Source organism: Rattus norvegicus, chromosome 16, assembly GCF_036323735.1.
Source record: "Rattus norvegicus strain BN/NHsdMcwi chromosome 16, GRCr8, whole genome shotgun sequence".
In the NCBI taxonomy this organism is placed as follows: domain Eukaryota; kingdom Metazoa; phylum Chordata; class Mammalia; order Rodentia; family Muridae; genus Rattus; species Rattus norvegicus.
Window position 1 is genome coordinate 75564272 of NC_086034.1, and position 215477 is coordinate 75779748.

At 49.4% G+C, this 215477-nt stretch overlaps 3 protein-coding genes and 1 long non-coding RNA gene across 36 annotated transcripts; 2 read left to right on the forward strand and 2 right to left on the reverse strand.

Moving 5' to 3' along the window:
* Window positions 1-6659: 6659 nt before the first annotated feature.
* Window positions 6660-11873, reverse strand: Nkx6-3 (NK6 homeobox 3). The gene is made up of 3 exons (NM_001109455.1): window positions 11178-11873; window positions 8765-8934; window positions 6660-7674 (listed from the first exon to the last, which is right to left on the reverse strand). The coding sequence occupies exons 1-3, from the start codon at window positions 11560-11562 to the stop codon at window positions 7441-7443; spliced, it is 789 nt and encodes a 262-aa protein (NP_001102925.1). The 5' UTR covers window positions 11563-11873; the 3' UTR covers window positions 6660-7440.
* A 2679-nt stretch (window positions 11874-14552) lies between these two features.
* Window positions 14553-193193, reverse strand: Ank1 (ankyrin 1). 31 transcript variants are annotated; one of them, NM_001395567.1, is made up of 45 exons: window positions 107200-107330; window positions 100478-100579; window positions 82689-82787; window positions 80515-80613; window positions 79643-79741; window positions 79012-79197; window positions 78005-78103; window positions 77395-77493; window positions 77017-77115; window positions 73817-74014; window positions 72454-72552; window positions 71930-72028; window positions 71281-71379; window positions 70051-70248; window positions 69107-69205; window positions 68418-68516; window positions 63053-63250; window positions 58618-58716; window positions 56760-56858; window positions 56455-56553; window positions 55531-55623; window positions 55132-55204; window positions 54416-54439; window positions 53340-53436; window positions 52908-52986; window positions 51282-51379; window positions 50974-51198; window positions 50254-50408; window positions 49623-49834; window positions 49133-49337; window positions 48747-48843; window positions 48360-48588; window positions 46861-46986; window positions 46610-46729; window positions 45493-45571; window positions 45142-45216; window positions 42430-42561; window positions 40808-40954; window positions 32505-32879; window positions 32342-32414; window positions 29488-29764; window positions 25150-25233; window positions 24162-24227; window positions 23749-23873; window positions 14553-16739 (listed from the first exon to the last, which is right to left on the reverse strand). In NM_001395567.1, exons 1-44 carry the CDS (start codon window positions 107236-107238, stop codon window positions 23775-23777), a joined length of 5547 nt encoding a protein of 1848 aa, NP_001382496.1. In that variant the 5' UTR covers window positions 107239-107330; the 3' UTR covers window positions 14553-16739; window positions 23749-23774. The 31 variants fall into 31 exon arrangements, 30 of the variants coding, with proteins under 30 accessions (NP_001382496.1, NP_001382495.1, NP_001382491.1 ...); NM_001395566.1 differs by having other exon boundaries at window positions 32493-32879; XM_039094568.2 differs by lacking the exon at window positions 107200-107330 and adding an exon at window positions 132362-132519 and having other exon boundaries at window positions 15762-16739; window positions 24087-24227.
* Window positions 84566-92634, forward strand: LOC120097525 (uncharacterized). 2 transcript variants are annotated; one of them, XR_005495030.2, is made up of 3 exons: window positions 84566-84754; window positions 84929-85003; window positions 86605-92634. It is a non-coding gene; the product is annotated as an uncharacterized LOC120097525 (long non-coding RNA). The 2 variants fall into 2 exon arrangements; XR_010058746.1 differs by having other exon boundaries at window positions 84566-86506.
* On the forward strand, window positions 129016-135851 carry LOC134482520 (splicing regulatory glutamine/lysine-rich protein 1-like). 2 transcript variants are annotated; one of them, XM_063275984.1, is made up of 3 exons: window positions 129896-130362; window positions 131023-131751; window positions 135538-135851. In XM_063275984.1, exons 2-3 carry the CDS (start codon window positions 131036-131038, stop codon window positions 135551-135553), a joined length of 732 nt encoding a protein of 243 aa, XP_063132054.1. In that variant the 5' UTR covers window positions 129896-130362; window positions 131023-131035; the 3' UTR covers window positions 135554-135851. The 2 variants fall into 2 exon arrangements, with proteins under 2 accessions (XP_063132053.1, XP_063132054.1); XM_063275983.1 differs by having other exon boundaries at window positions 129016-131751.
* Window positions 193194-215477: the final 22284 nt, after the last annotated feature.

Consider the following 215477-nt stretch of genomic DNA (forward strand, 5'->3'; position numbering starts at 1 on the left):
ACTTCTGACCTGGCGCCCTTCTGCCCTTCACAGCTTTGGGGTTTAAAGTCTGTTCAGTCGAGGGCGGACTCTGAGCTGCCTTACACCCAGAGAACATGCGAGGGGACTCCGGGCACTCCTCCACAGAGCTGCTAACCACTGTGTCTCATCTCAGGTCAGTATTAAACCCTGATTCATAGCCCACTGTGTTCACGCATGCCTATACCCACGGTGCCAAGGGTGAAGAGACACAAGAATTGGCACCAGTTCCAGGCTACCTTGTCTACATTGCAAGTTCCAGGCCAGTCGGGGCTACATAGTGAGACCCTGTCTCAAACACAAAGGCAACAGACAAGCCTGCTGACGTGCAGGCAGCCCGAGAATCACACGTAACAACGCACAGGGGTGCAACTCCTTTCAAAATCCCAATGTCCCTTCTCACACGAGTAAAAAAAAAAAAAAATCCTGAAATTTATATAATTTTTTTAAAGCCAAAAATAGTAAAGACAAGCAAAATGAACTATGTCTGGGGCTTCAGACATCCCCTGACTTGAAGCTCTACTACATACGCTGCTGTGGTAATTAGGGCAGCGCTACAGAGAGATGAAATCAGGCACTCTGAGTAATGGAACTGAATATGGGCCCCAAGATACCAAGGTGGGGAGGACAGCCTTCCTCCTCAGCTCTGAGAAAACACCAGGAATATATCATGGTTTCTATGGGGTCAGGCACTGTCTTAATCTTGTGACCGTCTTAGGGTAGCCTCTTTTTCTTTTTTCTTTTTTAAATCCCCAAAGGAGATTTCTCCTGGAGCTGAGCAAGCGTCGCAGAAGCTGAAATGTGTGGGTTTCTAGTTTAGACAGTTTTGCCTTTAGCAAGCAGGACTTGGTTCTTAAGCTGATATTGGCTGTGGCTGCTTCTCAAGAGAGAAGGGTCAACGTTACACTCTTCGGAAAAGAGGGAGGCAAGCAGGTTCGCAGAGCGGAAGTCAGTGGAGAAGCGGAAGTCAGTGGAGAAGCGGAAGTCAGTAGAGAAGCGGAAGTCAGTGGAGCAGCATTAGCTCTGCTGTCTCAAGTCTGAGACGGCTTCTCATTTTCTTTTCTCATCCCTATATAAACGAATATTCCCTTGGTAAGCCCGTTAATCACCATGAACGCCGAAGCTGGCTACTTTCCTTCTCTCTGTCACGATGGGAAAATATGTTCACACTATACATTCAAAAGGGGATAGCACCCAGACAATCTAATGGACTCAACTGGAATAGCTAGGCAAAGAAGAACCCTGTTAACACTTAGGAGACTTGATGGGAGGGGGGGACAAGGGGGGACGGGGGTGTCAGGGGATGGGGTGGGGGGGGGCGGGGTGGCACACACCTTTAATCTAAGCACTTGGAGGCAGAGGCAGGCAGATCTCTGAGTTCAAAGCCACCCTGGTCTACTGAGTGAGTTTCAGGTCAGCCAGAGCTACATAAAGAAACCCTGTCTCAAGAAACCAAAACCCAACCCAAACCAAAATAACAACAATTAAAACAACAACGAAACCTTAGTGGACTTGGACAGAGGGTTCTCAAAACACAATGACCGACGAACATATGAACACTGCGTAACATGGCTAACCATTGGGAAGCTACAAATTAAGACCAACTCCCTTCAGCGCTGGATCAAGCCCAGAGCCTTGTACGTCCTAGACAAGCATTTTACCCTTGAGTCCCATCCCCAGTCCTGGGGAATGCGAATTAAAACCATGACATTATCTTGGAGAGGATGTGACAAAGCAGGAGTCTTGTTCACTATCAGGGAAGCAAATCAGCGTAGCCCGCATGCCCCCTGTTACAGGAGTTCCTCAAACCAGAACTAGATCCAGCTAACCTGAATCTTTACTCAAAGAAATCTGTCTTCAGAAGAGAACTTGGTTTCTATGCCCGTCGCAGGGCTGTTCACAATAGTTGGGGTGTGGCAACATCAGCAGCAGAATCCTTAAAGACAGGGGATATACACAGGAAGGAATTTGACTCACCTATGGAAAGGAAAGGCTGGCCAGAGAGATCTACATTGGATCCCCAGGACCTAAACGGTGGAGGGAAAGAGTCAACTCCTGAAAGTTCTCCTCTGATCTTCATGAACTGCCCCTGCCCCATAAACAAATAAACAAAATGAAATGTTTTAAATTAAAAGAGCATCCTCCATTTGGACAATATGGGTGGAACTGAAGAACATTCTGTGCATACAGAGAACACATGTACATACACACACATGTACACACATATACATTACATGAGGAATTTAGGACCACCAAGCTCAGAAGCAGAAATCGGAATGGTGATCACAGAGGCAGGTGAGGAAAACAGGGTATCAACTCGCAGACAATCGGGAGGTCTGTTTCCAGCTCTACTGTGCATGTGGTGAATATGGTTAATGACGGTGTGTGTACAGACCCAGCGGCTCTTCCTGATGGGCATGACAGTCTATGGGCAGCAAGTGTTTTTCCTCAACATTAGCTTACTGAGCTCTTCTAATAAGCCTTGGTTTTACAAGGATCAACTGTGAGCTTAGTCAGTACTTTATGCCTCTGATTCTAGCATCTGCTGGGTCCTTCTGTCACTCTAGGACAAGCCTCTGGGCACTGAGACCTGGAATTCCCTTCCATCCTCACAGCTTGTCTTCTTTGAGATTCAGAGCATCTTTGAGGCTGGGGAGGTTGTTCCTGGGTGATGTCAGCAGTTCCAGCTGCAGAGCCAGGCACATACATGCACACTTGTGCACACAAACACACATACATACACAAATATGCACACACACATGCACACATGCACACACACATATACACAAATGTGTGCACACACATGTACACACATGGACACAGATGTACACACATGTACACAATGCACACAAACACACACACATGCACACACAAACATACACACATGCTCACACAGACACAAATGCACACATATATACACAAATATGTACACACATGCCCGCACACATGTACACGTGTATATATATATATATTCAAGTTCACTCCATCCTGCAGTGTTGTTATTCTTTCAGTCTTGCTTTATTTACTTGGTTTTGGTGCTGAGGATGGAATCCAGGGCACAATGCTAAGCGTGTCCTCCAGCACTGAGCTGTGTCCCAGCCCTGGTTTTTCATCAACTGTTTTTTTTTTTAATTTATAATTTGCTTTGTTTTATACAAGTGTTCAACCTTGGTCAGTTTTTTCTTTTTTTACACTTTAGATAGGATTTTATTACACAAAGGTTGTCCCATAATTGGTTTCTTCTTTACTTTGTAGACAATTAGTCTTACTCTCCACAGGAAAGCTGCTTCTGAATTTCTCATCCGGCAAAGGCAAGCACTCAGTCCCGACAGAGATGGAACCAGGCTTGAAATGTAGGCTGGTCTGGAGTGCATAGTCTCCTGCCTCAGCCTCTCGGGTGCCAGAATAATAGATGTCCACTACCGTGCCGCTCTTAAATTGGAATCTATTTTCGTTATCTAAATTTTCTTTTTTTCTTATTTTTTTTTTATTATTGAGTTTTTATTGCAGTCAAAATTGGGAGCTCTGGAGTCAGCCTGGATTGAGCTCATGCTCAGTGAACTGCATGGCTTCCCTGGTTCCTCACTACCAATAAGTCAAGACGGAGCCATGAAACACCGGTCCCTAAGGACTTCTGATCTTGAGCTGCGCTAAGGGAAGCACAGCGCACATCACAGAGATCTAACGAGTGCGCCGGGAGTGGGCCAGCCCGAGTTCACCAGCAATACAGTGGGATGCGAGCCCGCCGTTCAGAGAGCGGTTTGAACGTGAGCTCCTGTGCAGCCCACGGAATGGCAACCCACGTTTCCGCAGCAGAATTCGTCTGCAGGAGAACAGTGCCAGCCATCTGCAGCAGCTGGAAGGTGGCTGGCCGGAGGGCACCAATCCGGTGCAAGCATCCTTTGCTGCGGGTCTGGGAGTCTTCACCCTAGACCACCACGGCATCTCAGGGAACAAGCAAGAACTCCTGTCGCACCCCGCTGCTGAGGCAGAGTGAAGGCTGGAGGAACAGGCACAGACACAGAAGCCTGTGGTGGCCAGGCGAGTGGTATGACCCTGTGAACTCCAAATGTTGAGTGGGGAAGTGGTAAAGGGAGGGTCTCCTACTGGCACAAGCTTTCCTGCCACTGACCACTTACAGGTTGCCTGAAAGCACCCTGTCCAAGCTGGTGTCCCTACAAGCTGTAGTCCAGAGTTCCAAGAGAGTTTTTGGTGACATGAACCTGCCCCGCCCCCTTTTTGAGAGCCTCTCAGGACCCCAGGCCAGCAGCTGGCCCATGGAGGTTGGGCACATAAGGAGCCAGTAGCTATGACTGTCAGTCCATGTGTCCCAGCCTTGGCCACTAGTGTGAGCCATCAGAGGAAGAGTAGGGTGTGTGGTATTAAGTGCCCGTGGCCTTCTGGACTCAGAGCATGGCTCATGGGATCCATCCCTCTCACAGAAGTGGTCTTGCAGCCACCTCAAGCTATAGCCAGGGCACCAGCTTTAAAGAGAAATGAACTGATTTGGTCCCAACGCTCCGGCTACCCCTTGCCAAAGTGGGGAGCCACCCCTCCGGCCTGTGTCTTTCACACACCATTCTGCTATACCCCCATGCCCATCCCTGAGTGACTCCAGTACTTGGAAACTAGAAGTCTAAGGTCTCAGTACCACCAGGTTCGGTGACTCTTTTCTGCTTCTAAGATGGTGATGTGAACTGTGTCCTCACTTTGAAGAGACAGGTGGACCCAAAAGAAGGACCTTCTCTCAACTCCTTCTAAGGGTCGCCAATCTAGTGCATGAGGGGTAGAGTTTTCATCCCCAAAGGCTTCACTCCTTAGTACTGTGGGAATTGAGTTTCTACCCAGCAATGTTGCAGGAGACAGGCGAGCTGGAAGCAAGGTCTCATTGCTTGGGAATGGTATTTCCTGTTGGTAGCTGCCAGCTACACTCATTTTGTCTTTTCTTTATTTTTTCTTTTTTCTTTGACATGGTTTTGCTGTCTTCCAGCTGTGGCATCTCAGTGTTCGTCTCTCTTTTTGATGGAGGCCTGGCTGGCCTAGAACTGGTAAGTAAACCAGGCTGGCTTTGACCTCACCCGTGTCTTCCTCTTGAGGGCTGGGATTGAAAGCTTGTTCCTTCATGCCCTCCTCATTAATCTTACCCAACCCCCTACAACATATGCACACATAACTATCATCCCATCGACAGATGAGTAAACTGAGTCACAGAAGTTAAACAATTCACCCAAGGGTGCAGAGAGAGGCACGGCTCAGTCCACTGGCCTTTCGGTCCTGTGTCCCTTTGGAGGGTTATGGAATTCCAGGATCAACCCTAAGGATGGCTAGAACATGGATCCAGGTCCTAGAAATGGGAGCTCAGAACCTGTCCCTGGTTTTGACCATCGCTGTCTGGCTATGACCATTCTGAACCTGGCAAGACATTGGCAGCTACCTATCCTCACCTGGCCTCACCTGAGTATGAGGTTGGAGCTAAGACTGTTCAGCCATTTTTGTCCTCTTTGCCCTCCCAGCTGCAACAAAGAATGTGGCTGGCACCCCGACAGAGTTGACTGTGTGTCTATACCCTCATGTCTCCCCTAAGGACGATTATAAGCCCCCTCAGCTTTCAGAGCTACAGGTGGTATATTTGGTATGACAGACAGACATCAGCTAGAGACCTAAACCTCCCTCCACCCCGCTGCCCTGGAATCAGAGACAACCTGCCTATAAGCACAAAGTTATGGAATACTTATCAACGATGTGGCACTGGTTCTCAACCTTCCCAATGCTGTTCCTCTTAAATATATAGTTCCTTATGTTGTGGTGACCCCCAACCCCAAAATAATTTCCATTGCTACTTAACTGTAACTTTGCTACATTTGTGAATTATCTTTTCAAATCTTTTCTGATAGTCTTAGGTGAGCCCTGTGAAAGGTTCGTTTGACCCCCAAAAAGAGCTGAGACCCACAGGTTGAGAACCACTAACATGGGCCCTCCATCTCCTGAAATCTACAAGATAGGATTTGCAGCTATTCTCGTGGGTCTGAAGTCTACTCAGGGCTCCCAATGTGCTGTTTTTCTATGATATTAATAACTTGCTCAAAAGAACGGTCCACCTCAGTGTGCCTGAACTTTTAATCTGGGCACAGGACCCAGGTCCTTCTAATAGGAATGACACAGTTGAGAGCTGTGGCCAAAATCTGGGCTCACCCATTAGAGCCTGAGGTACCAGTTAGGGAAGAAACTGGTGGCAGTGATCACAGGACTGTTCCCTTCCCCTTAATCCTGGAACACCTGTGATGTGGAAGAAAAGGAGGTAGATGAAGAAAACAATTTGGCCTGTGGATGATGGTTTCTACTTCTTCTTTTTTTAGATTGATTTATTTTATAAAAGGATTTATTTTTATTATTAACTGAGTGCGTGTGTTGTCTGTGAGCGTGCATGCAGTACCTGAGGAGGCCAGAAGAGGGCGTCGTATCCCCCCATAGCTGGAGTTACAGGCCATTGTGAGCAGCCTGTAACTGGGAACCCAGCTCCAGTCTTCTAGAAGAGCTGCAGGTGATTTTAACCGCGGGGCCACTTTCCAGCCCAACCGATAATTTCAGGACGTGAGAGAACACTGCCACTATTTCCGTTAGAGAAGCGCAGGAGCCGCGGGGAGGTTTCTGGGATTTTCATCTTTATTCTAGTTTGGTTTTAAAAGCCTGGGTGCCCAACAGCACTCCCAGCCCCCCTGTCCTGCCTGAAGTTCTCTCAGTCTGGTGCTCCTACTGGTGGAGTGTGGCGTTCAGAGACTTTCTCTCCATCCTGCTGAGGTGCTCCCAAACTCTGGTGTGCTTAGGTGCCCCGCGATGCCTTGGTGGGTACCTGTTTTCCCTCTGCCTGGCTTCCCCTCCTCCCTTTCCCAGAGTCTTCCTTGATACAGCGGGATCTGCGTTGACAGTAAAGTGCAGTTGGGGGTCCCAGGGTCCTGAAACTCGGGGTTTGAAGAATTGCTGTTTTCAGGACCCGCTCCCCTCGCAGAGGTGGATTTCCTCCTGTCCCCAGCAGTGGGATCACTGGGAAGCACACCTGGACCTCGGCCTCCACCTTTTGCTTTGCAGTCCCAGCCTACGACTGGGCGCAGTGCCTTGTGTGACTCCCTAATCTGCTGGTCCTTAGGGGATCTGGAGAGTTCCATAGCCAGGTTCCCTGCTGAGCAGGGCCGACTGGGCAAGGGGCCCAGAGGGAGGAATGGCAGAGAGATGCGCCGTCTCCTCTCTCGGGGCACTCGCCATTCCTCTCCTCCTTCCCTTCCTTCCCTCTCGCTTCCTCCTCCTCTTTCCACTTCCTTCCTCTTTTCCACCCCCTCCCCCCGGAACTCCTCTTCTCTGGTCCCTGCCCACAGCGGGCTGCACGGAAAGGGGAGGGGAAGGCTGGTCCGCGCCGCAGGCCCGGCGTCACACGCTGTGCGCGCCCAGGCTGAGCACGGAGAAGGCGGCCCGGTGCTTGCGCAGCAGCAGGCGAATCTTCTCGTCGTCCGAGTCTGGGTCCAGGGGCTTGTTGTACTCATCATCCTCGTTCTCCGAGGCCGCGCGGTCCCCGCTCGCACCGCCCGGGGCCCGGGGCGTGGAGGACGAGGGCTCCAAAGCGCTCTTCTTCCTCCACTTGGTTCGGCGGTTCTGGAACCACACCTGCAAAAAGCAACCCGGGTGCTGGGGCGGGCTCCACTGCGACCGCCTCGCCACCATCCCAGAGTCAAGTACCCACCATGCACCACCGTGCAGCGGCCTGAGACTTGCCTTACCCACAGGGGGAAAATAAAGTCAAGTGAAATAAAATAAAGGCGTGCCACAGTTCTTTCCAGTGCTATAACAACCGTCCCCTAAGCGGCAGCTTCCTCCTTGCTTCGGATGCAATCTAGGCATCTGGCCCAAAGCCCCTTAAACACCACTGGTTAGACATGTCCCTGGACTCAGGGCAGTGGAAGGTAGAGCCCAGGGCCTAGCATGCCTTGGCCCTCCATCCCACCTCCAGCAAGCAACATAAAACGGGATGAATGAAGTCGCCCCTCTCTGAACTTTACACATCTCCAGGAACCTCATGAATAATTGGCCCCTAGAAAAATAACAGGTACACTAAGACGGCGGAAGACCGTGTTGCCCTAAAGAGGCCAAGGAGTGTGCAGTAGGAGAACCACAGCCTTCTCTCGTGGCTGTGGCTACCTGCTGAGGTAGGTCCCATTCGCCCCAGAACCCCCCTAATCTGTTCACCCTTCTTCATTTCTTCACAGCGAGGTTGCAGTGCTGGCGAGGCTCGTGGGTTTTTTTTTCTCCCGTGTCCCCACGCAAACTGTGGCCAGGCCAGTGTGGCAGTGGGAACACTTATCATCCCTGGACCTTGAAGAGTAGCCTGTGGCTGGTCTCTGCCACCCTCCTGTGCATGGGCGCGAACAGGGCGTGTATTATCTTCATTCAATTGGAAAATGGGCCAGCTGGTCAGCGTCCCACAGATCTCGGTTCAAGTCTCAGCTCTGCACTTGCTGGCCAGACGACCACAAGCACCAGGCTTGATTAACTGACACTGTCTCTTTATTTGTAAAACGGGGCCACAAAGGTGAGAGTTAATGGTACTGCTTACAGGCTCTAAGACAGGACTAGGTAGAGATGGCTGTCACGGTGTGTGTGTGGGGGAGGGGGAGTTGGTAATTATTATAACCTCCACAGTAAGATGGGCAACCACACCTCCCTCTCACCCGGTGGCCTCCTGCCCTGGCAGACTCACCTTGACCTGTGACTCTGTCATGCCCAGTGAATAAGCCAGCCTCGCCCGCTCGGGGCCAGCCAAGTACTTGGTCTGCTCAAAGGTTTTCTCCAGAGCAAAGATCTGGTGGCCTGTGAAGGTAGGGCGGGTGTGCTTTTTCTTGTGGATAGTGTCACTCAGGGGGTCTGGGGCTGCCAGGAGGGAGGAAAGTACAGTTAGCAAGGTGAGTGGAGACCTGATGAGAACCTGCTCAGGGCGTGTGTGTGTGTGTGTGTGTGTGTGTGTGTGTGTGTGTGTGTGTGCCAGCTTGCCCTGATTCTTCCACAGGGATGTGTGCCCCTACTGAGAAGCCACTGAAGTCCAGGAATTCGGTGACACCTGTCAGTTGAGCAGCACTTCTGACACTGACAATAGCAGTTACTGTGACCTCTACCACACCCCGGGTGGACAGGGTCCCTAGAGGGCAGCTGCACCAGCTGCAGAGACAGTGAGGCTTTAGAACTGGGTCTTGTGCCTTTCCTAGTTTTCCCACAATCCACTGATGTTGTCTGACCCAGGGGATGCATGGGAATTTCTTTTCTGTGCTAAGACACCAAGACAAGGATGCCCTTCCTTTCACCAAAGCATGGTGCTCCTTCTACTTCTATCAGATCCCCAAAGGGGTCGAGGCCCACAGGCTGAGAACCACTACCCTAAGAGATGAGCATCTTCAGTTTTCTCTCTTCTTATGTTAAACTGACCGCTGGCTTTCCTGGCTATTATTCTGGTGTGTGCATGAATGTACCAAGGCATGGGTAATACCTGCCAGCTGCAACCAGACCTCTGGGGCCTCTGAATTCCTCCCCACCTCCTTTCTACGAGCCCCCAACTTCCCAGGTCCACTGGAAAAGCACAGAAGTGAAGGCTTCCGGCTCCAATTCCTCCTCCATGGGCTGCATTGCCTAGCAGCCAGCCTGGAAGCCCAGCCTCTCTCAGACCCCTTGGAATCTATCGCACAGCCTGGTTTTGGAGGGTCAGAGTCATGTGGAGAGACCGGAGAGCCCCAACTCAGTCAGGACCGGTTGTTCAGGAAGGAGCTTGAGGCTCAAAGTAAGCAAAGTGCCCATCTGCTCGGCCTTAGTGTAATCCAGCAACTCGTGTCCTCTGCCCTCTCGTTACAGGAAGGGAACTTCAGCCCAGCAGATGAAAAGGACCCCCTAATACAGCGGCTCTAGACCTTCCTCATGCTGAAACCCTTCAACACAGTTCCTTGTGTTATGGTGTCTTCCCAACCATAAAGTTATTTTGTTGCCACTTCATAACTGTCAATTTGCTACTGTTATGAACTGGGACTATCTGACATGCATGCTATTTGACATGTGACCCCTGTGAAAGAGTCGTTCAATCCCCAAAGGGGTCACGACCCACAGGTTGAGAAACACTACCCTAAAAGACTTCGGTTCTCTCTCCTCTCCCGTTAAAATGACCACTGGCTTTCCTGGCTATTTTCTAGTGTGTGTATGCATTCGAGATCAAGGGCTGGGTCAGGATGGGGGAGTGTGGGGCGGAGGTGCGGGAGAAACAGCTTGAGTTGATAGCACCCCCAAACAAGATGGTACGATAGGTCCCAAGAGATGAGTGAGGAGGAAGGTGGCTGTCATTCAGGCACAGCACGTGGGAGACAAGAGTTTTTAGGGTTCCCATCTTAGGTTCCAAATCTCTCATGCAGTGTGGGAGACAGAGATTAAACAGAAGTAGAGGGGGCTTTGCCTCTGTCCCTGCCATATGTTTATCCCCCTTTAGTGTCCTGAGGACCCTGGAAACCACTGCCACTCTCTCCCAGTGTGCCTCATTTCCTGGATCCCTGATTGGCATAATACTCACCCCTCCACTACAGTTCTTAGAAACCCAAGTTTCGGGTATGGGTAACCTTCCCACCCCCTGCCCCTAGCAGTCAGGGCCAAGGTCAGCTTAGCACTCTTGTTCCGTTGCTGACATAAACAGGGAGCAGGAAGGTGGGTGGTGGGCCTTGGCTTCAGGATGGGACCCCAGTGGGTTTTGGAACAACGCTGTGCAAAATTGGGCCCTTAGGGATACAATACTAAATCCGGTAAGTTTTCTTCACCAGGGTAGCACTGTGCCCCCCGTGTGAAGGGGCAGCATGACTCCGGGCAGAAACAAACTGAGCTGCCAGCCCAGCGCTGCACAGAGTCGGGTGGGCTGTGTTCGTGGGGCCTGGAGTACCCAAGGTCCCTTGAAGGGCAAGGAGGGATGGCGGGTTCAGATACCTATGCTAGGTGGAAGGAGGGAGGAGCGAGGAGGGTGGGATTCAGTTCTGCTGTGAGCTGAGGAAAGGGAGCAGGGCTATGTAACTGTGGCTGAGGTGGGGTAGAACCCCTACCTCCTCCCTCCTCCCTGGGACAGGCTGGGCTGGGGGTGAAGGGCCTGTACTCACTGTTGCTGCATGGCCGAGTGCTACCTCTCCAGTCCTGGCCTGTGTCTGCCCAGCAGTTCCGGGTCCGGGTGGGGTACTCGTTCCCAGTCTTGGAAAAACTCCCCACCTGGGGGCCGTAGTAGACGCCCTGGGAGCTGAGTCCACCAAAGCCTGCCACGTGGGGGTAGCCGGAGAGAAGGCTGCTGTTCGGAGTGGCCACCGGCCTGCTCAGGATGTCAGTGATTCCGTGGGGTGTCCCAGCCGCCAGCTGGGGGCCAAGTCCCGGAGGGCTGAGCTTGTAGAAGGAGTTCTGCACCGAGTACTGGCACATGGGAGCCTTCATTTCGGAGAACTGGGCCAGCTGTGTGTTGTTCAGGAGGAAGGTCCCCTGCAGGTTGGACTCCATGGTCTTCAGGTCAGTGAGGTCGAGGAGCCCTTAAAGGCCAGCACTATAAATGGTGGCCCAGAATCTCATGGCAGATTTGGAGAATCAGAACCCCCCATCCCACCCCGAGCCTCCGACTGCCCTCTGGCTAGGCCCTTCCTTAGAGATGGGGCACCTACGTCAGCCTTCTGGAAAGTCAGGTGTCCAGAGAAGGTGGGAGGCCTTCCGCGCGTTCCCTCTCTGCCTACTGGGCCTAAGGAGGGGTGCTCTCCATAATCAGAGCACCCGGTTTCTCTGCCTCTGAGTCTGGGGGCCCTCCATCAGAAGTTTTAAGTTCAGAGAAGGGACATTTCCTTGATAAAGATATGGCCCATTAGAATACAGACCTGAGACTGGCTGAGCTGCAAGCGCTGTGTCGCCATTGGTTGGAGCCCACATGGGCCTCACATTGGCTTCTCCTAGACAAATTGCACTTTGAAAGATTGACTGTAAATCAGCCAGTCCGTGTGTGTGTGTGTGTGTGTGTGTGTGTGTGTGTGTGTGCTCGTGTGCATGTGCGTGTGTGGAAGAATTAGCCGTAGGCGCCCTGTGCATGGTCAGAGTTTCCACTTGCTTACCCAAGTCCAGTATCTAAGAAAAGGTGGGTGCTTGGAGGTAGGGACTGGAGGCCCCTGCGGAAGTCTTCATTTGTTTCCTTGAGAGAGAGAGAGAGGTCTGGCTCAGAGGTCACAGCCCCAAGCTACCCCTGTATGAATCAATGTGAAGCTTCCCCTTCTTCCTTCAGGACAGGGTAAGTGGGGAGACGGGGCATTCTCTGTTCTCTGGGGAAATGCAAATCTCTGGGGTAGGAAACGCTTGCTTAGGGAGTAGGCTACGGAGCAGCTCCCAGAGTTGCAGGGGTGTGGATGTAAGAGGACTCTCCACAGAGGCTGAAGAATGTTAGTTCCTGTTTCTTCCAGCTTTTTTTGGTCTCTTCACTAGCCCATCTGGCTGTGTCCTGGGTGAAATCTCTCTCCTGTGAGAGGCCCTGTGCTCCTGAGGCAGAGTCCTAAGCAGGGCAGTTGGGTTGAGGCTTGGGACGACACTGATTGTAACACCACCACCATGCGCTTTGTTTCTGAGGAATTTTCCCGATCTGCTGGTTCTTGGGGGCACAAGCTCTCATTTGACAAGGGGGAAGCAAAGGTGCAGAGGGAAATCAGGGCTTGCCTGCCAGGATGGTCTCTAGATTCTTTCCTGAAGTCACCTTCCAAAAGTGCAAAATGGCAGGTACAAGGTGATTGGCTGTCTAGATGACTTCTTCCTGACCAGGCCACTTGGACTTATGTTTGGAGGGTGTCTGGGTTTTCTTCACGAGTGAGGGACTAGAGCCTTTTCTTCATTAGCTTTGTTTGGGGCAGAGGACTGAGGTAGAGAAAGCCTGCTCGCCATGGAGAATTTGACTGTAATGTAACTGTGCCATAGGGATTTAAGCGAGGGGCTAAAAAGGATTTTATGAAGGGGAGATGACCTTTCTCTAAGTTTGGATTCAAAAAAGAAAAACACGAGAAAGAGTTCTTTTATTTTTTAAAGACCTTTAAAAGTCTCTTTCTGTCTCTCTCTGTCTCTGTATGTCTCTCTGTCTGTCTCTGTCTCTCTGTCTCTGTCTCTCTCTGTCTCTGTGTGTGTGTGTGGTGTGTGTGTGTGTGTGTGTGTGTGTGTGTGTGTGTCCATCAAAGAAGTCCAGAAAAGGATGTTGAACCCCTTAGGGCTGGAGTTACAGGCCATTGTGAGCCCCTCAGCTTGGGTGACAGGAACCCAACTCTGATTTCTTGGTGCCATCTCTTCAGCCTGAGAAAAAGTCAGTGTTTTGTTTTGTTTTTATTTTGTTCCCACCATACAAAAGAGGGCTGTATTTTCGGAAATCAACTTCTACTTTATAACAAGTTTTACTTTCAAAACCACATCAACAGACCAACACATTGTAATTCGCCCTGGAGGACTGAGGTACGCCATTCAACTGGCCAAGGAATGCTCCATTCTCCATATCCACAGGAATTCCTTCTTACCCCAGCGGGACGGGCTTTGCTCTTTGGAGTGGTTTTAGTCACTACATCAACAGGAATGGGTTCTATTTTCTTTAATTACCTCTTTACGGTGTGCCTTGAACTGATCTTAGCTCCCAGTAACTCTTTGAGATGTTCTCTGACTCCATTTTCTATTAACTTTTGGTTAATAGCCCCTCTCTAATATGTATCTCTGTTCATCTTTGGCTGTCTGGACTTAGACCTCCAGGAAAAAGTTTTGACGGCTTATGTTAGGTTTATGTTAGACTAGGCCAGTTGTCAACTATTCCAGATTCTCAGACATGCCACCCAATCAAGGCAGTTGTAGTTCTGAAAGTGTTTAAAAAACCCTCTGGAGAATACAAACCCAGGGGCTGGAGTTGCTGGGATTTCAGTGCCTGTGGGTGGAGTGGGGCTGAGGAGCGCCAGCAGTTTTAGGGACAAAGATTTGGTCACTCTGCAGTAATAAATTAGGGAAGGTCGTTTTCTGCAAATGACTTGACTCTTATTTAATGCTGAAACTGATAAAGGGGTGCTGTCTGGTAACCTCTAGCGACAAATGCAAGACGTTAGAAACTGCTCTGTTCTTTATCTGACAGAGGCGGAAACGCCACTGATGGGGACCCCCAGCTTTGCAGAGTGTTGGAAACTAATTTCGAACAGGGACTACTTGCTAGCTCAGCAAGGGCGGACTCCGAAACCTCCCCCTAGTGAATGTCACCAGTCTGCTGGACAGGGACCTGCCCAGACCCCTTCTCGTGAGAGCCAGGTTGTCAGCTCTTTCTGGGCACTTGTAGGGAGGATGATACTGATTTCCAGGATCTGCGGGTTGGTGGACCCCCTTCTTGGGACAGAGATGTTTCCTGATGCCACTCAACAGACCCCATCACACCCCAAACCAGGTTATATTCCTGCCCAGCACCTCAAACTCCCAAAGACGAACCAAGAAGAGATGGAGACCAGTGCCATGAGTCCATTTCTTTATTAATTTGACATTTGTTTAGCTGGTGTAGGGAGAATGGTCTATACATCAGAGTAGGGTGGGCTGGTCTCTCTCAGTAACAGAGCATGTGAGAGAGAGCCAAGACATAGTTCATTTTTTTCATAACAATTAAAAAAATCATTTCAAAACTTCTAAAAAGCGTCTAAGGTGCAGACTGCAGCATTCTCTAGGCATCAAGTGGAGACCCCAAACTCCTCCTAAAACAGCTCCTACTAGCAACGGGAGCGCGCAGCCATGCCGCCGTGGGCGGGGGCGGCGTGCCAAGCAGCCAAGCCAGACCGAGCGGAGGGTGCCAAAGCGGAGTCGGCCGCGCAGGGCGCTAGGAGGCGCTACTGGGCGGAGGGGGCGGGGCGAGGCGGGGCGACCCCGCGCCAATCCTCGCCCGCCCTCCGGGGGCCGCCGCCCCCTCCCCCCCAGGGAAGCCAGCCACGCCCGCGGACCACAGCATCCTCCCCCCCCCCCCAACTCGCGCACCGGCCCGGGGCTAGAGCGCGCGCGGGCTGGAGTCCCCGGGAGGGCCTCCAGGGCGTGGGGGTACGGGCATGGAGGGGCGTCTGTGCTACTTGGAAGGTTTTTATTGTGTCCCGACGACACCCCGAAGAGCGGCAGGCGAGGAAGGTGACCGCTGTCCACCAGTGGCTCCGGGAGAGCGAGAAGAGCCTGCCAGTCTCTCTCCTGGCCCTAGGGGGCGCCGCCCGGGCATGGCGGAGCCGGATTGTGCTGATTCGGGCCTCCCTCTGCAGGAGACTCTAGTGTGACGTTAAGGCTCTTCCCTGAGGGCTCCAAGGCAAGACCAGCCAGTTGAGGGTTCCCTTCCTGGCCTGGCCCTGAGTCTAGATAGAAGAGGGTCTCTCCTCAGCCTCCTGGTCAGCAGTTCTATCCTGCTCCGGCTCTCCTTGCGCTGGGCCCGTGGTCAGAGCCAGGCACTTGGCCGACCAGCCTGAGCCCAGCTGTCTGTGTCAGGACCTCCAGACTGCGGCCACTTGCACTGCACTTCAAGCACCAAGTTGGCTCTGGGAGACCTCAGGGTGGTCTGACCTAGGAACTGGCAGGTACATTCACAGCCCTACTCCCTTCCTCATTCAGTGAAAGACAGCCTTTAGCTCCTCCCACAGCCTGGAGAAGTCCTCTGGAGCTGAGCTCTTTAGGGCTCTGTACATACTGCTAACGTGTTTCTATTGGTTTGCATAGTATTTATTGTTTTCATATACACAAGGCTGATTACTGTAACAGTTTACACTTTGAACACAGACTATTATAGAAGTACTTGACGGTTTAGAAAACCCCTTCCTCTATCGGACATGCTGGTGCGATCCTCGGACAGCCACAGGTCCTTCCCCAGCAGAGAACTTCGAGATGGGACCCTGGCTCCCCTTTGAGCCCTACAGCAAAGCCTAGGGGCTCCTTGCCTCAGTTCTTAAATTTCTAACACAAGGAACCCCGAGTGCACTCTCAGGGTGATGATCTCCCACTGGAAGGTGAGTTAATACTGAAACTGAGAGACAACATAAAAAAAAAAAATAAATCCAGTTTATCCATACGGCTTCAGAGGTCACAGTAAAATCAGTGTAGACTGAGTGAAGGGAAGACCTGCGTGTGTGCACCTGTGTCATGTCATTCTGGGAAGAGCAGTCCCTCCACGGGGGTGGGGGTGGGGCGGGGACGAGTGGCATGTGGTGTGTGGGGGGGTATAGGAGACTGGTACACGAGGACAAAGGGCTAAACTGATTTCACGCCGTTTCCCGTTCCCTCGGTCCAGAAAGATCGTGTGAATTTCTTACAAATGAGTTTGAAGTCAAAAATCAAAACAAAACGCAAACAAACGGATCAACCATCCCAGCCACGGTAAGCCCTTATTCGTGTCTGCACCCGTGTGCTCTTTGGGGCTCCTTATCCGCTCCCTTCTCTCGCCGCCTTTGTCCTGATTCCCACAGAGATCCATAGTCGCTAGAGGCAGGACTGAAGACTGTAGGTCATGCGTCTACAGCCAGTCATTCATGCGAATAGGAGACTAAAGGAAACTCCTTACAGAGGTCATGCCGGGGAGCTCAGAACGCGTGCGACCCTTCAGTAGCCCTCTGGTCCAGGTCTCCTCCCGTGTGCATGACAAGAGTGTGTGGAGTTCAGGGTTTGGGTGTTGAGGTGTGATCCTGCAGGATACAGAAAAAGGAGTCACTCGGGAGCTCTGTGCTTCCTTCCAGGGCAAGCCACCAGGAGAAGCAGTGTCCCCAAGCAAAGCGGCAAGCTGAGACTGAAGTAGCACAGGCTGAATACCTCCCACCCTTCCCTGATGTCTACCCAGATGTTCCAGCTCACTAGCTACCCGGCCTCGCTGTTTAATGCAGAGTAGATGAGCTCTCAGCCGCCTTCTGTAGGGGACAGGGAAGGCGCCTGCTGCCAGGAGGCTGGGGGGAATTTCTTCAGAGTAGATTCTTGTGCTTAGAAAGCAGCCATTCTTTTCCTGCAACAGGCCCTATGCTGAGAAAAAGGTGAGGCTAGGCAGACATGCCCTGATGCTCTCAGTTCAGGTGGGCCTACAGCACCGATGTCTGCTCTGAGTTCACCCTGGACAAGATCGCCGGTCTCAGGAAGTCATGACTTTGAAACTCCTCTGGGCTCTGGTCCATAGACTCTCACTGTCAACTCTCCCTGGCTCCTGGTTTTGCATGCTTGTGGTGGACTAACTCTGTAACGAAGAGAGCCCTTGAGGCATCGTCTCTAGAATAGTACATCTCAAGCCAGGAAGCAACAGCTTTGCATGTGAGGTCCAAAACTGACAGCCTGGCATTTACAGCAAGACATCATTCCCGCCTCTAGGACTGTCTGCTGTGAGGCTGGCCTTCTTTCTCTTTCCTTAAAAAATCTCTGTCTCTGTCTCTCTCTGTCTCTGTTTCTCTGTCTCTGTCTCTCTTGTGTCTCTGTACATGTCTGTCTGTCTCTGTCTGTCTCTGTCTCTTTCTCTGTTTCTTTGTCTCTGTCTCTCTTGTGTCTCTGTACGTCTGTCTGTCTCTGTTTCTGTCTGTTTCTCTGTCTCTCTTGTGTCTCTGTACATGTCTGTCTGTCTCTGTCTCTCTCTGTTTGTCTCTGTCTCTCTTGTGTCTCTGTACATGTCTGTCTGTCTCTCTGCCTCTGTCTCTCTGTCTCTGTCTGTGTCTCTCTGTCTCTGTGTCTCTGTCTCTCTCTGTCTCTCTCTCTCTCTCTCTCTCTGTGTGTGTGTGTGTGTGTGTGTGTGTGTGTGTGTGTGTGTGTGACAGTGTCTTGTTGTGTAGTTCAGGCTAGCCTGGAACTTCCAGCCTCCTGCCTCCGCATCCCAGGTGCTGGGATTTTGGGCATGCACCATCATGCACAAATAACTTCACATCTTCCAGCAAACACTGAAGACTCTATCAGTGGGCATCTGAGAGCTGGTGAGGAAGAAAAGGGCATTTATTTTGGTGGTTTTGGGGTTTGTTTTGTTTTGTTTTGAGATAGGGACTCATCTTTAATCCAATCTGGCCCAGAACCCATTCTTTATCACAGTTTTGACTTCATGGCAATCCTCCAGTCTCAGCATCCCGAGTGACAGGGGGACCGGTGTGGTCTACCGTGCCTGGCTGGGAAGGCCATTAAGGTGAGGAGAGTTGATGGTGTTCTGGGAAGTGGCATAAATGTTGGAAGTCATTCTGAGGAGGAGCTGTTCCCAGGCATAGAGCTGTTCTAGGCTCTATGGGTGACAGAGCCTCGAGTGGGTATATTGGGCATGACCAACGTGACTCACCTCTCCCAGGGGGGAGGGAGAGTCAAATGTTTTGCCTACAGCTGCAAAGACTAAAAGCCAGGCAGGCATTCTTGCTAGGGAGAGCTGTGCTGCGGCTTGAAAGGTGAGATTCTGCCCCTCCTGGGCTACCTTCTCCTTTTATCCCACTGATAGGCAGTATGCTCATATGGCCCCCTCCCATCAATGCTGTCATCCTCCCTGCTCAACTTCTGTTCCTGCCCCAGACTTGTCCTCCAGCACTTCAGGCTGCCCCTTTACCCATTGGTTAACAGACACCGTAGAGAGCCAAGGGTCAGGAGCAGGAAGTCTGAAGCCAGACTGTCCGGGTTTGAACCCTGCTTCTGTCCTTACCGGGCTGCCTAGCTCTGGTCAGCTTACTCAGCTGCTCTTCAACTCAGTTTCCTCTGCTGTGACATGGGGCAGCAGCAGGACCCATCAGTGTGATGATGTGTGCAGGTGCTGACGACAGGTCCATGGAGGACAGGAGGGGGGTTTAGGGGGTGTGAGGAAGCACAGAGGGGTCAGGGAGCCTTGAGGGAGCAGGGAGCATGCTGGGCTTGTGAGTCTCTGGCTCTTGGAAAGTGCTGCCCCATGCTGTTTTTTCCCTAACAAGCTTTGCAATTGCTTTGGCAGGATTATGAAAATGGGAGGGTGGGGGGTCCCTTCTCTGCATCCCCTACAATGCCCCTACAATGCCCACCCTGGAGCTAAGCATTACTCAGTGATACAATGAGGGAGAGGTTCTAGACACACAGGCTGGTTTCCCACTTATTTCACTGCCTCGTCCTAAGGGAGGGGAGGGCTCAGCCTCAGAGATCAGTAGGCCCCTTTCTCTGGGAGGTGGGTGGTAAACTAAGACTTCAGTGGAACAGAACCAGGTCCAGCTGGAGCCTGGCAGAGCAGGAGTGGAGTACTAGTTCTAGGGGAGGAGCCTTCAGGTTATGGCCAGGCCTCCTCCCCAGGTCACGCTCTGAAAAAGGTCTCCTCTCAAGGCTTAGGAGGCGGCCCCTCCAATGTGCTCAGAGCGCCTGCGCAGACAGGATCTCAGCTTTTTCTCGCCACGCCGTGGCGCCTGCCCCCACATCTGTGGCGGTTGCTCTTACCAGTCTCCCTTTGCTTCTTACTCTTAGGTCCTGGGAATGATGACAGATTCTAGCTCTAAACGAAGCAAGACAAAACATGCCTTCCTACTTCCGCCCATTGAAACATTAGCTTTTTTTTTTCTCCCAAAATACCCTATCGTCAGAAAGGATGGAAATCTTAAAGCCACACTGTTTGTGTGTTTCCCTAAAAGGAAAATGGAGAAAGGCACTGGGATTCCCTTCCTCAGCTCCTTGGAGAGTCCTGGAGGGAACAGCTCCGCACATGCAGAGGGTATCGAGAACTAGTACCCATCCCGGGCTCCTGGCACCCCCAGGGCTGCCCCATGGCCTATGCTCCAGTACTCTCAGCTTCTGGATGCATACTCTTTTCCCAGCTGCCCTGGCACCTTAACGCTTAGGTGCAGTACAAGAGCAGTGCTGCCGTGCGCCAATGAGCCTTGTCCGCTCAAACAGGAAATGCAATTTTCTGGCTTCTTCATTCTTTGGGCCTCAGACACAAGGGTCTTTCCAATGCTCACCAGAGTGTAGAGTCCTGCTGGTGGGTGCCCCTCCTCTACTCGTCCCTCACTTCAGCCTGCTTTTAGATATATGTATTCTATAAGGCTTGAGAGAAGTTTGAGAAGGCACAGCAACTCGACTTTCAAGACGCACGTAATCATTGCAACAGTATAATGATGTAATCATAGCAACGGTAAAATGAAGGATGCTGAGATCCTGAATTTTAGTTGAGCAGCAACTCAGTCTCTCGCAGGCTCAAGTGTCTACTCCTGAACTATGCTCCGGCCCCTGGAGTCTGCATCTTAAGACCCCAGATGACTTAACTGACATGGACTATGCTCTGAAAAAGATCACTGTTGACCCTCGCGCTCTGTAAAAGCCCTTCCTCAAAAGTAAGAGCGTCTGTCGCTCCACAGCAACTCTACAAGAAAAGTGCTGCCATATTGTGAGGACAGAAGTGCCGAGAGGCTCAGGAAGGTCAACTGACTGGCCCTGAGTCACATTACAAACAAATCCTGTCACTGATGGAAGGCCAGAGTGCATACACCCTTATTTCCTCCTCACGACACAACACCTCTCATAGTTACTATCTGTGCCTCCCTCCCCTGCCACACCTACTGTGGCTGGAACCTGGGGTTTCGGGCAGGCTGAGCATGCGCTCCACGGCTGAGCCACACCCTGTTCTGCACACATTTCTAATTGACAAGTAACAGATATCAACTGTTATTGTTTCCATCTTTCCTTGAGGAGTATGAAGCTGGGGTAGTTGAGTGACTTAACGTCATACAATTTGGGGATGGGGGTGGGGAGGAGTCTTGAATCTGGATTCCAAGGCTAGTTTTTACTCTAAGATGCTTCTCAGGATTCACAGTAGTTCTGGTCCACGAAGTGTGGGCCTGGGATTAGCGAAGACTGAGTCACTGCTCCCTAGGGAAATACAAGGCTACTTTCAGGTCAGTCTCTGGTCATGCATTCCTGGGCCAGCGACTCCATCAGCTGCCTGTGTATTTCCGTGGGAGGGTGGCACATTGCATGTATGTGGCTCCTTCACTCACGTCCACCCCATTGCCATTAACACCAGAGCCCTCAGAACTCATCTCCCCTGGACAGACAGAACTTCAATGCAAACAGCGAAATAACACAGAACCGCACTGTCATTAAAAATAAAGGACAGCATGAGACCCAAGACAGGGTGGATCTGGTGGATCAAGGGTCACTCAGTGGTCACCCTTGTCTTTGTGTCTGGGAGTGGGTGGGCGCAGAAGCACCCGGTGCTCATTTTGGATTTCGAGTAACATTTAGTAAGTAGGAGAGGCATGACGAGGTTCAACAGGATGGCCTGTTGGGTGGGGGCAACCGTGGTGGGAACGGAGCCTGAAGCACCTTTGTAACTTCTTGCTGAGGATGGGACACTCTGCTGTTCTACAACCCTCTGGTCAGACATGGGCAGGAGTCTGCCACTCTACGCTCCTCTGCACACTACCCTGGGGAGTCACCAACCCTCTCTCTGCCTTTTGTTGGCAGAGGGCTCAAACCAGGCTGCTCAGAATTCCTGACTCCTAAGCTCAGGGGGTCTCTCTCTCTCTCTCTCTCTCTCTCTCTCTCTCTCTCTCTCTCTCTCTCTGGTGTATGTGTGTGGTATGTGTGTGTGTGGTGTATGTGGTATGGTGTGTGTGTGTGTTGATATGTGTGTGGTGTGTGTGTGTGGTGTGTATGTGTGGTATATGTGTGTGGTGTATGTGGTATGGTGTGTGTGTGTGTGTTGGTACGTGTGGTGTGTGTGTGTGTGTGGTGTGTATGTGTGGTGTGTATGGTGTGTGTGGTATGTATATGTGTGTATGTGTCTGTGGTGTGGTGTGTGGCATGTGTGTGTGTTGTGTATGTGTGTGGTATGGTGTGTGTGTGTGGTATATGTGTGTGGTGTGTGCATATGTGTGTGTTGTGTATGTGTGTTGTGTGTGTGTGCAGTATGTGTATATGTGTGTGTTGTGTGTGTGTGCAGTATGTGTATATGTGTGTGCTGTGTGCATATGTGTATTGTATGTTGTATGTGTGTTGTGTGTGTTGTGTGTGTGTGGTATGTGTATATGTGTGTGGTGTGTGCATATGTGTGTGTATTGTGTGTGTATGTTGTATGTGTGTTTTGTGTGTGTGTGTGTGTATGTGTATATGTGTGTGTGCGTGTTATGGGGAGGGACATGTCGACTTCCTTGCAGATCAGCTACAGCAAGTTAATGAAACATTCTACTTCTGCTCTGTCCTTCAGCTGCCTTCCTGCTGCTACCTTCTGTTGAGGGCATGGGTAAAACCTCAGCCAACAGAGTGGCCCTGGCGGCCACCGTAAGACAGGGTAGAAGAAGACATTCTCCCTCCCTTCCTCCTTTAAAAATGATTAGAAACTTTGGGTCATTTCCAGGCCACGATCAAGAGCTAATCTTTAAATCAGCAGATAGGCAAGACCCTCCTGGCAGTGCCGGGGTTAATATTGTGACCTCCTTAAAGCTGCTGAGAAGTCAGGGCTAATTTTACTCTCCTATCAGCTCTGCCAATCCTCATATTGTCCAAGCGCTGAGATATGTTGAGAAGCATCAAGTCAGCACTTCTGCTGGCCCAGGAGGCTGTGCGGGCCCTGGTTTTTTTTTTTTTTCCCTCCAGAACACAGAAAACCAGTGACTGCCTGCTGTTTGGCTTTGGGCCCTGAGAGTTCTGGGGGTTGGGGGGAAGGGCAATAACCCAGTTAGTGCTGTGCATGGGGCAGAGTGTGAAGCTTGCTTGTTTCCTGCTGTCTCCCACCCCGACGCATCCTGTACTGAGCTGCCCCGAGCTGAGCACAATGAAGGACCTCGGGGCAGCTCAGTACAGGACCCTTCAGGGAGGGCAAGATCAGAGCTGGCTGCCAAGGCTCTCGGGTACTGCAGCCTGCTGGAGATCTTCACTGCATAGCCTGGCCCACCCCTCCTTGGCCCTCTGCCCTGATGCACACCTGTCGCACACTAGTTCAGCCCTTAGCCATGAAGACCCTTCTCACTTTCAGAGAAGATACTACTTATGCCTTGGATCTGTTGACTTAGTTCCTTCTCAGACATCGAGCGAGCAGACTTGTTCTCAGAACAGCAAGAGAATTAAAGCTATGGCAGGTTAGGACTCCAGCGAGCCTTCAGGTTTAGGCCTAGCGTGCTTTCTGACCGTCACAGGCTCAACGGTCTCAGCTTGTTCTGCAGCATCCCAGCCACCGACCTCAGAGTCCGGTGCTGGGTTTCTAAGAGGGAATACCAAGACCAACAGAGTATTTTTCATACTTCAAAGCACTATTTTAACATTATACTGAGACAGCTAGACGTGGTGGCACATGCCTTAAATTCCAGCACGGAGGCAGTTGGATCTCTGTGGGTTAGAGGCCAGCCTGGTCTCAGGATAGCCAAGGCTATATAGAGAGACCCTGTTTATAACTAAATTGCATAGGGATTGAAGGTGTGGCTCAGAGGCAGAATGCATACTTAGAATCCATGAGGCTTTGGCCCCACCCCCTAACACGGCCAAAAGAGATAAAGGAAAACATAAACAAAATAAACCCAAGCCCCTGATTCTGTGTATTCTCCAGCAGACCGGCGTCAGAGGAGAGGGACCCGCCTCTCCTGAAGAGGAAGTGGAGGGGCAGAGACAGGCTGGTTTGAGGAGTGGGACGCTATGGGTCTGGTTGTATCTCTGAATTACAGGAGTGCAAGGATGGGGTGGGTGGGGAGCAGCAAGCAGCTACCTCATCGAGGACCATGCCAGCAAGGACGAGAAGGCCACTGTTACCTCCCAAGGGGCTACTTGAGGAGAGGTCACTGTTTGCCCCTTTTCAAGCTGGCCCGCTTCACTATTTGAGCCCCCTTCCTGCCTTCTATCAGGTCCGGCTGGAGTCCACTCCCTCTTAGCTCCACCTGGAGACAGCATCAAAGACAGAAAGTAGGAATCAAATAGGCAGAGGAGCAAGCACGCGCTGGAAGTGACAAGGGACAGGACATTGAGGAGGAGGAGGAGGAAGAGGAGAGAACACCGTCTGTCAGAAAGGTAGCCGAGAGGCAGCATGCAAAGTAGAGGTGAGGCAGAGGTGAACTTGCTGCGGCCTCCAGGGGCCTGCAGCGCCTCGGTACCTTAGTAAGTTTCATAAAGGACTCAATGTCCGCTTCCAGATCCCCAGGGTCTGCCAGGGGTCCCTCAACAATCACCTCCTCGTGCTGCTGGGTGTCGATGGCACCAGAGGAGTCCACCTGTCGGACGACTTTTCGAATGATCTGGAAAAAGAGAGAGAGAGAGAAGGAGGGCTGGTCAAACTGTCAGGGCAAAGTCTGAGAGGAACAAGTCTCCAGCAATGGCCTCAGGAGGAGGGGCAATGTCCTCCTGTCCCTTGGAGGCGAGAAGAAGCCTTTCTCTGCTGCCGTTCATGGGAATGACAGTGGAGCTTGAACTGGGGAGCACTGCTGCTGGCAGGCATCGGCAACCATTGGCTTGGCCATGCGCAGTGCTGCCTCAGCCTCCCACATCCCATTCTGCACCCCGGAATGGATAGAGGCTCATGTTGACTATCATGCCTCTCCAGTGCCCGAGGACAGAGGTGACCCTTTTAATCTAGATGCGTCTGTGCCACTCCTCTGCTCTGTGTTCATTTACCCAGAATGGGAGATGAACATGAACCATGGCTTAGGCCCTTAGGAAGGGGCGGGGACAGACAGGGGCCTTCACTCCCTATGTGAACAGCTCCCTAGTGAAACACACACGGGCTATATCCTGCTCCTTCCCTTCGCTTTACGGGGCAGTGCCTGCCAGGCTACGCAAGCTTATCACGCTGAGGTATGCTGCCGTTTTAACAAGTTCCTGCAGCCAGTCTGTTACGGGAGCTCCACAGGAGAGTTCCCCATTCTCTCACAGCACATTTCAGGGCCAGCTTTCACAGGTTAGGGCTGTGTGTTTCATGGAAGCTGATCCCTCTGATTCATGCTGAGGTAGGCTTTGAGGTTATAAGGCCCTCAGTGTTCCGATTGCAAGGGACCCAGAGGTCTCGTTTCTCCTGAGTTACCCCGAATCCCTGAGGTGGTGGGCCACAGCCCGCCTACCCTGTTAGGGCAGCAGTGAGAAGCCGGTCTAAGCTGAGCTCCTCTGCCTTTCTGCTTTTGGTCTCACCTCAGCGTCTCCTCAACTCAGAGGCTCTGCCCTTACCTTCTTGGTGACAATGTTGCCCTGTTCGTCTGTGAATTGTTCCTCTGTCACCTGCTCTCCTGGAATATTCTGAAGCTCATCCCCCTGGAATTAGAAGAAGGGACAGACCCAGTCCGGTAAGTGGGATTTTCCTAATAAGAGCAGAAGGCGAGGACATACAAGGGAGTGGCAGCAACAGCCGTGTCCGGTCAAGTCTGAGGCTCAGCAAATAGTCCCAGCCAAACAAAGGCTCTCATGCTGTCCCAGCACCATGTTGGGTCATGAGCCCTGAGGCAGGCGGGAGCCAGAACCCGCAGGAGCTTTGCGTGTCTGATCATTGCGATGGCAACAATATGACGTGAGTGTACAAGTTCCTGAAGGCCCCCCAAGAGGAGTAAGGGAGGGAATACCGTGGACATCATAGCCCCAGAGGTGTCTTGTGTTCCTAGAACAGACATCCTAAGTCCCAGAGCTGAGCTTCCTTCATTACCCACTGCTGGGTATTGGGGCAGTTCTGAGCCAGGTACTACAAGTGGCTGTGGCTCCCAGCACAGACCGCAACCAAAGAGGCCCTTCCTGCCCTTACGCGCTCGTCATATCTCCTGACTCGAGTTGGTCTTCTCTCAGCATCACCACGCACGCATGCACCCACGCACGCACGCACGCACGCACGCACGCACGCACCGTAGGGTCCCCTCAGACTGTCCTCTGGCCCCTGAGGTCCGGGCCCCCTACCCTGCCGCTTGCCTGGTGTTACCTTCAGGAAGACCCTTCGGCGGACCACCCTGGTGGAGATGGTCTCCTCGTCGTCACTCAGGCCCCCGCTCTCCCCCAGCTCTTTGTCCAGTTCCTGGTGGATGTGCTTTAGGACAAAGCACAGGGAACCCTTGACAATATGCATCACGTTCTGACAGCTGACCAGGAAGAAGCCTAGCAACACCAGAGTGACCAGGAGCTGCGTGATAAAGGTCCACATCGTCCTCCCTTCCCTCTCCTCACCAGCCTGGCCCTCCGGGGACCAGGGACACCAGGGGATCAGCTGCTGTGGAAGTCCAATTTCTCATTCTCCTCTCGGACTCCCGAATCCCCCAGCAGTCCCTTCCATTCTGTCTCTTTATCCTCTTGCCTCCGTATCTCCTGTTTATTCTAAACGGGAGACCGAGCGATCTCCCCCGAGAGCGACTCTCTCAGCTGGGACGGCACGACCCAAATGTCCTTCCTGCCAAACGGCCTGGGATCTCTCCTCACACCCCAGAGGACGTCAGCCTTCTATAATTTTAGTAATTTTAGCTCTCAAGCCAGCTGCTGGAGCTGTCCAACTGGGAGGAAGGGAGACAGCAGGTGGTGTGACTCGGGCTCAGGAAGCACATGTCAAAGTCACTGTGGAGAGGGACACCAGGCTTGTCTACGGGAGCCAGAGGGAACGCTTCTCACGTAGGGACTCCATAGGACAAGATGTCCCGAGAATGTGGCTATGTTCTGTGTCTTTGTGGGCCGCTGTTGCCATGATGAGAATGATGTTGGCCAGGTCTGGACCCCATAATAACCGGGAAAGTTAGGGCTTATTTAAAAAAAAAAAAAAACAAGGGGTTGGGGATTTAGCTCAGTGGTAGGGCGCTTGCCTAGGAAGCGCAAGGTCCCCAGCTCCGAAAAAAAGAACCAAAAAAAAAAAAAAATAGTGCACAGTCACGACATGGTCATAAAAAACAAAAACAAAAACAAAAACAAAAAACCTGAGGGTGGGTGAGCAGTTTGTTCGGACACAGTCAAGTGAAGAAGTGCTAGGCCATTGCGATTCCTGTCAGCGTAGAACTGGGGTTTAATTTTAGGCCTAGCTCAAAGGCTCTCCTCAGGCTGGGTGGAGAGGCTCACGGAACAGGACTCTCTCACATCGCAGGTGTGTTCAGGGGGTGGATTCACAAAGGCAATCGTGGTAGCAGCTGAGGATTTCATCGTCTGGATCAGGCTGTCCCCCTCTGAGTGTTAGTTAGCCCGCGCCAGCATGGAGAATGCAGCCTAAGGACACAGTAAACTAACGCTACAAATCACCACTACGGGGGCTCAGGAAAGTCAGGCATCTGTTCCCAGGCCTCATGAGATAGGGGTCACTGTGCTTTCCTGGGTGCTCTTTAGGATGCTGTGTGGCTCCCACAGCGTTGGTGAACACAGCCACTGTGTGAGACAAGGGCAAGCACCACTCAATGTGCTCCACCCTGCAGGCATCCGCCTGTTTCACGGGTCAACACGTCCGCCATCCTACCATGTTAGGGTCTTCAGTTTTTTTTTTTTCCATTTTAGCTGAAGGTCAAAGGTTATGGAGTCATGGTAGGATGTCTACATAAGAAGATGATGTAAGGGAAAAGGCTTAGAAATAAAAAAAATCCCCATAACATCCAAAACCCACAGGTCGCAAGGGAATCTTTCATTCTAGCTGAGCTAAGAAGAACCGAGGGTTGTGGAATTAACAGAGATGGAATGATTTGCAGAACATGTCCAAAGCACTGTGCTTGATCCTAGCATGTACACTCATGTGTACACACACGTGCACACAAGCACATACACACAGAGTTCAACTTGGGACATTTCCTATTTCCACCCATTTCCTAGAAGAATTAGGTAGGTTATAGTCATTTAGGATTCACACTACGAATCCCAATGACAAAGAGGTTTAATGAAAGTGGAACCATTTCCCTCAAAGGGTGCATTATCATCCCTGGAGGCCTGTCAGAACCACTGGGCGGGTCTCAGGATACTGAGGCAGTGGGATTTCCATTTCTAAGTTGGTTATGTGACTCTCTGGCCACAAGAGTGTGGGTCTAGGAACCAAGAAATCCGGACACTCCCAGCTCTCGTTCGTCCTGTGACCCTTAACCACTCCCTATGCTTTCTTCCTGTATAAATTCAGGGGTCAAACACACGATCTACATCTGGAATGTATTTCTATGCTCAGCCTCTCTCCTCCACGGGGCAGAGGAAGCAGGGGGAATGACTGCCTGGCTTTGTCTCCGGGGATTCAGAGCTGTCCTAGTGACTGTCACCTGTGTTTGGACAGAGCTTGGGAGGACGGGGTCTGTGGTTAAAAAAATGACAGGCTGCTTAACTCGTGCCAGCACACACACTTGGCAGAAGGCTTTCTGTACCAAACACCCGGTGTGATTCCTAGCAGTGACTCAGAGCAGCGTCTCAGGAACCCTGGAGTCTTTGGAGTTACCAAAGGTGTTCTGCCAGGGAGAAGAACAGAGAGAAAGGATAGGGGAAGGGAGGGTGAGGTGGGGACAGGTGGCGCTGGCTGAGGAAGCTGCACTGGATGAGGGGCTCAGGTCACGTGCGTCTTAAGCACACCCATTACAGAATGGTAAGAATGCACACTCAGCAAGAACTCACAGGAGATCTGTGTTCACAAGGTTATGTGGGGAGAGAAGATGAGGGTCCCTGTGCAGATGAAGCAAGATTGGTCACGACTGTGGGACTGGAGAGTGGAGAAGGAGGGTGGGAGGGAAGGCAACAAAAGGCAAAACCAAAGAGAAAGGGAAGCGGGGTCAAGGGAGGGAGAGGAAGGGCCAGGATGGCTAGAGGGAGAGGCCCAGAATGACATTCTGGAGGGAAGGGATGCTGGGGGTCCTCCGCTCACTCTATCACCAACAGGGACACGGGGGTTCACAAAACACAGCACTGGGATGTGGTCACGCAGAGAAAGTGGTCCCTACGTGGCCACCGGAGTCCTAGCACACGCTTCTCTCAGCCCCAGGCTCTCTAGAGTGTGATGGACGCAGCCAGGAGTTGTGGTGTACATCTGCCATCTCAACACCCCAGAGGGTGAGGCACCCCCATGCTACATCGTGTTTCAAACCCAAAAAACCGGAGCAACAAGGCAAGACAGGAGCCAGGATGGAAGGAGCAAGCACGACTGCACAAGCGAGGCCGGTGACACGCTGGGACGTCAGCAGTCCAGTGTGAGTGTGCGACACCACAGCTGTAGGGAGGGATGCCGACCACTGTGGTATGAGCCCTTCCCTTCCAAAGGAGAAGTCAGGATGGCTAAAGGGTAGAGAGTGACATCACCACCAGTAAACACACCTGGCTCGGGACTCGGGTCCTGAGCTTCTGAAAGGAGAAAGAACAAGAGGTATGGCTCGATAGCTCAGCAGGTGACAGCGTGTGGCGACTTGAGTCTTGATCGCCAGAACCCATGGAGAGGTGGAAAGAAAGGAATGAGTCCTCCAAAACGTTGTCTTCTGACCTCTACACACATGATGCCTACCGCTACATCATGGGCCCGCGCACATACATATCTCCACACTAAGTAAAGAGCAAACACATAAAAGAACAAGCGAGGTGCCCCCCCCCCGAGACTCTCACCTGCACCTCTTGAGAGAAGGCACTCTCCGATGCCCACAGACTTGGGTCCTTCCCGGCCTTGGGGCTGTCGCTCTCAGGTGGCCCCCTCTGCACATGCTCCCTGGTGGACACCACCACCTGCTCATATTCCTGAAGTGTGCCGGGCTCCGGCCCTTGGATGGTGGTGATCCTTCTCTGGAATGACTGTGGGCCTTGCGTGACCTCCTCTTGCCAGGAACTTTGTGCGGCCTCTTGTGGATATGATGCTGCTGAACCCTGTTTATACCAGTCCACTGTTCTGGGGTCCGGGACAGGTGACAGGTGGCCAGGGAGAGAGAAAGTACAGCTGTTCAACTTCAGCCTCGGCTCTGAGGTATTGTCCCCCGCCCCCTTTCCCCATTGGCCTTGGCTTATCGAGGATGTGGCCTGTAGTGTCCTCTAATCCTGAGGGCTGGGAGACTGTCACCAGCCTGTGAAGATGTGTACATGGTCCAGCTGCACTTCTAGGTGGAGAGGCCACGGACAGCAGAATCCCTCCCTTTATGCGACTGTTTCCCTTCTCCAGCTCCCAGAGCATGTTCCTCACAGTAATGACCACGTCGCTGGGCTCTCCGTGCCCATTACCTCCTATCCTCCAGACCTTCTTTCTCTCTACCTTCCAGCTCACCCACACAGGACAGTCCTCATCTGGAAAAGCAACCACTCTTTTCCCCTCCAGAGGTGCTCTTTGGTGGGTTCTGGAGAGCCATGTGCCTCCTGAGGAGCATGCCTCAGGAGACCCTGTTAGTGCTTCCTAGCTTCCAGGACTTCTACACCTCGGAACATCCCAGGGTTCAGAGCCACATGTATGGTCTGTTCACAACACGTACTCTACCCCACAGTTTGTCCAGAGCACACATGTGCCTGTGCCACTCATCAGCGAGTGACACCTGGCCCTCGGTGTCCCTTTGCTTTTTTCTCTTACTCTCCATGTTATATCAGCCAATGAACCAATCTGGTTAGACTTTCAAAATACATCTGGAACCCAGCATTCTCAATGCTGTCTCCTGAACACCATTCCTGGTCACCATCAGGCTGCCCTCTGGGCAAAGCCCTCCACAGTGGCCTTCTGCCTCACCCAGAGGCAACCGCAGACTTTGGGGGACCCCACGGACTAACACGTCAAGCCCAGTTCTCTTCCTGCTCTCATCTTTGCTCTGCCCCAGAAGCAATGATCTTCTCTCTCATCGTCACTGGTGTAAGTCAAGGTACAGTCTACCTGACAGCCTACGACCCAGGGGTCGCTTTCCTCTACGCCCGTGGCTCACCCTTCCGGTCTCTGCAGTCTTGTGGGACTGCCACCCACTCAGGGCCTTCTCTCTCCCCTCACCTGGAATTCTGATCACAGTCCCTTCCACAGAGAGCCCCGCCTCACGCCCCACTTCCCTGCTTTGCCTCTCTACCCATCGCTGGGCGCTACCCAGCTAATTTTCTGTTTGTAGTTTATCTCTACCTTCTTATTTAAAATTTCCTATTTTTCCATATTCATGCTAATGTGTTATGCACGTGTGCATGTGTGCGGGCACACGTGTGTATGGGTGCCCGTGCGTGTGTATGCACGTTGAGAACCACCCTCTTGTGCTCTTTCTCTGCACTCACCGAGGCAGGTTCTTTCTATCACACGGTTTGCTGACGTAGCCGGTTTGGCTACAGCTGGTTATGGGGTCCCCGTGCCTCTATTTGCCATTCCCAACAGGACAGAAATGCTATACAAAGGGGCATTTACTGCACTGTTTAAGGCACAGCGAGGAACGTCTGTGCCTGTTCAGTGCGGCTGCCTTATGTAGTTGAAGCCGTGACTTTGGAAATCATGATTACGAGGCCCTGGTGACTTCAAAGGGCAGCTATAAATCTGATGATGTTTCCGTTATCTTGTTGCCTGTCAGTTTCCCCACTAGAACATCCTTGCAGGCAGAGATTCCTCTGATTTCCTCGCTGCCTTTTTACAGGAGCCTGACGCATAGTAGCTCAGTAAACGTGGTTAATGAGTGAGAGAAGGGACTGTACCCATCCACACTGGATGCTGACCAATCTCGCTGCACAGCCAGGAAATGGTTGGACCAGGTCAGAACCTGCCTTCAGTGAGCCCGCTGCTCTGGCAGAGAGGTGCCCAGCAGACAGGAAGAGTTGCATGAGTGAGTGGCCATACAGGGGCCCCAGGCATTTCGCTATGACCCTGGCAACTCGGTCTGTCCGTGTCTTCCCACAGATCAAAGCCTGGTTTTAGGAAGCGACACAAATTCTTTGCCATCTCCTTATGCAAACACGTCCTCCCGCAGTGGCTCATTCTGAGGACCCCAGGGATGGCCCTGATGGGTCTGAGGTGTGTACTGCCTGCTCCAACCACAGGCGCCATGCTTTACAGAGACCTCACAAAGCTAAAGGACGAGATCAGAGAAAGCGTCCCTACACCAATGCGGGGACACACTCAACTCATGCCTGCACTCCTCTCTGCCAGCCCGGAGCCTTTGTCTATACTCAGCACAGTGCTGGGGTCAGTGTCTGCAGAGATACAAGACTGTGGTGTCAAGAACCCAAAAGCGTTAAGCCCCAGTACCAGGGTACAGCCACAACTCCATCAGGGCATCTCCCCGGCACACAGTACCCTGTCCCAAATCCTCTCTGCACCCCCCGCTCCCCCCCCGCTGGCCACGAATGGTAGGAAACTGGCCTTTGCAGCTCATAGTTCCTTTCTGATGGCTGGTGGCCGCAGAAGCATTCATGTTTAGAATACAGGATGAGCAGCATCCAGACCTTCTGCCTGCACCCCAGGAAGTGCCAGGATAGTTGGCCCCAGAGCCCAGGAAGACAGAAGAGACCCACAGACCATCCTTACCTGGCCTGGCTTCTGTCCAGCACCTGCCTCACTGAGGGTGAGTCTGTGATTCGGGCGTGAACTCGCTGCTGGCCTGAAACAAGAGACACTTCAGTCTCTGTGTCCTGCTCTGTGCCTGAGACTTCCTGACTCTTCTTTTCTGACCTCTGACCTTCCTCCTGACCTAGCAAATCTGCCAGGCCATTTGTGGCATCTGAATCCACTGTGTCGTCCTCCACCAGGTCCTGAGAGCCCAGCTCCGGGCCCTGCGTGTCCTCTGAGTGTGCCCCCTCCAACTTCCACTCTGGTATGGCGTCAGAGTCCTCGGCCTTGCTGCACTCCAGAGAGGAGTCCTCAGCAGTGACCAGGGAGGGTGTGAGGCCCGAAGACCACACCTGCATGTCAGACATCTCCAGCATGGTGTCATGCTCCGTGGCCGCCAGGGGGATGGCGTCTATGACGGCCACTTCGTTCCAGTACTGGTCTGCACACAGTGGAGAGGGAAGTGCGTAGTGCAGGGAGGCGGGGGACAGCAGCTCGTCCTGCAGCGAGGAGTAACCTGGAAAGGCAGACAGAGGGCAACATGCTCCAGAAGCGATTCCTGTCACACGCGCTCACGTGCAGGACCACACACACTTACACACAGGCACGGCCACAGAGAGGCATGCACATTCAGGGCGGGGGCTTTCCAAGCTCCAAGTCCAAAGCTCAGACCTTGTGGCTAATGCCGGGACACCCTGGCAAGAGAAACAAGGCTCTGACCTGGATGGGGGCAGCCAAGGGGTGAGGGTAGAGAAGGGGGCTCCTTTGCTGGAGGGCAAAGAAACACGATTGAAATTTATTCTTATCCAGCCCGGAGCACTAGATAAAGAAGGCTTTATCCAAAGGACTTGTGCTCCGATCTGTCCTGATCGATCAGATGAAAGCCCCAGTCTCCGTGGCTGGCGGAGTAAAGGATGCTCTTTGTTTGCTCAGTCTTTCGAGTCCTGTTGGGAATGTACCTTGTGGGGAGAGCGCAGCCCACCCAGGATCAGGGTCAGTAACAAGGCTGCCCTGGAGGGGTCTGACAGGGGACACTGAACATCCACAGACCTCAGTGCGGTGGTCAAGTGGGAAACAGGCTTCTGGTTTGGCATTGAAGTGACTTTTCCTCAAGGTGCATATTGGTTCCACAAACTCTGAATGATCTACAGTGGCACAGGTGAGGGTTCTAAGGGGTCAAAAATGGCGCAAGGTCAGAGGGCACCATGGGTTCCAGCACACCTGCCCACAGCGCTTCATCCACAGGCCCTGAGCTACCACCCAGCTCTGCTTCAGCGGGGACCCAGCACAGCCTGAGGCCAGCAGCCTGCCCCTATGCTGTTCTTTGCTTTGGAAGTGAGTCCTTGACCTTGGCTCCCTGGTGTTCAGACGTGACTATGAGTAGGCATGCCTGTACATGGGGAGTTTGCGTGTTGGGTGGTCGTCAGTGTCCCCTCAGAGGTGCTCCAACCCCTCCTGCATCCAGGAGTCAAAAAGAGGTCCGTTCGTTTTCAGGAGAGTAGGTGCCAATCTGGAGATGGACTTTTCTAACTGGCACAGTGTGTCTGAGGACCTGGCATGTGCCCACAATTGTTAAAGACCCAGAAGAAGCGAAGGGTTTGCTTTTGTGTGTGTGTGTGTGTGTGTGTGTGTGTGTGTGTGTGTGTGTGTCTGTGTGTCTGTGTGTCTCACTTGGATGCATGTGTACATGAGGTAGGGCTACAGTGTTTAGGAGCCTCCAAGCTGTCTACTCCTCCAAGCCTAATATTCGAACCTCTCAGTCAGCCAGCCCCTTCCCAGTACCCACAGTCTCTAGACCTTATCCTTTATGGCTTGCTGAGTGGCTCTCAGCTCTGGACATTGGCTCTCCCATGCTCTGTGTCTAGCAGCACCGTCTCCACTCAATCCCTACTCCTCCGTGTGCTCTGCCAAAACACATTCACCAGTGTCTGGTTCTCCCACAGGTGCTGTGCTGGAGGGCCGGGAGATGTACGCACGCACGCACGCACGCACGCACGCACGCACGCACGCACGTTCTCTTTTTAAACACTGCTTCTGTTGTGGGTCTCCCGGCAAATGCTTTCGGCTTTTGCATGTCTGGAAGAATCTTATTTTTGTTCTAATTTCGTTTCTAACTTTTTTTTTTTTTGAGACAGGCTCTCATTATGTACATGGATGACCAGGAATTTGCTTTATAAATCAAGCTGTGCTGAGACCTGAGGCCAACTTTCTGCCTCTCCCTTCTGAATGCTGACATTACAGGCGTGCTCACTGAACTTGTTTTCTCTCTCCTTACTATGTACTCCACGTTGGCTTCCAACTTACTATAAAACCCGTGTTGGCTTTGAAGTTTCCTCTCCTCCTCCTCTTCCCCTCCTGAGGTGGACTCTCAGTCATGTACCATGAAGCCCTGACTGGCCTGGAACTTGCTACACCAGGCTGGACTTAAATACACAGAGATCTGCCTGTCATCTTGTTTCTTGAGCAGTGAGATTGAGAGCATTGAGATATATATATTATATATATTATATATATATTATATATTATACATTTTTTCCTCCTCCCCATTTCTCCATTCCCCCTTGTTTTTCAATCTCCTTCCTGTCCTCTCTGCCACCACTGGGGAATGACCCTAAGTCTCACATATTCTAGGTAAACTCTCTACTGCTGAGCACGCTCCGAGCCTTGCCTGCCTTGCTTCTTTGACAGTGTGTTTTACTTTAAACCCATTGGTTGCGTGCTCATACTGTGTTCTAGGAGACATCTACCAGTTTGCTTACGGTATGCCTCAGTATAGTTCCTATGTATGGGGAGTACATTATACTATATCAATGCATTTATCATTTTCACATTAGAATCCTTTCAGCACATATGTGTAAACATGTACACATATACGCATATATATGTACCCATGCATATATGTGCACACACAGACGCACATATGCTTTCGGAATTGTCCCATAGCTCACTGATGCACTCTACGTCTTTCCTCTCCTCCCTGTGTTTCAGTTTGGAGAGGGCCTGGTGATAGGGTCTTTGCGCACACTGGGCAAACGCTCTACCACTGAATTCCACTTGGAACAGTGGTTTGAATATAAAATCACAGTTGCTTGGACTGGCCTGCCATCCTTGTCTGCGCATCTGTGTCAGTCTGTCTCTCCCCACCCCCCATTACTGATTCAGTTTCCCTGCTTCTGGTTTCTGGTCATCTTTGGCTGCCAGACATCATGCATTGTACCTTTTTGGGTGCTGGGTATTTTTGTAGCGTTGTACGTCCTTGGCTGCTGTTCTGTTACAGCAGTTTGTTTGGGGAGCAGTTTGGTCTTGTTGGGTTTTCTTTTCAGGGGTTCTTGGGCAGATCTTACGCATCGCTCCAGCTTGGGTTGATTATTTCCATTTTTCTGAAGCATGACCCTTCTTTGACCTTAGTTCGCGTCTGAATGGTCAGGCTAGCCTTGGGGGAATAGTCAGCTGAAGTTTGCAGGAGACCTTCCAAGGGACTCTAGTGTTCTCTCTCTCTCTCTCTCTCTCTCTCTCTCTCTCTCTCTCTCTCTCTCTCTGTTTTTGTTTATTTGTTTGTTTTTCAAGACAGGGTTTCTCGGTCCTGGAATCCCTCTGTAGACCAGGCTTGCCTCAAACTCACAGAGATCCATCTGTCTCTGCCTCCCAAGCGCTGGGATTAAAGGTGTGCTCCACTGCCATCCGACTCCATTCTGACTCTTGTTAGATGTCTCCTTCCTTGCCTGATATCTTCTGAAGCTGCTTAGCTGCGTCTTCCCCTTAACCTGGGGAGATCACCTGGGCTTCCCTTGAGCCAAATCTAGTCATCGAAGGACTCACTTCACACGTGTCTCATGGACACACTGACTCTCACTTTCCCATGTCATTTCTCACAAAGTGCTGTTCAGAGATGAGTCTCCAGCTTTGGGCAGCACCATTGAAAAGCCTGGCATGTCTAACCCCCAGACCTTGGCAAGAATTGGTGTACATCATAAACATGTCATCAGATACAGCCATTCTGTCATCCCAGGAACCTCATCAATATTTCAGGGTGGTGGTCTTCTGCTCCCCTCTAAACATCAGAGGCTCTGGAGATCATCTGTAACTCTTCCACCTTGAAGCATCCATGGTGTTCACGTGAGTGGAAATTTCATCCAAGTTAGGTGTGAGTGGAGAAAACCCACATATACTTTCTGTTCGTTGTCACTGTAGGTGACTGCTTTCAGGATGTTCCCATTTTCAGAGGGCCGTACCCATTCATTCAGACTTAGGATTAGTCTGAGAATCTCAGCAACTATGGAACTGATGAGGACGGACATCACTGTTAGTGTGGTGCCATGGTCCCTATGGCCTGTGTACCTTCAGTGTGTTGTCTCACTAGGCCAAGGGTAGAGAAGAACCTGGGAGGATCTACACCTAAGTTTCAGAAGTGCCAGTCTTTCCAGGACTCTTGCAGTCCTGTCCCACTTGGGTCAGCAGCCCATCTTCCAATGTATAGGTCTCCCAGGAGGATCAGAGAGCAGTCACATCCATAGGCCTGAAGCAGAGCAAGCCAACAGCTTAGCTTGCCTTTCTTTCTTTCCCCTTCCTTTCTTCCTTACCTTGGGGACACAATGACCGAGTCTTCCCTCAGTAACCCGTATACCTGTACCACATTGTTTGGGCTTCTTTGGTTGAGTGAGAGGAGAGCGGGACTCCAGGTGGCCTTTCTCCGTATCAGGTCCTTGTTGACTCGTGGGGATTACTTACTCTTGTCGGGGCCCTGGGTCCACATTCTCCAGCACCATGTTACATTGCTTTCTGAGGGCTTCCCCCAGCCCAGGAGCTTCTTGCTGGGGTTGATGAGAGCTTCATGTTCCTTTGACTATGGGAGCATGGTGAGTCCGTGTTAAGTTCCTCCTCTGCTGGCTTTTGCAGCTCCTCTGGTGTCACCTCGTTCTTGGGTTTATTGAGGAGGCTTTACTTGCAGATCAGGCCTGTGTTGGCTTTGTGAGTCCAGTGAGAGTTGGGAGGGAAGAGTTGGGAGAGTTGGGAAGAAAGTCCAGGTGACCTTTCTTCTTATCAGCTCATTGCCCTGGGTCTGTACTAACCTGCATGCTGTCACCATCCTCTTAGCTTAATGTTAATAGCAAACAAACAGTGTGGACAGGCAACCTGGACCCAGACAGGAGTCACCTTCACTAGCTGTATCATTAAAAGTTGACATAAATGAATTTTATTTCCAACCAGACATCAAGACAGATGGAGCTGACGGTATGAGATACCTGCTTTTTTTTTCTTTCTATATAAGGTTTTATTTATTTATCTTTTTAGAACATGGGGTTATTTTGGGGGTTCTGTTGTTCTTTTTCTTCTAGGCATTTTTTTTCTTTGTGCTTATTCTGTGGGTCTGGGTGGTCCCCTCTTATGTAGGACAAGCTAACTAGCCTTTGGGCCAGCTCTCTTTTCTCACGACAGTGCCGGTCTACAGGTCAGGAAAAGCTGCCATGGGAAGATTCCTCTTAAATAAGGACCCCCACTTTCCTCCCCTTACCCTCTCCTATTCTGCAGGCACTGCCCTGAGTCCCTGTGCTTTAGATAGAGATAGGTAGAGGAATGAGGCAAATCTCTCAGAAACTGAGGTGATGGTGACAACCTCTGAGTCCTTGTGAGAGGACACACAAAGATGGCGCGGGAGCCGGTACCTCTTCCTCCCTGCTCTCCAGATCCCTTGCACCCTTTCATTTCTGACCAGAAGGACATCAGGTGTGAGATAGTCTCCTGCGACAGGGATGAGGGCGGGACAACCACATATAAGCCAATCCTGATGCCTTGGAAGCAAAAAGGATCAGGCCAAAGCTCAGTGTATGGGATTTGCCCCTGTTGAGGGCCACATGCCCGCAGGCTTCAGGGCCTAGGCTCATCTGGAGATCTGTGGGCTTTTAGTGCGTGAGGCTCAGTGTGCTGCACAGGGAAACCAGATGTTCAGAAGCAATTAACTCAGCAAAGCAGGGAGAAGGAACCTTTGAAGATGATGTTCTTTTGCTCAAACCCCACCACAGAACCCAAGGCTCTTCTGATACTCTTATGGCTGGCTTCCTGATGTCTCTTAGGCCTCTGTCTTTTCTGTCCCTATCACCTAGCTCCTCCATTCCTCACTATTTGGGAGCCCACCAGGCATGCCACCCTTCTGGAATGTTCTTTCCCTCCTGATAACATGTGGCTCATTCCCTCATCTTTGTGCCTTTGTTCAAATACAGCCAGCCTACTACGCTACTTAACCCCACACGTCCCCTTATTCTGGCCCATCGACTCCCATAGTCCATAGAACACACTATATGTTCTCACGCATGTTATTCATGGGCTATCACCACAGAGGATTTTTTTTTTTCACAGAGGCAGAATTTTGTTTCCTTGTCTTGTCTGAGAACTGGCTTCACTCCCCTCCTAGAACGGCACCTAACACACAGCTGATGCTTGGAAATAGATTAGCCAAATGGTCTGGCCAACTGCCACAGAGCCTTACCGCAGGCACAGAACACACAGAGACTTGGTCCCACTTGTGGATTGGGGCCTGCTGAGTGTTAAAAGTCTTCCGGTCTGATTGGAGACAACAGTCCTTCTTCAGACCCAAGAAACTCTACGAGTCTGACAGTTCCATGAATGTTAAGTTAATTTAAAGGCATGAAAACAATCAGTGGATTTAACTCAATTGACAGCATGGGCAATATCAAGAAGCCCATTGCACACACCAAAAGATCCAGCGTTTAGTCACATGTACTTCTCAAAGCTTACAGATGTTCTCAGCTTCCCTTTGTCCTTCTGTGAAGGAGGAGCTGGCTTACATAAGGGCTCCCCATAGGGTTCCAATCAGGTTCCTAGAGGCCAGCTACAATCCCCAAAGCTGTGGATCACTGTTCTGGAACCCTCTGGATCTGAAGAGTGGGTGGAGCATACGCATCAGCAGCAGCCACAAGGCAATGCAGACAACACGCCATGCACACGCAATGGATGCCCATGGAGACAGCCATGAAGGGGGGTGGGGGGGTCTAGGAGTCCTCTGTGACATGCACGTGTGAAATCTGACAGTTCTGTACACTTGGCCAGGTGGACACAGTGGAGAACAGGAAGTACAAGAGAATGAGTAGTCAGGATGAGGTCAGAGGCAGAAAGAAAGGGGACAGGACGTGATCGATAGATGAGCCCCACACCCAATGGGGCCAGACAGCACGCTTCAGGAGACACAGGACGTGAGGGAGAATGGGGAGGTTTGGCATGCACAGGCCCCATCTGGCTGAAGGAAGCCCTGTGTCCAGCCTACTCTAGAACTCACCTGCCCCTGATACTGCCCGCTCCCTGGTGGTACCACAAGCTGTGACTTGGGTGCCCTTGTGCCTCACATGTACACAGCTGGGGGCAGCCTTTACAACTAGCAGCTTGGGGAGCACTGCTGTCACCACAGAGCTGTGCATAGTGCAGTGTGGGACACCAGACGACATGTCCCGCAGTTGACAAGATTTTCAGAGTTAGTAAGCAGCTTGGAATCTAGCCTGACTTCTAAAGATGAAGAGATGTCTCTGCTCTGTGAGAGCCGGGAGTCAGGAAGGGCCTAACGTCCAGGCTTCTGCGCCCCCACACTGGGCTGAGTGGAAGTGGGGCCCCACTCATGTCCACTGGCCAAAGAGAGGTTGGACAAAGACAAAGGCCTTGGGACCTCCAGAATCTGTTCCTTCATGGCAGGGGCTGCTTATACTGTTGCTTTATGAAGAGTGCAGGCCTTAGACACAGCTCAGTGGCCAAGGTCAGGGCCTTCTGGGCTTCCTTTCCTTGGGCTGGGTCCCACTGGGGCTCCCTGACGTGCTGATGCATACTAAAGAGGACAGGGGAACGAATGAGATGAGGGGAGAGGGAGAGAGTGACAAGGAAGAGAGACTGGGCTCAAGGAGGGACACCCTTAGTCCTGAGGGTTCACAGTGGGATTCTGAACACCATCAGTTGATCCCCATTAGACCTTGGGCCGGAGCCTCCATGCCCCTTGCTTCCTACTCACTGAATATTCTGCAGACAGGGACAGGAACACTGAGAGGACCTATGTCTTGTGAAGAGTGAAGCAGAAAGCTTATAGAATCTAGGGTGAGGGCCTAGATTCTTGCCAGACTCAAACTCTTTCTTGCCACGCCAGTCCCTTCTGGGACCTTGGTTCCAGGGACTGGTGGTGAGGGCCTAGGAACTGCTCCGCACGTGGGCACAGAGGCACGCAACCCTGGAGGAGGATGCCCACCTCTACAGGTGAGTGTCTCCTGTCTCTCTCACTTGGCTCTGCTCTCCCTGATAGGAGGAGTTCATCACTGACAAACAACCCTCCCATTAGCAGGAGGGAGAGATGGTTTGGGGAAGATGAAGTGTCATGGGGAGGGGCCATTAATGCTGACGCCTGGAAGACGGGGGCCCCAGCTCAGCCTTGGCCTGATGTCATAGGACACTCACCATTCACCTGGGAGGGTGACAATGAGTACTCCCGGTCCCCATGCCTCCGGTCTGGTTTGAGGTTTCTGCTCTGCCTGCCGGAGCCCTCCAACATGTTAACAATCTCACTTCTGTCGATGTTCCGCAGGGCCGTGTACAGATTCTCCACTGTCCAGAGAGAAGAAAGGAGGCGCTTGAGGAGCAAATTCAGATGATTCTAGAACAGCCAGGGATGCTGTGTAAGCTCAACGGACAGGGGACAGGAAGAAGTCTGGGGAAGAGAAATAGTTCTCATTTTTGGCTAAATCATCTCTTTAAACAACAGGTCTTTACCAAAACATAACAGTGGCCATTTGTGGTTTGTTTTACTTTGTTTGCTGCTTCTGACGCCGAGGATGAAGCCCACGGCCTCCTGCAGGCTAGACAAGTGTTTTGGCTCTACAGAGTACAAGCCAGATGCTCTGTGGTCAATGTGAAGCATGCAAAGGTAGTGTGTGTGTGCGTGCGTGCATGCGTGCGTGTGTGTGTGTGTGTGTGCTTGTGTGTGTATGTGTGTGTATGTGTGTGTATGCTTGTGTGTGTATGTGTGTGCATGTGTGTGTATGTGTGTGTTTGTGTGTGTATGTGTGTATGTGTGTGTGTATGCTTGTGTGTGTATGCTTGTGTGTGTATGTGTGTATGTGTGTGTGTATGCTTGTGTGTGTGTATGCTTGTGTGTGTGTATGTGTGTATGTGTGTGTGTATGCTTATGTGTGTGTATGTGTGTGCATGTGTGTGCATGTGTGTGCATGTGTGTGTATGCTTGTGTGTGTGTATGCTTGTGTGTGTATGCTTGTGTGTGTGTATGTGTGTATGTGTGTGTATGCTTGTGTGTGTATGCTTGTGTGTGTGTGTATATGTGTGTGTGTATGTGTGTGTATGTGTGTGTGTATGCTTGTGTGTGTATGCTTCTGTGTGTGTATGTGTGTGTATGCTTGTGTGTATGTGTGTATGTGTGTGTATGCTTGTGTGTATGTTTGTGTGTGTGCATGTGTGTATGAGTGTGCGTGTATGTGTGTGTGTATGTGTGTATGTGTGTGTGTGTGTGTGTGTGTGTGTTTGAGCGTGCGCACACACGAGTACTATAAGACTACTGAGAAAACAGGGTGAAAGACTGTCCTTTTGAAGTCCTGGTATAAGATGTAAGGTGCAGTTGGAAGCATCCAACTCCTGCACAGGGCAGGCTTTTGAGGAGATGCTGCGAAGAGTGAGACAGGCCTCCTCCTGCCTGGGGGATGTTTCTGAGAGGACGAGAGTGGAAGCAAACTATGGCAGGCCCACCTGACTCTGCTGTGACACCACACAGCACTCATTCAGTTGAGACATCCAATAGGGGCGCTTTGAAAACAAGTCTTACATCGATAGCATATTCTTCTCAGAGGTCCTGGGGGGTTTTCACTGAGAACAGGGAATATTGAGGGCTAGAGCTACTGAGAATGCTATCCAGTAGGGTTGCTTAGGGGACCTCAAGACTGTGAGAAGTGAGAGGAGAGACAGAGAGAGAAAGCCCGAGCTCAGCCACGATCAGCAGCAGCAGCAATGGGGTCTGAAGGACTCTGAGGAGCGGGTCTATCTAGCAAGGTGGTCAGCTGAGTGGTACTGACTCTTTGCATTTTCGCCTTCACGGTCCACCCAGAGGGTCAGCAGGGCTGTACTCTGATCCAACAAGGAGTTAGGGTTTTCTACACGGATCCGGTTGATGTCCTCCACGCTGAACTGCAGCTCCCGGGCCAGCTCTGTAGGCAAAGAATGGAAAGCCAGTATGAGTGCTGAGCTTATAATGGCCCCCATTACATCCGGGATTCTTTCCCACCAGGAAAGATCTGGTGCTGAGTAAGTATCCGCCTCCCTGCCTTCCCTGCGAACGAGGCAGGGAAACAGAATGGGGGAATGAATGAAAAAAAATATGTCAAGCCTCTTTCTTCTTTCATGATTTCACTGAGGAGGTGATGGGAAGGAGCTTCCTCAACATGCAGGGCAAGCCTGTGAAGGAGTTATAGCTCCTGTTTCCTGCAGGTGGCCACTGGCTGTCTTCCAAGAGTTGGAGGATAGAAAGGCAGCCCTGTGGTTACTCAAGAGCCTCCCCCTTATTTTTACTATGACTTCTCCTACGTGTCTAGAAGGTGAACATATATCAGAGTACCTAGGTATGAAGAATGAAAAGGTGACTGCAAGTCAGAACATGCCTATGACACACACACACACACACACACACATCACACACACCACACACACCACACATGCACACACATACACACACTCACCACACACACTCACCACACATACCACACACTACCCCCCACAAACACCCCCACACACAACACACACACATGCACACACACAACACACTACCCCTTACCCCCGACACCACACACCACACACACCCCCACACCACACACACACACACAAACACACACACCACACACTACCCCCCACCACACACACAAACACCACACAAACACCACACACACCCCCACACCACACACACACACACACACCACACACTACCTCCCACCACACACACACACACACACCACACAAACACCACATACACCCCCACACCACACACACACCACACAAACACCACACAAACACCACATACACCCCCACACCACACACACACCACACACACACCACACAAACACCACACACACCACACACACACCACACACACACCACACACACACACCACACAAACACCACACACACCACACACACACACCACACACCACCACTCCGACCACACACCACACACACACTACCCCCCCACACCACACACACACACACCACCCCACACACATACCACACACACACTACCCCCCCACACCACACACACACACACCACCCCACACACATACCACACACACACACCACACACCACACACACACACACACACACATACACCACCCCACACACATACCACACACACACACACACACACACACATACACCACCCCACACACATACCACACACACACACCACACACCACACACACACACACACATACACCACCCCACACACATACCACACACACACACACACACACACACACACATACACCACCCCCCCCCCCCCCACACACACACACACACACACACACACACACACACAGCAGGAAGTAGAACCAGCTTAAGGAATGAAGAGTTCCCTCATTCTCAGTTCTTGTAGCAAGTTTCCACTGTGGTGTCTGAGTCATCTAAAGCGCTGGGCAGGCTGACTGCAGGAAGGATGCTCATCCACATAAACATTACAGCAGTGAGTGGCGAGAGAGACCACAGCAGTTTACAGGGCCTGAGATCGGGCCAAAATGTGGAGCATTTTCTTCTGCGCCCTCCTTAAACCATGTCCGCCACGCTGAAGCAAGGAAGTACCACAGGCTATGGCCAGAGATAAGAAGTTAAACATCTGGGACCTTGCCTTTCCCCACCCTTTTCCCACAGCAGGCTCTCTGCCAAGTCAGTGGGCACAGTCCATTGTGTGTTTATATTTGTTTGGCTTTCTGTGTTGTTACCAGCTAAGTACCAACTTGCTTTATTAAGCTGGATCTTAACATCCCCACGGATAAAACAAGGTAAACCAAGACATCCATCCAAAGGCAGCTGTCGCGTCGAGAGTTGCTGCTGTTAGATATAAAAACCTGATGATTATTTGCAAAGGTGTCTTGGGTCAGCTTAGGTCCAGCTCAGCTACAAGTGAACAGGGAACACTGGACCCCCTACTAATGCCGGCTGCTCTCACGGATCCCACTGGAACTCCAATTAGAAGTTGGGAGTATAAACCTGGTGTCAACCAAACTTGCCTGCAAGGCCATGCACCCGACGGGCTTTGAAATGAACAGAACCTAACCGATGAACCCAGACACAGTTTTTGTTGAGAAAAACTCAAAATATGAACAGCAATGGGATGAACCCAGATGGCCTGTAAGATTGCTCCCTCCTGATTACTAACTAAGGGGCCAGCATTTATAAACGCTTCTCTTCGTTCAACCAGTGCTCCTGACAGCCTGGGCCAAGGCTCAGCTTGGCAAGGTGGTAAAACAGCTGTTTCCCGAGTCTCCTCTGCTACTCTTGCTATAAAGCAAGGACGATTGTTTCTCACAGTGTTTTCAGGGAATGGAACAAATGCGGAGGGAACTCACTGCTCTCCAGTGGTACCCAGTGCGTGTTTAATAAAGCGAGCCACCATAGACTAGATGTACAATGGGTGGTGACAGGAAGGGTGGAAGCATTTCACCACGGGTCACCCAGGAAGAGGGGCCATGACGTTACATAGATATCAGGCTATTTTTCTTTTTGTCCAAATTCCATAACTCACCTGCCCAGCTGAGGCCGAGGTGCTCCCTGATGACAGCCATCTTCATTTCAACACGGTCTGTGTCACTGGTAAAACCTGGGAAGATGCATTGGGTTGCAGTTAACAGCCTAGGCAGGTCACAACATGGATAAGGTTGATACGTGGCCCTCACAGTAGGCCGCTCAAGTTACACAGGGGCCTTCAGATCGCTGCAGAGGCCTAAGGAAAGGGCTCTGCCTGCTGCAGACACAGTGAGGTGAACGGTGCCAGGTCAGAGTCCTTGGCAGAGTCATTGGCAGGTTCCCTCTCTGGGAACACAGTGACATTCTTATGGGATCAAGCACATTGAGGTGCTAGGCAAGGGGGTCCTACCCAGCCGGGACTCGCTGAGAATGCTATAGCGAAGAGTCAAGGGCGTCAGGGTCCTTCTCCTGTCTTCTGCTCCACTGCCCTGAAGAAGACAAAGAAGGGGTGCAATGGGTTTTGGGGTGTACTCCTTCTTAGAGAAGCTGATGCAAGCTCTCATATTGTAGGGAGGGGACATGGTGGTCCACGGCCTAATAGATAAGAACTGTGGGAAGAGGAGGGGACAGAAGAAGGTTGGCGAAGCAGCCACCTAGGCAGCAGGCAGGTAGGGACAATTATGACTTCTCTCTCCTTGGTTGAGGACATTGAGGCATAGACAGTAACTTGCACGAGGTCACCCACTAGAGACAGAGTTTTGAATTTAAACTCAGTTTTCCTTTTTAGATTTTCTTCTGTTCAGTGGCTCACTTCCGACACTGTCCTGCGGCTTAACTCTAGGGCTTCTCTGTTCTAGGCACTAGAAATTCTATTTGAGAGAGAAATGGGTTCACCCTCACCCCCCAGAAGGGAAAGAGGAATTGAGTCATATATATGAAGGTGACCGTGGGAGGCTAATGATTCAAACGACAGCTCAGGGGCACCGACAGAAGCATGGAGACATTCTGAAGACGTGGGGTCCAACCAAGCAGCACGCGATTAGGGATCAGAAGAGTCATTGGTCAAGACTCCCTGGCTGAGTTTGTCAAATCCCTGGGATTTGACAGTGGCTGGGGACACCCGGGTCCCCTTGTTTGAGGGGCAAGACAGGCAAATAAATTGAGGAGACTTGCCAACTTCTATGAGTTTGTGACCTTGGGCAAGTGACCGTTCAGCTGTGCTCTCTAGAAGCTTCAAGAGCAGCAAGGGGCTCTCTCCGCCACATCCTGGGGAGGCTGGCTCTAGGTGATCAGTCCTAATGGCACCTGGCCCTGACATTTGATCCTCACATCACATAGTAGGGGTTACGGACATTCCAGTGCAAATTTTCTCCGCTTGGCTACAAAACAAATATCCACAACAGGCCTTGGGGAGCCTGGGAATTCAGAGTTAGTGTTTCAGAAGGAAGAGAGAGCCCTTTGGACATATGCGTGTTCTGGGGCCGACCCGGGGAGTTCCCGAGGGATGCTGGCAGGTGACAGCTCACCTTGGTACAGGGGGGCATGGTGACATTCAAGTGGCAGAGGATGTGCTGTGCGTCTTCATATTTCATCGGCTTCCGCAGGAACGACAAGAACCCTCCTGGCTCGCGGCTGCTGTCCCTCACCTAAGTCACACACAGGGAGCTTCAGCAAGACCCCTCATGCCTCTAGACTGGTGTGCTGGGGGGAGGAGGGGGGGTTCCTGCCTCCTAAACCCCTAGACCAGGAAAAGTAGGCGGCCACAGGAGGCCAGCACCTTCACGGGGATGGCCAGGCGATTCTCTCGAAATGACTGGAAATGGAAGCTTCGCTGCTGGGCCGCTTTCTTGACAGGCACCAAGTTCCCAGAGAGTTCTGCAAACAGAGGCATCCCTTCTAGAACCTGAGGGAAGAGAAAAGCGTGCTGAGCTCATGTTGAAATGCCTTACATTTCTTCCCTCCACCCCACCCCGCCCCCGAGCCCTTAAACCTTTTCTCCACGAAGGGAGGAGTATGAGAAACTTCACTGCTTGTTTAAGGGAAAGTGTCATAAACTAGATCCCGTGACACAGACTCATAAGAACGGCTCACACCCCCCCAGGCAGAGTTGTTCCTAGCACTCGGTGGCCTGTTAGGACAGCAGGGCATGTCCTCTGAAAGGGTTGAAGGTGATCCTTAGGTCCATCTGAAGGGGGTTTTGCTTATGAGATGTCCTGCAAAGTCTGCAGATATTTCTCGCATGTAAGCATTCCTTCTACGTATGTAATCGTGTCAACCGAGACGATCTTGGGAATATATCTCCCTGTTGGGGAAACTGAGGCCCATAGACAAGAAGTACGCTGAGCAGTGAGTGCCCAGGCCACAGTCCTGAGGTACTTTCCATACCATTGTCAGCTCTGCTGATTGATTCTTTTGTCAACTTGACATGAACCAGAGTTGGAGGAAACCTCCATCAGGAAGCCCATCCCCCACAACCAGATTGGCCCATGGGCAACCCTGCAGTGCCTTTTCATGACTGACGATTGGTGTGAGAGGGCCCAGCTCGCCGTGGGGGGTGCCACTCCTGGGAAAGGTAACCATGGCTTGTATAACCAACCAGAGAGCTTCCAGGGACTAAGCCACTACCCAAAGACTATACATGGACTGACCCTGGGCTCTGACCTCATAGGTAGCAATGAATAGCCTAGAAAGATCACCAGTGGAAGGGGAAGCCCTTGGTCCTGCTAAGACTGAGCCCCCAGTGAACGTGATTGTTGGGGGGAGGGTGGTAATGGGGGGAGGATGGGGAGGGGAAGCCCATATAGAAGGGGAGAGGGAGGGGGTTGGGGATTTAGCTCAGTGGTAGAGCACTTGCCTAGCAAGCGCAAGGCCCCGGGTTTGGTCCCCAGCTCCTAAAAAAAGAAAAGAAAAAAAAAAGAAGGGGAGGGGGAGGGGCTAGGGGGATGTTGGCCCCCCGAAACCGGGAAGGGAAATAACAATCGAAATGTAAATAAGAAAAAAAGAAAGCGGGCTGAGCAAGCCACGAGGAGCAAGACGGTGACCAGTGTTCCTCCGTCTCTAGATTCCTGACTTGAGTTCTTGTCCCAGCTTTCTCTTGAGAGAAGAGCTGAAGAGATAAATCCTAACAGTCCCTGCAACTCCAGAGGTGGGACTTCTGGCCTGGACTAGACACCATGTTCCAGAAGCCAGCCAGGAGAGCCACCTTACCCCAAGGCTCTATTTCCTTGTGTGGAGTGAGAAAAAGCCTTCCTTCCGTAGCTCTTATGGCACTCGTACCTCTATGTCCCTGCTCCGGGCCACCTCCACGAAGTTTTCATGCTGTTCCAGGGTCTTGTCCACCTTGTCATCTGTCATGCAGTAGCAGCGTAGCCGTCCTTCCCGGGGGTCGTTCATCTTGGCGAAAATGACAAACTTGGCCATGTAGGGAACTGCCGTGAGCTCTTTGTACAAGAGAGTGGCAAAGTGTACGGCCTCAGCGGTCCGAGGACAGTCCGACAGCCAGAATCTAAGGGGACAGGGCGTGCGCGGTGAGCGTGGTCGCGCAGCAGCGCGGTGGCCTTGTGGACCACCAGCCAAAGTATCTTAGAGCAGGCCAGGCCGTGAGAACGGCTCCCAGGTCGATGGCTCCTCCACCGTGCCGGGTTCAGAAGGGCTGAGTCTCACCTGGCTGAGACGTTGGTGGTAAAGTTGGCGCACTCATTGGCGTATACAAGCTTGGTTGTTCCCGTTATATCTTCCCACTGGGCTTGGTCAGTTCCACCTGCAACGCCAGCAGAAGCAGAGAGCTAGGCGAGAGACTTTCCCTTTCGTGGTAAGCACGAGGTGTAACCAGTGCGCTCAGGACGGGAGTGGGACATCTGGGTGACCTGTCCCCCTCATGCTTTGCTGAGGACTCATCCTCCTGCCGCATACTTGGACTGAGGTCGTTTTATTTCAGTCATCGCTAGGGAAGCGGTAAGAGCCCAAGGTGGTCGCTGGCTTTATCTTATTACCACCCAGTGTGTCCCCCCCCCACCCCCAAGTGAGTTCCTCCAAAGAGGACCGCTCACCGATGACGCTGCACAGTAAGCGTAGGCTGGTGGTGTCTCCCTCCCCGCTGTCCCTGGGGTTGTCAGTCCATGAGGGAGGGAGTGGGATTCGCAGCCCAATGGGACGGTGGAACTTCCGACGCCTTGGCTCAACAGTAACAATGGGGCTGAAGGTGGCCTGGTTGCCCAGGAGCTTGGTCACCAGCTCGTCTGGGACAGGCTGGGCCTGCGAAATATCAAAGACAGAAGGCTCAGCCAATGGCTGTCCAGATAGGGCCAGCCAGGTACCCTCAGTGTTCAGGTGAGGAAGTGACTGTCCCGTTCCTGGGGGGCACAGCTGGCCACGCTCAGTGGCCCCACTGGGACGTCTGCAGTTCTTCAGTAAACACCTGCTCACCCCCCATGCCCCCAGAGTTGCTCTTCAGCTCTGATTTCCCAGACAAAAGTGTGGGTGTGTCCTGTAGACTCCAGGTAGCCCTAGGAGCCTCCAGGGAGGGGGTGCGTCTGTCACCTGCAGAGCCAGCTTCACTTTCTTGGTCACCGCGTTTTCGGGGAACGTCGCCTGTACCAGGGGCACCAGCTTGCTTCTCAGGGAGCCCCCTTCAGGACCGATGGTGTCGTAGTCCTGGCAGAGCCGGGACATGATGACAAAGTACAGGGGGAAGTCGGTGGTAATGATGCGACACACGCGCTTCTTCTCCAGCTCCTCCAGGCTCCCCAGCTCTGGAACAACGAGCTGCCTCAGGCTGAGCTATCCCTGTGCTGCCAGGGGCTCCACAGCCTGGACACATACCCTCCCTAGGGGCTTGGCAGGGAGGTAGCCTGGAAGGCTCAGGCTGAGCTATGACTGTGGTTCAGGGCTTTCCCTGTCCTGGACACAGCCTGGAAGAGAGGTGGCCTAAAGAGGTCAGTCTCTGGACCTAGAGGCCCAGTGGGAAAGGCACTGGCCACAGGAGTCGGGGGACATGCTTGTCCACTCACATGTCCTGGGGATCCAGCACTTGATCATAAGGACCATTCCCGGCCTCTCTTGGCCTCCCACGGCCCAGGCAGCGGTAACGGACCCCCTCAATATGCAACCCCAGATGCCATCTTCCTACAGCAGGAAGAAGCCTACTTAGAACCCTAGGCCCCTTCCTTACCTTCGTCCATGCCGTTCAGGATCTGGTCCAGGTAGCTTTCTCCATAGCGGCTCTTGTGCTCCTTCCACACGGAGCCGTTCTCGCTCCTCAGAACCACCAGCTCACGGTCCCCGCGGCCATGGGAGGCAAAGTGGGGGATTTCCACGATCACAGGGCTAAGGAAGAGCAGACATGGGGGGGTCATCTATGGGGGCTCCAATGCCTGGGCACAAGGCGGATGGATCTTAGTGAACTCTGCTTACAGCTTGCAGGGAGAAGGGCCTACAGACCCGGGCTGTGGAGAAACAAACCTGCCCTGGGCTCCTGAGGCTCCTTAAAGCCCCTCTTACTCTTCTGGATTGACAGCAGAACTCCGGTGACCCCAGTGGGCCCCAGGCAGGAGAGAAATGAGTCTGCAGGTCATTCCTCTCGAGGCTCTCGGGGACCTTCCCTGAGGAATGAACACTCTGGTGCTTATAGAACTAGATTCCAGGGCCCCTAATGGCCAGTTTTTCCTCTATTCTCTTTTCTAGTGTTCTCATACTTCTGAGAATAGTGGGCTCCCCTAGAACCGTGAGCTCTTTCATGGGCCTGAGAGAGACAGGCAAGACTGTCATCACAGCAGAGGGATGAGATGCTGGGTTCTGCCTCCGTTGGGTGGACCTGGGGAGGCTCGGCTGAAGTGGCAGGAACTGGCTGGAGACACCAGCTGCACACGTTCTCTATGAGGGTGTTTCTCACCTAAGGAACTGGGCCCCCGTAGGACCCAGTGCAATGATCCTGCTGGCTAGGCCCTCCTCCTCAGCCAGCGGGGGCGGTGTGCTTAGCTTCTGGGGCTTAACCAGGCGGCAGGTGATGCGAGTGGGTGCTGCGCATGTCCGGGGAGGGATCACCACCCTTAGGCCATTATGACGACTTCCTCTCATGGATCCTCCCCGGGCATCGACCATGAAGCTCACCAGAAACCTAGAAGCACAGGGAGATCGTGAATGGGGCTGACTTCCTTCTCAAGGGCGGAAAAGAAGTGGGTCCCAGATCTCAATACTCACCCTGTGTGGACGGGGCTAGCCACGGGGCTGATGTTGTCTGAGGTCTCTGTGGCTGGGCTACTGGGAATGAGTGAGTCCTCATCATACTCTTTAGATGCCTGCAGGAGAGAAGAGGGCCTCCTGTCTCTTATCTTACATCTCCAGGATATCCAAATACGTGCCGAGTCCTGGGGCTTGACCGAAGGGACCGCTTCCAGGAAATGAACTTTGACCTCTACAGCAGCCTGGTTTCTGTTCGCCTTCAGGGTCTCTTGCTGCTTTTCTATCCCCTGCTTGATGCTCACCGGTCTACCCTTCTCTCCTGCATCCCCTACCCGTTCCCGTCCTGCATCGACACCTCATGGCTACTTGCTGTGTGTCTGAGGGGGTCTGTGAGGTGAACCAACCCACCGGGCTTGTGGGGTTTCCCACTTCTCATTGGTGGAAGGAGATGATTCATTGCTTCATGAGAACCCATGTGTCTCAGTCCACACTCAGAGTTGATAGCAGCTCGCAGGACACGACTGAACCCAACCTCCTTATCTGGAGCCCAGGGTGGGCACTTAGAAATGCAGTATCCCCCTCTGATGGGGTTTACGACTTAAGCAGAGAGTTGGAAAGAGATGCTGGGGCTCTCTGCGGCGGTGGGGAGCAGGGGAGACAGGGAGAATGGGATGGTTACAGAGCAAGACTCACTCCAGTCCCCTGGGCTTGTTCATGCTGCTTTGACAGCATCTGGGGGTAAGGTCACAGCAGGAGCAGGGCCCATCTGACGACCTCTCCAATGCACAGCACCGCTGTTTTGTACTGATGATACCCTAACGTACTTTCATATCCCTTTGTGGAGTCAGGGAAGGGAATCGGGCCACCTTGTCAGACCTTAGGGCAGACATGGCCAACCTTCAACACCGCATCAACCCTCTCATCTCCCAGGAAATGTTCTTGCTCTGGAGAAAGCACCAACGGCCTAATCTTTGAGATTAAACTGTAGGAACACACTCTCATCCACTAATCCACTATCTCTAACCTTCTGGACAAATTCAAGTGGAGTGCTAAAAAGGAGCAAACCAGGCTTCTGTCACGAACACCAGTTCTACTGAGAACAGTGCCCTGGTACCCCTCTGTCAGTGTTGGGGTCTCTGAGGGAAGATGAGGAAAGGCACAGCCATCCATCCCTTCAGGAGAGAGGAAGCTGACATATCAGAGCCTCATTGCACGGGCTGCACCACACGAGGAAGGTTTCCTTCCTGGTCACATGACTGCATGGCCCGAGTCATCTTCCTGCATCACTGCATGCTCTGATAGTGTTTCTCTCACCCTGAGTGCCCTGAGCTCCCAGGACTCACAGGGGATATGCCGGGCACGCCATCTGCACTGAGTTCTACAGAATGCACAGAGTCATGGGTCTGAATGTGCTCTGTCCACGCCCTGAACTTTTTTTTTTCCTTTTTCTTTTTTTCGGAGCTGGGGACCAAACCCAGGGCATTGCGTTTGCTAGGCAAGCACTCTACCACTGAGCTAAATCCCCAACCCCATCACGCCCTGAACTTTTATACTTTAACTCCTACTGTCCCCGGGTCATACAAACACAGTCATGGAAATGTCCTCAATCCCTATGGTGGGAGGCGGAGGCAAGGCTCTCCTTACTTGTTCCTGATCTTCGGATCGGATCACAACAGTCTCAGGCGTGACACAAGGGATCCTTGGGATGGCTGGGGATTCCACCCTACGAAGCAGGAACACCAGACAGTCAAAGAGCAGCACATCTGAAGCAGACCCTGGCATCATTCCTGAGAGACCTACGTGACAGGCCTCAGTACACCTGTAACAACCTGGGCCATTCACCCCTCACATCACCTCAGGTGATAAAATGTCTCCCTTATCTACAGGCTGACCCACGTCCCCCTTGCACATGTGTCTCTCCCTCCTTAGGCACACCCAGGCCTGGCTTTCGTCTAAGCCCCTCCATCCCCAGCGACCCCCAGGACCTGGCTTTCACCTACATTTCTACTCCGAGTCCCAGAGCTGCACCTGGCCATCCACAGCATGATCCTCCCTCCCCGACTGAGCCCATCTTACACTTGGTCTAGCTTCGGCACAAAATCCAACAGCTCTTTCTCCTCACCCACATCCCGGGAGTCCCGCCTTTCAGCCTTCGAGCCGACAAGTTCGTCACCTGAAACCCAGGAGCTCAAGTGAGGGGCAGGCTGGAGACTGAGAAAAATCTCTTGTTCTTAACAAGCACCTTTCCCGGTCCGCCTCTCAGTATCTCCTCAAAAGTGGAGGGTGCTTTTGGTTTCTGGCGCCCCAAGGGCCTGCTCGCCACAGAGATTCCCCGTCCTGTTCTTCCAACCCTAAAACCCAGGGAGGCCAGTTCCTAGCCCCTATGCTCTCTAGTTTTGTAGGAAGGAAACCAACGAAGCCAGAAAGAAGGTTTTTTTGTTTGTTCGTTTGGTGCGCTCACCCTTACACAATAGCTCCCTCGGAGTGTAAAAATAGTGCCACAAAAGGAGTCACAGTCACAAATGATTCTTTTCTCCCCCCAGCCCCACTCTGGAACTTGCTTTGTAGACCAAGCTAGCTTTGAACTCAAGGATCTGCCTGTTTCTCCTTCCTGAATGCTGGGATCAGAAGCATGGCCTACCACACCCTGCCTAGGTTACAGACTGTTCCAACCTGCATTACAGAGGGGAAAACAGCACAGATCTGTTCACCCAAGGCTGCAGCATTAATTTGCTTCTGAAACCCCTTTGTTTCCATTTTTATTTCTATATCTTGCAAATTCCGCATCCTGGATTTATTGTTTGCAGTCGAACCTAAATTGGCAACCTGCACACCCCTTCCTTCCCTTCGTGGCATGACTAGAGCAGCGAGCGGCTTGGGCCCGGGCCCTGTCATGACTCTCTCTGCCTCAGGGGCCCTGGCCCTGTGATCTGGAGCCGACACGGTGGAAGTAGAACGGTTCATGCAAGATGAGCACAGACACGGAGGCACGAGCACAGATACAGAGGTGGCTTCATGGTGTTTAGTCAGCTCCGGGCCCTGCGTGGGGCTGCGGAGGATGAGAAGCAGGGATGGGTTAGTGAGGACTCGTGTGTTTATGGTGGGATGTGCTCTGGTGAGAAAGACCACAGGGAACAGAAAGCATTTCATACCCGTTAAAGATATGTGAGCAGTTCCTGGCAGGCAGAGTTGAAGGAATGACAGCGTCAGACCCAGTAAAGCGAGAGGCACGTTATTAAGAAGGGGACGTTTAGAACTGTCTAGCGGACCGGCATACAACCACCAAACTCCAGACAGAACAGGGGCCACGGAACAAGCCCATCCCGCTATCCTGTGTTCCCTCCGTTTGGGGTTTACTTGGGGGTGAGAAAGAGGGTGAAAGATTCCCTGGAGATCACAAAGTTGAAACCTTAATCACTCAGTGGTCATGGAGAAGACTCCAAACTTTCTGCCCACCACAGGGTCAGAAGGACAGCTGACCAACACGCAGTGTCAGTCTGATCAACCTGCCTTATCATTTACTGAGGCTGGAGGGGAACAGCAGCCAGATGCTGCAGCAGCTGCTGCCCGCTCTTGGACCTGCCTTGAGCAGACCCACCTTGGATCAACGGCAACTGCGGCAAACCTACTAACTAACTTGCACGTGAAGACTTGAGATCTAAAACGTTAACCTCTAAGTTCTCAGGTTTCCCTCACCTTAGATCATCCGAAAAGGATTTATTTTTGTCAATAGGCAATGTTTGTAAGAAGCGCATCTCCCGAGTTACAATGTATACTTGTATGTTTCGGTTAGTTCCGGTCTCCAGGGACTCTGAGGGATGCCTGAGCTAATGGAGCCTGACTGAGTTCATTCACAAAGATTTTTTACCTTCATCTTCAGACACATCCAGGATCTCATCCACTGTCTCAGGGTAGCTCATCCGGTGTTTGTCACTGACTAACTGAAAAGAGAAAGGCCAGGGGCTGGGACCAAGGAGCAGGGCACACTTGTTTCAGCCCAGCTACTGCCCCAAATGAACAGCCAGAAAAGGTGATGGCAAAGGTATGTTGCCAAGGAAAGCCAGGCCTAGGAGGCATTTGATCTGGAAGTTCATGCCCAGATTTCCCATTTCCTCGCCCTTTCTGCAAGCCCATCCAATTCTTTGGTCACTAGGTGGCAGTATGTCCCACCTGTAGCTAGACAGTGCCTACCAGGCGGGAGGCATTGGCTTTGGACAGTAACCCTCAGGGCCCATGGCTGTGCTGGGGTAGGGGGATGAGGACATACCACCACACTGGTTTCATCTGTGACCACCTTGAGCACGTCTGTTACAGAGATGTAGCCCAAACGTTTGGCTATTGCCAGAGGTGTGGTTCCGTTCTAAAAGGAGAGACAGGCAGAGTCAGAGAGGAGAGTCTATCTCCTGAGCACAGACTGGGTTCCCTGGGAGTCTTCAGAAGGGCCCACAAGGACAGACTGGGCCTTGGAGCCAGGAAGATGTATGTGTACAAGTGTGTGACCCTTGGGGCCGCAAAGACGGCACAAGGCAGGAAGGAGAATAGGACAAACTGAGAGCCCTCGCTGTTGAGTATATGGCCTTGACAGGAGAACAGGGTACCTCCCTCCCCTGAGGGCAGGCAAGCACTGTGGGGAGGAGCCAGTAAGGAAGCCCCAGGAGCCAGCTGGCAGCACGGATCAGCGAAAATTGCATGGTGCTGAAGCTTTTGTTCTCTGTGAAGTTCTCTGCTTGTAGAATGTGCCTGGGCTCCACGTGGCTTCAGCCCTGTGCAAACCCTCAGCAAACACATCTGCAGGCAGGCAAGGGTCCACAGCTTTCCAAGCCAGGAACAGCCTTGCAGGTAACCCTACAAACCCCACAGTGAGAACAGGGCATTCACCCGGAGCCACAGTCTCTAGGGCTGCTAGGGGTGTCTTTGAGGCACTTAAATCTGCCTACTCGTGTCACACAGAAGGTAGCTTCAAACACACCAGAAGGTGTGTCAGCAGAGACAGGTACAAGCCAGAGGAGAGGAGGCATGGCGTGGGGAAAAGCTTTTCTATGGTCACTCCAGTGTCTAAGCCCTGGAAGACGCAAGGCAGCTACAGCATCATGGTGCGCAGTGCTGTCCAGACTCCAGGCTTCCAGCAACCTCTGTAGTTAGGGATGCCCCCACCCTGAGCTGTCTGAAGTGGGACTGGGTGGGTACTCACCGAGCTGACCTCATTTGGAGAAGCACCATTCTTCAGGAGCAATGTCACAATGTCCGTGTGTCCTTGCTGAGCTGCCTGGTGCAAGGGGCTGTACCCTAGCTATGAAGGGAGGCAGACATTTGGCAGGATCAGTTAACTGCTGTGGGAGAGGACTGCCTACAAACTCCAGACTCCGTCTACCATCCCCCCCCCCCCCCCATCTCCTTTAGATTCAGAGCTCAGGACTGAGGCGGGGCCTCGAGTGGCTCCGGCTGCTTCCCAAGTGAGTGCCCAGCCTGGGAGCTGTGTGTGAGGCACCCACGTACCTTGGTCTTGGCGTTGACATCTGCCTGGTGCTGTAGCAGGAACTTCACCAGCTTGATGTTTCCGTAGTGACTGGCCACGTGGAGTGGGGTGTAACCCATCTGGAAGGCAAGCGATGAGTGTAGGTGGCAAGGCTCCACCGGAGCCACGCTAGAATGGAATCCTCACAGAAGCGAGGGAGGGAAGGCAACCTCGGGGAAGGGAGACGGCTACCTCAAGACAGCACTGATGCTGCTTAGAGAAGGGGCGGGATTTGGTGTCAGACATGAACTTGGAAGAGAGGGCTGGGGGGGAAGCTGCTAGCCCAGGGGATGAGCAAGGACAACTGACATGAAGCCGGGGCAGCTCTTAAGAGAGGCACCCGGGGATTGGACAGAGCCGCACCAGGATCTAAGACGCATTCTTTTCAGAAGGAGTGGGTAACAAGCTGGCCTGTGTTCAGAGGAGTGCTGGAAGGACAGACAGCCATGCACTGTCGGGCCAATGGTTAACAATGGCAGACTCATTTTCGTCTGCACGAGGGGCGGGGCCTCACCAAAAGCATACAGGTGCTGCCCGGGTCACTCGAGTTTGTGGGGACTGACCATGAACAAAGTGATGCGCCATGGTCATCCGTGTGACTGTGGGCTGGCGTGCTAATTTCCTATCGGTTTTCGTTTTGTTTGCTTTTGGTAGGGATGAATCCAGGTCTCTCGCAAGTCAGCGCCACACCCTCCACGTTCAAACCCTGCCCCAGCTCCCATTGATTACTTTGGTGTTGTGCCCAAATGGTCATACATATCCCTAGGGAGCCAGCCGGTGATTCCAGAGACCCTCTTGACGCAGACCCTGTGGGTTGGACCTTTGTGTCCTGGGATGGCTTTGTAATCTGTGGGGCAGCTCTAATCTCTAGAACAGGGTCCTTTGGCGAAGGACCCCAAAAGACTGAACTAGGTCGAGGACACCCTTGGGCTCCAAAGAGATCTTGGCTGAAGCTGTAGGCAGCTCTCCTTGGGGTGTCTTCAGTACAACATGGTGGCAGTGAGCCTCTGAACTGGGGTACGTGTGTGCACACTGCTGCTGCTGCTGCTGGCATTACTCTGCTCCTTCTTTTGGGGTGGTTTTTCTTTCTCAGCACTGGGGGTGCACAGGGCTAGGCAAACTCTACCCCAGTTGTGTCCCACATCCCTTCTACTTAAGGCAGTTTTCTTGACACAAAAGGAACCAGTGTTCCTTTTCCACGCAGTTCCTTATTCCACCGGCTGGAGGTGCTCTGTTCTCCCTCTGGACTGCCAGTTTCTTATTCTGGATGTCTTGGGTTTTTTTTTTTTTTTTTTTTTTTTTTTTTTTTTTTTTTTTTTTTGTGACTTCGTCCTGTCACTGCCGACTGCACAGAGCAGTGCGCTTGTGTACCACACACTCACCCTCGCACCACAACACAGGGCTCTTTGCCACGGAAAGCTTGAGGGGAAAGGGAAACCCCGTTCGACACGATCTTGGCATAAAAGGAGCTGTACTTCCGAGCAACTCAGAGAAATCCTGGTGTTCCTCACATGCTAACTACACGCGTGAGACCAGACTTAACATCATGGGTAGACACCCTTCCAAGTTCTTATGACGGACTCAAAGACCCAGCAGACTAAAAGAATCCCCAGTTACAGTGATCATAAATGCTGGTGTCTCCAGACTCGGGGAGAGGCAGAACAGTGTTGATCCTCAAGGGTTCTTGTCTCCATGAGGGAGACGATTTCAAGGTGTGAGGGCGTGCCTCTGTGGTGGTATGAGGTTTGAGGCGGTACGCCTGGGTGGACTGTGATGGAGAATGTAGCTAAGGGAGGGAGCCAGCAGTTACAGACACAAGCATGGGGTTGCCTGCCTTACCCGGGTCGTAGCATCCACTGTGACGCCATGTTTAATCAGCACATCCGCCACTGGAACATGGCCTTCTTGTGCTACCAGGTGGAGAGGAGTGAGTCCACTCTAAACAGAAACAGATGTGCATCAGTTTGAACCAGCGGAGAATTCCAGTCTGCAGTGACAGAGCTGGGAGGCTTGAATTCCCCAAGTCTGTGCAGCCCCAACTAGCTATCTGGCTGGTCATTTGGTAAACATTTTTTTCTAGCCTGGGCCTCCTGAATGTCAGGTGACTAACTTAAGGAAAGGGTCTGGCAGCTTTTTCTGTTCGAGGCCAGACTGCTAATATGAGGACTGTGACTCGGCCAACCCTTGTTGGTAACAAGGAGTTCTGACCAACATGGAAACCGCTGGCCATGGCTGAGTTCCAATAAAATTTTAAAATAAGCAGTGGTTGGGGCTGGCAACCACAGACAATAAATTAACTGAATGAAGACTCAATTGTCATAATTGTTAGTTCCATGGTAAGCACAGGTGCCTTGGTTTCTTACTCTATCTAGATGATACAGGCTACCACTGGCTTTTCTCAAGGGCAGAGCAGGCAGCATCTGAGAGAGCACCATGCATGTGGAAGCCCTCTGGAGCTTCTGAAAGCATGAATTACCACCACTGACCCACAGCTCATGCCACTGTATGGAGGGCCACTCTGGGAGTAAGAGGATCGCATTCTTGGACTTCTCATCAGATTTCTCATGAGGATAGTGTACCAGCTGGTTTTGTGTGCCAACTTGACACAAGCTGGAGTTATCATGGAGAAAGGAGCCTCCCTTGAGGAAATGCCAACATGAGATTAGGTGTAAGGCATTTTCTCAATTAGTGATTAGGAGGGGAGGACCCAATGTGGGTGGTGCTGTCCCTGAGCTGGTAGTCCTGGGTTCTATAAGAAAGCAAGGGGTTGGGGATTTAGCTCTGTGGTAGAGCGCTTGCCTAGCAAGCGCAAGGCCCTGGGTTCGGTCCTCAGCTCCAGAAAAAAGCAAAGAAAGAAAGAAAGAAAGAAAGAAAGAAAGAAAGAAAGAAAGAAGGAAAGCAAGCAAGCAAGCTGAGCAAGCAAGCAAGCTGAGCAAGCCAGGGGAAGTAAGAGTAAGTAACATCCCTCCATGGCCTCTGCATCAGCTCCTGTTTTGTGGCCTGCTTGAGTTCCAGTCCTGACTTCCTTTGGTGGTGAACAGCCATGTGGAAGTGTAAGCTGAATAAACCATTTCCTCCCCAACTTGCTTCTTGGTCATGATGTTTTGTGCAGGAATAGGAACCCTGACTAAGACAGATAGTGGTGTGTCAAGGTGTGGATGGCCATGTGGAAACGTGTACAAAAACTGTTGGAAAAGTTTGCTTTAGTCCATGGGCTGAATCCAAACCCTGGCTCCCCATCAAATAACTCCACTTACCTTTGTACTTCCTAAGGCTGCCCAGGGTCTGAGTCCTGTTTCTAACCTTTCTGTGTTTTCTTATTGGTGAACTGAGATCATTAATACTGAATGCTTATTGATTCTTTTTATCTGGTTGCTATGGTATGGTTTCCCCACCCTGCTCTTTTGATAGGCTTGCTGGTCTGGGGTTATTTATTTCTTGCATTTTTGTGGGTGTGGTTAACCCCCAAGAATTTGAAGGCTACAAAATGGGTAAAGGTATTTAGTAATAATACACCCAATAGATGGTTAATATTTAAAGTATCTAAAGAGCTTTTTAAAAAAACCCACTACAAGAAAATTAATAACCCAATTACAGTGGGGGACAGAGTTGATCAGAGTTCACGAAGATGAAACACAAAGGTCTGAGAGACACTAGGGTTAGGGTTCATCAGAGAAATCGAAATCAAAGCTACACCTGTCAGAATGGCCAAGGTCATGCTGGTGAGGATGTGGCGTAAGGGGCACACTTTTTCATTGCTGCTGGGAGTGTAAATGTGTACAGCCACCATGCGGTTCAGTGTGGTGGTTCCCCAGGAAGCTGGGAGTGGACACCTCAGCATCCAGCTATGCCTGTCTTGGGGATACACCTGAAGGACTCCTCATCCTACCACAGGGGAACTTGCTCAACCATGATCACTGCTGCTCTACTCATAATACCCAGAAACCGGAAAACAGCCTAAACATCCAAAGAGATGAACGGACAACGGAACTGTGGTCCATTCACACAACGGAATATTTATTATTTAGCTGTTAAAGAATTAAGTAACGGAATTTATAGGTAAATGGATAAAGTTAAAAAAAGATAGCCCTGAATGGAGTAACCCCGATCTCAAAAGATAAATGTGCTATGTCTTCTCTTATATGTGCATGCTAGCTTTCAAGCCTTCGATAGCCATGGGTCCTGCCAATCCATAACACAATAGAGGTTCTATAGAGAGGGTAATCTGTATAGAGGGTAATCACAATAGAGGGTGAGGGACTAGGGAGGAAGGAGGTTTTCCCAAGGAAGGGGAAATAGAATGAATAGTTACGGAGACACAGTGGGGAGACTGGAATGGGAGAATTAAATAGAGGGGGTGGGGTAAGGGAGGAAGTGCAGGGAAAGACTGACACTAAGGGCTGCTCGGAAGATTGGGAAAAGCTTCTTAAGATTTATACATAGTCAAAAGGAATCTAAAGGAAGTCACCAGATAATGGAGGAGACAAGCCCCAGGTGGCAAAGGGCCATTGTATGAGTCCCAGGCTGTGTCCAAAGCTATTGGCTCCTCTTTGCAAACTAATGGTGAGTCCCTATTGGTGAAGACAACGTCACATACGACATTGAGTAAGAGGTCAAGCTGATGCCTAACTAGACCTTTGACCTCTACTGATTGGTATTTATAGGTCTGGAAGGAACTCGTCTGCATGCTCAAGGGCAATGCCAACCAAGCTACAAACTCTGTGATTTACAGTGACGACTGGCCTGCCTCATATGCTGGTTCAATGGTGGCGCAGACATTGTAGGAGTGACCAACCACTTTCTGTTTACGTTCAAGGCCCACCTCATGAAACAGAACCCGTGTGCCTGACCCGTTCTTGGGGTGACCAACAACCTGAGACTAGATAGGCTGTGGACCCAAAGAAACAAAGCAATATGTCCCTAGTGACATCATGCAGTGTGGAGGTCCGCTTTGGGTTCGTGTGCAGATGGACATGCCCATGTGCATGTCTGAGGGGTCGGAGGCCAACCGCGGTGTCAGTCTTTGGGAGCTGTGCATTTTACCTTTGAGGAACTGCTTTCTGCTAGCTGGTCAGTGGGCTTCAATGCTTCTCCTGTCTCTGTGTCACTGGCATCAGTGGGACTAGAAGCATGTGCCACCCGGCCCGGCTTGTTACATGGGAAAATTATAAGAGCCAAAGAGGATGGATAGCACTGAGGAAAAATGCATCTTCCACCACAGAAAGTAGATACTCAGTACCAAACTATGCAAAGTACTCCTGCACACAGATGTAGGTTGATGTCCATATGCAGGTGAGGGCTGGCACAAGTTAGGTCAAGGCCCACAATTGGACAGTTTAAAAGTAAGGCGGGGACAGAGTTTTGGTAAGGTGGGAGAGAAGAGGAAAGAAGGAAGAAGAATCAGGATGGAGACAGACAGAGAAGGACGACCCAGATCTGGGTGCTTTAATGGCCACAGGTGGTTATGAATATTTCATAAGGGGTGGATTTCTATAGGTCAATTTATCTTATATAGGTGGGCGGATTTTATCTTTATCAATTGGTTGTGAGTTTATTGTGTGGATGTATTGGGGATTGAGAATTTAACATATGAATCTGATTGCCAAATTACAGCTTATTGAGTCTAGATTTTAACGCGTTGTTGGGAGTTTATACTATAACTAGAAGGGGGCAGTTGCTGGGAATGTGGGCAGAATCCTCAACAGGGAGCCAAGATAGGCCAGCCACTGCTGGACCTCTAGTGTCCTGATTTTACTGGGTAGCTGGGACCAGAGAGTTCCTGGCTGGCAGAGAGATAATCAGGAGAGGGCCGCTAGCTATGGAGGCGGAGAGACCACTGGGGCCAGAGGATGATGTACCGTGATGCCACACTGGACTGGCTGCCGCTGAGATGAAGGTACCCTGCAGATGCCATGTGGCCCTACGGTGCCGACAATAGCACGGGATAACAGATTCCATTTTTTAAATAATGACAGCAACATAGAGATGCTGGCCCACACCGGGGCAGATAGACTCTGGGTTTCCATGGCAGTCTTCTTGAAGATCCTCAAAGGAGTACAGAAAGGCACCATGACACAGTAAGGTTACAAAAATTCAGGGTCTCACTACCTTACCAGCCAGCTGTGGATTCAGTGGAACACTGGGGTGTAGCTTAGAGCTGTTACTAGGAGCTCACCCACTTACCTCATGCAGAAGCAGAGCACTGGTGAGTACGTGCTTAGCCTAGAAGCCTACACCTACATTGAAGCTGCAGGGCAAATTCAGAAGGCCTTACCTTGTTCCCCAGGTTGCCATTGGCTTGCTTTGACAGGAGAAGAGCGACCATTTCCGTGTGGCCCTCTTGGGCAGCCAGGTGAAGCGGGGTCACTCCTTGTACAGACTCTGCATTCGCGGACCCTCCGTATTGCAGTAGACTGCGGGCCACCTCTATCTGGTTCTGCTTGGCTGCGATGTGCAAAGGGGTGTAGCCATTCTGAAACAAAAGGAGGCCGTTGAGCGCAGGAACCCAACAGCTGAGGTAATGACATCACTGAGGTATGGCACGAGGGTACAGAGGGAGGGCTGGGCCTGGCTCAGCCTCTGAGCTAGGCTGCTGTCATCAAGGAAAGCGTGTTAATGAATTAGCAAACAGACAAGCTATGGCATCTGGAACCAGGTCTGCAAGCTCCCAGATCTGCAGGCTCCCAGATCTGCAGGCTCCCAGAGCTGGCAGGTGTCTGTTCTCTTTCATCGCATTAGGACTAAACTACCTTTCTCAGATGAGCTGTTGAGCAGGAAACATTTTTTCCAAGCAAGATTCAGATTCCAGCTTGAAGGCAAGGTAGATAAGAGTTAAAGATTCCCATCTCTCCCTCCCGAACAAGGACTCAGAGCCCCAAAAAGAAACTGTGAAACATATACAATGACACACATCTGTAATCCCAGTCAGTGTTCTGGAGACTGAGGCAGGGTGGGCCTGAAGCCAGCCAGGGCCACGGAGTGAGACTCTGACTCGAAAAACCTAAAAGGATGGCTGTTTCTTTTTTTTCTTTTTTGGTTCTTTTTTTTTATTTTTTATTTATTTATTTTTTTTTTGCAGAGCTGGGAACCGAACCCAGGGTCTTGCGCTTCCTAGGCAAGCGCTCTACCAATGAGCTAAATCCCCAACCCCAGGATGGCTGTTTCTTGAGAAGCTAACATTTCCTCTTAGGTATGTATTTCTCTTTTCTCTTACCCTTTGTTTTTTTCAAGACAGGGTTTCTCTGTGTAGCCTCACATGTCCTGGAACTCACTCTGTAGATTAGGCTGGCCTCAGACTCAGAGATCTGCCTGCCTCTGCCTCCCAAGTACTGGTATGAAAGGCGTATGCCACCACTGCCCAGTCCTGCTCTCCTTAAAACTTTCATTTCCCCATTAATTTATTTATTCATTTACTTTACATTTGATCACAGACTCCCCTCTACTCTGAGTTCCCCCCTCATAGTCCCTCCCCCATGAACCCTCTCCTCCTCTGAGAGGAGAGAGGTCCCCCTGGGTACCAATCTGCCCTGACACATCAAGTCACTGCAGGATTAGGCAGGGAAACGGGATCCACAAATAGGCAACAGAGTCAGGAACAGCCCTAGCTCCAGTTGTTGGGACGCCTGCATGAAGATGAAGCTGTACATGTGCTACATATGTGTGTGTGCGGGGGATCTAGGTCCATCCCATGTATAGTCTTTGGTTGGTGGTTCAGTCTCTAAGAGCCCCCAAGGGTCTGGGTTAGTTGAGTCTGTTGGTCTTGTGGAGTCTCTATCCCATCCGGGTCCCTCAGTCCTTCCCACAACGGGGAACAGGTTGAAGTGCCAGGGAGAGAGGTACAGAAGAGTGAACAGAAATTGGTGTCTCTGTGTGTGTGTGTGTGTGTGTGTGTGTGTGTGTGTGTGTGTGAGAGAGAGAGAGAGAGAGAGAGAGAGAGACAGACAGACAGACAGACAGACAGAGACAGACAGAGAGACAGAGACAAACACACAGAGAGACAGAGACACAGAGACACAGAGAGAGAGAGAGAGAGAGAGAGAGAGAGAGAGACAGAGACACACAAACAGAGAGAGAGAGAGAGAGAGAGAGAGAGAGAGAGAGAGAGAGAGAGAGAGATCTCCAGAGAACTGGGAATGAGAAGGCTCCAAGGTAGTCTGTGAGGGTGACTCTAGCTGAGACTCCTATCAGTGGGGGACATGGAGCCTGAGGTGGTCACCTCCTGTAGCCAGGCAGGACTCCCAGTAGAGGGATAAGGACAGTAACCCACACACAAAACCTTCAACCCAAAATTCGTCCTGCCTACAAGAAGTACAAAGTTGGAGCAGAGACTGAGGGAGATAGAGCCAACTGATGACTGGCCCAAGGAGACCCATCCCGTGAGTAAGAACCAATCCCTGACACCACTAATGGTGCTCCGTTATGCTTGCAGACTGGAGCCTAGCACCACTGTCCTCCCTCTGAGAGCCTCCACCCAGCAGCTGACTGAAACAGATGCAGAGACCCACAGCTAAAACATCAGACAGAGCTCCCTCGGAGAGTCTTGTGGAAGAGTTAATAACTTTCTAAAGGAAATGTTGATGTTATTGGGCACAATGTTGCTCTTTGGGTCTGCTGGGGGGAGGGGGGACTCAAGGATGCGGGGTGGTCCTACTTCAAGCCAGCTGCAACCCAGGACAATATTCCATTACCTAGAATTCCTTGCATATTTTTAAATATTACTAAAGGCAGAGGAAGTATCTGCCTTGTTTGTTTCTAAAATTTTCTGGTGTGCCAAATATAATTATGTACTTACAAGGAAGGAAGTGCTTTCCAAAAGTAAGACACGGGAACAGGACAGTTGTGTGTGGTGACTTTGTCACATACTGCTGGGTAGGACAGAATGACAAGTGCTGATCTAACCAGTTAACTATGTCACCCTGTATTATTAGGATCTCAGTGTGTAGTCCAGGCTGGCTTGGAATTACAATATAGCCCAGGAAGGCTTCAGACTTGAGGTTGTCCTCTTGCCTCAGACTCTTAAGTGCTGGGCATACCACCACTTCCAGAAATAAATTTTATTTATTTCTCAGAGGTTGGGTTTCTCTTATGAGTAAACCTCCTCATCCTCTAGCAGGCGTAAGATAGGCTACAGGTGGGTCAGTCGGTCACTCTGCTGCAAACGGTTTCTATGGTCTTATTGGAGCATTGGCCTAATCATTTATAGTAAGTGAGGCAGGTGTCTGCATTAGTATCCTATTTTGTGATGAAGCTATTCTCGGAGAGAGAGGTAATGTGCTTTACCTAATACAACACATCGGACAGCTGACCCTGTAGGTCCTCTTGAACTGTGATGTGTTTGCATAGCACTGGAGACCGTGTGCAGTGTCTAGATCAGATCTAGAAGGTCTAGATCGGGTGTGAGCCCCTAAGTTCCTCCCCAGCTCCCAGGTAATGCTGAGGGGCTGGTCCATGAACCACACGTTGAGTAGCCAGGCCTTGGAATGTTCAAAGTGAAGGAGTTCCAAGCCAGGGGACTTCCAGGGCCATGATCTCCTGGACCCATGCCCACTCAGCCCACACAGCAGAGAGTTACTGCGTGTAACTGTCTTCAGACAAGTGCTTCCCTACATTGGCCAGCGGTCCTCCAGCCATCCCGGACTTTCACTTACCACCACTGTCTTACTGAGGGTCCACCAACATTTCTGATTGAGATGTCATACTGAAACAAGGGCAAGACTTATAGGACTTTTCGCTTTTTTTTCCCCTATGCCCAAGGTACAGTCATTGGAGAAATTTGCAGTACACCCATGGATGTTCCAGCAGGAGTCCCAGGCCACTTGGGCGGCTATGGGCATCTAAGACACTGGCATGAGCCAGCCTTGATTTGTCAGGGGCAAGCTTGCCCTGGAGATGGCAAAACCTTCCCGGTCACCTTGGGTTAGACTGAAATATATGAGTCATTGACCATCTCAGAACATGAACCAACCCACCAGAGCGTCCCCCAAACTGGTATTAAAGGGCTGGTGACCTTTTGTGGGTGATAAGGAGAAATGGCAACTGGGCTGTGGAGTCAGGGAGCGGTCAGACAGGCTATGTGCCGGTAAAAGGCTCCTTTCCCCAAGGGGATAAGCTCTGGGAAGGAGTGCACATGGGAGGGAATCCATGAGCATCAGATCGAGAAGGGGAGAGTTTGGTTTGGGTACAAAGGGATTTGCTGTGAAATTCTACAAAATTGCCAGACTACTTTGGAAACTATTTTTTGCCATGGAAACAAACCCCATCTGTGCAGGCTTTGAGCTGCCTTTCGCTCTCTTTAAATATCATGAACGTGGCTCCAGCTACTTTTATGTAAGTGGGGATGGGGGGAGGAGGAGGAAGAGGAAGAGGAGGAGGAGGAGGAGGAGAGTCTGACTTTTTATTTTTAGAAGCAGGAGTAAGTCAACATCTTAGCTGGCTGCCTCTGTACGATGACGTTGGGCTCACTACCACAGGAGGCAGGAATAGGGACAGAGCTTCCTGAGACATGCTGTGTGTGCAGGAGAGAGATGCCGTGAGGTGAGGCGAGCATTACCCTGAGCAGGGAAAACAGACTGAGGTCATACGTGAGACTGGCACTGTCCACCGACGTCATAGGGACCCACCGAATGAGTCTCTCAGAGTGGGCAGCATGGAAACTAAATCATTCTCAGGCTGTCCCGTCAGAGGGAAGGGCTCCCAGTGCAGGCACCATGGATGTCTCTTCTATGCTGGCCCTGACTCTCTTTTCCTGGCCACCAGTCTCACAGTCTTCTCCTCCCTCTCACAGACATAAACTTTACTTTCTTTGTTGGGGGGGGTGGTCTTGGATTCCCCTTCCCTGGTCCCACAAGGGTCATGGAAGCCCATTTCAGAAGCCAACTATGCCATCAATGCAGAACCTATAGGGGTTCCTCTCCATCACAATGTCTCTGTTCAAACATCAGACTAAACCAGAGTGGCCCTCACACTGAGAGGAGACTTTGCTTCAAGGTCCAGAGAGCTCGTGGGGACCTGGATATCCCTCCAGGCCACTGTCCCCAGCACCAGAACACGTGGAAAACAGAGTAGGACACTCAGTGGGTCCCAATCCCACAGAGTGAAATCTCTGAAACAAGGCTTGTGGCTCTGGAAGACGCTCATGCACTAGGTCTCTGAGCATCGCTGCCCTGTAGCTGATGGAGGTGGGGACGTGTTTGTGGGGTGTAAATCGAATTCCACCTTTGGGAGGGATCTCTGTCAGGAGACTGTGACCCACTTCCCACCTACAATGAGCCCTCAGAGAGCAGCATTAATCCTGCAGTTGGTGTTTGCTGAGGTGTGTTGATGGCGTCTGTGTTTATGGAGTCAAACGTAAAACCTCCGAGGTTGCCTCCTGGGTTCTTACTCTTTTGAGGGTCAAATGACTCTTTCACAGGGGTAGTGTATTAGCTATCCTGCATATCAGATATTTCAAATATAATTCATAACACTAACGAAATTATAATCATTAAAATAGCAACACAAATAATTTTCCCGTTGGGGGTTACCACATCACGAAGAATAACACACAGCACACCATAACACACGACGTGCATTAAAGGGTCTCAGCATTAGGAGGCTTGAAAACCATCTCTCTAGACAGAAGCAGGTAGGGATCTTCTTACCCAGGCAGGGCTGTGCGGGGAGCCACCTCGGGGAAGGAGAAGCTGGACAATGTCCAAGTTGTTGTGATGGACGGCCACATGCAGGGGAGTCAAGCCGTTCTGCAGAGTGACAAAGGAGAGGAGTATGAACAGCTCCACATTTGCAAGGAGCCATTTAGTCAACCAGGATCGACTCTTCAGTGTACAACACGGCTTTCACAGGAAGTACCCAAAACCAGAGGTTATCGTTCCGTGATAAAGCACTTGCCAGCATGTTCAAACCCCAGGTTTCATTTCCTCACAACAAAAGTGAAAACAGATCTCTTTAATTGAAGGCTGCGGACGTAGCTCAATAGCAGAGAGCTTGCCTAGCGTGTATTCTTGGAGCTGGGTTCCACAGTCACAATTGTAAAAGAAGTAATTTAAAAATAATCTGCCTAAAGCCAGTCTTGAAGGAGAGCCACTGAGAGAGACAGCTCGAGGAGGTTCTAGGACCATTCCTTCATCCCCATGGGAGAGATGGGCCATGGAGTCATCACACTTGTTCAGAGCAGGTACCGGGTCCTTCTAAGGGACAGGGGGTTTGTCAGGATGGCTTTATCTAGAGACCGTTCTCATTGGAAGTCTGTGCAGGCAAGAGAGGCGGTTCCCAGTGGAGGAACTCTGTCCCGTTTCCTCTAACCCAAGAGGAGAGGAGAGTTCAAATTTACCTTTCCGGCCGCGTTGGGATGGGCATCATGTTCCAGCAGCAGCTCTGCCAGCCGGACCTTCCCATACTTGGCAGCCACGTGGAGAGGGGTAAATCCTTTCTGAGGAGAAACACAGGCTGTCAGGACCCTGGAAGGCAGTGCTGCTGCCCCAGTGGAAAGCATGGTTAGGACTCTTCCTACCCTAACCAGCATGGGAATGCCAATGGGACAGGACGACCTGAGCACTTTGAACCCTGCAAGAGGGACTACAAGCCCCCCTCAGTACAACCTGGGCAACTCTAATAGGAAACAAGAGAAAGCTGCCTCCGATATTCTCAAATAGTTGCTGAGGCAGTGGGCTGTCTCTTTTGTTTACTTTGTTTTTTTTTCCTTTGGAGACAGACCTAATAAGTGGCCCAGGCTGGCCTTGAACTCCAGATTGCCTTGCTCCCTTCTCTGAAGCATTGGGACCATAGGCGTGCCCACTGGTTCTTACCCATTTAGTTAGTCAATTACCATTTGTAGCTCGGGAGAGTGCACAGGCCGGGGAAGTGCTCCTCAGGCAAGCTGCTTCCCAGCCCTTGAGCCCTTTGAGCCTTCCCCTATGTCAGGAACCTGTCTGATTGGTCTACAGCTAATGTCTAGAACCTTAGCTGCTTCAGGAGAGACGGAAGAAGCCTGGTTGGAACAGAGACTGACTGTGCCCTTTCTGCAGATGACATAACAGGCCTACAGTGTCCCATGACCACAAGGAAGGTTATATGGTGATCCCTCAGCCTATTGTTTCTTTAAAAATACATGGAGTTTGTTTTTTGAGAACCAGTCTTGCTATGTCTTACAGGTAGGGCTCAGGCTTCCGGGCTCAGGTAATCCTCCTCTCTCAGCTCTCCAGGTATCTCCATCACAAGTGGGCCGCTCAACCCTTCAGGTCTGTTGCTTTCTAAGAATCAGAACAGTGGCTGTACCTTGGTCATGCAGGCTTGGGATGCCTCCTTTTCCAGCAGGGCCAGGGCTGTGTCCACGTGACCCTCACGGGCTGCGGTGTGCAGAGGTGTGTGGCCAGCAGTGGTAGCCAGGTTGGGGCTGGCGTCATTCTCCAGCAGGAGCTTCACCATGCTCGTGTGGCCGATGCGAGCAGCACAGTGAAGTGGTGTCTGGTCGTCCTGGACCGCGGGGTGAAAGCATAAAACTGGACCCATTAACCTTCCCAAGTCCGGCTCTGTCTTATTCCACAGGGCGGGAGGTGAGGACCAGACCATGCAAGTGACTCGCAATGAATAAAAAGATCTAGGATTTCCTCCAGTCTCTGACTTACAGAAACTAACACGCTCTACTTCCTTCAGTCCTTACAACTCACCAGCCTCATGGTTATTGTTACTTAATTGCCCAAAGGCTCAGCTTCTTACAATTCCCAGTTGTAAGTGGGAATTGTAACATTTCACAGGGCTAGGGTTCAGATCAAGCAGCTAATGGACACAAAGGGTCCAGGGGAACTGTTGGCCACAGAAAAGATACTCAGTAAACCGATTGCTATCGGGACAAACAAGCCCTGTCTCCCAGGTTCTTCCTCCCTGGAATGCTTGTCTATGTTTGAACTCTACTTTGATGTTCTCTGTGCCAGCGGTTGTGGGGCTCTAAACCACCAGAGGGGAAAGACAGCCATTGATCTGTTTTCTGCAACGTCCAGGTGTAGCTCTTGGTGCTCTGGCTGCATAGAGGAGGTACCTGTTACCGGGTCCAAGCAGAGGAACCCCAAGGAACCCATCACTCATAGAGACCTGGTCTTTGCCACACTGCTGGTCAGCTTGCAGACTTGGTAGCTGATCTTACGGTTTATTTGTTACTGAATTACAAAAGAAGATTCTCCTCTTCCAGATCGAGCGATGCCTGCCTGATTTCCCCTGGTGGCTCCACCTTCCTCCCTTCCTCCAGCCACATCTACTCACTTAGCCCAGTAAACGCTGCCGGCCAGCCCTGCTCTCTGGGCTTCTGTTACTCTACAGAAGCACCACTTACACACAAAGAGACCTCTGCCCCTCACAGAACTCCAACAAAGCAGAACCCAAGCTTTCAGTGCGACTGAAATGGGGGTGACAATGATTCTGAGCCCCAGGCTACAGATGAGAATGGCTTCCTTCAGCAGGCTGGGGTGGCCTACTCCTTGGCAACCTCCCTTTCCTGTCTGCAGAGCTCACCTTGGCCTTGGCATTGGCTTTGGCTTTGTTCTGGAGCAAATATTTGGCCACTTCTGTATGCCCTGCTCGGGCTGCCATGTGCAATGGGGTTTCTACTTTCTGCAAAACAACAACATCACACAGTCGTTAACGCATGCTGGGGTTGCCAAGGGTACACGCTGAACTCAGATAGCTGCCTGGGTTCAATAGGATTTTCTTCAAGAGCTGGAGCTGTCCAGCAAGTCTTTGTCTCGTCTCTCTTTCCCTCTCTCAGGATTCTAGGTACTGGTGAGAGTAAGCCTCAGAGCTCACGAATATTCAGATGTGTGAATGCATTTCCAGATTACACTTATAGAAGTTCCAAGATAAAACTCCAAAGACTGACAGATGTGTAACGAATTTAACTGGGGGAGCATCAACAGAGAGGAATGTTCACCCACACCAGTTGCCTTTGCTACCCTGAGAAGACCATTACTGTAGATGCAGAAACCACCCCTCTCCCCCTTCCGCAGATCCCCTCAGAGCTGTGGACCAAAGCCAAAAGCCCTCAGACAGTAACATGTAACATATACAATGTTACATGTTATATATTATGTAAGACATATGATGTTACATGTTATATCTTATATCTTTTTAACATTTTTGATCGAAGATCATTTCGGGAACTCACCACATTGGAGACATTGGGTGACGCTCCCCTCTGTAATAAGTTCTTCACAATAGGAAGGTGTCCCATGAAGGAGGCTACATGGAGAGGTGTCAGGCCAGACTAGAAGAGACAGAGGAGTGTGCTGAACATGAGCCTTCCCCACGCAGAAGCCCAAGCCACAGTATCTTACGCTCTTCTGTTGCTGGGAAGCTCTAGAAATGGCTTCCTGAGAAAACGGACTTAGACCAGGTGGGCTTGTTTTTAGGAAAATGGCTACAGGGATGATAGCATTGGCAGAAAAGGGTTAACCACTTTACAACTCAAATGACTGTTTCCCACTTTGGAAAGTCCTCTTTATCCAGCCCTTAGAGGAAATGGTCACGCACACGCACACACACACACACACACACACATACACACACACATTCGTGCACACCTGCACACCTGCACACCTGCAGTCACACACAGCTATGAAGAGTAACTAAGTGAGGCAATGGAGGGGAGCCCAGGCTGAAAGCACACCTACACGTTCTTTCTCCTCTTACCTCAGTGACTGCGTCAATAGAGGCTCCTGTCTTCAGCAGCAGCTCCATGACACGTATGTGGTTCTTCTTGCAGGCGATGTGTAGTGGGGTAAAGCCATTCTGTATCCCACACAAAGTATACAGAGATCAGAAACTAGCCCAGTAGCCAAAGACTTGGAAAGGCATCCTGCCCCTTGACTTAGAGGAGGTCCTTTCCAAGACCACCAGCAAGCACCCACAGAGCAAGGGACAGACTGAGTCAGTTCATGAGCTGAACTGATGACAAACAGGTGTCCCTTCTCTTTCCAGTCAAGCATATTTCTGAACACGATGTTGGAAACATTTTTTTTTAAAGTTCTAACATATTTCTGGATACACTAAAAGAGTACTTTTTGGCGGCAAACCACTTTCTTTCTATTAGGTACGGAGTGAATTGATTCTGCTCTGTTGCAATAGAGTGCGAGCATGTTGCATAGTACAGATTACACAGCGCGCCCAGCACACCCCTCTCCAGGGCCAGGGCTTTGACTGCTAGCCTCTTCTGTACCTCATGGGGCAGTGCTTCTCGAATAAGCACAGTTTTTTTTTTTTGGTGTGGGGTGGGGTTTGTAGCCATGACTTTGCTGTCACAGGTAGGGAAGTGGGGCTCCTAGGAGTTGAGGGGAGAGGCCAGAGATGGCGCTAAGCACTCTACGACAGACAGGGCAGCACATTCCAACCCTGATTCCAACAGCCCCAAACTTAGGAAGCTGTGGTGGCCCCAGAGTCTGGGCTCTGCTCAGTGCAAGCAGGTTTGAAGGAATGAATGATCTATCTTTTGCCTCTGGAGGTGACCTGCCCTTCAGTTAGTTCTCCTCTGAGAATGGCCAAGTCTGAGGTAAGACTCCTGCACACACTCTATGACTCTCTGAATCGCCCAGGTGGCTGCTAGCCTGGGAAGGAAGGTGAGGAGCACAGCCCCAGGAGGACTCTGCCTCAGGTCTGAATATGCTGCCTTCCAGGGCTGTAGCCACAGTCCTTTTAAAGAGGAGAGATACAGAGCACAATCTAGCTCTCAATCCAAAGCAGGTTGAAGGCCAGGCCTGCTTTGAAGGTGTTGCTGTCTCTCAGCTCTGAGTTTGACTGGGGCCCCTGAATCCACATACGTGCCATAAACGCCAGTTCCAATGTCAGATCTCCTGGGTGCAAACCTAAGTGGACCTCAGCCTGTTGGTGAAGCTACAGTCACAAGTGCAGGAGGCCACCCCACGGTGGATATGATTGTTCTATAAAACCCCCATGCCCTGTGCACTCGCCGATGGTTCTGCACTCAGCTGCACCCAGGCAGCTCTGGCTTCCCGATTCCCTCGCCCCAGCAGCACTCCGGCAAATAGATCCCCCTCACCAGGGCTCTGGAGTTCGGCTTGGCCCCTTTATCCAAAAGAACCTTAGCCACCCTGTGGTGGCCGCAGTGGGCTGCCACGTGGAGAGGAGTCAGGTGATCTAAGGTGATGTCATCTATCTCGGCGTTGTATTGCAATAGAAGTCGGACACAGTCGAGGTGGTCTCCCTGAGCCGCCATGTGGATGGGGGACAAGCCATTCTGGAGGAGAAAGAAGAAGGTAATGACAGAGCTTCTGGGGACAGGGTCTGATTGAACGCAGTGATGACAACACCACTTCCTCCTTATCTACACAGTTCTTCCCTGTAGATCCCAAATGATTTTGGCTCCGGTGAAAGTCTTCTCTTTCCACCTCTCTGAATCCTCAAGCCCGTCCAGCCAGCCCCACATCCTCCGTGAAGATGTGACCGTCTGGCCTGTGGTCGCCTCCTTGGGTTTTGCTGATCTGCACTGTTCACCTGGTCTGACCTCATTGTCTCCTTTCCAAACCATCTAAGTTGCAGTCAGCATCTTGGGCAGGTCTGTCCTTGTCAGTTACAATCTCCTAAGGGCTAGAACTCTGCCTCGAGCTCCCCAAATACTCACAGAGCCCAATAAATGCATACAAGATGAGCGGTGAGCCTTAGTTGTTATGTCTTTGAGCGGCCAAAGGACAACAAAACAGGCCTTAAATCTCTCTAAAAATTTTGAGGTGGGAAGAGAATATTTTCATCAGAGTCAAGCTCATTTGGGACCTTTTGATTGAAAAACATTCACGTTATTTATTGTGTATATTTATGGGATGGTGGGTAGGTGTGTCGGTACCATGGTGTATGTGTAGGGAGCAAAGGAGAGCTTGCTGGAGTCAGTTCTCTGTCTACCATGTGAGTCTGGGTGACTGAATTCAGGTTGTAAGTCTTGCTGGTAAGAATCCTTACTCACTGATCTATCCTACTAGTCTGGATCTATTCTGCTTTATTTATTTTGTTTCATGTGCCTAATTGCATGCATGCATATGTGTGTGCCGTGTGTGCATGTGCATGTTGTATGTGCATCTTCGTATGTTAGATATCTTATTATTCTCTGCCTTAGTTCCTTGAGACAGGGTCTCTTACCAAACCTGGACCTAAACTGGAGGCCCAAGGCCCGGGTGATCCTTCCTCTGCTCCCCGCAGCCGTAGGATTACATTTAGCTTTTTTGCATGGGTAATAAGACCCAAGCCACTTCCTCATGTCTGTACAGTAAGTGGTTCTAACCACTCAGCTATCTTCTTCAGCTCTAAGAGTTAGCCTCTCCTTTGTCCCTAACAGAAACATGTCCGTGCTTGTAAATGGGCCTGGTTTGTTGTTTTAGACTTACTGCCTTAATGCAGCCCAATCTGGAGGGGACAGAGAAAGCTCGGTGTGACCAACTGCTTTTGTTTTTCCTTGAGGACTTGTGTCCACACATTAGAATCTAGAGATGAGCCCTTTCTGTGGAATCTAGATTTCCTTCATTGTGTGTGTGTGTGTGTGTGTGTGTACAAAAGCATGCTGGTATCTAGAGAGGCCAGAAGAGGGTATTGGACTCTTAAGCTGTAGTTACAGGCGGTTGTAAGCCGCTGATGTGGAGACTGATCTCAGGCCTATGCAAGAACAGAAAGTGTACTTAACCACACAGCCATCTCTCTAGCCCATAGATTTATTGGGACACAGCTACTTGTTTTCATATTGTCCGTGGACATTTCTCTGCCCCATTGACAGAGAGTTTAATTACAGCCACAGAATTGTCTAGAACGCCAAAACATACTTGCCTACCTGAGGTTAATTTAGATAAGAAGTTTTCTGACTGTGAATCTAGATAAGTCTTACCTCCAGAATGGTGGGTCCTGGGGCGGATCTCACAGGGACCATCGCAGTTAGAATCAACATCTCTGAGTTTACAGAAGTGACTGATCCTGGGTCTGTGTGGTGATTCCTATCCATTGTCACTGTGTCTGGACTTACAATCACTATGGGAACACCTCCAGTGTATTTGAAGGTGTTTCTAGAAAGGTTTAAGTGAGAAGTGAAGACCCACCCCAAACATGCAGGGGAACCATCCCATGGGCTGAACGTCCAGGACTCACTACAATGGGAGGAATTGCTGAGCACCTGCAGTCACCTCTCTGTTTCCTGACTGGATTTAGTGTGACCTGCTCCCTCGTGCGCCTGCTGTCACGATGGGCTTACAATCTGAACTGTGAGTCCAACCAAACTCCTCCTTTCTCAACTTGTCGTGTATTTTATCCTAGCAACAAGGAATGTAGCTAGCACGGAAAAAAAGTGCTACCAGGAAGCACGCATTTTCTGTGATAAACCTGACACAGAAATTCCCAGGCCCTTGGAACTGGTTTGCAAGAGAAATGTAGGTAGGATTTTGGAGCTTCAGGCTAAAGAAGCCCCAGAATGCTATGATTAGGGCTTAGCGGACCATGTGTGTGAGAGTTTGGAAGACCAGAATACTAAGGAGAATGAGTGTGTGTGTGTGTGTGTGTGAGTGTGTGTGTGTGTGTGTGTGTGTGTGTGTGTGTGTGTTAGTTATAGTGAGATGTCTGATATGGGTGCTGGGAGCTGAACTTAGGTTCCCTTGGAGAGCAAAAAGTTCTCCTAGTTACTGAGCCATCTCTCCAGCCCGGAACTCCGCACTCTATATGGTGTTGGGGCTATTAAAGACTATGAGGCTGTCTAGAGACAGACTGGGTGTGTTCTGCGTTGTGAGGTGGAAACGAGGCTTTAGGAGCAGAGACCAAAGGTTACCATCACTGAGAGTGATGTGTTGGGTGTCGGGCTGACAGAGGGAGGAGCTGTGATGGTTAATCCCCATTATTGTCAACTCATCTGGACTTGGACTCTGCCCAGAAATATACAGATGTGTTTATGAGGGTGTTTTCCAGAGAGGGTTAAATGAGAGGACCCCTCAGATGTGGGTGACATCATCCACTGGGACCCCGGACTGAATAAAAGGGGAAAGGCCAGCTGAGCACCAGCATTCATTTTCCTCTCTTTCCTGCTGTAGTTGGGATGCGACTGAACACTCTTGCCGCCATGACTGCATCTCCATGAGGGTCCGTGATCCCCTAAAATCGTGACCCCTAAAACCACGATCCCTGAAACCCTTACTTTCTTAAGCCGCAGCAAAGAAAAAAGTCCAGCTGACTTGGGATACGGCCTGCAAGACGGCATACCCGAGAAGGAGCACACACCTTGGTTTTGGCTTGGATGGGTGCCCCGTGGTCCAGCAGGATCTCTGAGATTCTCACGTGTCCATTCCGAGCTGCACAGTGGAGTGGTGTCAGTTCATCCTTTATAAGACAGTGAAAAGCAGAAGGCTCAGAAGGCAGCCATCGATGGCTGTGGGGCACAAGTCCATCTGTAATATCATCCCCAGATGTGGAAGGTCTGACACTGCCTTCAGGCCAGCTTGGCGTTAGCTCGGTTCTGACTGCCTTCTGCTGTGCCTAGCGGCAGACCACTCACTCAGTGAGGCAGGGGCCACATTGCTCATTGGGAGCCTATCGCCTGGTGAGACTCAAGGGCAGACCTTACCCCCTGTCCTGGCCCCGAAGGCTGCTGGCACCCACCTTGGTCCTCGTTTCTATCTGAGCCCCTCGGTCCAGCAGGAGTCTCACCATGATCACATTTCCCCTGCGGGAGGCGATGTGCAGTGGAGTAATACCATTCTGGAGAAAGAAATGGGCGAGGGTTGGAACCAGTGCTTCTTTGGAAGTATGCACACCAGTGACTCCCTAGCTCCTGCCCGATTCCCTGACTGCTGCAGGACAAGCAGCCACTTTAACTAGGGGAGGACGTCTCACCTAAGGGAGGGTTAGGACCTGTGTGAACCTGATGGTTCTGTGGTTAATCGTAGCAGCTGACCAAGCCCACACCCCCCACCCCCAGAACAACATAGCAGGTGGGAAGGAAGCCAGTCATTTGCCATCACCTCCTGCCGCCTGTGTTCCCCTGAAGAGAAGGCATGGAGCTTTGAACGTTCTCCAGACAAAGCTGGTGAAAACTGAGAGACAGATAACCAGGAATTTCCTAGCAGGAGGTGGTAATAGCCACGGGAGCTCTGCCCCTCTGAGTCTCTGAGGTACAGGTGGTGGACTCCGCAATGCTGGAGAGAGTGTGTGTGAGAGAGACTAGGGCGCCCTGATTCTAGACGCCCTGGACTCTGGACAGCGAGGTTACCTGAGGTGTGAAGTTGACGCTGGCTCCCCGGTTGAGGAGCAGCTGGGCCACGTTGAGGTTCTCGTAGTGTGCTGCGATGTGGAGGGGTGTGAATCCCGTCTAGCACAACAGAAGGGGAGAGACACCCGTCACACACCAGCATCTCTGTCCCAGAACCAGCCCGGGGTTTCTAAACACATTAACAAGGACACGGGACCCGGCACACAATGCAGGCTTTGACCCGTGGCAAAAATCTCTAGAAGGGGTCAGGAGATGCCCTCATGGCAAGCTGTATCCAAAGGCTTGGCAGCAGTGTGCCACCTCAGAGTAGCTTCCAGTAGCTTTGCCTCATGGCCAAAGCGAACTATAAATGGAATCACCTCTCATGAAGAGATTTGAGTCATCAGTGAAAAGGGTTATGGAGTCCCTGACAACCAGCCCCCTAACAGGGCCTGTACCTCAGCTAGCTGGCCAGAGGGTCCAGCACCGTCTTCCTGCTCCACACCTTTAGACCACATCCAACCCCCAACCCCAACCCCCAGGGACCAAGGTGTGGTAGAATAGGTGGAGGGGGGGGGCGGTGTGAACGAGTTGAGCAATCTAGCTGATTGAGGGACAGCCAATGGCCTAGTTGAATAAGCGGTGGTTGGTAACACTTAAAATAGCCACCCACATTTCCAGGAAACCCCCACCCCCCGTTCTGTCTTCCTGCTCTTCCACAACTCGGAGGATGAGTAACTCATCCAGCAAGATCAGCAGGGAAAGAAGAGGGTGACAGTTAAGAGTCCCCTCCTAGGTACAGTTTCATTCTGGAAGGAGGCCCACCCTGACCTCAGGGCGCTGGTCCTGGGTGCCTCAGGTAGTGGGAACCTGAGAATCCCAGCACGATCTCGGCCTTCTCCAGGGATTTAAGGCCGCCCGTTAAGAACTGGACATTGAAGGCACAGCTAGACCTCAAGATGCCCTTAGTCCATGGTCTTCCAGTGCACCAGCCTACTTCCCCTGGCGGACACCCTGGCTTCCCTTACCTTGGAAAGCACATCTGGGTTGGGGTCATTCTGCAGAAGGACTGCGGCTGTCCGTGTGTCATCGTTGCGGGCCGCGATGTGCAGGGCAGGGAGGCGCACTTTTCCTTTCGTTCCATAGTTGATGAGGTGAGCCACCACATTCTCATGGCCCTGCTGCAGAGCCACAGCCAGCGGAGTGAAGCCATCCTGGTTAGGGGAGAGCGAAGATGGGATTCCAAAGGCCTTTGCATCCTCCAAGCTCCCTCAAGTGCCACCTCCTCCTCCATGAAGCCTTCCTTTGCCCGACTTTCTTGCTCCGTGCTCCCACAGCATCTGCGTTCTTTCTTACGCTGCGTTTCCTCCTAGTCCACTTACGCTTACCGTAAGCTTGAAGTCTTCCTGTGTGCTATGACGGTCTGACTGTGCGTGCGGTGTTTGCAGCCTGCCTGTGTGCTATGATGGTGTCTGACCGTGTGTATCAGGTGTTTGCTGTTTGGTTTGTGTGCTAAGGAGGTCTGAGTGCACATCATAGGTCTGGAGTCTGACTGTGTGCTGAATTTGCATCATCTCTTTGCAGTCTGACTGTGTGCCATCAGCTATCCCATGTACCTATAATGCTTCCATCACAGCGCACATTTCCAAAAGGACTTACCTCTGTGGCTACATTCTGATTGGCTCCATTCTCCAGGAGAAACTTCACCACCTCCAAGTGATTCTCTTGAGCAGCCATGTACAGGGGAGTGAAGCCTTTCTGTAAAACCAAACCAGAAGCCATTAAAACAGTGGAACAGATGTAAAAGACAGGTGCAAACCCCCTCACGTGGAGGGGGCGTGGCTGCCTCCTCATACTCTTGCTTTGTCTCTGGAAAAATCATTACCAAAGGCCAAGATGGGGAGATGATTCCATAGAAGGGTTCCCCCCCTCACCTTCTGAGTGAGTCCCTAGCTCACAGTCCTCCTCTACTTAAAAAGTGATTTTGTTTTTAATTGTGTATATACGTATGTGCTGTGTCGGTGTGTGCACATGAGTAGAGAGGCCAAAGGTGTCAGATCCCCCGAAGCTGGAGTTACAGATGGTTGTGAGCCAGCGGATGTGGATGCTGGGAACTGAACCTGGGATCTGTGAGCAGCACATGCTCTTAACCGCTGATCCATCCCTCCAGCCCCGCCTCTCCACTTTTACGTCTTTTTACACTAACCAACCAAGCCGTGTCAGCCCTACCCACAGGACTCGTATATACTATGTGGTCTTTCTGGTCGATTTAACCAAGATGGAGTCCACAGTGACCAACTCACCAACCTAAGGATGGTGGTCAAGCTTTGGAAAATTAATGCATTAATTAATGAATTAATTCTCTGCATTACTGTTGGAGAGATGGAGAGATAAATCTAGTCCTAGCTATGCTGTGTGTGTGTGTGTGTGTGTGTGTGTGTGTGTTGAAGTATGCAGTAGCCAATGTGTCAAAAAAGAACTGTGTAAGTGAAGAAAGACTTTCTCTATACTAGGAACCAGGAAGTCATTACCTGGGACTGGGCATTGACATTGGCTCCATAGTTGACCAGCTCCCGGACCACCTCGTCCTGACCAGCAAGGGCAGCGATATGCAGAGCAGTGTTCCCCTTCTGAAACACAGAGGCAAGGAACAGAGGAGGTTTCCCTCAGCCCTATCAAGGGATTGTCACAGGTAGGACAAGGAAGGCGTTAGCTGGGAAGGTCGAAGGCAGAAACGTGTGTCTATACCCAGTCAGTCACTGGTCATGAAAGAGTAGTAACAGCACAGGGAACAGTGTTCCCCTTCTCTGACAACACACACACACACACACACACACACACTCATACACACGCACACAAAGATACACACAGACACAAAATACACATACATACATATGTACACACATACATACACACACATACACAAACAACAAAAATATACCCACAAACACAGACAGACAGACAGACAGACACACACACACACACACACACCAACAGTGAGCCTCATGAAGGCCCCATGGATCTGTGGGGGAGTCACAGGACAGTGGTGTGGTCCTCAGTATTCCTGAAGAAGCAGAAGACATGATTTAATTCCATTTTTATTTACAAATGCCCAATTTCTTTATATTTAAGAAGCCACGACACCCATGGGAAGAGGAGGGTTGTGTTGGCGCTGTGTGAATTTGTGGGGTGATCTGAGGGGTCTACTTAACCACCCTGGAGCTAGGCTCTAGTTCCATGAACCCAGCTAAGGAACCGGGTCAGGCTTTGGTCTCTTGCTTGGCCTTTATTTCCAATCTTTCCTAAGCCTCGGAGACCAATGACGATTTCACAACCTATCAGGAGTCTGCTCTAGCATAAGCTCCGAGGTTCACCTTTTCAATCCCCGTGCTCCTCTACAGCATTCTAAAGCTACGTTGGCTTATAAATGTCTATAAATACGATCTGCCAAGTAAGTCTTCACCACGAAATAAGGGGAGGATTTGGAAAGTGTGCCATTTCTTCAGCTCTGGGGAAACGCCAGAGAAGACGTGCTGCAGGTTTGTGGCCAGGAGTGCTAGCGGTCAGTAATTACCCCTTGGTCCCTGGGAAAAGCAGATGAAACCGTCGATTTCTGTCAAGTGTCTGGAAGCAAAGGCAAGCTCCCTGCACCGATGTGTGAGCAGAAGATGACACGGAAATTAGGGAATCTTAACTTGAGAGAGGAGTCTACCTTCATAATATTTTGGAAGTTCACGTCATACAAATTATATCTGTTCTCTCTGTACCGTGCAGCGGCCTATTCTGCCTGAGAGGTGGCAAATGTTTGCTGCAGAGAGTTAAGGTCGAGGCTGTGTTCGGGACCCCATTTAACACGCGTCAGGCAGGAAATGAGAGGTTACAGCAACTCGGGCAGAGAGACGGCAATGTGGGGAGCTGGGAAGAGAGGGGCCAGCACGAGACGGTGAGAGGAGGTAATTTTAATACACAAGCTGACCGTACATGAGAAAATGAGAAGTAAAGCTCATTTTGGGGGGCCGTGCATAGGTCAGCTGTAGACTGTGTGCTTACCATGCATGGAAAACAGCGGTTCACTAGAAAGTGCACCAGTAATGCAAATATCGTAGCTTTGCAATCTATGTGAATTGATGTTTCCATGCAAAACAGTTCCTGATAAAAGGGAGCACTACTTCAGGGAGAAAATAGATTTATAGGTGACCAAGAAGATTTGCTAGAGAAGGGCCGGACTTCCTTCAGTGACAATGTGGTCACGTGACTCTTTGCTACCTGATTCTTACACCAGGTACTTTATATGCACAGCTTGGTTAATTTTCACACCAACCCTGCAGATTTGTGATAAAGTCCCTTTTTCCACGTGAGACCACAGAGACCTTCCAGTGCCCAAGTGGCTTGCCCGAGGCCACAGGGCTGGAAGCATGAGGCTCAACTCTGGAGCTTGGAGAACTCCAGGTCCCTGTATGAGGCAGCAAGGGGCCACCATAATGGGGTCATGGTTTCAGAGCCCCGTGAGGAGGACAGAATACAAGCCTGCTGATGGTTTCTGAGGACAGGGTCCTGTGTTCTTAGGTGGCACCGGGGACCACAGACAGGATGTGATGAGCAGCATCCTGGCAACCCAGGACCATGTTTAGGCTGGTTTCCACGCTGCAGTTTGAGAAGAGATACAAAGGCCCACAGACTTGAATTTCCAAGGCGAAGTCCTTACCTTGGTTGTTGTTTCTAGAATGATCTCTTTGTGCAGAAGTTCAACCACCATCTTCACATGGCCTTCTTTGGAGGCCAGATGCAAGCCATTCAACCCGTTCTGAGAGGAGGAGAGAGAGAGAGAGAGAGAGAGAGAGAGAGAGAGAGAGAGAGAGAGAGAGAGAGAGAGAAGGTTTCTGTTAGTGAGACTACCCACTCCGCCATCCTAAGGACTGGGTGAGGTCTGCAGCAGGGGAAAGCAGAAACACAGGCACACCAGGTGGGTAGAGCTGATGTGGAGAGAGCCACCTACTGACCAGAAGCTAGGAAGGCATCCCAAGGTCAAAACATCAGGGAACAAAGACAATAAAACTGTCACACTCTAGACATGAATCAAGGACAGGGACACTCTCTCAGGACCTTGAGATTTTGATCCTAGACAATTTTTAGGCTTCACTGGGGTTTGGAAATGTTCACGTGCACAGACATAAAGGCTTAAAGAGACAGTTCTGGTTCTAGTTTTCCTTCCTAGCTGCCAGAGCCCAGCAGCCTCTTCCACCACAAGCTCATCCCAAGATGTGCCGGGTCTCCAAAGGCCCCAGAACAATGAGACCAACTGGACTTGGACTGAGATCCTGAGCCCAAATTAACCTATTTGTTTTATTAACTTGATTTTTCCCAGGTATTTTGTCAGAGTTGCAGAAAGCTGACCACTTGATTGACAGGAATTCCCCTTGATTGAGATGATGGGCATGGCTCCAGCCCTGGCGAACTTTCATGCAGGAACTAGGAAGAGTAGAGACGCCACACCAATACACACCCAAAATCTGTGGGGACCGTCTTATCAAAATGTTTCAAAACAGACCGTCTGAGGACTGTGTACCCCACTCCACTTCATGGTTTCCTCAGTTAACAACAACAACAACAACAACAACAACAGTGCTAAAACACTAGCACTGTACAGGTGCCACCAAAGGGGCCACCACGCCCAACCATAAGGGCTCTCACCAAGCTGTGAGAAGCTCTTGTCAGTCTTAGGCTGCTACTGTGTCCCCCGCAAGGCAGCTGGACTCGGGATGTATCGCTCAGTCCTTACTTCCTGCTTCCTGTTCTCTGACCTGTGTACTTAAAGGCTCTGAAACTTCCTGGCAAGATCCGATGCCAAAACCTGCTCGTTGGGGGCAGGTGAGGAAGCCTGGTGGGTAAAGGCGTTTGTCATCACACATGATGACCTCTGTTTGAGTCATCTGATGGAAGGGGACAACTGACTCCTTAATGCTGTCCTCTACCCTCCACACTTGCTCATGGGATGCATGGGTCCCTTCCCCCAAATAATATATATATATTTTTAAAAAGTACCACCTAACGCCACAAGTGATACTGCCAACATGATGGCAGGAATTTCAGTGTCCATGGCTGAGGAGGCTCCATAAAGCAGGCTCCTGCCAGTCAGGATAAGGCTTGACTTCTGCCTGTGATGTGACTCACTTCTCTGGAGAGTCCCTGTACCCTGGACTCCAGAAATCCCCACTCCTTTCTTGGGTCATAGCATATGTTTGGCTTCCCATTAGGGTCAGTGACCCCAGGAAAGAGTCTTCAGGGATTACACAAGAAGGGCAGGGGACACAGGAAGGTTGCTGTATCCGATGTCCTATGTCCTATTTAGATCAGGCCTGCCTAGCCTATAAGCAGCCAGTGAGGACAGTTGGCCAAGTCCTTGTAGGGTTGTGACATTCCTTACCAGGTGTGTGTGTGTGTGTGTGTGTGTGTGTGTGTGTGTGTGTGTGTGCATTGTGCTTCTGCATGCACATTGTGATGGTTTGCATACACTTGGCCCAGGGAGAGGCACTATGAAGAGGTGTGGCCTTCTTGGAGTAGGCGTGGTCATGTTGGAGTGGGTGTGGCCTTGTTAGAGTAGGTGTGTCACTGTGGGTATGGGCTTTAAGACCCTCATCCTAGCTGCCTGGAAGCCAGTCTTCTAACAGCCTTCAGATAAAGATATAGAACTCTCAGCTCCTCCTGCACCATGCCTGTCTGGATGCTGCCATGCTCCCACCTTGATTATAAATGGACTGAACCTCTGAACTGGTAAGCTACCCCCAGTTAAATGTCCTTATAAGAGTTGCCTTGGTTATTCTTTACAGCAGTAAAACCCTAACTAAGACACTCATGTACTGATGAGTGGGGTTAATGGGAAGGTTACTTTATTAAGAGTTTTCTAATGGAAACATGACTCTGGCCATCCATGTCTTTCTCTTGCAGGCTGTGCACAAGACTTAGCGCGGGGCCCAAAGTGCAGGGCCCAAAGCTCTCGCTGTGGCTTTTTCATCCCACCATGTGAGTCGAATTATCAGATCAAAGAATGGCTACAGCTAGTACTGGTGACAGGAGAGAAGGGTCGAAGGCAGGCAGGCAACAGTTAGGGGAAGGGGTAACGGACACCAGGCCCACACAAACCCACAGTCTGTATTCAGTGTGTAGAGCGTAAATTAACTGCAGAACCACCTGGCAAGTGAGGCTGTGCTTGGGAGGCCGCAGCTCTTCCTTCGGCCGATTCTCTGTGTGGGATAGGACTGTCGAGGGGCTTGTCCTCTCAAAGATCTTTAGACAGAGGTCTCCCAACCCCACTCTGGAGGGCTCCAAGCTCCCGGGGTCTGGTGGTTGTGGTTGTGGCTACACTCTGCTTACCACAGGAGATGGTTCTGGAACCGTGCCAGCAGGGATGTGGCTGGTTTAGCGCTCGGCTTGGTGGCACTGCCACCTACACTGTCCTGCGAGCCTTGGAGCTGCAGTGCTGATGAACCTTGGGGGGACATCTAACACAGAATAACACTCTGGGAGCTCTCCCGTTCTGCAGGGTGAGGACCCTAACCCATGGGGGTGCTGGATTTCTGACCAGGAGAGCTGGAGGCAAGGTGTGTTAGAGGCTCTGTGACTCTCATTCCCAGCTTAGGAAACCAAGACCAGAGAGTGGTTAAGTTAGCACATGAAAACCAGCCTGGTCTTGAGCGCCCTCCTCTCAGGGGCTAACTCGCTTCTGTTTGATTAGATACATAAAAGCATAGTTTACTTTTGACTATAGTCCCAACAGTCATCCTCTGTGGCCTCCGCAACTGATCTCTGTGGTTCACTTACTATCCTGGTCTTCCAGAGTCTCCTTTTTTACTCTCTGGTTTCCAAACCTTCTGGAAGCCCACTCCCGGCCAAAGCAGTGGCTTTTCCTCCAAGAGGGTGTGCGTGGGTGTGCATCCCAGAGTGTCTCACCCTCCCTTCCAGATTGTTTCCTCCATCCTTTTCTCCTTTATGAGTTTGTCCGTGTGTGTGTGTGTGTGTGTGTGTGTGTGTGTGTGTGTGTGTAGGCCTGAGGTTAATGTCAGGAACTTTCCTCAATCATTCTTCAATCTTATTTTTTGAGGCAGAGTCTCTCATTCAAATCCAGAGCTCATAGACATCACTAGGCTCATAGGCAGCTTGCTGGGGAACATCCCTTACCTCTGCCTTTTGAGACTGAGGCTGGAACTGCTTAAAGGCCACCACGCTAGGGGAGCATCTGTGTGGATTCTGATGATCGGAACTCGGGTCCTATTGCTTGGATACCAAATGTGTTGGCTGCTGGCCCATTTCCCCATCCCTCGCTCGGTCTTTGTAAGCTTCCGTTACATCCCTTACTCTGGTGATTTGAATTTAATGTCCTTACCCCTGAGCCCTGTCAGGCACAGCCAACCAGCAAAGAACTCTGGACTTAGACAGCAAAAACAGAGGTGCTGATGCCGGCTGCTTTTGCCACAGACTGCTGAGTGTCTCCCGACTCCCGAACCTCGAGAGAGCTGGCAGTGCCCTGTAGGTGATTAAGAAACAAACACTTTCTCTTGAAGAACTCACTGTGGGTGATGCAGGAACAGATACATACAAGACAAATGCCCTAAATGTTCCTGCAGGCGTGTATGAATCAGTAGCACAGAGCGGGAACGGACTACTCTTTAAGAAGTGATTTTCACAGCCAGCCAGCCAGTTCGTGCGACACTGGAGTGAAAAGTGCATTTACCACGGCAAACTGAAGGTACTGCACGTGACACTAAGTTCCCAACCCACGGGCAAACAAACACGTCAGAAGCCATGCCTCCGACCCTTCTCACTGTGGGTCCTTCTCCTTTCCTGAGGTAAAGCCCTCTCCGGGAGCCAGCCTCAGCAGGGGGATGATTAGCAGATGAAACCGTGGGACATCTGGGCACCAGTGTCTAAACGTGTAAGCTAGTCTACACAAGAGACACAGGAGTGGCCCACGGAAGAACGCTGAATTTAACGCTTCCTTTCTCTTTGAACAGATTTTTGAAAACTCTCAAGCGTGAGGGGAAAGGCGTCAGGATTATGTGAACTATTTATTCTTAGCTGTGACTACGGACAGCGATAAACTGTAATTTTACCACCTCTTCATAGCCAGCAACCATAAGCTTTTCCTTCAGTTAAATCAAATGGAGGGCGGTTGCCAAAAGTAAGAGGCAGCCTGCTGGATCCCTCTTGATAGCTGAAGCGACTCGTCCAACCTTCACAGTCTCTTTCTCTTGAAGCCAAACAGCAGACAGGCTGCTGAGGGGACTGGGAGTGCGATAAATGACATGTTTCTTCTCTCAAATAGCAGAGTGTCGAAGATGAGCCCAAAGGAGTTCAAGAGACTCCAGAGAAGAGGCTTCAGCTCAGCCAGGCGCAGTAGCTACTCGTGCCCATTGTCTGTTTGTGCTGTCCTGAAGGACCTTGCTATCCCCTTCCCACAGACCCCCTGCAGTAGACCATGACCCACGGAAAAGACCACCCGGCACACCCTTAGCCTCTCTGCTGTATTCTTTTCCTTCTGCGTTCTTTTGTTCTGACTTGAATATTTTCTCCTGATCTATTTTAAGTTCTCGGTCTCACCGTGCCTTTGTCTGACAATTTCTTATCGCTGTACTGCATTAGACTCTTCCTTGGGTTTTCCATCTCTACGCCAAGATTCTCCGTCAGTTGGAGCGTGCCACTCGTGTCTCTACTGAATTCTTTTACATGTCAGTCATCTTGGTCTTCTCTGAGTCTGCTCCTGTTGACTGCTTTGTCTCTTGACCACGGTTGGTTTGCGTTTCGTCCTAAGTGTGTGTTACGTTAACGATTATTAATTGGCTACAGGTGCCATGCATAAGAGCAGGGGACATGGAAGCACTTATCTATCATTTCTGGCTGGAAACAGATTTGGTTCATCTGTGCCTTGGTAGGTGGGAGTTAGGTGCTATGGTGGTTTGAATGTGCGTGGCCCCCATGGGCTCATGTGTTTGAATGCTTGGCTCATGGGGAGTGGCACTATTAGGAGCTATGCCCTTGTTGGAGTGGGCGTGGCCTCGTCGAAGGAAGTGTGCCACTGTGGGGGTGGGCTTTGAGGTCTCTGTGATCAATCAAGGCCCAGTGTGAGCCACTCTCCTCCTTCCAGCTGCAGAATAAGATGTAGAACTCTTAGCTTCTTCTTCAGTACTATGTCTGTTTGGATGTTGCCATGTCTCCTGCCATGATAATAATGGGCTAAATGTGTGAAACTGTAAGCCAGCCTGAATTCAATGCTTTCCTTTGTGAGAGTTGACTTGGTCAAGGTGTACCTTCAAGGCAACGGAACCCTGATCAAAACAGGAGCTTACCTGGGTTTGAGTCTTATTATATTTGGTCTGTCAGCCTCCACACTCCTCTCAAAGGAGGCTGCAGTCATCATGAGTTTGATGTAGGGGTTAGGGTCCCAGAAGTGTTTCAGTGTTCCTGATCTCCCAGCTTCCAACTCTTCTAGGTACCTATGCCTCAGGTGAACTTATTTCTCTGTCTTGCTTCTCTCCTGGTGACAATGTGTTCTTCCTGGTGACACAGACTGGTAGTGGTAAGCAAATTCCATTATGGTCCAGCTTCAGTCTTAGACAGGCTCTGTGTGTCTGCACCTCAAGGGTAGGGTCCTTTATTTGCCTTGTCTGTCCTGGGCCTGAATGGGTATTCCTCGCATGTCCTTATATCCTCTAGCAGAGGGAGAGACCTGCTTGTTACTGGGGCAGGAAACCTGGACCTAGGACAGTTGCTGGCCTCCCCAGGATCACAGGATATGCAGAGGTGCTGATGCAAACCAAGCTGACACAAGTAAGCCTCTGTCCCTCGGCAGAAGCAGTCGGCTTCTACTCCTCCTCGGAAGAACGGCGTCTATATGCAATCTGGAGTGTGGGGGCAGGTCCGTTTGGAATCAATAGAGGATTCCTGGGAACCTGCAAGTCTCTTCCTCTGCCGCCTTCCACTAATCACACAGAACACTCAAGGCCTAGGGGGCTTCTCTGTGGTATCCAGTATTTCCCATGAGCACTCAGTTAAGGCATGGTGTTAACAGTTTGCTGTAGACACTGTGACCTCTAAGAGTTGTCAGGGTTTTGCCTTGCAGGGGTAACTGCTTCTGCATGTTCTCTAAGTGGAGATGGTGCCTATGGATTCCTCTCTGGAATCCAGGTTACTTAGCTGCTGTTACTCCCTTGGCTCTCAGCTGATTTCAAGAGGATTTGTAATATTGTGGGTTATCTGTTCTGTTTCCACACAATTAGGGCAAAAACAATGCCTTCTGAAGCTTCCACCCCCCCCCCCACACACACACACTTCTTGTCTGGAGTCTTCAAGACCCCGGGACTTCATACATTTTCCTGACACAATGACCTTGAAGAGATGGTCTCTTTGAAGGGCACAAATGTTCACAGTATCTTCACAGCAGCTTTCTTCTTGTCTCCTTGGACCCCCCCCCCATTTGAGTAAAAATGTTCACTTTAGATCACTCTTCTGAGAAGCAGTGTCTGGTGGAGGAGGAACGTCCAGTGAGCCTGTGTGCAGCTGCTCCCAACGGTTCTTAAGATATTCTCAAGTCACATTCTGCCCGCATGACTTAACTTGGAGTATTTTCTTGTACCAACTGTGAGGGAGGGATTCCATTGGCAGGAACATGATTCCTGACATTTGTTCTCAGTAAACTGTTCCTCTGTTTAGCTGCTCTGATTGCCCCAATTACACTAATTGACTTCCAAATGTACAAATACAGTTGACATGTCACCAGAAACTTAGCACTTATCCAGTCAGGAGCAGAAGGGAGGCTTCAGGCAGTAAGCACCTGGTGTCCCGAGGTTCCACAGCTCACGGGGAGTGGAAGGGATACCTCAGAGGCTGATGCTGATGGTTCCAGAACACTCGGCCCTCATGCCTCCTGTTCGCTCATTTCACCCCGTCGAGGAGCACAGAGCCTCAGATGTCGTCCTCTGACCAATGGCCCACAGCTCCCACCTCAAAGTTTGTCTTGATTATGGTCACTATTGCTGTGCTGAAACACCGTGACCAAAAGCAACTTGGGGAGGAAAGGGTTTATGAGCTTTATACCTACACATCACTGTTCATCACTGAAGGAAGTCAGGGCAAGAACTCAACAGAGCATCCCTCTTTCAAAATGACCGTACCGGTTTTAAGAAGACGCAAAACTATCCAGGACACAAAGCAACAACAAAAAGGAGGAATCAGGTAGCAATTGTACTCCTGATGTGGTCGGGATGACGCCACGGAGCTTATGCACTTCGGTTTCTGTTTAGAATCCCCTTCACCTTTGCAGGTCTTGGCTGAGAATGAGGGCCAGAGGTGCAGCAGTGGGAAGGGGAGTATCTAATTTCCACCGATCAGAGTAGAAGCCAAGGACCATCTGGGAAGTGACCAGCACAGCGGCCACTGGTCGGGGGAGCCAGTGAGAACACAGGGAACTCAGGGTGAACCTGGGGTGACTGAGGCAGGAAGTGAGGGAAGCCTGAACTGGATGACAAAGACACCATGAAGTCGAGTAAGGGATACCCCTCATCACAACTTGGATTTTTAACCAGACGACCATCACTGAGGTTCAAACCACTGACTGGAGCAGGGTTAAAAGAGTGAGGCAGGCAAAGCAGGAGGAGCTGCTCCACCCCAGGCGTTCCTGTCACCTAAGGCCAAGCGTACACCTAGGAACAAGAAGGGAGGGTGAGAAGGTGGGGCGGGAGAGAGGAGAGACCAACAGAAGGGAAGGGAGGGTATGCAGAGGGGCAGGTGGACTCTCGGTAAAATGTTGCCTTGGACACACATGGGAGCCAGGTGGGTGGTCTCTTACTCGTGCCTTGTACAGACTGGAACGTCTAGAGACAACAGAATGTCATAGATGGGTAGGAAGGTCAACAGATAGGAAGGCAGGGGAAAGCAGTCAGAAAGCAAGCAGAGGGGAAGCGGGGGTCCTTTGCACTGTCCTTACAGTACAGTCTCTGTCGATATGAAACAATTGCAGCTTGAAAGAAGACAGGAGGGAGGAATGGAGGCAAAGGTTTAGAAAGTGTGAAGGAGGCAGCTCTAAGTTCTGATTAATGGACTGGGGCTAAGCTAGGTTTTCTGCAAAGCCCTAGCGGAAGGAGTGGTGCCCTAGTGGGCGACCTCACCCACCCAGTCTGTCTGCAGGACCCGTGAAGAGCAGCCTGGAGCAGGGTTCTGGTGCTCTCCGGTAAGTATATAACCTGCCCTGCGTGCCATCGAATCATGCCAAGGGAACAGGCTCGACCTCACACGGATGCCTGCTGATAAGGGCCTGCCGCCTGCCATCTTTTCTACTTTAGAGGGTTTATGCCTCTGCAGAGACCACTTGGTGGGGAGAGTCTGTTAAAAATATTCCATCCTGCCATTTAATGACTCAGGAGGCAGATGGAGCTGAACAACTGTCAGGGTTGGGAGGGGGTTATCCTTCCCTCCTCTGTAAAGCCTGCATTCCTCTAGAGAGAGGGACAGTTGAGGAGTGGAGGGATCCAGGAGGACTGTACCAACGGAGAGAGGGAGGCAGAGCGACAGGAACGAGCTGGTTCCGAGCATTCTCCCTTCTTCGCCTTATTACAATCTAAATCCAGTTTCCTTCCCAGGTAGCTCTTAAGGATCACGATTTAGTCATACTCAGGAGGAGGGGCGGCAGGGGCTGTCATCTGTTTCATTATCTTAAAGCTAAAACGGACTGCAGCAGTCTCTCAGCCCGGAGGCCAATCGACCTCCGATCACCTTCCCTCTGCTGTGTGGCTGCTCAAAAGCTCGCACTGGCCTCCGTGCTCCAAAATCCCACAGCTCAGCAACAAACCCACCGCTGAGGTTTCAGGGCCCTCGGGAGTGGAGGGGGAGGACGTTCGAGTTCAAGTTAATGAGAGAACGGGCTCTGGAATTGAGCTCAGCGGGCTAAGAATATCTCCCATGTACTAGAAAGATTCCACGTCCGAGATCTTGAGATTCCTTTTTTTAAAAAATCAAGAGAACCAGACCTCCCGAGGAAGGGCAGTAGGATTAGAGGGGAAAGTCCGGTCTTACCATTCATCTCTCTATCCCAGTAGTGCACATCTCGAAAATGGTGACCTGCCTATCATCCCGGTATAGGAACTGAGCAATCGACATCCGCAGGAAACACTTTGGAAAAGTGTGACGGTCTTCCTACCACACTGCCAACAGTGGTGCACACGGCGGGGGAGGGGAGACTTTCAGATGCTGTGCCTCTCTGTACAGTTTTGGTTTGTAAGCAAAGTGTGCATCCATCGTGCTGTTAAATTGTAAAAACCGGGGGCTGGGGATTTAGCTCAGTGGTAGAGCGCTTACCTAGGAAGCGCAAGGCCCTGGGTTCGGTCCCCAGCTCCGGAAAAAAAAGAACCAAAAAAAAAAAATTGTAAAAACCGAAACTAAAATCGGAGACATGCTTCTATGCAGCCTACGACCGTACCACCTGAACATGTCCTAGGTCAAAAGCTGAGCAGGGCTCAGCCTGGCCAGTTTACGGATGGAGAGGCATGCCTGTGAACAATGAAGAAAGGATCAAGTTCGCCACCAAGTATTAAGAATTCCAGGTTAGTAGCTCAGTGGTAGAGCGCTTGCCTAGCATGCGCGAGGCCCTGGGTTCGGTCCCCAGCTCCGGAAAAAAAAAAAGAATTCCAGGTTAGGGCTGGAGAGATGGCTCAGCGGTTAAGAGCACTGACTGCTCTTCCAGAGGTCCTGAGTTCAAATCCCAGCAACCACATGGTGGCTCACAACCATCTGTAATGGGATCTGATGTCCTCTTCTGGTGTGTCTAGAGACAGCTACAGCATACTTATATATAATAAATAAGTATATAATAAATAAGTAAGTCTAAAAAAAAAAGATTCCAGACTAAGTCATATCCACAGTCTATCTCAGTCAGGGCAGTTCTCCATTTAGGTCTCCACCACCAATCAGAGGGGTCAGTCTGCTCGAGGCTGGAGTTGAGAGCTGGTAATTGTTCTTAGCAAGGCAATATGACTCTCGATCATGTCCATGCCCTACTTTTAAACTCGTTCCCAGGGAACTTAGAAACACTCTCCATGGTGGTTTGAGTGAGAACGGCTGCCGTAAGCTCATACGCTTGAATGGCTGGTCCCCACTTAGTGGGACTGTCAGGAAGTGTGTCATTGGGGGGTGGGATTTAAGGTTTCAAACACCCATGCCAGCCCCGTGCCACTCTCTCTGTCTACAACTTGCAGATCAGAGGTAAGCTCTCAGCTATTGCCCCAGTGCCCCGCCTGTCTGCCCCTACATTCCCCACCATGATGGTCAAGCTTCCAGTTAAATGCCCCCTTTCACAGGAGCCTTGGTCCATCACAGCAATGGAATGGTAACGAATAATCTAAGGGCCCCATCACTTACAACTGTGCACCTCTTTCCTCCAGCCTTTGTGCCCCCGAAGCCTGGCTGTCCTGAGGTCCTGATCTCATGCGTAAGCAAGTCCTAGCTTGGCTGGGCAAGTGAAGCATTTCCCGAGGAAATGAATGAATATCCATGCACCCTGACATGGATGCAGCCCCTCTTCTTTCTGAAACTTCTCTCGAGTAAGAGATTTATGCCTCGTCTTCATATCGTGAACTCAACAGCCATCAAAGCACAGTGTGGAACTGGACGGTTTGCTTCCCTTCCTGACCTTGGCGATGCAATGTGATGAAAATGTCTCTTGCGTTCTAAGAGACTAGAACTTTTGCTGGACCCCACTGCCAGAGTCAACGATACACCTTGAAGTCACTTAAGACTGCTGTCCTACTGTGTGCTCAGACTTGGATTTCTCGTGTGATCAGCTTCTATAAGGTAGGTAACAGATAGCATGATCATGAGCTATGTATTCTGCCATGCTCCCGACCCGGAATAATGCAGGCTCTGAGAGCAGCAAACACAGAAGTTGAGAGCAGCTTCCTCTAATCTCCCATAAAGCTTGAGAGCAGCCAGTTATGAGCAAGGGTTGATGAATCGATGTTTATTGTCTCAGTCATTTGGGATCAGCTGGGGCCAGTGACTTAATCCCGTGTAAAAGTCTCTTAAGGATTTTTGTAAAGTGTCCCCTTCCTTCCCCTTGGGATGCCCTCTGCTGTTTAATAAAAATGGGACAGACACGCACAGCTCACACACTAGACAGACACAGAAACTTACACAGAAAGGCACAGACAACACAAGGACAAACAGATCCACAAGACAGCCTTCAAGCAGGCGCATATTCAGACGTAGTCCAGACAGACAGAGGGAGGGAAAACACAGGAAGCATGAAGTAGAGAATTCAAATCTGGACTTGCCCTTGGCCAACGGGCTCCAAGGAGAAGTGCGTTATGTCTTTTCATTAATGAGACACTGATAAATTGTTGGTGGCTCTGAGTTATTCCCTGATGTGTATAATATGAGCACTTGTTGATGACCCTGTGTTCTTTTTTCTCATGGTCACTGGTTAGTGCTAGAGCATGCTAGTCGCTAATGCACACACTCTACACACCCAATGGCGCTAGTCCGCCCTTTCCTAGCCTCTGGAATGTGGCTCGACTGGCTACACATGAAAGCATTTATGAACTGGAACTAGATGATTACCCTTCCTTTTCCTTCACTAGAAAGAGGGGGATGAAGGGAGAGAGGGAGGGAGGGAGGGAAGGAGGGAACCAGATGCAGGGAGATTGGTCTAAGTAGTCTTGACCTCTGGTTTGGTGTTTTGGATATCTGGCATTGCTAGAGCTTTATCTGGAAGACTCTGATGCCCTCAGCTTTGTTTGTCCTGTACCTGTTCTGGTCACCTTGCAAGCAGAAGTAGCATTCAAAGTGGCCAGATCGGGGAAGGGCTTGAAGCATCCGTGATGAGGAAAGGGGGACATAGCCCTCCATGCAGCAAAGACCACCCTCCTTTTCAACTGTCCATTGGCCCTCGTAATTAGCACGATGAACATCAAAGGGAGCTAAGCCCAAAACACTATTTCCCTTTTAAAAATAACCCAGACTCTTGACAGACTCTTGACAGAGGCTCCAGCAGGCTCCAGAGCACTGGCCTCGGGTGGCCTTCTTCTCTTTCTTTGACGAAAGCCACACTCTCGTAGTACCAGGTGTGGAATGGTACAGCCTCTCTCCCTGTCATCCCCGCCCACAGCTGTAGCCAGACAGCAAGACTTCTGATTGTGGGGCACAGGCAGAATCTGGAACCACATGGTTTAATGTTATTCTATGTTGCCAGGAGGCCTAAAACAACAGGCAACACAAGACAGTCACAGGCCCATCTATAATGATCTGGAGTCAGCCTTCCGAGCTTGAAGGATGCCCTCCTCGCCCTCCTGCTTGTGTGCCCCAGGATGCCACTGGGAGCCCGGCACTCCTCTGTGGGTCCTTGTTTCTGAGCAATAGAAGATGTGATGTGGGGCTCACCTGTCACTGGCCCACAGGGCTCACCACAACAGCTCCTATGTGGCCAGGAGAATGCTTCATCTGTGCTCTCCCAGAATCGGGCAGGCTTCCTGCCTCAGTTCTTTGAGGGCTGGTCTCGGCTTGCCCCATGTCTAGTACAAGAGTGCATGGCCATCATAAATGCTCAGCACTGGGATTGCACAGTGGCTGCCCAAGAGGCCCTTTGCTGCCTCAGTTCCAGCGCATGACCCCGGCGGTAGGTACCATGATAACCTGACGTCTCTGGTGACTAGCACGGGTTGTCCCTGCAGCTTACTTCCTTTCGTGTGGCTGGCTGGCAGTGTGAGAAGCCAATCTGCTCATCCAACATGGTCTATTTTCAATCACCGTAGCCTCCGTGCTATGACATTTGATTCTACACACAATTTCTAGATGACACCAGAGCTGGGTATACGAAGTTGGGACTGGCAGGAGTATGCTCACCCCAGACCAATGCTTCCCAGCCACCTTGTCCTTGCTGCTCCCAAACCTGGGGTTCTTCACACTCTTCCTATTCCCCAAAACCACCAGTCTCTCTCTCCCTTCCTTTGTCCAGGCCTCCCAAAAGTTATCTCTTTCACACATCTAAAGCAGGCTTAACCTGCTAGGTACCAATCATCTGATGGGGGTGTTGATTACCTTTCCTGCCTTTTGCGTCTTCCCTTTGTTAGCATATAATACTCAACCTGTGTCCTCTGTCGTGTGCGTACAGTATCTAGAATGGAACCTGGCACACAGTAGCTGCTTCATAAACACGTACATAATGACTCTACGGTGTGGCTTTACACTGACTGTCTCATCTCTCTTTTCATGGTGCTAGAATGAGTTACTTGTGAGGGACCTATCTCAGGCCACCTTCCCTTCCTGTCTGAGTTCCAGCCTCAAAAGCCCCTGCTGCCATCCGTCTATCCCCACTGTCCTCTGTCCTTACACTACTCAGTTGGTGGCTTCACCATGCACACACTGTGTGCTTCCAGAATACATGGATAGCTCCACTCTCCTAGACCAGAACCCCAGGGTCATCCAGGAAGCCTTTCTGCCCATTCCTGTTCACAAGCCAGTCTTAGTGGCTCTGTTTCTTCCCCTCAGCCATGACTTTTATCCAAGTTACCGACGATATTCTTCTGGACTGCCGCTGCGGTCTCATGACCAGCCCTCCTACCGCCGCGGCCATCTGTTTTGAGTACAGTAGCCAGTGTGAGCCTTTAAGTCGCACCTCCGGTGACTGTACCTTATGCTAGAACCCCAGGCTTGTTTTCCTTTGCTTTCAGTATAAAGATCGAAATCCTTAATGTGGCTGCATCTGCAAGCAGGAGAGCCAGTCAGCCCACATGCACGAACACAGTTGTGTGGGTTGCTCACTACTGAGATGCCTCCTTTCCTCTCAAATCCATCCCCTCAGCCATCAACTTCAGAGTTAAAGTCTGGGGCAGCAGATAGGTGCACATACATAATGTATACATGTGCATACCCTGATCATGCCCCAGAGTGCGCTGTGCAGCTATGTAATGTCAAGCTCTTGTCGCTGGTAAGAGGCAGCTCTGTCCAGTTTTACCTCAACTGGGTCCCTGCCTGTCTATACTCAACCATGCTGGCTGTCCCTTCGTTAACCTCAGCTCAGCTCTCAGTTCCTGTCTTTTGCTTAGGGTGTCTTTGACCTCTGACCTCTGACCTCTAACTCTAGATCAGGTTCTGTCTTAGTTTGGGTTTTACAGCTGTGAACAGACCCCATGACCAAGGCAACCCTTATAAGGACAACATTTAATTGGGGCTGGCTTGCAGGCTCAAAGGTTCAGTCCACTGTCGTCGTGGCAGGAGCATGGCAGCATCCAGGCAGGCATGGTGCAGGAGGAGCTCTGTATCTCTATCTGACTGCATCCAGTAGACTGACTCTTCTGCACTGGGCGGAGCTTCAAAGCACACCTCCACAGTGACTCACTTCCTCCAACGAGGCCACACCTCCTCCAACAAGGCCACACCTCCTCCAACAAGGCCACACCTCCCAATAGTGCCGCTCCCTGGGCCAACCAAATACAAACCACCACAGACTCCTATCTACTATATTCCACTCAGGGTATCCTACGTCAGTGGTTCTAAACCGTCCCAGTACTGTGACCCTTTAATACAGTCCCTCGTCTACGGCGACCTCCAACCATAAAATTATTTTCATGGCTAAACTTCATAGCTGTAACTTTGCTGCTGTTGTGGCTCACAATGCAAACATCTGTGTTTTCTGATGGTCTTAGGTGACCCCTATGATAGGGTCATTGGACACACAAATGGGTTTGCAACCCGCGGGTTGAGAACCTCTGTCCTACACCCTTCGTTCATGGCCTTAGCTGTATGTCATTATTTGGTTATCAGCTCTTCCTGCCCACAGGGCTAAAGGACCAGGATTAGCCTACGTCCCTGTACACAGGACGACAGGGGATGTGGGGGTGGAGCTAAAGACCCGATGATGATGATGATGTTGGAATAAGTGACAAGGCAGGAGTTATGGAGACATTGGTGCTGTGTGGATACATGGGCACCCTGGTGTGAGTATCTTCTTTTTTTCAAAGCTGGGGACCGAACCCAGGGCCTTGCGCTTCCTAGGTAAGCGCTCTACCACTGAGCTAAATCCCCAGCCCCATGAGTATCTTCTGTAAGCAGAAGAATGGTGACCAAGACATCTACTCTGACCTGGGCATTCTTGGCTCTCACATGGCTCATCTCCTTCACGTGCAAGCGTTGAGGTTTGGTCTTTGGCTGTGTATTGTAATGCTGAGTGCAGGCCCCCAGACCTGGTTGCCTCAGAGACAAGAGAGTCTGCACGTAGACCCAAGTGAGCTACATGACCTTGGTTCCAACTTATTTCTGATTGGTAAATAAAGATGCTGACAGCCAATAGCTGGGCAGAAGAGACGTAGGTGGGTTCAGGGTTCCCGGACTTGGGGGGTCGGAGGAAGTCCATGAGGAGGAGAAGATAGAAGAGGAAGAGAAATTCGCCATGAGTCATGCAAACATGGCCCTGAGGGCTGGCCGATTGGAGTTAAGAGCAGCCCAGATGAAACATAGTGAGTAAGAACTCAGGGTTATCCATAGGAAAATAGATTCTAATAGCATACAGGATATGGGCCTAGCTCTTGTGCTGTTTAAGCCTTACTGTAAATGATAAAAGTTGTGTGTCTTTTATCTGGGAACTGAATGATCAACAAACATACCTAGAGTAATTTTTATTACGTTTAGAGCATTGTGTCTGCGTGTACGCATACAAGCTTGAGGAGGGCACCAGATCTAATTATAGATGGTTGTGAGCCACCACGTGTTTGCTGGGAATTGAACTCAGGACCTCTGAAAGAGTAAACAGTGCTCTTAACCACTGAGCCATCTCTCCAGCCCCAAGACCTAGCGTAATTATCCTCTTTTGGCAAACTCATGTGACTCCTGCCCCCAGAGTACTTTTTTGGTTATGTTCACACAAGGTGAAGCCTGGGTGTCTTACTGCCATCCTCAGCCCCTGACTGGAAGACCAAAGTCTGTGTTTAACCACAAGCAGCAAGTATGTGTCACAGTGAGCTTTGCGTGGTGGTGGACTATCTCGGTACCTCTCATTGCCTTGGTGTGGCAGCCGGGTCTGGAGTCTGAAACCTAAAGCAGGGCCCCTTCTGCACTGGCATATAGGCTCTGCATTGGCAGGAGCCCAAGAGAAAAGGTGTCAATAAAGCCCCAAAGTTGCCCACCTACCTCTTGCTTTCATCTCCTGAAACCTACAGCAAGCCAGGTAAAGGCGGAAGGCTGGGAATTGCAGCTGCCTCCTCAGGAGGCCCTCAGATGAAGTCATCCCTTGATGCCTCCAAACCCTCCATTGCCACAGCTAGCCAGATGCAGCCTCTGGCACTCAGCTGTCCCATTTCAGCTCAGGGGTTCCTTTAAGGCTGGAAGATTCATCCCGGAAAGGCCTCCCTAGGGCCCTGGTACTACTGGAAGTTGCATGGCAGCTAGGACACAAAGAATCTTGGGACCCTTGGGGTTTGTGGCCGCTCACTCAGCACAGAGATAGGCTCTGGGCTGTGGCCTGGAGGATGTCTGGTTTTCTCTCAGACCTGGCAACCAAGACTTCCTCCTTGTCCCCAGGCCTCGTCCATGTTTCCTTGCCCAAAGCATTGCATTAGCACCCTGGCCAACCTCTCCTCCATCCACATGGGACATCTAGTTCAACCCCTGAGTGTTCAGGGTCTGGGTGTGCATGGCTGCGTGTCTTTCTGGGTGAGGGATGACTATGGGAGAGGACAGTTTCCTTTTTCCTCATCCTACTCATTAGCTCAAGTCCAGCTCACACCTTTACTGCCACCACCCCCAGCCCACTGCCATGGGCACAGTCACATCATACCCTACATCTATCATCTGTCTTACCTTCTTAGCTGTGAGCTGAAGCTCATACAAGACCAACTTGGCCCTGGGAAGGGGAAGGTTGTGTTGTGTTGTATCATTTCCACTGGGCCTGGAGGGGTGGGAGAGGCCACTAGAGCACAGAGGCAGGTGGCCATTTGCATTCTGGGAGTTTGTCGCCGTTGTTGGGGATGCCAAGCAAACTCCTACCACATTAAATATGAGGACATCATCCTAAAGGGAAGAAGGCATTCCCAGCAGGACAAACACTATGGATTCCACTCGTAGGAGATCCCGGGAGTGGTCGAGTTCCTAGATGTTGAAGGCAGAAGGTTGTCTCCTGCACCACTCATGCCCAGGAACCCAAAAGACTGCTGACGGGTAAGGGGATTTATGCCATTGCTCCAGCATTGGTTTAGGGCTCATTTACAAAAGTGGTTTCTAAGTCAACAACAGGATACACAGTGACTTCCAAGGGAGGGGCTGCATTGACCAGGCCTGAGCCCGGGTCCCACTGCAAGAGCAAGGTGGCCTTTCTGTCTATGGGACCTGGGCCAGAAGGGTATTAACACATGGTGAGCCTCAGCAGAAGCCCCAGAGACACTGGGGGGCACTGAGAAGAGTGCAGGAGAGCATGTTCCGAAGCTCTGCGACATCCAAGAGGATACGTCGTCTCCACCCACTGACCTGGTTACAGGTGTTAATGTCCACTCCATTGCGTAGGTGATCCAAAGCCTTGTCCAGGTTTCCTGAGCGTGCCGCCCGCAAAAAGCTGGTAGCAGCATCGGCCTGTGCGGGGGGGAAACAACAGGCTGTGAGTGTACCCTGCAGCACGGCTCTCATCATCATGTGTGCACACAGCATCCCCAGTGGTGTGCCAGCACCTGAAGGTCTGGGTGTGCAGCTCCCTTAGAGCTCGGGGTTCCCTCCCTTCAGGTACTTTACACACGACCAACCTTGCAAGGACTGAAGAGAGGCTGCCTTTGAGAGTGATCCCAAACCAGTTCTGACATCAAACACTCAACACGGTCATGGCTGCCTCCAAGCTGCAGAGCCCTCCATGTCCCCTCCAAACACCCTCTCCCCCACCATCCCTACTGCTAGGTATTGAACCTAGGGCCTCACACACACTATATAAGCGCCAGCCCCAGCACCCCAGCCCCTCCTTTTTCTTTTTTCATTTTGAGACGGAGTCTCACCAATCTCCCAGCCTGGCCTCAAACTCTATAGAGCCCAGCTATCCCTTGAACCTGTAACCTTCCTATCTCAGCCTCTCAAGTCACTGGGGTGACAGGCCTGAACCTCCAGGTCTGTTCTGTTCCTGTCCTTGCTGGGGACTAAGGATGTCAGGATACAGGCTCTGGGGCCAAAGACTCAGCGACACAGGCTCAAAGACTGGGTGAGCTTTATGGCATTAGAAACAAATGTGTGTGGGTATTATTCTCCAACTAAAACGCTAAGTGTCAGGTCCCACTGTGGCCTCCATTTTACAGGAGAAGTCACCGAAGAGTGGAGAGCTGAGGAGATTGTGTAAGGTCACACATGAGGTAAAATGTACAGCCGATTCCAAGGTCGGCAGCACGGCTCTTAGGTTCTTTTTTTTTTTTTTTTTAAGATATATTTATTTCTTGATTAGGCTTATCCTTAGATTTTAACTTTTAGAATGCTGCTTTAAAAATAAATTAAAATGCAACACTTAAAAAAAAGATGTATTTCTTTCTTTCTTTTTTCTTTTTCTTTTTTTTTTTTTTTTTTTTTTTTTTGAGTATTTTGTTTAGGGAGACGTGGATGGAACTGGAGTCATAGACAGTTGTAAGCTGCCACATGGGTGCCGGAAACCAAACCTGGGTCCTCTGGAAGAGCAATCGGTACTCTTAACCCCTGAAAGATCTCTCCAGTCCCCAATCCAGGCTCCTTATCAAGCCAGTACCCACACAGTTCTTTTTCTTGTCCCTGCCTGCTGTTTGGTCACCTGCCACACAGACAACAAGTTTGTACAATCGCTGTCCAAAGTGCTGGTTTGCATTAAAGGTGAATGTCAGCCAGAGAGTGAGAGTCAGGACAAGGGACAGTGTTTGTGCAGACATGGGGTGGGCACAGAGGCCTGGAGTGTGGGAAAAGGTTCCTTGTGGCTGTCCTGGGTCCTGACTGAAGCGGGAGAAGCCTTTCTTGTACCCTCCGTGTGCTTCTGAGAACTGGCACACAGCCCTTAGCACACAGAGCCTGCAAAAGTGTGTTTAACCTGGAAGGGAGGCCATGCAGTAGTAGCCTGTGTGGGGCCTCCAAAGGAGCCAACGTCCTTATCCCCACAGTCTGAGCTATGTCCTCCTTCATGAATCGTCAGTGCAGAAGTCGAAACACTTGTTGTTTTCCCTGAGATGAGATCAGCCTAGATTCCTTAGGCCGGCCCTCAATCCAGAACTCAGTGTCCTTAGGGAAGATGCACCCAGAGGGGAGAAGCAGAGAGAGGGACTGAGCCACGAGCCGGGTGGCCTTGAAGAGGACGGAACACAGAAAAGCTTCCCTTGTAGATGCAGCATGGTCCATTTCTGCTTCATTTGGATGTTTGGTTATCCTGCCTGGTAAGGGACAGACTCTTATTTTTTTGAGTCATCTGGTTTGTGGGGCATTGGTATCATGGCTGCACAAAACTAATACAGGTTAGTGGTCAGGCTCCCTAACTTGAAAGAGTTGCAGTCCACAACCACCAATCCGAGATACTGTGAAACAGTCTAACTCTCTCTCTCTCTCTCTCTCTCTCTCTCTCTCTCTCTCTCTCTCTCTCCCCAATCCCCACCCCCGACAAAGGGTCTCTGTGCTGCCATCAATAGCAAGTGCATGATTGTAAGTGGAAAACAGTCATGAGTATTGAAACCTTTCCCCAAGCTAGTCTTCCTCAGGTCCATGTATATTGTGTAAATAATGCGTCTATTACGTAAGTTTGAGCCCAAGCCCTGAGGCTGCCCACTAATGTCTAAGGCAGGCTCCCTTTCCTGCCCTGTCATGTCAGGGGGCTCTCTTCTCTCCTTTCTGGTGCCCTGTAACATTTCTGGGCCTTGGCTACAGGCCTGCACCTGAGTATTTTCTGGCCTCCAGGGTTCTGTCTCGTCTGATCTGTGGATTCACTTCCTTTGCCTTCAAGGTCCCACTGGGCACCTCTGCTACAGGACACTGTAGCAGAACCTTAAGAATTTAGTGTCCCTGATTTTAGGAGCTGAAGAGGTTTGCAACCCCATAGGATGAACAACAATATCAACCAACCAGACCTCACCAGAGCTCCTAGGGACTAAACCACCAACCAATGAATACACATGGAGGGACCCATGACTCCAGCCACATATGTAGCAGAGGATGGCACTGTCCAGCATCAGTAGGAGGAAAAGCCCTTGGTCCTGTGAAGGCTCCTTTTCCCCAGTGTAAGAGAGTGCCAGGGCGTTGAGGTAGGAATGGGAGCATCCTCATAGAAGCAGGGGAAGGGGGTATGGGAGACGGGAGGAAAAGGGGATAACATTTGAAATGTAAATACATAAAATATCCAAGAAAAACAAAATTGAAAAAAAGAATTTTAGTGTCTTTACATCTAGAAATGACAGGGAAGGAACTTGATTTTAGATTGAAGGACTTTTTAAAAAAAGTGTCCTTTTCTAGTTTTAACTGTTTGCTTCTTGGAGCAGGTACTAAACCCTTTGACCCCTTCAGAGTATTCTCTGACTGGAGGGTCAGCTTCTTCGGCAGGGCCCTGAGGTGGGGGAGACGAGAAAAGAGGAGGACCTGCTCACAGGTTCCCTGTGCTCAGCAGAATCAGACAGCCTCTCCCTCAGATGACAGTTACGATTGCTGACTCAGAAGAGCTTTCTGAATCCAACTGGAGGGAAAACACATTATTTCCTAAGCAGAGGAGTGTTAAAGAGGCCCTCTTTCCACCAATGAGGTTTTTTTTTTTTTTAACAGCACAATAATAGGATTCAGGATAAAAAACCTCAAAGTGTGGGATAAAAATAAAGCAATCTCGGTCAGATACCACTGCCTGTCCAAAGCCCCGGTGATGGGAAAGAATACGGCAGACAAGCAGTGAGCAGGAGCCAATCCACAGCAGAGTGCTTAGAGGGTTTCCGCAGCTTCCAGGCAAAACCAGGGCAATTCCAACAGCAGGCCCTGGGCCAAGGGCACCGCCAACTGCTCGGGGCTGGGGATGGGAGCCGAGACCTTATACACTCAAGGCAAGTGTTTTACCATCAACCCCAGTCTGAGAGGTGGGTGCCATCGCCACCCCCGTTTTAGAACCAGTTAACCGGAGGGTTGGGGAGGTGAACGACTCCCCCGATTCTACAGCTCAGTATCAGTCTAGGAAGGTGCATGGGACTCTGAGGCCTATGATGCCAAGGTGCGTTCTCAGTGTATCTTTTATTTTATTTTATTTTTACCTGACTGTTCATTCAGGCAAATCTGCCAGGTATAAGGCGGGTAAGGGTGCAGTTTAATTTAGGTGGGTCCTACAGGTCCCATCTCTGTCTCTGAGCACTGTGTCAAGGCCAGTATGGGCCTAGAAAGGAGTCACCTCAGTCCAGGCCCTTTATTCTTTTCTTCACAGATGATGAAACTATGAACATAGAAAGAATGGCTTAATGTCACCTGGGTAGTTGGAAGCCAGGTCCAGGGTAAGGCTGTGTCCCCTTTGCCTTTCGCCTCTCGAAAGGATAGAGTAGTCAGGACACAGCAGCATTCTTGGGGTGACAGGCACATAATGACGTCACTCCCACCAGCTACTATGTGCCACACCCCCTAGTTCTACAATGGGTTTATTAAGGTTTTAAGTCCAGTATTACGTTGGGAGTGGGCGGAATGAAAAAAGGGAGAGAGAGAGAGAGAGAGAGAGAGAGAGAGAGAGAGAGAGAGAGAGAGAGAGGAGAGACTGACTTGGAATATAGTGACAGAGTTCTAAAGTAGCCAGTGGCATAACAAGGACTAATGGTTCCACTCCACCATCATTCATGAGAGTCTCACGGAGGTTGGATGATTCTCGGGCTGCAGAGCAACGGCTCTGGTTGGCATACAAGACTACTATCTTGCTCTTCCAACCCCCTCTGCCCACCTGTCTAGTTCGGCTACCCCAATTTAACTCCCTATTCCTGGTGTGCATGATCACTTTCTAAACGGTTTAACAGGGGAAGGGAGTCAGAAGAAACCCAAAGCCTTCCATTAAAAATACTGACCTGAATAAAATACTAACCAGAAAAGCAAAAGTAACAACATACTATGCATGCCCCTGGGCCCTGATTAACCAGAACGAAGTTGCTGGATTTCTTGAAGTCCATCCATCCCCTGCCAGGTAGCCTCAGAGGTTGCTGTGTGAAAGGAGGCCAGGCTGGGGTCACCAGAGAAGGCCTGCTCTCTGTCAGGAGAACTCAATCCACAGATCTTTACTTCCTCAGTTGGCTATGGAAGGAGAACACTCCCTGGGTGCCTTTATCTCTTCCTCTTGTCTCCATCTCTCTTCCCTCCTCCTCAACCTCCCTCTTATGTGTGTGGTGGGCATGTGTGTGCAGTCCCATGTACATGTGTGTGCATGTGCGCATGTGCATGTGTGTGTGTGTTTGTGCGTGAGTGTGTGTTGGGACAGAGCATACATTTTCTTATATGTTTGGCCCGTATCCCTTCCATTTAACTCACGTGCTCTAATTTCCTTTCAACACAAGTACAGAGCTCCTGTTACCTTTTAAGCACTCAACATCAGTCGATTGCTTTGCTCCTCCCAAGAATTCCTGGAGCAGGTTTTTATTCTCTCTCTGTCTTTGCAGATGAAGTGACTAGCTCACAACGTTGAGTAACTCGCCCAGCCACACCGTTAGCAGCGACTGGCCTGGCCGGGGTTTGAATCTCGTGCTTTCCCAGGGTCTCTCTAACCACCTGTTATCACTTGCAAAGGTTCCTAGGGTTCCTGTGGAGTTCAGCTGTAGCTAGAGGACACTTACTTGCCTTCAGAGGCTGAAGCAAGGGGATGGAATTGCTGCTGGGACTCGAGTTAGGGAAAGTCGTAAGACAGGGTAAACCCTGTTCCCTACACTCAGACTATGGTGAAGTGTGTACTTCTTGAGCGAATTGATACCAGCATAGCCGTGGCCCAGGAGTCTAGTGTTCTGGGAGGGGGACTCTGGGAACATGATAATAAATGCCAGTATCTCTGTAACTCACTACAGTGCTTCCAAACTCACTGTAGGGTAGGCTATGTTTCATTTCACACTAGTGGGAGGCCTCCCAGTCGCACCTCCTTTGGGGTCTGAGCCTGCCTGAGTTCGGCAGAGCCTAACTTCTCCAATCAAGGTCTTGAGTATCCAATTCCCCTCTGCAAAGATGGGTGGAAATGAATCTCGGCAGAACGCAGTTTCTTTGGCAAACCATGGTGGGAACTCCAGGAAAGACGATCTCACAGATCCGGGCCGGGGGGGGGGGGTGTCAGGTGGGGGGTGGCTCACCCATCAGTTCGGTTCATCTAGCGTGTATGAGGTCCTGGGTTCCGCTCACGCAGCGTTAAGTGCGAAATGAGCTTTACACCCAGATCTGGTCCTCCAGGCCTTTGTCAGGCCTCCCATTAAAGTACAGTGCTCCAGCCCGGGCTTTCATTCTTTGTGTTTTGTAAAAACAGAAGCGAGACCCGGGCTACCACTCTGCCTGTGATTCCTTTCCAGAAAACGAGAGTGTCAAAGAACCCTAAACAGACCACAGTTGGATACAATGAATGAAAACCAGAGATGCGGCTGAAGAAGCAGCTCTGCGAGCGGGATGGGCTCCCCCTTTAATCCCTGCAGGGACCTATCTTGTCTTGGAGGCTGTGTGGTACAGGTGTGTGCAAAGCTGGGTGAACCCCCAGGCGGAAGACCTGCCTGTCCATTCCCAGTTCCTGCTTTTCCACTTGATGTTCTGTGCCTCTTCAAGTTGCGAGACACTAGTTTTCCCATTGTTAAAACAACAATGCAAAGCCGGGCTCTGTCATGCAGAGGTCTGCTTTTCTGTGCCCCATTCATTTCTGCTCCCTAAGGGACTTCAGGGACTTAGGGATTTCTAAAGACTTGGGGTCAGGCTCGCCTGTGCTCCCTACAGGGTCGCCAGTGCAGCCGAACCCACCGGACTCTGTCTCTGTTCCCCAGTGAGGGGCAATGCGCCCCAGTGCAGCTGCCCCCTGGCTCCAGCCAGCTTCAGGTCATGCCCGTGGGTGTCTCCCGGGGCCCAGCCTTGGCTGGCCGCAGCCTCCAGGCCTGAGGAATTTTCCTCTGGATTCCGCGGAGCCGCGGCGTGAGGCAGCAGAAGGGCAGACCCGGCGCGTCCCCGCTCACGACCCGCCACCCCACGACCCGGAAAGTTGGCACGTGCCGCCCCCTCCCCTCCTGTCCGCCTCCTGCCCCCGCACTCACCGCGGGGTCTGACCCCGACCTGCGCGGCCGTTCTGCCATCGCCCGGCGCCCGTTGACACCGGAGCTCCCTCGGCGTTATCTGCTGGGCGGCGCGGGGCGCGCGGGCAACTTACGAGGCATCTGGCTAAAAATACAGCCGCCCCCCGCCCCCCTCCGCGCACGCCTGCTCCGGCGCCACGACCCTGCGCGCGCCGCTAACGCCACCGGGTCATTTTCAGTCCATTATCGCGTCAGGCGGGAAAGAGCCACGATCCCCCGGGGGCAGGCCCTGCCGCTGAGCCCCGCAGGCCACCGAGCTGCAGGTGCGCCGCTGAAGCCGGGCACATGTGGCCAATGCGACCGAGGAGCTCCAAGCTGCACAGCGCTCTCGCCCTGTCTCGGCCGCCAGGGAGCCCGCAGCAGGCCAGCGTGAGCTCAGCAAAGTCTGTTTGTGCCCCGTGGATAATTTGTATATTTCCAGCTCTTCCATCACAGCCGAGGCTCCAGATTGCATAGCTTATTCCAGAGGCTGTGCCAGAGCCCCAGTGAATGAAAATGCGGAGTTAGGGACAGGCGTGTTAATCTTACTACTGCCTCTCTTTCTCCTCCCCGAGGTGGCCTGGTTAAAATGCCACTTCTGGCTGTGGACCTGGAGGAGGTATCCTGGTTTCTGATCGGGGCAGTAGGCACCTTTTCCTGGGGGTCATTTCAGGCACGGATGTCAAAAGCATGTCGGGAGCTGGTGTAGTGTTGGGGGTGGGGTGACACTATGCCAATCAAGGCCAACTCAGACTGATGAGAAATGGCCAGAGAAAGCTGCCCCAAGCGACATGGTGCAGGTTCTTGCTTTCTTCAAATGACAATCTGCGCCACGCAAATGCCCTCTTACCAACCCTGCTGCCGGACCTGTCCAGCAGTGTCTTGTGTGAGGATAAGAATGCAGGACCACTGTAAACGGAAGGGCATTATCTCACTTTCCCTCAGTCACCTGTGAGCTGAATGGACAGTGCTGAGCTCAGAGTCACAGCGCTGGCCAAGCTCACCACCAGCAAACAAAAGGTGCAAGGCCCAAAGCAAACTCACTCAAGAACCTTCCATGAATAGCTCTGTTAAAATCCCCAGGAAACTGCAGGGCTTGGGAAACAGTTCAGTGGATAAAGTCCGAAGTAAAACCATGATGACCAGAGTTTAGACCCCTCCCGGCCAGAACACATACAAATGCCAGACAAACATGGCGGCCTCATGTAATCCCAGTACTTGAGATGCACTCGGGGGATACCCAGGGAAAGCTGGCTAACCACACTCTCTGGAATTAGCTGGCAAGCTCTGTGAGAAACTCTCCCTCAATAAATAAAGTCAAGGAAGACACCTGACTTGGGTCCTCCACACACATGTGCTCACACGGCACGTATATAAATAACACATACATGCAAAATAAAAGAGTGTGCAGCGCCAGGAGACCCAAGGTGACGATGACCAGAAGACATGGATCAATCTAAAGTGTTCATCAAAGAAGTGGTATAAATTCTGCAACCAAAATGTATCCTAATAAAGCCAGCTCTATCTGAAGTCAGAAACATCACAGCTCTCCAGGACCCAGCACCACAGGAGGCCGAATTTGAAGACAGATACATTCTACAGGACTTTGGGAAATGCCTACACTGCTGTACCAAGGTACAAGTGTTAGTGTCTCTTCCCTTCTTCCCCACTGCTGAGACCACAGGACACGCTATACACTTCTTGCCTGTGTGCCCCTTAAAACTGCCTCCCGAGTTTACTCAGAGCCTCTGCACAGAGAGTGTCAATTAATAAGTCATGGTTACCGGAACAGCCCTGACTGCAGCCCAGTAGAGCATCCCAGGGGATACTAAGCTCCTCTTCCAACATTAATATTTAGAGAGATTGTGCCCTACCCAAATGGAAGATAAATAGCGTGTTTTGTTTTTCACTTCCAAAACACCACGTGACTTGCCGAAAGACCTGACAGGCTAATTTCAAGCTGTTTGAGGTGTGGCTAGCCTCTTAGGATCTGTCTATTTAAAATGCACAATTTGGTAAGTTTTGACATTAGCACACCTCTAGGATACCACACCATAATTAAGATAAGAAATGTATGAATCACCTCCAAAGTTTCCTGGGTCCCCCAGGTACTCAGTCTCTGCCACCCGCCTGCTGGTCTACATTCTTTAGACACCATAGCAGACATGGGGCAGTGTTTCACTGTGGTTTTTAAGTCGTATTTTCTTTAATAACTATAACATCTTTTCAGGTGCACATCTGTCACCCATGCATCTTTTTTAGTAATGCATTTGTTCATATTTTTTGCTCATTTTAAACTGAAATGTTTCTCTTATTGAAATTCTGTCAGTGTATCTCTCTCTGCCTCTGTCTCTGTCAGTCTCTCTGTCTCTGTCTCTCTGTCTCTGTTTCTCTCTCTCTGTCTGTCTCTCTGTCTCTGTCTGTCTCTCTCTCTCTCTGTGTGTGTATATATACACATGTGAATTGTTCTAGGAATCAACCCTAGTGTCCTTTCCCAGGCCTGGCAACCTCACACCACAAGTGAATTACAAACATCAACTGTTGAAATGGCTGAATTGTTGTGTTCTATATTCCTTACTCTTTCTCTACATGACTGGCACAGAGCTGAGCTAATTTTCAAGGCTGACATTATAGTCCGTTTCACTCCTCATCAGGATGCCGTGTGCCATGGGACTAAAGATGTGCAGAAAGGATCGGGCTGGACAGAACATCCCAGCTGCAAGGGGAGAGACAAATCAGCTTACAGTTCCCAGAGTGTCTCTGTCAGGGCAGCCATTGCAGAGAACGCTAGTTTACCATGGAAATGACAATGGAAGCTGGTGGACTTCCAAGCTTCTCTTTGAGCACTGGGGACTTTTCCCTCTACCCACCATTGTTACTACACTCTTGGATCCCATATATGGTCACCCTCCTCCTCATCTCCCATGTTTACCCTACATCAAGATGCTACACTTTCTAAGCTCATACCTACTGTGCCCAGAATCGCTGGGCACAACATCCACAGGAATCTTCTCCAACACAGAGCCCAGCATTGGTGAGCTGAGGCAGGTAGGAGCGGCTGGCAAAGAGAGCCCAGGCTCCTTCGTCTAGCCCATACTTTCACAGGATCTGCGGTGTCTCCAAGCTTGCCAAATTCTTTCCAGGCTCTCTGCAGCTCCCTCACCTTAGAAACATAATGAAGTACTGGGGGTCCCAGCTGCAGAACTGGGTCACTTGAAATTATGTCAGGAGACTATGTGGGAGGAGAAGAAACTAGCTGGGCTTGGTAGCACACACCTCTCATCTCAGCACTCAGGAGCCTGATGTTGGGGGTTAGTGAATTCCTGGCCAGTCTGGTCTACACAGAGGGACCTTGTCTCAATGGGGGGAGAGGCGATTGGTGACTTGACAAAGTGAGAAGTTCCCAGGGTGATGGGAGCCCTGGATATATATAGACTGTGCCTGCCTTCCCCCACCCAAGGGGCTGTTCATTCTCTAGCTCTTCTCAAAACTTGGAAGAACATTTTCTCTCTCTCTCTCTCTCTCTCTCTTTTTTTTTTAAGTTCTAAGCTCATCATACCTCCAGGACGCTGAGGAACAGGATGAGCTTTGTCCACTAATCTGGTATGCAAGATGGCTCTCCCATAAACATGACATCAGAGCCATGAGCTGGGGTAAAGGCAGAGTTCAAGCGTCTTGGGTCCCTACCACAGATGCCCTGCTATAACTGTCCCATCGAAATGACAAGGCTTGGAACTCACTTAACGGCAACAGAAAGTCTGCTCTCCTGGGTGGCATAACACCCTTTCTGTGAGCAAGGCCGAGCCTTCCACATCAGAGAAACAAAAACAGTTCTGCCTACCCGCCTAAGGGTTGTGTGGGTGATGCATAGGTGTCTGGCACACCGTGATATATGGTAGGTACCCAATGCATGAGTGCTGACACAGCTTTTCTCTTTCTATCATCTCCCTAACTGAGGTCTTGTTCTAAAGCTTTCTCCCTGAAGTCTAGAGTGTTTCTGATCTACCCTAGACAAATTGAGGTCTAAAAGAGGAGCCCCCCACCCCAAGGATCTCCAGATCTCTGAGTTTTGCATGTGCCATCTTTGACTTGACGTTTTCTACACAGACAACATAGTTCTCAAGAAGCAGCTACAAAGACGTGGTGCCTCCAGCCATGTCTGAGGGCTTCTTGTAGCATTTTTGCCTTGGTCCCCTCTTTATCACTTCTGCCTGTCACCCACACAGGGAGTCACCCTGGCTCCTAAGGACTCTGGGCACCATTGATAAGGGCGTGCCTGAGGTACTCCACCCTTTACTGAGAAAGGCAGGAGGTTTATCACCCTGAGGAGCCATGAGTGGACCACCCAATGGAGTGTGTGAGGCGCCAGGAGTGTCCCTGTGGGGGAAATGTTATTCCTCCCCTATGTAACTTGCCATAACCATCTGCTCACCAAGTAACTAGGGAGGATCTTTCTAAAATGTTTCAGAGAACGCTGATACTTTGATTCCATTGAGTGGCTGATGGCTCAATGGCATACTCTGTGCTCCCTACGTGTGAGGCCCTCAGCAGAATGAATAAGTAAATAAATGTTCTATTGAACTGCAAGAAGCACAGCATCCCCACCTAACACCCGTGGGGCGCCTCCTGAGCATCGTCACACGAGGACAGCAGAGAGGGAGAGAAACCCTGGCTGTTCCTCTTTAACAGTCTGAGGTCCCAGTAGCTAATTGGGTAACCCTGGGCACCCAGCCTCCCTGAGTGGACTGATGGCAAGTGTGGGGACTATTTAGGGAGGTGACCAGGGCTGGGTATCAGGTCCCACAGCATTGGCACGGGTGTCTGTCATGTTCCTTTTAAGAGAGTTGAATACCTTGGAAGTCTATTTTTAAACTCAAAAGGAAAAAAAAAAAACGCTGCATGGATTCCATGGGGGCCCTTGGCAAACTAGAAACAATTACAGTGGGGGAAGGGGTGGCAGAGTGTGGCTGAATCTAGGACTTTCTCTTTGCACACATATGGAGGTCTCGTTGCTCCTGGGATCAGATACTAACACAGGACGGCTTAAGCTACAGGCCGACTGTTTGGCTCAGCCTGGATGGAATTTGAGTCTGACTGAGCCTGTAAGTTAGTTAGAAGCAGTGTCTATGCTGGCTCTGGCTTTTCAGTGGTGAGCTTTGTTTTTTTGTTTTGTTTTTTTGTTTTGTTTTTCATATCTCTGAGTCCTATTGTGAAAAAAAAATCCGTGTTTTTTTTTTTTTGTTTTTGTTTTTGTTTTTTTTTCTTTTTTCTTTTTTTCGGAGCTGGGGACTGAACCCAGGGCCTTGCGCTTTCTAGGCAAGCGCTCTACCACTGAGCTAAATTCCCCAACCCCCCATTTTTTTTTACACTTGATCTTAGCCAAAAGGCCGAGAAGCGATCCCATTTTTTTTTAATACCTGTCAAATATATGTTCTGGAATGCCTGCCACTTCTAGCACCGCAGAGACTCCAACCAAGAATTTGCCAGTAGCGCACAAACCAAGCGTGACCTCCCTTGTGACCACTGTACTCAGTGCCTGGAAAACCCAGTCCTTAGGCTGGAGAGGAGAGGCCAGGAGATTGGACCAAGTAGTACATCAGCAGGAGACAGAATTATTTTCCCAATACTGAGCCATAAACAGACTCCGGTATCACCGTGGCTCATCGACGGGACAGATGAGGAGCACAGACTGTTTTCTGTACAAGAGCAGATCAGAACTTGAATATCCCTTCCTCTTTTTAGTAGGAGAGGGAACTAGAACTCCTAAGGAAAGACATGCCTTGAGCTGGTAACTATTTCTCCTGGGGCCGCCAGGAGCGAAGGAGGGGTAAGGCCCCCTTACAGACCTACTCACTTTGGAAGTCACAGGGTCCAGCATGGAGACTGCACCTACCTCGAGAGACCAGCAGGACCAAACTGAGTCCCAGATCAACCAAATGAGAGCTCCTGCCGGGCTTGGCCCAAACAACAGATGTGAGTCTTAGCATTATGCTGCCACACACCAGAGACGCCATGCATGGGAGCTGAGCCAGGATCTCAATGGATTCAATTCCTTTCCCGTTTTAAAATGAGCTGTATCTGTGAAAAGCTCTCGTGGCTGGTAGGCTAAGCAGCTCAGTGCTACATGAGTTGCCGTGGCGCCTGTTAGGGCATCCTTAGAACCACAGGTCTCTGAGGTGGAGATGAGACACCTGCTTCCCATCCAAGAGTCTGGGCCACGCGTCCAGAAAGAACCACATCCGATCTTCACCCCTCTGGCTTTTCCCACTATCTCTACAAGATACATGACCAAGTCCCGGCCCACAGGAGGCATTTTGTTTCTCGACTGTCAAGGCAGCAAAGCACTCCCATAGCTCCTACCTCCTTGTTAAGGGAGAGAAGATGTGGAGATGGCAGGAGGTGCGTGATTCTTTTCAGGTTTTTTGATATGAGGACTTTCACAATTACTCAGGCTGTCCTTGAGGTAACAGTAGCCATTCTGTCCCAACCTCTAGAGTGCTTTGATCTCTCTCTCTCTCCCTCTCTCTCTCTCTCTCTCTCTCTCTCTCTCTCTCTCTCCCTCTCTCTCTCTCTGTCTCTGTCTCTCTGTCTCTCTCTCCTGTTTCTCTCTCTCTGTGTCTCTCTCTCTGTCTCTCTGTCTCTCCTCTCCCTCCCTCCCCCCTCTCTCCTTCCCCCTCTCTCTCATACACACACACACACACACACACACACACACACACACACACACACACCACCCTGCCTAGTCATAACTACGATTCTAAGAGTATCCCTGTCTTTGAGGGCAGTGGACCACACCATGTCACTCTGCTTTTTGCTCGTCTTCTGTAGGCAGAGCTGGCTGCATGTGCAGCTGACACTCAGAGCAAATGGCTGATGGGAAACCCAACTGTAGGGAAACGAAACGTTCTTGGAGCCATTCGTGAGCCGTTTTGCCATGCTGGTCCCACTTACTGAACCGTCTCTGGTGTTTCGAAACACGAAAGACAAATTCTCTACAGCCTGCCACTGCAGGAAAAACACAAACACCGGAGAAACGGCAACACTACACTCGTAGTCACCGGGCTAACATGGAAACTTGCTTAAGGTGCTAAAAAGATCTACAACTGTGGTCCTTGAAGAATGCCCAAGGATGCTCAGAGAGCTCTACCGGTAACACTCACCCAGGGCAAGTCAGGCCCTTCCTTAGAAAGGCAAGTCTGTCCTATAGGGACCGTGCCATGGAGCAGTCAGGGCCACCAGTGACCCACTTAGGCCTCTCCTACACTGAACAAGTTCTCTTTAAGAGACAAGAGATGGCGAATGGCCCACTGCCAGGCACAGTGATTGCCGCCTACAGCTGCCAAGAGGGGCCTGTGCCCTGAAGTTTGCCATTAGGAAAGGGGCCCTGAGGACCATGACTTGGATGCCTTCCACAGCATTGGCCAATGATAACTCCCCTCAGCGACAAGGAGATGCAGATAAAGGAGCAGGAAGGGGAAGCTTTGAAAATAATAGCTGGAGTGTGTGAGCCACACACTGTTCGAAGCACTTTAGATGTCATAACACGTTTAATCCTCTGCCTCCCCCAGATGTCTACTATTATTACCTTCCCCCCATTCTACAAAAGCCGCAGCAGAGACACCTTAAGTAACTTGCTCCCGAATCACCCCAGGGTGACGCGGGGGTCTGAGCTTGGCCCTTTCAGAGGGGCTGAAGGTATTATTAGGCCAGGCAACAAAAGTGAACCTCAGGATTTTACAGGAGGAACCGCTAGAGCATCCTCGTTGAGTATCATCACCCCTAGTCAGACAAGACCCCAGGCACTGATCTTTATTAATTCAGAGTGGACTATTCGTGTCATTGTCCATAGAGAGTAGGCTCCCAGGGTTTAGTGACAGGCCACTGACCACAGGGTGTCCTTTTCAAGAAGAGTGGGAAAACAGTCTTGCAACAGTGAGCTTCCTCTAACCCTGTCTACACTCACTGACCTCACTGGACACCGATGGCAATTCTTGCTTTAGCCACACCATCCTGATCAGAAGAAAGAAGGTCTCCATGGCAGCGCTATGCCTTTCCCATGGGTCCTGTCTCCTCAGATAGGAAGCATTGGTTACTTGACTCATTGCTGGTATGAAATACCTGGCAAAGGCAATTTAAGGAAGGAAGGAAGAAAGGAAGAAAGGAAGGAAGGACAGAAGGAGGGAAGGACAGAAGGAAGGGTGGGTTTGCTCTAGCTTTTGCTGGCGGAGATAGTTTCTATCTTAGCAGGGCTGGCACAGTGCTGGGAGGAGAAAGGGACAGCTAGTCACACTGCTCCTACAGTCACAGAGCAGAGAGTGACAAATGTCCAGCTCCTTTTCCCTTCCTGTACCAGAGTCCCAACCCATGAGCCTGTAGTGGGTCGGGCTCCCACATTAATTAACCTAACCTAGATAAGCTCCATGGGTATGCCTGGAGACTAACCTGATCTGGATAATCCCTCGCAAACGTCGGTAAAGATTACCCTCTAGGTGAGATATTTCATCAGGTCACCAATCTAGATTAATCATCACAAGCGGCCACAAGGTAGGTCACTTTCCTTCCTGCCCCATGGTCAGGGGCTGGTCTGCTGGCTATACACTGACTTCTCAGGTTTCTTCCCTCTGCCCGCCTCCAAAGCATTGTAAAGCATAACTCAGTTTAAGCTACCAATCTGGATTGATTGCCTCAGACCACCATATCTTTGCCCTATTTTCTTTTCACTGCCAGGGCATGGAAAGCAAGTGCCACACTATTTTGTGTGGGTCTCATCATTCTTTTTTTCTTTCTTTTTTTAATTTGGATAATTTATTTATTTAATTTCAAATGTTACCCCCTTTCCCGGTTCCTCCTCTCCCATCCCTTCTCCCCCTGCTTCTATGAGGTTGCGCCCCCTCCCAACCACCCACTCCCATCTCAACGTCCTGGCATTCCCCTACACTGGGGAAAAAAGCCCTCACAGGACCAAGGGCTTCTCCTCCCATGGATGCCCAACAATGCTATCCTCTGCTACATATGCAGCTGGAGCCATGAGTCTCCCATGTGTACTCTTTGGTGGGTGGTTTGGGTCTCATCATTCCTAATAATTACATGGAGACAATTACTTTCCTATTTAATTTTTGTCTGTGTTCTGGCTGGCTCCTGTATACTGCAGTGCTGATGTCTTCCCTTTTATAGTTGTTTAGATAAAAAGGCAAACACTTGGCTACAGCAAATATCACTCCACCCTGCTCCCCTGACGAAGGCCACCTCCCACAGTGGGAGATGCCCTCCCCTAAGGCCCATCCAGACACCTCTAACCAACACGACAACAAACACAACAACAAGGCAAGCCTGGATGTCCCCTCCACTTCGAACACCGTCTTTAGCCAGTGTCAGGAATGAGGAACCTATTGGAACTGGGAGATCGAGTAGATCCCCAAACCTTACAGACTACTGCTGTGCTTTTGGTTACGACCCCCCCCAAAAAAACCCCTTAGTGGTAAGACCCTGTTGGCAAAGGCACTGAATCCCTGAGTCACAGAATGTGGAGACCAGGAAGCTTCACCCCTACTGGTCATCTTTGACAGTACTAGAGGGTGCTCTGGGCACACTACTAGAGGAGAAAGATGGGCCAACAAGCTGGGGAGCTGAAGGGGTTTGCAACCCCATAGGAAGAACAACAATATCAAGCCACCTGACCCAACCAGAGCTCTCAGGGTCTAAACCAGCAACCAATGAGTACACATGGAGGGACCCATGGCTCCAGCTGCATAGGTAGCAGAGGATGGCCTTGTTGGCCATCCATAGGAGGAGAAGCCCTTGGTTCTGTGAAGGCTTGTTTCCCCAGTGTAGGAGAATGCCAGGGCGTTGAGGTGGGAGTGGGTGGGTGGGAGTGGGAACATCCTCATAGAAGCAGGGGGAGGGAGTATGGGAGGGGGAAAGGGGGATAACATTTGAAATGTAAATACCTAAAATATCCAAGAAAAATAAGATTAAAAGAAGAAGAAGAAGAGGAGGAGGAGGAGGAGGAAGGAGAAGGAGAAGGAGGAGGAGGAGGAAGGAGGAGGAGAAGGAGAAGGAGAAGGAGGAGGAGGAAGGAGGAGGAAAAGGAGAAGGAGGAGGAGGAAGGAGGAGGAAGAAGAAGAAAGAAAGAAGAGGAGGGGGAAGAGGGGAGGGAGAGGAGGAGGAGGAAGGAGAAGGAGAAGGAGGAGGAGAAGAAGAAGAAAGAAAGAAGAAGAAGAGGAGGAGGGAGGAAGAGGGGGAGGGAGAGGAGGAGGAGGAAGGGGAAGGAGAAAGAGGAGGAGAAGAAGAAGAGGAGGAAGAGGAGGAGGAGGGGAGGGAGAGGAGGAAGGAGAAGGATGAGAAGGAGAAGAAGAGGAGGAAGAGGAGGAAGAGGAGGAGGAGGGGGAGGGAGAGGAGGAGGAGGGAGGAGAAGGAGGAGGAGAAGAAGAAGAAGAAGAAGAAGAAGAAGAAGAAGAAGAAGAAGAAGAAGAAGAAGAAGAAGAAGAAGAAGAGGAAGAAGAAAAAGACGACGACGAAGAAAACGACAACTGAGGCTAGACAGTCATAGGCTCTAGGGGAAAACCCCAGTACTTATTCTGCATGTACACACCGGTTTGTCCTCATTGGAGAAGCTGCTTCCCGTAGATGATGATGAAGGACAGAGACCCACAACTAGTCAAGGTGCGGAGACTAGGAGGCTGCAAAATGCTCAGCCCTGAGTGGAGCATCTGCACCGCAACCTTCCTTCCCACCACCCAGGGCTGATTGCAAAAGAGTGGGCAGAACGATTGTGGCTGACTTTCAGGGAACTGTCTTTTGGATATGATCAAGCAATTGTACATGTGAACTCACATCAGTTGTGGTGACGCTCACAAGACCTGTGCATGTTCGAACCAGACCGAAGACAGAATCTGCAGCTTCAGGGTTGGAAGTCAGCAGGCAGAGCCAAGTCTGTGGTGCACGCATGATGTCCAGAGTCCTACAGATGTGGACCTCTGGGCTGTAGATGATGAGGAAGCTAGAAACTCTGAGAAGAACAGGTAAGAAGCCAGGGCATCTGGCTGGGACTGAGCCGGAAGGCAGTCTCAGGAGGATCTATTCTGTTGTCAGTTTGGCATGGTTGGGACTGGGGCACTGTGTCCAAGACACTTCTGGTGTTCCCACAGGCATCACCAACAGCCAGCCTTCAGGTCCCCTCTGGGGACTGTCCTGAGCACAGCCAACCAGAAAACAGACCAAGTTCACCTCTTCTAGATTTATTTTAACCAACATCCTCCAATTATTTCCTCTTCTACTCCAACCGAATTCATAAATAGGACAGCATGTCTCAAAGGCCTGTAGGAGTTTGTTGCGTTAACCTGAGTGACTCAGGATATAGCAGCCACTCTCTTTCCTCCCCCTCACGATGAGGCATCTCCCCTACTGGAGGGAGGGTAGGAGTTAGTGGATCCCTGGTGGATGTCACCAAGGGTGATGAGGTAATGGCTTCCCTGAGTCTGAAGCTCCTCAAAGGAGCTGTCTCCTCCAGGAGTTGCTTGTTCATGACCTTGGATGGATGGGAGTGTGTGTGTGTGTGTGTGTGTGTGTGTGTGTGTGTGCATGTATGTGTGTGTATACATGTGTGTATATGTGGGTGTGTGGTGTATGTGTGGTGTGTGTGTGTATGTGTGTGTATGTGTGTGTGTGGTATGTGTATGGGTGGTGTGTGTGTATGTGTATGTGTGTGTGTGGTGTGTGTATGTGAGGTGTGTGTGTATGTGTGTGTATGTGTGTGTACGTGTGTGTACATGTGTGTGTGTGGTGTGTGTGTGTGTATGTGTGTGTGTGTGTGTCTTAAGAAAGCTTATAGTGTGGCCCAACAATTTCAAATTATAGGTCCCTTAATCTCCCGTCTCCTCAAGTTCTCCCAGAGTCCTGGAAAATCCCAGGAGTCTTGACTACTAGCCTCTGTGTTAACTGTGCCATGACTCCAAGTGATACCTCTTGAATACTATGTGAACCCACTCCCTTGGCCTAGCAGAACTGTGCAATCAGGCAGCTTGGCCCCACATCCCGGGGTGTCAGGTGCCATGGAAGAGACCTCTGCAGGCCCTCAAGTCTCAGGATAGCCAAGCTGAGGTCTCACTCTCCTCCCAACAGATGCCCAAGCTGTACAACAAGTTGCTGGACCATACACTCCTCAATTTCCATCTCCAAACACTGAGATCTCATGACCTGAGGAGACTATCATGGAGAACTGATTCAGCACTGTATCCAACAAGCCTATCCCTTGAATATCTGTGACCCCACCAGAGGCCTAGGCAGTTTGTGATTTGGGGAGCGATGGGGTAGAATCATCTCAGGTGATCTTGGGGAATCAATGTCTACATCTTTAGCTGGAAGACCTGTTGACATTGAATTGATTTTTTTTTACCTCATTTTATATTTTAATCGCCTACACAAATCTGAGTAGCCAAAACACAAATCTAGACCCCAAGCTAAAGAATTCTACCATCCTCCGCTTATGAAATTTGGCGTTTCGTGAACTTGATTGTTAGACCCCAGCTAATCAACAAACAAACAAAGGAAAGAAAAGAATAACAACAAACCATGCCGGTCTATGTCGCCACTGTACCTATGTAGCCCAGGCATTTTCAAACTATCCACACTGAAGAGGCGTCTTTGCTCATCTCGAGTCTAGTTCACCTGACTCAAAGATTCCCCCATATCCACAGAGAGCTATTAAACCATCCATGTGTGAACTACTGGAGTCCTGCTGGCCCGAGGGGAGAAATAAGACTTTAGACTAAGCCAGTTCTCCACAACTGCACACTGCAAGCGTTGTTAGTCAGGCCATCCTACCAGAGCTCTAGAGCTGTCTAGCTAGGAATAAACAGAAGTGGGGAGTGCTACAGAAGTCACTGGGGACCCACCCTCTCTCCCATGTATTGACAGTCTGGGAGTGTATACCTTCCCGGGAGTAATGTCATTGTTGGAAAGTGCTCTCTCTCCCAGAGTTGGGATCTACTCTGGTCATGCACTGGGCACACCACAGCTGAGTCTGCTCCTGCTGAGACAGCATAGGCACAATGGATTTCAGCTGTGTGAATCTTGTCTCCTCTCCATGACCCTTCACCACCTTTCCCTTCATGGTTCCAGACTCTTTTCCCTTGCCAACTACCTGCTTGTGATCCTGCTTCAGAGGCTATAGCCTTCTGTGATGGAGCCTGACCACCATTCTGAGGTTGTGTTTCTCCAAAATGTGTTTCTCCAAAATGTGCTCCCAGGAACACCAACACGGACACCCGCTCTGCCCCAGGAGGCTTGCCGGAAGAGTAGATGTAGAAACCCACGAGTCAGCTGAGCGTTCTAACCCTCAACTGGAGTCTTATAAACACTCGCACCAATGTTTCCTGATCATGGACTCCTGCAGGCTACTCCTGCCTCCTTGTTCACCCCAACTCCACTCACACTCCCAGGCTACCTGGCCCCTAAGAGCCAATCGAATACAGAAGAATTCCCCAGTCCCGACTTCGTTTAGAAACGCCCTGGTTACAGCAGCACATCCTTTAGGAGTCTAATTGGTTAACCTTACAATAAACCCCACAAGGCGTTCTACATATGACGGTCATTTCTTTCTTCCGTGAGGTCCATGGCACAAGTCCATACTGCCACCACAGCACTTTTACATGACAGATATCTGTCACTGAGCTCACGGGCAAGTAGAAAGGCAGGGGAAGATGGTAAATCATTTTCAGGTACCTTTGGCACGTGAACGGTCAGACTCTACACAGCAGAAGCATTCTCTGTGCTCCCCCCAGTGCTTTGTGTGTAACACGCATTTGGGAACTAATCACGTACAGGGGCCTCGTGGCGACACTTTGGCAGATAGAGAAAGCGCACAGTAATACAGCTGCACTGTACGTCTGTGCCATTGCGGAGGAGTTTGGGGTTTGATTTTTGGAAGTAGAGATAATGTCTCTACTCAGTGGCCCCAATAAAGATTTTTGGAAGGAATGAAAAAAGTAGCCCATGCGAATGAAGGTTTCAAAGGTTGCTACCTGCGCCCTATGTAAGGTCGAAACTCCCACCCTTGGAGGCAGTGCCTAGTGTTCCAATTCCTTGGAGTCCCAATGGGAAGCCACCCCGTGGAGGACTGCCCTTGACCAACCCTACCTGTCCTCTCGGGTCCCTGCTTTCCTGGCAGTATGCCCATGAAAACCAAGTGGGATATTGGGGAAGCATCCAAGCCTGGGGACCCCATTACAAAGCCATTCAGGTTTGAGTAAATGGGCCAATAGCTCTGTACCTCCGAGTCACTATCTGTCAAATGCAATGATTGGTGGTGGGGTCACACCTGTGTGGCTGCCCAAGGACCCAGAGAACATTTTCTATTCGTCCTTCACAGACTCGGCGTCCATTCTGGCTGATGCTTCCTAACCTCTGCTCTTCACCCCTTCTTTGCTGGACTCCTAACTTCCCCACCTCCCCACCTGCTGCCCTCAACACTGGTCTGCAGCTGGGATCCTGTTCTAATTTTCTCTCATTTAAAAAATTAAATTTTATTTGCCTGTTTGTTTATTTGTCTTGTGGTTATGTCAGGGTGGCGGGTATGTGTGCCACCGTGCACATGTGGAGGTCAGAGAACAGTTTGTGTGAGTTGACGCTCTCCTACCATGTAGGTCCTGGGGACCAGACTCACGTCATCGGGCTCGGCGGAAGCCACCTTCTTAGCTGGTCAGTGCCCTTCTTCCCAGCTTTTGACACAATGCAATTACAAATCCTGGACTGACATTAAACTGTTGGCAATCTTCCTGCATTAACCTCCAAAAGTGTTGGGGTGACAGCATTCCTATAAATGTCATTAGATCTGGCCCTCTGCTTGCTGGGGACCTTCTATTGCCCAGGGTTGCTCTGACATCATTCAAACACCCTGAAGAGCCAAGTCAGGGTCCTTGTGGATCCCATGCTTACCTTAAATGTATGGCTCTTCTTTCCGGGCCCTGAGCTGCTCAGACACCCTGTAGTTCAGAGTCTTTCCTCCTTTAGTCTCCCTTCCCCTCATTCTCCAGTGCCAATGCCAAATCTTTCCTTATAGCCAATTCAGGGCAACTCTCTTCTTGGATTTCCTACAGTCCTCCCTCTCGCAAAGTTCCCCCTCTTCCGAAGCTCCAAAGATGGCCGGGCCCATCTGAATTCTGGACCTCTGCGTTTGGGTGGTCCGGTAGAGCCTTAGCTCTACTCGAAGCTCTCAACATTTTGGGAGCCTTCGTTGCAGGCCACTTCAAAGCTGCCTCTCCATGGGCCTTCTATATCCCAGAATGCTCAGCAATTGCTTATCAGCCAGAAAAGGCGAGATCTTCAGGACAGTGACTGAGGACCTGAGCCAAGGACTCAGGGCTGTTGTGGACGCCTGGGTGAGAGGCAGGAAGGGGAATCCCAGGAAATCCCCGTGTGTTGCCCCAGAAAGGACTGCGGAGTGAGGAAACTTACTAAAATGGGGTGTTCTGAAGGCAGACCCCCCCACCCTCATCTAGATCTGTTGTCAGCACTGGCTGTGAGCCCAGTGCTGTTAAACAAACAAACAAGCAAACAAACACAATCAGTTCCAATAAGCAAAGCCAGAGCACGAGCTACAACTTAGGGCTGGCCCAGGCACTGCTGGGATGCTGGCAAGCAAGTTCCCTGCCCAAACCAGAAAGGGGTGACGTGGAGAGCAGGACTCAGCTCTGTTGGCTCAAGTCCTCCAGTCCCCACTAAATGTCACTGTGTGCCTGACACACCCAGTGCAATCTGCTAACACTGGGTACTGCCGTGGGCGTCAGTGGCAGGTACCCAGGTCTACGGTTCTTACGGGGTGGGGGTGGGGGACAAGAAAGCAGAAGGTGAAGTGAGCATTCAGAACGGAAACAAACAATCCTAATGGATGGTGGAAATCCAGCCTCTCTCCTTGATTCGCCACCCCCATCAGAAGCCGCTTTCACGAAACGGGAGAAAGACTGGAGTTCTGGCAGAAGGCTATCTTTCTTTCTGAGAGAGTCCACAAGGAAACTTAAGGTGGCATGCAGCAAGCCTTCCTGAATGGATTGACGCATCTTCAAATTCTCCATGTACATGCATGCAGAGTGGTCTTTGAGTTTTAAAAACTGTAGGTATTGATTTAGTGTGAGAGATCCCAAACAGGGAGGAATCAGCTGCTGGGCAGAGCCAGGAGGGACCAGAGGTGGGGAAGCATTTATAGCAGCACAAGCAGCAAGGTTGTAGAGAGTAAACGCCATGCTGAGGGAATGTGTGTTGTTTAAGGGCACAGACCACAATGTGAGTGGCAGAGTCATCCCTGAGTATGGCTCAGAGGGATGGGAAAGGCATCCTTGGGTCCTAGTGTAAATGCTGACAGTCTGTGCAGAAAAGGGTCACCATAGCCCCACCCCCATGTTTACAGTCTGAAGACTGCTGCCCTGTAGAGGTGGCTCCTACTGAGACCAGCTAAACCAGCCTCCTTGTTCAGATGTATATTACAACCCGGCCTCCTGGCTCAGCTGTATGCAGTAACCTGTCTCCCTGTTCAATTGTATGTAATAAATGCATTGTTGTTCGGAGAGCCACAGCTTCTCCATTTGAGCGCCCAGATCACCTGACCCAGATTAGCTATGTGTCCACGTTTGTCTCTTCTTCATTCTCGCCTCATCCCTGCTCAGGGTCTCAGGACCTGAGCCATGCAAAGACAGGACACAGGTTGAAGGGGCACCTGGCCTAGAGCTGGCAGTTAGGTCTGGTTTGTTGGTGATTCTGTTGAAAGCTTACGGGAGCTGGATTGGCAACTCCGTACTAACTGATAACCTGGCGTGGCAATTTGTTCACATTTGACAACAAAAAGACCAATGGCCATTGTTTCTTCACTCTGTGCCTCTTCCAGCCCAGCTCAGAAGGAAGGCTGGCACAGACTCTGATGTGCTGAACTCCAGCCCCAAATCAGAGTACGTAATCAGGAAGGACAAGGAATCAGGAATATGTGATGACACACTGGTGTCTGGGAAGAGTACTCGCATTAGTGTATGGAATTCAACAGAACCAAGCATCAAACATCCATGACAGACAGCCATCTCACAAGTGTCAGCCGCAGCATGGCTTATCTAGCTAAGGCTGAGCTGAAGGAGGCAGAGAGAAAGGAAAACCCAGGAGAGGTTACACAACACACTTACCAAGACGTCCTCTGCTGCTCATCTGCACAGCAGACAGTGCTCTTGCCTAGGATTATGACCATAACCTCAGAATCTTTGTCAGCATAGCATCCCAGCTAGCCTCCATGCAATGGGCCAGCACCGACCCCAGGCAGCAAGGTTCATTCTCTCTCCCTGCTTTGTTGAGTCAGCAATCCATACCACACCCAGTGTTCTTGGCTATAGGGACGAATGTCAGCCCTACCAGTCTTGATGACAGACTCAAGGTCATTCCCCCGCCTGTTTCTCTGATTGCCATTTACCAGGAAGTGTCCGTAATTAATGGGACAGAAGTCATTGATCAGAGACTGCAGATAAGCAAGAATACAAAAGAACTGCCAAGCCTGGCCTCCCTGTCCCTCACTGTTGACATACTGATGTGAACACAGTCACAAGTGAGCTCCACTAGCATTAAGTCATACCCAGACCTAGTCCCCGCCTCCCCACACTGTGCCTCAAAAATCAAGCCTGCGGGACTGTCCTAGACCTAAGGCCCTTGAGTGAGCAGCCAGGCAACAGTCACCAGCTCTGTCTGTAGTAACAGTCTGTTTTGCTCTTTGTCTCACGTGTGGCCATCATTCATATTAAACGAGTCAGTCATTTTTAACCATACTGCATTGGTTCTATATGGTATGATCACCCTTCACGACTTCAGCCATGCTCACCCAGGCACCCATGCTACTGTCCTCTCTGGTGTTTATTCTCATGGGCCTTCATCCCTTGCCAAACTGAACTTCCTGAAGCACAAGACATATCCTAACACTGTCCTACCCCAAATCCTTGCTGGCTTGTTGAATGCCCACAGAGAGGTTTGGGAATGTGCAGTGTGGCCTCTGGTTATCTCTTCATCCTCTTCTCTAATTTCTACCCCCTACCTGTTCCCCTGTGCCTCATAGCCAGCTCCATGAGGTGTCTCCACAAACCCCACAAGTCCATGCTGCCTGTTTTCTATGGAACCCCACTATTTCTCTAAGCCTATGCTGAGTTCTCCCCTTCCTGGGTTTGCAGGTGACCTCCCTATCCCACAGTATCAACTCCTACTACACTAGATCTAGTCTACTAACACAAGCTTGCCACTTGTTGGGGATCAGGGAATATCTGACTGTTGCCTGTAATCCAATACAATTCTATTAGCTTGAATTAAAGGCATGGTGAAAGTAGGAAGAACTTTTAATCTTTTCCAAAGTCCCTAAGATGATATAAAACAATATACTCAATATTCCCGGGATACACGGCCTTTTTCTCATACATACATCCTTCCTCACTATCCTAGGGCAATCTATGTAGCCTACAGTTAACAATGAGGATCAACGGGTGGGAGAGTGGGTCTTTCTCATCTAAGAGTAATACTTAGAAAGTAGCAGATGAAAGATTCGAAGCAAGGAGTTCTGGCTTCAAGAGCCCATGAGTGGAACCATCTGTTGACTAGGGGGCCTGCACCTCATAGCCAGGGTATTGAGACTGCCAAGAGACACACATATGAAAGAACAGCTTCAACATGCCCGGAGTGTAAGTGATGAAGTCACATCCCCTAACCACTGGTCTGGAAACTGAAACTTAGCTGTACCCTGCCACAGGGCAAGGCCAGTGGTTAGCGGCTCATCCCCAATTCTTCCCGTGGAAAGTGGGAGTGACAGCATTGTCTAACAGAGCAGCCTCCTGTCCCATTAACATGCAGGAATAGACAGGTATGGAAATACATGCCTGTGATTCAAGATTCAGAGACTGAGATAGTAGGATTGCCATGAATTTGAGGCCAACCTAAGCTACATAGAGAGGCCTTGTCCAAAAAAAAGAGTATGCAAGATCAAAGAAGGCTCAGTTCTTGCTATTTGTAAAACTACAGTCAAGCATGGTAGCCCATCTCTGTGACATCTGTACCAGGGAAGCTAGGGCAGGAAGATCCTTGCAAGCCCAAGGCCAGCCTGTATAATATAGTGAGTTCCAGGTCAAATCAGCCAGGGTGTATGTGTGGGGGAAGAAAACCAACTCTAGGTCTCCAAACCCAAATCATCCAACCAAACAAAAACTAAAATAAAAGAGGAGGAGGAAGAGGAAGAAGAGGGGAAGAGGAGGAAGAAGAAGAAGAAAAGAAGGAGAAGGAGAAGGAGAAGGAGAAGGAGGAGAAGGAGAAGGAGAAGGAGAAGGAGAAGGAGAAGGAGAAGGAGAAGGAGAAGAAGAAGAAGAAGAAGAAGAAGAAGAAGAAGAAGAAGAAGAAGAAGAAGAAGAAGAAGAAGAAGAACTCTAAACCAAATAGGAAGCAAAAGGCATACCCAGCATTTGAAAGAACAAAGTTGGGGCAGTAAGCCCAATATGTTCCTGGGCTGGTCCATGGCTATCAAGACATGTGCATGAGATGACATTCAGGAGTCATGCAAGATCTCACTGACTCCAGCTTCTATTTCAACATCCCCCATCAACTCACACATTCTGCAGCATGACAGACCCAACTGCTGGGGTTGAAGATTGCAAGATGAAAGAATTCCCAGAAGAGACTATAATGCCCAGGGCCACCGTCCCTCTTTGCTCCCCATCTACTGTCTGCTCTGAATGCTTCCACTCTTTGCATTTACCTTATCTCCTTAAATTTGCACCCAGAATAGTTCCTTGCAGAGAACAAGTCGATATTCTATCAGAAAAGCTGGCATATATGTAATTAATAGAAGATTTTAGAGACAGCTTAGGGAAAAGCATCCCATGGCTGGTCTCTTGGACTCCGTGGCAGATGTGGCAAAAGTGTTCCAGGACTCTAGATTCTTCTGGCACCTTCAAATAACACTGTGGAGATCCCTGCTGGACCCTACACAGACACCCCATGGAGAGTTCCTGCCACTTTGAAGAAAAAAAGAGTGCTAATTCCCATCAAAACAACACAAGCAGCAGACTGAGCTACCTCCCAGCCTTTGAAGTAGCTGGAAACTGCCCATTGCTTGTAAATCATCAGTTGCTGAGCAGAACACAGGAACAGAGCTTTTAAAGCCACTAGCTTCCTGAAGGGTATAGAAGATAGAAACTCCTCTTCCAAAATATTGTTTTGCATCCTGCTTTGGGAAAACAACCACAGAAAACCAGGAACCTTCTCCAGAAAGAGAGTGAGCCTGGGGTAAAAGGGGATGGGGGTGGAGCCATTTGCTTGTTCTGTCTAAGCTATATCTCCACAGTTTCCTGGCAACAGCCAGGTATGCTCCACCTTCACTGTTACCTGGCAACAGCCAGGTATGCCTGACACTATAAAAGGGGCTGCTTGACCCCTCCTCACCCTCTTGCTCTTGCTCTCTCTTGCTCTCTTGCTTATACCCTCTTCCCTCCTTGTTTCTTCTCTCCCCATCCCCCCATTCTCTCCACGTGCTTATGCTCAGCCCCTACTCTACTCCTTGACTCTTCTATTTCTCTACTCTCTCCCTCTCTGCCCCTACTACCCTTTTAACTCCCCTCCCCATGCCCTGAATAAACTCTCTTTTATACTATACTGTTGTGTGGCTGGTCCCTCTGTGGGAAGGGATATCTCAGCATGGGCCCGCTGAGGCACCTCCTTTCCTCAGACCTCCGTAGAACATATCGCCCCTCTCTTTATTTTTTTTTTATAAACACAACATTGGTGCTGAAACCAGAGACATATCCTCTCTTCATCTTTTTATAAACACATCATGTTCAACTTAACTGCTCATCTCTACATGAACAAATTTGTCCATGCACACCATGCTGCCTCCACTCCTGGATCCCTCCCACTGCACACTAAAGTACTTAGTAGGTTGCTCAGACCCACCATCTCCAGGACCACTTCCTTCCTGTGTGGATACAGGAAATTCAGCACCCACAGCAAGCTAGGAAAGATGGTGGTGGCTAGGTGAACACAGGAATCAGGGATCAAAGCAGCTCTCCTGCTAACAAGATCTTCAACCACTGCCACCGCCTGTCCAAGAATGGCAACCCAAACTTTCCCAAAGCAGGACTGTAGGCTATAATCTAGGCCAGGGGCTCCCGTACTCTGAGGCACAGGCACTGGGCCTTTAAGCTGTGACCACCTCCTTCTGCTCCGGCCTGCCTGGAGATTTGTTTTCCAAATTAACAGGCAGATGGATTCTGACAGTCAGTGCTCACCACTTGAGTTAGTAAAGGAGAAATGAAAGGCTCACACTCATTCACTGCTTTTAAATTAACTCACTTGAAAAATATATTTTTTTCAATCCCGTGGAGGAGCTCCTTGGATGCTGGGGAAAGTGAGAGGAAGTGACTCAGGGATGAGTCAGTCTAGAGCGCCGCCCTCCCCCAGCTCAACTTGAGGGAGCAATGACACAGAGGTAAATATGCCTAAACGTGTGGGAAAGAGAAGGGCTCTCCGGGGGAGTTCCTGTAAGGTGAAATTTAAAACTCTGGAATGCAGAGAGTGCCTGGGGAGGAGATCCAAGGAGGGAGGGCAGGCTCACCCACCCATCAGGTGGGTAAGCAATAATCAGGTCCATTAGGTGCTTTGCAAATGGTTTATTATCCGTTCACTTATTAGTGTCTCCAAGATTTATGAATGCTGACTATGTTCCAGGTACTCAGGGCCACAGACACAGACAGGGACACGAGCTCCACAGATCCCACCACACAGAGTAAGCAGTGCCAGGTTGCTGTGAAAATGCTGGGGGGGTTGGGACTGAGGGAGGAGGCTGGCAGGACCCTGACTCTGAGACTCTGCCCTCAGAAGGTGAAACTCCTGAGGACAAATGCCAGACTGAGGTCTACTTCTCTCAATGCCACCGTGGCTGTACCCAAAGAGGGTGGAAGGGGGGAGGACAGGGCTGAAGCTCAAGTATTACGGTGTGCGTGCTTAGCAGACCTAAGGCTTGATTCCCAGCAGAGAAGGAAAGAAGGATAGAAAAAGAGAAGGAAGCAAAGAAAGGTGGGTGGAAAGGTAACACTGGAAGAGGTGGGGCCATTTGGAGGAGTACCACTACCCATTCCAAAACCAAAGCAAGACCGCCATCATCAGAGACGCTTTCTCCTGTAGCAGGTGGGAACCAATACAGAGACCCACAGACAGACATTGTGAGAGACCTTGGAACACTCAGCCTAATGGGATGTCTCCACCAAATCCCTCCTCTTGGGGCTCGGGAACCCCATGGAAGAGGATGCAGACAGAGTGGGAAGGACACCAAGAAATGCTCCTCTAAATCAACATTAGCAAAGCTCATATGAATTCACAGAGACCAAGTCAGCATGCGCAGGGATACACGAGTCTGTACCAGGTCCTCTGCGTGTAAATTATGGCTTCCAGTCTACTGGCATTGTGTGCAACAAGTAAGCCTCTCGTTCTTATTCCCTTTCTTGGGCTCTTTTCCTTGTGTTTGGTTTGTCCGATTCCAAATGTGTTATTTTTTCGTTATATCATATCACATCATATCATATCATCATATTCCCCTAGAACTCGTTTGTTTTCTAATGAGAGTCAGAGCGGGAGTGGAGCCAGGTGGGAGGGGAGGTGGGGAGGAGCTGGGAGGAGTAGAGGGAAGGGAAACTACAATCAGGATATAGTATGTGAGACCAAAATAGATTTTCAATAAAAGGAAAAAATTTTTACAGAAAGAAAATTAAAAGAAGAGCAAGGCTTGGGCCCCCTCTGAGCAGCTTGGCTTTCCAGCGCTGACATCGTGAGCGGTCTGGATGGTTGGCATTCCAGAAGCCCAGTCTACTTTCCCTCCTAGCAGCTGGGACTACAAATGACCATACTGCAAACACACTGTGTTTCCATAGTAGCTTCTGCCTCCTTCCCCATTGTGCCAACAGTACTGTTTTGCATGGTGAGCACCCACAGCCTTCCTTGTTTTCTCTGTTCATCGGAGACAGGGAAACACCACACATCATTCTGTCGGCAACTGGCCCTGCATATTCCAGAGGAAAAGGCTGAGGATTGCTGTAGGAACGAGGGACAGGGGAGACCCGATTCCTGGAGTTTGTTTTCAAAGGTGCCAGGAAGAAGGTATGCTGGCATGAGTAGAGATTAACACTATTGGTTTCAGACCCAAACTGTTGAAAATCTCTTGTCTTCCAAATTTTCATAATGATAGGCAAAGCCCTGTGTCTTCTACACCTACACCCCAGCCTCTCCTTCCTGGCCTCTGACTCCAGCCATGTCTACCTTAAGACCTTTGCAGATGCTCTCTCCCCCACCTCGCCCTCCTAAAGTGTGGCTCTCTCCCTGGGCAGTATCTTCAGCTTTGGCTTAGCTGACCTGCAGAAGTCCCCTCGTCTGCTCCCCCCTCCCAATTGTCATCATTTCTTTCTTTCTTGGTGGTATTGTGGATGGATTCTGGTATCGTCCATGCTAGGCGAGCACTCTATCCCAAGCCACGTCCCCACCCCCAGGTTTTTAATAGGTGTGAAATTTTCTCATTCACACAGCATTAATCCTCCAACCCTCAGCTAGGGCATGTGCTCCTCCTGGGTGGGATTTCTCTCTTGTCTCTGCTTTGTTTCTATTACACAGAATGTCACCTGTCACTTCGCAAGCATTGTTGAAGGTTCCTGAACAGCTCATGAAGACAAAGGCTTTTGTGATTCTGAGAGAATACTCTGCTAGGCTTATCTCTTTTCTGTGGTAGTGACAAAAACCCTGCCTTTCTACCTGTGTTTCACTTAGATTAATGTAAATAATGAAGAAGGAGAAGAAGAAGAAGAAGAAGAAGAAGAAGAAGAAGAAGAAGAAGAAGAAGAAGAAGAAGAAGAAGAAGAACAACAACAACAACAACAACAACAACAAGAACAAGAACAACAAGAAGAAGAAGAACAAGAACAAGAAGAACAAGAAGAACAAGAAGAAGAAGAAGAAGAAGAAGAAGAACAAGAACAAGAAGAAGAAGAAGAAGAAGAAGAAGAAGAACAAGAAGAAGAAGAAGAAGAACAAGAAGAAGAAGAACAAGAAGAACAAGAAGAACAAGAAGAACAAGAAGAAGAACAAGAAGAACAAGAAGAAGAACAAGAAGAACAAGAAGAAGAACAAGAAGAACAAGAAGAAGAAGAAGAAGAACAAGAAGAAGAAGAAGAAGAAGAAGAAGAAGAAGAGGAAGAGGAAGAGGAAGAGGAAGAAGAAGAGGAAGAAGAAGAAGAAGAAGAGGAAGAAGAAGAGGAGGAGGAAGAAGAGGAAGAGGAAGAGGAAGAAGAAGAGGAAGAAGAGGAAGAAGAAGAGGAAGAAGAAGAGGAGGAGGAAGAAGAGGAAGAGGAAGAGGAAGAAGAAGAAGAAGAAGAAGAAGAAGAAGAAGAAGAAGAAGAAGAAGAAGAAGAAGAAGAAGAAGAAGAAGAAGAAGAAGAAGAAGAAGAAGACGACGACTAGTTTTGTAGAAAGACTGACAGGTCATTTTTGGAGTGAGAGGTAGCCAACTTGTCTTACTTATCTTCCAGAGCCATACTGGTCCCTTCTCCCTCTCCCTCTCTTCCCTCCCCTCCCTCTCTTTCTTCATCTCCTCCTTCCCTTTCTGTTTCGCCCTTTCCCTTTCCCTCCTCCCCCCCCCTCTCCACTCTCCCTCCCTCTCTCCTGACAGACCTCTTTCCCTCAGTTAAGCAGCAGAAATTCAAAGTCTACCATTTTAAGAACAGAGTGACCACTCTCAGGCGCCTTTATTCTCTACTCCCTGTCACCGGCAAGTTGCTCAAGGGTCAAGAAAGCCACTAGAATCTCAGCGGGTTTGCTCTGTGATGCATCGGGAACCGCGATGCCTAACCCCACCCCCCTCCCCGAAGCAGAACATAGATCAGCGGTTACAGAAGGAACTCAATTCCGCAGCAAGTCTGAGGTTGTGGAAAGTAAGAACGACAGAGGCCACCCGCCATGACTCCGGCCGGCCGCTTTCAGCAGCAAGTCCTTCCTGGAGTGCGAGGTTTCCTCTGCATACCATGGCTGCTGGGTGGTGACAGCCTTGAGGCGCACCTGCTCCCACAACTGCCCCATGTTTCCCCCAGCGACGCGGCTTCCAAGTACTTACTTTACAGAAGCCCATCTTGTTGCTCAGGACCAGGACCCCGCCGGCGGGCCGGAGGGCGGGAGAGCTGTCAGAGCAGCAAGAACAGGCTCGCCCCAGGAGACTAGCCACAACTACCCTGCAACTAGAAAAGGCCTTATCGGGGACCAGGGTGCAGGGCGGCGCCTGCATGTGGCCCTCAGATTGTCTTTGGCGCGGAAACTGGCTGTCCTGTATGTCTCCTAAGGGCATTGGAAACCCTCTCTAGTCCAGGTCTACAAAGACACTGGGACTCTGTTTTTCCAAGCTTTCACTGATGTCCTTATGTTGTGTAATGGCTAATAAATAGAGAACCTGGGCACAGACTTAATAAACAAGGCTCCAAGCCACTCTGTTCCTGGGAATTAGGGGTGAATCTCTAGAAGAAAACTGCTAAGAAAGAAAAGAGGGTTTTTTGGGGGGGCAACCAGATTCAACCCGCAGGGCATTCTTATGCAATCCCGGAAGCAGAAGGACTTTTTTTTTAATACACGTTCAATCCGTCAATGAGGTGAAGTGGCACGGGTCCAGAGTGTCTGACCAGAGAGCTACACTGTACCCACAGTGCTTGGCAGCTGGTAGAAGGGGTGGTTGACCTGGAGGGACTGAGGAGAGAGGCAGTTTGGGGACGGGGTAGTGTCACTGGAACCTGGGTGTGGGCTCATGGACAGGGCTGCCATTTGTGACCCTAAGGGGCTCCTGGAATCCATTCCTAGGGGCTGTGTTGCTTGTCTCTCCCTTCCTGAAAAGGGTCCCTCCAGCCTTCCTGCGACTTGACAGAAGCTGAGCCAGACCCCTGACTGGGCAGCCACCTGGTTTCACAGTTTTGCTGCAGAACCAAACAGGCCTGCCGAGAGGACTCAGCTGCCACGGAAGACGCCCTAGACAGCCATGAAATGACCTTCTATGTTTTGCAATCGTTGGAGACCACCTCCCACTGGAGTCTGGGCCTTCTCTACAGTTCAACACTGGCAAGCACGGGAGGGCTAACCCAATTGGAGGCACTGTTAGGACTGAAAATACCCAGCAAGCTCCCAGTGGCATACACCCTTAGGCTGGCATCTTTTGGAGCACTGGACTCAGAACAGTGACATTCTTCCTCCTCCCTTCCCATCTAAACCACAGAAAAGGAGCAGGCCCACCGGACAGCATTTCAGACACAGTATGTGGCTAGCTCAGGGCAGGCAGGGAAATGGCTCTGGAGAAGTAGAGTGCTTGGTAGGTAGTAGGTGTTCAGTAAAGACTTCTGGGATTAATCCATGGTTGTCACCACCATAAAGGATAAGATCCAGGAGCCGTGCCACCATCCACCGAGGAGAAACACTTTTCCATTAGAGGTTTTCAGACTCTAAGAGGAAGCATCAGCAAATAAGTAGACCTGGTCCTCGTGTGGTGCCTTGAGTAGCAGTACAGTCCCTCACAGATCTCCGGAGCCCGGGATCAGGCTCCTGGCATGGCTGGGAGCTGGGGTCATCTCAGAGTTAACTTCAGAACTGTCCCTCCCCCAAGGAGTGTACACCCTCTGGGAGGAAGGCCAGCTACCCTCAGGGACAAACTTGCTGCCCAGGCCAGAGAGAGCTGGGCTGTACCACACTGCTCTTTTCTAATCCAGGAGCTGCACTGGCAGAGCTTGGACCTCAGCTGCACCTAGAAGCCGGTCTCAGGTGACGCCCCTGTGCTGGGCAATAGGGCTGTTTGTCACTCCTCTGATATGGGACAGTCCCCAGGAGCTTTCACATTCTACTGTATCATGTCCCCTTTCCGTTATTTTCTGAGATGAAGCCCTAGGGTCCATCTCAACGCTCGAAACTGAAGCCCAGGTTGCCTCTGCTCTTTGGAACCAGGAGGACCACTTCATGCGCTAAGTCAGTATGGTTTCACCTCGGTGAGTGCCTGGTGCATGCAGCTCTTGCTGTTAGACAGGCTGCAGACTAGTTCCAGGGTCGGCGGACACCAAAACCTGAGGTGCTCAAGCCGCTTACACAGCAGAGCTCACAGAGAACCCACGCATGTTCTTCCACAACTTGAATTATCTCGCTTTGTTCACACTAGCTAATCCAATGGAGACCCCAGGATGAGAGCTGCTGTGCTATTTTTCCCCGTTCGTCCGTGTTATTTTATGGCCCCTTCCCCTAATTATCTTCCACTGGCAATGGCTTGAATCCACAGGTGTGGAAGCTAGGAGATGGGAGGTCAATTATTAGTTTCACTTGGCCGTGTGTTACAAGGTCTCCTGGAGATTTTGACAAGACTCTTAGGCTATGTCCTAACACAAAATAAATATAATTTCTGCTCATTAGAATACATTTATCTCTCAAGAGTCTGTTGAAGATGCTGTTGCGCTCGCCCGGGGGCTCCTGTAAACCAAAACATCAAGGATCATAGCTGAGGAGGGCCCGGCATCCTATCATTAAAGACGCCCCACCCCCGCCGCTCCACTTTGGGCAGGCTGCTGGCCTCTGGCCGCAGTCCATTATGTAAACCACTGTGGTGTGGCAGTCCCAGTGGTTCCGAATCTTGCAAACCAAATATCCTCTGTGCTCATCACGCCCAAAGCCCAGAGAGACTTCTCCATTGTTTCTGCACACAAAAATCGATTTGAATTTCGGGTATGATATTAGAGAATAAACAGAAGTTCTGTGGCTGCTTTTCCTTATGGAAGCAGTCCTGGGGTCAGGGGTCAGGGGTCAGGGGTTAAGGGTAAGGGGTCAGGGGTCTCTGCAGCATTTTCCTTCTGCTGAACCTGGTGACATTTGTTCATGGCAGTTTGTGGCACCTCGGGGATTCTCTCTCTCTCTCTCTCTCTCTCTCTCTCTCTCTTTGTGTGTGTGTGTGTGTGTGTGTGTGTGTGTGTGTGTGTGTGTGTGTGGTTTGTCTTCTTTATTAAAAGCAAAGTCTTTGGGGGCAGAGATTCATCACTAGCCTGGGGCTTTAAACGTAATAGATGCCCAGGAATTGCTGCCAAGTGGGCCATGAATGCATACATGCACTGAGGGATGAAAGATCTCTTCCAATAAACAATTGTTGAGAATTATAAAGGAAATGAGTTCTGTGGACATCACTAATTTCTGGTGAACCCACGGTAGCTGCCAGAACACATTGTTTTTCCCCTAATTGGACAGAAACCATCTGTTTAATAATCATTCAATTTTTTTTTTCAGGAATTTGGCCTCGTAAAATCTGCTCCCTTAAAAAGGGACTCATCTACCTTCCCCTTGTGCTGTTTTAACCGAACTCCCAAGAATATCGCTGTGACTGCATTTGCAAGACCACCCAGTGGCAGGGGTGTGACGTCACTCTCTGACATAGAACCGGAACTCACTTGAAAACTGGGAACTCAACGAGGTAGACTTTCACAGTGTTTGCGCTCCACCCACAACCCTAAGGGCTGGAGACCTAACTCCAGATAAAGACAAGCGCTCTGCCACCAAAGTCACACACCCAGCTCTGGTAAGTAAACTGTTGAAACCTCATATCCCTCTCAAGAGAAATGTTTTGGAGCACACATCGTCAGCAGACGCACATTTGCTTATTATTTACGCACCACACACAAGTATTATTGTGCCAATACATTATGGGCATCACAAAAACACATGGTGAAAACAGAAGTTTTTAAAGAAGTTTTCTGGCGCCTTCTTCTTCTTGAAGCTCTTCTCGAGCTCCGCAGAGATGCAAGGACCCCATGTTGAAATGTACAGGACTAGGGCTTACAGTAAGGTCGGCAAGCCAGTGTCCTGGAGGCCCGGGGGTGCTCACAGGATGCCCACCTAGTCTGGCATCCTTCACCGTCTAGGTTCCTCAGTATTGAGTGCTGTGGTCCCAAGGTTGAGCTCCAGAATTAGAGCTGATGCGCACGGCCGTGTTAGAGAGGGCAGCAGAGAACAGTTTGGGTGTGATCCCAAATGTCTCACGGGTGTGGCTGACCCAGGGCTAGTCACTGAGTACCCCTGAGCCATCCAGACTCACTACGAAGCAGGAGCCAGCGTCAACGTTTCAGGATGCTCTGAGGAACAACTGAGGCAACACAGAAGTGTCGTAACAGGAGCGCTGGGCTGCTACCCAGGTGTCTTGTGTCTCACATATAGCGTATGGTCTTTTCAGTTTGGAAGGGAGAGAGGAGACAGGGACTACAAAGCCACTCAGACCTCACTATGAGTCTCCATACCAATACACCAGAGCGCTTTCCTTCTACCCCATAGCTAACGCTATAATTACCTAGAAACGCTAGAAGGGACAGTCTAGGGGGAGAGACGTGGTTGGTCGAGATAAGGAGGAAGAGTAAGAATGAACAAGCAACAGAAGAAAGATAGCACCCGAGCCTAGGGAAGAAACAGGCATACTTACTCAGCGCTCTAGTCCCCTGCCCCTCCTCATCCGAAGCAATCTCTATACTGATGTCACTTTTACCACAGTTGTTTGTATCCTTAAATGCGTGATGTAAGTCAAGGCCTGTATTAAAAAGGTAAAGAGGAATGGGGTGCACCCAGCTCAAGAACAGAATACCACAGACACCGGTAAATCACCTTCTGACTTCTTTCCCAGCTCTCTCTCCCCTGTGTTCCGCTGCTGCCAGCCATCTTCACAGATTCTTAGGACTCACATATGCATCCGTGAGCGGTGCCTAGGGCCGTTCTACTGTTTTCACACTTGAGACAAGGCGTGGCTACCACTGTCCTTACATCGGTCCATGACTTGCTCACACAGGCTTATAAAGTGCCTGGGAAGGTGTCCACACACATCACGTGGAAAATAGTCCTTTCTGGGTGCTGTGTGCTTTCTTCTCTACCCACTGTTGTGTTATTAGGTGAAGCAACAGTAGATACTGTGATGGAGGTGGGGGTGGGGGCATACTGTTCTCCATAGGAAAATGTGGTGTGCCTGGAGGAGGCAGGCTGGGTAAAGATACCCAGCCAAGGTCCACCTGAGCCATTTGGATTTGGCCTCCTCACCCTGGCCTTCCACTGACTAATGTGGTGCGGCCATACATTGTGGTCAGATCTCATAAATCCTACCACATAGCACCACAGTAGCCCTGAAAGCAAATGGTCACCTTGGAGCTTGGTGTGGCCAGTTCTAAGTAGACATGGGAACCATAGAGCCATGGGACTTCGCTGAGAACCTGGAACCAACACTAACTTTTTTTCTTTGACACAGGTCCATTTTGAGTTCTGTTTCACAGGCTGTTAACTGCAGCAATGGTCAAGGTCACTATGATCCTGCCCAATGGACTAGGTCAATGAAGGTACTTCTGAGTACAAATGAATACCCATTACCCTTTTATTTTTAAATTAAGGTTTACTTATTTATTTTGTGTATGTGAGTACACTGTCGCTCTCTTCAGACACACCAGAAGAGGGCATCGGATCCCACTGCAGACGGTTGTGAGCTACCATGTGACTGCTGGGAATTGAACTCAGGTCCTCTGGAAGAGCGGTCAGTGCTCTTTACCACTGAGCTATCTCTCCAGCCTCTACAGCTAAGAATTTGGATCTGTATTTGCTCAAGCCTCCATGTTGTATAAGCATGTCATTCTTAGAATGCCTCTGTGTTCCATATACTGTATTGTTGTTCTCAAATAGCCTTTCCCCTCTGCTCTCCAGCCACTCATGCTCCCTTTTCCTCTACCTGGCAGAATCTCTATTATTGTCTCCATTAACTTTCTCCCTGTCGATACGTTCAGCCTTTGCTGCACAGATTACATAATTCACTGCTTGATCTGTGGTCTTGTCTTTCTAATAATTTTGACCACTGTTTTGTTCCTGGTCATAGTGTCAGTCCTCAAGACCTCAGGATTAGCAACTATGTCTCACGCATAACAGGTGCTCAGTAAACATGTGAAGATTTTCAGATGGCTTCCTAAGGCTTGGACTCTTCCTCCTTCTATGTCTTGTTCTTTCTATGCATCGGTAAGAACATCCCAGACTCACCAGAGGGTGGGAGTCAATACCTTAGAAAGGCTTGAGGCTCTCCCTCTGCCTGTAACTTTGTGAGTCTTTTCTACCATGCCTTGGTGGTGCATGTGAGATCTTTAAGGTGCACTGATGCAGGCCTAAGCGTCCTGGGCCTTCCTGGGGTTTACTGACAGTGGGTCATCCTAGGACACGAATGAATCAGGCATCAAAGAAGAAATAATGAGATTTGAACCCTCCATTGTATTCTATGTTCAAGGCCTTAAAATAAATACAACAGCCTTTAAAAGAAATTTCAGGCTAGGCAGGATTGTAAGCTAACACATTTTATTTTTCTATCATTAAAAATGACAAAAAAATGATTTCCCAGACTCCATTTTATAATGCCTATTATTTTCTATTCTCAAACACAAGTGTACACACACATACATACTTATTCTCACAGACTGTCACTCCCCTCATAAGATGTTTTACACACACACACACACACACACACACACCTTTTTACGACTTGCCTATTATTAGTGATGTGCTAAGATCGTTTCTGAGTTATCTACCAGTTCTGTGCCCGAGGGGAGAGGAAACAGGGCCCTGAGACTTGTCTCACACTTAGCCATTCCCTTGCTACCCCTTCTTGGCCCTGCCCGCTCCTGACAGCCCTTTCCCACCCGGACCTTGCGTTTATTCAGCTGTGTTGGTTCTAACACACCATCTTCCCTCTCTGAGCTGCTTTCCCTCATGTGATCTTGCACTGTGGCTTCCCACCAGCTGTGAAAACGCGTCAGCACCATCACCCTCTCTGCATGCCAAGGCGTGGAGAAAACCGCAGGTTCCTTCCATGGCACCAGCCTCTGTGTCTTGCCTGATCCTTCTACTTCAACAGTAGCCTAGGGGCATCCAACCACCAGGGAGACAGACACATGCTCCAGAAAGCCTTTCTGCCGCCAGAGAACCAGAACCGTGGTCACCACCAGAGGGAGTGAATCTGCTCTTCCGGCCTGAGTGAACTGGATCCTTCTGTGGCTCTTCTGATTCCAGGCTGTGATGCTCTATGGATAAGCAATGCTGAAATGCCCTCGCCAGCGACTGTCAGTTGGAGGAGTCTAGTTCCCTGTGCCAGGGCAAGCCTGGGGACACAGCAAAGCAGGTCCCATGCCCCACATTTCCTCACTTACTGCATCTTAGACAAGGATACCAAGGAGACTCCCCCTATGGAAGATCCAAAGGGACACGGGGCTGGGGGGTGGGAGTGGAGGGGGGAAGGCATCTTCAGACTGATCGTGAGGGAAGGACCCTGCAGGCTGGACCTTATTTTGTAGAACCCCAGCTCCAGAGCACCCCCTAGTGCCTTCTGGGCCACCTGCTTCCACCAGCATTGCTTTGGAATACTTCCTGAGTGCCTTGTTTATTTTACAGACCTGAGCTGTCTGGGGATGAGTCCTCTCCCCCTGCTATTTACACACCAGGGCCCTGTGAGGACACAGACACATGGTTGATTTTTAGAAGCTTCCTCCACAAGGCTTCAAAGGAAAACCTCAAATTTGGCATTTCCTAGGGGGAAAAGAAAACGATTTAAGGTTTCTTCTTATGGCTCACGCTGTTTGGTTTTGGATAAAACCAAAAGCTGGGGTCCTGGCAGCATTTGACGCCGTGCCTGGGCTCCTGGGAGCTAGAGGTGGTCCTTGTGGCAACCCAGAGAGAGGCTGTTACTGCCCCCAGTTCACAGATGTGGAAACTGAGGATTTGGGGGTGGGAGGTGGGGGTCGGGGTGGGGCGGGGCGGCTGCTAGCAGATCCAGGCAGCAGAAGCAGAGAGCGGAGTTGAGTCTATCCCCAGGAGCTCTGCCTCCAGAGTCCCAGTCCCCAGCAACAGGCTTGTCTTCTACTGTCCAAATCTCCTACGATGTGACAGTCACAGTTTTCTAGAGTACAGCACTCTTGTGATGCTCAGATTTTCTTTGATTCTCTGCATAAATTTACTAGGAAATCTTGTGATTTAAAAGGCTACTATCTCCTTACTGTTTTTTTTTTCTTTTAAAGAAATCTAACTTGGCAGGGTGCTTCCTGGTTTTGTCTCTGCTTTTCGAAGTGCTAGGGTTTAATCTGGGCCTTCTGCATTCTAGAAAAGATCTCATTCACAGAGCCACAGCCCAGCCTTAGAAATGTTCATATTTCATAATGAAGGTCTCCTAGCTTTGTCTAGATATTCCTCAGATCAGTAGGAGTATCTAGAATGTTGTTCACACCTACAGTGAATACAAACATTTGTTTGTTCAATCTAGTTTGGGGTTTACAGGAATATAGTTAAGACACTTGCAGCTGGCTGGCCACTTTGGGGAACATCAAGGCTCCTCCAGTACGCTGTGGATCAAGATGGGATGGCCAATGTGTTGTTCTCCAGGCTTCTGTCAGGTCTACAGGTCCTGATAGGCCCAGCCCTGCTTCTCTTTAGAAGCCACAAAGTTTTACCAAATACACAGACTACTAGATACACATATAGTTCCCTCTGGGGTCATCTGCTCCCCAAGAGACTTGTTAAAATGGGACACTATTCTTAAGCTAAATTATCAATCAAAAGTATTCTTCTTTCTGCTATGGCCGCTTTCCGAAGATAATAAAATCCCATCAACTTCCTCCAAAGGAAACGTGACCTACATAACAATGAATAGCAATTAATTCTCTGCTGCTATGTTCAAAGGCTGGAGCTGTGCTCGAGCCAAGATTCCTAGGCACTCGCTCCATCTTGATTGGGAGCCTGTAGCCGGTAAAGGGACCTTCAGGGACGGGCCCCAAGTATGAAATGGTAGCTCAAAGGGAGGGCAGTCAGAGCTGAAGAAGAAAGAACAGGCAGTATCAATCACTCAGAGCGTCCAGAATGCCAGCTCCAGACCAGGCCTGCTACCCAAGAGCCCAGAAGAAGAACGCTGTGGATGAAGCACAGAAGAGTGGGTTTTGTAGGTGATACTATCTTACCAGGTTGTTTGAGCCAGAATGTGTCACAGCCCTGTCATTACCTTCAGAGATGGATGCTCTCCATGCGCATGCCCAATGGCTACTTGGCCTCTGCCACCTGAACCTGCTCTTTGTGTCACATTTCTCATTCATAAGTGAGAAGCTTCAGTGGTAACTGTTCAATGTGTCCCATGAGGATGTGTTCTCTTCATGAGGTGTAGGGGTGCATTCAGGAGGGTGAACCAGGACCAAGTGTTGTTCAAGTCCAGCTAAGGAAACATGGCAAGATGCTCTCTCAAAAATACAGCAAAGATGAGTTAAGGGAAGTAGGCAGCCACCGACCATAGACGCAGGGTCCAGACTCTGGCTTGATCTTGGTTGAATTCCTTAGGACTCTGAACCTGTCTGCATCTCCCTTCTCCCAACAGAAGAACCAGAGGCCAGTTATGAGAAGGGTGCACACACCTGAACAAGGGCAGGCTTGCTCCTGACCCAAGGCCATCCCAGAGTTCTAACTATGCAAAGGATGGCCAGGGATCTCATTCTAGAGTATCTGCCTGAGGTGAAAACCTGTGTGGCTGTCCTAGAAAATCAACCCAATGACCTTAGTAGGGAATAATCCACCTATTGTAATCCACCCAGAAGGAAGTCACTACTCAGCCACTACTCAGCTCTGGACACACAAAGATATAGGGGTTGCAGATTGCAGGGCTTGTGGGTAGAGCAGGCTGAAGGAGACAAGATTCTGGGTGAGGAGGACAGACCTAGGGGCCAGTGGATGGGAACGGGAGGCATGTGAGAGGCTTTGTGAGGTAGCAGACCTATTCTGTCTTGACTGAGACGAAGTTCGTGTTTCTGTGCATTTAGTAAGACTCAGGGAATGAATAAAAGAGAAACATGTGTTACTGTGTGTGAGCTTGAAAAATAACCATCCAAACCATTTTTAAAACCAAGCTTACATCTTCCAAGACAGGGATGCAAAAAGAGAAATGTCTTTATCATGGCTCAAATCTGCAGTGTTCCTTATGAGCTTATGCTTCCGAATGTTTATTCCAGACTGTTTGGGGGAGGGTAAGGGAAATTGGAGGGAGATCCTGGCTGGCGGAAGTAAGTCACTGGAGGCAGGCCATAGAGAGTTGTAAGCCCTCCGGGCTCCCACCTTGTCTCTGCTTCTAGGGCAGTCATCTGGAGGTTCCCTGTCGCAAGGATTTGGGACCTCCGAAATTATGAGCTCAACTAAATCTTCCTGCCCCCACCAAGTTATGTCTGCTGGGTATTTCATCATTGTGATGCAAAGGTGACTAAAACAGTACCCAGAGTCAACTTGGCTGGACCCGCAAGGTTCGCTGACCACATACATTGACCAGTCCTTTCCTGTAGGTTCATAATCAATAGATATTTAACAAGAACTCACCACCTAGCCAGCAGGGAGATATGCCAGAAATATTAGCAGCCAGCTCGCTGAAGCATATATACTCCCTGCCCCATGTCAACAAGGCAGAGCCTATCCCCTGCTGCCAGGCTAAACCAGACCCAGAAGTCAAGAAAGCCAAGTTAGTGGGGCAGACTTTGGGCACCAAGACTCAGTTTTCTGTCCCCTGTACCTGGATAAAAATAATCTTTTCTTGCTTATCCCATCTGGATGAATTTCTTAAACAAAGGTACTTGTGAAATACAGGATACAGTGTCAGACAAGCCAAGAAAAATGGTCTGCTATGAGTATCTCTGTGAATACTCGCTTGTGTTTTTCCTAAGTCTGGGAACTGTGTCTCCCATTTATAAAAGCGTGGCCGTTATCTGGAAATGTAGTTTGTCATAACTCCATACACTGAGACCCACCTACCCATGTCTACTTTTTAACCCATCCCCAGACGAGTTTGCAAACCCCTGCCAAAATCTGGCCACAATGCAAGTTGAGGTATCAAATAAGGGACAAAAATAGACCAAATAGCCTGTCTCACTGCCCCACCAGAAGCTGCACTGGAAGGCCAGATGGTGGTGGGGCATGTTAGAAAGGCAGCCCCATCTGAGAGTGTACTCCCAGGCAGGCTAGTGGACCGACAACAGAGCCAATCCCTTCTCTCTAGGATGTATAAGTCATCTCGCAGGACATAAAGGGACAGCAAACATAGTACCCCAGATGGGCTATGCAAATAACTCACTCTTCCAGGTCTTTCCTAGTCACTTCTATGAGATCCATGGTTGTCTCCATATATTCCAGGACCCTGTGGTTTGCAGGAGGTGTTCGTGGGTGGTGTCACTAGTTGGGGGTCCCTAATGTAAGGAAGGGGTGCTGCTTTGACTTTTCGGTTGCTAATAGAAGGACAATCTAGCCAGAATTCCTATCCAAAGCTACAGCAGATGCCGAGCAGCTGTTCTCTACCAGGAAGGCTGGAGGGACAAGGTCAAACTGTAGGTTAGACTGGTAATGGAGAAAGAGAGGTAAAGAGGAAGATGGTCAGACAGGAAGCAGTCATAGCCCAGACAGGATTTGCAAGGAGCGAGAGTCTGCAGAGCATGGGCAGGGGCTGCTTCATCCAATCTTACCTATACCAGAGATGCCCAAATATGTGTGCACGGGAGCCATAACAGTGGGGCAGAGGAAGAGGAGACCTCAGGAGCAGTCAGTGTAAGACCAGCACGCTTGGGAGTCCAACCAGAAGGGGTGAAGTAGAGGCTGAAGTTGAACTCCAAGTCTCCTGATTTATTGGCTCTTAAGATTCTCAAGACCCACTGCTGACAAGATGGCAAACATGTCACGGTAGGATCAGGGCAGTGCTGCAGAAACCATGGGTGTATGACTTAGGTAGACTACAGCTTCAGCAGGCGAGGGCTCCAGGCTGACTCTAGTAGTCACAGGGGTGGAGGGTTGGGCAATGCCCTGAGGGCATCGGAGAGGTCAAAGGAAGGTTAAAAATCTGTCCCAGTCTTATTATAGAAGTAAGGTGGATAGAAATAAGGAGTATTTGTCCCGTCTCTGGAGCTCAGTACCCTCGTTGCCCAAGGATGGTGACATAGGGCTGCTATCCTACTGGAGATCAAAGACTTTTAAGTGCAGCTCAGCGCACTGTTCACCGAATGCCTGGATGCAAGCAGCACCTCCCATTACCTTCCCCAGGAACATTTCTCTCCTAGCCCAGGGTTCCGGCTCAGACTGATCATCTAGAGCACTGCCAATGGAGAGAGCACCTCCCATTCCCTTCCCCAGGAACACCTCTCTCCAGCCCAGGGTTCTGGCTCAGGTTGACCATCCTGCTCTGGGGCACTGCCAATGGAGAGGCTCTCTGAAGCTCTGTTGGTTAAGGATTCCCAATGGCTTAGCATGTGAGTTGCTGGCATTGCAAAAGTGCTTGGAGATCCAGTTAGAATAGCCCCAAGAACTGTGCTTAGAGGGCAATGGAAGATCTGAGCTCCCCTCCCCTATAGCTACTGTAAGTCCTTCTGCATCCATTAACAGAAGTTATGGGTGATATTCTATTGAACTGCTATTCAAGCCAAGGCTGGAGAGGTACTCCTGTTCAGGGGATCCTGGCAGAAAAGATTCAAACACAGAGACCCACAGCCTACAACCATCAGGCCCCAAAGCAGACACCCCTGTTTTGAACAAGCCACACAAAGAACGGCCTGTTTTCTTTTACTACAGTCAACAACAAAACTGAAGCCACAGGGTCCTGGAATGAGTGACAGTCATGAGTCACATAGAAGTGACTAGGAAGGACCTGGAAGAGTGGGTTATTTGCATAGCCCATCTGGTGGACTATGTATGCTGTCCCTCTATGTCCAATGAGATGACCGATACATCCTAGAGAGATGCTGCTGCTGCTGCTGCTGCTGCTGCTGCTGCTGCTGCTGCTGTTGTTGTTGTTGTAAAATTCAACCCCAAAGAGGAATTATTTGTGTCTGCCTATCTTTGGAGGTTAAGTGCATGGTCTAGTGGCTCAGTGATCTCAGGACTTAGGACAGTGCATTCCACAGAGCCTCTCAGTCCGCAGTGCCCTAGAGCAGGATGGTCAGCCTGAGCCGGAACCCTGGACTAGGAGCGAGGTGTTCCTGGGGAAGGGAATGGGAGGTGCTGCTTGGGGTAGAGGAATTTGGTGAACAGTGCGCTGAGCTACACTTAAGTCTTTGATCCCTAGTAGGACGGTGGCCCTATGTCACCATGTGGTGGCCACACAGAAAGCAAAATAGAAGAGGAAGAAGAAAGGGCTGCATGTGCGATGTCCCCTGCTACCTAACATACTCCGACTAGGCCCCATCATCACGGAGGGTCTACCGTATCTCAACAGAATCCACCATGGGAGCCACGCCTTCAACACCTAGGCCTTTGCAACACTTTTTTTGTATCCAAACTGTAGTATATAGCTTACAATATTTTTAAATAGTTGAGAAAAGAAATCCAAAGGAAGGCTACCAATGAGGCAGGGAATGTGTGGTGGGCGGAGCGGTGGGCGGAATGGTGGGCGGAGTCTGTATCTAAGAAGGGGCTCCCAGAGGCTGCCAGGACCCTCTGCAGGTCCCACTGTGGGAAAGGAGAGAATAGGGAGGAGCTGGAAGCCGCTCACATCAGATCTGCTGATCTTCAGGCTCTCCATAGCAGGCCAGCCCGGCTGCTCAAGCAAGGACTGTGCTCTCCCTCAGCTCTGTCAGGGGTTACAGAATGGCACAGGCCCCAGAAAAATACTTCCGTTCTTGTAGCTCCAGATTGACTAGAAAATCTCCCTGCATCCAAGAGGACACATGGGATTTGTCACAATGGCCTCCTTCCACGCTACAAATCCTTTCCCCAACCAAACAGTCCTGTTGAAAGTTCAGGGATTTGTTAATAAACAAAATGTTTTTAAAAGAAAGAAAATTCCTCACTTCTTGCTCTTTCTGAGCAGGGAAGTCATTTGTAACATAAACAAAAGAGTGAGGTCCTTAAGGTCCACTCAATGTACTCTGTCTATCCGAGCAGGTACAATGTATCAAAGAACAGGAGCCACGCGTGCCCCTTGCGGTTCACAGCTCAGGGTCAGGCTCAGCAGAACCATCTCCAGGGTCCAGCAGCTGCATCCCGGCTTTGCCTGCAATGGTGCTGGAGTGGGGAAAGAACAGCACCAGCTCCTAGACAAGGGCCAGTTGCTTGGGGCTCTTCCTCCAATTGGTGGCAGTCAGACGGGCTGAGAGCAGGGAGGATGGGAGGGGAGAGGCACAGGGATGGGCACAGAACGTAGCCTGGGAGTGAGCAGGCGTGAAGAGACATCACAGGCGATGAGATGAGTTTACAGGGTAAAATCCCACTAGAGACAGCAGAATCAGTGCCCACCCCCTTATGGTTGCCTGATGCCTGGGAGTGGGGAGCGGGGTACCCTCTTACCCCTTCCTTACAGAGCTGTGGATAAGACAAGGCTGCGAGGAGCTACACAGCAACGAATTTCCACCGTCACACATTCATTCACTCAGGGGATCCTATTCTCAAGGCCAGAGCTGGCTCTGTGGTGAAGGTGGGCAGGACAGCTCATCCCTTGGTCTGATGCCACCTGAGTCGACTTAGTGAGGAAAGTGATGCAGTGTTTGTATGGGGTTCCCTTTACCGACAACCTCAAAACACAGTTTTCTTCTCCTCCCCTCCCCTCCCCTGCCCTCCCCTCCCCTGCCCTCCCCTCTCCTCTCCTCTCCTCTCCTCTCCTCTCCTCTCCTCTCCTCTCCTCTCCTTTCCCTTCTTGTTCTGACAACTGAACCTAGAGCCTTTTCACATTTCTGCCCGTCTTAGCTCAGTCTGCCTTACCAAAGAAACCATGCTGGGTGGTAAACAAGAGACATTCGATTCTCACAATTCTGGAACAGTCAAAGATCGGAGGTACCAGAAAACTGGTTTCTTGGGGAAAGCTATCTCCCTTACTGGCCTTCCTACCACATCCTCACTTAGCTCAGAGAGTTCTAGCATCCTTTCTTTTTCCAATAACCGCACTAATTCCATTGCTGGCCTTCATTCTCAAGGTCTACTTACTTTCTGTTACCACGTGCTAAACACCATTGACCAAAATCTGAGGCCTTAAATCTTACCTGTGGCCTGGACGGCCAACATCCAAGTGCTGCAGTCACATGTATGATGACATTAATTTTCCATTTTCAACCCTGCAGGGTGACCCGTGCCTACAATCCCAACACTGGGTATTGGGGAGGACTGAGGCAGGATGGTATCTTTGACTTCAAAGCCAGTCTGGGCTATATAGAGTTCTAAGCCAGCCTACAGAATGAGACCCCATCTTAAACACACAAATAACCGAGCATATTTTTAAAACCACGAGAGATTGAAATCCTATTTTTGTGATCACGTGGATGAGCCTGTTAAGACACCTCACTCCGGGAAGAGGTCACAGAAGGACAGAGATTGTACGATTCCGCTTATCTGGATATTTCCTTGGCCCGATCCCGAGGTTAACAATTTATAAAGGAAAGAGGTTTTCGGCTCAAGCTTTCGAGACTGTGAAGCCGAAGTGGACCTTATGGCAGATGGCATCCCAAGAGTGAGGGCATGTGTGAAAGAGACCCGTGGTGACACAGGAAGCCAGAGAACTTGGGGACCAGGCTTCCTCCTTTTTATCACAATCTGCTCTCTTTAGGACTCACTACCTCCTAGAGACCTGCACTGAGCCCTTGTGAGGGCAGTGCCCTCAGCTGCCTCATTACCTTGCAGTAACCAGGCTCCACCTCTTAAAGGCCCCACTACCACTCTACAGCATTCTACTTTATTAGGCCCAAGCCTCCAGCACTCCAGTGTGTCCCAACGTGGGGAACACATTCAGGCCACATTTAAACCACAGCAGTGGTACACTTTATGTAATCATTCATGTTAAGGCTGGAGAAAGAAAAAAGGGGGCATTGTTGTCCTGTGGGTAAGAAGTCTTAGTTATGTAATATGAATGTGTTCTAAAGAGCTATACAGTCCCCAGAGCAAGCAACTCTGTGTTGTGTGCCTGGGTGGAAGTGAGGGGAGAGTGTGGGCCACTGTCTTTGTCACCCGTGCCACACCAGGTGGCAGGTACAAAGGGATCCGAGGAAACTTTGGTTGTTCGTGGACAATTAGTCACTGTACCTGCTGTAAGAACTCCAGGGAGGTGGGCAGGTGTTCAAATCCATCAGGCAGCATTCTCTAGACCTGTGCCCTATCCCTCAGTCAAGCTGCAAAAAGCGGGGTGCCCTTTCTGCTGCATATGATTGCGTGTAGAAAGGGCTGAACTGGGAAGGGTTTTGACAGGAAACCTCTGCAGGCACAGAGGCCCCATGCTGAAAGCAGTCAGGCCTAGGATAGCCCCAGCCTGTCCAGATGTGTCATACTGGGGTTCTTAAGACAGGAGCGACTAGACCTGGATGGGACAGGAGGACCAGCACAGCCTTCTTTCACCGCTGGGAAGCAATGCTCTGACAGGCATTGCTATGAACACAAAGGCTAGGAAGCAGAAAGCATTGTACTGACCTCAAACCAAACCATTTGGAGGCCAGAGGAGGGCACCCAGTGGAGGAAGGGCTCCGGCGATCAAGGGGCACCAGGGAGGAAAGATGGGACACAGTCACTTTTTGTTCAACCTGTGGCTTCGGAGATCTGCCTTCCATTTCTTGCTCAAGCAGCCATGTCTCTCCCCTTTCCAAGCAAGATGGCTGGCAAAATGGTCACGTAAGCTCCTGCCAATGGGCGCCAGAGAAGAGCACATGTGAACATCTGATTGTGGTCACTACCTGAGGAGCTTAATGGGCTGGCAGCAGTATCATGAAGGATCTTGGTTGTGGAAGAAAGGCATGGAGTAGGAGAGAGACAGTTGTCTCAGATGAGCCATGGGCTCCATCATTTGTGTAGAATGTTTGAGCTCCCCTGGAACTTAAGCCCGTTTGAGTGAAGCCCCCAGCTCTGCATCCAGCATGAGAGCAAGCACACGGTAGATGGGGCGCACAGAACTTCTGGCCTAATCAGTGGATTCCCTCGCATGCTGGAGGCCTGAGCACTTTATGAGAAAGTCATGCACCAGGGATGGGGGGATCCAGAAAACCACCATGAAAGGCACGGGCAGACATCAGCTTGTTCGGCAAATGCCAGGACACCAGGGTGAGCAGATCTCTCTGGAGTTTTTGAAAGATGTAATTTTAGAATAAATTTATAGCAATTTATAATCATATGAGGCCTAAGAGACAGTGTGGGCTGGGAAGCACACATAGGTCAGGAGAGGGTTCCATAAATCTCTCCACATTTATAGCAAAGAAACACGAAGGAGCCCGAGGACCGTGCCCTGGATTTTCTTAGGAATGCATAATTCTACATATTTATGGTTTCCATGTTCCTCTTCAGCCTTAGTGTCCATCAAGGATGCCCACAGATAAACCATGGCCTTGTTCTGTGTCCTAGTTAGGGTTACTATTGCTGCCATGAAACACTGTGACCAAAGCAAGCTGGGGACAAAGGGGTCTTTTGGCTTTCATGACCTGGTCATCATTGAAGGAAGGAACTCAAGCAGGGCTTGAACCCAGAGGTGGGAGCTGATGCAGAGGCATGGACGAGTGCTACTTGTTGGCTTGTTCCCCATGGTTTGCTCAGTTTTCCTTCTAAAACCCAGAACCACCAGCCCAGGGTGGTGGTCCCTCACAATGGGCTGGTCCCTCCTCCCATCAATCACTCATTAAGAAAATGTCCTACAGGTTTGCCTCCAGGTGGCTCTCACAGAGGCATCTTCTCAATTGAGACTCCCTCCTTGCAAACGACTCTCTAGCTTGTACCAGGCTGACCTAAAACCAGCAAACTGCTAACGATCTGGTTGGAGATAGACCATCGGGAATGGAGACAGTGGGAGACGGGACCCCACGTTGCCAGCTGTAGTGATGGGGAAGTCTCTCTCTCTCTCTCTCCCTCTCTCTCTCTCTCTCTCTCTCTCTCTCTCTCTCACACACACACACACACACACACACACACACACACACACACACAGGAACCACCCTTAGATCCAGGTGCCAACGTGCCGTGGAAATGATTCTCAGATCAAATCAGGTGGAAGCAAAATTGGAATTTCTTAAGAAAAATGGTGGCGCACACTTGGACTCGAACATGAACATCAAAGGAAGGAGCATCGAAGTGTCTTCACAAGAGTTTTGAATTTGTATATTTTTGTCCTTGCTCTGGGCCATCCCGCCATCACAAAATCTCTTCCCTAAGGAAACTGTAAGGTGGCAATGACATATGTCATCGGAGCTCAGAAGTGAGCAAGGAGTGAGGGCCCTGGCTTGAGTCTGTGTTTCACCCTGTTAAGACCTCAGGCACACCACAGAGCCTCATACGCCTAGATTTCCAAACTCTATGTGCAAAGAGACCTCCAAAGGAGACAAAAGAACCATCAACCAGAGAAAAGACTGGTTTTAGCAGGATCGAAAAGTGCGAGCCATGAATAAATGTAAGGTTCTTCATTAAAAGATCAGTTCTGCTTTACACTATAGGAGATGAAATCTCTTGGTCCAAAGACGTAAGCCTGCGGTGCTAAAGGAACCGGAAGACCACACTTTCCGAGTGATCCTCCTTCATCGGCTGCATGTCGAGGGCCAGTGCCTGCACCTGTGCTTGCCCGGAGTCACGGAGGGCAGGTGGGCACTTTTATCCATCTCACTGGTGGTGTTTGTCTCTAATTTGGAAAAGGTGCTTGCTTTGCATCGTGATGGGGTAACCAAAGATCTGCATTTCTGAATCAGATGCCCGGGGGCTCCTGCTTTTGGTTCCTCTCCCTTCTGATTTCACTGGTCCTCCCTGTGGCCTGTTTCTCAGGGAAAGAGATCTGGGGTTAGAGAACTCTGACCAGTGAAGCAATGCATGGGACAGGAGAAATGGTGAACTCCAGGATACAAGCTCATCTGAATAGACGTGCATAAATTATGCCTTCCAGCAAGCCTGTCTGGCCACCAGTGACGGGAAGAAGATTGTGTCTTTCTGCTCCTTTCCATCTGGTCCTCTCTTCCCTCCCACTGCTTTCTTAAACACCAAAACAATTTTAAGCTTCCATATGCAAAATGTACGTGTCGGCACATAGATTGCATAGAGATGTGCAACGTGTTTGTGTAGCAGGGTCACCCGAAGTCTAGTTTTATTCCGTGCTCTCTCGCTTCTCTTTAATTTAATTTCTGGGTGTTTTCTCTGCAAACCGGAAGGCTTGGGACTAAAAGGACTCATGATAACTGGGAACCTCATGAGTGTAGGGATGGACAACACAGCGTCTATGGTGGGACAAACAAGACCCCACTCACAGACCTTTTCACAGAGGATGAAACAGGCTCGGAAGAGGGCTGAGGCATGGCCAGGTTTGCTAAGTCTGAGCATCCTGCCTCTGAGCCTGTGCTCTTCCAAGGGCCATGCTGGCCTTTCCACTGGCACACTGATTCAGTGGGTAGATTCCTCACTATGTCCTAAGAGGCCCTTTCCAACAATGCTACCCTCAGAAAAGTGTGCTAGACGGCAGGACCAGGAACAAGTGCAAACATGTGCAGGTGCCTGTCACCTGTCCTTATCCGAGCCACTCCTGCAGGCAGGCAGCTCTTGGCGTTCATCCCAGGAACAGAGGCCAAGGGCAAAGCATTTCTTTTTTTTTCTTTTTTTTTTTTTTTTGGTTCTTTTTTTCGGAGCTGGGGACCGAACCCAGGGCCTTGTGCTTCCTAGGTAAGTGCTCTACCATTCCTAGGTAAGTGCTCTACCAAGCATTTCTTAATTACTGCTTACCCTGCAAGTTTTTGTGTCAGTGTGGACAACGGCCAGTCTGCAAAACCCAGTCAGTTCCTGCCCAGCCTGCAGTGAGTTGATCCCAAGAGCCCATCCTTGCCTAACCAGGGGTCCTATCGCAATTGGCGAAGAGGTGGCAGGCACGCTAGGCAAGCCCCCACCCACCCTGCAAACGGTTAAGCCACACACCCTCCCAATATCTTCATCCAAGGCCATGCTGCCACCTCAGGGTTCTCGCCTGCCCTCAGCGGCCACACTGCGGCTTCATAATCTATCTCCCTCTGGTTTTCACACGCAACCACCTGAGGTTGCAAAAGGCTAAATTATGAGATTTTTTTCCCACTGTAGATGGAAGAGGCTGAGATTTAGATGACTGTAGGACTGAACCACAAACTCAAAAGCAGAAGAGAAAATATGGCAGGTAATTAAATGAATCTAGATTAATGACCTATGACCCCTCCCCCTCCACACACACACACACACACACAAACACACCACACACATACCAAAACAACAAGCTGTTTCCTGTATACGTCACAATCCATGTGAGCCAGCAGGCTTCCCAAGATCTATCTCCCTCGGACGCTGTCATTTCTGTTTGCCTGAAGGAATGGAATGGCTCCCGTCCCAATATCAAATCACTCCACGCAGCTCACTGGACAGAGCTAGTGACAAAACAGACGAAAAGAATACTATCCTCCTCAGTGTCTCTAGTGAAGGGAAGTCATGGATGGTTACAAGTCAGGACTGAACTAAGAACTTCTGAGCTCCCCACATCAATCCCATGACAGGTCAGTGAGGATAAGACAAGGAGATGCAGAGAACGCAGCCCCTGTGCAAAACAGAAATATGGCAGAGGAAACCTTCTTAAACCACCCTACCTCCTAGCACAATTTCCCCAGGCTACCAACGATGCATGTTAGCTTAGTTTAGTTTGAGATAGTTTATTACTATGTCATCCACGATGATCTTGAACTTGCAATCCTCCTGCCTCTACCTCTCAGGTATTGGGATTACAGGCCAGCACTGCATACCTGGTGTGTTGGTCAGTTTCATTTTGTTTTGTCAGCTTAACACAAGCTACAGTTGTATGGGAAGAACCTCACTTGGGAAAATGCCTGGAGGGAAATCTGCAGGGCCTTTTCTTGGTTCATGATTGGTGTGGGAGGGCACAGCTCACTTTGGGCAGTGCCACCCCTGGGCGGGTAGTCCTAGGTTGGATAAGAAAGCAAACAGAGTAAGCCAGGCAAAGCAAGTCAGTAAGCAGCACCCCTCCATGTCCTCTGCTTCAGTTCTTGCTTCCAGGTTCCAACCAGGTTTTTGCCCTGACTTCCTTTTATGGTGACTGTAACTATAAGCTGAAAGAAACCCCTTCCTTCCCAAGTTGCTTTTGGTCATGGTATTTTATAACAGCAATAGAAAGAAAGCATGCCTCTGTACATATAATCTGTGTGCATATACTCTCCATAGTTATCTGATTTATTATTTCCTTTAAGAGACAGAACCTCAATATACACTATTTTGCAATGAATACCTAAGACAAGCATTCTCTTAAAGTATCCAAGGCTTCTCTCTACACAAACATCAAGTTTCTACCTCACAGCAACTTCTTACAAATGAGGTATAATCTTGAGATGATCTTGGCTAAAACTACAAATATCTCCCAAGGTAAGTACTATGCATGAAGGATTCACATCTTAACTCTACAACATTCATTCTGGGGCAAGGCCCAGCCCCTCTTCTCCAGCAGCTAGCACTCGGCCACTATCTAGTCAGGGACACTCTGTCCCCTACCCTAAGGCTGGCCAGTGTGATCAACATCTCATAAAACCATTCAGGACCCTGGAAGTTGTCTTGAACATACTCCTTTGGGGTAAACAAAGTCATCTCATTCTTTTTGAAAGTATGACTAGATCACACGAACCTGATGACATCTGAACGGACTGCCCCTTGGGGTCATCTTAGGTAACTTGCATCTGTACCTTCTAGACAAAAGCCAGGAATTATCTCCCCATTTTACATCAGGCTATAGTTTGGGGGCGGGAGGTCAGTTGCCCATGGCTGGATCCCAAAGTCCTACAGAATTTGCTTCCGTGATCCTGTTCTGGGGCTGACAGTCCCAGCCAGAGTTTAGAACTTCACTCTGAGATAGCCTACTCAAAACCCAATTCCACCAGGCCCCTGAGGAAGGCAGAGAAGAAGGAGTTGCAGAACAGGGAGTGCTGGCCACACAGCACCCTGTGGCCAACCTCTAAATCTTCAGATCTAGGTACAGGGTTCTCTTAAGCTGAAATCAGCACAAAAGATTGCACAGTTCCAGGCTCAAAAAGTGCTGGGAAACATGGTCTGCCTGCTCTGCTCCCTCTGCAGATGGCTACCCACACAGAGTCACGGAAAGCCCCCGAAACTACAAATGTCCCCATGGCTCAGCCGCTCCACGACCTTACAGAGCCCTCCTCAGCTCCAGGAGCTGCAAACAACACAAGCAGGTGCTCTCTGTAACGCTTCCTTTTCAGCATGGAAGGAGCTGGCTTATCACCCTTCCCGTTCACTGCCGAGAAGACCTATGAGTTGGGACATATTAAGGTAGAACAACCAGTTGGTTTTGAGACCTACTCTGTTCTATATCTTCATTGACTCCTCCTTCCAACGACCATGCTGAAGGATTAACCGCCAGCCCATGTACTATTGAGAGGTCGTGTAACCTTATGAGGTGAAGCCTAGCGATGAAAACTTAGGTCACTTGTGAGTGGGGGCCATTGGAGGGGATGCTGGACTTCCAGCCCCTTCCCATTCTCTCTAGCTTTTGACTATCGGGAGGTGAGTACCGTCCACTGACACCTACCACCACCATGATGTACTGGACCCTTCAGGCCCAAAGGTAGCAGAACTAGGCAACCATGGGTATAAATATGCATGTAACATATATACATATATATGTTATATATAACATATCACAATATTATATTTATATTATAATATATAATTTTATAAAATCAATTACAATTATATATTATAATAAACATACCATATGATGTATTATGCCTTATAAAATATAATACATTATAAAGCTAGTATTGTATATTTATATATTATATAATTATTATGCTTATATAATTAATGTATAATCAGAATATATTATATGATATAATATTAATTATACTATGACATAATAATTAATATAATATCTACTTCCTCCTTATGAGTTCTCTCAGTATTTTGTCATACAATGGAAAGCTGCCTCACACAAGCCCAGATGCCTAACTGGGAAGATAGAGTCAGGCAGAGTTGGGAGCGTAAGTACATGGAGGAAAAGGTTGTCACACATCGGGAACCACAAGGCAGACCCTGAGTCAGAAAGAGAGTGACTGCCCATCCGTCTGCCTAGAGGAGAAGACAGAGTCAGAGCTGGACATGAAACCTAGATAGAAAGCCTGCAGGGTGGCTCAGAGGGTAAAGTTACCTACCACCAAGGAGGACAACATGGGGTCCCTACGGTAGAAGGAAAGAACTGACTCTTGATGGTTGTCCTCTCACTTTCACAAAAGGCCTGGGGGTGTGCACATCACCCCAAAATAAATACAGCTTTTTAAGAAACTGGACCAGATAGCCTCCCTGAGGTCCTGGTCTCTCCAACTCCTTTCCCTGCAGAGTGAGGGTGCTGTGCCCTGCATGAGCTCTCGATAGCCACGAGCTCACAGTGTGATTAAGTCCAGCACAATGTGGAGGTAAGAACAGAATGGAAAGACGGGGTGCCGGGGGAACCACAGGTTGACCTGGGGAGGAGCTCTGTGCCAACAGTGTGTCCTAGAGTGGCCCCCACGTGTCCAGCAGCTTCTGTTGCCCTCTAAATCTTGTTTTAGGTCTAGCCTCTGCTAAAGGAAATGTGGCGGGCCTGGGCTCATGGGAACTGATGCCTTATCTGGAATGAGACAGCTGTGGTGGTTGAGGCTGGGATCAACTGGGCAGCACAGCCTTGAACTATTTCACCCAAGAATACAGATGTCTCCCCCCAGTCTCTGAAGGGCTTCCCTGAAGACAGACGCTGCAATACTTCCTTACATCTGGCTTGATTCTCAGAAGTGTCCTCCCAGCCAGTGGTGATGTGGACTTGTAGCTGCACTGTTGGTCCATCGATGGTCCTTATTTTTTTTAGCACATGCAACATAAGAAAATCCAGAGTAGCTTCAAATGCAAACAGCATAAGAGAGGGAAAGAATTTAGTCAGGCGAAAGGCAGCCAGCTTTTACAACTGAGGGACTTCCCCGGTACATTTAAGAATGAGACTCGATTTCCAAAAATTCCTTTGGCGCTCAACTTTTCAGGAACATGACTACTGTCAATTTACGAGAACAAAACAGTGCTCCCTTTTGGCTTTGCTCCTGATACTGACATGCCAAAGAGAGTCGGGGTTTGCTGGGAAAAAAAAAATAAATGATTTGCTCTAAAAAAAAGTTCTGGCATTTTTACTTACAGTGTCTTTTCTGTACACGCCAAATGAACTCTGGAAATCTCTGCACTGCAAAGGCAAAACGTCGAGGCGAGACTGCAGACTCAAAAGTGCCCTGACAAGGTTGAGGGACGATGCTTGAGGTGTTTCGGGGCCTGGACATCCAAGGCTTTCCTCCTCTGGGTAATTTTTCAATTTAAAATGCTAGTATTGATTGGCTGTCGGCTTTATCGATGAGCTACTTTTGAAAACTCGAACCTGTTTTAATTTTAATAGCCTCTCTCCTCCAAATTCGATCCCCTCCCGCTCTACCCTTACCACCAAGTACCGTCTCTGTGGAAAGATGGGCGTAAACACGATGGGGCCCCGCCTCACTTCAGTAATTTATTAGCTAATGAAGGGCTACTCCGATCGACATAGTTCGGTATGAACTACAGCCATTTCCTAAGAAAAGCCAGAAGTGCTTTTCCTTATCAGCTAATGGAGTATTTACTCTTGGATCACACACTTAGAATTACCATGGCTTCCTGTCTCACCGACTCGTTCCACAGCCAAGCCACACCTCCAGGTTGAGGGTTTCTGCCCCTTCGATGGGTGGTGTGGTAGGTTCCAAGCCCTCTCACAAGAAAAACATCTTTCATATAAAAGCTGGTATGAAACCGGAGGGTGAAAATGAGAGTCACTGTGTGGCCACCTGCTCCAGTTAGGCATCTAGGATCTTCTGGCATTTATCAAGCTCCACTTTAGTCCCAATCCCACTAGGGTAGCTATTGAGTGAGAAAAGAGCCAGAAAATTCCAAGTAAACCCCCCACACACACACCCATGTCACCTAACTGATGGGGCCTGACAGAGGACAGTTTTCAAAGGCAAAGATCCTGTTTGAGAAGAGCCGCCTGCATTTTGAAAGCAGCTTCACTCGGACGCTGTATAGCATCAGTGGGTTCACTCAGCAAGGCTGAGGTGGAGAAATCTGACGGGCTCTACCCAGCCCCCTCCTCCTCCAAGCGGTCTAATTGAACTAGATACCTCTGCCACTGTCATCTCTGTGGACTTTGAGGATGCAGAGTGGGTACAGGTGGCACGGCTCAGTGTGGAAAGGCACTTGCCACCAGACCCAACCACCTGAGTCTGATTCCCTAGGAGGCACACGGTAGGAGAGAACCAGCTCCCACATGCTGCCACCTGACCACTGTACCGGCAGGAAGCATTCGTGAACCTCAAAAGGCCGCCAAGGAGCCAACTTCCGTTCAATAACCCTAGGGTCTCTATTCCAGCTCAAGCTTGGGCAACACCACCATCTCTGACACACCAGGGCAGGAGGGCAAAGCCCTGAGCCCTCGGTGGGACAAGGCTTTATAGGAAATGGTGGGCGAGCAAGGGGGTTTCAACCTGGCAAGCATCTCCTCAGGTAACTGTTGTAAGCCGACAGGCGGGTGCTCTGGAGCAAACCCACGAACGATCTTTCTGAAAACACATCTGAAATGATTGGGCTGATCTTTGATTGACTGTTGCTAGGAAGTATTTAGGGAGTAACTCTGGGGTGTAGGTCAAGGACAAGCCATGGGGTCTTTCCTGGTACTCGGGTTCAGCAGCCTGGGTTCAGCTATAGGTCCTGTTTCTTTTAAAATAGAGGCTGGTCCCAAGATGAAGTAGGTTAGGCCTCTCGCCACCACATCTATGCACACATATAAAGTTAAGTTTTAAGTGATAAAAATGAAGAAGGCCTGGGCCTGTTCCTCACACAGGAACGAGGCTATGAGCCTGTTCTCCACACAGCTCTACTGCACACTAACACCAACATAAAAAAGTAAATAGACAGTTGCTTCTAGTGAGAGGGGTAAGCAGGACTTAGAAGTTAGAGACAGAGGCAGGAACAGAACTCACACTTTGTAACAAAATTCCTGGATAGCTCACTTGTCCATCCAGGCTGAGAGACACGGCTCTGGACCCAGAGTCACATTCGTCATCGCACTCCCAGCTAATAGTCAAGACGGATATCTGAGATGGGCAGATAACAGAGGAACACGGATATCTGAATGGATGGACGGACTGAGAGAAGCTCGGCAGACTGTACATACGGATCAGTGGACGAATGGATGACTAACTAAATAAATGAACAGGACTCACTGATGTGGGAAACTGATGTGTTTAACTACCAAAGTCAAACCGACAAGAAGCACTTGGGAATCCCAGCCATTACTGGGCTCATTCACCTTAAAAAATAAAAATGGCGAATAAAGTCTTCAAAGCCCACGAACTCCTCGTTCGAGCGTGCCCACATAAAATGTGAGGCACAGCAGCCACCATCTTCCTGTGGCTAACATCTCAGAGAACCGAGGCAGAGAGTGTCCGTTCAAAAGGGAGGACACTTTATGTGTGGAGGAAACCATGGGGGACACTGGGGATCTATTTGTCTCTTCAGCCGTGTTGGCAATTACTTGGAGGACTCCAAGTCAGGAAGAAGGCTTCTGCCAACTCAGGATAAGCCACTGCTTCCCTCCCGATCATGACATTCCTGTGGAGTACCTGGCAGTGAGGACCAGGCTCAGTGTGTGCCCTGCAGCCTGGCTGTTTCCTGCCCTCCTCTCTCCTGGCATCAGCAGAAATACCAGACTGCGTTAACTCGGGAGAACAGGGCCACACTCAGAGTCTGCCCTTGCCAAGCGGCTCCTGGACCATCTACCTCTGTCACATCCGATTCATCACCCAGGGGAGGATGGGCTTGGAGACTGCAGTCTGCACACATTCAGAGCCAAAGGGCACGAGGAGGCTTCTGCCTACATGCTCCATAGCACTAGAAATCTCAAGGTCAAGCACCCAGGATGGAGGTCTTTGCATCAGAGGCCCACAGGTAATATTTTCCTTTGACATCTTTTTCCTTTCTTTTCTGAGTGGGAAGCCTTCAAGTTTTGTTTTGTTTTGTTTTGTTTTGTTTTGTTTTGTTTTGTTTGTTTGTGGTAGATTTCTTTGATGAAAGCCGTGGATCTCGTCTCTCACCCGGGGAGAATGTGCATGAGGACGTTTCACTTTAATTTCAAGGGAACTTTACTGAGAGTTATTCAGAGAGTCCCCAGAGTGCAGAAATTCTAGGTTAATAGTCATTGACAGAAATGAGGCTATGAGCCTTTTCTCTAAACACTGCTCCACAGCAGCACACCAACACCAACAGAAGAAAAAAAAATCAGAGTTGTTCTGAGTGAGGGGGCTAAGCAGGACTTAGAAATCAGACAACAGCATTCAAGAGACAGAGGCAGGAACACTCGGTCAGACCCCAGACTAGGCTACAGTGGGGCCCTGCTCAAAAATGGGACAAAGAAAAGAAAGAAAGAAAAAAGACAAGGAGGCATGATGGGAAGGGAAGGCCTCTTGGGATTGCTGGCAGGCCGAGAGTAGACCCAACGGCACCTTCAAGAATTTTCCCAGGCCTTGGCTCACTGACAAGAGCCAAGTTTCTTAAAATCCATATTGCATTAATGGCTTCTTTTTTTGACAGTTGCAGACTACACGCTCGATAAATACTTATTGATTCATTGGTTTCTTCCTGGGCTAGTGTTGCCAAGAATTAAACTATCTGCACAATGGCTACAGTATAGGGCTATAGGCTGCCTGTCTTTCCACCTCCAAGGGACTAGAGCTTCGGAAGTCCGACCAGTGGTTCTCTGGTGAGTAAAACAGAAGCAGTTTGACAGTTTTTCCTGGCCCCAACCAACTAAAAACACTGAGGTACCTACTGCCTGAGTTTTTAAGAAAACTGACATTCTTCTGTCGACCTCTGAAACCAAGGATTGGTTCTCATAAGTGAGGAGAGAGCCCTCTGCAGAGAGAAAGGGGAGAAAGGTGTCCTTCCAAACTCTCCCTTCAGCAGAGAAGACGGCTGCAGGATGAATCTGCTCAAACATTAATGATATAAAAGAGAGGGAGGGCCTTGGAAGGGAAGTATGAGTCTGTATTCTTGATGGACATTTCAAAACTCTGCTAGATTTCCAAAGCCCAGAGGAGTCGGATCATTATAATCTTGTCTTTGCAGGCCAAGAATAGCTCAAGATTTATGCTCCATGTTGGACAGACCTCCTCTGCCTGGATGCTGCGTCTGAGAAAATTGTGTAATCCTACCCTGGCTTTACCCAGCTTTGTGCCTGGGGTTCACTGGCACTCCAATTTGCCAAGAAGTGCCAGGTCAGCCCTTCCCAGGGAATTGTGCAGTCAAGGCACAGCTAAGACCAGTAAGCAATCAACACTAACAATGCGTTCATGGGGGTGCCCGGTTGCTAATGGCCGAGCTCCAGGCTGTGGATTATGGTGGAAAGGTAATTCCTGAAGAGGTTTTTGATCCTTGGGCCCCAGTCGGAAAACTGGGGGGGGGGTTCATAAGATATCCCCAAATTATATGGTTGCTATGGGAGTTGCTATAAAGAGGTACCTGAAAATGGAGATACAGAGATAGAAAATGTCTTTACAGTCAATGTCTTCTCCAAATAGGGGGTGTGGGGGTGCCAATAGGTTAAGAAGTCACTAGAGTATGAAATACCCCTTGGATAGAACCGCCTCAGGGTACCTGAGGGGGTGATGTGAGACTTCACGGGCTTTCCAGGAGCTTGCCTGTCACTAGGAACGCCACTGGAGAACAAGTGAGCAGTCTTCCAAAGCCATGGTGCAAAGATGCCAACAGCCTACTGCACCACAGACAGGCAGACAGAACACCCCCACTCGGCTGGCACAGGGTCCAACTGCTGCTTTGCAAAAATTCTGTTATTTCAGCCTCCGAAATCCCTTCCCCTGGGTCGCAAAGCTTCTCTTTATTGTTATAAACAGAAACAACATATGGAGAGGAAGGCTTGCATTCATTTTGGTTTCAGAGGTTTCTGCCTATAATGGAGGGAAGGCAAGGCAGCAGAATTCACACCATAGCACACAGGAAGGACAATGGAGGCCCAAGAGAGAAGGACCAGAGTGAAATACAACCCTCAAGTGTACAGCCCCCGTGACCCTTATGACCTATTTCCGCCAACCAGGACCCACCTTCCACCTCACGATAGCTCATCAAATAATATTGAACCCATTAATGGATGAACCCACTTATTAGGTCAGACCCTTACGATTTAATCTTCTGGAAATGCACTCAGCATGTTGGAAGGTGTGCTTTACAAACCTCCCAGGGGTTCTAAATCTCCCCAAGTTATCACAATTAACCGTCTCAACCAGGAGACATTGCTGTGTGAGAGAGGAACAGTACCTTGTACCCACTGCTCATCAGGAAATCCACAGGAGCCAAGGCCCTCGAGGACCTAAAGGAGGACAAGTTCTCTGGTAGTTGCTACGGGAGAAGTAGAAGTAACCGGGCAGGGAGAACATCGCCACACCCTGTATGAAGCCCTCCCTGAGCTGGGCAGCAATAGAGGATCACGTCTGCAATGAGGCTCTTCTCCAGGCTGGGCAGCAGTAGTCGAGCATGCTTTCAGTCTGTTATAACCCCGGATAGTGGGTTCTAAGGTGTGCTTTGTAGAAACTGTGCGTTTGCGAACCCTGCAAATTGTAACCTTACTATACACTCGGAGAATGAGGAGACAACCCAGGGGTCATGCAGTAGACAATGCTCAACTTGCCTATGCAGGGAACTGCAATTTGCCATTTTGTGGTCCAGTGTGATTCACTGGAGTCTTGTGATGGACACAGCTTTGGTGTGGGAATCCCCACCCAGCTGCTTGTTTAGCTGCAATCCTTACGTTGGGCCATTGACCTTTCATATCCTTAGCCCCAGGGCCATCAGACTTCACCAAGTTCAGCTGAGATGGCCAAATCCGTGCACTGTATTGAGATGAACTCCAAAGCCTCTACGTAGGGGGTAACAATGGGAACTCCCAAGCCTGTGTCTGGAGACTGAAGGCGGATACCGCCTCTTGGCCATGGTGTGGTCCACCTATTTCCTTGCTCTCTTTTTATTTTAGTAGCATGTTGTCTTAAGACACTCAGGTCAGGAGTATAGTTTGCCTCGACTGTATGAGGCGGTAGAGTCTATCATCAGCCTAGACCGAGTTACTCAACCTTCTGAGCTTTAGTTTCCTTATTAACAAACTGTGTCACAGGATTGGGGTGAAGCACAGACACATGTCACAGAAAGATCTGGGACAGACATGGGCCAATGGGACATTAAAAGCCAGGGCTCCTCCCGGTCCCGTGCTGTGTGAGTGAGTAGAGGCTCACCATGTCCCTTACTCTGTGCTTAACATAGAATTGGTGGTTCATCTTCTCCAACAGCCTGGGGCAGACAGAAGGTAAGGAAATAGCACACCCTACTCTTAAAAGCAGAGACGCAGAGTAGGTTGTGACTCGGTAGCTAACACCAGCCTTGTGTGCTCAAAGTCTTGGGCTCCACCCCCAGCACTTGCTTTATACCCAACTTCTGAAAGCCAAAAGTCTGGGGATGTGTTTGTTTGTTTTTTAAGTGAGAACATTTATTTTTCAGACAACGAAGAAGATCAGCAATAGACAAAGGGGCATGGCGGGGGGGAATCTGGACATAGAGCAGAAGGAAAAAACCACCGTAAAGAAAACAATGGTTCTATACTGTCAAACTATGCACCGCTAAGTCTAAATTTTCATTACTATATCTGTTTACATTATCAAAGAAATTTGAAATTGCTGGGCATGGTGGTGTACACCTTTAATCCCAGCACTAGAGAGGCAGAGGCAGGAGGAGCTCTGTGAGTTCAAGGCCAACCTGACCTATATCTCAAGTTCCAGCACAGCCAGGGCTACATAGAAAGACCCTGTCTCGAACAAACAAACAAACAAACAAAAACAAGAAAGAAAAAGGAAGGAAGTGCTACACATAGAGCCCACTCAATCCATGCTCAGCCGAGCTTCCTGGGCTCTCACCAGTCAGTCCACTGCCCCAGCAAGGCCTTAAGCAACCCAGAGCCAAGACTGTAGAAACATGGTCTAAGGCCAACAGTGTTGATGTGAGTTAATTTCTAATATGGAGAACAACTACATTACTTAGCACTACGTTTTGTAGTTCGTTTTGGTCATGGATCAATAGTTAGGTGCACAAAGTGCCTAGGAGGACAGTCACCAAGTTAGACAAAGGGGGAGGGGGGAGGTAGGTGGGGTGTAGGTGTGCACAGGCCACCGTGCACACATGGCAGTCAGAAGATTCTCTCCTACCTTTTATGTGGTTCCCATGGATAGAACTCAGACCTTCAGGCTTGTCCACTGAGCCACCTCACAGCCCTAGACAGAGCTCTGAAATCACCTTTATCTGGAGGGATGGTGACAACCCCTTAAAATCTGTGTACAGTTAAGGATAATTTATAATTATGTTTTGGTTTGGATTGGTTTGGTTTTTGAGACAGGGTTTCATGTAACCTTGATTGGTCTCAATCTCGAAGAGCAGTGCCTCTGCCTACCAGGTGTGCCCACGTAGAATCTTTGCATCTAAGATTCCCCGCCAAAACCCACATCTTGGAATTGGAATACCATTTCTCCCATTGGATAATATATGAAGAAAATCTACAACAAGGCATATTTACAATGCTCAAGACACTGTTTCCTAGTCCCACAGGGCTAAGGACATCTTCTACAGAGGCCAGTGAGACAACTACCAGTATTCAGGGAGCTGGCACCTCCTACTGGTGTGGTCTTTGGACATCAGCAACACTGAAAGAACACGGCCTGTCGGTCATGTGGCCTGATCAATAGTGTTCGTTCCTTCACCCTTCACTATGCAGGTAAAACAGAGGAGAATTTACCATCTGGTGATCACGTTCTAGCTTCACTGCAAACACAGCAAAGTGCCTCACCTCTGCCACAGTAACTGAGGTAAATCAGATAGATGGGAGATTCTGAAGTTACTCTCTTGGAGGGATTAGCACAGTGAGGAAGGAGAAAGAAGACCACATCTTCATAGCCATTGCCCCTGGAGCCTTACATGACAGCAACTGAGGAAAAGAGGATATCTGGTTGTCTGCCCCCTTTCAGGGGCTTCTGACTGTCTTAGTTAGGGTTTCCATTGCTCTGAAGAGACCCCATGACTAAGGCAACTCTTATAAAGGACAACATTTAATAAGGGCTGGCTTACAATTCAGAGGTTCAATCCATTGTCACCAAGGCAGGAAGCATACAGCACCCAGGCAGACATGGGGCTGGAGGAACCAAAAGTTCTACATCTTGATCTAAAGGCAGACAGAAGACTGGCTCCCAAGTGGCTTAGGAGGAGGGTCTCAAAGTCGACCCCACAGTGACACATTTCCTTAAGGAAATAAGGCCACGCCTACTCCAAGAGGGCCGTACTTCCTAATAGTGCCACTTCCTGGGCCAAGCATATACAAACCACCACACTGACCAACCTCTGGGACTGGGCGGAGTGGGATAGGCATCTGACAGTGTATCCTGATACAAATTTCGAAATCCAAGTAACTCTCTTCTTCCCCCAGCACAGAAGGCTTGGAGGGATGGCCAGCCTGCTAGCAAGGAAGAGCAAACTATGGCGGTCAATAGAAATTCTCTGTGACCTCTCTTGGAAGCTTGAAGGCCCTGGGGATCCAGGCTATCACCCTGCTTCTATTTGGGCTGGCCCATCAACCAAGCATAGCCTCTAGGCTGGTTTCCCCTCTCCAGAACCTTCTGGCTTCCCAAGGATTCTGTGAGCTTTGGATCAACAGGTTTCCTCTGCTTAATTCATCTAGGGATTCTGGATTTATGAGACTAAAAATGCTCAGTTTACAGTTAACTGGGGCCAACTTCCTGTTAAGAGTTTCGCCAACAGGACATTCACAGAGCAGCTGAACTCTATGCTCGTGAGTGGCTCAGATTGGACACCAGGCATACCACAGGAAGACCTGGGCCATGCATCCTGCAGTGTTTTACTCTCGGGGGGACACAACATAGTATGAAGAAGCCGGGATTTCTGCAAACCTCACTCTTTGAGAGTTCTGTTGGGCGCATGGGCCATGGCTGTCTCTAAATTGACATTTCTCTGGGGAGTAACTGTCATCTGGGAGTGTGTGGCATCTAGCAGAGCTCACATCTCAGCTCTGTTTCCATCCAGCTCCATACAGGACTGTCACACGTCCACCTGGCCCGTGGCTAAATGCAATCCTGAATACCCTGCAGGACCAGGTGCAGGGTTCAACCGGGTGCTTAGTGAACACCCAGAAGGAACTTCCTCCTGTTCACAGCTCATGTTTACACACATGGGCTTCCAGATCCACGTCTCAGCAGCAGCTGCCTTCAGACCAAATGTATAAACCCAACCCACAGGCAGAGAAGACAGCCCCCGGCACCCAACAGGACACTGGTGAAACAGAGCCTGTGCAAGTCCTCCTGCCTTGTTTTCCCTCACTCAACACAACACAAGGCAGCTGCACGGAGCCACCTGCCTCTCCCCTGCCCTCCTCCTCTACTCCAGGTGGAGTCGCTAACTCTCCCCATGACCTGTCATCCACTCTAGAAGGATTATAGTATGTCCTCTTAACTGCCTTAACCCAATCACCACCATCTCTTTCCTCCTGCAAACTTCCTCAGGTGCAAATGAGCCAGGTAGTGCCTTTCCACAGGCTGCCCTTCCCTGTCTCCACCACCACACAGTTTGTGATGAGCTCCAAGTCTCCCCTCACAGCTCCTCCACCAGGACAGGGCTCTCAGCTCCTTCTCCGCCAGGACACTGCTGTACACAGCCATCTGTAGACTCTGCAGTCTGCTCTCGGCAACAGAGGCCTTCAGACCCTGCTGTTCTGAGGTGTCATGCTCTCATTTCCTCCCACAAATAATTACCTTTCCTTAAAATAAATTGGTGAAGGACATATAACTTAACGTTTCCCAATGTGACCACTTTTCAGTGAACATTCATGTCACTTGCAAGTCACCTCCAGTCACAACAAAACGAAACCAACCAACCAAACACACAGAAATGACCGTCTTCCAAAGTGAAACTCCACTCACCGGAAATGCCTCTCCTTGCTCCCCCATGGGCTTCCTGATACCTACTACCCTACTCTCTCTCTCTCTGAGTGTGACTACTTTAGGAACCCCACAGAAGATTCGTTATCTAGGACCTGTCCTTCGGCGACTGGCTTATTTGCCGGGCATATGGTCCCCAGGTCCCCAGGTCCAAATACATGATAGCCTATGACAGGATTTCCTATCGATGCTGACCATAGCCCATACTATACATACATCACAGTTTCTTTGCCCATCCATCCGCTGATGGGCGTCTGGATTGCCTCAGCCTTTTAGCAGCCATGAATTAAGCTGCTAAGAATTTTTGGGTTATAGATCTAAAATCTATTTAGAATTGCTAGGTGATGTGGTGATTCCATTTTCTCCCCCCTAAAACTGCTCTGAGAGAGACTGGTAAGACAACCTCCGTGACTGAACAGGGTGAGTGCAGTAAGCCCCCTTCCTGGTAATGATCCCGTGGTGAGGGAAGTGTGTGGTTAAGTCTGGCAAGTGAGAGAAAATGCTGTCTGTCAGGTAAGGTGCCCGAAATCAACAGGAAGGCCTTTGCCTTGCTTCTCGAGGTCCCTAGGGGTATCATAACATCAATGAATATTTCTTCAAATGCTATAAAACCTCTTAGATGGCAGGAATCAAAGCTCCATTTAGAATTTAGACACAGCTAAAGATTCAAAGCCCGAAGCATCTGGACCTCCTCTCTGCATATGCCTGGAGCACCTCCCAGTACTGAGGTCACCCATCTCTGTCCATCATGTCCTTCCAGAAGCCTCCTGGGCTTGGCAGAAGTCAAGCTCCTCTGCTCCAAATGGCTCTGGTACTGCCTTGGACACTTTCTCATCTCCCTTATGGTCCATGTTCTCCTCTGGTGAAATGAGTGTCTCCATACAGGAGCTCTGTAAATGCTTCGGACAGATACACGCATGTGTAAAACCCTGCTGCTGTAGATCCGGGGATGTCTAACAAAGTCCTCAAGCTCACATGACAAACACTTCACTCGTCGAACCCTACATTTGGAGCTTAGACTCGTCCCCTACTTCCTTGGCCGATAGACTCACAAAGGAATGAGACGTACCAGTGACAGAGGCGGGGCTCCCATGAGGTTGGTTACTTCCTTCCCCACATCTGGGGTTGGAGCATGTCCTATATGGGGCTGACCTCGACGTGATAGATATCGACAGCAGCCTTCTTTCCTGTTGTAGCAACCAAGTGTTGTCTAGGTATTGCTGAGCATCCTCTGTCAGTGGCAAAGGGGAAATCACTCTAGCTCAGAACTGTTACATCAAGGCAATGTGTGAGGACTTGGGCAGAGTTTATCTGCTTAGGGACCTTCTGAAAGGCAAAGCCTGAATGCAGATTAGGGACAATGCACAAAATCTCATCAGAAAATATCTACAATACTTATTATCGCCTGCACATAATTCATAAGTTGATATATCTTATGAATAATTAAATCTGCTTGGGAACCTCTCCCGACAGAACTTTTGGGAGACTATGAAATACTTTGCCACAGAATCTTGACCTTGATCTGACTCATTTACAAAGCTCACGTAAGTCTGGAGAAAGGGCTGTGTAAGAACTGCTTCACAGCATCTTGAAGAACTTAGGAAATCCAGGGAACAGAGAGAAAAACCTGTAGAATAAAAGTCCATGCTATGTTTAGCACCATGAAATCTTGGGGCGGGGAGCAAAGTCTCTAGAGCTACTCCAGTTCTCTACTTTCTGCCTTGAGTATCCCTTAAAGGCAAAGACCTGGTGATGTTATTGAGACGTGTACAACCTCCAGGAGATGGGCATTCGGGAGGCCTGTAGGCTTCTGTGGTTATGACCTTGAAAGGAACAGTGGAATCCAGGCCCTTCCTTTCTCTAGGACGTGAGCGAGTGGTTGCCTCGCCAAGCGTTCCTGCTTCAGTACAGAGCAGTGGGCCAGCCAACCTTGGACTGGAACCTCCCAAACTCTGAGTCAAAATACACCTTTCCTCTTGGGGAGAGTGACTCCTGTTATTTTGTGACAGTGGCAGAAAGCCGTTTCAAAACACTGGTAACAGACTTTGAACTCTCAGATGAGAGAAATGTCATACAAAGGCACTTGGCAAAAGAGCAAGGCAGGGTCAGGGTGGGACTCAGAGGGGGAGAAAGTATAAGAATACTCAGTTTCATATGTCAGCTGAAGTGGGCCCTGGACAAGGCTGAGGGAAGGATCTGTCGAAAATCAGGTCTGTGTCCTTTGGTGAAGTGAAAGTTCTGAGAAGAGTCGTATTTAGCACAAGCATGACCTGCAGGGGTCTGCCTCATTCCCCTGAATCTTCTCTGTAGGAGATAAGTCGGAACTCAAACGTAGGGTCCAGTGGTCGAAGCACTTGTCATACAAGCTGAGGGCTTCTATTGGAAACCCCAGCGTCCATATAAAGACCCAGCAGTGCTGGGAAGACAGACGGTGGGATCTAGGATCTGACTAGCCAAGAAAGTGATTTCCCAGCTCGGTCATAGATGCTGTCTTTAAAAATATGGAGGATGATTGAAGAAGATATACATGTTGACCTTTGGCCACTAGATAAGTCACACACCCACACCCACACTCACACACACACCTGTACCCACATACATACATGCACACACCTATATGCACACATACGCAACATTAAACTGTGCATTGCAACCCTACAAAGGGTTGAGTGACCGAATGTGGAGGTCGCAAAAGCTTTGGCAGCAGCAGAAGGTTTCTGATTGCACAATGGCCAGAGAAAAATTAAAAATCTAATATGTATCGAATCTGAGTTATCTCTGGAAGCCTTATGATGTCCTGTGTCGCTTACCTGTGTAGGCTCAGCTCCAAACACACATGGGCACTTTGCTGTCAGGGGCAAGAAACCTGCCTGAGATGCCTCTACTCAGATGTCACTCTTGTAGGTTATGACTTGTAGCAGGGTTGTTTTTTTTTTCTGTGCATACAAGGTTTTCTGCGCCTGTGGAAGCATCGTGGTTTAATTATGGAAGACAAAGATTTTCAATATTCCGTGCTGTCACTCCTTAGCAGCTAAGCACCAAGTTAGCAAACCTTTGCATTGCATTAGAAAGTTTGGTTTTAAAAATTGCTGCTGAAATATTGCTATCTTGGGTATCGTAGATAATCATTAATGTCTTGAGTGTCGTAGATAATCATTAAATGGATTTTTGCTTGGGATTAGGACAGAATTTCCAGCAGTTTCGGAAGTGACCCGAACAGGTTCCTGCCGCTCTGCACCATGTATTTATGTGGGGCGGTTTTCTCAGTGCTGACTACTGTGAAATCAAAACATCGATCCGCTCTGAAAAGCACCGAGGCTGCTCTAAGGCCAGCGATGTCGCGCATTTAGCCAAGATTTAATTACCTACATAAAAATAAACGCATCCACCTCATTACGCGGAATTGCTTTTCACGTTTAAGAAATAAGACGATTTTTATGAATACCAAAGAATTGCTTTCAAGTTTACAATTTATTATCAGTAAATGTTTGGCTTGTGTTCCTATTTTACATGCCTGAGGGTCACAGGTAAGGAGACCTCAAGCAGAAAATGTGAAGAACTCCCCCCCAACCCATAGAGGAGCAGAACTCAGGTGGGCCATAGACTGCTCTGCAGAGATTCAAAGCTGGCCTTGCACACTGGGCTTCTCTCTGCCTTGTGTGAGGGGGGAAAGCAGAGCCCTCTGCCCTTTTCAAATCTGCAGTCTTTACCAAAGGACCCTTGAAGTGTGTAATTGTGTAATTGTGTGTATGTGTGTGTGTAATTGTGTGTGTGTGTTTGTGTGTGTGTGTGTGTGTGTGTGTGTGTGTGTGTGTGTGTGTGTGTGTGTTAGGGGTAGGGTGGGCTAAGGGAATAAGAAAGGAACCCAGGCCAGTACTTCTTTTCTAAGAGAGGATTTTTTTTATAGTTACACTGTTTTCATGCTAATCTATTTCAGCTGTCTTCATTCATTCATAGCAGCCCCATTGCATGCCGTCGTCGGGAACTAAAGAAATGGAAGCTTCCTTCTTTTTTTTTTTTTTCTTTTTTTTTTTTTTTTGGAGCTGGGGACCGAACCCAGAGCCTTGCGCTTGCTAGGCAAGCGCTCTACCACTGAGCTAAATCCCCAACCCCGGAAGCTTCCTTCTTTTTCACTTTGTATTCTTCAGTCTGGTACATCCAGAGTAAGCCTTCCCTCCTCACTTAAACCTCTGTGGAACCTCCCTCCAAGACAGACTGAGACATGTGCCTTCTAGTCGACAACCAGCTCTAGTCATATGGGTGATGAAGAAAAACTATCGCGCCTACCCGTGAACCATAGGATAAATCATGTCCCCTCAAATCTACATGTTGAAGTCCCAACCCCGGTACCTCAGAACGCAGCCTGATTTGAAAATAGGGTCTTTACGCAGCAGGTCACGAAGCAGCCATGAGGTCATTAGTGGTTAGCCCAAACCCTAAATAACTGTTGTCCTCACAGGCCGGGAAAGGCCCACAGGCCCACACCCAGACACCATGTGTTGGTTAGCCTGCCGTCTCTGAGAGGAAATACACCCAAGGAGAAGGGTTTGTCTGTCTGTGGTTACTTGGCTCTGTTGCTTCTGGGTCTATGGCAAAGCTCGACCTCCTGGGAGAGAGTAAGTCATGAAGAAAGGTGCTCTCCTTGTTATGACTCAGAAAGAAGGCAAGGAGAAAGAATTAAGGTTCCGCAGTTCCAACAAACCGACCTCTTCTGACTAATTCCCATCTTTAACAGTTCCACCAACCAACTCCTAATACTGCTCAGGCTGCTGGCGGGGCCTTCAGCCTTTCGGGGAGCACTTGCCACTCAAACCATTGCACGGCGTGGAGCAGAAGGTAGAGGTTGGACAAGTACGCTACCAACAGGGCTGGGGGACATCAGAGTCAGCCACCACCAGAAGCCAGGATCTCTCTCCAGTCCTCAAAGGAACCAAGTCTGCTACCTCCAGCCAGGGCCTTCAGACCTCAAAACAGTAAGCACGTTTCTGCTGACTGAGCGATCTCACCTCTACCCTGGAGTGGTGGCCCTTTGTATGCAGCCCTAGAAAGCTAACCTGAGTCACTCTGAACCCTGCGTGAAAGTGGTCCTCTTAAAGCAGGTAGGAGTCTTCTGAGCTCCGTCAGCTGCCATGAAGGGGCTTTGGATCTGTCTCAGGAATCCCTAGCCAGAATCCTGGCTTTGGGGCCCTGGGGTAGAGCAGGAAGATGTGTCTGTATCTGTATCTGTGTCTGTGTCTGTGTCTGTGTCTGTGTCTGTATCTGTGTCTGTGTCTGTGTCTGTGTCTGTGTCTGTGTCTGTGTCTGTGTCTGTGTCTGTACCTGTACATGTATATGTATATGCATATATTATAATATATAATATAATATATAATACATAACATAAAGTACATATCATATATTAATATTATAATAATGTATTATATATGGAATATCACATATTAGATGTTATATTATATATTAATATTATAATTGTATATGTAATATTGCATGTTATATTTAATATTCTATGTTATATTTTATATATTATCATCTATAATGTATATATTAATATATACCACATATATATATGTAGTATACAGCTAGACAAGGAATGAGGTGTATAATTTACTGCTGGATCAGGTGGATAGGCTTACAAATCTTGGTAGGAGCAGTTTCTGTAGCCCTGCTGTCTTCAGACCATAAATATCTGAGGGTAAGAAGCTATCTATGGTCGATATTTCTGCTATACTGTCACCATTTGCATGCCATCGCTCTGAGCCAGAAACTCTGGGGTCCTTAGCATATTTATTCTCCAAGGTCTCATACACTGTCCGCATGACCCCTTGGGGCTTGGCTCCGGAACCAGATCTAGAGAACAGGCCAAGTAGAGCATCACCATAGCTGAAAGGCCAAAGCCCTAGCAAGTTCAGGTGTCCCACATCCTACCTTCTGTGCATCTGCCTAGTCTCTGTCATGACCCTGACCAAGGCTCCATACACACTACCCTATCCACCCTCCAGAGCCCTCACCCACCACTCCCAGGCTGCCGCCCATGTGTAGCCTATTAGGCCCCGTCCATGGCCTACTGACAAATGCAGACATCTGAGGCAAGATGGCTGACAGCCATTGCAGGGGAGGGGCGGGAAGACTGTTATTCCTCCTGTTGCCCAACTGCCCTTGCTTTCCCATTGCTCACCTGGGGTGTCACCTTCTCATAGGTGTGGTATCTGCATCCCGATAGAGCCCCTCTCTCTGTGGGACAGATCCTTTCTCTGGCCCCGTTTTCCTCATTAACATCTGGACAATGAGTTATACTCTGAGCATCTTCTATTAATCAAGCTGGTTATATTTAGGAAGTCACAGAACCAAGGCCAATCCTACAAGCAGGTATTATCAGCCTACCTCCATTTTGTAGATCAGAAAGAAGCTAAGGCTTCATCAGCCCACCAAGAACTGGACGTGATTTAAGTGTGCCCCCCAAGGTTCACGCCCTGGGATTTCATTCCCATTACAAGGTCATTGAGAACATGTTAACTTGATATAATCTGGAATCATTTGAAAAGAGTCTCTTTTTTGATAAAGTAATATTTTTATTAATATTTGAGAGTTTCTTACAATATGTATTGATCATATTCAACCACCCAAAGTCCTCCTAGATCTACCCCACCTCCCTACCTTCCCAATTTCGTGACTATCTCCACCCCATAACCATTAAGTTCAGTTTGTTTGCCTAAATGCTCTCAAGTGTGAGCCTGTCCTGGAGTGTAGTTAACTTACCAATTGGTCACATCCTTAAAGAAAACTGACCTCTCCCAAATACCAATAGCTCCTCAACTAGGAGTATGCCCACCTCCCTGCCTCCATGTTTGGGGTTTTATCTGGCTGAAGTTTATACAGGTCTTATACATGATATCACAGTTCCATTGAGTTCATATTTTCAACTGCATAGTTGTGTCTGGAAATATTGTTTATTTTTATAATCATCCATCAGCTCTAGTTCTTATAATCTTTCTGCTCCCTTGGGAATAGAGTGTCAATGAACAATTATATAGATCAGGTTGCCCTGTAGGCTTGTCTGTAGGAAACCGTTTTGATTGTTAGCTGATGTAGGAAATCCCAGCCCACTATGGGTGACACCATTCCCTAGGCAGGATCTCTTGAACAGTGAGAGGATAAAGCTGGCTAAGAGCAATCCAGTACTCATGCATCGTCTGTCTCTGCTCTTGATGCAGATGCTTTAGGCTCCTGCCTTGACTGTCCCACAACGATGGACGGTAGCCTAGAACTGAGATCTGAAATTAACCCTTTCTTTCTTAAAGTTGCTTATATCAGGGTGTGTTGTCATAGCAACAAAAAGAAAACTAAGATACCGCATAAATCTATGGGTTTCGCGAAAGAGGCACTCATAGGATTTTATTAGTATTAGAGATGGCCATAAGGTTAGAGGACCATAATTAAATTACATTGGTTTTAGAAAGAGGGAACAGTCAAAGGAGACATACACGGTCCCTGTCTCTTGCCATGTAAGTACCCCCTGTGGCTCTGCCAGCAAGAGAGCCATCATACCCCCTCACTATGACCTCCAGGAGTGTGAGACAAAGTAAACATCTTTTCTTTATGACATTCCCAGTTTGTATCATTGCATATTGATGCCAATCAATGGTTATGAGCAGCAGAGCCTAGATTAGGACCTAAACTGGTCTTCCTTCAAAACTCTGGCTGTGGTGGCATATGCCTTTACCCTAGCACAGAGGATCTCTGCCTCTGAGTTCAAGGCAAGCCTATTCTACAGAAAGAGGTGCAGGACAGCCAGGACTCTACACAGAAACTCTGTCTTAAAACAAAACGAAACTCTAGCTAGAACCACATGCTAACATGAAAATTCAACTAAATCAAGAATCACATGTCAGGGACTTGGTAAATCAACCAATGTCCAGCTGAAGTTCATTGATATTTCTGGGGATCAAGACTGGGTCTTAGTATAACAGACAGCCCTAGATCAAAACCTTGGGTCTTGTCAATTCAGATCCAGGGAATACTAACCCCTGGGGTCCTAGATACCACAGCTATCTCTTCCCTGAATGGTCATGTCTCTATTAGAAAAATCTGACAGCAAGCACAATTTTTGTGCTTGTGATGGCTAATCTTGAGCGTCAAGTAGAGTACATCTAGAGTCAACTAAAACCCAAGATACCGGGCATACCTCCGAGGAATTTTCTTGATTGGTCTATGTACATAAAACTTTTGACAATTTGTGGATAAATAAGAAAAGAAATGACAATGTTCCAGCTGTTGCTCACCTCCAGGAGCACCGGCTGAACTGACAAATGAAAAGAATGAGCTCATTGAAAAACCATAACCAGCTTCAGTTTCGTATAAACAGCCTAAAGTTTCCCAAGTGTGCCCTGGAATAGAATTGCTTCTCTAGCAGCCATGGAAGCTCAGGATGTAGAAAATCAAACCCAACTGTACATTGTTAAATCAGCTGATTTATAAGGATCACGGAGAGCAGCCTCTCACTGTGAGAAAGGTCAGAGTTCGAAGAGAGGGGCCAAAAGAGGCCGTTAGTGAGGGTGTAGCCTCAGTGGCGACCCCAGATCCCAGAACCCTGGAGACTCCAGGACTGTTGAAGTTCACCAAGGTCAAAAGCAGGTAAGGAAAGAAGGTTGGCACAAGCTATGTGTACTTGTGATGACAGATCTGGAGCCAGAAGACTGTGCAGTGATCAAGTTCCCAGTGTCAAACACTGAACTTTAGGATACGGATTTACACTAGTAGGTTTTAGTTTTGCTTTGATCTGATTTCTCCCATGACCTGGCTCTTCTCTTTTGGAATAAGCAGTATGTAAAATTTTTTTAAAGTTATATTGAGCACTTTTAAGCACTGGAATTCATAAAGACCTCCAGTCTTTTAAAAATTGGACTATGTTTAATATTATCGTAACATGAGAGACCGTGAAGGACACGGACTTGAAGAGTTATGTCTTAAAGTGATGTGCTTTTAATGTCGTGTTGACAAGGAGTGGAGTGTCCTGGTTAGCTCTGGTTATCAACTTGAAACAGCCTACAATCACTTGAGAAGGGGAATTTCAGTTAAGGGATTTCACAATCGGCCTGTGGGTATGGATATAGGGAGTGGTCTTGTTAGGTGATGTGGGAGGTCCCCGCCCACTGTGGGCAACATCATTCCCTAGGCAGATGGCCATGGCTGTATGAAAAAGCTAGCTAAGCAAGAGCCTGCGAATGAGTCACCAAACAGCACTTCTCCATGTTTCTGCTTCAGTTCCTATCCTGACTTTCCTCCATGATGGATGGCGACCTGGAAGTATAAGCCGAATTGCTCATGGTATTTGTCACAGCAACAGAAATGACATTATATTAGGGGAGAAAGAGCCATGCATGTGTGAGAGACTGGGACAAAGAAAGACCTCGGGACTGTGGCAGTGTGAGGGAGAAATGGGGAGCTCAGCAGGGAAAACTGGCCCCCAGTCTGCCACCCCCCCAAATAGGCACTGAATGTGGCTGCTGTTATTCCTGGTATAATAATCAAACAAGAGAACATCCATGATGACCTAGAGGGGTGCAGAGCCCAAGAGCCCCAGACCCACCCCCTCAGGAACCATTATAAGATGGTAAGATTTAAAAAAAAACTGAAATGCAATTTGCAGCAATGACAGAGCCAACTAGACAGCTGAGTCAGTGGGAATCTAGGAGGTGGGGAGACTCATTTTTCCCCCTTGGGAAGATGGTGCCTAAAGGTCTTCTTTGCACTTCAACCTTACTTTTGTTGACAATCATGCCCTGATTGCACGGGCAACGGTGGAGAGAAGAGGGTTAGGGGCAGGTGCTGGTCCTCTCCGAGGGAGTCATTCAGGAACTTACCTTAGACAAGGTCTGGGAAAATTGTTTATATACAATAATTTCATCTGCCCCTTCCAGCTGCAGTGGCCAAGAGCAAGTCACACTCAAGGTCATTTGGACAGAAAAATACAAATGTGGGCCTACAGTCCAGGGCAAAATGAAAATGCAGAGTCCCTTGTCAAAATAGGACAAGTTACATCAGCACAGTGACAAGCACTCTTCAGAGGGTGAGACCCTGTGCAACTGTCCAGGGCACCCAGCTATGAAGACAGCATCACTTACAGCTCAAAGGAACCAAAACAACCCCCCAAATCCACGGTGTTTAAAATACATCATCAGTAGAATGGAAGCCACAGGGAAACCAGAGAAGATCAGGGTCTAAGGAACATACACTCATCATTATAGGCCTCCCCAACCCTCACATCCCCGGCTGTAGCCCTTCCAGGTCTATCGTGAGACACCAGAAGTGAGAACCGGAGCTCGCTGGGCTTGGAGATGCAGTGCACAGGATAGGCTGCTGTTCAAGACTGGAGGAGCTCTGGGATTTCTGAAGAACACTGCCATTCCCCCAACAATTAAGTCAAATTTACATAGTTCAAACAAAACATCTAATTTTAGCTATGTGTGACAATTCTGCCTCAACAGAAGAGACATCCCTTCCTCGTTCCAGGAGTGCTGTGCCAGGGAGACACAGACTGGAAGGCGAAGCATTCTGACCCAGGCCTTGCTCCTGTTTCCTGCCCCTGCCCTGTGCCCCCCGAAACCCCATCGGCTCCTGGAGGCTTCTAATCCCTAGCAATCAGTCTGCTGTCCCTCACACCTCCCTACGCATTAAGAAGCGGCAGCAACCTCCCTGCTGGTGTGGAACCTGAAGCCCTGAGGCTCTTGCAATGAACTACTTTTGCCTCTCCGTAAAACAGGAGAAACAACGCCCGCACTGTGATTCTAGCATGCAAGGTGAAGGCAGGAGGATCACGTGCTTAAGGCTGGCCTACCCAGGTGGTTCCAGGCGATCTTGGACTACGTAGATCCCATCTCAGCACACCAACCACCATGGATATTGCTCAGTGCACAAAGAGTACTGACCTCGTATATGCCAGAGCCCAGGCTTCCATTCCCGGTATTACATAAACACAGGCAACAATAAGGCCTATGTCGTCTGCTCTACTGGAGGCCCAAATGCTTTAGTGTTTATTTTCCTGTGTGTCCGAGCTAAAGGTAAGTCACTAGATCCGTCCATTCAACTAATAGATTTAGGACCTGTAAGATGACCTAGGTGCCCCGTACATGCCTAGCATGGAAAGCAAACACTTAACCCAGTGGTTGGCAAGTAAGACCCAAAGGCTTAAGCCAGCCTACTGCCAGTTACTACAAACTAAGATTTTTCTTCACATTTTCACACGGCTGGGTGCAAGTGAGTAATATTTATGGACAGTAAAATCTGAGTCTCAGTGTCTTAGGGTCACTTTTGCTGCGGTGAAACACCATGACCAAAGCTACTTGGGGAGGAAAGAGTGTACTCAGCTTACACTTCCACAGCACTGTTTATACCGAAGGAAGCCGGGTCAGGAACCTAGAGACAGGAGCTGATGCAGAGGTCATGGAGGGGTGCTGCTTACTGGCTTGCTCCTCAGGGCTTGCTTAGCCTGCTTTCTTATAGAACCCGGGAACACAGCCCAGGGATGACTCCACCCACAGTGGGCGGGCCCCTGCCCATCCATCACTAAGAAAACGCCCTACAAGCTTGCCTACAGCCTGATCATACAGAGGCATTTTCTCAATTGAGGCTCCCCGACCCCAAGATAAGGCTAGCCTGTGCCAAGTTGACATAAAACTAGCCAGCACACTGTGTTAATTAATAAGTTTATCAGTACAGTTCCATATTCTCGTTCTCTCCACCCCCCCCCCCGTTTCCTGATCTGGTCACTCAGCTGAGCATTTGCAACAGAGACTGAAATATTAACCTCTGCTGATTCACCGCAGGAGAATGTAAGACCCTTATTCAAACAAATGAACAATCGAGAGCTGTGATAGACAGACGATCGGTGCTCGTGAAACAATCTCTCTGCCCAGTACAGTCAGGAAAGCTCTCCGACAACACTGCATCCCTCTGAGGCCGGAGTTCAGCTCTGACTCTCCGGGGAGTCACCAGAGACTGTTCCTTGACAGGAGAGATCCGGGACCTTGTGAACTGGCATGCCCTTTGATACTCTGTGTGCTATAGGACCAGAGCTGAAGAACAAACGAAGCATTCGCAGCAGGCTGTGGCTTCCAGCATTCCCCACCCCTCCAAACTGAATGTGGCACCCCATGGACTAGGCACCAGAGCAAGGAATCCTCTGTTGAGGGCACATTCCTCCCACCAGACCCACGAGAGTGCTACAGCTGAACCTGAGACCCGTGGTTGCTGCCTCCTCTTCTGCAGGCACCGGCAGATCCTGAATAATTTAGCATCTGCAGCAGCAGCTCTGAGACAGATCCCACAGCAGCTGTGCTGGCTGCCCCTGGCAGTAGGCCTGCTTCCACACTGGACCACAGAACAAGGGCCCTCTCCTCGACAAGTCCCTCCCTCTGTTTTAGACACAGAAGCTTTGCCTCTAATCTCCGGGATTTCTCACAGCCTGCAGAGGAGTTGGGCCTGGACACATATTCTAGAACTTGTTTGGCCGCTAAAAATAGCGGTGTGCTCTGGACATTCCTTTTTCTTCCTACCAGTGTGTTTTCCCTTGAAGGAGAGGCATGTGGGATTTCCCAGATCCCCTCCGAGATGTTGTCTAACTAGCGCAATGCATCCCCACTGCGCCAGAGGCCAAGGCAGGAAGATACTCGAGCCAGAAGTTCAAAGCTGGTCTGCACAACATAACGAAATAAATAAAATAATAAATGCATAAAATGATAAATATATGGAAATAAAATATATAATTGGTATACATGTAAATAAAAGATATGTACATATATAAAATGGGTTAAGTATAAAGACATGTAAATTATAAAGATATATTCATATAGAGTGTATGTATATATTATATATGTATACATACACATATGTATGTATATACATATACACACACACACAAGCTTGTCACCTAGTCTGGTCAAAGCTCTTCATTCTGCAGGTGAGGGGAAAATAAAGAGGCCCAAATGATGAAATAATTAGTTCCAAAGTCATGCAGCCATTGCTAAGGGGACTGACAGGACCAGCACTTATTCCCAACATGTCTATCCCAGGCCACTATTCATATACCACAGGTATCCAGACATATTTTCCATTTCTCCCTCTCTATCTCTCCCTATACACACACACACACACACACACACACACACACACACACACACACACACACACCTGATGCACTGGCATCTTTTTGGAACCCTGATGCTGGGGAAGTGGACACAGGCAGATCCCTAGAGCTTGCTTTGCTAGTTGGGCAATAGCAGAACCCCTGGGCTTGAGGTTCAGACCCTGTCTCAAAAAATAAGGTGGGAGTGACTGAGGGAGATGCCTGAGGTTGGCCTCTGGTTTCCATTTCCTTGTCCACCAGAACCCGTGCATTACACAGACAAACATTTAAGCTGTGTTTAGCCCTTCCCAAGCCTTGTCTTCCCTTTCTTTTGCCCTTTCGCAGCCAGGCATCTGGATGAGACCAGCCCTAGCTCTAGGAGTTGTGCCTTGATCTCCCCAAGCTTGTGAGTCTGTAAAATGGGTGTTCTGTGCACCAGCCAGGACTGGGAGAGCCAAGAGAATATGAGAGATGGGGTTCTTGCCATCTGTGTTTCCTGTTCCACTTCCCCTGTGGAGGAAGCGTCCAACACAGCCAGGCAATTCCGGCTGTTCTCCTGCTGAAAGCAAACAGGGTAGGCAGGTGATTGCTGAGGAGATGGGAAAATGATAGGAACCCTGATCTACAGATCCTACCCACGCCACCGAGTGTCTGTTACAAACTGGGGCTCCGGAGAAACAGCCTGAGATTTTACCCCAGCTCTGACACTAACTCAGTGTGAAACACACTTAGTCTGCTCTCTGTGACTAGAAGCATATCACCCGTTCCCTGCAGAGATGCAAGGAGGATTGATAGCATAGTACCTCAGAGGGCGTGTGGGGACCACTGGGCTCTGATCTAGGTTCCTGTGCATCTTCCTTCCCAGGGCTCTCAAAGGTAGAGCATCCAAGAGCTTGTCTCCCAAAACACAACTACAGAGTATTTCTAGTTGATGGCAGCCCCAAGCAAGCCATCACTTCTCCTCCCCAAACCGTGCGGAACAGCTACTGTGGAAGGTTTTTAGCACCCCATGAAGACAGGGAAGCAGTGCCCTTGAGAATGGTGGAGACGGCCCCTGGGTCAGAGACAGACTCCAAAAGAATTCCATGGCAGGGTAATTTCAGGGGCACTGCTGGAGATCTAGCACGGGGAAGGATTGGGTTCAAGGCCCTACTGAGCTACACGACGAGGCCCTGCCTCAAATGTCCAAGACGCTCTGGAGACGTTGACCTAGCGTGTGTAAGGCACTGGGTTCCAATCCCAATATTGCAAAAACAAAAAAATCAACAGAATTTCAGAAAATGCAGTAAATAGAAAGTCTAGAATTTCCCCGCGGTAGATAAGTTCACTTTCACTCTGGTTTAGATGTTTAGTGTCCCCAGGATGGCACTGTTGGGGGTTTGGTAGGACTTAGGGGGAAGTACAAAGGTCTCTGGGAACATGCCTCTAAGAGGCATTCTGGGACTCTAGCCTTCTGTGGTTTGAGTAGTTTCCACTGGGTACTCTCTGGGGGCGGCTGCCACGTGGCACCCCAATCAGAGGTCTAAAAACAATATGACTACCTGAGTATGGTCTTGAGCCTCCAAAACTACTGTAAGCCAAAATAAACCTTTCTCTTTCTGGAAGTTAATTCTACTAGGTTATACTACAACAAATGCAGGGAAGCCTCTTAAAGTCGGGGTCCTAAGATGCCAGGTCTGACTGGCCAACTGTGTCACATAGGCCATGGAGTGCCAAATCTGCTTTCTAGGAACAAAAGGGGGCAGCCACAGATATTCAGCCCTCTTCCACCCCCCCAACAGAATCAGAATTTCCTACACTCCTGTAGGCCGCATGAGACCTCAGGAGCTTGTCAGAGACAGCTAGCACGTCACAGAGTCAGTCACATAGCACTGCGAATAGTAGGCCGTCGGGCTCCTGCACTCTGTCTATACCTGTAGCAGGCACTCTCCCCTTCTCAGAGGCCACTCTATTAAAAAGAAGAGGAGGGGATGAGGAAGAAGAGGAGGAGAGGAGGAAAGAAAGGAAGGGGAGGAGGAGAGAGAGGAGGAGGAAGGAGAGAAGGAGAGGAGAAGGAGAAAAGGAAGACTAAGGAGGGTGGAAGAAGAGGAGGAAGAGAAGAGAAGGGGAGGAGAGAGAGGAGAAAGAAGAAGAGGAGAGAGGGGAGGGAGAAGGGGCAGCATCCCCTTTAAATACGGCTCACAGGATGCCTAAGTGCCCAGGCTCAGAGCAGCACAGTCTGCAGAGACATGAACTCACTCAAAGGACTTAACCTGCCAAGCAGGAGCACGGATAGCCTTCCAGCGGCTGCATGACTGCGGGTGTCCAGGAAGCAGCCCAGCCTCCTTATCTGCTCAGCAGCAGCATGGAGAACCAGGCACTGCACAGACTGGAGACAAAATATGAAAACCCAGAACCCTGGTAGGGTAGCTTTTACGTGTTCGTCAGCATCCGTCTGTCTACCTTAGCGTCTGCAGTCCTGTGCAGCTGGACTCTGACATGGGGCGGTAGGAAGGAGACCCTGTGAACGAGCAGCCCGTGTTGGGTGCTAGAGGAGAAGCCTGACCGCTGTCAGCTAATGAGTGGCCTGTAAGCCATGGGAAAGTTTGCTCCCGCCTTAGAGACCATAAAGACCAATGAAGGGATCCGTGAGGGTGAGGGACAACCATTGGTTTTGTGTTTTTATAAAAGTAACTCCAGGGGCTAGAGAGATGGCTTGGAGGTTAAGAGCACCCACAGGCTGCTTTTCCAGAGGTCCTGAGTTCAATTCCCAGTATCCACACAGTGGCTCACAACTGTCTGTAACTCCAGTCCAGGGTTTCTGACACACTCTTTTCTGACCTCCGTAGCCACCAGGCCCATAAGTAGTACACATACATGCAGGCAAAGCATCCACATATGTGAAATAAAATGTGTAGGTAGCGTAAGTCTGGTAACAAGAAAGACTGGGTTGAACAGGCAAGAGCAGCAAAGCTTCTTGGAAACAGGACAATTGACTTCAGAGTGCAGGAAGCCCCCGCACCGTGGTGCCCATCCGTCCTTCAATCTTTGTTACTATTGTGTCTGCACGGTCAGTGCAAGTGTGTGTCCCACTGCGTGTGTGTGAAGGTCAGAGGACGGCTTTGTTCTCTCCTTCCACTTTTATTTGGTCTCTAGGGATCGAATCCAGGTCAGCATTCTTGCACAGCTGGTGCCTTTCCCGTGAGTCATCCACCTCTCTGTCCCGACAGCCATCAAAGTTCCTCATGAGCCCGGCGGCGGCGGGGCTGGCCCTCTGGGGCACTGCACTCAGCACTCGTCTCCATCCTCGTTGTGATGACAGTATTGGCACTCGGGTCTGAGGTGCTAAAGTTAGGGGCTAGGGTGTGTTCAATGATGATGCACTTAGCGTGAGGGAAGTCCTGGATTCCATCCCTAACATTGTACAAGACAAACGGACAGACGGATAATAGATTTATACATTTATTTCACATTGCATGTAGTTTCAATGTCCTCCAAACAGCTGTGTTTGGTGTGAAGTTAAAAGTCCATTATGTGTGAAACAAGGAAGATGTATATGAATATATATCTAAGTATGTATATATGTATCCATATATCCACATATATAAATATCTCTCTATATATATCTATATATGTATCCATACATATAAGTATCCACATATGTATATCCATATATAAGTATCCATACATATAAGTATCTATATATGTATCCATATATAAGTATCTATATATTATATATCCATGTACATATGTATCCTTATATCCATGTATCCATATATCCATATATAAAAATATCTATATATGTGTATCTACATGTGTATCCATATATGTATTATGTATCCATATATACATAAGTATCTATATATTATATATCCATGTACATATGTATCCATATATCAATGTATCCATATATAAGTATCCCCATACACACACAAACACACATATACATATATATATACATATATATATATATATGATACTTTGTCTATGATTTGCCCAACCTAAAGCAGAAAAAAAGTGCTCTCCCTCCAGAATTCAGTAGAGGGATTCACCACACATCTGTCGGATCTGCATTCCCCGTCTCCAACCAGTCAGCGCCACTCAACCTTGGAGCAGATGCTCTCTAGTTTTGGGGTCAATGGTGGAAATCACCATGGCTCTTTGAATAGCTCTAAATGGATCTGCCAGGTATCCATGGTAAGAGAAAGGCTATGTGTACAGAACTAATGCCACCCTGCAGAGAGCTCAGGTTCCAAAGCTATTCCGACTTCATCTGTTGCTCATTCTTTGGGTCAGATTCACACTTTCTCCAGGCTTTCCTGGTTCATTTAACAAAACTCTGGCACTACTAAATAAACCCCTTCATAGCCATCTCTGGAAAGGAACTCGTGATATTTAAACTCTATACAAGTGGGACTAAATTTTCATGTTCTAAGTCTTTTTAGGGGTAAGGAGGACAACTCCAATGACTGTTTTCCCAAGTCTTAGTTACCCATTGAGACATGAGGTTCTCTTCGTCACTCACATACCCACAGCCTGTTCATGCCTGTGTTGGGGTTTTAGATTGCCTAGGGTGGGAGCAGGAGGGTGGGAGTGGGAACCAGGTACTTGGCCTGAAATCATCGAGTGCTTCCTGCATCCTTGGTACCTATGCATAGTAAGCCTCCTCACACAACACCAGAGTCCTTGTGATGTCCAGCGACCTTACTCACGCACATCTGGGCATGTTGCAGGCAGGATAGCTTTATATGGTGGTCTCTAGGACTTGAAAGTCAAGGTTGAAATTGAGCTCTAATGGAAGAGTTTCTACTGCTGTAGAAAACCAAGGGTTTAGGTGTAGGAAGCTCTAAGGGCAAGTGAAAGCCTTCTTCCTTGAGGTCTTGAAGATGCCCATAGTTCATCTCAGAGAGGACAGCTTGGTAGACACATAACAGGCCAAGCTGCCCGGGAGTAATGAAGCTAGGACTCCACCTTAGGGTATCAGGAGGCCAGAGAATGTTTCCGGGAGGGAGCAAAATTGATGTGCATTTTTGGAAGCTGACCCTGCATACAGAATGTCCTATGAAGTCCAACAGCCATTCCCGTGTTAGTTTACAATGGAATCTTTCCATGCCCAGATGTCACAAGGACCATGGCCCAGCCCAGGACACAGTCACCTACTTGGCCATAGTTCATATCACCTTGGGATTCTTAATTGAGTGTGACGTCATCTCTCAACTCCCGATTTCCTCCTCAGAAGACTGTGCTCAGGTGTCCTCGTGGACAAGCAGGGCGGCCTTTATCTTTTTCTTTTTCCTTCTGTGCATAAATTACCTGCATTGGGTTTTCTTTTTCCTTTTTAAATTGTGTGAGTACAGAGGAGAGTCAAAAGGAAAACTTAAATCGCCTAGAAACGCACATCAAAGATTATCCGTGTTGCCTAGTGTGATGTATTGCTCACACTGCCAGCACTCAGAAGGCCGTGGCAGGGGGATTGCTTGTGTCCAGGTTTTTGAAACCAGCGTGAGTAACACAGAAACATCCTGTCTCCCTAAACCATTATTTTTAATGTATAGCATGCTATCAACTGGGTAATCATGTGACTGTCCCTTTTTTAAAAGTGAGTTGGGCAGGGCGTGGTGGCAGGTGCTTCCAGTCCCAAGGCAGAAGAATAGGTGTTCGAGGTATGCCTGGGCAGTTCAACAAGACCCTGCCTCCCTCTTTGGGGGGCGGGGGGTGGGGATGTGGTGTGAACCATGGCTGCTCATGTGGAGGCCGGAGTTACCTGCTGACTGTCTTCCTCTTCTTTGTCCACCTTGTCTTCTGAGAGAAAGCCCATCGCTGAACCCAGAGTCCATTCACTGACTTGACGGGCTGCCAGCAAACTTCGAGGATCTGCCCCTTCTCCCAGGCCTGCAGTTACAGACGCACAGTACCACACCCAAGTCTTTTGTGGGTGCTGGAGATCCAACTGGGGTTCTCATGCTCGTGGAGCAAGCCATTTACTCACGGACTCACCAACCTAACCCAGAGCACTATCTCAAAACAGAAACGTTTTTAAATGGCTAGGGACATAGCTCAGTGGTAGTAAGTTTGTATATACAAGGCCCTGGACTCTGTCCCTGATAACACATCCACACGCACAGAGGGTGGGGGAGAGGGAGATAGAGGGAGACAGAGAGAGAGAAGGAGGGGAAAAGAGAAGGAAAGGAGCGAGAGGGAGAAGGGAGAGAGATAGAAGGAGCGAGGGAGAGACAGGGAGGGGGAGAGAGAGGTAGGAGGGAGGGAAAAAAAGAGAGGGAGAAAGAGAGAGAGGGCCTTCCCCCCTCTAGCCCACCACTGGTATGACACTCTCCCGCTCTCTGGTAATACTCTTTAGCTCCTGTCTTCTCTTGGCCCAGCCATATATGTACCGTATTTAAAGTACCCAGAATGTCTGCATTCCTGCCTTGCTGGAGGGCACAGGGTTGAATAGACCCCCACGTGTATTTAAGATGTTCCCCTATGCTCTCTCCCTCTGTGGGGAAGCTACTTAAGGGCATATTTCTGAGAGATCACCTGTCCTCTCCATTGCTCTGTTCTATACTAGCTCAGTGACACATGCCACCGATCACCTACTCGAACACCCGGTTAGAGGAGCATCCCTGTTAGTGAGGAGACCACGGAAGCCCACAAGCACACGCATCTGTGTCAGCCATTTTTGCATATCAATGTATATGCAAGTATGCTAACACAGTCCAAGGGAACCTGGAACTCTCTGGGATTACTCCTCTCCACTGCTCATACGGGCACGCCACTGACGAAACAACTCTCTAGCTTCTCCATTGGCTTTTGGCTCCTACCTGCTGCCCCAGCCCAGGACAGCCTGGGCATTGGTGTCTTCTCTATGCCTTGCTTACCTCAGATTGAAGTAACCTTCTGTACCTCAGAGCCTCCCCTGTCCTCCTGACTGGCCCTGCCTGCTCCTTCTGCCGGCTGTGGTGTTGGCTACTATTGCTGGGCCAACAGCTCCTGACCTCCTCACCAAGCATCCACTTTCTCACTGCTACTTGAACCATCCATCTGGATGACCCCTACCAGCCCAGAGAAGCCCCACCCAGCAGCCACCTCCCTAACCACTGGGATCCTCTGCCGCACATCTTTTGCCAAGACTAGTTTTAGGTGCTAAGGTCAGCTCTTGCCCACTCCCGTCTGTTCCAATCGACCTTGGAAGTCTGCGTGTGCCCTGTACATGCCTTGAAAAAATGCAAAAAGCTCTCAGGAACAGTAAAGAGGAGAAGGTAGCAGCAGATGCATTTACACACATGAGCACACTATTAAATGATTGTACGGCAAAGGTGATGGTTATGTGCAGGCAGAAACCTCTGAGTCAGAAAGTTGTGTGGAAATTGTCATTTTTCAAGACAGACTAACTGCAAGGAAAACAGACTCAGAGCACTCAGTCTTCCTCTGGACCCTCAGCTAGGAGTCCCAGCCACCGAGTTGGCAGCTCTAAGACATCTGTGGAAGTCTTTGAACACTCATGAGGCGGCCGTAACCAGAGCTCAGTGGTTCTGTGCTAAACGTCTCATTTGTAATCCTTTCATTTCCAGGAAGGGCCGCTCTACTCGGCTTTGACTTTCCTCAGTCTTCCCTCAACGTCGTCATCATCATCATCATCATCATCATCATCATCATCATCAACAACAACAACAACAACAACAACAACAACAACAACGGCAAATGAGAAAAGAGTTCCAAAATATTACCTGCCTTGGCTTGATGATCTATAACTCAAGTTTTCCCTCCTGGAGAATATGTTGTGCTTTGTGCTCCTAAAATCTAGATTCTCCCTCCTATAAAACTCCAGTGGACCCGTAATCCAACATGCTTCCTCCTCCATATGTTCTAGACCCTGGAATCATTGGCCATGACCTTGGTCGTGACTATGCTCAGAAAAAAACGGAAACCACCTTGATGTTACCTGCTGCTGAACGGCTCTCTACACAGCTCTTCACAAAGCCTGAAATATCCAAGCCCGGCTCAGTGACTGAGTGGGCCCGTGATCATAAACTTACTCCTAACAGGAACTCCTTATCTTTCCTGAAAATGAAAAGATGTGGTCCAAAGCATCCATTTCTCATTTGCTAGTGCGAAGACAATAGTGTCCCAGATGAGCATCAACATTTCACACTGAGGTTTGGCCACAGAGTTTAATTGGGAAACGATCAATTAAGCTCTGGACTATCAGATATCCATCACCGTAACAAACACTGAGATAATCAACTTAGGAAGAAAGGCCTATTCATTGGCTTGCTGTTTTGGGGGTGTCAGTCTGTGGATGCTTGGTCCTGTTGCTCTGGAACCTGTGATGAGATGGCCACATGACAGTGGGGGGAAAGCTTGGCAAAGCCAAACCTCTCACTTTATCACTGAGGCGCAAGAGAGAGGAAGAGTCTAAGGAGACTAAGTTCCCACAATGCACTTCTAGGCTAAATCCCCGGGTAACCTCAAGACTTCCCATGAGAGTCTACCTCAAAAATGTCCCAACACTTAACTGAAGCACCCGGCCTGGGGCCATGTTCTCAATACATGGACCTTACGAACATTTCTGACACAAAGTTCCGTAACCATCCTGTATAACCCCGTGTAACTCTAACCTCTAACATGCACAACACTCAGATGTTGGTTGAGATAGGAGAAACGGAGATAAATTTAACATCTTGTCATTGCTGAAAAGCCCAAAGCAAAACTGGTAAGCAAGCAGCCTTCCCCGGAGTGAAGAAGACAAAGGATTGGGGGCAAACTTGTGCGCCTTCTTAAGGAGGTCCACCATCCGGGTGAATGTCAGCTTCTGCCTCAGCTGCTTTGGTGGGATAGCTGTGTGGAGAATGTGACCTGTGAAACATGGGGCTCCAGGTATACACACAGGCAGTCCTCTGTCTGCTAGGCTGCTCTAGCTTATGGCCAGGAAGTGAAAATAACCCCCAAAGAATACCTTACTGCAGGGAAGGAAGAGCTAGGCTGGCAACTGGGCTTGAGGCGGCTAGGAAAATCTGTCTTCAGCCATAGCCAGCACCATTCACAACTAGAGCGAGAAGGACTGCTTCCTGGTTTTTCGAGGATCTCCATGTACTACAATCAAATGTCAAAACGGGGTTACCAAAGTGGTGGTATGTTTTAAAGTCTTGCAATGATTAATAATCTGATGCTTTTGATAGCTCTCATGCTGTCCCCAAATTGTGCAATTCAAAAACCAGATGTGCTAGAACACTGGCTTAACCACGAGACCGGGTCTGAAGTGATAAGGAACAGCATTCTCTGAGCCCTACAACTCAGCCCCTGGGTTGAGTTTTTAAACCCATTTGGAGACAATAGAAGTTTAAACTTGAAGATCTCGAAGTCCTGGGCCAACAAGACTCCAGTCAAGCTCTCTGTCTTCAGTCCTGCCCTCACTGTATCCCATCAACTACCCAATACAAACCCCATTAAATACCCATCATATATATGTGCTATATCCCACTATATCCCACCAACTACCCCACCTTCTCCATCGCCCAGAAATTGAGCAAAGGAGGAGAGTTGAGAGTTCCTGTGAGCCTGCAGCTAGGGCAGGAGCCCTTCCTGCTCCTAGATGGTTTTGTTTGTTTGTTTGGTTTTGGTTTTTTTTCCTGCCTGTGTATTTCCACTGTCTGTCCACAAGGCTTTGTCTCCTTGAGACCCTGTTAAGAAGCTGTTGTTCTAAACAACTAAAACCACTTGACGTGTAGACACCCTGCAAGGAATAACTATAAGCTCACCAGCAGAATGCTGCACCCTAAGATCAGGCCGTCCCCCTGCCTGCCTGAGGTTTCTATTGCCGTGCAAATGGCTTGGAAAGGATGCACAAGGCTCCCTTCCAATACCCCCCAAAGATAGCCAAGGAGTGTCGTTTTCACCCGAACACATGTCACAGCCAAGACAGAGCCTAGGCCAGCTGAAACAAACGCAATTCCACTCTTCTAACTGTGACTTCTTCAAACACCCATTGCATGCCCCGTGTGTCTAAAGTACTGAGCTTGAGCACCCAATCATACAGAGAACATGATATAAGCTTTGCCTTTGTCTAGGGTGCAGTAGGTGGGCAGAATAAAGGCCAGGGAGAGAGCTCAGTTAGAGCTACCCAGGGCACTCACAGATATCGATGCAGCTGGCTCGGAACCCCAACAGAAGTTCTGTCTCCCACCCAGCCAACCACTGTTGCTACCTTGAGTTCTGCCCCTCCTCAGTCCTCTGCCTCATTTTCTCTCCAACCTCCATGTCCTACACACACACACACACACACACACACACACACACACACACACACTCCAGCTTCAAGCTCTAAATATGCATAAAAAGCACACAAATCCTCATTTCCCCAGACCTAGAAAACTGCCCTTTTTTAATGCAAATGCCTGCTTTGCACGGAGCCTTCCACTGTAAACATAACAGTAAATGTCACAAATGCTGTGCCTTGCTTTTTTTAAAAAAACAATAAGATATAATTAGCTACAGCTAGAAGGGCTTGGTGAGGATGTTGTTACTTAACCAGAAAGCTGAATGAAGCACGATCAGAGCTCCAGTCTCTGTACTGAGGTCCCTGTGTCAGTCAGTCAGTACGTCATACCCTCAGCCTCCACCCCTGAGGCACAGCACCCTTAGCAAGCACCTTCCCACACAGCATCCTAACTGCAGAAGCTGCAGCCACTGTTCAGATTACAACCACAGTCATTCCTACAAATGGGAGGGATGCGGTTCTGCTCTGTCAGCCCCAGTTAAGCAGTTACCCGAGACTGACACCTTTCTTTCCTTCTAGTAAATTCAGAGTGTCCTTGGCTCAGATACCCACTGCCACAAATGGCTACTTCTCTGTGGCAATGCATCCATTTGCACGTAGGAAGTCCTCTTTCTATGCTCACGGAAGACGAGGAAGATTACTCCAGAGGTTCTGGGTCATCTGTGAGACCAGCTAGAGCATCTCCCACTGCTTGATTTTAATATGTTATATCTCAAGACGGTCTTTGTCAAGTAAACACTGGGTTTAGACCTCACCTTACATGAACCTTCAGTCAGTGCTCAGTCCACTCTTTTAACACTGATACGGCAGAACTTTCTTTAAATCCTCCTTTGGGTCTGGGGTAGCTCAATGGTAGAGCATCTGCTTAGCACCCATGGATTCTGGATTTGATGCCCAGTGCCCTTCATTAAATGGAAACAAATAAATGCTCCTTTTGTCCCTCTCTTTTTCTTCTAGAGTCTTCCACCTTCTTGTAGTTTTATATTTTGCTGAAGGTGTCAGTTCTACCACCTTACGTGACTGTCCGGAACACCTCACGATCGGCATGAAATACAAACAAAGCACCCCCAAATGCCCCCATAATGTGTCCCCTGATAAACAATATGTCCTGAGAGTTTACATCATTGTCATCAGTTTGGGTTAAAACTTCCTTGTTGTTCAATCACAGCCTCTCGAGACACTGCAGAAAACCATGAAAATCTCTGTGGAAGGTTTCCGAACACCGACTGACGCAGTATGCTGTGACCAGCTAGTAAGTCAAAACAGCGCAATCCAGGGGCAGGGGAGCCTGTTATCACCCAGGGCAAAAATGTGGAGCAACGTTTACCAAGAATGCAAAGACAGAGACTTAAGACGTAGAACGAACCTCCAAATCACTGTGTTTCACATGGCGTTCCATCAGTTAAGGAGAGATGAAATTAAAGAGAGGTTTTTTTTGTTTTGTTTTGTTTTTTAATGTTAGTTGAACTGGTATCTCTGGTGTCTGGAATCTGAAGAGGAAACTCCAGGCAAGAACTGAGGTGAGAATGTAGAATTGAGTTTTCCTCCAAGATCAAGAACAGGAATGGGGATACAGAGGCCCGACACCATTGCCAAGAAAGTGGAGGAGTGCTAGGCTCTCATAGGAGACTTCCCTGTCTAACCTACGGAATTGGCATCTGAGACCCTAACGTGGGATTCTCCCTCTAAGTGGAACCAACCCAAACTCTGATTCACTATTGCTTTGGGAAAGACCTCTTGCTTAAGGAGTGTGTCATGCTGAAATTACTATTTACACACAAGATGCCAATATTGGGACAGGGGGAGGAAGGGGCAGGGAGGAAGGGACACGATTGTATTTTACAGAGTCATGGGAACATCTAACATGGTGACTCCTCAGGTTAAGAGTCAGAGAACATCTCGCCTACCCAGCGACATCTCCAGGTGTCATATCAGTCCTGCCACCTACTGCAAAGTACACTGTCCCCTACACTGCTGTCAAACGCAGCTTCCATATTTCTTTCTCAGAACGAGTCAGTTTCAGGGAGGGAGTCTTTCTTAGGAAAGGGCTGGGTCTCTGTGGAGAAGCTCCATGAACCCAAATTGCCTAGCCAGGGGACGTTCCTGCAGGCCCACATCAACTTCTCCAGGTTTTAATGGCTCTCCGAAGCTAGGGTCCAGCTCTACCTTGGACTCCCAGAATTCCATCCACGTTCTCCTAGCCTGTGCATCCCTGCGGCTCTAGCAGGCGGTTGAGTGCCCTGCTTAGTCGCTGTGGACATCCAGGTGCTTGTAATTAGACCGTGGGTCTCAACTAAGGAGGTTCTCGGTCTGCCATGATCTGAAAGAAGGACTGCAAACAGCAACAGTTGCTTTCGGGGATCCCTGGGGTGTCAGCACAGACCCTTGTCCCATGAAAGACTGCCCCATAATGACCCATGGAAGAGCCCATCTCCGACCAGGCCTTGGGTCAGGCTGGAAAAGCTCCAGCGAGGCTTCTAAGGGAATTCCTCATCCCTGCCGCCAGTGCCTCCTCTGGAATGACCTTAACATAAAATGTTGCCAGATGCCCAAGGGGTGAGTTGCGTCTTCCAGGTCCACCCGCGGACCCACGGGGTCAGGAAGGGCTCGGGAAGGGCAGTCGTCCCAGTTTGTCCTGAGAGATCTGGAGGAAGATGCTCTCTCTCCAGCGGCCCAGGAGAACTCACTGGTCACCTGAGCAGGAGCGGACAGTACCACCTCTGGAGCTCCTGCCGTGTTCACCCAAAGCAGCCCCCCTAGAAAGCCAGGCGAGCAGCCTGCGCCCCGCGGTGCAGCCCCTTACCCGCTCCGCTACCCCAGAGGCGGCAAAAGTTCCTAGGGAGCGCGCGGGCCTCTGTTCAAGGTGCTGAAAGGAGTCTCGGGGCGGCTCGCCCGAGCCCCCAGGCCGCTCGCTGCTCGCCGTGCCCGTCTCCCCCCTGCCGCTCCTACGGGGTCAGCCCGAGCGCTGCCGGGCGCCTTTCCGCAGCTACTCCGGGAGCCTCGGTGCGGGGCCGCCGCCGCCCCCTTACCTTCTTCTTGCGGTCACGGGAGCGGTTCCGCCGCTTCCTGTTGGATTCCTCCTTCTCCTTCTGCTCCTGGAGGGCCTGCGCCTCGATGTCTTTGATTTTCTTCAGCTGTTTGGCCGCCTGAGCCATGGCGGGTCGCGGTGCTCGGTCCCCGCCTCCCGGGCCCGCGCCCTCTGCGAGCCGGCGGCGACGACACCCTCCCGGGAAGAGCCGGCTCCCTCAGCTGCGCAGGGCACGAGCTTCTCCCCCGCGGAGGCGAAGGCTGCGGCGCCAGGGGGCCCGGGGCGCGGGGCGGAGGGCGAGGAGAGGCCGGCGCGCGGCTACCCGAGCCCCGGGGTGGCGCCTCCCGCCGCGGCCGGAGCTCGCTCGCCCGCGCCCCGCACCGGCTCTGGGCTCGCCGCGCGCCCTCGCCGCGCCCGCCCGCCCGCCCGCCAGCCCGGGCCCCCCCTCTCCTGCGGCGGCGGCGGCGCGGGGGGCGGGAGGGAGGAGGCTCGTACTGCGGCGCGGGCCGCGGAGGGCGGACTCGCGGGCTCGCAGGAGGAGCGGGGGCAGCTCGGCGCGGCCGCCCCACCAGGCTGGGCGCGGGGCGCTGCGAGCCGGCGCTGGGTCCCCACTGCAGCGGGGTCCCGGGGTGGGGATCGCCGGACGCCTTGGGGGAGACGGGAACAAAGCGGGGCCGCTCCGCCCGGGCCCGGCGACCCTGCGGACCGGTGTGCCTGACGGCGGAGGAAATGCCACCATCGCCCGGCCGAGCTGCGAGAGCGTGGCACACGGGCGCCGCTGCGGCACGGACTCCGCTAGCGCCGAGCCTGGCCCGGGCCGCCCTCCGGGAAGGGCCGCGGCTCCTGGAGGAGAGCTTGATCTGCCCCGGTCAAACCAAGTGGGCCTTTCCTTTGCATCTTTACCAATTACACTTAGAAAACGAGTCCAGCGTCAAGTCCATTCTTTCTCTTTTTCACTCGTTTTGGACGGGAGTGGAACTGGGTCTCCTCATCAGGGACCGCCCACCCTGCAATACCAGCTCTCCCCCACCCTCCGTAGGTACTGTGGTCTGGACCGGTGTTGAGATGCTGTTAAGAATCTTACCAGTTGGGGTCACGCAGCTACCAACGTAGGCTGTAGGAATGGGGAATGGCTTAAGCTCGCTTCACCACTCAGTCATGTGACAGGCGGGGAAACTGAGGCCACGACCTATGACCTTTCAGTGTGGTGCAGGTCCCAACCTACTCCTTCCCTATCCCACAGGATGCTAAGGACCGGTGTTCGAGACTTAGAGAAGTTATTATGAAACGGCCTGCTTCCTCCTGCCCCGTCTGTTCCCCCCACCATCTCGCACCACCCCCCCCAGAGCCTGTACAAGATTTTAAGCAGCTCTGGTGAGCAGCAGACGGAGTAGTGCTAGGTACTGTCCCAACCCCCTTTCTCACAAACACATCTCGCTCAGTGATTTCCACTTCTGTCTTCCCCACTAGGCACCTGACAGAAAGGAGGGTGCTGGCTAAACACAGGGGTTTGACAGGTCTAACTGCTGTCTTTTCCCAGGGGTGGGTCCTGAGTCTTCTCACTGCAGGCATAACCACGAATACCAACCCCACACGCAACTCTGATGGTCGTGTAGCCACCTTTTGACCACGTAAAGAAACTAGAAGTAATTGATTCGAAATGTATTTTAAGCCTGAATATCTCCCAAATTATCGTTTCAACATGAAGTAGATATATTATTGATAAGATTTTACATTATTCTGCCGAGTCTTTAGAATCTGGTCTATTCTCGTCTGGATTCAGATGAGGCACATTCCCTCACCACCACAGGCCCCTCGATAGACAACAACATATCTTGACTGTGACCAGCCCGCCCAGAAGCACACCCTCTAGGGCCCCAGCCCCATGTCTTCTACATCCCTCTGACCACCCACCAGTAAGTCCCTTGACTGTCGTCCTGTCGGTATGTACAAACAGCTGTAATTATTGTTACTTCCCAGAGAAACGCCCTTTTTGTTCCGAGATGGATATCGAGATCTACTATCTACGAGGTTCTGAATGATGAGCCCCACCCCTAACCTCCAGTTTTTCACTCCTGGTCTTTTCAGTACCCTCGTGTCATCTAAAGGTGTCGGAGCCATTCGCACCAGAATCTACATCCCCTGCTTCCTTCCTCTGCCCAGACTGCTCTGTCCGTACTCGACCTTCATCCCTCCCAACTCCCACATCAGCTCAGTGGAGTTCAGAAGCCCCCAGAGAGACAGCCTTTTCACTGTAACCGAAAAGGTGCTCTCTCATCACACCTGACGTGTATCCTTTTACATTAGTGTGATCGGATGGGTTGGGGCGTTGTCTCCTCCGCTAGATTTTTTTAAGCTCAGTGAAAAGAGGCAAAGAGCTTTGTTCATAATCGCATCTTCAGCACCTTGGCCAGTGCCGTGCATTCAAGGGAGCTCAGTGGATGGAAGTTTAAAAAAAGCAAGTCAGCTTTGTCCTGGTTTAAGGAACAAGAACTAAAATGGCAGCACTTTCACTGCGCCGAACGTCTCCACTCTTTGACCGGTGGGTGGATACGAATGAGGAGCAGGGAGGTTAAGTAGCTTTCCTGAGATCACACAGCTAGTGGAGAGACTCACGAAGACCAACAATCTGGTGACAGAGTCTGCCCTCACCATCCCATTGCCTCTGAAAATGCATGAAACCATTTCTCTTCCTAGTCCGTAAACAGGAGCAGTGATGATGCCTCCTTTGAGAGACATGGCAGAAGGCGCAGGGCAGCGCTCCAGTTAAACACGGAGTGAATTGAACCGGTGTTTGTCATCGACACTGCTTTTACCTCCAGTATACAGATGTCTCCTATGTCCCACAATCTCTACAGGAGCCCTTTGGGGTCAAAAATACAACAAAACAAAATGTCTCTGAGACTTGAAGTGAAGCTGTCCCTGGAGTCACCACTAAGGTGGTGGCTCTGGACATATGCAGTTCCCATGGGACCGGGTGTAAGTTCTATTCATGTTTTGGGTCCCCTTGTCAGGTGCTTCTCCTGGGACTGGTGATGTACTGGGAGACCTCTGCCTTAGAGAAAGACTCAGGAAGGTATAGGCTACGGTCATTTGTTCAACAGGTTTAGCCTGACCCACAGGGAAGCTGTAGGACATAGCAAGTGCGCCCCCCTACATGAATGAGGATGTGGGTGAGGCCAACATGGTGGCAGCTGGAGGGACTACCTCGTTCTTGGTGGGAACACTACTCAGGTGAGGTGGTTTGAATAAAAATGGCCCCCACGGGCCCTCAGGTAGTGGCACTGTTAGGAGATGTGGCCTTGTTGGAGGAAGTGCCACTAGATAGGTGACGTTTGAGGTCTCAAGCCAAGCCAGGCCTGGTGGCTATGTTCTCTTCCTGCTGCCTGCTGATCCCAGTGTAGGACTCTCAACTTCCTCTCAAGTGCTGTGTCTGCCTGCATGCCACCATGCTGCCCACCAGCATGATAGTGGACCAAACCTCTGAAACGGTAAACCAGCCCCAGTGAAATGCTCTCCTTTAATAGAGCTGCTGTGGTCCTGGGGCATCCTCACAGCGACAGAAACCCTAATTAGGATACCAGGCAAGTCCTCATTACCACAAGCCATCTGTATCCTCTGCTAACCTGAGTGTAGACCGGAATCTAGGCATTGCCAACCGTTCACAACGTATTTATCAAAACAAAATATGCCTGCAGCCCCAACATCAGAGGCTGAGGCAGGCGGATCATGAGTGTTTTTATAGGGAGAGATGCTGTTGCAGGCCAACAGAAGCATCTGTCGTGGTTTAGATATAAAACTAAAGATCTTGAGGGACCAGCCTCCCGTGCTCAGAGGTGGGTTTGGGGGCAGTGGGTGGGTCTGAAGGGCTCTAACTTCGTGAGTGGATTGATCCACTGATGGATCCCAAGTTTGACTAGACTATTGGGAGGTGATGAAACTGTAGGAGATGGGTCTGGGTTGGAGGGAGTGGGTCCCTGGCAGTGACTCTTGGAGAGACATCTTGGCCCCTTCTGCTTTGTTTCTCCTCTCTGTTGCTTGCTACCCTGGGGTGTGCATCCTGTACTGTACACCCTCGCCGGCACGATGCTATGCTTCACCGCAGGCCCCAACAACGGAACCCCAACCTTGGGCTGGAACCTCTGGACCCAGGGCCCAGATAAGTTCTGTCTCCTTCCAGTTTTCTCTCTCTGGCGCTTTGTGCCAGTGACAGGGCTGTGACTAGCAGAGCATCGCCGCCCCTGTTTTCCAGAGAAGGAAGCTTAGGCTGTGTGCACATAAGTCATGTTCCAAGGAAGCAGAAGCAGAGTTCGGGCCCAATATCCTGAACGGAGTTGTGGTTTGGTTATGAGGTCTCGCTCCGAAAGCCCGACTTAAGACAGACCATCGAACGCCCAGCTCTGCCAGCGATGAACCGGATCTTTGTGGGGGGCTGGTTTTAATTGTTGACCTGATAGGATTCAAAACCACAATGGAAACAAATCTTTGAGTATGCCTGGGAAAGATTGTTTAGAGTAGAGTAATTGAGATGGGATTGAAGAGTGGACGGGAGCGTTCTGTAGACTGGGACCCAGGGCTAACTATAAAGGAGAGAATGAACTGCTGAACCTGGGCGTTCACTTCTCTCCGCTTCCTGATGACAGATGCAGTGTGACCAGCTGCCTCATGCTCTGTGATGGACTCTACCCTAGAATTGTGAGCAAAATAAGTAAATAAATAAAAAGAATCCCATAACCCTCTTTCCTTAAGCATTTTGCCTCAATTACACTGAAAAGAGCAGGTGGCATCTTCCAAGGAGCAGAAGCGATTGCAATTACCAGACACATAAAATAGTACAGCCAGCCAGCCAGAAGTCCAACGCAAAGCCCACGTGACATCGAGATCAGGTAAAGAGCTCCTTTGTGTACGTAGCTCCAGAAGGCCGCCTCTCACACCACAGCGCAGCTCTCATGGTGTCTGGGCTAGGATTAGGGAGGAAATTTACTTGTGGTTCTCCCGACCATTCCTAAGGAATTGTCAACCCCTGAGCCACCCCGACGCGCGTTTCTAACTCTGAGGTGAGGGTGACCACCCTCACTTCTTATTGGGCTTGGACAGCCCTAAGGAGTTTCTACTTCCTGTTTCCATACAGAGGTCTGTGTTTCAGTGGGACCTTTTCATTTATCCGTTTAATAAGGAGACGGGGAATCCACTTTCTATTTCTGCGTCCTCTACGATTTCCAGCCAGCCCTCCCCCAACTCCATTCTCTAAGCATATGGTTTCTACAACCGGACCAAATTATGTTTTTAAAAGGAACATTATTAATAATTAATACAGCTTCCCAACATAAAAGCTGCCTCCTGAACTAAATATGAACAGCTAAAGCAAACCGGAGCACCAGACACTCCTGTGCACTTGTTTAGCGTAAGAACGGCTTGCCGAAGCAGACCTCCGGGTCACTTTCTACTTGACAGACGGGAACCAAGGAACTGAACTTGTCTGTTTTCAAGCTCAAGCCCGTGGGCCTTCGACCAGAACTGAAACAGTCTTCAGAGTCTGTGCTTTGGCTGGTGTATGTGGACGCACATCCTAACTGAAGCCCAATCTGGGAATCTTGTCTATCCCGTCCTAAACCCCAGCTCCTCAGGACAGAAGCAACTGCCAAATATCTGTTTTCCTGAGACCTCACGACAGAGCAGAGGCTGTGGCTGACTCCCTCTGAGATGGGCACCGGTCATCCATCACTACGCCAAAGTAAGAGAATGAATAGAAAGAGATGTTTGTTTAGTCCCCAGCTCTGGAGACAGAACATCTAAGACAAGGTGACCACCATCGGTTCAGCATCTGGTTGGCTCACCGTGTGGCAGCTGGTCTTGTCATCAAAGCAGGCACCAAAGGGAGAGACTGCATGCAGGACTGGAAGCCAGAGACCAGCAAAGACCTGGATGGCTCCCTTTCAAAGGGGCTCATGAAAACTACACCACTTCCTTCCTCTAAGGCAGCGGCATCACATGGCTGTGTAACTCTGCATTGATCCCTTCCTTGAAGTTTAGTTCTCTGTTAACGCCTTGCACTGGGCACTGACATTATTTGAATACAAACCAGGGTCATGCATTGGATGCTTGGTCCCAGACATGGTGACATTTGGGGAGGTAAGGCTGGCTGGGAAAAGTAGATCACTGAGGTCAGAATTTTGGGAGTATGCTGACCTAGGACGCTGTCCTCTATCCTTGAGACTCTGTTTTAGTTATCTTCCTGTTACAGGGACAACATGATGTGATTTGAAAAAAATAAAATAAAATAACTGGGGAGAAAAGAATTTATTTGCTTTTCAGGTTTCTGCCCATCATCAATGGAAGCCAAACCAGGAGCTCCAGGCAGCAACCTGGAGGCTGGAACTGCCCATGGCTCGCTTAGCCTGCTTTCTTAGACAACCCACACGCCCACGGGTCACACCGCCCACAGTGGGTGAGATGCTCCACATTTGTCATTACTCAAGAAAATGTCCCCATCGCCATGCCTGCCGGTCAGTCTGCAGGAAGCATTCCTTGACCGAGGTCCTGAACTCTAGTTGGTGCCAAGTTGACAAAGAAAGCATCCAGCACAGACTCCATGGTTCCTCTGGTGCATGGGTCAGCAGTGGAGATGAATCGACATTTGGGACTTAGAGGGTAGCAGTTGGGTGCCATTTTGAAGAGGGATGCACTGTTTTAAACTGGGCTCTCTTGGGGGACCTTGGAGACCAGTCACAAGTAGGGAGCCTAAATTAAATCTGCCATGCTCCCAGGGTATAAGTCAGCCTGGGGTGGGGGGCAGTGTCCAGCATCTGTCAGAGCTCTCTTCCCTTCTTTGCACACCAGAGGTCTTTGTTGGTCACAGTAGTTTTGAAGACTGTGGGCTGGGCATGTTGTACTGACAGGAGACTACCCAGATCTTACCCCCAGAGTAGCTAATGCCCTGGGTGAGAGATGTCCTTAGAGCAGTGTGAATAGGGGACGCTATCATATCATACTGAGAGTCGTGTGGGTAGAGGGTCTGTCTCCACAATTCCTCAACTGTCTAAGCGTCAGCCAACCTGCTGGTAGGATGGCATCTGGGTATCCCTTGGACCTTCAGTAGTCTCAGACTCCATTGCAGTAAACGGTAAGTAGGTTGTTCCAGAAGTTGGCCCATGTGCTGACCTCAGCCCATGGACTTTCAACCTTTAGGGTTGTGAGTTGAGACATGTGTCCTCAAGCACAAAGGGCACGCTCACATTTCCCTGTGCACCATTTCATGAATCACATGGTGTGCTAGTGCCTAGCCTTTCCCCCTCTCCCCAACAGAACATATGGCTTTGTTTGTGTTGTTTGCTCTTGTTGTTGTTGTTGCTACATTTGTGTTCTCCAGATGAGTGGTACTGGGGATTGATTGGGCCATCCAGGGGCTGGAGAGATGGCTCGGTGGCTAAGCTCACCTGCTACTTGTTAGGGTTTTGTCAACCGGATATGAGCCAGGGTCATCTTGGAAGAGGGAACTTTGGTTGATAAAATTCCTCTATCTGATTGGCCTGTCTTTGGGGAATTTTCTTGATGTGGGAGGGCCCAGTTCACTGCAGGTAATGCTACTTTAGGGCGGGTATAAGAAAGCAGACTGAGCATTCCGGGGCAAGGAGACCAGCAGCACTCCTCCATGGCCTCTGCTAAGTCTGCTGTGGCTTCCCTGGGGATATTTCCTGTGACTCAGGATACGAAGTCAAATAAGCACTTTCCACTCCAAGTTGCTTTTGGTCATGTTGTTGTCGTTGTTGTATCACATAAATACAACCCATAGCTAAGTTAGAAATTGGCTCTAGGGTCCATGGAATATTGTTGTGACAGACCTGACCACATTGTTTTTAGGGTGACTTGTGGAAGAACTCAAGAACTTTGGGCTGAAAGCACTGTTGAGTGTTGGTCTTTCAATGGAGAGCTTGAAAGATAAGAATTTTCAGAGAGATACCGATCAGGGGAGTCTGGATTGTGACATTTCAGAGGGAGGCAAAAACTATCAAGGCCATTTATGTGACATTTTGAGTTAAGAATCTGCAGTGTTTGGTTAGCAGGGGCTAGAGAATCATCTGTGATTAACGAGAGTCCAGAACCACTGAAGTGAGTGAAACCTTTGCTTTGCTGGGACACTTGACGATGGTCAGCTGGAGCTAAGGAATTGGTGGTTGAGAGACCAGCATCACTGAGTGAAATCTTCTGGGAGTGTTTCCTCAGGATCAGCACACCTGAGGGGCACCGCATCATGCTGGCAGCCAAAAGATGCCAAAAAGCCAAGCGATCCTAAGCAGAAAGAGATACGACACTCATTATTATATATGTCTGATCTCAAACTACACTATAGACCCACAGCAAGAAGACAGATTGATACTAGCCCAAATGTAGATGTGTGCAAACCAGCGGGTTACAATGAAGGGACCAGAAATAAATCCACATGGCTACAGTCACCTAAACTTTAACAAAGGTGTCCAAACATACGTTGTGGAGAAAAAGAGCTTATTCAAAAAATAGAGTTGGAAAAACTGGATATCCACATGCAGAAAGATGAAGATGCCCTCCCCTACCCCTTCCCAGTCTGTCACAGGGATGGCTAATCTTGGTTGTCAACTTGACACATCTGAGAAGAGGAACCCCCCAAAACACACATCATCATCTTTTGTTGTTATTGTTTTTTGTTTTTGAGGAAGAGTCTTACTGTCTCTGGCTGTTCTGGAACCCACTATGTAGACCAGGGTGGCTTTGAGCTCATGAGATCCCCCTGCCTCTGACTATTGATGCAAAGCCTGTGCCACTACACCTAGCTAGAAGACGGACCTTGATTGTAGAGCTGCCATGTTGTGGGGATGGATGTCTGTGGGGTATTGTCTTGACAACGAATGCACGTTGAAGGGCCCAGTCTACCGTGGGTGGTACCATCCCTAAGCAGGTGGATCAGGGCTATATAAGAAAGGTAGCTGATGTATCCATGGGGACTGAGTTCCACATCTCTGCATTTTGTGTGGTTGTGGTTCTGTGGTGGTTCCTATCTGTTGCAAAGAGCAGTTTCCTTTATGAGGAGTGAAAACTACACTTGTCTGTGTGTATAAGGACACATGGCTATAGATTACTATTAAGAATCATGCTGGTTTAGTAAATTAGTAGTTGTAGATTCTCCTTGAAGAATCAGTGCCAAACTCTTAGACTGAGTGGGTTATATTTAAGAAAACACGTGTATTCACTAACAATTGATTTTAAAAACAGAGTCCATGAATTTGAAGAAGAGTGGGATTGATATGTGAGAGGGTTTGGAGCAGGGAGGAAAGAAAAGGGGGGATGTTGAAATTATATAACAATCTCAAAAACTGAAAAAAATAAAAAGAAAGGAAGGGAAGGAGAGAGACAGAGAGAGGGGGGTGCAGAGGGGGTGGGTAGCCTGGGACAAGCCACAGAGCAGCCTTTGCCCGTGGTTCCTGTCTTGAGCTCCTGTCCTGCCCTCTCTCAGTGATGGACTGCTCTACACGAAAACACAAGATGAAGTAAATCCTTTTCGCCCCCAAGCTGCTTTTGTTCATAGTGTTTATCGCAGCCAGAGGAAGGCAAACTAGGACAAGTCACTCTGTATAGAAGTCAGTTCAGAGTGGATCAAAGGCTTCCGACTCTGGAGCTGCTGGAGGCACACATGACAAACACTTCACGGTGCAGGCAGAGGCAGGCAAGGACTTTCTGAGAAGGCCTCCAATAGCTCAGGAGAGGAGTCTAACTGTCAAATAGGCTGCTGTGGAATTAAGAGGCACATCAAAGGAAATGGCACCGTGAAGAGACAGCCCACGGAGAGGAAAACTTTGCCAGCTACACATCCACCAGAATGTGTCTAGCATCTATAAAGAACACTGAAGGTTAAGAGCCCAAATTCATTCAGTCAACAAATAGGCTGGGGAACTGAATAGGTAATTGTCAAAGGAAGTAATACAAATGACCAGGAAGTATTTCCCAAAATGTACAGTATTCTCAGCCGCCAGGAAATAACAGAGCCAAACTACACAGAGACTTGCCCCAGTCAGCATGGCTACTCAAGAAAACAGGTAACAACAAAGCCTGGTGAGGACATGGGGGAAAGAGCCCTCATTCGATATGGGTGGGAATGTGAAGCGGAACAGGCACTATGGACATCAGTGTGAAGATTCCTAAAAGACGGAACATAGAACCGTATACTGACTTCATACTTCTGTGTCCACACATGCTTTGCTACAGTAGCCAAGGAATGGAACTGAGGTAAAAGTCCATCAACTGGTGAAGGGATAAGGAAAATGCACAGATGTATACAATGGATTTCTATTCAGCTATAAAGAATAAAATTATTACATTTGCACGCATGTGCGCGCGCGCGCACGCACACCACACACACACACACACACACACACACACACACACACACACAAAACAGAAAACCCAGTATGCTGCATAAGCCAAACTCAAAAAGACAGATATCACATGTTTCTCTCTCATATATAAAGTTTATGTTTAAACTTGTAAATGCATGCATATCTAGGGCATGAAAATAAAAAAGAACAACTTGAGAAGGAATTTATCAATGAAGAGGTTCCATGTATGTGGTGTGGTAACAGGCAGGGAACAGCAATGGCAGGGCCAGAGTGAAGAGGAGTAGAGAGAGGGAGCGAATCAGAACAGACTGGCAGTGTAGACATGAGAATGCTACAGAGAAACCCCATTGCTTTCCATGTCTACAGACCCTAATAAAAAAGAAGCTGCCAAGGTTTTTATTTTTGCAAATTGGTCACACTGCCTTGCACCTACCAGCAATATCTATCTGTCCCACGGGCCTTGTCTATCACTGTACATCATCGGCCTTGAGGCTGAGGTAGAGCCCAGTGGCAGAGCCTTGGGGCCTCTGTTGTTTCCACTGTGGCCCTGTGAAGTGGCATTCCTCCATCACTAACGACAGGGAGGCTCTCTTCTCACTGCTGTTCAGCCATGCACCCTCTTTGGTGAAGTTTTGTTCAAAACTCTTGCCTGTTGAAAAGTAATTAGATTATCTGTTCCTGGTATGAAAAATTCTTTGTATGCACAGTTTCTAAAAGAGGGGTCTTTTGTGAGATATATGCACAGTAGTAAATCACGTGTCTCCTTGGCTATGGCTAATCTCTCTCTCTCTCTCTCTCTCTCTCTCTCTCTCTCTCTCTCTCCCTCTCCCTCTCCCTCTCCCTCTCCCTCTCCCTCTCCCTCTCCCTCCCCCCTCCCTCTCATCTATCTATCTACCTATCTCTCCTTCCCTCCCTCCTTCTCTCCAGCTATCTCCCTTTTCTTCTAAGACAGGGTCTTTCTATGTAGCTCAGACATTAGACACATTATATAGTAATGTAGTGTTCGACTGTTCGCTCTACATAGTCACGGTTCTATCTGCTTTGCCAGCCTAGAGAATCCCTTTGCATGTATGACTTGCCTGTGTGACCCCCCTATTGTGTCTGGTGGGTGGGCTGCCGTATGCTGCTATTAAATTCTTGCTGAACTAAGAAGCCAGCTGCATGCCTTTCTCTAGGTTTATTTATCTGCATGTATGTGCACATGTGAGTGTGCGGCTGGGGATAACCTTGCGTTGTTGTCATCGGGATCACCTCATTCATGACAGAGTCTCTTATTGGCCTAGAGCTTGCTAATGATGCTAGGCTGGTGAGTTGGCAAACCCCAAGAATCTACCTGGCATTGCATTTCATAGCACCAACATGCCCAGAGTTTTGACATGGGTACTGGGGATCACTCCGGTCCTTGGTGCTGGGGAAAAGTCACATGCTTTACCATGCTTCCATCCGTCCTTAGCTTAGTATCAGTGCAAGAGCTGGATGATAGGACACAAATGACTTCAGCTCTCCTGGATACCCCCAGAACTGACCAAGGGCTCCATGTGCCCGGCAGCAGCCACGGTCTGGACACTTCTGCTAACAGAGTGACGACTCAGCCACTGCTCCTTCTTAGAGTTTCCTGTTTCCTGTATTCATCTTAATTAAGGTCACGGATTTCCATCAATATTTCTTTATCTAATTTTAAATGATTTTGTAAAGCATTTTAAATATTTCACTACGACATTTGAAGATTTTCAAAATAGCCAAGGAACAGTAAATTAATTAAATCTACCAGTTTCCAAACAGCAGCTACGGCCGAGAGCTGAGCACTTGTGAGAGAGAGCACAGCTCCTGGGAACTCAGTCAAGCAAGGGTTTACTCTGAAACAAATGTCAGTATAGCCTTTCATCTTTACATGTTAGGGCCTAACTCTAAAAAGAAAACAGCCTTTTCAAAGAAAAACCAACAGCTTCCTGCTCTGTCATAGCACACACCAACCCCTCTTCCTAGTGTTTGCTTTACTTAGCTTTGCGTGGTAAACTTCTGTTCAAACTGTAAACACACAGAGACACATACAGAGACATTCAGACACACAGAGGCATACAGAGAGACACATGCAGACACACACACACACACACACACAGACATACAGAGAGACACATGCAGACACACACACACAGACACAAAGATACACAGAGACACCCACTCAGACACACACATGCACTCACATCCTCTCTCTCTCTCTCTCTCTCTCTCACACACACACACACACACACATACAACCACACACAAATACAACCACACACACACAGACACAAAGATACACAGAGACACCCACTCAGACACACGCATGCACTCACATTCTCTCTCTCTCTCACACACACACATACAACCACACACAAATACAACCACACACACACAACCACACACACACACTCACACACATGTGTACATAGACACACACATACAGATTCACACACAGATACCCACTTAAGACACACATACACAGACACAGACTCTCAGACACATACATCCACTCAGATAGACACACACACACACACACACACACACACACACTTTCTTAGACAGGCAGGCATACACACACACTCACATAAACACATACACTCAGACACACACAGGTACACACATTCCCTCACATATACACACGCACATACTCAGACAGGCAGACACACACACACAGATAGACACACTCACATACACATACACACTCAGGCACACGCACACACACACACTCAGACAGGCAGACACACACACATACACACACACACACACACACACACACACACACACCACCACCACCACCACCACACTTTACCACATCCTCGGTCTTACCAAATACACTGTTTCGGTTATCTGTGCTGTTGCATTTCCACTGACTTCTGGGATTGAGTTCCTACCCTGCCCCTGTGCCCCTGGGCCTCCACTGTTACTCCCTGCACTTCGTCCTTTATGCTTTCTAGCCTCTCCTATGCTAACTTTCTAGTTAACTACGCTGACATCGTACTCCTGCAATGATGCTTAACATGTTCTTCTGTGTCTTAAGACTGATCACCGGAGGATCACTCCCAGCCAGGTAACATGCATCTGCGAGCAGCATGAGGAGGCCCCAGGGGTTTCTTTGCTGTTATTAACAGCATTTGATCCCCTTCACCTAGATCCACCGTTTTATCTGGTAGAAAATATAATTCAGCTTAAAATAGGCCTTATATCTCCATTCTTCATGGTCCACAAATGTTATTACTTTTGCACATACATGTGTGTGTGTGGTATGTTTGGGGGTGCATACATGTATCTATGAGCATGTGTGTGTAGCCAGAGGATTACGTCAGAGATCCTGATCACTCTCCATTTTATTGACTAGAGTGGGTCCCTCTCTGAACCTGAGGTCACCAATTTGTCTTGTCTTGCTAGCTAGTCCCCAGATATCCCAACTCCACTGTTTATGGTAGATTTCAGGAGGCTGCTGTGCCTGCCTCAGTCTCCTGGCTTCTTCCCTCTGCACTCTGGTCCTCAGCCTTTCCAGGCAAGCGTGTTGTCCGCCAAGCCACTCCCACATCAGTCCACGAGTTATTTTAAACACATTTCTCATTTCTCCATTTCTAAACATCTGGGATGTTTTTTTGTTTTGTTTTTGTTTTTTTGTTGTTTTTTTTTTTTTTTTGTTTTTGTTTTTTTTTGCTACAGACTTCTGGTACCGCAACACAGCAATCAGAACATTTGCTCTGTGTGGTTTTCAACCTTTAATGTCTGTTAAAATGCACTCTGTTTGTGGGAAATTTTAAAGATAATATATTCGGGTGTTGTTGCATGCTGTGTTTTGGATGTGTCCTCTGTGGAATTTTTGTTAGTTGTTTTCAATGATGTATTCCTGTGTGTGTGTGTGTGTGTGTGTGTGTGTGTGTGTGTGTGTGTGTGTGTATGGGAGGGAGAGGGGGAGAAAGAGACACACAGACACAAAAAGAGAGACGAGAGAGACAGAGAAGAGGGAGAAATGTATGTGTGCTATATGCCCAAATGTTATACATCTGAGCATCTGTGTTTGTGCCTGTGGGACCCAGAAAAAGATGTGACTTGTGTCTCTCTATGGCTCTGCACCTCACAGTTTGAGGCAGGTTTCTCACTGACCTTGAAGCTTGCCGTGGCTCTTAGGCTGGCTACCCAGAGATCTTCTGCCTGTCCCGTCAGCCAGTCTCGGGTGCAGGCACATGCAGTCCCGCCTGGTTTTACTTGGATCCTAGGTTTTGACTTCAGGTTCTCTTGCTCTCACAGCAAGCACTTTTACACACCTAGCCATTTCCCCAGCCGTTCTTCTCGATTACCTTATGACTGATATAATCTACCTAAAAGAGATTTTTCAATTTCTACAAGTAGAACTTGAATCTTAAAATACATCACCATGGCACCCATGAATCAGAACAGCTGTAGCTACCTTCATAGGGCCTGGACAACACTGAGTTCCTCCCTAAACATTCAATCACAGTTGAGGAAGGGGCTCATGGACCCCTGCATAGGAGATTCAATGGCAGTCAAGGGCTGCTGGAGAAGAGAAAATCATTGTCTTTAGTGATGTACTCATAGGGAGTTACCTCAACTCCACACCACCCCAGATGGACACCCCTAGTGAAGCCCATGGGTCCCAATGTGAAGAAAAGAACAGGAAGGACAATTAGATGGAAACTTAGCAGGAAGAGACAGGCTTATGGGGTGGGAGGGAGAATAGAGAGAAAGGGAAGAGTAAGACCAGAACGTGTTGTCTACATTTATGAAGTTGTTAAAGAATAAGCTAGGAAATTTTAAATTTCCACTTTCTTATTTACATCAGTGCACTCAAATCCAAGGGTTCACGTACAAACCCAACAAGACACTCACCAGATCCCAGAAAACTAGAATGAATGATATCAAGGAAAACTAAGTAAATAGAAAGATATTTCATGCTCCGAGCTAGAAGGACTCAATAATGCTAAGATGTCATTTCCTCCGAACCTTATCTATAGACTCAATACAATCTGAATAAAAAGCTTTCAAGCTAGAGTCTGGCGTATGAACAAACTGATCCTGAGGTTTAAATGCAAGTGATCCGGTATTGTCAACTCAATACGGAAGCTGAGAGTCATGATGGGCACTGCCTAGCTGACTGGCACACTCTAGAGTAACTGTGCTCGAGAGAGTGTGGTAAAACAAAACAAACAGCTCCATCAGTGTAGTCAGTAACAATACGTGAATGTAGCACAAAGCCCAGAAATAGTCTGGGTGTTTGAGTAATTGACATACAGTCAATTTCATCAATAACTATACATCAATAACAAACTCAATAGAACTGACATTTGACAAAGGAGCAAAGGTAGTTTTTTTCCAACAAATCTGGAACAACTTGATAAGATATTATCTGAGAGAGAGGGAGGGAGGGAGAGGGAGAGAGAGAGAGAGAGAGAGAGAGAGAGAGAGAGAGAGAGAGAGAGGTGAAAGCATAAGGAGAAGAGAGGAAGGAATAGAGGAGGGGAAAGAGGAGGAAGGAAGGAGAGAAAAATACAGATGCAGACCTAACCCCATTCCCAAAACTTAATTCCAAGCAGATTGTAGGACTGAGTGTAAAATCAAAGACAACAACAGGAGAAAAGTTAGACAGCCTCTCCCAGCACAGCAAAGCACATGCAGGGCCCCATAGCTCTCACTGACCCTCTCAACCCTTCCTCCTAGACCATCTCACTCTTTTGTGTCAACCACTGACCTGAAGAAACACTCTCTTCCAAGATCCCACACTTATCTAGGATTCAGAGTGAATGAAAGAAACCAAAGAATAGAACAATGGACCAACAAAGATGAGGCCAGGTATCTACAAGATATTTCAGACTTTGTAAGTCCATATGCATAGGCCCCAGCACAAAAATCACAAACATGAATGGCTATGACACGGTCCCTCCTGAAGTCAGCAACCCTACAGCAAGAGGCCCCAAGAAAACAATTTAGCTCAAGCGTAAACAAAGACTGCAAAGTAGCAATTACAAACATGCCCAAGGACCCTAAAAATTATATGAATATGGAAACTGAGTTAGAGACCCACAGCCAAACACTAACTGAGCTTGAGGAATCCTGGGGAGGGATGGGGAAGAAGGATCGAAGGAGCCAGAGGGTCAAGGACACCACAAGGAAAACTAGAGAATCAACTAGCCTGGGCCACAGGGGCTACCAAGTAGAAAGCTTGACTGGGATGACCTGGACCCTCTGTACATGTAACAGTTGTGCACTTGAATATTCATGTTTCCTAAAGTGGGAACAGGTGCTGTCCCTGACTATATTGGCTCCCTTTCTCCTAACTGGGCTGCCCTGTCTAGCCTCAATAGAAGAAGATGCACCTAATCTTACTACAATTCGGTATGGCAAGGTAGGTTGATATCCATGGGAGGCCTCCCCTTTTCTAAGAAGAAAAGGAGAAGAGATGAGAGGAAAGGGAGGGGCCTGGAGGAGAAGAGAAAGGGGAAACTGCGATTGGGATGTACAGTGAATAAATAACTTAATAAAGAAGTGATAAGAATAAATGCCTTAATGAAAACACAAGCAGTTAAGTGAAACAATTAAAATGATTCAACACATGAATGCCAACTTTAACAAAGAAATAGAATCACTAAAGAAAATTCAAACAAATAAAACTAGAAGTGAAAAACTCAGCACAACAAACAAAAATATCAGCAGCAAGCTTCACCAATGCATTACAAGACATGGAAGAGAAAATTTCAGGTCTTGAAGACAAGATAGAAGAAATGGATAACTCAGTTCAAAAAAATGTTAATTCTTAAAAAAAATGTCCAAGCACAAAACATTCCAAAAATCTGGAATGCAATGAAAAGACAAAGATCTATGAATATTACATATAAAAAGGAGAAGAAACCAAGGTAAAAATTACAGAAAGTATTTTAAAGAAAATCAAAGAAAAACATTTCCCCAATGTAAAGAAAGAAATGCTTATCAAGGTAAAAGAGGGACCAGAATATTCAACATGATAAATAGTAATCAAAACACTAAATGTACAGAACAAAGAAAGGATAACAAGACCAAGTAACATATAGAGGCATAGCCATTAGAATAACACCTAACTTCCCAATGAGGACTCTGAAAACTGGAAGGGCCTGGACAGATGTTCTGCAAACTCTGAGGGATTATAGATCCCAGCCTAGACTTCTATACCCAGCAAAACTACCAACTACAATTCACAGAGAAAGAAAAAATTCTTCAATGAAACCAAATTTGAATGTTCTATCTATTTATCCAGTTCTCCAGAAGGTACTAGAAGGAAAACTTTCTAGAAGGAAGTACAAAGAGGTCAACTACATCTGAGTAGACTCAAGTGATCAATATTCCAAGAACAATCAAGATGGGGTAAAATCCATTACAACAACAAAATATCAGGAATCAATAATACTGCTCATTAACAACTCTCAATATTAATGGTCCTAATTCCTCGATAAAAGGAGAGATGAACAGCCTGAATTTGAGAACAGGATCCATCCTTCTGTGCTGCATCCAAGTAGTGCACTTCAGTTCAGAGGATGGGGAAGGGTAAAGCAAATAGACACAAGAAGCAAATAGGTGAAGCTTTTTAAATACCAGGTAAAATAGATTTTAAACCAAAACTAGTAAGAAGAGATAGGATAAGATACTTCACACTTATTAAAGGGAAAACTACACCAAGAAGACCTTACAATCCTAAACATTTATGCACCAAACACATAGACACCCAAATTCACTGAACAAAAAAAAACCAAAAACTACCGTAACTAAAACCCTATGTTGACCCTCACAAGCTGATAGTGGGAGACTTCTCTGTCCTACTCTTGCCAATAGACAGGTCATGCAGACAAAAACAAAACCGAGAAACGCTGAAGTTAAGTAGCATCACAAATCAAATGAACTTAGCATTCTACCACACACTAAAAACATACTTTCTTCTCGGCAGCTCATGGAACATTCTCCAAAACTGACCACATGTTGAGACACAAAACCTGTCTCAACAGATATAAGAATTTGAAATAGCACCCTGCATCTTATCTAGTCACCAAGGAGTAAAGTGCACGTCAACAACAAAGGCAGGAGAAAATAAATATACACACTCCGGGACACTGAACAGCTCGCCACTGAACGAAAGCTGTATCAAGACAGAAATCAACATGGAAACTAATTTGTTGTTTTGATTTGTATGAAGATAAAAACATGACATGCCCACACCTAAGGGACACAATGAAGGTAGATCTGAGAGGCAAACAAAGCAAGCAAACAAACAAAAAAAAAATTGAGAGATCGCATACTAGTAACGTAACTAGTAACACACCTGAAAACTCTAAAAACAGCAAGAGGAAACAATACTAACAAGGAGTAGATGGGAAGAAATAATAAACTCAGAGATGAAATCAATGAAGTAAATACAAAATAAATCCATGAAGTGAATAGTTTGCTCTTTGTGGACATCAACAAGACTGACAAGACTTTAGGTAAACTAACCAAAATATGGAAAGAAAAGATTCAAATTAATAAAATTAGAGCTGGAATGAAGGATGCTACAACAAACACCAAGGAGATTCAGAAACTCTTAAGGATACACTTTAAAGTCCTGTATTCTGAGGACTCCTGTGCCCCGTCATTCTCCAGGGTGAGTGCCCCTCTTCACGTCTTTTCCATAGTCTATCAAATTTAGCCTGGGTCCTGCAACTAGCTCTCAGCCTAGTCTGCCCTTCCCTGGCTTCACCACAGAGGAGCTCTAGGCTCGGTCCAGTACCCTCCCTATCTCTCTGCCGTTCCTTAGGATCCCCCTCACCATACCTACACTTTCCACTTAGGCCCATCTATCCTTCCATTCCCAGAAGCCCGTCCCCTCTCCAGCTCAGTCCCCTCTACTCATCTGGCTTCATTCCGCCCAAGCCATTTTCAACCTCTAGGCCCAACCTGCCCCAACGTCCTCTCATCTCTCCCCCTCTACAAAAATACTTAAAACTAACAAAGGAAGTCCACATGCGTAAATCTCATTATAGAAAGGTCAAGCCAGTATCTTCTCTCTGAAACCCACTAGTCCTCTAGAAATGCTTGCCAGTGAGAATTACCTACATGAAGCCCAGAACATGGAAATTTAAAAAACAACCATTAAGCTCCTGAAAAAGATAAAAGGGTTTAAGGAAGACACAAAGAAGTAGATCAACGAAGTCAAGGATAAAGCAGTTAAGGGATGCCCAAAAGAACACGAACATGCGGCTGATGCAAACCAAATCACGAAGACGATCCAGAATTTGAAAATGGAATTCAATAAAAAGATGGGAACATTGAAGAGGACTCAATCAGAAGTGAAGACGGAATTAAGAATCCCGATAGCCCAACTAGAGACTCAAAGGAAACCCTTTTGAGTAAAGTGAGTCGACCAGCAGACAGAACATCAGGTCATGAATGTACAGTAGGATCTAAACCAAATAAGCAAAGAACAAGACAAACAAACCCGACGAACCAACCAACGAGGAAAGGAACACATAGGAAGTGTGGGACACCATGATCAAAACCAAACCTTCAAATTATAGGCATAGATGAGAGAGACGAATCCCGGGTTAATGGCATAAATCAGATCTTCAATGAGATCATAGAAGAAAACTTTCCCAAACTAAGGAAGAACACACCCATACAGATACAAGAAGCACACAAAACACTAAATAGACAAGTTAGGTAAGAAAATCCCCGTAGCATATTATAGTTAAAACATGAAGTATATATATAACAACAACAAAGAATGTCTTGAAAGCTGGAAGAGAAAAGTGCAAGTTACATAGAAAGGAAAGGTCATTAGAGTAACAGCTGACTTCCTAGTGGAAACTTTGAAGGTGAAAAGAGCTTGGAGAAAGGCATTCCAAGTCCTAATAGACTATGACAGTCAGCTTAAATAATATATCCAGCAAAAACATCTGTCATGATTGAAAGGACAAGAAAAATGTACAATGACATAAACAGCCTAAAATAATTATACCCAGTAAACAAACCAAACTTAAGGAAAATACAGGAAGGATTATTTTGGGCTAAAGAGAGGAATGAACATAGCAGAGACATTGTGGTATTGAAACACAAAATACCTCGGTTGGGGATTTAGCTCAGTGGTAGAGCGCTTGCCTAGCAAGCTCAAGACCCTGGGTTCAGTCCCCAGCTCCGGAAAAAAAAAAAAGAAACACAAAATACCACTGAGAACACAACAACAATAAAAAGCAATAACAGTGCTCACAACTAACACACACATTTAAATAATAATCATAAATATCACTGATTTCTGTTCTCCAATCAAACTGATTTCTGTTCTCCAATCAAAAGACACAGAATGGCTGAATAGATCTAACTTCGGCCTACAGGACTCAGATCGACTGAATGGATCTACCTTCTGTGTACAAGACACAAATCGACTGAATGGATCTACCTTCTGCCTACAGGACACAGATCGACTGAATGGATCTACCTTCTGCCTACAGGACACAGATCAACTGAATGGATCTACCTTCTGCCTACAAAACACAGATTGACTGAATGGGTTTATGTCTGCCTACAGGACACAACTTAGCTTTAAAGATAGACAGACTCTTAGAGTAAAAGGATGCACAAAAGTGCTTCAGTCAAATGGGAGCAGGAAGCAGGCAGGTGTCACTATCCTAAGATCTGGCAAAATAGATTTTAAACTAGAACTAGTCAGAAGAGGTAAAGAAGGGGACTTCATTATAATCAAGCAGACAGTTAACCAGGAAGATGTTACTATCCTAAACTTTTATGTCCCAAACTCAGTAACACCTAGTTTCATGAAAAGTCTACTACTGGAATTAAAGACCCAGCTACTACCAATCCATTGATAGTAGGTGACTCAGTTCAACAGACAGGTCATCAGAACAAACGAACAAGAGGAGGGCCATCAGAATTAACTGACATTATACATCAAATGGACTTAACAGTTATCTATGTACTATTCTATCTGAAAACCAGACCATATACATTTTACTCAGCAGCATATGGTAGCTTTTCTAAAATAGATCAGACCCTAGGACACAAAACAAATTATTTATAAGTTCAAAATGATTGAAATCACTCCTTGTATCCTATCTAACAACAATGCAGTAAAACTTAAAATTGACTACCTCTGGTAAATGCACAAACTCATGGAGATTAGACAAAGAAGAAATCAAGACCGAAATTTTTAAAAACAATTAATTTTCTTAAAAAGGGATAAAGTGTCCCCTTGGCTGCAGGGGCAGTGACCAGCTGCTTACAGTAGCCACAGCCAGGGCTGCTCTTTATCATGTGTCCCCCGTCACCAAACTGAGCTGAAATAACCCCTTCCTTCCTTGCTCTACCTTCAACAAGTATTTTGACATAGCAGAGTGAAATAAATAATACAGCCCCTCCCTCCAAAAAGACTACATGCTAAAGTCTTAGTTGTCAACCTGAGGTGATCCTAAGAGGTAATGAAACCTTCCAAAGGTGGGCCTCCTTCCAGGAAGTTAGGTCACTGTGGGGGCTTATATTTGAGGAGGACGTTGGTACCCCAGACACTTCCTCTCCTTCTTTGCTTCCAGTTGTCATGAGACAAGCAAGCTTAGTCTGTCATGTGATGTCTTAATGACATGAGGTTGCTACCGGACCATTGTCTCAAAACACAACAAGGCCAGGTGATCGTGGTGGGAATCTCTGAAACCACGAGGCAAAACAAGCCCTTTATCCTTACAACTTTATTTATAACAATCTTTTTATAATCATGAATAGCTAGTATGGCATATAACTGATAAGCTGGACTTGATTAAAGTAAAAACAAATCCTTTTAGAGTCAATGTTAAGAGAATGATAGGACAAGCCACAGACTTAGAGAAAACATCTGAGGAAAACACACTGAGGAGCTGGAGAGATGGCCCAGAGGTTATGAGCACTGGCTGCTCTTGCAGGGGACCTGGGTTCTGTCCCCAGCACCCATGTGGTGGCTCACGACCATTTGTAGTTCTAGTTTCAGAGGATCTGATGCCCTCATCTGGTCACCATAGGCCCTGCACACACAGACACATGCAGGCAAAAACACCCATAAAAGTAAATAAAATGACAAAAGCAAAACAAAAAAAAAAAAAACCCCAGACTTGGCATATCTGTGCCCTCTGCATATCAGGACCAAGAACCCCAGGGTAGCCTCCAGTATGCAGCAAGTTTGAAGCCAGTCTGTGCTACCTCAGACCTTAGGCAACCAAGACACTTCTAGCAAGGGACGGCCACCCTTAAATCAATGAGCATTTAAGTATGCAAAAGATGCTTAAAACTCTATTAAAAAACAACACCAACAAACCAAACTTTAAAG

Excerpts from the sequence above, each read along its gene's own strand:
- LOC134482520 (XM_063275983.1), top strand. The coding sequence starts at position 131,036 with ATGAAGAAGGAGAAGAAGAAGAAGAAGAAGAAGAAGAAGAAGAAGAAG.
- Nkx6-3 (NM_001109455.1), bottom strand. The coding sequence starts at position 11,562 with ATGGAGTCCAACCTGCAGGGGACCTTCCTCCTGAACAACACACAGCTG. Across the intron at positions 8,935-11,177 it reads CACTCGGCCATGCAGCAACA|CCCCAGACCCCCTGAGTGAC; the intron begins GTGAGTACAGGC and ends CCCTCCTGGCAG. Across the intron at positions 7,675-8,764 it reads TGACAGAGTCACAGGTCAAG|GTGTGGTTCCAGAACCGCCG; the intron begins GTGAGTCTGCCA and ends TGCTTTTTGCAG.
- Ank1 (XM_039094571.2), bottom strand. The coding sequence starts at position 192,900 with ATGGCTCAGGCGGCCAAACAGCTGAAGAAAATCAAAGACATCGAGGCG. Across the intron at positions 72,553-73,816 it reads AGCCGAACTCCAGAGCCCTG|AATGGCTTTACCCCACTACA; the intron begins GTGAGGGGGATC and ends TGTGGGATACAG. Across the intron at positions 56,859-58,617 it reads CAGTGGATGCTACGACCCGG|ATGGGTTACACCCCACTCCA; the intron begins GTAAGGCAGGCA and ends CTTGCCTTCCAG.